This window comes from Gallinula chloropus (assembly GCF_964237585.1).
Source record: "Gallinula chloropus genome assembly, chromosome: 3".
Lineage (NCBI taxonomy): Eukaryota > Metazoa > Chordata > Aves > Gruiformes > Rallidae > Gallinula > Gallinula chloropus.
In genome coordinates this window covers 41,789,765-42,078,122 of record NC_140087.1, presented here as the reverse complement: position 1 = coordinate 42,078,122, position 288,358 = coordinate 41,789,765, and the positions used below count along the sequence as shown (strand labels likewise).

At 41.7% G+C, this 288,358-nt stretch overlaps 3 protein-coding genes across 3 annotated transcripts; 1 reads left to right on the top strand and 2 right to left on the bottom strand.

Moving 5' to 3' along the window:
* Positions 1-35,235: 35,235 nt before the first annotated feature.
* On the bottom strand, positions 35,236-75,466 carry MAP3K21 (mitogen-activated protein kinase kinase kinase 21; the record flags this gene model as incomplete). The annotated part of the gene is made up of 11 exons (XM_084261428.1): positions 35,236-35,699; positions 36,512-37,297; positions 38,989-39,083; positions 40,116-40,266; positions 40,816-40,932; positions 44,394-44,516; positions 46,313-46,553; positions 50,688-50,863; positions 51,596-51,744; positions 56,767-56,947; positions 74,731-75,466. 11 exons carry the CDS (start codon positions 75,464-75,466, stop codon positions 35,236-35,238), a joined length of 3,219 nt encoding a protein of 1,072 aa, XP_084117554.1.
* A 4,099-nt stretch (positions 75,467-79,565) lies between these two features.
* On the top strand, positions 79,566-230,960 carry PCNX2 (pecanex 2; the record flags this gene model as incomplete). The annotated part of the gene is made up of 34 exons (XM_084262153.1): positions 79,566-79,718; positions 85,731-85,936; positions 88,473-88,590; positions 90,687-90,723; positions 91,618-92,907; positions 101,428-101,575; positions 101,744-101,899; positions 103,048-103,131; positions 116,403-116,538; positions 119,470-119,612; positions 120,661-120,814; positions 120,912-120,944; positions 126,778-126,949; positions 132,127-132,237; positions 133,807-133,898; positions 144,853-144,962; positions 147,187-147,283; positions 153,535-153,627; positions 154,134-154,284; positions 158,674-158,815; positions 163,421-163,598; positions 174,630-174,738; positions 179,316-179,445; positions 193,362-193,420; positions 194,913-195,128; positions 205,598-205,851; positions 210,057-210,290; positions 212,653-212,756; positions 220,550-220,694; positions 221,893-222,123; positions 222,468-222,742; positions 223,750-223,934; positions 228,346-228,794; positions 230,787-230,960. The coding sequence occupies 34 exons, from the start codon at positions 79,566-79,568 to the stop codon at positions 230,958-230,960; spliced, it is 6,369 nt and encodes a 2,122-aa protein (XP_084118279.1).
* Positions 230,961-237,113: 6,153 nt separating this feature from the next.
* Positions 237,114-250,723, bottom strand: NTPCR (nucleoside-triphosphatase, cancer-related). Its single transcript, XM_084261776.1, has 5 exons — positions 250,636-250,723; positions 247,428-247,590; positions 246,235-246,331; positions 242,944-243,153; positions 237,114-238,168 (listed from the first exon to the last, which is right to left on the bottom strand). Exons 1-5 carry the CDS (start codon positions 250,667-250,669, stop codon positions 238,100-238,102), a joined length of 573 nt encoding a protein of 190 aa, XP_084117902.1. The 5' UTR covers positions 250,670-250,723; the 3' UTR covers positions 237,114-238,099.
* Between the last annotated feature and the right edge of the window lie 37,635 nt (positions 250,724-288,358).

Sequence of the window (288,358 nt, the reverse complement as noted above, 5' to 3'; positions counted from 1 at the left end):
TCTAAATCTTGCAATCAAGACAAGCTGCAGAGGGAATACTAAGATGTTGGAGCCATCTCAGATTTTGTGCACTTCCAATTCCTTCCTGCAAAGGTCTGCCCTCATTGTTGAGCTGTGAGAAAAGGAGTTTATTTTAAATAAATAAGTGACAGTGCTACTTACAACTAGCCTTTTTTTGTTTAAGCAAACATACTGCAATCACAAGTACCCCCAACTACATTGGGAGAAAATCCTCAGCCAAAGTTAGCTCAAGGCTTGTTACTTGTGCTTCCTGATTTCCTCTAACTTTTGCCTACTGTTTAGATTAATCACCAGTAGAGATTGGCATGCATCACTAGGCATTCTGTGGCTGCCTGGGAAGTTGCACGACCGCTGCTACGTTATTAGACAAGCTGATAGCAACAGCAGACACTAAATACTATATTCCAGATAATATGCAGCAATAACCTTCTGAAGCACAAAGGCCCTTATTAAAATTGGACTCCTCCTGTCCAATATCCTGCTGGGTTGGGGTTTTTTTTGCATAAGTAAGCAAGCCAGGGTTGGGTGTTGTAATCAGGGCAAGGGTGGGTGGCAGGGGGGAACTGGACCGACAGCAGGTGCATCTCATCCTACTCAGCATGGTAGTTGGGATGTTTAGATGAAGGGTTATGTCCAAAGAGAACCTGAGGGTCTGGCCACCCACATTCTGTTTTCATTTTCTCTGGGGACACCAGTGCAATAATTTGGGGCCTGTGTGAGTGGTGGTGGGTAATTTGGGGGGTATGGGTAGGTTGAAGACCCCAGCTGAGATCTTCAAAGATTAATTTGTGCTAAATCTGCTGATAACCACAGTATAGGTGGCTCTATCACTGCTTAGCAGCAGAAGATTAAGTAGCAGCTGGGTAGCTAGTTGATGAATAGCAAAAACCTAACGAGGCAATTAAACATCCAAGGCAATTAAGCAGCTTAGAGGAGCTGAGCCTAGCCTAACCCAGTTGATTTTCCTGATGGAAGTTCAATCTCCTGAGCGGGGGAATAATGTGAAGAGAACAGTAACCACCAGCAGTAGAGAGGCAGAGACATGTACAGTGGTCAGCATTTGGAGGTATGGATATAAGCAGCTGCAGAGGACACTTCTCCACAGTCTCAGCTCAGAACTGAGTCCTTGGCTTTCTCAAACCAAAGTGATTAGAGAGACATCACCTGAGCTTTTTCCACCAGCAGAGCTGGGCTGTGGAAAACAGGGTTATTGTCATCCAGAAAGGAAACAAGTTTACTTTGTGGACAACTCCAGCCCAAATCTTAACAGCTTTTAGTCCACAGCCTCCCAGAAGAGGCAGGAGTTAGTGCCTGTGCTGAACGTCCCGAGCAGAACAGCACTGCAGTTCTGCCTCCCATTCCCTGCTCTCTCAGAAGGAAAAGACTGTAGCTTAATGACAACTTCCCAGAGGCTGATAAGGTCCATTAGAGAGTTATTTTTCAGTATGGCTGCTCCCATGTAACTTGTCTAGGTCTGACAGAGTTGATCCTGGAGGTATTTGCTCCATAACGAAGGCTTATTCCCCAAAAAAGAGCAGACTTAAGTCTGTTCCCCCTCATTCAGATTTGTCTATCACAGTGATTATGCATATCATTAAACCCACTTAGCATTAGGATTTCACAGACGCCATGGGGGGCGGTTCAGCTAACCCAGATAACTGGAAACAAGCTCAATCTTCTGTAATTAAAACAATAGGAATAATAATAATAAAAAAGAAAACCACTTCCACCTTCAAGATTCAATTTTATTGAACTCACCTGTGGGGGATTAAAAAATTTTAAAGCCCTCCAGCTTGACTCCCCCCAAAAAAAGCACAAGCTTGCTTTAAGACACCATGCAGAGGTTTCTAGCTTTAACTTCACAGCCTATACCTGCAATTTTTCTAGCATCCACCCTGCAGTAAAACCATGAGGTCAGTAAGCTCCAGGTTACCTCATCTGTTTAGGTCTGTAGAAGCTTCATCTCCATTTCAAACAAGGCAAAGAAATGGAAAGAAAGTGAATTTGAACAATGTCTAAGCCTGCAGAACTCAGTGATGGGGTCTGAGCTGGCTTCTCCAAGCCTCAGCTTATGGTCTGTGCAGAATATACCCTCCTACAAGAAGGGTTTTTGGGGTCCCTTCCAGTTGCTGGAATGGTGGCCCTAGGGAGAAATATTAGCATTTCTGAAAGCTGCAATTGCTCAGAGGTTTTAAGGAATTGCTACTCTTAACAAAAAGTTAAGCAGGTGCAAAAGTGCTTGCAGGAGAATGGGCCCCAAGAGGCAGTGGATCCCTTCAGAGTGCCTAAACCAAGTTGTTAGATTTCTAAATACTACAGGAAACTCAAAGCCCTGTAGCAAAGCAGAGCAAGTGCTTAGGGCACTTAGGTGGCATCCCCAGGGCTGGAGTGGGGGAGGCTGGGTGAGAGACAGAGAGCTCTGGCCTGTCCCTTATCTGGCACAAGAGGCAAGAGACTGATTTGCCACCACATTCTCCAACAGGCTTACAGCCACACATGGCATTGCTCCCTTTCCAGGGCCAAAACCTGTGCTGGAGACCAGCAGATGCACAGGATCACAGGATGACTAAGTTGGAAAAGACCTTTAAGACCACTGAGTCCAACCGTAAGGTGATGTAAGGACTGGAGCCCAGTAACAGAGCAGTAGCAAATAAGCAAGTGAACTTATTTCTTCCTTTAGTTCCTTATAACCAGTAGAACTGATGATTTATTTTAGGGTGTACTGTAGTGCAGCCCAAGGCTCTGCCAAGGTTGAAAAAGCAAACCTGTGTTTTAGTTCCTGAGACCAATCAGCACAGCACAGATGGCTGGGAAAGAATTATTATGCCAGCCAAAAGGAGTTGGGCAGTGGTGAGCACACACGTTTTGTATTGTAGGTGATGGGGAAATTCTGTAAATGTAGTTTTGGAGAAACATCTGCAGGAAAATGATAATAAAAATTATTAATCAGGTCAACACAGGGGTGTTTTTGTTGGGTACTTCCTCCCCCAAGGCTTAGAGATGTTGCTGTTTAATTACCAGATATCTTCATGAGTTCTAATAATATTCATAACTGCTAATTCAGATTCATGGGGCTGTACTTCATGAAATATGTTAACAAAGCAGAAAATAACCTCACAGACAACACTGTTGTAATGTATACTCACAGCTGGAAGATCCCATTCCAGGTAAAATTCAGCAACAAAATTTAAGATAACACCAGCCACCCCACGAGCCACAAGAAAAATATTTCCTATCTGGTAATAAAACCATTCATGGCAGTATTCAAGGTAACCAAGATATGGATCATGCCAGAAGAATATTAGCATTGGAATAGACAATTTCTGTTGCAAAACATAAATTCCAGGAACGCAGACACACCTTAGCCATTACTATTTCTGATGAAAGAAGTTTTTGCGGCAAATGAAGACCCTTATGGAATATAGAGCAGCTCCTACTCAACACTGTTTCAGGATACAAATCTGAATACTGTTGCTTCAGTCTCTTCCCCCCCCTTATTTATTTTTAAAAATAGAGGACAAAAAGGTGTTTGTTACATTAGATCATGAATGTTCTAAAGTGAGGCTCATCAGGGAGGTATTGTTGTACCAGAAATGCAATACAGGTTACCGAGTGCAGCAATGGTTTCAAGTCAGGGGATGCACATTCTCTTTTCCAGACATGGTCCTTTGGAGATCCCATAGTTCAACCTCCCAGTAAAAGCAAGGGTAACTTCAAAGTCTGACCAGGTTGGTCAGGGCTTAGGTTAGTTAAGTTTTGAAAGTTCTCAGGACTGAGAGCCCTTCTGAGTGAGCTCTTGCTCCTGTGCTTAGGAAGTCTATCACAACAGATTTAGTTACCTCAAAAATTTTCCCTTCGGCCATTTGTAACAATCACTTATTGTCCTTTTGCTCTGCACCCTTGAGAAGGGCCTGGCTGCATCTCCTCTGCAATACCCAGTCAGGAGATGGAAGATGACTATTTGGCCCCTTCCTTGACCTTAACTCTCCAGGCTGACCTACTTTCCCTCAGCTGCTCCCTGTGCCCTGACCACTTTACCACACTCTGTTGGGATCCTTCCAGCTTGTTGATCTCTCCCTTGAGCTGACATGGGGAGGCTGGCACAAAACTACCCTTAGTAGCTGGTCAGCTCTACCAGGCCATGCGAGAAAATTTAAACAAGACAAATTTAGCCAGAGCCCCAAAAGTCTGACATCCTTGTAGGCAAAGGGCTCGTTAAACACACTTAGTCACCATGTGCCTCTGCCCTGGGTAGCATCCTCTCATATTCATGTAGTTTAGCAGATGCAATGAAAATCAGTCTGTTCTCCAAGCCTGAAGCTAAAAGAACATACAACTGGCTGGTCAGCTTTCAGAGCAACAGATCTGAACCCACACTGGTAAAAGTGGTCTTAAGGATGCATTGCTCAGTTTAACAGAGCTCACTTGATACAGTGGGTATACATGAGGCATCTGTTTCTACGACCACCTCAACTCCTTCATTTTTGTCCTTGAATAAAATTTATTCAAGCAGCTCTTTATCAATAGATGGCAAGCACTGTGTTTAGAAAGTCCTCTTCATTTCACTGTCAACAAGCCCCGCTAAAGAACAGATGTAGTTATACCATTTTTTTGAACAGCAAAATTGCTTAAAGCTAGTGAAATGGCAGCGGTTCATACGGGGCTGAAACAGATTTCCATCACTTGTGTAATTAGCCATACTCCAGAGTTTGTGCAAAACACAGATATTTAAGCAGCCGTTTCTATGACTACCATCGTTCTGCTCATTATCTCTGAAGGATTAGCCAAGGGATTCTCTTTAATAGGTGCTAAGAAGGGAAAGTCACGATGGCACACTACTACTTGGGATACGATGGGTATTGGAAGTACAGTGAATCATTTTTCAAGAACATTGACTTCAAGACCCTCTGTGTGTTGGCTAACCACGTTTGTGCTTTTGGCTCACGACCTGTCATTTGTGAAGCTGAAAAATCCTTTCCAGAAAGCAAAAAGGGAGCAGAGTCCAGAGCTGCAGCCTACAAAATGGTTCAGGACATTGTGTGCTTTCTGCTCTCCCATCCTTACTGCACTAGCCAGGACACAGAGAAAAGGTCAACAAACTCAAGACTTCGTATCTAAGACTGTGCTTACAAAGGGGTTTAATTTTAGGAAGTGGCTGGAGGGGACAGAGGAGATATCCTTTAAGAATTAGAGGACCATGAAATGATGAAGTTTTCTTCTACCGATTTTGCTTTTATATCTGCATCTGTGAGGAGAGTCGATTCCAAGGCTCCAAAAGAAGTCTCTGTAGAGCTGACTAAAAAAAAAATTCTCCCTGAGGAAACCCCTAGACTTCAAAGTATGGTTTCATGCCAAAACCAGACTGAAAAGCAAATATCTCTGAAACTTTTACAAAAAGAGGGAACAAATTTGTTCCAATGCAATTGAAAATATTACTTGAGTACTTAAATAATTTTGGTTTCAATACAAAATTTTAGAAATTGGAACATGATACAAACACCATAAATCTGTTGATTGCCCATGGAGAGAAGCCTTCTAGCACTTTTTTTTTTTTTTTTTTTTGTGGCCACAGCAGACAGACCTTGAAAGCACAGGTGAGCACAGAGCTGAAACTGAATTCTGAGTCAAACCACGGACAAGTCTTTGTTTCTCCACATAGATGAGCTCAAAGAGCCCAAAGGAAACCCCTCCAATTTGCACCAAGGAGAAAAATCAGATGATAAGCACCAAATGCAGAACAGTTCAGGACACAATTGCAGGCTTATGCAAGAAAGAGTGCCTGGCTTATGGATGCCACTTGCTGTATGCTCAAACTAACACTTACATGACTTCTACTACCAGCATTGTACTACTACTGCTAGAATGCCTGTAGGCTTTCGCATGGCTCCTGAAATCTGAGAGGGAAACTAATGGTACTTCAAAGAGCTGGTGAAAAACTTTGGGTTCCTTCTCTTCTGCAATACAAGTAGTAACTCGGAGGAGACTGACTCCTCATAAATACCAACCAAAGAAATTACCACACCACAAAACCCCGAGTATTAGTTCTTCAAGATTTTAACACCAGTCATATATCTTGAAAAGTTCAGAAGTCTAGCAGGAGCTTCATAATGGCTTGAAATATTTAGTTATACCTTACATAATTGGGCATTTAATACAGCTTTGTAGCAGCTGCTTTGATACAGTCACCGTGTTGCTGTGCTATAATGGCATTTAAAATCATCAAAATGCAGCCCCATTGTTCTTAGTGCATCAGAGTGAACACACTCAGCTCTCTGGAGAAAAATGCTTCACTGTGTTCTGTACATGTCAAGGCAGAAATGAATGTCTAAGGAATGTCTCTTTTAGGCTGTAACTGTGCAGAGAACACTAGAGTTTGCTTTTGTAAAGGAGCCCTCACCCCAAACATGGATAGAGAGGACCTGCCTGCAGAGCAAGGCACAGCCTCCCAGCGTAACAAAAGAACATGCACAACTCAAGACCCTATTTAAGATCTTCAGTAACCAAGACGAGTAAATTAGTTTAAAACCCAGCAATCTCTTATATTTCCCTGTACCTATATAGATATATATGAAATTAATGCCTACAGTAGTCAGCTCTGGAGGCCAAGAGATGGCCCTTGCTGCTACAAACACCAAAGTCAGCACCTGCACTATCCCTGGCAACCACAGGCAGGAAATCAGCAGTGCAGCAGCCACTGCTGTGAGAACCTGCAATCCATGGAACAGCAACTGCAACGAGCTTACCCTTCAGTCCTACACCCCTTCACTTCAATGGGGAGATAGTTGTCTTCTTATCAATTGCCCACCACCAGTTCCTGTTTTATTCCCTCCCCCTCCTTTTTTAAAAAACGTATGTTTAAGAAGCTTAAACCACTACGGGCTCCCCAGCAAGGGCAACAAAACATATGATAATCCCAAAGTTTAAGCAGCTTGTTCTCCCAAGTTGCTAGCAACATTCACCATGTTGCCTTAAGACTACAGGACTTCAGAGAACGTCGCTGCAGTGCCTGACACAATGCCTGAAGATACACATCTCTCCTCACATTCCTGCTCCCTCCTTTTCTTGGCAGCAGGCTGTGCAACAGCCCATATATGTGTTTTCCAGTTCCAGTGCTATCACACTCTGAAGCTACTGCAAAATGCTTCTTTTTAAGGAACAGTTTGCTTTACATCAGACTGACTAGTGAGGTAACGTTTTCCCCGACACCTAGAACCAGCAGCAGCCTTTACAGATGCACCTCCCCACACACCTATCCGACGGGGGTGTTTTTGCCCCAAGAACAGAGAACCTATTTCCAATACAGAGTCTCGAGACATTATTAGTGACTAATGAATCTTCATTTTCTACCACAATACTCTAGGCAATGCTAGCCCAGACGGTGACCAAGTGGGACCTTTTAACCACGCTTTGGCCTTCATTTTCCTATCTTTTGTAGAAGAGTCTTTGAGGAAGAGATACTGTGACAGGTTGGAGCCCCTTTATGTAATACATTACTGAAAGTTGATGGATTAGTTCCAATATTGATTTGCTTGGCACTAGTAAGAGCAATTATTATGTTTTTATATAATCTTACAGATGTCTCTTGGCATCTCTGGGATGAGAAGAAAATAGCCTTCATCCTCTTTAGCAGAGGTTTATAGGTAAGAACAGATGTCACGAGTTTTAAACAACGGTCACTGCTAAGGGTAAAATAATCAGATAGAAAGAGTCAGAGGATCAAGTTTTCTTCTGAGTAAAGCACCCCAGGATTATGAAAAACAAGAGTTCAGCAAATGACCCTTTCCATTTCAGACATCTACCACTTTCCCTTTTAGCTGCATTCATCAGAGAAAGAAGCACAAACTGCTAGTGGTTGAGCACCTCCCTGTTATTCTCAGTGGGATACCAAAGAGCAAGGCCAGGTGAACCACACAAACACAGCACAGACAGGAACAGGGTGTACGGTGTGCATGAATCTAGCTTAATATGATGATACGTAATTAGGAGGCTGAAAAAACACATTCATAGCACCATATACTGAGCTGGAAGGGACCCATAAGGACCATCCCACCAGCTATTCACACCATAAACAGGTGAGCAGCGCAGAGAGAGGGCAAGGACAGACCAGGAGAGGAGAGGCCACATGTGGTCACTCCACCAGCAGACACTGCCTTTGCACCATGAGCCCACACTGAGCTGAGCACACAGCAGCACCCACACAGCCCACACATGCACAGCCTGACTGCGTGAAGCCGCCCCAGCCATACACCTCAGCAGGGCTACCTGCACCTGGGTTTGGGCCCCTCCTCCAGTGTCAATGGGGAAAGACAGCACTGAGCAGAAACCACTTCTTTTTACTAGATATTAGTCCCCCCACTAGGGTTGGCAATGTGGAGGGGGAGGAGTACTTGGAAAGACTGATCTCAAGACTGTAAGTGCACTTATTTGGGTTGACAGCAACATGAAGTATTTGAGCAGCTGGATGGAGTTTCTCAAGAGAAAAGTAACTTTGAGCAGTCATGGAGGTGAGACAGGAAAAAACTGGATGTTCTCCTGTAACTAGGAAGCCTTACTCTGCCCCTCGTTCAGCTGGTGTTTTTCCAGATACATCATGAATGCTTCTCTACACCCTTCCCCCACAAATACTATCAGTGTTCTCTTCAAGAATTATTTTTTTTATGGAAACAGAGTTAAAAATACATTTTTTTACAGGTCCTCCTACCCTGGAGAAAAAGACTGATTGTCATCTCTTGATTTCTTTGCTTTTTAAAAATTTGCATTTCAAAGAACAAGCCAGAGAGAAAGAACAGAGTCCACAGTAGCATCAGCTTAACTAAAACAATTTTTGAATATTCATTTTCCCCTCTCTGCTCCACAGAAAGATTGGTACTGCTAGAGCAGTTGCGTGATGTGCATACCAAGGAGAGGAGCTCCGCTGAGCTCTAATTTCAAGTGGAAGAGCTTCTATGGAGTTTTTCTGCTTGTTAGCCTAATTATGTTTCAATATTTGCACTGCAGTAATGCCTAAGCAATCCCACTGAGATTCATTCTCCCACACGACATACAAACATGTTGACGTGACCCCAAAAAGGGCCTGACGGGTCCCACCTCGCAGAAAGCACCTGTGATTTAAGGCTTAGTCTACAACAGCAGCTTTGTCAAGACTTGCACAGTTGCCACTAGCACAAGGCCCTCAGGTAGGAAAGGTGAAATGAACAGAAGCAAGAGCTTTAAGACATGTTTTTCTACTGTGCTCATGCCCTGACTCCACAGTGATCCCTGCGGTGATTGGCTAAAGCCGGTGTGGGTCAGTGCAGAGAATGCGGCAGCAGCCGAAACCCACTGGAAGGGGTACAAGCATCATTTCAGCACCATCTCCCCCCATACTCACTAGTGAGTCAGCAATTGCTAATGTGTCTTTCACTCTTCCTCTCCTACCTTCCTCTCTCTTGAAATTTCACCTTAACATTTGAGTTCAGAGCATTTCTAAAGAGGCAAAACACTAAATTGTAAGTAGTAACTATATCACAGAAAACAACTTACTCATAAGAAAAAGTTTCAAAAGAAAACATTACTTGATACTTCAGAGACAAATACAGTATTTTTCATCCATTACACTGCTATAGCAGCCCCTTCAGAACTTTGGGCAATTAAAAAAGCTGTAGTATATGTTTATACATGACAACAAACAGCTTCACACAATCATGTAAATACACACAAACATACACGCTCCCTTAGGAACTTTTGAAGATTAAATTGAACTTTTGAGAGCCAAAGAAGCATCAGAAAAATGAAGTCACACAAAACCTTAGCAGATGAACACCAAGGACGCTGCCCAGCTGCCCTCATACCTTCCCCTGAAATACATGGGAGACTAAACCTCCCGCATCTCGGTAAATCCCACCAGCTTCAGTAAAGCACAGAGAACCCACAGACCTCTCAACATGCAAAGACCCAAGAACTTACAGGCTACTAGAGACAAGCTCTCCAAGACGTGGCCCAGCACAACCAGCATGCATATCTCTGCTCTCAAGCTGAAACACAGCACACCCTGAGCAACTTAACCATCAGCTGTGTCAGCCCTACCTTAGGCTAATTAATTACTACTTTGCAGCACCTTCCCCTCAGCTGGATGCTGCTGTTGCTGGATTACTTCACACCAAATAGAAAAAACATCTGTGCTACAGAGAAATATCCTTGAAAATATCCATATTTATGCTGAGTAGTAGTAGTGAGGGGAAAAAAACCCAAAACAACACTGTTCTGGCAGCTAGAAGCACAGGACAAAAGCAACATCTAATTTCAGGGACCACAAAGTTACCCTACAGCTTTTCTTACTGAATCCTGCAAGACATTTCAAGCTCCAGCTAGCCATGAAATCTGAGTCTTGGAAAACTCGCCTTTGCCAGCTGCGTGGCAGTGGGGACAGCCATTTTGCAAGCCACGGGCTACCTCTGGCACCCAGCGTGTGAGATGGCTCTCCATTGGCACAGAGCCTGCCCCTAGCCCTTGTGGCCATGCCAGGGCTCCACAGCAGATTTCGTGACCCAGGAGTATGGGTTGGTTTGCTAGGGGTTAAATGGGGGGAGGCTGAAGTGCAGGGATCCTTGCTTAGGGGCTGGCATCTGGACATGTAAGCACCCAAATCTACTCCCCCTTTTCTGTGCTCTCTGCCAGAGACAAGTCAAGGCAGCCCTGGCAACAGCTCAGGTCTCCACCTCCCCATCTAAAATAACCCTGCTGTCAGTCCCATTTTCAATTTCCTCATCCATTGGTCTATCTATGGTGGGCTCGGTGTGGTGGTTGGTGTTGGGAGTGAGGTTGCTGTTGTGAGAGGCTCCTGCAGACTTCATATTATGTAAATCCATAAGTCCAGAGGTTTGTTTTATCCAGGGGCTGAGAAGAGGGAAGGGGTCTGTGCCTCTTCCTCAAGCTTGACTGCAGCATTTCTAGTAACACCTCTCACTTTTGGGTAATTAAATCCTTAACACTGCTTTTCTTAAAGTGAAGACGTGTCCTTTAATGCTCTCAGAATCATAGAATCATAGAATGGCATGGGTTGGAAGGGACTCCAAGGAACATAGAGCTCCATCTACCCTGCCACAGGCTGGGACACCAACCTCCAGGCCTGGAGCTACACAAGGTTGCCCAGGGCCCATCCAACCTGGCCTTGAACACTTCCAGGGACGGGGCATCTACCACCTCTCTGGGCAGCCTGTTCCAGCACCTCACCACTCTCTCTGTAAAAAACTTCCCCCCAGTATCTAATCTAAACCTTCCCTCCTTTAGTTTTAATCCATTCCCCCTTGTCCTGCCATTGTCTACCCTTTTAAAAAGCTGATTAACCTCCTGTTTATAAGCTTCCTTCAGGTACTGGAAGGCTGTAATGAGGTCCCCCCACAGCCTTTTCTTCTCCAGGCTGAACAAGCCCAGCTCCCTCAGCCTCTCTTTGCAGGACAGGTGCTCCAGCCCTCTAATCATCCTTGTGACCCTCCTCTGAACCCTCTCCAACAGTTCCACATATTTCTTGTATTGGGGGCCCCAGACCTGGACACAGGACTCCAGATGGGGCCTCACGAGGGCAGAGTAGAGAGTCCTGTCCCTGCTGGCCATCCCTCTTCTGGTGGAGCCCAGGATACCATTGGCCTTGCGAGCTGCAAGAGCACACTGCTGGCTCACGTCAAGCTTCTCATCCACCAGAATCCCCAAGTCCTTCTCAGCAGGGCTACTCTCCAGGAGCTCTTCTCCCAGTCTGTATCTGTGTCTGGGATTCTTCCATCCCAAGTGCAACACCTTACACTTGGCAGTGTTGAACCTCATTAGGTTCCCCTGGCCCCATCTTTCCAGCCTGTCAAGATCCCTCTGGATGGCTTCCTTTCCTTCTGGGGTGTTGACCACACCACTCAGCTTGGTGTCATCTGCAAACTTGCTGAGGGTGCACTCAATTCCATTATCCATGTCATTGATAAAGATGTGCTTTGTCACAGTATTACCAGCTGTCTTAGAAAATGAAACCTGCCTGAAGTTGGGGTGTTATTTTGCAACGGGAAAACACCCACAGATAGTTTCTCACATCATCCTTTGTCATGGACCAAAAAGTCAGTGAAATACTTCACTGCTTCTCAGCATCCTTTACAGGGGCAGAGTTCTACGTGAGCAGGGAGAGTTCTGGTTCTGCCTCCTGACATCATTTTGGTTAGCTTTGGGTGGCAGAAGGCACACATTAACAAAATCAAACCATCTAGAACGTTAAGCACAAAGTTTGCATCAGCTGGTCGGCCTCTTGTGTTTGATAACAGTCGCCTTCCCCTGTAGCTGGCCTTTGGCAGAGGGGCCTTGGGAAAAGCCTTTCTCCATCTGCGTAGTATGAGATCTTCTGTCATGGGGACAGGACAGGGGTCTGCTGAGGACAGCTGGCCTAACCTGGCCTGGGCATTTTTGCCTTTAAAGCCTGAGAGTAAAAAGCAATGATTCTTTAAGCCATGAGGTAGCCAGCCAAAAAGCGCGATGTCCAAAGTTGTTCTACAGGTGAAGGAGAGTGTTTTAGAAGACAGAAATAAATATATTGCAGAATCACTAGAAAGAGAATCCAAATCTCATAATGGTTTAAATGAGCTGTTTCTCATCACACTGACAGCCTCAGAGATAAAGGAAGGCAGAAGAAGGTGCTAGAGGCCTCCATAATGTTCCTGTCAGCCATGGAGTTTAACTGAATTTTTTTATTTATTTGCACCTGAAGAAAATCCAATTCTATAATTCTCTCCTTTCCTCCAAGATGAATAAACTGCATTTTTCCCTAAAGAGATGACAATCAAATGTCTATCACAATGACAGTGCCAGGCTCAGTGGTCCTTAAACAAATTAATTCCATTAATAGCTAATTATCTTCTGTTGTGAAAATGGACCACCGCTATTGAGGTTCTGTGCATCTGCTGATAGATACAGGCTCTTGAATCAGCTGGGAATACTATTGCAAAGCAGCAGGTAGAGTGCCAGTTTCATCAGAACAGAATGTTGCTTTTGTTCTTTTGACAAGCAAGGAGTATTTCTCAGATTTCAGCACTTTGTCAGCATTTGGGTAGCAAGCATTCCTCCTCCATGTCATTTTTCTCTCCTGTCACATCTGTGGAGACAGCTGATCTTTCCACATCATCTCACATTAGCTACCAGCAGCCCTCCAAATGTCCCTACTGCTCACTGACTGGTCATAGCTGGTGGTTCACAGTATGCTTCTCTCCAGTTCTCCACCCTTCTGCATCAGATGCAGGAGAAGACAGCAGTACCACCACCATGCAGGGCCGTCACCTCTGTGGATTGTGCCATGGGCTGCCCCTGCCATACAGCCCAGTGCTGGAAGGCAGAGGCAGTTCATTTATCTCTCAATGGCCTTTTCTGTGGCCACCTAGCTACACCAAAAAACCCAAGAAGAGCCACGCTTTTGCTGTTACCCAGCTGCATTTGACTCTGCACCCTCTAGCCTCTGCAGCACTGATTTAGCCAATACAAACCTCTTCAGTTTGGAAAATGACTGGTGGACATTGACTATGGAGCTGCCTGAACTTCTTAATTTTCGTCCTTTCTCTGAGATGAATAAACTGCATTTTTCCCCAAAGAGTTGGAAATCAAATGTCAAAGCAAGGAAGCACCAATTTGGTACAATTGCAATACAAAACTAAAACAGACCTAGTGATGGTATCAGACTTAAGAAGTAAAAATAAGAGAAAGGGGTTATATGTTATGTACTGTACAGTTCCACTGCAAATTCTCTGTGCCAGGACACCGTGGAGACCAAAAGCATAGCTGGGGTCAGAAAAAGAGACTGGCAAGTTTCTGGTGGATACAAGTCAAAAAACAGTAGTCAAGAAGTAGTATCAGGTGCTAACGGGTTAATGCCCCTTCTAGAAGTTACCTTGCCCATCCTGCTGCTCTCAGACAGGAGCTCCGCATTTTCTGCTTACAAACCTTTCCCTGCAGTTTGCTCTCCTTGAGAAATGTTCCGTCTTTTATCAGGGAGAGAGGGAAATCAGACAACTCTGCAAATCCCCAGCAAGTGCTCCATCAAACCTTCAACTTTGCTGCAGCTAACGATCCCACTCCAGCTTTTCGTCCTTATCAGGGGCTGTATATCCCTTTGGAGAAAGGGGAAAGGATACGCTGCTGTTCCTCTGCACGTCTCCAACATCTACCGGCTCTGTGTGTCTCGCTGTGTTCACAGAGAAGCTCATCTCCTTTGTAAGAAAGACATCAATTATTATATCACCAAGGGCTTTATGGCGCAAGGGAGGCGAGAGGTAGCACCAGCTCATGGAGCAATGGCCAAGCTCAGCCCCAGGGCAGTTCCACCACATCCAACCCAGCAGCCCATGGGGACACAGCTGACGCCAGTCATTCAGTACCACCTCTTACAGCTGTTCCTAGGCAAACTGGGAAGAATGATATCCCCAGAGAATATTGGATTACAGATGAGTGGATTCTCACATTCTGTATCCATTCTTCTGTAAAGATGTTTTGTCAAAAGTCACTGATTTGCTGCATGCTTAGGTCACGTGTTAAACCATATGCTGCATACATGCGTATTTTCAGTGAAGTGGGAGGAGGTAGCATGGGGCAGCACATGGAAAGAGGAAAAAGGAAAAACAACCCCAAGCTGCTTGACTTGCAGCAGCTCTGAAAACTTATTAGAAACTTTCAACAGAGTTTTAGTAAAAATCCAAAGAGCTACATCAACATAACTGAGCAAGAGTTAAACAAATATTTTCCATTTAATCACTGTGGAAAGGTGCGCTTTAATATCTCAAATTAAGACTGTGCTGTGATGCCACACAAAACAATTACAAGGGGCTCAGGAGAACCAGACTGCAGGGCTTTAACATTTGCAAAAAAAGGAGTCCCATGAGGAATGCCCAGAAGAAATCTCTTCCTTAAAGTATACGATTTTCTTCTTCCCGCACACCTTCTGTAATCTAACCATTCAAACATTTCCAAGCCCTTCCAAAAAGGTATCGTTACAGATAAATTTTTAATTAGCTTTCTAAAAAGACTTCTCTATTACAACACAGAAAGTAATGTAACTTACAAAGGAGTCTCGTAGACAAGCTGTATTTCTCTCTATGGTCTTCATCTGATGCAGTTAATCACGTGCTGCTGAATTCATTCTCCCCATTGCACACTTCTGTAACTTATTAAACCGTTTTCCCCTGGTGCACGCACACCGCACTCATAACTATTTTGTACACCACTGCCTTTAACTAAGCTATACAAGAGCTGGTTTTGCAATCATCAGTGAAGCACTTCACAAATCCGGTAAGTCTTGGGTCTGGGAAGGGGAACAGCATCTGCACACTGTGAAAGTGAAGTGACCATGTGTAATTTCTCATGTTGCTTCCCACAACAGCCCCAAAGTGAGCTGAAGATCTTGGGCTGGTGGCATGGAGGGAGCTGCAGGAGGGGGACAAGGTGGACTTGCCTTGTCAGCAGCTGTGGCTGCCTTCCAGCAGAGCTGGATTCACAGAGGAGATGGAATGAATGACATCCCCGCAACAGGCGCAGTCACCAGCTGGCTTTGGGAGGCAATGCCAGAGGCACGGTGACTCCAACAGAAACAAGTTTCGGAGATACTCGCTTCCAACAGAAAGGAAACTGCTGGAAGTTCAGTAACAGAAAAGCCCTGTGAATGCTTTCCAGCTGTGCATTTGCGACTAAATTCAGACTTGATGGATTCCTTAATCGGGTATCCAGAGATTCACAGTGAGACCAGGTGGTTGTAGGGACAGGCTTTTCCCTGGGAAAGGTTGTCAGAGGTTGTTGGATCTTTCAGCAAAGAATGAAAACACTCAGTGAGAAGCACCTATGAAAAAGGAAACTGAAAACCAGAGTTACCACAAAGGAGGCAACTTCAAGCAAACACCTCATAAAGCCAGTTTCTGGGAATTAGGAAAGGAAAAAAAAAAAAAGCATAGAAGATATGGGAGCATAAATAGCTTCAGCATTTGGAAACTGCTGGAATAAAATTAATAATTTTGCATGTTTGGAAGCACATGCAGCAGGGACCACCCAGCAAACGCACTGATGCTGTATCACAGAAGGCAGCATAGGTAGCAGGGCAGGCTTCAATGGGGCCTCTTTGTCTGCAAGAGCTGAAAGATCCAGATTAACTATTTCACAAGAAGCAAATTACATCCAAATGATCTGAAAAAACAAACAAACAAAAAGAATTCAGAGGAAAAAAACAGAAAAGCTAAGAATGGATAGGAAGGATATGATTTCTAATATGGGAATTATTTGATCTTTGAATTGAAAAAAGCGTCTCCCCCCAAAATAAAAAAAATTACAGCTCAAAAAGAAAAGCTTGTTATATCTGGGAACAAAGGGCTAACAACAGAATTTTAATTTTTAAAGGGGTTCTCAGTTCTGGATTTAAGAATGCATACAATTAAGGAACCAAAAATGTACACAAAATTATTCCTCAGTTCTTTTTAACAGGATATGTAGACTGGGCATGGAAAATTAAGGCTTTAGCACATTCCACTGCCCACAAGTTCATGCTTTCTGGAATATCCTTTGTCATGAACCCTACAATTTTATTTTTTTAAAGTCTACTAACTGCATTTAATAACCAAATTTACCAGAAGTCATTGAGGTAAATATTTAGGATTTGGAATGTCCGATAAATACAATTTCCTACAACCAGCAGGATTATTCTTACTGGCATGACTGAAGCTCAATGTTTTAAAACGTCTTTTGATGGTTCTGGCACATCTCCCTAGATAAGGAGCATTCAGTATGCACTTCCCATACGCCGTATGGCAGCAAATGCTGTTACAGACTGCTCTGTTGCTTAAACTCTCTTCCCCGAAAATATCACAGATTCCCAAAGGAATATAGGAGAAAAGTACCTATTGACAGCATCCTGAGAGGATAACGGCTAGATCAGAATGAAAGGCTGCAGAAGGGATTCAACAGGGTCAAGGAACAGAACTGAAAATTGAGAAACAACCAGAAAGTCATCTAATATCACTAGAAGGCAGACTGGAAATAAAGTGCAACTAACACAGAGGCACATAGGCATAGTGAAGCCTGGAGAAACATTCATACCAGTCTTGTCAGCCTCTGGTCATTCCCCATGTGTTTGTACAGAGAAAAGGAGCTATAACGTCCTCCTGAGAAGAGACTTCTCTACTTTGAATGGCTTAAAATGAAGCTATTGTCCTCACATGCTTTTACACCAAAAGACAGAGCAAGTTTTCTACAAACACCTCAGAAGGCGACATAAGGCACAGTGTGTGTGCAGGAATGTGATGAACTTTGAGTGTGAGCGACATATGGCCCCAGAAATATCTACTGAAACAGGGTGTTACTGCACATAGGCATGGAGACATATTCGTGGAGGCTAGTTCTGGCCAAAACTGGCCAAGTGACAATACTGCAGACATAGAGAAGAATTACACCTCAAGAAAACAGGCCTTTTTCAACTGTTGCTGTACGGGTCATCAGCTCTGAGTAAACAGCAACATTAGCTGCTGATGGCAGGTGGGGTCCTATGAACACCTCCTCAATCTGCTCTTGAGACCCATACAAGAAATGACACAAGGCATGCAACTTCCACATATAAGAATTAACTAATCACAGAGACAACGTAGAATGCATTTACAGAGCCGGTAACAAAAGAGGAGAGAGTTGCAGAAAGTCATTAAAGCTTATTCTCTTGGGTGGCTGTTGAATTATGTACCAAGCCTATATTACCAATGCAAATTACCATGGCTCTCTGTAATTGCTGGCTTGCTATTTATGGGCAAGAGAAAAGTGCTGCCAGAGGCACTACAGCCTGACCGGCTTCTAAGGACACATGAAGGTCACAGCAGTATGCAAAACACAGAAGAAAAATCACACAGCCTACTGTACTGGCCAGTCCTCTGTTTTCTCTGGCAAGCTGTGTGAAACTTCAGCACTGGAAAAAATAAAAGACACACTAGCACCATGGTCTAAAAGTAGCTTGTGTGTCTTCTTCCTTTTAGAAATAAGGACATGGAAGAAACTCACATTTTCTTGAATCCCTCCACAAAATTAAACCCTCCAAAGAGTGAATAACACTGACAATCAAGAGGGGGGGGGGGAAATGCCTCTCTAAGAGGAGCCAGGACATACAGCGTACCTGCAAGGCACAATGAGCACTGATAAGCAGCCTGTACAGCTGAACGAGCTTTGCAGCCCAACAGTAACTTTGGCAAATTTTCTGTTGGCAGAATGGAAAGAAAGTGAAGGATTGGTATGGCTGCTTCTGGAGGAGTCGAAGGTTTGGAGGCAGACCTGATATGAACTAGTTCAGCCAGGAGATGAAGGCACTGAAAGCGGTCTAAGTGCTTTGATTCCTCAAACAGACCCTTGCTAAGTTCTTTTCCCTAGAAAGGGCATTTAAAGTCTTTTCCTTGAACCTTGCTCCTAAAGTCATATAAAAGAAGTAACACCACATCTCCTGTGTCATAGGGGCTTCAGCAAGATGACCTCTTTCTCCTTTGCTAAAGAAAAAATAGGAGAAAGTCTTCACCAAAATAAATTTATGTGAGAGGGTAATTCTGCCACTTTCCTCTTCTAATGTTCCTGTCCATACTTAAAAGCCCTTTACCACTGTTAAGCAGAGTCCTGGTTCTCTTAAAATCAAAGGGAAACTAACCAAAAAAGTGAGGTAATTAAGTCTCTCAGCATCTCCTCAAGCCATTCTTAATCTCTGGAGGGTACAGCTAAGGCAAAAAGAACTTGCCCAAGACTAGAGAGCTTCACACTTTGGGAGACCCGGCCAATCTGTACCATATGCTTCCCTGCTTAAACTTCAAAGCTTGGTCCCCATTCATTGCTGCAGGTAGTTAACATTTACTACTCCATCTGTTAGATAGTGACAGTGAAAATCAGTAACAATCTGTGTGCGCTGCCTCAGTCAGTTCTGGATGACCAGGAGCGTGCAGGAAGTCACGCTTTTCAGCACGTTAATTAGTGCATGTCCTGGGGAAGAAGGAGGGAAGGGATGAAAGAGTTTACAAAGCATGTGGCAGAGTCACTCCCTTACTCAAAGAAGTATGATACTGCTTTTATTCTGTGCAACACCCCTCTGCCTGCCACTTTTTCATCTGGTACCTGCCCATTTTTCATACGCTACCTGCCCATTTATTAATGAGCACCAAGCCCTGGCCCACCACAAATTTATCAGGTCTTCCAGCTAACTCAAGCCCCTGAAGGCATCATAGACCTTGTCCTAGTTGGAACAGCGTACATTGGTGACATCTAGTGGGCAGGAGAACCTTACACCAGACCAGCAGCTTCTTGGTAATTCAGCAAGTGAAAAGACTTTTTGAACTTCACTATAAAGAAGTTTTTGCCATCGATCTCTTGAACTTAATTTTTGCATCAGCACGAGTTCAAGTGTCACAAATTTGAACCCAAAGCTAACATCTTGCAGCATTAAGCACCCCCAGATATCCAACAATATTCCAGAGAGCCATCTGCTACTTGCTTTCTCTCCTCTTTCTCACCAGGACACATTGCTGACAAGTTCTTCCAATGACCTTTTAAAAGTACAGACAATCTACTATATCACACTTGTTTTTAAAATAACAGGCTCTTTGGAAAGAAAAAACAGTCTGAGACATTGTCAAAGAGCACTGCTGGGTTTTTTTGCCACAAAATTATACTATTTGTGCCTGTAGAAACAGATTGAAGTGGGCCGAGGTCCTCGAGATGAAAAGTAATCATCTGAATGGGTGCCATGACCCACAGAATGGGTTTTTGCAAGTGTTTTGACTTAACCAACATCAAAGAAAAGAAGCTGCAGAGTTTATTTGCTCTGCTACTCCATACTTCCTTTTTTTGGAAGTGATGAATTGAAATACCTGTAGAGGGCCCATCTGGGGTGCAAAGACCTGACTCTGGGGTGCAAAGACCCAGGGCTATTTCTCTGTCAGGAGTGCTGCCTCAGTTCTGGCTGCTGTCTTCTAGCCTCTCCCTGCTTGCTTCCCTTTTAGAGAGGAGGCTCTCCAAACCAAAGCGACAGACTGAAAAGGCATAGCCAGATGCTGGAAGGAGACCTGTCTCACTTTAGCTTGGACAAGAGAGATGGAAAGTGGGTAGAGTGAATGATTTATATCACCACTTCTCAGGATTCAAGTCTCCACTTCTTTTTACATCTACAGAGCGCTATGAAGACTGCCAGGCTTTTAACCTGAAGTGTTAGTCTCATATTCCCAGAGCTCAAGCACAGAACTGAAGCTTTTAAGTAAGCTACAGACCTTTATGCAGAGACCAAAGACACTTTAGGCACTTTTTGGAGCTTTATGGCTACACTTGTAGCACTTTCACGCTGCTGCTTTTCATTCTTTCTTATTTTATGAAATCTTTAATTCACCAAAATGAAGTTTAAAAGTAAAAAAAGCAGAATTTCCACACTAATTCATACCCAGAAGCGTTTATGCAACATACGCTTAGGGACTGGTATCTTATACTTTAGTGAACTTCTTCAAGAGGATTATTTGTGCAGAGGCACTTTGAAAAAGTTTTAAAAGGGAATTAAAGCAGGAAGGCAGCAAAAATAGGCCTCTCCTCCTAATTATAGCCTCATACTCCCTATTCAAGGCAAGAGTAGCAGCATTGTACATCTTCCAAGCTAACGGAATACACTTCGCTTCAGTCACAGTCCAGGGAAAGAAGCTGCACCCTTTCCCCAGCCAGATGTGTGGCTCCTAATTCCTTCCACTCCAGATTCAGGCCCCTGGGTCCCCTGCAGCAGCACTACCCCCACTAGCCACCCCTCTGTAGACATTCAGCAGGTGATCTTTCAACTTCTGGGCAGTAGTGTTAGGGCTTTGCCACCTCCTACGGGAGCTGCATCCAGCCAACCTTCACTTCTTGCCCAGCCCATTTGTCTGCAACATACTCTCCCCCTACATGATCCCCAGGAAGAGGCCCTGGCCCAATGCTGTGGAACCTCTCTCAGTCATCATACAACCTCCCCTCAACCCCCAAATGCACTGGCTCAGCCAGCTGTGATTGCAGGGAAGGAAGCACTATAGGATCTCAGATATAATTACCACACTGTTAGTCCTGTGATACCACACTGCAGGAGCAGAAAGACACCCCTGGGGGCTCTGAACAACTAATGAAAGAAATATTTTGAGTCAATTGTTTCTACTGTATTTGTAATGCAATCCTAGTCTTAGTTATCACATTTGCAAAGGTGGCTTAATTAACTGCATTGCTGCATACACATCAGCATGCCTATTAATTATGCTGGGTAAACGAATTCTGATTTTCTTTAACTGCTTCTGATTTTGCTACATCACTGTGATCAATTCTTAACAGATAACACTGTCAGGATTCTTACCTTACAGTTCAGTGCTCAAATAGTTATTTACCTGGAGCGTAAGGTTCCATGCTCTATAGCAAAGCTAATCTACAGGATGATCCTTATGTTTCTGAGTGCAAAGACAACCCTTTTCCTCAACTGTTGCTGCTGTTCCCAACTTCATCACTGCGAGCAGCAGAGGAATTTGGCATTGTGCACATCCCCAAAATTATTGGAGAAATAAGGAGTCTAACTGGGATTGCTAATGGAATCGATTAAAGTTCATTCCCCACTCACCCCACCCCCAACTAGCAGGGATAAGCAGGTGCCAAATATTTCTATTTGAAAACACTGTTGCTACACCCACAATCACAGTACGGGGCAGGGGGAAGAGAATCACAGAATTGTAGGGGTTGGAAGGGACCTCGAGAGATCATCGGGTCCAACCCCCCTGCCAAAGCAGCTCCCTAGCACATATCACTCAGGCATCCAGACGGGTCTTGAATATCTCCAGAGATGGAGACTCCACCACCTCCCTGGGCAGCCTGACCCAGGGCTCTGTCACCCTCACTGGGAAAAAGTTCTTCCACACGTTGGTGTGGAACTTCCTGTGCTCCAACTTGCAGCCATTGCCCCTTGTCCTGTCTCCACAGACCACTGAAAAGGGGCTGACTGATTCCCCCTGCATCCCCTGCTTCAGATAATTATAAACTTTAATTAGATCCCCCCTTAGTCTTCTCTTCTCAAGGCTGAATAGTCTCAACTTACTCAGCCTTTCCTCATAGGGGAGATGCTCCAGGCCCTTAATCATCTTCGTAGCCCTACGAAGCATCTACTTCTGGTTGCTGCCTCAGGTACCAAGAGATGACAGTGCTTTAAATAGCCATCATATAAAGCTGTTGAAAGGGAAGAACTCATTTTGGTACGTCAGTTCTCAGTTAAGGGAAGCAGATGCACACGGTACTTTGCAGGAGCAAAGCCGTAGGAACTGCACATGCTCAAGTTGTTCAGAAGACCTCTTGCTTTTGATTAGTCTCATTCAAAAGGGCAGAGCAGAGTAAGAATGCAATCAGGACTTTGGAAACTCTGATTTTGGCTCTTGTGCTCACAGAGGTGCCAGGGATACTGGGCAAGTTACACCTTCCAGCTTTCCACACCCAGAGAGTTTGGAGACACAGTGAAGTCACTCATCTGTACTTTGCATGCAGTCAATATTTTTTGTTAGAAAGTTACTTGCCACATCTTAGAGAGTGCAGACCTGCCTTACTCGCAATTCTCCACTGAAATACAGGCTCCTTCCTTTTGGCTTTGTCCACAGCTCTACAAGACAGGAACTACACTGGACAGTGGGGCTTCTGGTATTTTTTTTTTCTTTGCCCCCAGCAAAGCCCCAGCATTACTACATCCCAGCAACTGCAGTTGTCAGTTTGGACAGTCTCCAAGGTACACCAAGGAGAGCAGATTAAGTTTGATTTCCTCTTTAGTCTCCCAGCAATTTAATTTAGTGCCACTGGGCAAACTTCAGCTCTGGGAACTGGTTTTAAGTCCATCAGTTTATAAGATACCACTTTTCATTTACTATTTCTTGTCCATTCATCATATGATGATTCAAATTACATCCGATGATAGCTGTTTATAGTAGGTCTTATGAAAACTAGACTACTTGTCAGTCAAGACCTCTAGCATGCTGAAGAAGCAACATTAAATCCAGAAAATCTCAGGCCTTCATAATACCTTCCAAAGGGCATTTTTGACATTGTTTAAAATCCTAAGGGAAATGAGCAAGGCTAAGGACACAGAACAGCAACAGCTATTGCTGAAATACAATCAGTTGTAGCTGAGCTATCAACTCTCTAGTTCAGAGTAAGAATAGAAGAATCTGGCTTTGTGACCAGTAGGGAATTAGAAGTATGCTGGAGTCTGTGTTTCTACCCTTAAGAGGTCAAGAAATTGGTTTATAGCAACCAAAATACGTTGTGTTGAATTAGAAGAGTCCTCTTAGGAATTATTTGGTGTTGCATGGAGACTCAGAGCTTTTAACATATATCCACTTCAAGATTTTGTGATGAACCTTACTTCAAAATATAGGAAAACCAATTGTAATGTAAGGAATTCGAGGTGATACATGAAGCTCAACACAAGGTGCTCCTTTAGGACACCTCTATTTTAATCAAGAGATACAGAATTTCCCATGCAGAATCTCAGTTATGGGGAATCGTTGAGTTCCCAGAAATAAACCAAGGGTAACCAGGCTTTGACAACAAGTTTTGTCTTTGACAGTTTTGTTTCTTTTGTCAAAAAAAGTGTTATTGAAAAGTTCCAATCAGCTCTGCCTCTAAAATTAAAAGCAATCTACCACCCTAACAAAAGGGCCTGGTTGTGATGCCCTGTTTGCTTGAGAACATCCTACCCTTTGTGTACAAGCACAGCAGGCAGGTTACATCCACAGTAACACACCAGACTGCGTATGCAGAAGCAATGAAAACAAAAAGGTGCCTATTAACGAGTAGAAACTTTGTAAAAAACCCTCCTCCTCAGCTCTTCTAGGTGGTTAGCTTTCAAAGGCAGAGAAATGCAGCCTTTAAAGAACTGACTCCTGGCATAACAGGGTGCTGCTGTGCAGTTCTTTCATCAACTGCTTGCTCTGGAATGTGAAGCTGGAGGCATTGAACCACACATTCTTTCATCCTTATTGACTTCTCATAGCTCATATTCATACCCTTAAAGCATGCAGATACTGTGGTGGTGAGCACTGGTAGGAACAAACCATTTTTCCCCACTAGCTCCTGCACAACCTACTGCTACTGCACAGTCTGTAGATTAGGGAGATGAGACTTAGAGTATAGCTTTAGGCATTCAATTTCTGTAACTCATTTATGAGCCAAGGCTCTCCATACCATCCACTGAGCCTCCAGAGACCCATTCAGAGCTCATTCTTCTTCCAATTCACAGCAGGTACTTATTTCTGTGGAGTCCAATGCCTAAATCTAGATGATAGAGTAACTCTTCTCCTCTCTTATCCTTATGTTTCACATTAACTTATTAAATCCTGTCTCTAAGGTAAAGATGGAACAGTTCCAAGAGAATGCTACTGTGAAGAACAGCATGAGGAACTTATCCTGACATTTGGGTTAGTAAACTGTAATATTGTTCTTCTTTAGAGAGTATTTACATGTTCTCTGGCTCCTCATAAATTGAGAGCAACCAAGTGATGCGCCTTCACAAGAGTAGTATTAAGCAGCAGTTGGTGAAACACAAAGTTCTTTTTTTCAGATAAAACACATGGTACCCTGATGAATTTAGGGTGGGGGAGAACAATGGAACAGCATTTATTGTATAAAACAGGAAATCAGTGCTATGTTTTAATAGCTTTGACCAATCATTAGAATCTTTAAAACAAAAAACCCAAGCACTAAACTTTGTGTAATTATTTCCCTAATGTGGCAATTACTGGTTAAATCATTGCAGTCAGTTGTTAGTTGAATTATTCCCTACCAAAGTTAAACTTTAACTCGCATGGAACCCGTGTTTGAAAGAGAAGTATGTACAGCTGCAGTGTATTCTGTTCCCAGGCCAAGAGTTAGAGCTCCTCTTTGTGTGTAAAGTTAATGCCTTAACTCTGCTGTAGCTGCTGTTTACCACTGAAACATGGTGCCTTTGATTGCAGCTCTCCAAGTGCTTTACAGAAAAGGATGAAATTGTGGTGCTCATCTTACAGACCAGAGCTACAGCATAAACTACAAAGCAGTTAGGCGACTAGCCCAAGATCAGATGCCAAGCTTGTCCTTGAACCAGGGTCTGGTCTCCAGTTTGTACCACCTGTACCTCTAACATTGTTCTTGAAGTCACTGCACTGGGAAAATAAAGCAAAAAAGTAAAGCTCTGTTCAATGTTACTTTTTCGAGACAAAATGTGACAAAAAGGCAGCATTTCTTTTAATGAAATGTAAGTAAAAGATTTCAGAAGCTTAAGTCCAATCAACCTTTTAAAAAGATTGTAAAGCACCCAAAGTGCTTGAATTTTATAGCCCCAAATGCACACTCAATTGGCTGGATTGATCCAGTGCAATTACACAGGCACATTTTTCAAGTCTTCCTTGAAACAGCACTGTTAATTATTGTTGAAAGTGGCATGGGAGAGGTCACAGAACTGATAACACTTAGATACAGTGCTTTTAACTCTTTGACTTCAGGCACCTCTGAGAACAGGCCTACCTGGACAAGCTATTAGACAAAAACTCCATTTAGCACATTAATTTTAAATCTTCCTCACTAGACTAAGAAATAAGGGTTGAGCAGGGCAGTTGACAACAACACATAGGAAAATAAGGCCACACAGGCATGGACCTAAAAAAAAGAGGAGACATTTATTTATAAATATAGTAAAGCAAGGAGAGAGAAGAGTATATGAAATCAGTCTGAGATGGCTGCATAAAACCACAGTAAAGGTGAGGTAGAGCTGAATGTCTTAATACAGTGAATAAGACTGTGAGTCAATTAGCTAATTTATGGGATGTAACATGACCAGATAACTCTCAGAAAACAAAGCTTATTAAAAAGATGGGAAACAGATGGAAATGTTGTTTTACTTGTCAAAGATTCATATGCTTGCTCAATAGTCCAAAACACAGAAAAACTATGGGTGATGAAAAAAACAAAAATCTGTGAACTCATTTCAAGAGGGGACACTCCTCAATCTCCCTTCCCCAGACTGACAGAACTAGACTTCTGTACCTGAAGGATTTGTGTATAGGTTGAAAAATATAAGGGAAAAATAAGCTAGAAACTTTGGATGAAGGGCACAGATTCAAACTATTTCACTGTGAAAGAAATTGTATTACAGAAGACCACTGACTTGGGTAAATTGCAAATTCTTAATTGACAGCAAATACAAGGCAAAAGCCTGTAGGAAAAAAGTTTTTAAAAAATGGCAGAGTATACGGAGACAAAATGGGGTGAAATTGAAAGGAAAACTTCAAAATAAGTCATGTTATAAATACAATAGGAATAATTAAAAAACCCCAACCCCAAAGCAAAAACCCACATGAAAAGTGGTGATACAATTCCCAGCAGGCAGACAAAACCATCACCTCATTAGCCGATGCCAAGAAATCCTATCTGATTTGCATCAATCTTTTGCAGTCTTATCAGATGTTAAACAGTAACTAGCACAATTAAGACCAACAAGAAAAGGTAAGACTTCAACCTAAGTAGGTAAAAAGCAGTCTAGAGAAAGCTTAGGAAGAGGAAAAAAAGTCCCCATTACTAATTAGCTGGGCTTGATGAACTTTGATCTGAAGCAGACCTGATTGGAGCAGTAATTTCTAAGAAGCACAGGAAAGCGAAAGACTGTGGAAAGAACAGATGGTGGTAGTTTGATTTTTCTTTTTTTTGTATAGAGATGGTACATCACAAACCAGCCAGCTGACCTCTGATTTTCCTTCAAACGTTTGAAAAAACAATCAGGACCCTTTTGAAAGCACCACAAAGACGACAAGTAACAGGTACTGGGTGGTTGAAAAGACTTGGAAAATTAATGTAATTTCTTTTTAAGACAGGATCCTTCTGGCAACAGAAGCAGCAGCAGGTTTATTTTGACCATGAAAAGGCTTTTGACACTGTCGCAGATAATGTATGTAATGTCTCAGCTAGAGATCTTTGGAGACAACTTCGCCTCCCTTCCAGATTATGAATGCAATAGAGAGCCCAGACAGGAATCCGATTTCTAGGAAGTTATTCAGAAGGAAAGATTAAAGGAACTGTAAGGATTACCCTAGCTAAAAAAAAAAAGAAAAAAGAAAAAAAAAAAGGTGGAATAGGAAAAAACTAAATACTGTTGGCAGTAAGGACAGAAACAATCCATTCCTTTGTCACTGCAAATAACTACTTTGCTTACAGAGGAGCCACAGCCTTTGAGCACTGGCCAAGCTGCTGCTGTGGAAAAAACAAGTTTACAAAACGGTGGAAAAACTCATTTCAAAATTTTTGGCGATGGACAAGTGTAAAATTATCTTGCAGCGTATTCTATAGCATCAGCTTTTTACTCCTTAACAAACATCAACAATTTGAGCTCTGTATCTGCGAATGGACCATGCTAAGGGGATGATACTGGTTATTCTAGAAGGTCAACAAAATGAGGCCCCGAGAAACAGGATAGCCATCCCTCAAAACCATACTTTAGCTTTCCTCAGAACAGTTACCCACTGGCACACGTAAAACTAGAAAACAACACTTCATTGTACCAGCCACTGAATTGCTGTTACAAGAACTGGGGAAGGGCAGCTGACCACAAAAGTGATTATTTTTCCTCCTAATGCTTACACACTTCTGTAGGCACAGGAGACCTGCTGCACACTGAAGTGTTTTTACAAAAGAGGCTCACTGTTAGAGGAGGAAATGAGCAAGCATCTTGGCAGTGCCTCCTATCACAAACACAGAAGTGTTTGATGAAACCCAATAGATCTACAGGACCAAATCCATCCTAACAAGTCCCAAACCAAGTGTCCCTGGGATAGTTCCAGAAACAGGCTTCAGAGTAAGAGCTGAGGAAAGAGACCCAGAAAGCACAGGGTGACAACTTGTGAGAAAGAACTGAGTCATGAGTGATGCTTTGCCCACATCCACTCCAGCAGAGGACGAGAGAACTCATTTTCCTGCCTCTCTTTGTAGCAACTACACTGGTGCACACACCCTGTTCACCATCAGAGGAAATCTGCAGGACACCTTTTGACATTATCCACAATACAAAGTCAACCTATTGTAACTGCAAATAGAAAAGGGTGACAAATAGCTGATCTCTAAGCTATTACTGTAGGTTTCCTGTATACCTGTTGTCATCAATTACACCATGGTGAAACAGTACTTTTCAGTTTTGAACCTTTGATGGAACTCCATATGTTGTATGTGTATCATCAATCTCGTTGCTTCTCATGCTCAGTCCTAAAAATAGCAGTTCAGCGTACTTCATTTGATAACAAAGGCTTTTGTGGATTATAGCATCTTCTGAATTTTTCACTGTTAGCAACAAGATAACCTTAAGTTGTACTATATAGAAAAGGAGAAAGTTCCTACTTGTCTTTTCAACTGTAACCCAGCCTCATCCTATCTGACTTCCACAAGTATTCAGAAACATTTGTTATAAAAAGTAAATTCAAAAAAGCACTAAAAAAACTGGTCACAAGAGTTGATGTAAATATTTTTGAAAAGCCATCACTACAGATATTCATACTACATCAACATTTACACAGTGCTTTTTATTAGAGAACTACCTTGAGCAGTATCAGCTGGGGGACATAAGCACCAGACCCCTCTATTTGGCTCATGTAAAGCTAGAAAGGGGGAACATTGCCCATTCCTCTTCCTTCAAAACACTTGAAATGTTAAAAAGGTTTGAAGGTAAAGGAGGAAAAAGTGTGCTGGGAGTGTATTTACAGCTTCAAGTGAATCACTCTTTCCTTTTAGTATCTACAAGAACATAATATGGAAAACACAGCCTCCCGGACTTCAGAACACCTGGGTGTTGGTTTGTCTGGTTGTTTTTTTAAAAAAAAGTCTCAGACACATTTTCCTTCTAAATATACCCTGCAATGCTTAGTCTAACTATGGAAACTACCCCATGGCAGCTCTGTAGGCCTAAGAGAAGAATATATTTCACAGAGCTCCCTAAACCCGCTAAAGTGGCCACAGATGATGACCTCAGACACTTCTAATAAGCCTTACACTGTTAACCAATGTGATATCACCAGACAGTACCTGTTCTTTACATCATCTAGCCATTGATGATGATAGCAGGTAGTGCTCCTAATGGTCTGGTTCTAATGTGAACAAGTTTGCTTAACCAGAGAAAAGCAACCATGATAGAAAAAACAAAAACCAAACCAAAACCAGCCTGATAAAACACCTAAAAGATATGCTTTCACTGGGTCTAAATTAGTTAAGGTACACTAAAGATAAGACAAAGCTATTCCCTTGCCCACAAACATCCATTGTGGGCAGCCTTCCAGTACCTGAAGGGAACATACAAACAGGAGAGGAATCAACTTTTTAAAAGGGTAGACAATGGCAGGACAAGGGGGAATGGATTAAAACTAAAGGAAGGAAGGTTTAGATTAGATATTAGGGGGGAGTTTTTTACAGAGAGAATGGTGAGGTGCTGGAACAGGCTGCCCAGAGAGGTGGTGGATGCCCAGTCCCTGGAAGTGCTCATGGCCAGGTTGGATGGGGCCCTGGGCAACCTTGTGTAGCTCCAGGCCTGGAGGTTGGTGGCCCTGCCTGTGGCAGGGAGGTTGGAGCTCTATGTTCCTTGGGGTCCATTCCAACCCATGCCACTCTATGATTCCATGATCCATCTAATAAGTATTTCTTGTGGAGAAACCAGTGTGTCCTAGTCCCCAAAGCCAGTGATCAAGTTGCTACATCACAAACAAGAACGTATCAGGGCCTTGGTAGGAAAATTTCCACTACCAACAGCGGAGCCACCAATGTGAATACTTTTCTACAGTGAGAGAAGTGTTTTGATGAGTACTACTGGCTGGTAGAATTGACATTACCGTTTCTGCCTTAAGCATTTCAGCACCTGTACTGAAGGACCTGCGTACTCATTTCTCTAACAAGGGTCAAGGTGGCATCTGGCCGTGTGCAGGCCAATTCTGGAGCAGAAGTGGACTCCCTTTGGGTAAATAACCCGCTCCTTGGAACAGCTTGTAAGGCATTATCCAGTGCTTTCTTCTCAGGAGCCGTGCACTCAAACCACCAGACAGTATGTCTATGACTTACCTAGACTATTAGCAGATACATCTGACCTTTGATCTGTGTGTTGCCTAGCACACCTACCTCTCCATCAGGCATAGAAAAAAAGCCTTGCACCTCAGATCAATGATGTTTATCAGGCAGAGTAAGTAGCTTTTAGCACAAGGAACAAACATCACTTTCAGCCTGGAAGGTAGCAAAGGATTAAAAGGCTTTGTAAAATAATATTGCCCAATTCTGTTTGCCATAAAAGGGAGTTCATAAGCTTCTGAATTATTCAAGTGATTTGCAGAAGTGAGAAGGGATGAATAGTCCTATTTTTTGATTTCTCCTGAGCCCTAAATATACAGACACCCACCTGCTTTCATAACTGCTGGCAAGTCCTCAGGGGACTGGACTATTCATAGTGACTACTACTACTACTATGTCAAAGATCTTAGCTAGGTATATCTGAAACCTTGGCAGTGAGAAAGCACAACACAGTGCTTATGTAGATACTCTGGCATGTGAGGAACTTGAATTCAGCAGCTACAACACAGCTGCCTTGGGTACCTTTTGGTTTCCTTGTTGTGCCCTCTCCCTTTGGAGACCAGACTGTCTTCAACAGCCACAAGAGATTCAAGTTGTCAGACCCTGTAACTGCACACCTTGGTGTGATTGAAGACTGATGTTCTCAGATACAATGCAAATATTTTGAAAAAATCTATTTAGCAGTGTTGCAGAGCACAAGTCTCCATAATAATAACTCAAAGGACAAACACTGATGTTAATGTTTGACCAAAGTTTCACTAGTTTGGTCACCCAGGCTGAATAGAAGAAAACTGTACAGATTTTGGACAGATACAAGCTGTCACATCAGGCAGCACTGAATTCCACTATCCTTATGCTAGATCTCAACTACTGGAAGCAATTCAGTTCAATGATCAGGTGTGACCATTGCCAGCAGGTCAAAGGAGGTTATCCTCCCCCTCTACTCTGCCCTGGTCAGGCCCCACCTGGAGTATTGTGTCCAGTTCTGGGCTCCCTGGTATAAAAAGGACAGGGATCTCCTGGAAAGAGTCCAAAGAAGGGCTACGAAGATGATTAAGGGCCAGGAGCATCTCCCCTAGGAGGAGAGGCTGAATAAACTGGGGCTGTTCAGCCTTGAGAAGAGAAGACTAAGGGGGGATCTAATTAACGTCTATAAGTATCTTAAGCATGGAATGCAGGGGAAATTAGCCAGCCCCTTTTCAGCGGTCTGTGGAGACAGGACAAGGCAATGGCTGCAAGTTGGAGCACAGGAAGTTCCGCACCAACATGTGGAAGAACTTTTTCCCAGTGAGGGTGACAGAGCCCTGGGATAGGCTGCCCAGGGGGTGGTGGAGTCTCCTTCTCTGGAGATATTCAAGACCCATCTGGACGCCTATCTGAGTGATATGTGCTAGGGAGCTGCTTTGGCAGGGGGGTTGGACCCGATGATCTCTCGAGGTCTCTTCCAACCCCTATGATTCTGTGATTCTGTGATAACACATGCACTGTACTGATCTGACTGGGTATTTTAAAAAGGGTGGTGGGCTAGTGAGAATGGGATCTTTTCCATTAACACACACTTGTATGCAGATCTTAATACTGCCACTATAACAATGTGTGTGAAATAAACTGCTTCCATACTGATGCTCACAGGCCATGTAAACATTTGTTATCTAGCCAGCCTCATCAGAGCTCCAGGCAGACATGTCTTTATAAGACTGGGCTTACAGCTTTGGATTTCACTGTGCTGCTGGAGACTTTGCTGTATCTTGTTTGTTGCCACTGTGCAAACCGATCTTTCCTCTTCTCCTTACTGAAAAATGGGATAATGTGCCCATGGCATGATGAGGGAAGATAAGAGGGAAGTTCACAAAAGAAGGCATTAGAAAATATTATTGAGGTATTTTTAGACAAATTAAGCCAAACAAACAAAAACCCAAAGTAATTTGGTACTTTGGAAGTAGTTTGGCACCCTCAAAAACAACAAACCCTCCCCCAACAAAAACCCACAAGAGAAGTATGTTATCCCTTACCTGTATTGATGCTGAATCAGATGCAGTATTTATTTCCAGCCACTGCTCTACCTCCTCTAAGATATTCAACCAATATTTTAAAAGCATCAAAAGACATAGTATGGTCACATATAAGAAAGAACAAACTTACACCACATGTTTCTGCCCATATCAACTGTAAGAAATCACAGGAATGTTCATGTTACTGTGCTGGATAATTGATCTTAATGTAATAATTACATCCAGGAACAGGCTGGCCATAGTCTATAGTTCCTGGTTATTCATCAGAAAACTCCTTTGTATGTGTTAAAAAAGCATTAAAATATATACCTCAAGAAAATTCAGGTCACTTTGCAATACAGTAGCTACAAAACATTTATTTTTTAAATAAAAACATTTAAATCATCAGTTTTTGTAAAACAGCATGTCAAGTGTTTATCTTAATCTTTGTAGCATAAGCACCTTCAGTTTTGTGCTAAAACAATCAACATAATTTATCATTTGGTCAGGCTATTAAGCTACATTGAAATAAATATACTTTTTAACCAAGACAGATCACGTAATGACTAACATCTTTCTAGAAAGTTTCTCTGGTGACAAGTGAAATACAGACTGTGAAACCATGATTGCAATGTTGTTTTTTCTTTTTCTCTTTTTGATTTCAGACTGGCCTGTAATTTTCAACTATTAAAACAATGATAAAGCACTGTAGACTGCAGTGTAAAAAAACCCTGCATCCCATAAGAGAAATATCTAAGATGGCTTATCTAAACTGTCTCAAAGTAAGAAGTGGAATACAAACTCCTACATTAGTTGCAATTCACCAGACTGGTCATATGATATGTCCAACTCTTACAGGAAATTATCGACTGAACAGGAATAGAAATCTTTGTTTAATTACAAGAGAGATAAACCACTGATAAGTGAAAACAATATAGCTCACAAAAGGCTTTTTATGCTGATACTACTGGTTACAAAACATAGGGTGCAAAATTCAACATTTAAAAATCATAGAAACCTTACAAGTACAGAACATAAGTTTACAAGTCAAAATACTTCAGCACCTGAGATTTTCCTGTAGAAAGCCAAAAAGGGGTACTTTCTTCAGAAACTTGTAATACAATCAACTCCTTTTCTCTCAGTATTACATAAAAATAATTGATCAAGAAAGAGTTGAAACATACATAATTCTCCAAAATCTGCTATCATGCTATACTTAAAACTTGATCCACGTGCATTACCTAATTGAATTTATTTTCTCAAAATGTTTTGTATTAAAACTGGAATAGACTTCATCAATTAAAGTGTTCTGATGTAAAGAAAAAACAAGGAACAGGATACAACTTGAATCACGCTGACAAACAACTCTGAATACTGAAATAGAAACAGGTTTGAACAAAAGGTAATAACTTAAGCTGCTAAGCAGGCATTCAGTTTTACAGACAACTAGTGGTTATGTCTTTACTTTTTGTAAACTAATACTTTAAGGAAATCCTTTTCTATTTTCAGTTTGAGCGCCGCAAGCTGCATTTTCCCTGTTCTGCTATGTGATGAAGACTTAATGATTTTGTATGTATAATTCGCTGTCATCCTCAAGGTAGCCACTGTACTGTCTTGGAACAGAAACTTTCTTTTTAATCCCTTGGGTTTTGAAGCTTTAAGTATTTGTGTATTCTACTTAAAAACTGGACTCACAGAGCAAAGGGGAAGGAAACATTTAAAAGAAAGGTCTCAACAGAGCAGCATTCTGATTGGAACGTTAAAATAAATCTGCTATGTTATCTGACTTAATTTATGAAGACTGTTTCAATGTCAAATATATGCAAAGTTAAGACTTCAAGTACAGGAATATGAGGGATGTTCCTTTCATTCTAGAAATACTTTCATCAGGGAAATTGTACTGTACATTAGCTTTTATTTAATCCCTTAGTGACACTGCAAAAAAAATTAAACTCTCCATGTTATCAAGGTTAAATGTTCCTCCTGCCCCAACTAACTACTCTGAATTTTCTGGAACCTTTCTATCACTGAAAACCAGTCAAGTGTATCTGTTTCAGTCGTTTAATTCCTAAAACACATAGCTGGGCACCCGGTAGTAATTTTAAGAAGAAAAGCTGCAGAGATTATACCGAAAGATTTCATAATAAATTATTGCAGTTTTAAAATCTGAGTTTAGTAAAATGCACCGCTGACTCACTTCAAACCAAATCAAATCATCCCTAAAAAGCCATCATCTTTCCTCAATACAAGGTGCAGCAGAGTTTAAAAAGAAAGGGCAGCAAACCCTTCCACCACAAAGGAAAAAATCCCAGACCAAGAATATTGTTCTCAGTGCAAACACTGTAGTCTTCAAAAGGTTAAGAGTACAAATATTTATGTTCCAGTGTATCCTTACCTACAAGGAATGTTGCTTCACATTATAAAGTACATCAAATACCTTTAATCCAATTGCAATACTAAAGTTTGCCCTCTCAAATCGATATGGTGGCTGAAACCTAAGTATTTATACAAGCAGTGTAACTTTCTGGAGAAACTAATGCACACAGTTGAATGCTGTCACAAAACCCAGGGGCAAAGACTGCAAATTCAACTTCTGGTCCTTAACCAATTACAGTATCAAGTGCCAAAAATTAACTAGCTACATAATAAGGAGTGAACAGTCTCCTGCACCAGCACCTTAAATCCCCTGCCCACCTGCCTAATTGCCACAAAGGCAAACTGCAGACAACCGCTCCTTGGGTGAAACTCTTCTTGATGGAACACAACCTCTCTTTCTGCCATCATTCACGCTTGCAATGTGCAAAAGTCAAATTTCTAGCAAAACCCCTCAACCCTAAAGAAAACTTCTGTGACACTGCAGAGGGAGCAGGGCATGCTATTTTAGTCATTGAAAATATGCTTATAAAGTTCACCTAGAATAATATTTTGCAGCACTGTGCTTTTAGTTACTATCTGGGGTTCCAAGGAACATTTAAAAAAGGCACCTACTACACTTTCTCAATTAGCTGCCCATTTTAATAATTTTGGTACTATTTGTCACAGTACATCAGAAAGCAGCAGCACAAAGCATTAGATGGACAAGAATTTTATATTTGTTCCCCTTTAAAAAGCAAACTTTTTAAAAAAAAATCCAAGGCACTCATGACAGAAACTCTCTCTCCAGTTCATATATAGATGGCCGACAGGTTTTGCTCTTCATTCTACATAAAGGCACGGTACAGTCTCTGTTTTGTCCTTCCACATCAATATCAAGTAGTGAGGGCACGTGGCAGTTAGTTCTTTCCTCTGTATCTGGCAAGAGGTTAACACCCGGATCTACATTGCCTTCTAAATATCCAGAGCCTTTACAGTTTGGTTTATTGCCCTCTAAATATTCAGAGTCTTTCGAGTTTGGTTTAATAATACGTGGAATAATCTGCCACGAGTCAATTTTACTTCTGAGAGAAGAAGGTCGAGGCCTTGATATAATATTGACAGCGCTTTGTTTTTCAGTTGAAATAACCCTGTGATTGCTTCTCTGTTGAACAGACGGAGAGTGCAGAGTGCCAGTAGCTGATAGAACTGGGAACTTGGAGACATCATTGGTTGAAGCAAATCCATTAGCTAGGAGAAAAGAAAGGTCAAACAAAAAAAATGACTATTTAAACCACGTGACTTCTTGATTCCTTTGCCATTTGTAAAACTGGGTTGCCATAAACACTAGCAGGTTTTCTTCCCCACAAAAAAAATTAAGAGGCTCGCACATTTGTGGGTAAACTACTGAGAGGACCAGCAGTGCTCAAGAACACATTAACTACCCAATAACTGGATGAGTATTAATATTGGAATAAAGCCCCACAAATGTGTCCAGTTATTAGGAATAATTACACATGCACAGAGTATCAGTTTAAGCTACCACAGAACACAAGTACGTCCTTTCGAAAACTCATTGTTCATGCATTTACATGGAAACCAGACCTTTTTTCAGCTGAAATTGTTATAAACAGCTTAATTTAAAGATTTGTGGAACATATGACAACTTCAACATCAAGAACCAGGTTTGTTCTTCTTTAAGTTAATAAATATGCAGTACTGAAATGATGCTCAATCACTAACCTATGCAGACCATGAAACTATATTAAACAAGTGTATTCTCAGTCTCAGAAACTCCACAAGTACTTAATGGAAGCACCTGACAGTCAGTTTACTTCAGCTGCAGGGCTAACATTCTATGTTTGACAAAACCAGGTTCTCACCAATGTGCAAAGAGCAGGGAAACCTATTTTTGCAATACCTCTGAGAGCCTACCCATATACAGTTATGGTGGCTCAGCCAACATGTAAAGCTTAGCATCTCATTAGTGAATGTTTAGTTTCCCTACATATTTTGCTTCTCCACACAACCCCCCCCAACATGTCAAGTTTTTAATCACTCACCTGTGGTTTGAAAATTGTTCCCATCTGATAAGGTTCGCCGGTGTCCCAACACACTTGACTTTATCGAAGAATGATTTGGCACATTTTGAGATTCTTGTTGCAGGGAGAGATTAAAAGGCTGATTTTTTAATCGTGTAGAAACTGTGTTAGGAGCCAGCTGTATTCTCTGTTCTCTCTTACTTTCAGCAGTTTCAGATGAAAAGTCATCAGTGGAACTACACGGACCACGATCACCAAGCACAGTGCTTGCAAACGCATCTTCACTGTCAGGCTGAAGTAGGCATTTTGTGGAAATGGAGGGCATAGAGAGAAGATTCACAGTATTTGCAGCTGGATTTAGGGAGGGAACACTTGTTTCCTCTTTCTTGGACTGTAGCCGTGTAGGGCTGGCACTCCTGCGGAATTTTGAAGCACGATGAAATATTCCATCACGCTTCTTTTTCTCCTCTTTAGGCAAAAGTTCATCTGGACCCTGCAATTTGTTCAGCTCTCTGATATCTAACCCTAGGGCAACAGATGCAAGGAGGACAGCACACCCATACAGCACTGAATCAGTCTTCTTTTTCTGCAGCGTCCTGCTCAGACTGTTTGTAGGTGTCATTTGAGGAGTACTGTTTGTAGAACTAGCAGAGGTTCCTTCTTCAAAGCTCTCATGTTCTACTGTATTCTCTCCCTGATCATCTTTCCAAAGAGGTAGATTAATGTAGGCCTGATTCGGCAACTTAATTGGCTTTGGTCTTTTACTGTCCAAACCTTCAGGGAGATGTTTCTTATCAGTACAGGCAGCTATAAAACATGACAGCATACTCTGAGTCAGCAATCCAGCTACTTTGCTATTGCATACATACATCATTATTCCCTTTCACTTGCTCAAATACTATACTGTACCCCCCCTTTAGATGAAGTCAGAAGCTCAGAGACTCACGTCGTAAGATTCAGAAACACATCCTAAGCCAAAACATCTTCATGTTCTCTTGACAGTCTTTAAAACAGCAGAGGTACCATTTTGCTACAAATTCATCTTTTTAGTAACTCAAAAGCAAACTCTACTAGAAGTAACTTAAGAGATGAACCTTTAAGTGAGGCATAATGTATCTCTCAATCTTTATGCACGCAAACACAGTTGAAAAGCAGGTGTTGCCTTTGCATTTTCAGTGATATTTGAAGATTTGCAACACTTTGGTAGTGCTTTTGAAACAACACAAAAAATATTTCTGTGTATGGATTACATGAAGTAATTTACAAACTGCCAGATAAGATCTGGAACACATTCTTAGCAACATTTTCAATTAAGCTGTGATGCAAAATTTAGTGACTTACTAGAAATTTTTCCAATTAATTCGTTAGACCATGGTGGTCTGAAGTAAAAAGGAAATTTGACATCTCACATCTAATGACAAATAAAAATGGAAGGTATAATTTGACTTGCATGTCTGATTCTACTAAAACTACTGAATGCTACAGAATAAACACAAAAATACTCGAAATGCAAATATGTAAGCTCATATAACCTTCTCTGTATATAGGGGGTTAGTAGTAAGCCAATAAATCTATAATATTATTTGTGAAGCCTTGATTTATATTCATACCAGTACACATGAAGATGGAAATTCTTTTTTTATAAGGGAAAAAATAAATTTTAAAAAAGCAGTGTCCAAGCAGCTTAGCATTTCCTCTTCCAGCTGGCATAAATCTAGCTGCTGGTATGGACACCAAGTTACAGTGCTTTTTTTTTTTTCTTCCCTCCTGCCTCTGGTAACTTACTTTGCCCAGATAAGAGAATTTGCAGCACAGAACGTGTGTGCAAATTTGAAACTGATTATGAATTCTGTGTAGCCATAACACAATATAGTGATGGCCATAAAAAGCAGCATACAGCTATTATGTACCTGAACCTCAGACAATTTAGTATATTTTACCTTATGATTTACCTGCAAATCCCAAAGTGTTGCCTTTAAGAATTGAAATCTATACATTTTTTTTTCTGAAAATTTAGAGAATGTGTCTCAAAAAACTGGGAAGTAATATCTGGGAACATATCAGGGTTTACAGGTTTTTAAACCACCATTATTTTAAACAACTGTGAAGAACCGACTAACAATAAAATACGTTAACAATCATTTAAATGTCAAGACAATTACTGATTTAGATATTGGTTTTGGAAAAAGCTAAAGAGTGATGACTGCAGACATTATACAGATCAGCCTGCAGCTCAAAAACAGAGGGAAGAAAACCCTCTCTGGCATTCTGCTCACATGCCATGTATATTTCTTAGCTGCTAGTGCTGGAAATGTATAGATGTTAAAACTTGCATTTAATAGATTTTTTTTTTTCCACAGGAAGATTATTTGTAGCATGAATACTTTTCTAATAATCTGCACAATCCTTGAAGAATTCAAGCCATACAGTTTATAACACTAGAGCTACACTTAATGACATTCTATGTCAACTTTCAATTTTTCAAAAATAGCTCTTACCTTGGTCCACAAATAGTGAAGCTAAGGGAACACCCTTCTGGTTTTTCATTAAAAGGGTTGACCAAGGGTTGCTGCCATCTGAAAGGGGTCTTACTCTGAAATAACAAGTTATTTTGATATTATGAAGGATACCATGCTTATGTACACTTTGACAGAAAAGCACTAAAACATCTTTCTCTTCAAATGATAAATATATAGTACACAACTTGAAAAGAGTAAACCTTTCCAAAGGTAAAAAAGAAAATATATATAATAGCACAGTGTCATATGTTTATAAATTAACACATGCCTTACATCAGGTATACCTGGTAAGTTTCAATCTTAGAAAGAAAGCCAATGAAAAATAGGGTTTGATTATCTACTGAAGAACAAAAGTTGGTGAAAACCTGGGCATAGTTTCACTGTATCAAAGAACTGATGTTAATATTGGAAGGTTACTATACCAAATTACTTGAAAACAAACAAACAAAAACAATCATATAGCTAGTTTCAATAGATGTTCTGGAAGCAACTATTGCCACAGGTAAATGAGTGGATGTGTCTACCAAGAAAAAGAAAAAAGGCATTATAAATAACTGTATCTACACAAAGAGACAAGGGAAAGTATCTTTCGCTTCAGAGAAACTACCAGTCTCCAGTTTTGAGCAATCAAAAAAAAAAAATCTGAAAGTGATGGTGTCCAACGGATTTTGTCAGTGGCAATGACATTCCTGGTGTGAATTGTGCTTCATGTATGCGAAGTCAGCCAGTCTTAGTTAATTACACTGGAAGAGCCCACTGGGGGCCATGCTTGCAGTTCCTCAAGTCAATCTGAGGAGGGGCAAGAAAGACTGAGAGGACATGAATGTATGGTATACATTATTAGTTCAGCATCCCATTATGTTCCAAGTCTCAAAAAACAGAGATAAAGAATAGTAGATAAGAACCACTAAAACTTCAAGCTAAGTAGGCATTTTATCTTCAAGCCTACGTGGGAAACTCTTTGGTTTTAATGCAATTCTTAAATTAATGAATAAGTGGGACTGCTTTAGCTGTAACTAGAGACTTCAGAACTTCTCTTGCTTCCCACATCAGTGATTCAGTTACCAAGAATGTACTATCGAACAAACAAAATGCAGTAGACATACTTGTCCTTACAATCTGCACGATCCTTTGTTTGAACTGAGCTCGGTCCCCATGTACAACCTCTCTTTTTAAAACTTCTCTTCACATCATCAAACTCTTCTTGGTGATAAGTTGTGCTCCTTCCCCAAGTTCTGTTGCTTTCATCTGAAGTGACTACAGATTGAATTTAAAAACACAAACAAAACACCCCAAACATAAATAGTACTTCTAAAACCGAAGTATTTTAACAGAACATTTTTTTCTCCTGAAAAACCATTTTGACAGAATAACACAAAGAGAAGCAGACAACAACTTTTATTTTTTTCTTTTACACAAGCCACCACGCAAACTGCACTGATCCAAAAAGATGAGCAAGCAAGAAAAATGATTTGAACTGACAAGAGACCCAAATTAAAGATAAAGTAGTGAAATAATCATATTTTCCATGCTTCCTTTAACTGAAAACCTTTTTTTTAGGTAATTCAGACAAGTGAGTTAGACTGAGCACTTAAATTCCAATGAAGAAAATTGATGCTGTGGAACAATTGGTATCAGTTTGAACATAATATTCCAATTGTGACAACGATAAACATTTTCTTTTTCACTACACCAAAACAAATTATGCTTTTGAAGTCTCTAACCTTCATTAAATGCTTAGTCTGTCACTGTCTCAATTGTTAAATTAAACAGAACCAGCACCTTTGAAACATAACAAAATCTTGCCTTTTTTCATAAACCCACTGGGAAGTTCATATTCACTTGTGATATCTACATCTTGGTGGTACACATATAGACTGTTTCTTCGGCCATTAGTTGTGTGTGTATCTGTTTTGGGAATCACTGAGGAAAAATTAAGAGAGTGTAGTAGAGATCTTAGTCAAGCTGATTTCAGAAATGGAACTGCTCCCTTTACACTTTCATCTTTGGGTGAAGAAGCCCAGATCCATAGAGGCACTAAGCATCTCTTGATTGGTGGGTTTTTACTGTAGGGTTTAGAGGATCCTCTTTCTAGGGTCAGACCCAGGCCAGTAGATCTTTCTATGTAACTGACTAATTGCAAAAGTAACTTGCTATGAATGGACCACGCTGACAGCTATGATGAAGAGAGGAAAAACAACTTAGCCAGTTGTATCAGCACTATAAACAAGGCAGCATTTAGACACCTGTGGTGCTGCTGCTCTTCCTTCACTGCACAGCACTCTCCTCCTGCCTCATCATACACCTCATGAGCACAGCTTCCTCTGTAGCACAGCACTACTTGCCTTCTTTATACACCCATTTTCAACAACATTCCAGGACCTATGGAATGCATATCTCACCGGTTTTCTTCCTCCCTTTAAAACACCTTTGAAGAATCAGCTGAATTTGTTTTAATAACAAGATTTATAATTAACTAGATTTTTACTTACTTTTAGATATGGAAGCTAGACTCGCTCACAACAAAGTGAAGCAATCAAGTAACCAACTGTTAGATATGCCTGTTCAAATCACCAGTATTTGAGCAAGTCTTCTTGAAACAAAGACACTTTGAAGTTAAATCAAGATAAAACATTATTGTGGGAAAGAGAATTTATTTTGCACAGGTGCAGATGGGTGTGGAGGCTAAATTGTTTCGGCTAGATACTCCTGAGAGATCTGATAAGCTCAGGAGCCAAACTCAGAAACAGAAGCACACTACTTCTAAAGAAAAGCCTTTACATTGTCCTGTATGTTCTAGTTCTACAAATACACGCTCAAATTAAAAACCCAAAACACACTAACACCAAAACATCCCACAGTGGCAAGTAGTACATATGCAAGGAGTGGCACCGCTGTAGCTTACATAAAGCTATGCATTTAAAAAAAAAAAGCCACCCTGTCCTTACCCTGTCCCCTCAAAAAACCCCACAACACACCTCAAGTTTTCAGAACCATCTCAATACTGGACACTTGCTTCATTTCCAAGCATTTCCGCACAGAGCAAGTAGCATCAAAGATAACAAGATAGTCTCGTTTATATGTAACTATGACATTTTACTACAAGAAACCTTTCTTTCTGCAGTGAAAAAACAACTAACCAAAAAAACCCTTCTTTGTTTTCCCAGGTTGGAAAGCCATTATCAACACAGATACCATGTCAGCTAACTTCTGAAAAAGACCTTATGTAATTTTCCTTCCAACTCAAATTTTAAGAAAAGCAAGACAGGGTTTGTTCACTTCTCTCCTTTATCCATAACACAGGATCACCCAGGGAACTGTATCAGCTGCAGTTCAGACAAATAATAAAGTTACTGCCAGAAAAAGCACCACTTCTCCTTTAGACATTAATCATGAAAGTGTTTTATACGGTATTCCAAAGGACACGAGAGATCTGGTTTCTATCCAAACTTTGTTTAAAGTTTCAGGCTAGTTAAAAAAAATAAAAATCTTTAGCTACAGAACAGTATGCAGAAAAATGTATTTTTCTTTCCCCTTCCTCCTTATTTACATCTGATAAAGGTGTAGTGAAATGACTACCCTTCCAAGAGAAGACAGTCACCATCCATAAGCAATCAGCTCAAACAGGTTTCACTGATTTCGTCTAGAGGGGCTTAAGGCACACTGAATATTGATAATTAGACTTTGCCTAACAGATCAGACAGTAAAAACGTAAGCGATGAAGTGTTCCTGTAGAAAATGCTTCTATCTCTATAAACATTCACAAAAACAAATGTGGGCTTCACTGTAACAATATGACCAGTTTACTTCCATATTTATGGTACCTCCACTACGTGAACATACCTCCCCTCTGTCATCAGTATACATGGAATAATGTAGGCCTACAAGTATACCCACAATTTTATCATAGAATCACAGAATAACCTGAGTTGGAAGGGATCCATAAGGATCATCAAATCCAACTCCTGACTCCACACAGGACCAGCCAAGTCAGAGCACAGGGCTGAGTGCATCGTACAGACACTTCTTGAACTCAGTCCAGCTCAGTGCTGTGACCCCTTCCCTGGGGAGCCTGTTCCAGTGCCTGGCCATCCTCTCCTCTTCCTAACACCCAACCTAAACCTCTCCTGTCACATCTTCATGCCATTCCCTTTGGTTTTATCACTGGTTGCCAATGAGAGATGGTGCTTGCCCCCTTCGCTCTTCCTCATCTGGAAGCCATGAACACCAATATTTCCCCTCAGGCTCCTCTTCTCAAGGCTGAACAAACCAAGGGACATCAGCCTCTCCTCATGAGAATTCCCCTCCAGACCCTCTTCACTATCCTCATTACCCTCCTCTGAACGCTCTCCAATAGTTTTGTGTCCCTCTCGTACTGTGGTGCCCAAAACTGCACCCAGTATTCGAGGTGAGGCCGCACCAGTGCGGTGTAGAGCAGGACAATCCCCTCCCTGGACCGGCTGGTCATGTCGTGCTTGATGCACCCCAGGATACAGCTGGCCCTCCTGGCTGCCTGGGCATGCTGATGGCTCCTGTTTAACTCGCTGTCGACCAAGACCCCCAGATCCCTCTCCGCATGGCTTCCAGCATCTCATCCCCCAGTCTGTACATGCAGCCAGGGTTGCCCCTTCCCAGGTGCAGAATCTGGCACTTGCTCTTGTTAAACTTCATACTGTTGCTGATTGTCCAGCTCTCTGTTCTGCCCAGGTCTCTCTGCAAGGCTTCTCCACCCTCAACGGAGTCAACAGCTCCTTCCAGTTTGGTGCCATCTGCAAATTTACTTAAAAGACCCTCTATTTTTATTTCTTTCTCTTGGTTTCAAAAAAACCCGAAACAACCCAACCCCTAAAGCAAACTTTCCTCTTCAAGCAAATACAAATCAAGATGACAAAGTTTGCTTCTCTTTCGACATAAGCAAGCTGGGTTGCTGGCTGATTATTTGGTCTTTCTACCTTCCATAGCTCCATCATTTTTGGAATTATTTATTATGACAGTTCACAACTCATTTCCTTTATCAACTCCAATACCTAATAAACACTTGTTTTCCATCTTGCATGGGTTCTAAAGACATGCTTTGCCCTTTGCCATTATAAATTTTGATTCTTGTTTTATCCCAGTCAGTATACAAATGTGTTCACAAAGTTAAGGAAAGGTATGATTAAAAGCATTCATAATAATTTTGAATTACTGAAGATTAGTTAGCATTTTAGCAAGATCACTCTGCCAATCAAAGAACAAGTCACAAACGTTAGAACAAGTTAAGGGATCTGGAAATCAGACAGAGCTCTGCCTGGAATCTGACACTATCACCAGCATTTCAGTGAGCATATGGAACCAACAGTCTCTACTGACCAAATGGACAAACAGAAATGATGGACACTTACGCTGTATAGCTCGAAGACGAGGGATTATTGTGGGGCTACTCGATGGGCTGGAGCTGTTACTGTTTAAACTCCTTCTCTTATCCAGATTGGGAGATGCCTGCACTGTTATTTTGTGCTGGAAATCTGTCAGAGAGTAAAACAAATCAGCTTTAATGTTCTAAATAAAAACCTTCTCAGGAGATTATACTGCTGTAGTACTTGAAACTATTAAAGCTATATTATTAGTTAGACTTGGCAGCGTAAAATACGTCCTTATTAAAAACACTGACAAACTTACTCTTAATGTAACAATTTAGATATAGAGTCAAACAGGCAGATTTCAGCCCTCCACAGAAACTATATGATAGGTTTGCAGTAACATCAACAAAAGCAGGTGTGCACAAGTTGCACCAAATTGAAACATATATACATCACAACCTTATTAAATGGCTTGTTTGTCATAGAAGAAAAAAACTTCAGTATTAAATCTCAAATCAATCAATATTCATGGCAATAAGATTTGCCTTTTTTTAACATGTAATTCCAATACAACTTAAAAAGTAGCAACAACAAAGAAGTCACACCTATCAACACATCAAAAAAATAAGACACCAAACTACAGAGTTACAAATATTTATAGCAGTGAAGTAAAACAAACAAAAAAATAACAGCAACAAATATTGACAAGCAGGAAAAAAATTACAAAATAAGATTAGACAATATGCCACTCTAATCCCCATCATCAGTGCAATTGGATGGTATTCTAACCTTACAACAGAACTGTCTCAAGGACAAATTAATCTGGATGATTCTTGACAACAAGTGGTATTCTGAATAAAAGCGTTTACCACTTTTTCTAGTTAAATTTGACCAGAACTGGAAACAAAAGAACCAAATAGTTAGTTTACGCTTGTGATCCAGCAAAAACTGATCTCATATGCTTGTGCCTGGGAGGCTGTAGTATGTTCTTATTTTATTTACAGTTATTATTGAAGCAATGAAAAATAAGCTCATTTCACTAGTGCTGAAACAGTACTCTAAATACTACTGTTGTCTTCGTCTCTTTTCAACTACCAGACAGCTGTGACTTGGTCAGACCTGTGTTAGCATGGCATTCAGTTCTTACTGCATTAGCAACGGCCCGACAAGCTTGACCTGGAAGCCACTGGAAGGAAGCCTGTCAGCACCAAGGTGCTGGTGCCGCGCCGAAGGTTTCTCAGCCTTGAGTTTCCGTAGTGCCATCTCGTGGCAGCATTGCATAGGCACCACTAAACCTGCCCCCGACACTAACCCCCATGCCTGACTATCTAACAAACACACCTCCTTTGCAACAGGGGCATTTTCATCTGTTCATGAGTGGGATTAATCCATCTACCATCCAAATTATACCGTACTAGCACTCTTAAATGTCTAACTTCGGTTGCTATTAGAGTGGTTTTTGCAAGAAGTACAGCACCAAAGATTATAACTGCTGTGTTGTATGTTGTGACTACAATAAGCACATCTTTTGGAACTACCACAGCTATAACTCCAGCCATCGGTAAGTGCTGCTCTTTATATGTATTTGCAAGTTTAGGGGAAGCAGCACTAATAATCATGCCAGAAAGTACCAGGATGTGACAAAAAGGCTCTTTATCACCTGCGCAAAAAGAACAGTAGCAAAAGTCTGAACTCCGAACCAGCCTCAAACCATTTGGCTCCCATGGCAGTAACCTTTCCCTCCAGGTACAACAGACTTCTGGCTGAATCAAGTTAGCGATTCTCCCCAGCTGAAATGAGGCGCACTCCACAAGAATACTATCCGTGAAAACTGCCTTTTTTGGGACTTGGCAATGAATCAAAATAGTACCCACTACTGAAGACATTAACCACGTAACTGAGGTCTGCATATTTAATAGTAGCATATGTATTGAGAACTTGGAAAAAAAAATATTGCCAACCTGAAGGCAAACTAATTCTGTGTCCATCTTTAAGTTTCAACCGGCTCCTTTTAAATTTGCCCTTCCTCTTCTTTACATTTGGTTTCTCTTGATTTAACTGGAATATCATGATATTCAGCTCACGCTCCAGCACGTCAATCTCCCGCTCTGCTAACTGCTGCTCACGGCGTTTAAGGAGTTCTTCTTGAGATTTTTGCTGAAGAGCTGCTCTCGTCAACTCCTCCTCTCGTGATCGAAGCTCCTGAAGATAAGATTAACCCAAGTGAAACCAAGCAATCACGTGAAGGTTGTATTAAAGGATATATAAAATGCACAGTAGGTTGCAGTTCCTTAACTATATTCAGACACACTTAACACGCACATATGACCTTCTGCCAGTCCTCCATCCTGCATAAACCGAGATTATGTATCTGGACACAGTCGAGCATTACACAGATTTCCTTTTAACCACTTAACTGGAGACACTTTACTTAAGACAGGTAAGCACTAGCAATGGGGGGACACATCCAACTGAAGATTATCAGCTTACAGAGAATGTGCTCAAAGTACTTCAAAGACTCTCATAGCATGAGAGCTGCTCTCAGATAGCTCCTATGCAACAATGTAAAGTCAATGACCTGATGAACACACAAATGAATGCCTTAATCTTAAATTTTCTAGCCTTTCCTGTTTCTCAGCCATATATTAAGTAGCACTTTTCTATCTAGAAAAGCAATCAGTATTATACCAAATGAGGATTAGTGTAATAGGATAATCCAAGTCATAAGACAGTAGACAGCTGTTTCTTTAATTAAAATCTAGCAGGTATCTGTGTAACATCAGCTACCAACCACTGAATTACACCATAGACCTTCCAACCATCAACCCCATAGAATAGTTATTCTTTTCCCTTCACAGCTTTTTATTTTAGAGGACAAGCTTTAGTGAGTAAGCTAGTTCATTTTTCAGGGTAAATGAATCCCCAGGGCTAAACAGCTGTAAATGTACTGTCTTAAAATTATCTTAATCTTCAGCTTCCAAAAATCTGTTAGAACACATCTGAAACTCAAGTAGACCTTCCTTCACAGTATGGGGCATACTATACATATTATACGACACAGACCTACCCAGAAGTGTTGTAGTCAGTGCTGCTAATAAAAGAGACTACCAGAAAAGGAGAAGCTACAGCATGACTGATACTTTGTAATTCTCTCTACCTATTTTTTTTTCATTTTGACATATGATAAAAATTGAAATTCAACACAAAACAGAAAATCAGCATTTGAAACTAAGCTATGCTAAACATTACATATATATAAAAATCTTAACCCTATTTATAATTGTGGTATCATTTGGCTTTGTTTTTTTTTTCCAGAGCAGACTGACTCCTTCTTGCTCATCAGTACCCAGAAACATTGCATGCCACCACAATTCCTTATCTCATACAGTGAAAATAAAACCCCACAAGTTTTCCACTCTTTTTGATTTCCGATTTGTCTTGAATAAATTAGCTCCTGAACTATACTAACTTAACTGTTTTCAAATGAGAGAGAAAAAACCCTTGCCAAAAAGAATATGGATGTCAGGAGACAGGTTAGCACTGAAGTAAAATGTGGTTCAGTGAGGAGTATCTGTTTGTCAGAAAGACACTTGTTTTAAAGATGTTTATTACTGTATTAATACAGTAATGAAGATGTATTAGAAGACACTGTTTATTATCCGTTTCTTGTCCTCAAATCCAGGTTCCATAAAGCTGAGTAACGAGGCTAAAATTGAGGGCTTGTACTGAAAAGGTAGACAGTCTAGAAAAAGTGTTTCCTCATCAAGAGATTAAGTATTTACTCTTTTTTAAATAAACTAATTAAAACCAGACTTACTACAATTAGTTATGCAATGTTTTTGCACCACTCTACAATTAAACCACCCATTGTATGGAAGCTAGGAAAGAATTCTATATTTAAGTTGCTCAAGAAGGTTTGTCAAAAGAAGATTGTGATCTTCTCCTGCAGTGGGCGGTCACCACTGCTCATTTACAGCAAGCGCTTGAGGAAATGCCTCCAGTTCCTCTTCTACAGGGCATGAGACTCCATGCAGGGCTACTTTTTTAGTCTTTTTTAAAAAATAGTTTTATTATTATTATTATTATATATTTCACAAACATTACTTTCCCGCTCATATCTGCGGTAACATTGATAGTGTGGCAATTAAACAAGCCCAAGTATAGAACATCATGGCTTGTCAAAGTTACATGCTTTTGTTCCTAAACAGGTTTACCTAATTAGGGCACATGCCTTTGGAGGTGCATTTACTTTGGCAGATACGTAGTAAATTTCATTTTGTCTTTTCCACTCAGCAGTTAAGCTTAACTCACTTGCAGACTGGAAGTATGACTCTCTTCCCAAAGCTTTGCACCAACTTACGTAATCCTAAACTTGATTCAGTCAGATTTTTCTTCAATGGGAAACAACATACTGGAATAATGTGTCCACAAAATTAAAATAAAAAAAACAAAAACCTTAATGGAAATGCCTTTTACAATTGCTCCCATAGTAAAAAGGGGGAAAACTGTTGGATGAGCAGTTGCTGGAGGGAGAGAAAAGACAGTTACACCCTACAGCAGGTTGTGGCAAGTACACATGGTGGCTGGTGACCCTATGGCAAGTAGAAAGATAAGTCTCTCTGTAGAGAGACTACAACCCTTCTGGAAAGGAAGAGATCTGACAGCTACAGAGGCACACAGCCCTGCTCTAGCAACCTCTATGCCCACTGCAGGCAAGGCAGAGACCATACTTACCCAGTTCCATGAACTGAAATGGAAGAGGGTACAGCAGAGGGTGGAGGAGACAGCACATAGAAGTAGATAAGACTATTATTGATGACATTGCAATCTTAAGAGGTAATCAATAAGTTCTTATACCACATATGCTGATATCACACTAGCCAAGAGTCCAGAAACAGCCATTTGGTACTTGGTGAGAAGTAAGGGGCAAAGCCTACTGATAGTGACAGTGAAGTGACTAAGTCTTTTACAAAGATTTCTTTACAAGTCATTGCACCTCAGTTCTCTTATCACAGAATCATAGAATGCTTTGGGTTGGAAGGGTCCTCAAAGATCATCTAAGTTACAACCCCCAACTAGTTCCTCTCCATCTATTACCACTTCATGAAAAATGTCAACAAACGGCCATAATTATACTACAAAAAAAGACCTGCAAAGGAGGAACCTCTTTCTGCTAGAAGCACTTCTAGCAGGGACTCGAGAACACCTGGCCTACTCCAACTGTTATCTTCATCAAGTTGTGAAGGCAACAAATGGAAAACAAACCTCAGAGCGATTAAAAGCTAGTTGAAGAAATTAAGAGAACTAACAAGTGAGCACTCATTTAGCACCAATGTATCATATGACATGACAAAATGGAAACAAGATTAGTGACAGGAATCTGGATAATAAACAAGAGAAACTGGATTTGCTGATTTGTTAATACAGGTTTAATCTAATCCATCTTCTTAGTATCTGGCAAGAAGATTTCCAAAACTGTAATACTGAAAGGGAACAACATTATCAGTTTGTTCAGGAAGAAGAGACATAAAAGCACTACTCAATTTTTGGAAAAGAAGCCATGTGATAGTCATACAAGAGTATGAAAAGCTTTTCATTTCCACAACTGAGGAGCATGTTCAGCAGCAGCTGAAAATTTGCAGAGGTTATAAAGATTAGCTAAGGAGTAAATACAGTCTAGCTTGTTTGTTAAGTGATACATTCAAATATCCAAGGAAAAAAAGAATATATTTTAAAAAGAGCCTATGTCCCACATTCACAGATCTATAACCTGTTTATCTTTGGGGAAACAGGTGTGGATGTGTTTTGCATTCAACTGCCTGTACTTCTTGAATGAGCCATTCATACGAGAACCCTCACTTACTACAATAACTTACACTTCCTGTCAAACTTAACATTTTGCTTCAACTGAAATATCTATAGCTACAGTTTCAGCATAAAGAACAGTTTGCTTGTTTTGTTAAGGAAGAAAGGCGAAAAGGAACATTGTCTGAAGTTGGAGAAACCCAGTGTTCACACCTTTTTTCTAAAGTTTGCTGCAAGACATTTACAGGGTTATCTTAAAATACTGTCCAGAAACACACAAATGAAATTTAAGAACAGTACATCCACCAACAACAATAAGCAACTTTATTAAAAATGTTTTAGTGAGAGAGCAAATCCGCTCTTTGGAGTAGTTTATTCTCTCAAGTGTATCTCCTCCACTGCTCTCTCAGGTTTCCAGGATCATACTGGTAAGCTATGATTCAAAAGTTCAAACCTGCCGTATCACACAAACACACATGTGCACACACACCCCCCTCCTTCACTGCCACACAATTGGAAAAATCAACTTACTTTTTCCTTGGTCCTCAATTCATTGAATATCTGCTGAATTTCCAATTTCCAGTCATCTTGCATGGAATGGAAAGACTCTTGAGGCATTTCAGTCATAACTGCCCCTTCAATGGCAGTAAGCTGTTCAAGAATTAAGGCAAACGATGGTCGGATATGAGGGTCCTGCTCCCAGCATTCTAGAATTTATCAAAATCCCATCAGTTTTTAGTAATACAGAGAACTTTTTGAAGAACTACATAAATTTCAAGTTACTTGTTACTGCATTTCAAGTTCTAATGCATTTCCTTTATCTGCAAGGCTTCCCTAGTTCCTCTCCCATTTAAAGAAGGGACATCTACTGACCTGTACTCAGAAGACTGGGTTTGCATAAATAGACAATATTTTTCCCCATATCTATCTTTAGGATCTGAAATAGCAAAACTAGCAGTACTGCACAGAAGGAATACACATAAAGGAGAAGGAAATTCATTAAACACAAGGAAATAGCCATTAATGAGGATTTGTTTTCTCTCTAAAGTATTTACAAAACATTTTTTAACACTTGGGAAGAAACAGTAAGGAAAAACAGCATTTGTCATTCTTCCTCCTGGGATTTTAATCTTGATTTTGTACTGATCTGTACTATATTCTGTAGTCTGTGAAAATTAATGTAATTTGAATGTAAAAGATCTGTAAAATGAGAAAAAACGTGCTCCATTGCTAGAGAGGAACTTATGTGCCACATGGTAGTACCTCAGAAACACATTCTACTGGCTTTAACACCTGTCTGCTGTGAAAAGAAAGCCAAAATACTTCGTACATAGCACATTATCAAATGTTTATTTTGGAACCCCATGACTATTACAAGCAAGGATACATACTCCCAAAGCATAACTATTTAAATACATAGGAAGAAACAACATAGATACCTTTCATTAGCTTTGCAAATGGTTCAGGGCAGGTGGATGGAATGGGCAAAGTAAGCTTATTGACAGCAACTCCATAAGCCACAGCAAGGCCATCAATGCCACGGTAAGGAACTTCTCCTGTAAGCAGTTCCCACAGCAACACTCCATAACTACAAAAGGTAATTTTTTCAAGAGTTATTTTCTGGATATACATCCATTGTTTTCTCAAGAACAAACATGTATCTGTCAAACCATGAGGATTTCCCACGTCAAAGTTGAATGTCTTTAAGAGCTGGTTCTACTTTAGTCATCTTGCACCTTTCCACTAATAAGGATTAACCAAACTGGATGCGACTCAGACTGGTTTCGATTCCTATTCAAAATGCAGCCTGAAGTCACTTCTATAAAAATGCTAGTTTCATGTAAATTATACAATCAGAAGTCTGAACGATAGGAAAACAAGCAATCTTTTCCCCAACAAGAGACAATCAAACCAAACAAAAAGAAAACCTCAGTAGAACATTCAAGGCCATTCACTTTTCCAAACATTTCACAGAAAATTACCTAGATGCATGTGCTATTTTTTTTTTTTAATATTAGTAATAAAACCCACCATAAAAGCCTCAGCTTGCTTTGGAGGTTTGCATTTCTAATCCCTTCTGTGTTATGTAAAGGCCTGTGAACTTTTCACTCCCAAAAGAAGATGCAACAAGTTTGAGAAATGACTACATACACACAATCAACTTCTCCACACTAGGAAAAAAAAACCCAAAACAACCCACCAAAAGACAAAAAACAAGTAATACAACATTGTCTCCAGTGAAAGGTTATGGCACATTTATTTTTTTTTTCCTCAGCATCAGGTATAGAAATCAAGAATCATAGGAATTCCTCTTACAGCCACATTAACTGCAAGAATTTCTGCTATGCTCTCCACTCTGGAAGGGGAGCTGGGCATTGCTTGCACCTGCTTTGAGTCTGTATGCTCAACACTTGTCTTGTTCAAATGATCCCAGCTCCTACAAAGGGCTGGGACAGTACAGTCACTGTTGTTGCTCTAGAGGTCCTATTCCACCACCACTGAAACAGATAGCTTTCATGGTCATTTTTGTGGAAACAGAAATTACTCCTTTTAGAACACAAGCCTGAAGTCGACATTCTGACTGGGTTTGATTCCTCATACCCCCTACACTTCCTGCTAGGGAACCCCTATCTGTAGAACAAGGACACAAAAGGACAACTTATTGCTGCTTTTGAATCGTAAAAGGCAAAGGGAAAAAATGGAATACAAAATATTGCTCTTGCTGTTTCTCTCCAGGTATGTAAAGATGTACCTGCACGTTCTGCAGGACAGGATTGAACTCTTCTACCTGAGAAGAAATGCAAATAGCACTGGGGAGGTAAGGGCTATGTACCCCTTACTACTAGAAATACCAACTCAACTTACAGCAGATGTGACAGGGAGAAGATGACACACTAGTAAGGTTTTTTCTATCACTCTTCTTAATGAGAGAAACTCATTTGGTATTATACAAGACCTTACGACATCGCTTAAGTAAATAAAACAGCAAATTATGCAATATCAGCATGAATATCATCAGTGTTTTGTTTATCTACATTCTGTTTATCTAAGAAGCTTTGCTTATCATAAAATCTTAGAAAACTAATGAATTTACAGTATTAACAGTTAATTAAAAACCTGAGGAATATGGTCTATTCTTGAAAAAACAGAATTAAAGAAAAGCCTTGGGCTTCTTAAGAATTTCCTCACATTTTTTCTATTCTAATTTCTGCACTTGCTTATATACTCAAAGAAGGATGAAGTAGTGAATTCCAATTTTGTTTTAAATCAGCTGTACTTCTGACAGCAATGAGTACAACCGTTCCTGTGGTACATATGCATTTTATGTATGATCAAGAAATCCTTCTGAACTACGTTTCATCTGTATGCATAGAGAAGGCTAAAAAAAGGTCACGCCTTCTCAGCAAGCGTAAACTGTTCTTAACTCAAGGAGTTCCCTTTTTCAGGTATTCTATGCATATTTTAGCACAAACTTTGAAGTTAAGCAGAAACATAAATTTAACTAGAAAGAATCTTTTATAGAAAGCTCTCACACTATTAGCTTTAATTGTAGTTACAATTCAAGCCTTTAATCGAAAGTAGTTCTCAACAGTGCCAAGGTGGTGGTTGTAAAATTTTAAACACATCAACACCTTACTAGCATGAAAATGTGTCTTTTAATGAGAGCTGTCTTAATATCAAGTACCAAGATTCAGTGATGTGAAAATATGAGGACAAACCCTAAAGACATTCTAGCCCAGCCACACTGGAGTTCTTGGGAGGTTCTAATCTATGGCTATCTAGGACAACAACTGCTTATTAAGTCTCTCATCTACAGAGGTAACCACTTTGTGTGTTAAATTTCACCAGACCACATACAGTTGCCCTATATATAGTCAGAGCTGCTGAGAAATAGCTTACTTTAAAAGAGCAAAAGCCATGCCCTTTCTCATATTCAACAAAAGTCTAAAAAATACAGGCATAATATGTTTTAAGTATACATTTTTAAAACATGGAAACCAATACATCTTTCAAAAACATGAACTTTTAAGTATTTTCATCATTTAAAATTATTCTCCTGCCATCAAGTGTGGTTTAAGCCTTACTGTATCTCATACCAGCAACAATTTGCTGTTCTTACAAGTTTTAAAAGCTGATCAAAATGAAGGCAAAGTTCTCAAGCTCCTTTATTTTACAATCCATCTTCTGTAGCAGGTATTACTAATGTACATGAATTATCTCAGAATTATATGAATGTGCCAGGCAAAAGCAGCTGCTAATCCTGCTGTATGGTAAATGCTCCCTCACTTTGCCAAAAGCTGGAGGCACACATGCCTGTAAAGGCCACGGCTGAAACATGCCATCAGCACTTGGAAATCTGTGGGCATATATGTACCTTCAGGCTCCATACACAAAACCAAGGACACACCACTAAGAAGCACATCACGATCAATGGAAGGGTAGGGCTGAAAAAATTGAATTCTTAGGACTTTGGAAGCATATGCCAAAGAATAATAAATGCAGTCATCATAACTCTAGTTTGGGAAGCAAAGGAATATATATGCAGGGCCAGGAATGCATCAGTTCTGCTCTCTAGCACACCTGAGAGCGTGCAGCCTGGATGGCTCTGCATGAAAATACCCCCACAACATTTCCAAGCACTGCCTGACTGTGGAAGATCAGCTGGAAGCTTGAGTATACTTAAGCAGTCACAACTGTTGGCTTTTTTTGTATTTTGGTTCTTGTTTTTGTTTTTTTCCCCAATAGAGGTCTGCAGACTTCTTTTGGAGACTCCACACCTAGTACCTGTGTCTGAAGTTTAAAACTTCCCTGAAATATTCTATATTCTTGTCAGAGACATCCATACTTAAACTTGTAACCTGAATGCATTTTAAAACAAACAAAAGCCCTCCCATAACCTGGGTATTCTTTATTTTCTTTTAAAGAAAGAGTAGAGATAAGCAATAGAATAGATCAAGGTGCAGTAAGCAGAAAATCTTTAGAAGCCAAGAAGATCTAAACTATACTGTACAACACAGCCTTTCTATTTAAAAACCTCTCCTGTTAGACGTCCATCATCGAGCTAAATACTTACATTTTTACAAGAGAGGCGTGCAGGAGAGAAGGCGGAGAAGAGAAATACTGTAGGTTCCAAAAATGTAAACTAATGTTGCAGCAGAATATAAAATAATTGCACCAAAGCATACCCCCTCAGATACCTAAAATCACAGCAACAAGACTGGACAGGACCTGTAATTAAGCATGGGATACAGCTGATTAGGGAAACTCCTACACCAAATCTCCAACCCGCAAAAGAAAAAAAAAAAAAAAAAAGAAAAAATAAAAAATGAAGAAAGAATGGAAAAAAGAATGAAGCCAAAAGATGTTTCTCAACCGGGCATCAACTCAAAAAGCTGAAAATCAGTTCCAGACAAGACAAATTAGTGTCACAAAACAATCGTGCAGATATAGAATCATTCCAAGAATACCAAAAGTATGACTTCATGCTGTAGAATATCAGGCATCTAAGCAAAATAGGACCCTATTTAAGAATTATACAACATAGAACATGCATATGAAGGCACAAGAGAACAGAGTAAAGTCCTCCCCTCCTTCCCCAAAAAGCTGCCTTGGATCCTTCAGAGAGGAAACATTGCAAAAAGAAAGGAAATGTACACTTTTCAGGGTGAGGCACAGCAGCTTTAATGTCTATTGTGCAATCACTGCTTCTCCCCATTCACAAAACAGAACTAAATTAAAACTGGAGTTTAAATTACCTTTCTACAATAAGCATATCCCACACAACACCACTCAAAAATAGCATCAGCGTTGGAAGCCATATTATTTATATGATCCACAACAATGTCTTTAACAGAAAATTCACAAAGTTAACAGGGAGTTCCCCACCTTTAAAATTAGAGAGCAAGTTAGAACAACTTTGTGCTGAACATACTCTCCTCACTCCAGCCACTGGAAGCAAAATCCCAATAAATGTAAAAGATTAGACCTGAGGTTCACTTTTACACATGATGACATTCTAGATTCCTAAAACACAGTGCTGATTTAGGTTAATATTTAGCAAAGTTATGGGTTTGCAGCTTATTTTTATTTATCAGATACATAAGGTAAGTAGTAGCTGTTGCCATTTCTTTACATAGAATGAGACTTTCCAGACACCTGATATTAAGCAAACATGCCAATATAACATCAATCATGTTAATGTATCAAGATCATATGGTAGTTTATAATAAAACTCCAAATAAAATACTTGGGTATCTTAAACAAGAGATTTTTTAAAGGCTTCTCTTAATGAGATCTTGCTTTCTTTAAAAACAACAAAAAATTTTTTTTGCAGGTTTTGTTTGGGGTTTTTCTGGGGCTTTGGTGTTGGGGCCTTTCTGCGTTTTTCAGTTACGTTCTCTCTCCTACCCCCAATTTGTAAGTCATTAATAACTAAAGGTAGATCAAATGAACTAGATATGCTGGGAAATAAATGTTTCTTAGAACAGCTACACTTGCCATATACTGAGACAACAGCCTAAGAAACCATTTTTAATAATCCCAATAGAAATTCATTCAAAAAACCTCGACAGTTCTACCAAACATGGTCTTCAGCAGAGAAACTTCTTACCTCCAAATATCACTTCCTTTAGAAAACATGGAGGACTTGATAACTTCTGGAGCCATCCACGCGTAAGTCCCTGCGGCGCTCATTTTGGTTGTTCTGTGCCACTCTCTAGCCAGACCAAAGTCTGTAATCTTCAGAGTTTTATTACAAATGTCATCATTTTCCATCTTCTCTAGCAACAAAACTGCAAAAGATTGAGTTTATAAATTAATGCAATGGGAATCAAGGCAAAATATTCAGTCCTGTTATTAATTTCCACACATAACTTGTACAACCTTAAGTGTTGTGAAAACACTGTTGCAACTTTTATAAAACATTACAATGATTTTTTATAATTCTGAGCTATAAGAGCATGAAATACCTACAGTTCCTTATGCAACTATATAAGTAGATATTAAACTAGCAAAATATTAGCTAGATATTAAGAAACCCACTGCAGTGAGGTAGAGCAAAGCACGTCAGTTAGAGAAAGCCCCAAATCTTAACTTCCTGCAGATGATGACAGGCTGTGAAAGAGGTATTCACACCTAGGAATGAGATTCTAAAGTAATAAAAAATAGCAGTAGTAGTAACCCAAAACCAAATGCTAAGAGTTCTTATTTAAGACCTAGAAAACAAAACAGACACATTGCATCACTGTATAAAATCTGTCCCTAATACTGCATTCCAATCCTCGTTCTTATTCAAGCGTTAGTGTATAACAGAATGGAAAGAGGCACAGAGCCTACAACCATGGCACTCAAATCAGCACGTCCGCAGCTACAAGGAATGGTTAATAGACAAGGAGTCTTCCCCTAGGAAAAGAAACAGCTGAGAATAGAATCTGTAACACCTATGGAATGACGAAAACTGGCAGTAACAATTGTCCATAGTTCCAAAGTTAGTAGATAAGAATCAAACATGGGGCTGCCATTCACACAACACACATGTAGGTGAACTCTGGAATTCTTGGCACAGTGTGTGAATGCTATTATTTTACAAAGATCTAAAAAGCACCTAAACAAATACACAGAAGACAATTCCATAAAGAGCAAAAAAGTGGGTTTAAGTTCAAGAAATCAGCAGTTGGCACAAATCAGCAGTTGGGACACTATACCAGAAGAGTTAGCTTGGCTTGGGAGTCTGCAACTGGCAACAGGACACTGGACTCTGATCAAGCCCATGTTATGTTACATCCACTCCACCTTTACGATGTTAAAGAGTAAATTATCTTTTTTGTGGAAGCTGGAAGGGGACACAGCCAGGGGAACTGACCCAGACTGGCCATACAGTATGACACTATTCTCAGCATATAGCTGGGGCAGTAGGCTGGGAGGTAGGGCAGCTCAGGAACCAGCTGAGCATTGGTTCTGGGTTGTGAGCAAATGTGCTGTGCATAACTTTTTTTGTATATTCTTTTATTATTATTTTCCTCCTTTTCTGTCCTATAAAACTGTCTTTATCTCAACCCACAAAGGTTTTTTAACCTTTTTTTAATTATTATTTTTTGATTCTCTCTCCTATCCCACTGTTGGGGAGAACAGCTGTGCTGCTGCTGGCCACATTAAACCCCAACACTAGGTTCCTGTCTTTGTCCTTGTGAGCTCTAACAGAACAGGTACAACGGAATCATTAACACCAGACCATAATTTTAAGTCCCTATTCAGTTCCTCTGTCACTGTCTGTGGTAGTAACTGTTAAAGTGATCTGTATAACAAAGGTTAAATTACAAATAAGGAGAATCAAACACATGTCTTCCAACCGCATGTACTGCAAAACACAGCACACAGAATAAAAAAGCAGATTAAGAATTTCCTCTGTAAGGGAAGGTAAAATGGATGACCTTGCATTTGAAATAATTTTTTACTGGAAGAGATTAATTACACTCTTACAAGTATTTTAAAAATGACATCAAATCCAGATGAAAGAGAACCCACATTCCATTTTCAGTAAGCTGCTTAATACAGAGAAGAAATAATGAAGGGCAAAACGGTTACGGACAAGCCAAGAGCTCACCAGCCAGCACCTCCACAACAAGTTAAATTCATGCAAGAGTTTTTATACTTTTATACTTGAATCAAAGACCTATTGTTTGCTATTCCATTTCAAACATGTTCAGCAGAATTCCTGACATTCCTTGTCAGTCAATGTGACCGAAACCAAAAACAGTCGGTCTTGCAAAAGGTAATAACTGGCACGTGGTCAAGTTTCATCCTACAAAGGGACAACGTTTCTTAGCAGTTCCAACTTCCCTTTCCGGACGGTAGCCAGGAAAACAGCAATACACACATTACTTAGCAGCTGGGTAGTAAAAATACTCGGCATAGCTGAGTAGTGCTCTGTAAGTGCTTCCCTCGCAGTAGCCTAGCAACATTTACTGTAGCATCCTTCTGCCACTTCCACAGCCCTCCCCTGGCTGGCTGCTAACCAGAGAGAACTCACTTCTACAATCTCATACTTACTCTGCTTACTCACTCCCACTTGTTTCTGATTTCAAATCCCTTCAATTGTCTTTTTGGATTCCAATACACTTGGAATAATGCTATGGTGGGTAAGAGCCCGTTTAGCACTTTCTGGTTTCGTTTTTCTGACTTTTTATTTTTCACAAAGAGTAAAGTTCATACTTAAATTACTGCTTCCCTTCTGGCAAACATAGGCTCAAATAATTCAAAGTAAAAAGCCCATCCAAAAATAAATTCAAATCTACCAAAAAACCCGCATTAGATTAGGAACACATAAGCATAGGAAAATCCTATGTCCACATCATTTATTTTCACATAAGCAAAACCCATGACTATTTCTGAATGATCAAAAATCTAATCAAAGGAGACGAAGTTGGATGCAAGAGGACTAGTTTGTGCAAGTTAACATAAAACATCAACCTGGACTGTTACCCAAACCTTGAATGTACTACAGCCAAAAATAAGCACTTTTAAGGCTGCATGTTTTTCCTACCAGCTACACCATTTTCAATTAAATTTTGAGTCTAGCACACTTTCCTTTCTGACTCTGACTTTCTGCCATGGAGTCATGAGAAAAGGAAATTTCTCAGCACCATACTGGCAGAGGGTAGCATGCCATGCACTGGCCACTGCCTGAATAGAGGCGATAGCACACACCCAGAACCATTCACAGTCAGGGAACAAAAAGGTGTTATTGCATGTTACTTTCAAGAATTCCAGGAAATATAAATGAATAGATTTAACACATAAGCAAAAAAAAATAAATTCCTGTAGTCATAGAAAAATGAAAAGATATGAATGCTATGTGGTAAAGTGGTATTGAAATTGGTGGATGTGATAGTGCACATATCCTCAAAAGACACCACTGACACTAGAGCAAGTGCTAAAATTAGAATAACAGCACCTGCAACAAAATTAGTGCTATTTAACCATACAGATGAAAAAAACCTTACACACTTCAGCTGTCTAATGTAACTAAAAAGAACTTGGAAATCCAAGTATTACTCACCCTAGCCCACTGAAGGAACCAGCTCACAGATTTATGAAACAATTTAGGTTGGAACAGACCTCAAGTTGTCAACCACTCCACTCAGAGCATGACTAATTTCAAGAGTGTAAATCTACTATTAAACATTTTTGTGAATCCGTAATGTTATGACGCTATAAAATCTGTAGTCAAACCAACAGAAATATATTCATTCAAGTACAGACAATTTAACATAAATGCTATCTTAGAGTAGATGTTTGAAGAAAATTAATTAAGGACCATGATTAAGGATATCAAGGCACAGAAAAAACAGCAAAATCACGGCACAGTTACACTACAAACAGTTCACCTCATGCTAATCCTGTTTCGTCCTGATAGTTTCTTAGAAAGTGATAAGGTAGCAGATGGGAGCACCTTTTAAGTCATTTACTCATACAGACATAATAAAGATTAAGCACAGAATTCTGTATGATAGTTGCATGATGAAAAAATCTTGGGATACAAATGATCAGGATAAAGAAGAACCATGACCGGTGCATTTCAAGACCTGATAGCACAACCAGATGATATTGCCCACTCTGAGAAAAAACAGACCATCATACCAGAAAACATGCACTTGGAAGGGATCAATCAGAAACTCCACAGCTATAAAGCAGAGGTGAAAGAAGAAGAAAAGCCTGGCTATTCTGGCTAACAGAAGGAAAACCAAAATAGCAGCTATGGGCGCTCCTGCAAATCTAAAGAGCACTAAAAAAAAAAAGCTTTTTTTAATAGAAACAAGGAGGTATCAGAAGAATTGTAAGAAGTATAAGACCTCACATGAAACACTGGATAACTAGAACTGCATGTATTTGTTCAACAAGAGGAGTTTAAACTTAAGGAGATAAACAGAATAGTCAGGATCCTGTAAGGTCTTTTATTTAGATAAAATCAGAAGTGCTTATCCTTTTTGCTAGGCTAAACAAATGTTGAGAGAAGTTATAAAAAGAGAAGTTAGCCATATCTAGAAACAGGATGCATGCCTACAGGACTGGTGCTCATACTGATGAAATATTTTCCTAGATGCCTTGACTGATCTATCTCACAGGCATGCCTGTGATTAAACTCGGTTCTAGATCTGGACCTACTAGCGTAGGAGGAAAGAATCATATCAGATTTCAAGATATTGCCCCTTTTCTCTCATCCCCCTTTTGACCCTCAAAAAATTCACTGTTTACTCCTCAAAAAATTCACAAGATCCAACTGACACTCATGTCCAACCTAATGGCTCCTGAAATAGCAATGCCATTAATCTTCCTTGTTTTCTGCATTATCATAGTTAACAGCTGGAGTCTTTTTCTACTAATCTTACAGCACACTGCAAGTATTTTATGGTGTAACAGTATGCAGATAAGATGTTCTGCACACTTTTAAAAACCAAAATCTGTCACACAGTTGCCAAAAACTGCAAGGGAACGGGACTTGCTGAGCCAGCCCTTTAAGTCCCAAGGCCATGTTCCTCTAAAACAGAGCCAACACCACCTCTTAGCAGAGACACTACTGTTATCACACACATTGCTCTTAGTCAGGAAAGGCAGAGAATTTAGGCTTCAAAAGGAAGCAAAATTCCCAGTAAAATACTACCCAAGTGCTCCCAATCCTTTTCCCCTTGCCATTCCTTTTCCACTACTCCATCCCAAAACTCTCCCCCATGCCACTAACACTTGCTTTGAGCTACTGAAGGCAAAAGGTAAGAAAGTGATAAATGTGGAAGCTCAGGTTAGGGATGCAGTCCAGGTCTGCACAGATTAGGAAAAGAGCTGCCTTCTCTGCCCCTTTCTCTTTTATTCTGAGCTTGGGTTGAAATGTTCTGTCATGTTGTTTTGGCATTTTTTTTTGTTTGTGTTTGGTTGGTTTTGTTTCTTTGGGTTTTTTTTTTTTGGGGGTGGGGGGGCGGGGGGCGGAGGGGAAGACAGCAGGGAAGAGCTATGGACAGATAGGCTGTAATTGGTCAAGAAATAATAGAAAAGAGCACATTTAGACAAACCCATCTCCTGGGGTGCACGCTTGCTCTACCAAACACAGGCAGGTCCAGAACTACACCCCCCATGCTACCTTCAGGACTAAGCTGAAAGTATTCATTTAAATTGCAAGGATTTCATTTAAAGTGTAATTTTAAATAAAAGGCTCAAGTTCTTGCCTCAGCTTCTCCCCTTTCTACTTCTTAAAATTCACATAGCTTAAAAAAACCCAGTATTTACAGCAAGCCTGAGGGAAGCTTAGACAGACCTTTCAGTTGGCAACATACCCAGGAAATCTCCACCTAGCATTAAGCTCTTCAATGCCACTCCTGTAATGCAGTTATTTCCTACAGTCCCACTTTTCTTTTTGCTACTAAAAAAAAGATTATTTTTCTCCAACCTTATCTATCACTCAAAATCCCCATTTAACACAATATTTCATTTGAAATCCACGACTTAGTATGGTTAAAAGAAATTTTATTTCATAATGCATTCCAGCGCTTTCAAGTGACCATTTTCAGGTATTAGTCATTGAAACCAATTAAGTAAACAAGGTATTCTGAGAGAAGCCAAGTAGAGGGACCTTTTCAATAGTTTTGATGTGCGGAATTCAAACTAGCTTTTCATTCTCATATTTTTAATATATCATCCTGTAATACTCCGGTCCTTTCTATCCCTCCTAATCTTATTATACTCTCTTCACACCTTCTACTATATATCCTTTATATTCTCTATTTTGTTGCTACTAAAAATAAGGTATTAGGCAACCATAATTTCTCAAGTCGACTGCTTTCTGCTACCTTATCTATAGTTTGGTAAACAGCTGACTATCAGTTTTCACAACTATAAGCTATTTAAGTTACTATGACTACAGGTAAGACTGCCTATGTGCCCACTACCTTTACCATGACTGGCAGAATCATTCTTAGAGAATACCAGAAAGAAAAGAAAGATGTTATACTATAAACCTCTACTTGCAAATAGAGATTGTCCGGACAATGCTGCTAGTGTCATCCATGCCCTGCACCCAGTCAGTTCCCTCTCTTAACTGTTTGCAAGTGAATCTGGTTCCTGTTAATTCACTAAATCAACATGCAACAAAACCAGCAGGGCAACCTTGGATCTTTACCTGGGAACTACCAGGCAGAAAACAAAAATAGGTCTTACTGAATACTGCATATTCGGTTAATGAAACACAACACCTTGTCAACATTGAGAGACCCACTTCTGCTGTTTGAAGCTGTCGCTTGGTTCTAATATCAATTGGTCATTAAAATTTTAACACTGCCTATAGAATCCATGCCCAGTTTTTAAAGTGCAAATTAACAACCACAGTGAAAGCATTAAGCCATCAGAACACCTTCCAATATACACAAAAGATGACACATTTGCATATACAGTACTGCTCGTGAAATATATGCCCTTTCTCCTATGGGTTCTCAGGATAACAACTGTTATCTCTGCAGCCAGTATCTGTCAGGTTGTGATTATCTCACTAGATTAGGTTTAGAGCTCACCATCAGCAAGGGAATTTCATCCTTTAAGCAACAATTACATATGCAGGGAGCATTTATCTACTTTCTATTATAGGGATCCCATGTTCCTCTGTCATTTATGTCCCTTTACAGGGAGCATATAACCACTTTCATTTTCACACTAAATTGAAAGCAACAGTTTGTTCTTAAATGTATTTATCTAAAAATATCTAACTTGGAAAAAAAGAATCCTATGTAGGAGCCAACGTATATTTAAAAAAAGATCCTGAACAAAGTGTTCCCAATTGGGAAGCCAAAACAAGACTAAACTTGACAGCGAGTCCTTGACAGCACAAACTGACAAATACACACCAAGCCTGGAAGAAAACACATCCCATAGTGGGACATTGTGGCACAAGAAAACCAACAAAGCATAAGAATGACTGGGAGTACCCTGGCTTTCTGGAGGAAATGAAGGGAAAAGGGGAGAGAGAGAGAGAAAGAGGGATGAGAGATTTCAACAGCTTCAACACACCTTGCATCACCATTTCTTGCTTCCCCTTCACTTTAATAACCATTATTAAAACAACTTTGGGCAAATGGGAACTTGAGACAAAGAAGCAGTTTTAACAAGCTATTGGCACAGGCTGCAGGTGCTGCAAGTTGCTTTCTTGCCATTTGTGTTTTACCTGCTGTTCAGATAGTTCTGTAATGCAAACCAGAAATCTGCACTGTGCCACAGAAGGAAGTACCAGAGGTAACAAGCCTCTAAAATTAGACATTCAAATAATAATCATTTAAACAATAAATAATCAGCAAATTCTGAAGAATACAGGACTTGGATGTTGCACCAGCAAAAAGGCAATAGCAGGTTGTACACTAAACATTCTCAAGTTCTCTGTGTAATAAAATATTAAGCTTAGTTGTCCTATTTAAATCTACATTTAAGAAAAGGTATCTCATTACAGCAAGCCCTCCATAATTTTACAATTATATGGAAATCCATCAACACTGAAACTTAGCTTTAAAACAGAAAACACATCGTTACATGGCATCTACGAGGAATGCCCCTACTTACTGGAAATAGCAATTGCAAGCTCTTGCTTGCTATTAGTTCTTAAAAGACAGCTATGCAATAAAAAGTGATCAAAATGCAGATAGATTAGAAAGAAATTCTAAAAACAACTAATAACAACAGCCAGGTCGTGAATCAGTCATTCATAAGATATTCTAGTTTCGCACTGTACAGAACAAAGTGGCTATGGGGCCATTCCTTAAAAGGACAGCACCTTTGTTATAAAACGTATTTATTTTTAAAGGAACTTCTTATTCATAAAAAATACCCCAAATGCAAAGCAAAGTAAAGCTATTATATTTAAGTTGCAAAAGGAGTCTTACTCAACATATAATATATTGGGCATGGTTTCCTCCAACAGACACTCATAAAATCACCTCCCCAACCCCAAATTCAAGACCTGGCCATTCCTTTAAAAACAAAGTAAATAAATATGTGCCATATAACATACAGAATTCACCAGGGAAATGCAGCTGAGGTATGTAATCTCAAAAACAGCATCTAGGGGCAAGAGCTGACAGACGTTACCTTCCTTCAGAGCTAACAAGTTAACTAGCTATGAGAACACTTTCTCAAGATTTAATTTAAAAACCAGTAATTCTTCATTCAAATTTGTTTTGGATTTATAGTAGCTTTTTCAAAATGAAACAGAATGTAACTCAACGCAATTTGATTTTTCAAACTAATCAGGAGAATATGTGGCTTCTGAATACATGCAAGTATTTATGCAGTTGACACACTTTCCTGGTCATAACAACATGTTACACTCTGCAGTTAAATACCTCCTTTGTTGCTTTTTTTTTTTGTGATCTATATCAAGGTGTATTTGATATGCTGAAATTAGACTACTTAATGCACAAAAAACCCCTTCAAAATTAAATAAAATTTAGGAAATAATATACATAAACAATTAAAAACATATTCTACCTTTGAAAGTGATTAACAGAAATGAAGTATAAGGATATATAGGCCCAGGGCCATATGAGCTTGCTGCCACTGAAATACTTATCTTTATCTCCTCTCCAGTCATAACCCCTCATCCTCACAGCTTCCCTTCCTCCCTCCTCCACACTGAGCCTAGCAACTGGAGACTCTTAAGCCTGCAAATGAAACAGCTTAGAGTAATTTTCCACTAGAACTCTCAGTTGATTGAACCCAGACCTACTGAGGGTGCAGGCAGCGATGGGTAGATTCTGCTGACACAGGGTAGGGGGGAGAACCTGTGCCTGGAGATGGGTGGGGAAACCTCACAGCTGGCTGCTAACTGAAGCCACACGCTACCCGCTGTACTAAGTGAGAAGTCAGAGAACATTTCAGAATTATTAGCTCTAACCCTTTTACATCTAGTTTTAGTCAGATGTGTAAAGGTAAGAATCTAGCTCTGCTACTTTTTTCCATTATAAAATCTTTCTTGATGAAAATTACTATTGAAAAGAACCAGTTGAATAAACTGAAGACAAAAAAGTCTGTCTCTTGGTGATGCCTACTGCTATGAATCTAAGTGCTGGTTGTAGATGTTTAGTTAATGAGTTCCTTTAGAAATGTATCTGTTAACATGAAACTCCTTTAATTTCTATAAGGAATATTCATAGGTTACAATCCATAAAGAATTCTGACTTAGTTTGTCGGTTTCTTTTATACAAAATCTTTGAAATAGTCGTACTACTTTAAAACAAAAATTTGCCAAACAACCTGTTCCCAACCAAAGGGGGGGGGGGGAGATTTAATTTTTGAGCCCACTTTTTTGTTTAAACACAGAAATTTGGAGGGGGGGGGAATCAAACTTTTGAAACATAGAATATGAGGTAGAAGGATTCCTGCATTCTGTCCTTGCAGTTTCTTCAGTAGCTGAAGCCCCTCAGGACTGTGCATTTCCAAGAACTCTAATCTTCTTTAATAGCAAAGGCAAAACAATTATTTGAAATTAGAACTCCACAAACTTGGCAGCACTCTTTTAGGAGGAGAAAATTGAAGGGAAAACCTGCTCTTTTGACTCAATAATTAGTATAACATTCAGTAATGAGTTAAAAAGTATTCTTTATTCCTTTTTGCATAACACAGGAGGAAATAAACACAATTAGTTTCAGGAAGATCAGTGGCATCTAATCCTAAGGGAAAAGAAAATCACAAAGCTGCCTCAACATGAGGAATTAAAACATAACCATTTCCAAAGGTTAATTTGTACCAACGTGAACCACAGCACTGAAACAGTTACTCCTGCATTTTCAATGGGAGGGCCTGCTTATCAGCTCCAAGTTAATAGCACACCTGCCAAAACACAGATTCTAGTCACTATGAAGAGAACAAAGCATGATTACATAGCCAACACCAGCATGTCTAGGAGTGATTTAATTGGAGCTATGACACCCCCTCACTCCCAAGGATTAAACTTGTCAGGAAGCTCCAAGAATACTTCTGTGCTGACATTATAAAAATACATAAAACTTTTCCATCTTACCATATAAACCCCACGGCTTTAAGATTCAGTACGTGGATCAAAATTCAAACATCCACTTGTTTTCAGTTACTGATCTGAGCTGAACTCTCAGTAACATGGCCAAGCAAAGTAAAAATGGTGAAATTAGTTATAAATGATCAACCCAGGAATGTAAATTTATGACACCAGTTGTTATTTTGATACCGCTACTTAGCTAAGTAATTTAGTATTTAATATATTCTATTTGTATACATTTTTGTTGACATCAATTTCATAATTTTGTTTCTAATAAAAACAAACCAAAAAACATCCAAACAACCAAGCTCTAAAATTTTAAAAAAAGAAATTCCTGCACTTTTTAGAAGCATAATAACTGAAGGTCATCGGGATGAATTTCAATGATTTACATTTAATAGAAATAAAAATTCAAGGACAGAAATCACCCATGCCAAACACTCCTTGCAAATGTTCACTACTCAAGGCCATCATGTTTCAGAACTTGAAACACTGAATCATGTTTAGAACAAAGTTTACACTTAAGGATAAGAAAACTTGCAGTCTGCAAACAAAAAGCTATTCTCTTCTAAGGTCAAAGAAACCAGAAAACAGCATTCAACATCCAGATACAAATCAATGTTGTCTTACTTCTCTGTTGTTTTGAGGTTGCAGAATGTAACTTCTAAATTGAACTTTTAATACTTGGTAGTAGCATCCAAAGGTATACAGTACGCTTACATTCCCAAAGAGGTGGTGGTAGTGGAATATTCTGGAAATGAAAACTTTTCTACGTCTCAGGTTTTTTTAATGCTGGGCTAACACTATCAATGCCCAAACCCCAATCTCATTTTGCATTGTTACATTCTGTACACTGCCTCATTTTCACAAGTGTTGTCAGCAGTAAAACTCATTTCTCACTGTTCAGAGGAACAAACAAAATTGTGTAAGTATTTTAACTGTTGATGGCAGGTGTTTAGCTGCCTGTTTTCCACTTGCTTCTATGGAAATGGCTTGCTCATACAGTGCAATTTTCAGAGGCAGGTAGGTATGTGACCATATCCCCAGGGCACCAACTTAAATAAAAACAATCATGCCAAGTAACACTCAGAGTCTTATTTAATATATAAATAGTACAAACACTCTAATCCAAAAATCCTACACTTCAATTTATAATGCCAACCCAAAACAAAACTTTTTTTTTTTAGAATAGACAGTCAGCAAACGTGACACGTGGACTAGAACGTGACTCCCCACGTTGGCCATGAAGAGTCACCAGAAACCTTGGTGCAAACAAGCCTCTCACCGAAACCTGCTACGAAAGAGTCCAACACGGAGCAGGAAGGAAGAGGAAAAACCTCCAACAGCTGTAAAACCAAATCACTTGGTGTGTTACAATGAGAGAACAAAAACAGCGAGAGGAGAAAGACATGAAGAACAAGTAAGATTCAGAAAAAGATCCAAGTAGCATTATTCTTCAACTAACAACACTACCTGTTAAGAAGCAGAGAGTCTCAACACCAAATAAGGAACAACTCTACAGTTATCAAATGACCATAATTGGGGAAACAGTAAAACTGAAGTCAGTATTGAAAACTACTTTTTAATACATAAGGGTATTAAAAAATAATGGGTTTTTAATTGCTTATATCACACTTAGCTAGCATTTCAGCCTAGAAGCTTGTTTTCAGCATCAAGGGCTATATTTAAATATACTTGAGCCTTGTTAAATTTAAGGTAACTTATTGTAAATTAGTGAGCATTTTTTCCCCACCTGGTAATGTCTAACCTTGAGATACATAAAAACACCAGTAGCAAATTTAGAAGATATTAGATTGAGGTAAAGTAAATGGCTCTTGCAGTTAGGTCTTCATCTGAAAATAACCTAGGTGCTGGATGTTACTCCTCCACTGGAAGCTTAAAGATTGTACAAATAAGTATCGTGCTACAGCACAGCAGTTTAGAAAATTTCAATTGACAGGTATTGTATTAAAATAGTTAATTTTAAATGCTGAATATTAATTTTAAATGCTGAAGCACATCCTTCAACTGGAAATTAGCCTCTATGACGTTTTAGCACTAGTTATTTCTACTGCAGATCGAGACAATCACAGCAATCACTCAAAATCATTCTTTAATTCCAACATCCTTTTCTGAACACAAACTATACAACAGATTTATATCCAGCAAGTGAATATAAAGTGGGCAGAATGCAAAACAGCTCCTTTGATGAACTGGAAAAAGATACACTACAGCTCCAGGCTGCCAAGCATAAGCTGCTCCCACAGAATCCAACCAGCTTTCATGGTCTCTTAAAATAATAAAATCCCTATCTACATAGCCTGAGCACACCACAAGTAATGAAACAAATTACTGGGAGCAATGTTTTATGAAACAAAGTGGAACTAGATGATTTTTGAGGTTCCTTCTAACCCAAAGCATTCTATGATTCCATGAAAAACTCCTTAAGAGTTCTACAGCATGCCAAATTTTAATACATCATTGATAATTTAAATTCTGCAATCCTAACACAGTTTGCACGAGGGTGGTTTGATTCGGATTTTCAGTGTTTCTTTTTAAAAATATTAAGTGTTCAAGGTTATTAAAACTAGAGCTGCTTCCTGCTACACCACTGCCAAATGCTTCAGGATGCACGACCAGTTCTTGCGCTGTAATTCAGCGGCATTATCTTCACAGAAAAGCACAAGGCAGGGCTACTGCTACTCATCGAGATGCGATAGGAAGCTGGTGCACCTGGAACAGTTTCTAGCTTTATGCAAATTAAGTAATTAAGAACAGCACAAACCACTTAAGTGCCGTGACCTTCTATAGGAACACAGCATGGAAAACTACAGCCTAAGAATTTTAAACTGCTAAATAACTTCTGGCCCCACTGTTTCATCTGACTGACATTAGTCAAAGCGATACTGCATTCTCAGAGATAGGGTTTCCATGGGTTTCGTCAAAGTCAGCTACCTTACGGAAGGGGAGCTTTAGTTAGTTGTGCTAGAAGAAAGCCTTCTCCCCTCTCCAGACCTGAGAAAAGCCAGCCCGTGGGAGCTGAGCAGCTAGCCAGGCAGTGCAAGCAGTTTCAAACCAAGCACAGGCAACCTGCTACAGGAGGTGTCAGGAGTCACCCAGCACTGGAGGTGGGCGTGCTGGGACCTGCGGGGACACCGGGCACACAGAAAGGAGCAGAAGAGCAGAAGTTCCACAAATGAGCATGCCAGCATTAGGAGAGGGAGACACATGATATCTGCCAGTAGAAAATCAGATCTTTTAGTTTTCTCACAACAGAAGGGGTGAGCAGGAAGTGGCAAAGGGCTATTGAGAGTAACATCTCCAAGTCTCACTGCCATCAGAGGACATTTTGGAACTTTATTTCCAGATATAGAAAGTTACGTTGAAGCTCAAGTCTGCTGAAAAACCTCACCTCCTTTTCCCCTCCAAACTACCAAAGACAACTGTAATATGATTTCATTTTTTATTTTCTTGTTAACTGTACATTAGAAGATTCTGAATTTTCAAGCTTTTAGTAACATCTAAGCAACCCTTACAGCTCAACTTGCGATGTGAGCTAGCCTTCCCTCGTCAAAACAGAGCCAAGAGACAAATTATGCACCCCAGTGATTTTAGAATAAATAAAAACAGTTCAGGAAATGCCAGGTAGGCTTGACTCTAGTTTCTTTCTCCTCCCCCAAAAGCTAGCCTCCAGTTGCTATGTGGAGAAGTTACAAGGGGAAGCCGTTTTTACGAGTTCTTGAAAACCTAGCCATGTCATTGTAAAGCTTTTTAACAGCAGAATTTAAGCAATTCTGCTGCAAATAGCCTGCAAGGGCAAAGTAGAAATAATTTGCTCTTGCTATATTCTCAAACTCCAGGACAACTTCCCTCATCAAAAGCAACTGATTCATCAGTTCTGCCAAACATCACCACACTATCACACTTCCTTCTGAGGTTTTAAAATAAAATGATTTCTATTTTCTGACTCTCTCATGACTAGTTTGAAGAACACGACATTGAAGTGGATTGTCTGATTGCAGTTTCCCTGTTCTCTTCAGATTTCAAGGATTGCTCTCATTAGCAGTCATACCCATGGCCTTATTCAACAATCCTTGAAACTCAAGGTGTCCTTGATGATTTCTAAAAGTAATATAAACTCAGTGCATTTCAGAGACCTGAGAACTGCAAAGGATCCCAGGATGTCGGAGGAGCTGGAGAAAGCCATAGCAAACTGAACCCTACTCACATATCTATCTAGAACAAACGAGTACAGAGAACTTTATCAGTATTGTGTTAGCACACATAATCTGCACAAAATCAACTTGGTGTTTTAGTTTGTATTCATGGATGGGTCTGTGCTATAAGCAAGAAATTCTAAACTTTTTATAAAATTTCCTACAAGTACACAGAGCTGCTGCACTAGAGACAAAGCACCTTTAAGACAGTAGTACTGCAGAGTCCAAAATCAATCCCAGAAACATGAACCTCTGCTTCCTCTACAGTAAACTTCAGAAGGTAAAAACCTTGCATGCTCTATCTGAACATATTACCAGCTTTCTTCAGAATACTAAAAAAGAATCATGAAAAGCTGCACTAAGCCTTTAAACAACCACATGTCTCGTAACTGATGAGGTGTCCTTGCGCAGAAGAAAGCTATTTGATTCCAAAGACTCAGCAACGCAGCTGAGATACGCTTAAAAGACACATATTGCAGGAGAATTCCTGGGTTTTATTTTCAGTAAAACATAACTTATTCATAATCTGCTGGTACACTTAATCAAGGCTGAATTTGTATCTAGGAGGTACAATTAGGAATGTTCAATTATTTTCACAATTTTAAAGGTAAGTGATATGTTGACCAAAAAGCAGATAATTCATAACTCCTTGACTATCACTGATGGTTTGGAGCTTCAAATTTTCTTTCAATTTTTTTCCTTCAGATTTTAAATTGGTAAAGTCCACCTCTGAATCCTTAATTTAGATTATCTCCTTAATCTATAAAGTATATCTAAGCACATAAGAACTCTTTATGAGGAAGTTATTCTTGAAATAGACCATGTCCTTTTTCACAGAAACTTCTCACCACATCACCCCACAAGGTTTAACAAAGCACTGTTATTTGCAAATAAACATTACAGGCCACAGTTACTATGTTTCCTTTCAGAACACATATCTAAGATAAAAACTTTCTTTACATCTTTGTTTTGCCTACGTCTGAGTAACTTTTAAATATTAGGTTTTACATGTACTCCAGAATTAAAGAAACTCTGCTACCAACAAAACTTGAGAGTTACCCCCTTACTTCCTTGTTCAGCCCTCACAACCAAGTCTGTTAACTTTTTCTTCCCCATATAGAAAACATTTGCATATCTATTTATTTGCCTGATTTTGCTTTGGCAAAAAGAAAATCCTTTTTCCCGCCTCCCAAAAGGAGCCGAAGGAAACTTGTGCAAACAAACCCAGATAGTAGTCATTGCTGTGCCTGCTCTCATGGCTCCTTCTCTTTGTGGCACCTCCTCTCTAGTCACGTCAATTTGGCATCAGCAAAATCACACTAGATATGCTGTCCTATTGATCCCAACTCCATAAAATTGCTTGGAGAGAAACTACACGCTTGCCTTTGAGATGCTCGCTTTGCCCACTGCCTGCCAACCACAAGCCCAGACATATATCCTTTCTGGATCAAACATACTGGTGGAAGGGGCTCTCTTCCCCTGGCTGGAAAAATTGATTGCTGTCTATTTGCTAAGGAAATAGTTTGTGGAACAGTCCTTACAGTGTTAAGGGTGGTTGTTTTTCTCATTTGTTGTGCAAATTAAATTCACATTGCTGTACTTAATTACTATGGCATGTTGTATCACTAGCACACCATTGTATTCCAACATTATAATTTACTTGGATGACTGAGAGACATAATTCTATTTAGAATATTTAATACTGTCTTCAAGCTCCACTAAAATTAGGAAATACAGGTGAGTATTTGAGTAGCTGAAGATAAGCGCAGGAGCAACAGGAGTTAGTAATGAAAGCAGTGAATAGGCACCTATGCTGAGGTTATTACCAAAAGCTTATTTCTAAATTGTTCTGCCATTAGTCCACATACACAGAGACGATAATGAGAACCAGTTCATGGCAGCCACCAACTCGGCTCTAGATGCTATGTTAAACCACAGGGTTATGAATTCAATTCAGATATGGTCCCTGCCACTATCACATCAGGAGGCAGACAGACAACTTGCTAGAAATTAACGTGTTGGCTGTGAGTAAAGGCACGTTCCAAGAGTTCATCATCTTGTGCTATGAACAGAACCACAAACACAGCTGAACTAGGTCCTTTCTTTATCCAAGAAATAGTGAAAGTATTCTCAGGAACAGTCCCATGACTGAGCCTTGCCTTAACAACCCATGCATGATGACCTCCAAGACACGCTGCAAAGGCCTTTTAAACAAAGTGCTTCAAACCTGAAAGAAGCTTTTTTATCTTTTTTTTTTTCTTTTTTATTTCTACCAGACTACTTGAGGCCTTCCTAACAGCATATTGCTGCACATTTGGCACATGCAGAACAAAAAAAAAGAAAGAGAGTAGAAATGGCTTCAGACATTTATGGAAGCAGACAAAAATCACTGTCAGGTCACCAATTTAAAACACAGCTATAAAGGCAAAGCACCTTCTAGTAAGCCAGCCTTCCAGCATCACGACTCCGGAAATCTTAGATGCTCTTGTATCGACACTCGGATCAAGGATCCATTAAGCATGAATTGAGTAACTCCCTCACGCTTTCAGGTGCTTTTGTCCATGCCAACCACTGAAAGCACATCTGGCAACCGCACAGGAGTTCCTGTTGGTTTTATGCCGGTCTCTTCTAGCTCAGTGTTCACTAAGTGGGTGAATTTTAGCAATGCTAAACGTATGCACTAAAAACCAGAAACACCCACGATGGCTTGGCAGCGAAACAGAAGTGATACCCTTCCTTAACAAACCTTATCTTCTACGAGGCGCTTTGTTTACTGCAACTTTTCCAAGTCAGGACTACACAAAGCACCAGAGTAAAAGAAGCCTCACTCATCTGCGAGCGTGGCTGCGCACAGGATTTTATCCCACTTCACTTTTAAGCGTCTGAGAGGCCAGGACTTTGCCCTGGGTATGTTGCAGGTAAACCCTCTTCATTTTACCTTCCCCACGACGAGTCCATAACCAGCTCACAGCCACAGCAACAACTAACCTGCCGCCGGCCCAAGCTTCTGGGCAGAGGGTGCTCAAGCAAACCAAGTTACGACACCCATCCCTCGGTGAAACAGGGCTCCCGGACCGGGCCCGGCCGCCAGTCTCCTGAGCGAGCCGCCCGTCGCCAGGCCACCCCCGCGCCTCCGCCACGACAAGGGCCGGCCCCGCCACACCGGGCCCAAACGGCCCCCCCCGCCGGGGAGCCCGAGGAGGGCGCCGGCGCCGCGCTGGAGCCCGGACGCGGCAGTGGGACGGGGACCCCCTTCGCTGTCGTCCCCGCCGCCCCTGAGTCTCCCCCTCGCCCCCAACCCCCCCCGGTGGGGACTCACTGTTGCTTGACTTGAGGTCCCGGTGCAGGATGGGGACGATGGCCTGGTCGTGCAGGTAGAGCATACCGCGGGCGATCTGCACCGCCCAGTTCACTAGGATGTGCGGGGGGATGCGGCGGCCTCCGCGGGCGGCCCCGGCCCCGGGGGCGGCGGTGGCGGCGGCCAGGGCCCGGTTGAGGGAGCCGCCGCGGGCGAACTCCATGACGAGGCAAAGGTTGGGCTCCCGCAGGCAAACCCCATGCAGGGCGATGATGTTGGGGTGCCTCAGCATGGAGAAGAGCTTGGCCTCCTGCCGCACGCTCTCCGCCGTGGCCGTGATGTCCTCGTCGGGGTCCTGCCGCGCCGCCTTCACGGCCACCTCGCGGCCCCGCCAGGTGGCCCGGTAGACCTTCCCGAAGCCCCCCACGCCGATGATCTCCTGCAGCTCCAGGTGCTGGAAGTCGATCTCCGTCAGGCTCCCCGCGGGGTCCGCCCGCCCGCCACCGGCTCCCGCCGCCCCGCCGCGCGGCTGGCGGGTCACGTAGTTGGCGGGGAAGATGCCGAGACGGTGGCGGATCTTCCCCGCCCACCAGCCGTCATCGCCGGACACGGCCGCGTCCTGCGACAGCACCTCCACGACGTCTCCCCGCCGCAGGCTCAACTCGTCCTCGCCGCTCGCCTCGTAGTCGTACAGCGCCGTCCACAGCGGACACGCACCCCCGCCGGCGGCCGCCGCCCCGGCGCCCGGCAGAGCCATGGCAGCGACCTCAGCCCCCGCGGCCGCCAGCACCGCCGACGCGGGGGCGCCCGTCCAGCCGCATCCTCACCTGCTGCTGCTGCCGCCACCGCCGAGCGGGAGCCGCGGGAGGGGGAGGGACGGGGGGCGCCGAGCAGGGGGGAAGGGGCGGAGCCCGGGGGGGGCGGGGCAGGACCCGCCCGGTCCGGTCACCACCACCGCCGGGCTCCCGCAGGTAGAGCGCAAGCGCGCTGGGGGGAGGCGGGAAGGGGAGTGGCGGTGCCTCGCGACCTCCCTCCCGCCTCTGCGGTCTGCCCCCAGGGATTGGCCGCCGGCCGTCACGTGAGGCCAAGCGTTGGAGGCGGGGGGTTGGCGGGGCGTGTAGGCAGGTAGGTGCCCGCGCCCGCCCTCCCACGCCCGCAGACTGGCAGGCTCCACCGCCGCGGGGGCGGGGCGCGCAGCTCGGGCGCTCTCGGCGGCCCCGCCCGGCCTGGGAGAGGGGGTGGTGCAGCGGCATCGCCGGGGTTGTCCCGCCGCGGGAGAAAGGGTCCTGTTGGGCCCCCCCGCGGAACCCAGGAGAGTGTCCCGGAGGGTAACCCCTGGGCGCTGGGTGAGGCGGTGGCGGCGCCTCGCTGCTAGGCCACCCTCAGGTACCCGCCCCGGCCGGCCTGATCCTCGGGGGCGGCGGAGCGGGCCGAGGGTTCCGAGTGAGGTCGAGCGTCTCCGCCGGCAGCGTCCCCTCTCCTGCGTTGTGCGGCCTCGGGACCTCACCCGAATAAAACCCCACGCAGTATCTGAAGAAACCAGGCTTCTCTCGGTCCGCCCTTCCTCTTCCACCCGCCGCACCGCGCACCGGCCTTCTGGCGTGCCTGCTGCCACGTCCGCACACGGACCGAGAGGGTCCCTGCCCCGCGTGGCACGGTCACGCAGTTCCTCCGCGAGGAGGTTCCCTGGGAATAACAAGTGCTGTGCGCAGGCTATTTCTGGATAGGAAAAATCCTATCACTTTCTAGGCTACAGTAGTGATTTCACTGGAAGCTTAGGGGGATGTGTGTGGGCTGAGGACATACCCTCAAGTGCCGTGGGAAGCGTGGTTCAAAGTGGGGTGAGATGTCTTTTCATCTGCGGAGCTGATGGCTTTGTGCTGTGGCACCTGTGGTTCTGGACACGGCTGCTGCCAGCAGAAGCCCTGAGGTGGGTAGAAAAGGCTTGGGAAAGGCGTCAAACTGCACTGCCAGGTAGAATAACCTGGTGTGATGAATGCCTCGCAACTTCTCGCTCTAAACCTCAGGTCCCGGGTGCTGTGTGCCCCTACATAAACACAGAATTTGCAGCTGGGTATCGCAGAGCTAAGGTTCCAACATGAAGACAGTCGTTAAAAAAAAAAAAAAAAGGAAATTACACTACCCAAGCATCATAAATTCTTGTCTGTCCTACAGTCTAAACTGTGTCCATAGTTGTACACACAAGGAAAAAAAAAATAGGCAGAAAGTGACTTACTGAACTCTGTTAACCAAAAAGAAAGAATGCAGAACCAGTGGGTGTCTCGAGTCTTTCCCCATTTCCTTTAATATAAGAGAATGCCTTGCAGCTATTCAGAGATAATTGCATGCCTTTTCCTTATCTGCGTATTTGCTTTATTATAAAAGCCATAAAGTATGTTGTAATACAAGCATTCTGCCACACAAATTCCACCTTGAACTTCATCTGTTATCTAAAGGAATCTGCAGGAACTAATTAAGTGTGGAATGTTTTGGGTCAGACAAGGTATTGGTTGCAGTACAGTGAAAAGTTTAAATATTTATTTAAAGCTATTGTTCCAAAATTTGCTGTCCGAAGTACCACTGCCCCACTGGTAATTGCTACACCCGGGTAATTCCGTGTTCAGTGTTTCTGCAGCAGCTAGAGCTCGAGGATGTCGCTGTGTAACTGCGATTCCTAGGGGTTCAAATAATGGAAATCGTGGTGCAGAGAGGACTGTGAAGCGCCTGTAACTTTTCTGGTGGCAGCACCACCACCTAGTGGAGTTACTGCTGAGAAGAACGGCATACAGCGGGCAAAGCTTTCCACACTGGCTGTCCTTGGCTTGTCTCGAGGGAAAGGTGGTCACACTTTTCATCTTCGGTGCTCCTGCAACTGTAGATGAGGTGCTGTACATCTACATTGTATCCAGAATACATATACTGAGCTGGAAATTACAGGAACCCTTCATTCCTGCGTTATACAAACAAACATTTAGTGTCAATATTATCCAAAGATGAAGAAGAATTAGAAGATTCGGGCGATGGGCAGACAGGTCACCTTAGTAGGACCCAACTCCAATTAAGCCTTCATTCCCTGGGGCCTCCAAGCAATAATGTAGATGAGAAGGGAGGTTTGAAGAGCTTTTTCATTTCTACCTTTGCTTATCCACCTGTCTTTTTTTTTTCCTGTCAGCATTCTGATTTGCCAGTGTGCATGTGGAAAGCAAGTTCAGTCATTTCTGAAAATTTAACGTGTTTAACGATCGCACATTCATAGCTGGTTATTGCACATGGTTCAGTCGTGACGTTTGCATTAACAAACTTTGTCATCTCTGAAAAGAGTCTGCACAGGGTAAAAAAAAAGTAAAATCCACTCACCAAGGGTGAGGTTTAGGTAAGATGGGTACACGGGAGCAGCATGCGAGGCACTGCTGGGACTGTGCCTCCATACACATCAGGAGACTTAGCTGCTTCCTGGGACACACTAAGTACTCAAGCCCTGTGGCTACAGATCCACAGACATCAGAGGGTGCTAGCACGGCTGAAGGGAGCGCTGCCACTCTTCCCCTGCTCTCAGCTGCTCGCTTGCACTGCTGTGTCATCCCTCCCATCAGGCCAACACAAGCATTCAGTGAGGCCACATCACCTGCAACATCAGGAAGGCAAGCTGAGATGTGGTGCATTAGCTCACAAATATAGGTGTTTAACAGCATCTTTGGTCTCCTACCTTTGTCCAAAAATCCATACAAGGCACACCAGAACAGCCTGTTTAGGCTATGAAACTGAATCAGGAATGATGAAAGTAGGATAAATTCGGCCAAGAAATAAGCAAGTAGCTTGGCTGTCTCCATTTCATGCATGGATCCTTCACAGAGCCAACTGCAGTAAGTCTGGACACATGGGAAAGTCAGAGACATGTGATCTGAAGTTCACAGCTATTTCCTGATGGCAGAAGGAGAGAGGGAAGGACTGCTGTGCATGGTCAGAGCCCAGCCTAACATCCTTCCTTCAGGAATATCCTACAGGGACATACCTTGTGTCCTTACAGCCTGTCTTTTGCTGCCTGTGACCGCCCTGCTTAGCTGTCCACTTGGCTCCATCCTCCATTTGAGCTCTGCTACCCCCTGTTTTGCACACCTGTGCTTCCCCCACCACTCACACACCTCTTGACTCTGGCAATTTTGAGGCCAGCTGCCATGAAATTCTGGAAACACAAGGCAGACTGTGTTCCACCCTCAGCTCAATCTTGAGAGATGCCAAAAGAGTTTTTACAGGTTTTCCCCAACTAAGTGCAGCTCAAAAAGCCGCCCCGCCCCGCCCCGAAAAGGTGAAGGATGAAGTTGGGCAGAGCTCGGGGACTCGCCACGTATCGGGCAAATTTACGAAACGGCAATGAAAACAAGGCGGTGGGGGGTGTGACCGATGAGGGGAGCAGCCCAGCTCAGCTAGCTGACGCCAGTGCTGCCCCTTTACCGCGCATTTTTTGCACCTGTGAACCAACCCCACGGCCACCGCGGGCGGGACGCCGCGGTGACGGACGCCTCGGCGCCAGACCTGCCCCCCACCCCTGCTGCGGCTCGGCTCCTCTCCGCCCTGCGGCCTCCGCGCGCTACCGTCTGCTACCAGCAGCTGAGCGCGCCCCCCTGGCCCGGCAGTGGGTTTGCGGCACCCGCACCGGGGACGAGCGGGGCGCTGCTCCCGGGGGCGGGGGGCAACCCGGCCCGTGGCGGCGCCCTCCCGGCGGCGCTCGGGGTGGGGCGGACGGGATGCTCGGCGTCGCGGGGCACCATGGGAGAATCCGCGGGCGCCCGGCATGGCGGCGGCGGCGGCGGCGGCGGGTGGCTGAGGGGCGGCGGTGGCGGCGGCGAGGGGCGACCATGGTGTCGCCGGCGGCGCGGCTGGTGGGGCAGGGCGTGTGGGCGGCGCTGACCGGGGGCTGGTACCACGACCCGGAGCAGGGCGCCTTCACCAACAGCTGCCACCTCTATCTGTGGCTGTTCCTGCTGACGCTGCCCATGGCCCTGCACCTGGTGAGACCCGGCCCGGGGCGCGGAGGGGGGCGGCGAGGCCGAGCGGGGATAAAGGGCCTCCGCGGCCCCCAGCCTGGAGGCGGCCGCGCCGGCAAGGGCTTGAGCGCACCCGGGACCGAAGTGACCGCCGGGGTGGGGAGGGGGTGTAAAGAAAAAATAAATAAATGGGGTTTTCCTGGGGGTTTTGTGTGTAAAGGTTAGAGGGGGGAGGACGCCGGGCATGTTAGCCCGGAGCCGGGCTCAGCCTGCTGCAGCTGTGGGGTAGGGGGTCAGTGCTGGCCTCTGCAAATGCTGAGACACCGCGGGGACGTTTGTTAAAAAACAATCTCTTTTGGCGAGACTTTTCCTTCTCCGTCCCCCCGCCCCGCCAAGTATGCTTTAGCTTTACCTGCTGAGAAGGGTAAATCAATGGGAAAATCCGCATATCGCCTATTTAATGTGCCTTGCTGAATGTCATCGGTGAGTCACGTGGCTTTTCGTGCCACGCAGCTCCCTTTGTGCTGAAATTCAAAGGTTGCGGGTAACTTTGCTAGCTAGAATTTGTTTGCCAGACTTGAAAGTGATTTTCCTTGGGAGCTTGAAACTTTTGCTCTATTTCTGCGTGTTTTCCTACCACCCAAGAAAAACTTAACAGCATAGTTTGCCAGATCATTGCATCTATTTGTTGGTGTATTCTTCCATGATTGGAGCTTAATATTGCTTCCATTGGAAACAGTTTCCATCCCTTTGGTTCTCACAGTGACTCAACTAAATTCCTAAGTTCCATAGAATTTCTATTTTTTGTTGGATCAGACTTCTAAATAGGTTTCTGACCCTACACGGTCAGATACTGGCCTGATTTTCAGAAGCAAAGAGCATTCACGAATCCCTCTGCAATCCCAGTGAAAACAAATCTTGTATTTTTAAAAATTGGTTGTTCTATTGTATTTTGTGGCATGGATTGCAGTGTATTCCTGTAAGCACGGCTCATGGAGTTAATGAACCAAGATAATAATATGCTCACTTCTGATTGATAGGCTCTATTTCCTCTGCAAACCAGCAAGAGCCTTACATTGTAGGACTGACTGTCAAATTGGTATGTGAGTTTAGAAAGACAAAAAAGTAAAGGTCAACTTATCTTTCAGTTGATGTAAGTTGTAAGTATGTATCTGAAATAATAAGTACTTCCTGTGGGAAACTTCTCAACTAATAGTGTGGGACAAGGCACGCAGAGTTACACAAAAGAACAGCGGATGGATACAAAGATTGTAGGTCAGAACTATGATAAAAAAAAGACATTTATTATAAAGAGGAGAAAATCTAACTCATCTAGTGAACTCTCTCTTGGGCTTTGTCTTTGCCTCTCTAGATGGGCTTGCTGCTTCTGCAGACTGGCTGGCTTTCTGATGAATCATCTGGTTAAACTCAGGACTTGTGTTCTTGAATGAATGTATTGCTATGGGAATTCCTTATCTTTGATAAGAATAATGCATTTATTATGCTGGCTGCTTGAGAGTAATGATGTTCTTAAGTATATGTTTTCTTGCTCTTAAGTGGCTGGACTTTGTAAACTTTGTGCAAGAGAGATATACTTACCACTTAGAAACTTGAACCTGCTTTTTAACTAAAGATTTTCTTTGATGACTTTTATTTATAATGACATTATATTCGGTACTATTTGGGGTGATGTTTATGTTATACACTTGACACCAATAGTTTTAGATTCAGCTAAAACAGCCATTGACATTTCTTGAAACACCAAATGCAAAGCAAATCGGAGTACTACTTATTTTAAAACTTTCCTTTGCTTGAGATTAGTTAACGGTGCTTTTGTCCAAAGCAGAAAGGCTCTCTGAAATGGTTTGATTTGAATGGAATGGCAAAACTCACCCAGCTGTTTTTAGATATTTCACCCTGGCTCAGCAGAGATATGCTGACGCTAGCACCGGGCAGCTTATAGTGTTGCTTGTTGTGTGGATGGAGCATTTCATTCTCTAGCTTTGTCAGCATAGCTTGCTTTGGTACTAATAGTTTTGTTATTGGCTTCCCTGCCCCTGAAAATGCAGATCTGTGTTTCCATTTCTCCTTTTTCTTTCTCATTTATCCCTTGTAGTAGAAAATATACAATTAAATGTGTATTGGATGCTATTTGGAGCATCGTTGCTGTTAAAATCAACTTTCGAAATTTTGGTGAGATCTCTTCTAAATCTGCTGTTTCAACTCTCTCATACTAGATCAAGGATTAAAGTTGTCTTACTCCACCAAACAGTCCAGGGTTCCCAGGTGTTTTGTACATGAGAACAGTGGTAATTGAACAAAGCCACTGGGCTGAATTCAGCCCCAGTGATGCAGAGATGCAACTTTAGGAATGCTTGTATCAGCCACAAGGGAACACACATACACGTTTTGGTGAGCCCCCAGAATGGCTTGGTGACTGTTTCACCTGCCTTCTGTTGGGCTGGAACCCTGGAACTTAGAAGGTCATTACTTCTTATATATTAGATCTTCAAATTGTGCTGTGATAGAAGTACAACATGGCAGTATAAGGGTGTGGGCTTATAAATTACTCAGAGGTAAACTGTAATAAAACTTGCAGTGTGTCAGCTGCTTTCAGGCCTGTTGGCCATGCTTCATCCCGCTTTATCTCCCTGTAAAAGTAAGGATACACATGCCTCCACAAAAGAGAGGTAAGCTACTCCATACTTCCTGTATGTAGTGTGTGGTAAGGTGCACACTCACGAATGAATGTACACTGCCAGATTGTTATTTGCTGCCTGTTTCCCCATGTTTGACAGCATGCAATGGGCATCTTAGTTATTAACTCAGCTAAGTTAACATGAAAATATTTTTATCTTTGCTTGCAATATTGTGTCTCCCACTCATACCTCTTATGCCTGAGGATAGTGGGTGACTCTGTATTTATTTGGTAGTTCCCTCATCTGCATTCTGGAGCATCCTAAGCCAGTGAGGCCCAGGCACAGCACTGGTCTGCTTTGGAAGCTTCAAGTAGGATGGATCCTGGTCTAATCAACTTCCACTGTTCAGTCCAATTTACAAGGTGTGGCGTTTTGTTCAAAGGTTATGCAGCTTTATATCAGGAAGTATGTACCTCAGTCACCTCTGCCTTTGTGCTGCTCAAATAGCAATAGTAGATGTGTGAAGAATTTGGCCTTTCCTCTGGGAGCAGTCTCTGGGCGGGCAGAAGCCCCAAGCAAGACGCTCTCTCCCTTCATGGGCAGGTCACCAGTGTTGCATTTTTGGGGGTAAGTCAGGCCACACTTGGAACATGCCAGCCTGTGTGTCTGCCTGGGACCTCCACGCTGTGCTGGTGTGGGATATAACCACAGAAGGAACTGGAAAACAAAAAAGCACGTTATGGGAGAGTTTTTAATTGGGCAAGAGCAAAGAAATATAGAGTTGCAGCTTCCACAGAAACCCGTGGGATGTCATGAAGCTTGCTTTCTATTGAATTTGTATTTGTGGATTATTTTTTTCCCCTAGCTTTTCCTGTCATTGAGGGTAGCTTTCAGAAGGTCAGAGAGCTGTGTGGGTTCCTCTTGTTAATGCAGGAGGTGTGCTGCAGCGACCTTGTCTCAGTGAGGTGGATTCTCTGTGGGGTAGATTCTCTCGAAGTTGAAAGTAGCCAAAGAATTAAAAGTTACTCAGCTGAGGGGATGAAGAGAGATGATGAATACACAGACATATGGTGTGATTATAAAACCTAATTTCCAGAGGAAACCAGGCTAATAATTCCTCAGTGGTCTATATCTTAATTGCTAGCTTTCACCTGTCTGTACCTGGGAACACCAACTGCAGTCGTATGACACTTGTACCTTTATGCAAGAGACCCCGTTCAGAGAATTGAGGGCTTCCCGTTCTCAGCTGCTTCTTTCTCCCTATTCCTCAAGTGGGCAGGGAGCAAGCTTCTGGCTTGTACTGCTTGGCTTGCCCCAAGTTTCAGAATATTAAAGCTATGCCTGCCGTATTACACGTAGGCCGGCGTGGGATTGTGTGCAGGGGGAAGTGCTTTGTGTCTCGGGGCGCAGCTCTGGTAGGTCTGGTCAGAAGGCAGGGATGAGGACATGCCACGCTCAGCATTTGCTAAAGCTAGCCCTCTTTTCCACTTGGGAATCTAAGAGGTTCCTTTGACTTTCTCCAGTAGCGTGCTCCATGCACACGCATAGACTGTGCTACTGGAAGTCTATTTTTATTGTGTCCTTGTGACATGATTCACATATTTAATAAGCTTTATGAGCATCACCTTTAGATCACTTCTAGTGGTTCTTCTGAGCTGCTGTTCAATAATGAGCTGTCGGTCTGTGCTTTTTAGCGTATAGCTGAAGATTCCTTGGAAAGTGAACACGTTTCTCTTTTAAACAAATCATTACAGATAATTGGCTATCCTTCTTTGTGAAACCAAGCAATTTTGAACTTGTGTTTTGCAAATACGTTAGTCATAAAACAGAGATTCTTCAACCTTATCCACCAAAGTACATACCCCGAGAGCTTGGCCCTGCAAACTGATTCTTTCTCTGGCTTGGATTCACTGAATAACTGAAGGATATGCTTAGTTTTGATACATACATTGTACCACAAAGTGCTCTTAACAAACTAAGCCCCAACTTGTAGAAAGTTATGTCTGCCTTACGAGGGATCATTTGTAGTGTCTTCATTCTGAGTAGCTTCTTGGCTTTTATGCAATAGATTCTTTGTATATGAATCAGAATAGTCATTAAAAAGGATTTACCTGAAAACTTTCACGTGTGCACCTTGAAGGTATGAAGTCTCACCAAGCCAAAAGCAACAGCAGAATAGCAGCTTGCTTGTTCGTAGTACCACAGAGATGATTCAACATGTTAATTTCAACATCGAGGTAAATGTGGCAACTTGTTTTAGCGATGAAGTAAGAGTGCCTTGTTCCCTTCACCTGTGTGGTCAGTGTGGTTGGTTTATGAATCTGAAAAGCCTTCTAATCTTGTACATCCAAATGCTACTTGACCTGCAATGCTGATACTTAAAATGATAGATTCAGGCCCAAAGTAAAGATCGTTATTAAAAATTAACTTCAATTGGCTTTTAGCAAATCCTGAGCACTGAAAATATTTTTTCCCCTGCTACGAATTGTGCAGGGATGAAGTAATGCTCTGTTTAAAAAACAAAAACCTGAGAAGAAATTAAACTCACTGTGAAACTATAGCTGAGTGACAACAATACATAAAGGGCATTGATAGAAGCTCTGGCCCTTCAATTATAACAGCAAGTGTCCATTGCTATGATTTGTCCTTTACTGTAAGGAACTCTTTACATATAAAAATTTTTCTAGTCTGTGAAAGAAGTTTATAGACCATAGTTGAACTGTAATTAATTTTATTAATTTACTAAGTAATGTGGTGCTTATGACACATCAACAAATAAAGAGATCATAGACAACTGCAAATTAAGTTATGAACTTTGGAAAAATAATTCAAAGAGGCTGCCTCTCCAAATGCGTTTTAGTCATTTGTTTTGACTAGTCCTCATTAATTATTTAAAATTCTTCAGTTGTAAAGTGGCCTGGGAACATGTTGTAAAGGGTTAGAAGAAGGAAATCAAACTACAACGGTTTTCTGTTAAATCCTGATTGAGAAGCAGGGTAAGAGGGCAGAATTTTTCAAAAGGGGTTTCCTGTTTGTAGATAAGTAGTATTTCATTTTGTACCTGTGTTTTTATTTTGGAAAGTCTGCACCTGCATTATCCCAGAGATTTTACTGATTTTTTGTTAAGAAATAAACTCCACAGCTAATTAAGAGATTAAATTAAGAATAAGTCTTGTAAAATGGTTTGAAACTTGAAGACTTCCACAGACCTTTTTTTGTGAGCGGAACTCAAATACACTGTATGAAGATGCGTGACTTCTTGTGGCTGCAAAAACTCAGTAGCAGTACAAGCAATGGATGATAGGGAATAAAGAGGTTGAAGATTACTCTAGTGATGTTAATAGCATCTTCTCAAAATAAACTGTTATGATTATGTCTTTATTGTTTCTTTCTGTAGGCTTTTCCAGCAAATGCAGTTACAGTTTTTGTGTACTGCAGCTCGGTGACAGTGTTCTTCACAGTAATAAAGGTGGTCAGTTACCGTCTGCACCTCATGTTTGATAAGGGTGAAGTAATCCAACAAAAGATCCCAAGAAAAAATGGAAGGCAATGTAAAGATACAGAGGTCCCAACAGGAAACACAGTTCAGCCCTCAGATCATAGGTAAGGTCTTCTTTGCACGTTGCTGGCATGTTCTGTAGAATGGATTGGATGAGTGTGCACCATGGTCCTGCCTAGCAGAAATACCTGTAGGCTATAGGCAAGCTCCCTACAGCTGTGTGAGGAACAGCACTTCCAAGCACTGAGCAGATTTTTCCAGTGGCTGCAGCATGCTCATGATGAAGTGGCAGAGCCATGCTGATTCGGAGTGGGGCACCACGAAGGCAGTGGGAAGGGCTGGGAGGTGCTAAAAGATCCTGGAACAAACCTGGAAGGAGTTTTTTAGGGAAGCTTTAAATGCTTGCTCTTTCTTCTTCCTGCTGCGCTTACCTGCTGGGAAGAGGAGGGGAAGGGGCATGTGCTCCTTGACAGAGAAAATGCTTTAATATCACTGCTTTGAAAGCCTGAGCTTGTGTTGCTTCTGTGTGCTTACAGTAACTTCCCTTTCAGGTCAAACCTAGATGAGCCAGTTGCTTTTCCCCTTTATGTTTTATCATGACTGCCTACAATGCTTCTGTGGTCCTGTTCCTGAGGAAAGCTAGAACCACTTTTACTTCTCAGGGGCATTTGGTAGCTGTTTGCAGTCTCTACTGAGAAGCCAAGTAGTATGGCTTTGCTGCCAGTAAACAAAGTCAATAAGGCTGCTTCCAGGTTGAGATGGTACAAAAAAGTAAAAATAGTATTGGGCTAAAGACTAGGTCTGACTGTTTTTCAGATTTCTGTAGGTGTAGAATATTCCACAAACTTTTCAGAATAAGTGGAGATACCTCTTCATAGTTTTTTCAAATTTGTGTCATACAAACCAACAAAGCTGGCAAGTGGCTTGCAGTGTTCCCAGGCATTGGCAGATGTGAAAATTGCTGAAAATTGCTGTACATCCAATAGCAATGGCAGCATAGAAATGTCCAAGCAAAGATTAACCTCAGTAGGTTCATTATAACTACTGGTCAGACTTCAACAGAGGGATTTGAGCATTTTTTAGTGTATTTGCAGTTGCTACTGTTAGTTCTGTGCAAGCTACGTAGTATCACAATTGTTTGTATACCTTTATGCTATGGCATTTATGTGTCTTTACACGTACGTGACTGTGCTAAGCTCCTGGCAGTGACGTTGCTGGGAGTGTTGAGGTCTTCTTGCATTGAGACTCTCCTGAGAAATGCCTCTTGCATGTGTCACAAACTATACCAGGCTTTTATTTTAGATTGGGTGATGTCTTTCAGGCTCTACTCCTCTTTAGCTCTTCCCAGCTCACAAAGCCATTTCCTATTTACTTATGTCTGATAGAGTAATTTAAGAGGCTCATCGATTGTTCTAGGTGGGTTGAAACTTAAACAGAACCTCAGTGTTTTCCTGTTTGCAGGCTAATGAATGAATGCAGACTTTCATTATCCTGGCTTTGTGTTGTAGAGGTAGAATCACTTAAAACTTACATGTTGAATCATGTAACTGTTCCTCCTACGAGGTCTTAGGCATAACAGTCCATTATTTAGTACTTGATCAGAAAATAAAAAACTTAGTGTTTTGACTAGATGGATGACAGGTTAGTTGAACAAGTTTTTAAGTCAGCTAACTATAAAAGAAATTGCAGAAAGGTGACTGAGATCCCCAGGTAAATAATTTTAGAGCTTATATGCAGCTGTAGTGATTTAAAAATAAATTTTTGATGAGGGGAAAAATTCTCATAAACAAAAAAGCCCAAACCCAAGCCTTTTTAACATTTCATTATAGCATCTATTCTTTTTTCCAACCAATTTTTTGTTGTATTACACCCGAGAATGTGTGTTGGTTCTCATTAGTAAACCCTGTCAACCCCCCCCCCCCCCCCCCCCCGCTTATACCCATATAAAAGCTAGTTGAAAAAGTGTGTAGGAAGAGTTAGTGCATAGTTGAATGCATCCACAGTAGAAGTGACCAATAAGTTGCATGTAACATATGAAATGGGTAATGGATGTATGTTTGTCGTGGCTAAAACCAGAGGAGCAACTTTATGTCAATGATTATATTAATACACGTTATGTATTGCATTCCAAATAGTTGGAGGTTTGTAAGTAAGCTGTCAGTTAGATAAGCAATAGGTACACAAAGGTGCAGGAAATGGGCATAAAAGGCAAAAATCATGGAAGGGAAGGAATACTTTTTGACTGTTAGGGGTCTGATGAGAAGCCCTAAACAGCCTTTTGTGCCAGTAAATCAGCGTGTGTGTCAGGCAGGCTAAATGACATTATATACACATAGGGAGTTTGAAGAGATTTTGGTTCATTTCTCATAGCAGTGCTCTACTTCTTCAGACATCAGAGTTGTTTTGTATTGAGGATTTTTTATTTATTTTTAGCAAGCTGCTTTGGAGAGGAAGGAGGTGCAAAAAGGGGTTGCAGTAATTTTTTGCCCTGTGCTTTTTAGCCCTGGAGCTGAAAAAATGTGCTGTTGCTTCATTGTGCAATGGAACTATTCTTGTGATTCCTCAGCTTCCCCCCCAAAATTCACTGTGATCCTCTGGGGGAAGAAGCATTGCTTTATCTTTCATTGGCTTCCTTTACAGCAATAACACCAGGGATAACGGTGTCATCGGTGAGACCAACCAGAATGACTCTACCCAAACAATTCACGACAGTTCAAGGGTACAGGATCCACATTCGGAGAATTCGCCTGGAGTAGCGGTTAGTAGCGGCTTCACTTCATGCAGCACACAGCTTACCACAGGGAGTTTTGCGTTGCCAGGTACTGATGGCTTGAAGCATAAGTCTGCCCTGAGGAGGAAGGGTCATTCTGTGCATCTCCTAGGTACCACTGCTGTTAGCCTTGGTCCTAAGGTTTGGGGTTGCAAAGCTGAAGCTGTTACACGTAATTCTGCAGTTCATAGGAGGGGTCTGTCTGCTGTATAGATACCAAATGGCCTTTGTAAATCTTAACAAGAGCAACTAGTTTTAGTGGCTGCTTTGAGAGAAGGGAGAGGCTAATGCAATCAGAGCAGATTTTCACTTCCTCAGAAACTATTAAAATCTAGGAGATGTCTACGTATATGTGCATTCCATGACATTGGCTGTGCTTTCTAAATCGACAGTGTGTGGAGCAGTGCAGGGGATGTATGTAGGTGTTGTTATTAAAGAAAAAATTAGAAACACCCTTGAGAAGGTTGAAGAGTTAAGTATCCAAAAATTCAGAATGCTGTCTGTGTAATCTTAAGCTACTCCCCATGTATACTGTGATAAAATCTTTAATTATGTGATCCCATGCTATTTTTTCCTACAGGACTCCAGCTTCAGTCAGTGCAGAGGATGGTTAGTGATTTCTGAATAAGTAGCTATTTGATACTTCATTTTTGTCTTCATAAACCCTTCACCCCACCTTGTGTCCCTATTTACTGCAATCTGTTCAAATCCTGTTCTGAATCAGAACTATTTCCTCATTTCCTGGAGTGTTTTTTACCTTTTTGTAGCATCTGTATGATTCACAGACATTAATAGCTTTCTTATGAGGTAAAATATTTTTCATCATGTTTCTGTCCTAGTCCCCAGTATTCTGGTATTTGTCCATTCTACAAATCCATTTCTTCTTGGGATCTTGTCCAAGTTTTCCACTTCCAAATATGTAGATTGGGTCTTGTCAAACTTAGTCTCCTATTCTTGCTGCCAGGATACCAGCATGAAATTTTAGGAGATAATTATTATCTCCTCTTGGTTTTGGTGCCTGTCAGCCAGAAGAGAACCACATTCATTTTTCCAAGTAACTTTTATGCAGTTTGCACTTTAGAGTGAATTTAGACCATTGAAGTATTCCTCTCAAGTATTGTGTTTAGTTTTGAGTTCCCCAGCGAGTTACCAGAGATGCTGACCTGCTGATGATCCAGCAGAGGCCACCAAGGGGATTGAGGAATGAGGACAGGCAGGTGGGATGCTTTTGAGAGTCTCAAATCTTTTATAGGACTAGAAGAACATATTGCTGTTTCCAGCTTCCTATGGAAGGATCTTGAGAAGATTGAGCATGTTCTTCTCAGAGGGGCAGGTTGAGAGGCAGACGGCTACAATTAGATCCATTTGGATTTAAAGGGGTCTTGTGGTGGGTTTTTGGTTGGTTAGGTTTTCCAATTTATTCCCCACCCCACCCCCCCCCACCCCCAAACAAGGTGGTCAAATACTGGAAGAGGTTGTCCAAAGAGGTTGTGAAATCTCTATCTTTGGGGATATTCAAAGCTTTTCTGGAGATGGCCCTGAGCAACTTGCATTAGCTGTACCTGCCCTGAGTGTGTGTGTATGGGGGAGGGGATTTCCACTACATGACCTCAAAGCTTCCTTGCAATCAAAGTGATCCTATAGTAGTTTAATGGCTCTGTCCTCTAGTTTTCCATTGAGAAATTGCTACCAAATACTGGAGACCAAACTTTTCATTTTACTACTTTGGAAATGCTTAGCTGGAAAAGAGGAACAGATTAACACTTCCTATTCTTTAATTTAAAAAAACCCAACCCAACAAACCCCGGATTAGGTGTTGCAAAAATATATATATATACATTTTTTTTTTTAAATAGGGTTTTTTCTCCCTTCCTCAAACATCACACACAATTGCAGTGATGCAATTTGGAGCATGACTGTTCTATAACCATCTCCCTCACCCATCCTTGCATTTTGTGCAAGGTAGTTGTCCAAATTTCAGTGATGTTGAGCAACTTACCAGTGCTTTAATTAACCTTTGATTGGATAGCGATTGCATTGATATTTTTTCCCAGCTAATTTTGTGTGTTTCTTTTTATTTTTAGGAGCTGCCAACACGGGAGACTATTGAAGATCTCAGAGGTACCTTAAAGGTTTTTTTTAAATTCCTTTAAACCTTTGTTTTATCATTTCTTGCTCCAAAAAAGGCACAGAGGACATCATGGCATGTTCTGTTGTGCCTCACAGAAAGCTGATAGAAAGGCTTGATAGAACAAAATCTCAAGGGAATTTGAACAGACTGTCATCCAAGCAGTTTAGGATTGTTAAGAATGCAAGTACCTCCCCTCATTTTGAGATGGGGAGATGACAGAGCCTTCACTCCATATTCTTAGAAGCTCTTTGCCTCTGGAAAGCATTAAACCAGGAAACCAATGCTCAGACCTTATCCTAAAGCTCTTAAATGTCTTCTGACTGTAGACTCCTATTTGGAGTTTACAAATAGTTACAAAAATCCTGTTTGGATTGGTGACCAGTGTACACTTCAGCGCATCTTTCTTTGCCTACACCTTGATGTCTCACTGTATTTCAGTTTATCTCCTTTTTGTTAAGGTTGATAGCCATATCTTTTGGGACCATTTAGTGATTGCACATAGTTCTGTGACAAATTTCTGCCACACAGGCGTATTCTTTCTTTCATATCTCCCCAAGTGGGGATAATTCCCGAAAACATTTTAGGTTTCATATTACCTGTTTCTTGAGCTATTTTGACTATTTAAATTAAGTAGAAATCCTGCTACACCTGGCTTGATCTGGGAAGATTCCATCTTGCTTTTATACCAGTTCACATGTAGCTAACAAAAAATGATCCTTGCTTAGGAACCACTTTAAAGATCCTGATTAATCAGCTACATCATCTGAGCTTCCTTGGCTCTGGATCAGATTTTGCTTGATTAAGATCATACTTCAATTAATGCACAGTGTTTGTGCTTGTGAGACCTAAGTCCTATATGTCTTTGGGATTTTTTTATTTATTAGGTGTCATGGTATTAGAAGACCAGGCTGCACCACCAGTTTCATCTACCTCACCCTGTATCCAAACAGATATATTGCCTGTTTCTACAGCCTCTGCTTCAGGTGCCATCGCAACGGCAATAGCGACAAAACCAGCTGCTATGGAAACACTTTCTGGTTATGAAATAAATGAAAAAGGAGGTAATGGACAACCATATGGACAGTACGGATCCCAAGATGTTCTTGTTGATAGAGACATAGCTAAAAACTTCTCTAATATTTCTTCATCACAAGGTGATATTTTAAGGACTGGAGTTTCTTCAGAGCCATGGGACAGTGAAAATTCAGTTACTTCAGACCACTTGAGTAATCCTAAAAGCTACAAAAGAGAGAAATTGCTGGATGGATCACCACAGACAGGCTTCACCAGTAACTGCCCACAGTGCAGTGCCATTGCCACCAAAGATCCTGAGCATGTGGAAAGTTTTTGTAATGCCGGGAGTTCCCATGAGGACCTTGATTGTTCAGACAGTGAAACTGCTGTTGCAGTCGTGGACAACTCTCTTCCTGGAGACCAGCTATGTGAGCCCATTAAAATTGTCATCACAATGAGTACTACACCAAATACCACCCTCAGTGACCTAGCAGGCTCTGTCCACTTAAAGTCTCTGGGAATGGAGAGAACAAGCTCAGCCCTTGAGTCTGGTGTAGTTACAGCAGGTTGGCAGTGTCAGCGAACTAATGAACAGCTCAGAATCCCTCTTATCACTTTTGACTTGTCTGATGACAGCAAAGGTCAGATCTACCCAGAAGTTAGTGAAAGCGAAAGAAGTCCAGAAATTTTGAGGGCAGAGCTGTCGTCCAATCAGTGCTCTGGCTACGAATCGGGTGATGCAGTGAAGGAACACAGCAACCCAGCAAATACTCCCTTAGAAACTAACACTTGTTCAGATCCAAATCGGGAGAATGCTTCTGAAAATGTGCAGACTGTGGATTTGACTTCTAAGGAAGACCTGCAGAACTTAGACCCACAGTCCTGTAGAACTGCTCATGAAAAGAGGCACATGCGGGTGCTGAGTGTGGACAGCGGGACAGACGTGCTTTTAAGTAAGAATTTCATGGAGGTATCTGACAAAGAAAAGACCTTACCAACTTCTAAATCAGATCTGGAAGCTAAGGAAGGACAGGTGCCCAACGAATCTAACTTTCTGGAGTTTGTGTCCCTCCTGGAATCCATTAATACCTCAAAGATGAAGGCATCTAATCAATCTAGTGTCAAAACGGAGACAACAAAGGAAAATGGGCTTCTTGGAGGTATGATATATGTCTTAATTCTTTTGGAGTAGAGAAGTTGTGAGTAGCTACAGTATTTATAGCAGCTTAGCCTGAGATCTTCAACAGGCTAAATTCCCGGAAGAGAACTGATTTTGCTGATGGGGTCAGAGAAGGGCTGGACTTGGTGGGACGAAGTGATTTAGTGAAAGTGTGATAGTGCCAGCTGCAGTTCTTTGAAGGTTTTTATCAATCATTTTGTTTTGGAAAATAATATTAATTTTAGTAGGTTTCCAGTATGTATCTACTATAGCAAGCATGTGGCAGGCCTGGATTGTTGGAATATCAAAAATATCTTACAAAAATGTGTACAGGTATAGCATATACACCTGTCCTTGCCCATCTTACCAGGTGCATATTAAAGAGTTGTCATTGTAGGAATGTAAGTATCTAGAAAACCAGAATTGTGACTGGTGATGGTTCAACTTTTAGTTAATGCATATGTGCACATACACACGTACTCCTAAGATTCCTGCATTAAAAAAAAAATAAAATCTTGTGTTTGTTCTCAACAGGTAAGAAATTGTGATTTTTAGTTGCTTAAAACTAAAATACTTTGACTTTGAGGAAAGCTTGGTGGTTATTTTCAATTATAACCCCCAGTATTTTAGTGAAAAATTTTATCTTCCCATGCAAGTTCACATTTAATCAAAAGGACTTTTAAATAAAAAAGGTCTCATCCAGCTAGCTTTAAAACCTATATGCAATCCAGTCTATTGTTCTTATAGAGAAATAGTTTTAATCAGCATTCTCATTGCTGTCACTTAACTCTGTGACCTCTTTCTGTTAGGAAGGAATATTGTTTGAAGAGTATGTAGCATCTCTAGGTAAAACTAGCAGGACTGTTTGGTGAGGATGCGAGATGCAGTGCAGTGAAGGCAGGTGCAATCTCAGGGTACTTACCAAGTGAGCGGTGCAATCAGTTTGGAATATCTGGGCCAAAATGAAGGAAGACAACCCGTATCTTCCTCTTCTTCAAAATGTTTTGTTTACCTTAGATCCTATAATAAGCTGTTCCAAGACAGCCTATGAGGCCACAATCCCAATACCTATTTTTCATGGAAGGTGAGAAACTTCATGTCGCTGAGCAGAAGAGCTTGGCGGTCTTGTTTTACAATGGTATCCCTGTCTACAGGCAGGCTCTAGGCAGCCTCTGCTTCACCAGTTCATTCCTGCAAGAAATTTCCATTACACAAAAAAAGCATGTCTGACTTCAGTTTGTCAGCTTTTAAAATATGTGGAATTCATATTTTTGTATTTTTTTTTAAAAAGCAGGTAATTTTGTTCCCTTTGTCATCTATTTGTAGATACTGTTTACCTTTCACTCTGTCTTACCTAACTCTTTCCTCTTATCTGTCCCATCAGTTACATTAGACCTGTATCTCATTCCATCTTTCACTTGTGTCTTTTCTCCCTTCTGATTTTGTGCCTTCTCTTCCCCTGCTCATCCCCTCTATGTTTTACTGCTGTGCGTCCCTCTGGTGCGACTTCCTCATGGGTCTTTGTCTTCATACTGCTTTTCTCATCTTTCCCTCTGCTCTCCCTAGCAATCCACACTGCTGCTGTTCTGCCTTTTCTGCTCTCTTGAGCTCACCTAAAGCTGCTGTCTCCTCACAGTTTCCATTCATCTCTCCCACACATACTCTCTGTTCTCTAGTCAAATTTTGCTCCTTCTAGGCCTGCAGCCTCTCTTCTAGTCTGTCTTCCCCATCTCTCCTGCCTTTTCAGGCTGTGTGCTCTGCAGAGCAGTGTCTGTCCTGCTCAGTCAGGTTTATCAGCCTGTCCAGCTGGCTGCAGTCCACGTTCCCTGGTTTCCTAAGACATGTGTGGAGTAAGCCTTGTTTCCCATCAGAGCCTGCTCAGCTGAGCCCAGAGAGCCCTGACCAGGTCCCCAGGGCACCGGGTCACCTCCCTGTGCAGCAGGACACAAGGGTCACAGCAAGTGGCTTGCAATATTTGCGGCTCCTCAGCCATAAAAAGGAGTATTTGCACAAGAGTTTGGCTTCTGTGAGATGTGATTTAACTGGAAAAGAGAAAAGTTAAAAAATTTCAGAGGTAAGGTTTGGGTTTGGTGGTTTGTGGTTTGTTTGTTTTTTTTTTTTTTTTTTAAATGCAACTAATCTGCAAAGGGCTTCAGGTCTGTACCCTCAGATAATGAGTGGGGAAGATTGCTGTATTAAAATAAAGCAATGGGTGATCTGAATAAATCAGACGCAGATTCCCCAGTGACCAAAAAACCCTCAAACCCAAAACTGTAGTGATGTGTGGAGTTGTTTTGCTTTAGATGTGGCAAACAATTTTTTTTTTTTTATTGGAGTCCAAGACCCTGAGGAAACAGAAGGATTCTGCTTGAGTAACCCTCAAGCTGTTACTTAAAGGGGCCTGAACTGAATTTCTTACTTTTTGTATTTTCTTTAGCCTGTATGATGGAGAATGTCATGTGAGATGGTGAAGCTGAGCTACATACCTGTATAATTAAAGGTCGATGCTTGTTTCTGGCATGGGGGCTCCCTTGGGAAAGGAGCAAGGCTGGAAGAGGGGTGCCCTGCAAGAGCAGGGATGGCAGCTGTGGCTCCTGTTGCTGTGAGGTGTCTCCTGCACCTTGGACCAGTGCTGTGGGAAGAAAAGGAGATTCAATCTGAAAGCTGGGGAGAGGTAGTTCAAAGGCAGTTATTTTAAAGACCTTTGTTTTCTAGCCTAGTCAGAACGTGCTGTTTGTTAAAATAAATTACTGTCATTACTGGCTGTTTCCCCACAGTAAGTCTGGATTTTAGGAATGAGAAAGCCTTTAATTTGTTTACAGCCTTGCAATTACAAAATAGCATCTTAGAACAGATCTGAATAAACATTATTCCCACATTAAAGTGGTTGTTAAAAAAAATAATGGTGTGTGGAGAGAATACAGAGCAAGTCAAGCTATGCACCAGTTGTTTTGAGAGGGACGGTTGGTTGTGTTTGTTTTTTGTTCTCTTAACCTTGCAAACCGCCTAATTGGCAACAGCTAATAATAGATGCTTGGTCCAAATGAGCATGAATTGCACCGTGCAGAGGTCTTTATTAGGCAATGTGAGAAACTTGGCAAATTCCTGGAAAGCTGGATATTCAGAGCTGTGTGTAGGAAAGCCGCCATTTTGTATCTCTCAAAGGCGGCAGGGAAACGTGCTCATCAGAACAGTCTTGCAAGTGGGTGAATGTCCTGGATGGTTCTTTGTTATGGGTGCTCCTTCCATGTACTTGTGAATTGTGTGGAGACAGAGGATACGTGATTTTGAACACGTAAGCCTTTGCTCAGTAAAATGCAAACCAAGAAAATGAAAGCCTTGCTTTACACTACCAAGGATACCAGATTTAAGGTATTAGTGATAGCTTTTTTTTAATGTCCTATATTTTAAGAGCTCTTCTGTTGCCACCCCTCTCCTCTAGATCATGAGAAAGCACCACTCACAGTTGCTAAAAATTACTTTCAGGCCAGTGTCCTTTCAGCTTTAAATCAAACTTGCACTGCCCACGTAATGAATACACGTTGGTGGGCAACTGCAAATTTTTTCAGTCTGTGAAATGCATAAGGAAAGTTGGGTTTATGGGGCTGCCTTGGGTTCTTCTGATATTCCTGAAGCATCAGATTTATGCAAGGCAACTGCTCATGTGTGTCTCCTCTGCCACAGCTGGCTTGTAATCTAGGACAGGTAATGAATGTTATCACCCGGGGACCAAAAGCTGCCATGGGAGCAGTAGGGACTGGTGCAGGAGAACCTAAACCAGGACTGTGTGACCTGAATTTAGATGTTTTGCAGGCTCTTTTTAGAAAAGGTACTCATCATTCTGGGCAGTGCACAAACCACAACCTCGAGTGAGTTCTTTTGGATCCCAAGCAATTACCCTTCTCCTATAAAAAGCTAAAACATGCTCCTGTGGATATTTTTAGAAGCCTGTTTTTGGGTTCCTTTTTTTTTTTCTTCTCTGCATGTGAGAGAGAGGGCTATCGCCTGTCGTGTAATCATGGGGGAGAAGGATCTTGTACACTGAGTCACCATCCCAAATAACTGCTGTGGTGGGCGGTGTCAGGAGGGGAGTTTGTCAGCTGGTGGGTAGCACCTGGAGCCCAGCACTCTGCCGGATGCTAGCTCTCCTCTCCAAGCAGCTCTGTGCCATCCCTGACCTGTGTGAAATCCCTGACCCGTGTGCCATCCCTGACCCGTGTGCCGGAGAGGGGCCATGTTATATGCCCCTCTTTGGATGGGGAGGAAATGGGGTGTGGAACTCAGTTATTTAAATCTGCTGCTCAATGCATAAGGCTTGAGAGGCTGAGATTTTAAAATTTTGGTATTCAATTCAAAAGGTAATAGTATGCTTGATGACAAGGCTGACACCTGAAGGGACACTGTGAGGTTATTCCAGAGGTCTATACTCTGACATAACTGTTAGGTGTAGCAATTAGACTATTTATATGAGACCTCAAAAACCTTGATTTTATTCCCAGTACTGTTGCTGGCCTAGGAGATTGTTTAGAGCAAGTCACTTTTGTGTTTAAGTCTCCCTGTCCTGTAATGTGGCAGAAATTAACAGCTAATTAATTCAGTGTGCTGCTTCAGTGCCCGTGCTGAGCTTTTATAGCAGTTCCTGGACTTTATTGGGTTCCTTGGATGCTCCTGTTTGGAGAGTGACCAGATTTTCTTTAAAAGTGTTTGTGGCATAATAGACAAATTTGGGTTGAAATTGAAGTACGGAAATTAGATGCTTCTGTTTAATGTAGTCAGTGAAGAAAGAGCAGGGAATGTAAATGCTTAGAATATGTTCTTCAGCAAGATGAATGGGACAGTTCATGACTTGCAGAGCTTTTGTTTCATGCCAGCTACTAACAAGAGCACATAATCATTTGAAATTATTTGTTGCATGTTCAGCCACAGAGATAAGTATATTTTCAAGTAGAACTTTCTATTTTGGAGCATGCTAATTGTGGAAAGAAGTAGATTCTGCAACAGAGCAATTAATGAGCCAAAGAGACTCGGGCTTAATTAGCTTAATTCTGCTTGACCAGCTTTCAAAGCAGATGGCATTTGAAGTTATGACAACAGTGACATTTTAACTTGCAGGCATGTGTTGTGTAGATTGGGATAGAGGTATGCAAGTAAAAGATGAGGAAAAATGTCTGGGAGACTAGAGATAGGGCACAACATAGCAAAAATATTTTGGAGAAAAGTTTCAGAGCAATACAATTTCATTATAATTACCTAAAAATAAAGCAGCTTTTGAAATTGAGACACACTGACAGTTGGTTATTATGTGTACTATATGTACAAACATTGATCCATTTCTACTGTGAAACTATTTTCAGCCTCCTCCAAGTATGGACCAAAGGCTTATCTGTAAAGATCCTTTGGGATACCTAAAATTTGTTCCACAAAGGGAAAAAATTAAGTGGCAGAGGAAACTTTTGGTAGTGTAACAGTACTTAAATTAGGAGCTTATTTGTTAGAGTTGGTAGGCTTTATCCGTAAGCACTATTGCTGTGCTGTTACAACTCTTGAGTGCAGATAGAGCTTTAAATATGAAGTATCTTGTTCCTATATAGGACATACAAGAGATGTTTATCTTGTGAGGATGTCACCAGGATAACTCAGGGATGTAATTTGTGCTTAACCAAAATACGAAAATGACCGAAACTTGGTGGTTTGTGCAGGCCGCTTCTGAACCACCCTTCCCCAAGCCTGACTTATCTGCGAATCTTGGTAGTTACACCTTGCATATCTGAGTCATGTGGTGTATAATTTGCAGATAAATGATGAAGTTACTTGCAGAGCCTTGGTCTGAGCTTGGGTCTTCTGCGAGCCCAGCCATGTGTACACCAGAGATGTGCGGAGTGGTTGCTCTGGGTAAGCAGCTCTGGTGGGGGCCCACAGGGAAGATGCAGGTATGCTGCCGTGTTGTGCTTTTTACTCCTCTCGCTCTTGAAGCGGGTTTTCCCTGGTAACTTCAACCTTGCCAGCACAATTTCCATGCAAGGAGTGCTTGGTGACATAGAGCTGATTACATACCCTGGCAGAACACTCCTAGTCTAGACACCTCTATCTCCATTTAAATACTGAAAGTGTAAGTCACTCAGAAGAAAATGAGTAATAATTGTGAAAAACAGTTGCAAACCCATCATGGCCCGTCTTCCCAGTGCTGGAAATGCTCATCACTGTGGTGGTGTCTGATTGGCATGTAAAGCCTGTAAAAAGCAGTGCTGTTTGTGTTTTTATTATTATGACTCTACCACTGCAGAGAAAAGAAGTCTGCGAGGTTTGTGGTTTGGAATGGAAAAGCGTGAGGCATTTTCTAAAACCACTAGATAATCAAATTTAAAAATCTTTTTAATTGTTCCAGCCCTACAGCCAGTTTTGGGCAATATGGGACGAATTAGATTATTAAAACCACAATTTCTGATCTCTATCAATTATTCTTACAGCTTGAACAGCTCGAGTCTTTAGGAAAGTGATTTCAATTAGGTGTCTATAGGTCCGCCACATCCCTTGGGTACAGTTACATCATTAAGGAGATGCTTCAGTAATGCCACAATTAAATAAGACACAAGTTTCTGCTTAAAATGGAGTTTAAATCTTTAATTAGGAAAGGAAAGAAAAAAAGTGTTTTCTGCTCCCTTCCCTCCTTTCCTTTTTTTTCCCTAAATAGGTCCTCCAGATCTACTTTCTTCTGTTGTATCTGTTTGTGCATGAAGACAAAATTAAAAAGATTTCCTTAAACCAAAATTACACTCACTGTATGTATTGCATGAAAAGATAAGATCCTTGGTCATAGAGTGCTACAGGAAGAGAGCAGGAGGCTCAGAATACCATCAATGTTGTAGTGAGATGCTTTTTTTTTTCTTTCTTTCTTTTGTTTCTCTTTCCTTGTTGAAGGAGAACTGGTGTTCTGAGGCAGGTGTTACACAGTGTCTCTCTCTGTTGCCCCTTTGCTCCCTCTCACTCCTGGTACCCTTGCTGGTGAGTGTCTGGGGTGCGGGTGAGATTCTTTTAGGCGTGGTGCTGCTTGTTGAACTTCACTTTAAGGGCTGAAACCTCCTGTGATGAGATGGGGTGCTACAATTCAACTGGTTCTTATGCTTCTGGATTATCGACCTCTCCCTCCATATTCTTTTCTCCCCCTCACCCCTGTTCCTGAGAGGTAAAAGTGCAGTGTCTGCAGTGAAAAGTGGTTATGTATGTCTGAGTCTTTAGGGTACTAGAGGGGTGTGTTCTGTGAATTGCAACTGGTCTAGAGATGTCTTAACTCCTCAAGGTAGGTTGGTTTGTAGAAGTGATGTTATATTAGATCAGCTGATATGGTTGGAGGAGAGCAAGGTAGGTATCCAAAAAAGCTTGCGTATCCAAAAGCTTGTCTGCTTAATAAAAGATATTACGTCTCTCTACAAGCCTTGCATCTGTTTTATCCTTAGACCATCTTAGTTATGACACTGGTATTGCAGGGTAGGATGGTGATTGTACTGGCAGGGAATGCAGAATGGAATTTTTTGGGGGAGAATTTTGTGGGTTTTTTTTTTTTTTTGACGATTAAATTTCTAAGGTGTTCGAACAGTAGGTATTGCAAGAATTCTATACAGCTTGTGCAGTGCAGGAAGCTACAGGAGACTCTGCTGTATTTCCCACTGTAGCCTTTCATTTTATTTTTTCCTTTAAAACTGCACGTGACTGCACGTGGTGGCGAAATCGCTGCTTTGGTTGCACTTTAAGATCCAAATTTTTTTTTTGTTTATAGTCAAAGCACAGTTGTAAAATTTGACATGCATATTTGTACTATTTGACATGAATGTTAGTAACTAAGAGAGATTATCACTTGAAAGTTGATATCTATATATAATATGCATGTGTAGAGAGGCAATATAAATACTGTTAGTATTCAAAGTAGTACACTTGTCCAACTTCTATCATGTATATTTAAAAATCTAACAGCTCTGTATTTTCCAAGCAGAGTAAAATCTACTATGAAATTCCTTAGCCATTTTGTCCTCTGTTAGGTGTGTAGCCGATGATGAAGAGGGATTAGGCAGCTACCTGCTTTCCAGTCCAAGAGCTCTGTTTCCTCTGAAGGTGCTGCTTTCTCTTCTACAAAAGGGGAGTGGGCCAGTGCTCCAGCTTTTGCACAGTCAGTATACACAGTTTGGGAACAAATTATGGCCCCCAGGGCTGCTGCTGCCTATCACCATTCTAGGTTAGGGACAGATTGCTTCCCTCTGAAACAATAGGAGAAGCAGAGCAGAAATTCCCTCCGTTGTCCTTTGCTTCAGGCAGCCTGCTCTTGAAAGAGCCCATTCCTGCAGCCCCCTCACCCAGATTCCTGTGATTGCTTGTTTTAAGTCGGTTTTAATGTTTTGCATAAAACTAGTAATTTCTGCAGTGGTTTTTAGCTTTTCTCTTTTAGATGCTCTTGTTCTGTAGTTAGCAAAACTAACTGCTTGAAAGTGGTATGAGGAGAGAGGCTCCACTTCACTGCCCTGTTTTCCAGATAGCCAGTCGACGGAGAGAAAAGAAGAAATGGTGGGAACAGAAAAGCACTGTGAGCAACTTCCTAAACAGGAAAGATCAGATGTGCAAAGCCAAGATCGTGCTAGTACTAGTCCGGTGCTACCAGAGTCTGCCAAATTTGCAGCACTGTAAGGCCAGTTTACTTTACAATTTTGTACTTCAAAGTTATGATGTAAGCTGTTTTGTTTCACTGAGTAGAAATGACATAAACTTTTAATTAACTTCTCTTTCTTTTTGTTTTATTGAGAACAAGAAAAAAGTTCCTCATAGTAGTTTTGAAACATTTTTGTGTCAAGTTACCAGGGCAACAGGCAAAGGCAGATAATCTACCGGGTAACTTCTCAGCAAGACAGTTCTGTCTTGCAAGTAATAAGTGGACCTGAGGCGTCTGTGCAAGACGAGCTCTCCGTGGATGCGATGCATGTGTTCATAGATGAAAACGGTGAGTTTCTGTGGTTGGAATAACTGCAATGTGTGAGGAAATGTCTAAAGAAACTTCAGTTGCTCGGGAAGGATATTTATCTTGTCTGTTACCAATTACATGTTTTGATGTATGCATGAAAGAAAAAAGCTTAGTAATTTCAAGTCAAATCAGCCACAACTATAGAGTTTTCAAAATCCAACAGCGACCATTGCAGACCTGAGTCTTACACAATATGTGAAGTTTATCTTCCAAACATCACCCTCAAAAAGCTGACAAGGCCAGAAGACTGCTGCTTTTGAACATTCCTCCTCTGTCCTGTTTTGTGCTTCTGCTGGCTCAGGCTAAACGCTCTCTGATAGCAAGGGGGTTGCTCTCATTTGAAGTTGTGGCCTGCTACTCTTTCAAGAGAATTAAGGAGAGACTGAGTGTTGCCCCATGCCCGTGCTTGGTATGCCACTGTTCTGCAGCTACTCCTAGAGGCTGGAACTTGGTGGTGGCTTGAACTCCATGCAGTGTGAGGTACTGTCTGGTACCTTTCAACAACAGCCATCCCAAAAGCTTTGCCTCCCTTAAAGCTGCCTTCTAAACTAGCATGGAACAAGTGCTCATGATAACTGGGTTGATGACCCCAGAGGTACTTTGTTTTTCTGCCAGTTCCTCCTCACCTTGCTTGTAGCCCCACAGCTCCTCATCTGCTGTGGGGCTAAGAGCAGCAGCTGCCAATCAGGCAGATGGCATATCCTGGCTCAGTGAGCAGTTACACTTCACTTTTTGCTGTGCAGAAAAGGAGAGAGTAGCAGTGGCTACACTTCTAGCAGAATTTGTCTCTTTGTGCCTCTTGACCTCACCTTTGTGACTTGAAGGAAAAAATGTGATGATTTTACATTTTAAATTAACTTGCATTGATAGATGGGTTTTGCATTTACTTTACATACCTTTTAAATTCTTACTGTACTGTAAATTTTTAGTTTAAATCTATGTTTTGATTAACTCAGGTTTTCAGTTGTTCAAATGTTAATTTGCTTTCTGAACCCTAAAGTAGGCCTAGTGCACAAACTGAAAACTATGTATATAAATGTCTGTGCATTTTTTATGAACTTTGTAGGTAAAACAGACTCAAATGATTGTATCATTGAATTGATTTTTTTCCTCTGTATTTCCTAAAGGGGAAATTAGGTCTTGTTATTTAAAGGCTGGCTGTCAGAAGGAAGGAAATTTTCGACATCAGCTATCAAACTGCGACTGTATGTCAAATGCTCAGTAAGTAAGCCCTTATTTTTAGAAATGTTAATAGTTTTTATTGCTAGAAAATATGCAACTGACTGTAGCTGTGAAAAATGCAAGTGAAGAGGAGTATTGAAGAATAAATGTGCTAATCTAGTCTAGAGATGCCAAAGTGTGCATTTTTTGTTCCATGCTAAAACAGTGTCTGCTTTAAGAATATTGATGTGGTGGAAAAGAAAACCAGCTATCTAGCATGTGTTCATTAGTTTCTGTGAATAGCCAAAGGCAGTGTGACAATTACAAATGAGATTGTAAATGAAACTTGTAAAGTGAGACTGTTTGTTATCAGCTGCTCTCTGAATCTTGCCTTCCTCTTTTCCTGTGCTTGGTTGGGTCCCTTGCAGATTTTTAGTGCTGTGTCAGTATCAGCTGTGGTACTGCTTCTGGAGGATCCTAGCAGCAGAGCCTTTCAGTTTGAATGAAGTCTTGATTGATAGTGTGCTGCTCTGAAACAATATCTGAACAATTTTCTTTTTCAAAGGTCTTTTCAGGGTGATCCGCATAAATCCTGTATTAATTTCACTTTTCCATGCTCTCCTGTGTGGTCTGTTGGGTGCATACCTGCAAAAAGTATTTGAACTATCCCAAAGTATTTTTATTAAATAATTTTGTTTTTCATACTGTTCCACAGTGTTTTGAAAAGTTGATTGAGGTGGTGAGAAGGGTCATTACTAATATTTAACAGTTAGAGGGTGAAGATGTAAAAAAGAATAATAATTTGAGTTCATCTACAGTAGAAATGTCCTGTCTTTGCAAAATGCAAAAAGTCCAACCTGTTGGAGTTCAGCTTTGACCTAAAATCAAACTTTTTATTTTGAGGCCATTTAACTCTTGCAACTCTCTTTGTTTCACCATGCACAGGATACCCTCCTCCTCCCACATCGTGTAACTATGAACTTGAATCTGTCCTAAATTCAGAAAGTTTACTGATGTTTATCAGTTAATCAGGATTTTTTTAATCAAAAAAAGAACAATCTTCCTTCTCATAGAAGAAGCCCTTTCTGAAGTTGCCATTGCTAGATGCTTACATGACATTTCTGTACTCTGTTAGGTGCTGGTGGTTTTTAGGGACAGTTCAGACTGTGGAACTGAACAGGGCAGCAAAGGTGAGTGGGTTCCCAGGGCTTGTTTCTGTGTGGGAAGGCAGAACACAAGAGCTTGTCTAAGAACAGAGCAGCGTGAAGGAAAGTACACAGCAAAAGTACACATGAAAAACAAGGAAAGAGGACAAGAAAGCATGAAGCATGCCCAAACTGGTTTTTGCAAGGACGTTTTCTGAGATAATTATGCCAGAGATTATGGAGAGTTGTTTGTTCAGTGGGCAATTCCTACCATCTGATGCATAGATTGAATAGTAGTGTTGGAAGGAAGTGGGTTTTGGTGTTTCTTCAAGTGCTCATCATCAAGTAATTTTGTATTTAGACAATATGGAATACTTTCACCCTCTAAAGTAGAAGGGTAAATCTTCTTTAAAGACAGTTTAGGAATCAGGTATGTTTCCTCCTCCCTACCCCCCGCCTGCAGGCGTGCATACCACTTATGTCAGGTTAGTTTCTTGTCCATCATTACTAACTAACTAGCTTATCTTTAACAAACCATCTTTTTATTATGGAAGAAAAAGGTAAAATAAAGCACCAGATGTAATCAATCATCACTTCAGTTTGTTTCTTCTGTATGTCTGTCTGTAGAGAGCTCTTGACAGAAATTGTTCTCTTGAGGGTGGGCTGCCCTCTGATGGAGATGTTCATTGTGCAAGTAGCCCATGCTGGTGGGAGATGCTGCTGGTATGAAAAGATATTAGAAAAGAGAGATAGAATCATACGATATCCTGAGTTGGAAGGGACCCATAAAGATCATCAAGGCCAAACAGTGAAAGCATCTCTGAGATGTCCTTCGCTTCTTCCAGCCCATCGGAATGTTACCTAAGGAGAAGAAAATGACTGACAGTACTACTTTATGAGTACTCAGGATGGTACAGAAACAATAGTTTTAGGCTTGGTGTGTGAATCTGCTAATGAGCCATTAGATTTTATGAGGTCAAAGGATACAGGAGAAAATTAATGCCTGGGCATAAGAGCTGGCATCCTCCCTGAATAGGAGGGATAAGGTTTTGATCTTGGGAAGCCCAGATTTCAAAATCTAGAACAAGTTTATGCAGGATGGTAGGTCTGCAGTGGAACTCTAAGCTTTTCACCAGTCATGCTTGCTTCATAGCATTAAGCTGCTCCTAAAGGAGAAAATCTGTGTTGTGTCACAACTAGATGGATGTGCACAGACTGTGCACAGATGTGCTCCTCTGAGGAGAAGAATTGGCCCAGGCAAAGGTGATGGCAAGAGGCCTCTTGCTTTGGGGGGGGGGGTGTTGTTGAGGAAAGCAGCAGATTGGAGGGGTTTGCATGCTTGGAACTGTGGCACTCCTGAGTAAATACCCCAGCTCATGAAGGGGGAGGGAATTTTTACTGGGGAGGGTATGAACTCTGTCTGGTTTGTCAACAATAATGTAATTGCCTTATGAATTGGCCATAGGTAAATACCTTTTAACTAAGTTGTGCAAAACTGGAGAAGGTATTTAAATATTCCTCAAAAGAAGACATTAAAGAAAGCCTTCAGGCAGACTAATGTTTAACAAACTTAAATTCAAATTATAACTTGCTATTTCTGTCTACTATTGTCTGCTCCAGTAGTAAAGTCTTAACCAGTCTGGCATTTCGCTACAGATTATTAGGAAGTAAAATTAAAGTAGCTTTTCTCTGGCCTGTAAACATTTTATATATCTTTTTGGCATGGCTTCTGAAATCCATTTCTCACAAATAGTGCAAAGTCCTAATGATGCTGCTGTGTCAGAGAAGTGATGCTGTGTTTTTTTCTGTTCTTCACTACCGTGTGCTTCCTGCTCTTCCTTTGCTTGCAAAGGGCTGAGTGGACAGCAATGGAGTACAATGTGTCTGAGAAAGCAGATGTCCAAGTTGTAAGGGGTCTGTGCTTCCTCCCTGCAGAGACTCCTTAACGCTGGAAGCAATACTGTTTGAGAAAGTTGACTGGATTCAAATATCAGTGGTCATCACCTCTTGGCTCTGCAGCATTGTGAGATGATTTTTGGAGTATTCTCCAGTTCATCAATGTTAATATATATTCCACCACATGAATTTGTTTGGTTTTGGTTTATTGTTTGTATTTTCAACAATAGTAGTTGGCCTAATAAAAGTATTTACCTGTACCTGCAGTGTCTGTCCTGGAAACTTTCAGACCTTCTTCAATGTAGTATGAACAGTGTCTTATTAATAATTTCTAAAATTGTCTCTTAATGCTCAATAACCTTTGAATTAGGATTGTTTCAAACCGTCTCCATGTTTGTGTCTCACCAAATTCTCTCTCACCAGTCTAGCAGTCCAGCTTCTAAAATAATTAGAAACCTAAGCTAGACAAGTCAAATTTAAAGGAAACCTTTATGTTGTAATGATCCCCCAAAAAGAGAATTACTTTTCCATCTCAACCCTCACTTTGGCAGGTGATTTTTGTTACCCAGTTTCATAAGTTATTTAAACATTGGCAGGTAGCTAATCAATTCCCCAATTATTGTTCATATAATTACCCCGACCTCACTTTTGTCTGTTATCTTGCCAGCAACACCTCTTGCCAGCAGTCCCTGTGAAATGGGCTCCCTGCTGAGCTAATTGCCTCTAAATTGGATGCTTCTATTACCTTGCCAACTTCACCTCTAGCCGTAAATGGCTTTGTGACAGGCTCTGACAAGACAAAAAGTGTAAACTGTATTCTCAGCTCACGGATTAGGTTAGCAGCTAGTTACAGAAAGACCGTTTAAATCTGTTTTGGAGTGGGAAATGGAAAATGGCTTTCTCATCCTGAAAAATGTTCTTCTGCCCCATTACATTTAAGTTCTTTGCTAGCCGTGGTCTCTTTACAGGGAATCCTTAGCGTTTCTGGGCGGTGTGATTTGGGTGTGTGGCTGGCTTCTGAGAAGGATGAGAAAATTCTCATTGTCATAAAATGGGTGCCTGGTGTAAGCATGAACTGCCTTTTTGCACGCTTAGCTTGACTGTCTTAACATTTTACCTCTCTAGAGCAGTTAGGGTTTCAAGATAAAATTCTTCCTGTTAGGTTGGTGCTTCAAAGTAAACCCCGTGATCATTAACAAACGCACATCCTCTCAAAATTAAGTGAAGGAATGTGCATGCTAAAGCATTTTTAGTGGTATCTAGCTGTTTTCTGGGGTCAGGAGAAAGGAAGAGTTAGTAAGGCCATGTCACTCTGACACATCTGTTCTGTCAGTGACTGTAAGCAGATGTTTCTTAGGAATTCTGAATTTCTTGAGGTAACTTGTCAGTTTTGGTGAGCAGTCAAAAATATAAATGTGAGGTATCATGTTATTTGGACACCACATGTAACGTGGCTCATAAATATCAGTGAAAGCATAACCCCCTAAAATTACAGTAACTGTTACAAGAGGATTGATTATTTTTGCATAATTTGCATCCCCAGTAGTGAGGCTAAGAGGGCTATAGGTATATATCAATGCCAATATATAAATTTAACAGTTGTCATATTCTGTGCATACTTGCTGTACCAGGCTAATATTTTTAAACAGATTTTCTTTGCATACTGGGGTTCTAGTTTAGAAGGTCAAGTGACCTCTCTGCGTGTGTCTACATACATAGTGAAGAAAAACATGCCAGCATTTGGTACCTGTCAGTAAGGTAGCTTTCATCCAACGTGTGCCAAATGCTGCCCTGTCTTTCTAAGTGACTTGGAGAGGTTGATCTACAGGTACGTTATCCTTTTTGCTATGAAAAATGCTGTTCAACTAATGTAAACCATTATAATTTCTTTTCCCAAGTACCAAGTACTAAAATTATATACTGCCTGAATCTATAACATATGAAATTTTATTATTTGATCACTCTTTTCAATGATGAAAGAGGCAGTTGTTCTTTAATTCAGTGATGAAGCTTAGAAACATCTTCATGTCTGTTTTTCACTTATGCTGCAGAAGCAAGCTTGCAGGAAATTGATGGGACTAATATAACACACTTTGTACTATTCTAGTAGTTTCTATGTAGTTTTGCTCCTACCAAAAATGCATTCTGAATGTTTACTGTGTGCAAAATGGTGTTAGTACTGCAAAGGAATAGTACTTGGAGCAACCTGGAACAGAACATGCAGTACTGGTGTATAACACTGTTAGGTATGAACTTGATAAATAACTAGCTGTATTTACATGATAATCCTTGAAATGCTCTAGTGGTTATATACATCCAGATTATTTGTTCTTTCTGCTTTGCTGCTTCAAATAATTTTGCAAATATTCCCAATCAGGAATTAACTAGACGAGATTTTTATGGTACTACCAGAAGTGTTTCACAGACATAATAGTGTAATGAGACTGTGAAACTCAAATGTTTTCTCCCAGAAGTCTTACTGATTATCTATAACTGTGATTTTTATTTCACTGTAGTGTTTTGCCAGCTAATGTGAACAAATTAATTTCAACAAGTCTGGATTTGTTTCCAAAAAAAGTTTGCAGTTTTCCCATGCTGTTTTGCTCAGATGTATTGCAATCCATCTCTGACATGTTAATGGATATTCAGATCTGAGATGAGGTGAGATCATCAAACGTCCTTGAAAAGCGTGCTGGTCTAGGGTCATGCTAGATATTCAATAGTGTTTATGGGTGTTTGAACACTTTTCTCTGCATCCTTGCTTTGTTTTCATTTAAAGTGCAGAGCTAGTGTTGTTGTGTATGTAGACACACATGGGCTATGATAAACTGTGCTTAAAAATATACAGAAGGCGGTCCACACAATTCTGATGTGGATATGTCTATACCAGCCTGGGAATGCTGTGTTAGCTGAAAAAGAGATGTGTGTGTAACTAAAAGAAAAAAGGGTTTTGTGTTGTTTTAGTTCTGATTTTTTTGGTGTTTTTTTTTTTTTTTTTCTTAAGTAGAAAAGAAACTAAGGGCTACTTTTTGAGTCTAAGCCAATTGTGTCTGTAAAATCGAGCATTAGATCTTCTAAAGCCAACTGGTGTTGTGCCCACACAAGCTGCGGAGGCATTTGGCCATTTATATTTATTTCAAGAAATACTCTGAGTGAATGTAATTTGAAAGAATGCTGCTTGTATTCTGCAGCCCATTTCCCTCTCTTGTGTTAAAACTCCTGAGACGAAAACCATATTGAAAATCTCAATTCTGTGCAAGATGCTATAATAATACACATGAATTGATTTTAAAAGGATAGAATTGGTATTTTTTTCAGAACAATTTGTTTTTACTGCCAGTGATTCAACTTTGTGATGGAAAAGCATTTGATTCATTCAGATGCATATATAGGCTTAAGTGCTGGACCTCTTGTTGCAGTTTATCACTTTGTGTGTCTGGCAACAGTCAGCAGTAGCCATAAATTGCATCAGGAGGCTGCTGTGCTACATATGTGCAATAGAAGCTGGAGTTTAAAATAAATATCTAAGATAGGCCACAGAAACGGATGTATGGCATGCAGCTGAAATATTTGAGAACTGGAGCAGAAAGAATGATTGCCCAGCCCTGGCGGGGGTGGGGGAGGGAATAATTGTTCTGTCTCAGCTACAGATTCTCCTTCCTGCCGAAGTGGCACTTGGGCTTTCATTTGAAATCAGTTGTGTGCAAACACTTAGCTTGCTGTATGTCTTTTTTAAAAAAAAAAACCCTCTCATTTGAGCTTTCTCCTGCTTTCCTGGTAGTGTATCTTTTTATTTATGTGGATAATTATTAAAGTAGTATAACTTCCTGAACATGTATAGTTGTATTTATGTATATTTTATTATTAAACCTGGTTCATCCATACCAGTACAATGCATGCTTTCATATTGGACTTCATGTGTTCCCTCTGAGCAATTGGTCCTCTAAAATACTGACATTTTTAGATGAGGGTCTGACATTCAAACCAGGCTTCTCAGTAGCTTGTGTCTACAGTGCTTTTCTGTATGGTTAGAGAACCCCATTAAGAAAAAAAAAACAACCCCTGCTTTTTTTTTGTTTTGTGACTATATATTTTTTTTAGCAACTGCAGGGCCAAATAAGTAGTTGCAGTAACATAGTGACTAGCAAGCACTAAGAAAATAATGTAAGTTACCTGCCTTTATAGCTGCTGAGTGCTAGTGTTTCTGGCCCTGGGCAACAGAGAGAGCTTCCAATCAGTGAGTTAACTTATTTGATTTACGTTTGTATCTGTGAATGAGCTACTTAGATACTTTCATATAGGATAGTGCACTTATCTGAATGCCTTAGCATTGTCATATGCCTTCTGTATAAATCCACTAATATTTCAGTATGTTCACTGCTGGAAAATTCCCTGAGCCGTTGAGGTTTATTCCTCATAGGAATACAGTAGACTTATCAGTAGATTTATTAATTTATCTTTAGTGTTTCAAAATGTCTTTTTAGAATGACAGCATTATCACTAAGCCATCTTTGTATTTTGCAGCAAGATAGTAACAGAGATCACCCACTCCTGTGATCTGATTTGAAGATTTCTTAAAGCTGCCTGGCAGGTTGTGCAGTTGTGCAGTTGAGTCTGCTTTTGAAGCAGATGTGACAAATATTATATAGCTTCTTTTGGGATTCAGTGATTTCAGATGAGCTGGTCACCTGAGCGTAGTGCTGCTTCAACATATAAATGAGCATGGTGTGTGCATGTGCCTGCTGAGAACAGTAATGTTTGAATTGTAATGAAACCATTGTGTTTTTTTTTTTTCTGAAAAGTACTCTTTTACAACACTCAGTGGCATTTTCCTCCTTCCTTGCTAGGGACAGGAAGAAACTCTTGTGTTAGCTTGGCCACCTAAAATCCTTTCCTGTGTTTTTAGGGGGTTTTAATTCCCCCTTTCTCCCTGTGACCAGAGAGCAGGGAAGCATGTTTACAACAGGAGGCAGCTCAGAGATTCCAGGGAGCCACGCTGCCACGGGATGGCAGCAAAATCCTGCTCAGGAGCAGAAGCTTTCAGTGGTACTTCAGCTCTTAGGATTGGCTTCTCTTCCCTCCCCTCTCCGTTTCATAAGGAGAGTTACAACAGATGCTTTCAAAGACTCTGGAGGTAATGGAAGTGTGAGCTGTTAATGCGAGAATTCCAGTAAAGCCACATCATCTCAAAATGCATCTTCTAGTTTATCTGGTAGTCCATGCTGTTTGTTTTTAGAGTTGCTAGTATGTTGATCTTTGCTCTGTAGTGTAATATGCTTAAAGGTCAACAACCGACATGCTTGTTAATGAATTAAAAACCTTGGGAAGGGTGTACTGAGCGGATCCCATTCTTACAGCACCCAAGTAAGAAGGTGTGCATGACCTCCTGCCTTCGTGCTGCCTGTGGTGCTACTGTAACGTGCTCTGCATGGCTTTCCTGTCCATAAGCAGTATCTGACTTGATGAACCTGATATGTACCACTGCTCATTCCGTAGTCCCTTGCAGTATGTCAACAGTGACCTTGTACCCTTTTCTCTCTGTTAGTAAATGGGTTCATCCAGTGTTCCCGTTCTGTAAATGGGGGCATTCTACCTTATTATTGTCAGAGGTGGTATTATGGCTCTTTAAAACAAATGGAAAGTGTCCTCTCCAAGTCCCATCATGTAAATAGCAAAAGATAGCAGTGAGCAAGATTTAAAGAGAGACTTCATCTTTAGCTTGAGTTCTCCTCAGCACTAACCACTAAGGAAAGTTAAAGTATGCATTCTGAATTAATGGTATTCTTCGTGAAACTAACCATTTTTTACCAAAAAGTGAAGGCTGCCGCTCTTCATGTTTTTTTCCATGTTTGTTATGATCAGGATCGTCACATTATTATCCAGTCTTAATGCTGCTCTTGTTCTTGAACATTTCAGTTTTCTTACATGCTTTAAGTCATGTTTTAGTTTAAGTCTTACTATTTAGTAGTACATTTGGGAACTATAAATCATCATCTGCGTAAGTGGGCAGTGTGCAAAGTGGATTCAGTCCCAGTCCTGAGTCGTGCAATACTGTGGTCAGATTGGTACTGGCAGCTTTGTAGTGGAGACCTACCTAATGAGCAATGAGTAGAGATGTAGGAAGAGGCCTGTGTGATGAGGCATAAAAGTGGCTGGGACGTGAAACGTCAGGGAGGCCATTTTAGGTGAGAAGGGTATTAGGGTTTAGGTATTTGTTGCAAACTGTTAAGCTTTGTAGTGACCCAGACAGCTGCCTGAAACAGTCTAGTAGGCTCTTTCTGGTTTTAGGCACATAAGGACGGAGAGGAAGGTCCTTTTGTTAGTGTGGCTGTTGTGATGTTCCTTGTCCTTTCTCCTGCCTGCAGGTTAAAATGATGTTTAGCCAAGCCCTGCAAAACTACTTTATTAATTGGAAATTCTTAGTAACTGCGTGGCGTGCCTGTATAATAAGTTCACCTTGAGGTGTTCAGACTCAAGACTAGCTAATCCTAAACAAAGGGCATGACTTGGGCTGTTATTATATTTGGATGGTTTGGGTCAAATTTCCAGGACTATAAGGCAACAGTCACAGAATAATTACAAGAGGGAAAAGGAAGATTTTTCCAGTTCTCTGTGATTATACTAAAACACTTTCAGTGTTGTATGATTGCTCAACTAGCTTATGTTTACTCAGTGTTGTTACAAAACTGAATTATGAGCCAGAAAAAAAATTCCCTGACTTTATAACCAGTTATCGGTAGAGGGTGCTATGTATCTTTTGCATTTGATCTGCATAGTTTGTATGTTTATCAAAGGTATTTTTAGTTAATAATTTATTATTATTCAAAATGTGGTTCAATTATACCTTTGCTTACATTAGTGGTGCAGTTTACTGTAGTAGATCTTGATAACATTAAATTGATTCTGCAAATGAACAGATTTTCTATTTAGTGAGATTTCATGCTATACTGTGATCAGGTCTTATAATGGTCTTATGATTAGAGATTGTTTGCTCCTATTTATATGTGGTAATAAATTTACAGAATCTAGTTTATAGGCTTACAAAAACACAAACACCACCATCACAGTTCTTACTGGTAGTTGTTGTCAGTATAACAACAATGTCATCAGATAAAACATAAAGCTGCTTAAGTAGCTGTGTGAGCAATTCAGCATCAGGGAGGTAGAATATGAATATCAGAAGGAAGTTGTGTGGAAAATAGGGATAAGGAAGAAAACCAGCAAACACGAGCTGAGGGGAACAGTGGGTGAGGATAGAGTAAGAAGAGACACAGAGAGGAGGCTGAAGAATAAAAGGCATAGGAGGCAGATGAAGGCTGGATGACAGTTTCTGATATTGGAATTGTTGCTTTGTTAGCTCTGCCTTCCCAACTTCTCTGTCCCAATGGTGTTTTTAAGCCTACGAAGTTTTCAACTTCTTTTCCATGGTCAGCTGCTTGCAGGCTCTTCTGCCCGTTGCTGGTAGGTGGAGCTATGAGTTTTATTCTGTAAACAGAACTATGGGCTTACTTGGCTTTTCAGTTCAAGTCTGTTGGGAGATGATTTGATTTCTTATGACTTCTTCCAAGAATAAGCTTACGAGTAAAAAAAAACAACTTGTTTTCTGTGAACTGATAGTGCAGAGTACCAGGGGAATAGCTTGGCCTATCTTCTGTTCTGCTATTTCCATTCTTGGTAAATGTGGGATAAAAGACATGACCTGATCTAAATACATTCTCAGCTCCACTTGGCTTTTGTAGAAGGATAGCTATAGATGCAGAAAGTTACTGGAGCTTAATTCTTAATTTAGGAAGGCATAAGCTGCCACTGTTCTGCTCCCCTGTTGTTGCACTGAGCCATCTTTAGGCAGGAATTCCCAGGGTAGTGTTCCTATACACCCTGGACTACATTTCTCTCATTTCTACTGTGAACAGGGAGCCCAAGGGTTGCACCTGCAATGACAAGGAACAGGGCAGCTCATCCTGAGGAAACAAACAAAATCCATTCCCTTCCTTCAAGCTGGACATGGTTGCCCTTGAGTAGGGAACTTCAGAGTATGCAAAAGCCATAGCTATCCTCTGTAGTTCTTGTCTGTGGGAACCTTCCTTCAGAGAGGCATGCATCTAGTCTTCCTCCCCCTTCTGCCTGCCTAAATCTGCTGATTGAGATCTGGGATCTTGGATCTGTTCTTATCCCTTCTGTACTTTTTGTTACTGACTTGATGTCAAGGTGCTAAAGAAGACCCATGAGAGGTCCTGCCTTGTGGCTGGGACATCAAGTGGGTTGAAATGGACCACGTAAGTCCTTGTTTTCTAGTACTGCCCAAAGGGAACATGGCAACTGTCGTGACTCTGGAGCAGATCATGCTTCTGCCTTTAGCAGGAGGAATGGGGAGTGCAGGGGAAGCCATTAGGATCACAAACATGGGACAGTGTCACTTCTACTCAGCTGATAGTTCTGTTGGAGTGGCAGACAGTGAATATCAGATCTGGATCCAAGCCTGATAGCTCAGCTCTTTTGAAGGCCTTGATTGCTACCTGGCTCAGAGACCAGAGGCAGAACAGCTCCTGTGGTGACATCCCAGGCTGCTAGCATTCCTGTTGGTCCAAGCAGTGCTAGCAAGCCCTTGAGAGTGGAAGGGGAACGAGCATGGATGTTTCAGTCTGTTGGTGTGGCTCTTCAGTCCTGCTTCTAATCCAGATATTGAACCTTATCCCAGCACAGCACCAGATGCTGCAGCTCCATTTAAGAGTTATGGTCAGAACAACCACGAGGCTGTGACAAGGGTTACATGACAGGCTTTGGGAAGTAGTGCCCAAAGGCAAGGAAGGTTCAGTTCACTAAAATTAATAGGGTGGCTTGGGGGGGCAAGCTTAGGGTGTGCAAGATGAGGTTTATTCTTTGCCTTACCAGACTTCCTGGCTGACTGTAGGCAGATTGCTCTCATTTCCTTTATGGAAAGTAGGAACAATAGGTATTGACTACCTTGCATGAGCACCGAGGTGCTTTTACCTCATGCAGGTATGAAAGTAATGAAAGCCCAAGGCAGGCTTCCAGAGGCAGAGGGCTAATGAGCTCAGAGCAGGGTGTCTGTTATATAAAAACCCATTTGGAAGAGATCAAGCAAGAAGTACTCAAAACAGATCATTTCCCCAAGTAACAATTATTTCATTTCAATATAGTTCTTGCTGAGACCATGGCATAGTAGCACACCAACCGATATTGCTGCTGTAAGTGCAGATTTCCTCAAGTAAACTGTTTAAGTGCTGTATCTACAACACAAAGCAGTAAACATCGGGTGGGGGGGATAAGCATCTTGCTCAAGTCCCTCTCAAGGTGAGTTCACACTCAGTACAGGGGATATCTGAGGTAGCCTTAAGTAAACTAGTTGTTGTCATTGTGTTAGGGCAGAAGGAAGTTATTGTAGCCTGAATTCTCAGTAGGGTAAACTAGTACTCACCAAATTCAGTGCAGATAAGGCCAGACTAGCTTTGTACCTAAGTGGGTTTGTGTGAAAGCTAATACAGGATCTCTGCAGCAGCTACCCTGCAGTATTGTTCTGGGGATTTGCAGCTCTTGAGCTGAATTATTGTCAGTGGACAGAAAAAGGCACTTCTCAAGTATGATTCATTGTAGGTGTTCATCTCAGGTTGAACGCAGATGATCATAGAATCGTAGGGGTTGGAAGGGACCTCGAGAGATCATCGGGTCCAACCCCCCTGCCAAAGCAGCTCCCTAGCACATATCACTCAGATAAGCGTCCAGATGGGTCTTGAATATCTCCAGAGAAGGAGACTCCACCACCTCCCTGGGCAGCCTGTCCCAGGGCTCTGTCACCCTCACTGTGAAAAGGTTCTTCCACATGTTGGTGCGGAACTTCCTGTGCTCCAACTTGCAGCCATTGCCCCTTGTCCTGTCTCCACAGACCACTGAAAAGGGGCTGGCCATTTCCCCCTGCATCCCATACTTAAGATATTTATAAACATTAATAAGGTTTCCCCCTTAGTCATCTTTTCTCTAGGCTGAACAGTCCCAACTCACTCAGACTTTCCTCATACGGGAGATGCTCCAGGCCCTCAATCATCTTTGTAGCCCTCCTGTTTCTCTGGATCTAGTAGAGCACGTGAATAAAAATTTGGGTGTTAACTATTTGTGGGCCTGGGCTCAATTTCAGGTCTGGAAGTGGAAGGCACCATGTCCTGTGAGCCAAACAGTATTGTAATTGCAGGCTTCCTCCTGTACTGTTTCTGAACTAGTAGGAAAATACTGCTTCTTAAAATGGTCTCTTTCCCTTCTTCCCTCTGTGCACAGTGAAATACAGTTCAGTTCCTCCAGTACTACCACTTCAGAGAGCCAAGAACCATCTTCTGGGGATCAAGCAGCGAGCGCACTTCAGCAGCAGCTCCTACTGATGGTGGCACGGAGGACCCTTTCAGAAAGCCCACGGGTACATCCTAATATCTCAGTTTCTAGTATTTTGATAAACTACTTTATAAAAGAAAAACGCTGCAGGCTTGTTCCTGAGACAGTTTTGTTGATTTTTCTCTATTACTTTGCCGAGTATTGCTCATATGGGAGATGTATTTTATGTTGATGGATGTCATTCAGCTGCTTTCTACTGACACTGAGTTGTGTTCTAGTGGAGTGCTTAAAGTCTCTAAAAAGTTGATCTCCTGTCTTTGTTCTTATTTCATTTGAAAGAGAAAAGACACATGTTAAGATTTTAGACACAGCACTGGGTTTTAATATGAATTGTTTACTCCAGATTCATTGGTATCCTAAAACCTCAGGCCTGGGTTTCACTTTTCAGATTTGGGCCACCAGACTTCTGCATGTCTGTTGTGGAATGTCAGAGCCATCTCCTCAGTGCAGTTGGTAAAAGAAAAAGGCCCTCAGACTTTAGTTTATATGGTAATATGTGGATATACTTGAACTTTACAGTGTTTGGGGTCGGTGACCAATGGCCTAAGGCTGTAATCTGTTTTTACAGTTCCTTTCATAATAGCTTTAACCTTCTCTTTTCTTCCATGGCAAATTCTAGTTTGATATTTATGAATAACCTTAAAATGCCAGTTAATTATCTTTCATTTCAGTTTTTGCTCAGGAACTTGAAGCTAGAAGCAACTTGTATGAAGGAACTATTTTAAAATAAAAATGCCTGTAAATTGAGATGAATTATCATGTTGGAGGTTTTTTGCTCTGTTTTGGTTTTTCCCTTCTCTTCAAGAAAACTGCATCATTAAGGAGTAAGGTGTATTTACTCCAGCTCCCATAGTGACTTTTGGAATGTCAGACAGGAATTTCAGAACGTCCCAATTTCTGAATTACTTTTTTTATTATTATTAAACATGAAATTTTGAGCCTATGTAAGTCAGGAAAGTTTTTGTCATTGATTTCAATGAAGCAGAGTTTCAGCTGTCACTGACACCATATAAATTTATGAAGTGAATTTTTATGAGCCTTTTTTTTTTGATAGGAGGTACAATTTGACTGAGTCACTTGCTCGGGGCTGGTCAGAGAGTTTTCTAAATGCAAATGAAAAATCTGACTCTAGCCCACGTATTGCAAGCCTCATGTAATGGACTTCATCCAAATGTCACAGTTCCTCAGGAGCCAAAATGTTTGCTTATGCACTCAGTATTCAGCCATGCACATTAAGCTGTTCTGAGGACCAAACAATGAGATCCTCAAGTGTTTTTGATGGACTTTTTGCCACCATTTTAATGTGGCTGTTAGAGTGAAGAGTACAGATTGAGGAGTGTAAGTTAATGATTGCAGTTGATTGAGTTTCATATTACCTTCTGTTGGAAAATAAGACCCAAGAGAAACAAATCTGTGCCAGTATTAGCACCAGTAATATTTTAAAATATATTTTTTCTTTTAAAATGTCCCAACTCCATAATTAAGCAACTTTTTTAATGTGGAAATAGAAATATTAAAATTTGGAGCACCTAAACTACATTTAGGTTTTCAAATCAGTGTGGTGAAAGGACTGCAGTCACTCTTACAGCCTTTAAATTACCTGGAATTGTTAATAAATGAATGACTACTGAACAGCCCAGCACCCTCTTTTGCATGTCTGAAGCTTCAGTGAGCCTGTTTTACCTCATATTTGCCAGCAGACTGAAGATATCAATGAATTGGTACCCAGCTGATATGCAGCTATGCATTAAGTCATGTGTAAATTATGTGTGAAATTCCTTTTCCTGGAAAGTAAATATTAGAAATTACTCCAGTAATCTGAGAGAAAATTTAACAATTCCTTTGTGCAGGTGGGCAGGTTGTTTAAAAACAGTTTTGCTAATGATTACAATTCAAGGTGACCAATTTTTTCACACAAAATTTCCCTTCTCTGACTAGGGAAATTAATCTAACAAATATTCCTGTTGTAAACGTTGGCCAGAGTTCCATAATGGATATTTTTATTATCTAATGGGTGGTGGTGGGTTGGGCTAGAAGTAGGTTGAAAATATCTAGATATTACAGTGATTAGGAATCTCAAATTCTTCTTGAAAGAAACTTACTTCCTCCTCATCTTGTCCTCCTCCCTCCCCCCTGGTAATTTATTGGTGTACCTTGGAAAGAAATGACTACTTTGCAGAGGTTTCTTTGTTCTGTTGTCTAGCTTTGCAGGCTTGGCTGATGGTCTGTAGATAAGCCTCCCTCCCCACAAGTGTTGGTGAAGGAGTGCAGGTGTAGAGTTGGAGGAGATCTGAAATGCTGTAGTTCAAACAAGAAGCAATGTTCAAAAGGATGGATTTATAATTGTGATGGTAAGATTAGAGACTCTCAAACTAGTGCTGGTTATGCTGTTTGTGCTTGTTTGCAATTTGTTTTTTTTTCTTCCCCTTGGTGGTGTTGAGGATGCACTCCTGATGTGGTATTAGAAGTGTCTCAGGAAAGATGAACAAAGCTGTGTTCTGGAAGGAGAACTGTTAAGTCATGCCTCTAGGCCTTAAAGCCTACTTGATTTTTATTGTTAAAACTAAAGACTTTTCCTATTGTGTGGTTTGGTGTTGTGCTGAGATTAGCCTAAAACATGGAAAAAAGAAAAATCTTCAGTAAGAAAGTTTAGACTGCTGGTGGATCAGGACTGAAAAAAAAATAATTGTTTTTAAAATTAATATTCAGCATTTCTGTTTAAAGCATATTATCTCTGAGCTCCACAATTGATACTGCTTCTGTCCATCTGCAGTAATTAAGCTGCTGTGATATTTTTGTTTCAAATTTAAGATGAAGAAAATAAATATGCTCCCACCATCCATTTTAGAAAAAAAAAATTAAACTTCATGTAAATTTGGCCTTTTAAACACCTGTTTTGCTGGCTACCATATGTGAAAGAACGTTTTGTGTATTTCTGGTTTGTTTGTTTTTAAAGCAACCCAGCCAGGACCCTGAGGATTCCTCATGTTCTTCAGCACAACGGAAACTGAACAGGCAATTTTACAAATTTATTATATTCCCTGGCAAATGGATTAAAGTCTGGTATGATCGTCTTACCTTGTTGGCATTGTTGGACAGGTAAGTTTGTTGGGTTTTTTAAATGCTACTCTAGGTAGTGTTAGAGTAGGTACCTCCACATGTCTGTAGAGGGTCCAATGTTTCTGAGCGTTCTGATGAGAAAATCAAGGTGTTCTTTTTTTGGGTGGGGGTGGGCCAGGGGGTGGGGAATTGAATACAGAGAAATATTCAGGAGGCCTTTCAGCTGCTCCCTTGGTTTCAGTCCAGGTTTGTTTAGGGAAAACTTCTTGTCTTGGCATCTCTCCTTTTTCCAGTACCTCAGTTCATTTAGCATCAATTTTTTAAGTGGTGCTCTTTGCTATTACATCTCACATGGTCATCTGCTGGACTACCAGGAGCTTCAGATCAGTTAGCCTATGTACTTAAAGGCTGCTGGTTCTCCTGACTCTGCTTTTGGTTGAGTGCTATGCCCTATATGTTAATATGAGCTCCACAGCTGAAATTTTAGGTGAGTTTAGGAATCAGGATGTGTATAGTCAGGGAGTTAAAATCTAGAGCAGAAACTTATCTGGTGTCTTATCTCTTTCTATCAATTGCATGGAAAGCATCTGCTGATAAACTCTTGTTCTATCCTGAACACTAATGTTTTTATCTCAGCTTCCATGTTCTAATAGAACAGATAAAACAAATAAAACCTCGGATGACAAATTTGGTCTTTCATCTAATTCTTTTTGTCAGACATATTTTTTCATTAAATGATGTCTCTTGTCATTTAAAAAATGTTAAGGTTTTGGTAGTGGTGTCTGTTTTGTGTTTTTTTTTTTTTTTCTCAATAAATGTACACTTGCTTACACACAAATCAGGTCTGCTGTGGAATTCTGTTTGGTAAGGTTGGAGGACTTTTTTTCATATATTTTAGCTATCATAGTGGATGAGGTCTTTTGGCACAGGGGTGAAGTACCATTATACATAAATGTAGTTTAGGGAGCAAAACCTCAAATTCTGTAAATTCTTATCACTGGTGGTTCATGCCAGCTGCAGGTGGACTTGCCTTGCTCTGATGAATATGTAAATATTTGTAATTTTCTGAACACTTTTATTCCCATAGGACAGAAGATATCAAGGAGAATGTGTTTGCTGTCCTTCTAGTAGTTCTCGTTTCACTACTTGGATTCCTGACCCTGAACCAAGGCTTCTGTAAGGACATTTGGGTTCTGCTGTTCTGTCTCGTGATGGCCAGCTGCCAGTATTCCCTCCTAAAGGTAGGACACAAGTTTATATCCAGTCACTAAATTCTTTTCCAACTTCTATGAAGGCAAAATCCTGTAAGCAAACTTTTTTCTTCTGTTTTGTTTTTAGAGCGTTCAGCCTGATCCTGCTTCACCAATACATGTAAGTCTTGGCCAGGAGAACAAGTTTTTCTCCTTTATTATCACTTGTGTACTGTGGAACAGTTGGCTGATCAGTGAAGCACAAGTATAAATAGTTGGCTGTCCTAGGTAATTTATGAAAATGAGCATGTTTTTGTCTGTGATTTGAGACTTTGTACTATGTTTAATTTTAAGATATTTGAATTTCTCTCTGCTATTAGAAAAGTGTTTGGGTTTGTTTTTTTTTTCAGTTAAAATATGCTGTAAAAACAAATGCATACACTAGTTTTCTGGAATTCATTCCCATGGCATCAGACAAGTTTTTCTTTTCTTTAGAAACAGTGACTGGAAACAACAGAAGTTCCAGATTAGCACCTTGGTCACTGGTCAGTTGGGGCTTTATTTTTTTTTTTCTTTTTTAATCTGATATTGCAGATGTATTACTCAATAGTATTATTTGCTCATCAAATGGCACACGTGTTTTCTCTTTGCTGTAATACAGTCACAGTTTCTGACCTGAAAGAAATGTTCTGCAGAAATGGTCTAACCTGTGGGTGAATGCAGGCTGTAATGATATTTGCTGGTTGCTATTTGACTGTTGAGTATATCTGGAAAAGCTGAAATCTGTCAAGGACACCACCTCACGGGGAACCAGTTCCTTAGCCAAGTCCATCCTCATTATAGGAAGACATTATATTATGGTTTAGGAGCATCATGCTACAACTGCAACCTGATCCCACCACCTGTCGGGAGTGTCTCAGCATTTTTTGATTTGCAGATGTAAAGTTCCAGTAATCACAAGGTCCCTTGCTTGCATTTGCACCAGCTGATTAGTTCCTCACGTTTCTTTCTTAGCTCTTTGAATGTTTTTGAGGACTCCCTCTCTTCCCTCAGGGTTTAAAACAAGCATGTTGTAAACTGCAGGTCTGTGGGATTATTTGCCTTTGTCAGGGAGCAATTATTTTTGTCAGTTTAAAGTCTAGAAATACAGGTTGAACTTGAAATTGAGGTTATTTCACACGTGTATGCGCCACCTTTCACTGAGATGGATGTTAGTTGTTAGGGGTGAACTTATGGTATTGTTTGGTTAGAATGCATTCACAGGAAATTCCTGTCTGCATATTAAGTAGGGAAGGCTAACAAACGGCCATGTACATGTTTTCTATAATTAAAGAAAGATTCCGACCTCAGTAAGAAGTCGGGTTTTAGGGGGACTAAAATGATGTTATTTGTCAGTTAAACTAGCACATGTCTAGACATAGTAATGTGAAATGTAATCAAATAGTTTGCACCTATTCAGGCATTAGTAATGGGTACATTTGTTTAAAGTGGGTGGCAAACAGTACAATCAAAACTTCATTAGAAACCTATCTAGCCTGTATTTTTATAGTATTAAAGACAAAGTGGATAATGAAGTTTTAACCAGAACACTTTTTTTGTGCAGTTCAGGTTTGCATTTCAGACTCCTACCATACTGCTGCAGGTATTATTCACTGTGGTGTATTCTGTGTGTTGTGCAGCCATGTAGCAAAGTAACGACAGGTGCATTCCCATCTTCCATGCGCTTTCCTAGAACTTGGGTTTTCAGGAACGTTTTCTTGCTAACTCTTTGGTGAACCATATGAACTCCAATGGAAATAGAATCTTGAGTTTTTCCACAGAGGGTTTTAAAGGTGGGAGACATAGTTCAAGTTAAAATAGAAGACTAGCTATTTCTACTTTGTGTCTTTTTAACGCAATAGGTGTCTGTAAAGACTTGCTTGAACTAGTAATTGCCACAAAAAATAAGATGAGAAGAAGGCAAGAAAAGATACTCCACATACTGTTTCATTATTCATGGGAGTACGTTAAAATTAAAGAGAATAACATCTCTTGATGTTAATGTAAGGATGCAGAACAGCAGAGGGATTAAAGAATGATCAGTACCGTGTCCATGAATGAAAATGCAAATGAGACTTTTTCAGTGTGAAACAAACCATCGTGAGCCACAGATTTGCACACTGAATTAATTTCTGTTCTTGATTCCATGAGTAGCTGTTATTGCCTTATGTTATCCATGCCTGCCAAGGAGGTTCCAAATTTCTTCCCTATCTCTCACATGCAGACTCTGTTAGTATTTGATGTGACTTTGTCATCTCTAGCCTACACCATTATGAAAGACTCTGCTTTAAAATACCATCCGGTGAATTCGGAAAGCCCGGTGCTCAGAGATGTAGAAGGCTCTTGTTCTGAACTCCTTCCGAGTGCCAGCGTATTCCCTTCCTGTTGTTGAAGAAGAGTTTGCTATGAAGTCTGGTAATCTGGTACAATTCGATTGGAGACAAGGCTATTTCTTGACCCTTACCATGGTGCAACAGCTGGGGTCTCAGAGTTGAACACTGGGTGTTGTCTGTATGTTGTCAGTGTGGTAAGGTACAGTACACAGAGAAGGACCTATGTCACTCAGCATTTTGAATTTATGGTAAATTATACTAATTCTATTGAATTGTGATAATAGTTCTGTTTTGATCAGTTTTGGTGGAAACTTCCTGGGTTCTGTAGCTAATGCTGCCTACTGGTATTTACCATGGCTGCAGGTTTAGTAGTACGAGAGCCTCAATTTTCCTGTCAGACTGTGCTTCAGCCTTTCCATTTTTGGCCTTTTGAGAACTGGTGGCCTCCAGTTGCTGTTCACACAGGTGTATGTGTTTCTGGGATGGTGAAATTTGCGAACAGCCTTCTCACTAGAGTGGTGGAGAGAAGAAAATAAGGTCCATGCCAAGTGTGAGTTGTATCAGTCTGTAGTAAATGGCTATACAGGTGCATCAAGAGAGCTTGTCTGTAATGCCCTCATAAAACACCTGTGTAGCTCAGGATCTAGCTTGGGTTTGCAAAGGCGTTTGTGCTCTGAAGGATCACAGTCATGTTTTTCATAAGACTTACAGAATAGCTTACATAACTTCATTGTCTCAGTCCTATTACCTGCCAAAGCCAATAGCTAGCTCAGTTGCATAGTTACCATAGGCAGTTTCATAAGTCCCATGAGGCACTTAAAAAGTATTTTTAATTTGTCCCTGTAAGCTTTTCTGTGGAACTGAGCACATGCACTTTACTTTTTATAAAGCCTTCTGTCTTTTTCCTCTTGCATATGTGCATGCACAAACAGAAAAACCATGAGATCCTTCTGAAATATTCCCATCAAAGTGCTTTGCAGTCAAAAGTCCTGTTTTACTAAATGGATATGTTTGTGAAATCATTCTAGCTTTGTTGAAAATCTCTTACTTTTGTCAAAATATGAGATGCACCAGTGCCGTGTTTCTAGGATGTGACTGTGTTTCTGAAACATATTCATGAGAAACATCAGCCTGAAAAAGTCAGTGACACATTTTTGGCAGATTTAAGGGAACAAAAGAGTTTTCACTGAAACTTTTATCAGTGGAGGAAAAAAAAAAATTCAACAAATTAAATGTAAAATATAAAAGGAATCCTGCTTCATTATTTAAACTTTTCTGAAAGAGGATGAAGAACAGAGTAGTATCAGTAAGAAGAAATTGATTTCGTATGTCAAAATTTGGTGAGTTTCCTTGGTAGAACAAAATAAGCCCTTAATATCTCAAATACCTTGTTAAGTTGCAAGGACACATGCCGGATTTGGTGAAGTGCTGCCTAGCTGGGCCTGTCAGTGGCAGGCACAAGAGGGCTTCACGCATTTTTTGTTTCTGAAACCTTGAGAAGAGGAAATGTAATGTACATCTGCCAGCTGTGACTTTCAGTAGGTGATGCACCATGCTGGTGATTTTCCCTTCTAGAAGGTGTTTGCTCTTGGCCTCAAACCAATCATGTCCCAAATAACCCTGCTCCCATGAATGTAACTGACAGTGCAATACAGCATTAACGCTCTCAGCAGTTCCTTCCTTCTCAGTCGCCTGTCCTGTCCCCCCCTCCCCACCCCCACCCACCATGTGGGGACTGGAGCCTGGGTTGTGCTTGGAGAAGCTCATTCAGCTCAAGCACATCCCAAGCAGCGCGACAGCTGTGCAGTCAGTGTTCCTTCCCAGGGCATTGCTGCTCTCGCGTTCCTCCTGCTGATCTGATAGCATTCCCCACTGCTGCCTGAAATACAGAGAAGGCAGGCTTTCTTCATGTTTTGCTGGCAGTTCACACAGCCTTTGAAAGTTGCTTCCTCCATCCTGACTAGTATATTAGCATGGTAAGACTGATATATTTAGAAATAAGAGTTAAATACACACTATAAAGCTAATTGACTGTGTCATTAATCTCCTTGTGTGGAGCTAAACCTCTGGATTTCTAGTCATCACCTCCATCATACACAACTGCCTTCAAGAAATTGGCATGCAAAGATAAAACCTGGGTTCTGTAATTGAGGTGAGACAAGAATGTAACATCGTGATAAAATAGACTTTGGTCCGGAGTGCATATCAGGATACAGTTCATTAAGCAATTGTTTAGATACAGTATTTACTACGTTCTTTTCCTAAGGCATAGATTGTGTTTATGATATATAAGTGTCATGAAGTATAAAAGCAACCAGAAAGTAATATTTTAAGTGAGTTTATTTTTTTAGGTCAGATTTTTATTTCTCTAATTCTCCTTTGATTATTTTTTTTTAAATTTTTCTTTTCATGGGCACATGTCCCACTTAGGAAAGAAGAAAAAAAAAAAAAGAGGCGCTAGTAAAATTGAAACTCTAATTAAACACCAGGTAGGATTTCTCAGTCTGACTTGATTCATGTTCCATGAATGTGAAGTGCAATATAAGCCTGTTAGTTCCCTGCAGTCTGCCACCTTGCTAACTGATTGATCCCAAAACAGAGTACAGGCCCATTAATAGCTACGCTAGCATACGAGCTTGGCTGCCAGCCAAACAAATATGGCCACTGTCTCTAATCACTACCTAGACTCAGAAAAGAAATGATCTTTTATTATGCTGACTGAAATAACATTTTGCAAGTAACAAGAGTTTCACAGCGGCTTTATGCAAAGCAAACTTGAATCCTTGTCACTTTGCTCTTGGCTTTTCGCACTCAAGGTATCTTTTAGAATTGTCAGTGTTTAAAATGTCTAATTTACCCTTAAGCTTGGTACCAGGAGAACTATTAAGATTTTTTTATCTTAAGCATCTGTTATTCTCCCTGGCCCGCAGCCCCACAGCAGTGTTTTGTAGGATTAGCGCGAATCAGTCGTGTGAGAGGTGTGTATGAAAGATGTAAGGTAAAGATCCTTCTGCATAGTATTTCCTTTTGGATCATCATTTCCAAGTGCTGTGTGTGAGAGAGACCAGGAGCTGCTGCCAAGTGTCACCCCCTCCCGGAGGCAGGGAGTGGTGGTGGTGGTGGTGTTTGGATTCATTTTTCCACCAACACAAAAAATTGAATTGTGTTGGTGGAAAAATAATCAATCTCCATGCTTCACACCACTCTACCTTTTGTCTTTTTTAAACTTCCCAGGATGCAATTAAAAATTAACTTTTATATTTCATAAAAATAAAAAAGTCAAACTACCCGAAGCATATATTCATTAAAATAAGAGTACTATAGAGAAAAACTATTGTTCTATTGAAAGGAAAGGTTCAGACAGACTGAGGGCTTTTTCTCCATGACTCCCACAATTAGTGTGCTTTGAAAGGTCCAGTATAAGTGATTCCTGGAGATAGTCTTTACTGCTTTTTGTACCTTTGAAAGTCTCCTCTGGAGAAGATGAAGTACCTTGTAACATTTTTTTTTATTATTAATTAGTATGTATAAGTCATTAAAATATTTTTTTCTGACTCCTGACCCTCTCTCCAGATTAATGCAGTGCGTGCAGTAGGAGACTGAGTATAAAATTCAAACACTCTTTTCTTCCTTTTTTTTCAGGGGCACAATAAAATCATAACATACAGCAGACCTGTATATTTTTGTATATTGTGTGGCCTTATTTTGCTGCTGGATGCTGGATCTAAAGACACAAATCCTCCAGTTTACACAATGTATGGCTTGAAGCTCTTTTCGCCTAGATCTCTCCAGTCAGCCAGAGACCATGTAATAGGTGAGTCAATATTTTTCCTAGGACTGTGAAAATGAATTAAGCTTTAGCTGGGGAAGTCTGTGTTTTCCCATGTTGGCAATCAAATGCGTGTTATGGGGGCACAACTCTGAGTCAAATTGATAGAAACATTTGGAATGACTTAGGATGGGTGCAGGGGGCAGCTGGCAATGTTCCTTCTCATAGAAGGAGTTCTTAATGAAATGAGGCTCATAGAAAAGTCTCTATAGAAATCTAACAGTCACTGATGTTATTAGCAAAAGACATCATCTGTGAAATGCAGTTAATCTTTGTAAGGGCTTGTCTGTGCAGAGCAGTTACTGCAGAGTAAGGTGAGTTTTAAATTTAATGCCTGGAAGCTAATCCATGCCAAGTCCTCAGATGGACATTCTTCCGCTCATGGAGACATGTTTTTTCTTGGTTCAGTTTAATCTTCCTGGCCACATGATGAGTTTGTGTGGAGCAGCTGCTGTGCAGTAGCTGTTCCAACCTGTGTCCTGAGGTAACCAAGGACATTCAGGTCTTGCCCCAAAATGGGACATACGGTCCTTTGCCACTAATTCAGAGTGGCCACAGCTGGAAATAGCCCTGTTCTATCAGGACACTTGCAGTCTGTAACTGTGCTGCTGCTTTAACTGTGTCTCAGATAAGAATGCTGCATTGGACTCTGGTCAAGTAGCACAACACCATTAGGTCTGAAGTAGCAAAATGAAAGTTTACTGTAAAAAATGTGAAAAAAGAGCTGTGTCATGGCATACCTAAGATGACACATTGGTTTGTGAATTTACAACCAGGAACTTTGGTATAGAGCATGCAGCCTTTGGGGTCTTAGTTCACCTGTGGCTATTGGCACTTGCTTTTTGCTCTGCTCAAGTCAGGCTATTACTGCCTGAAGAGCACTCTATTTTTAGGAAAGTCTTACGGTCCTTTGTATGGGTTCATTGACTCCCAATCCTTCTCACCAGAAACAGGGGAATAATGAAGACCTGCATCTCACTTATTTTCATTAGGTTCTTTCATTACTTTCCTTTGGTCTCATTAAAGTTCCTTCTTACATCTTATTTTCACTGCCTGTCAAAGGTGAACAGTAAAAATGCTGATAAATAATTCAACAAGAATCTTAAATGACTCTTGGGATAGAGATAAATGAAAAACTATAGCAACCAGTATAAGAAAAAAAAGTGTGGTTATAAATGTGCTAATTTTGGCTGGCCTCAAAAGAGATGGTGGAGCAGGTTCTTGAAACAGCCCGTAGGGGGTGGGGGAGAGAGGAAGTTACAGGCTTATCTCCCCAGTTGGCATCTGTTTAACCAGAGAGGTGGAAGAAACCATTTCCCTTAAACTTGTCCCTCATTCTTCTTTTGCTGGCTCTGGGAGCTGGCACATCTGTGGGTGTATCTGTTCAAGTGACGCTTGGTGCCGCGCTTTGGCAGTTCCTTGCTTTGTCTCTATGGGAGTCCCATCTCCAGGCTACCATCAATCCTTGCACCTGCTTCCCAAAGCCATGGCAGTCGGCATCCTCCAGCCTCTTGTTGCGCTTTGAGTACAGATTCCCTCAGGCACTGAAGATATGGAATTGGTTTGGGAGGGAAGTTGGCCCCACCGAATACTGATTAAGTGTTGCTATTGTTGTTTTGTGGTTTTGCCCATTTGCTGGGTATTTTCAATACCTTTTTATTGGATTGTCATCATGTGGTGATGTTTTAATTTATACTCCTAATTTACTGTAGTATTTGGAGTTGATATTTTGGAAAATCAAGGAATTTTTGACATTCCTTTCTTCGGTGCTTGTGGTGTAAAAGTTTTTTTATAATTTCACATGTTTACTATGGTTAGAATCTAAAGTGGTGGAAATCATAAAAGAAGTTATCAAGGAACTAGTGTGATGCTGCATAGCATAGCATGATAAAAGTCTTGAAATGAAGTTATGAATCAGTGGAAATTTGTTACATATGTGATGTAATTACTGCAGAAATGTGGCTTTTAACAGGTTCTTTGGTTGGCAAGCAATCTATTTAGGATCTGATTCTGTTTTATTTTGAATTGATGGTGGATCTGATTTATGTTAGTTGGGAGGTCATGGCTTTAATTCATTTGAACTATGGATTTAATCTTGAAACGTCCCTTATTTCAGTTGCCCTTTTTGCTAGATTTACAATGTAGTGGGAGTAAGTGCACAAACAACCGGCCTCAGACACGGGGCGCTACAGGCGTGGCTAGTCACTAAAGTAGTTACTTAATGTACAATGGTTTTTATGATGAAAATCATAGTGTTAGACAGGTGAGTGAAATTACCTCAGAAGAGTAAGTATCAGGTCGTGGCAAAACTTTGTGGTAGCAAGACCTCTGCCTGTTACTTTCAGCAATGACTAAGCTTCCGTCAGGGACAGAAAGCCTCTGTAACTGTTACCCTCTGCTGTGCTCAGGAGGGGGAGAACAAAAAGTATACTTCTTACTTTTTCACAAGGAAAAAAAGAGTGTTATTTCAGTATTTATTATTACGCAGCAAATGGGCTAGTACTCAGATATATTGTTTTTAAATAATAATTTTCTAAACTTCTAAAATGTTTGCAGTGACATTACCACTAAGTTACCATTCTACATTTCTTCAAAAGACTCAAAGTTTCTAAAAGTCAGTCTGTTTTTTCCACCTACACTTATCTAGTAGCTGTTTGTTTAGAGGAGACCCTCAAACCACAGTGCCAAATGCCAGCAGCTCACATAAGCATCTCTTAGTGGTCCAGCAATTAAAGGTGGTGTTCTCTATGGAAATGTGTAATGATTAAACAACTTCTCACTGGAGAATTCATAATTCAATTCCAACTGATTAATCAGCTACTCTTGTTGTCTGCTTCCCACAAGGGAAACTACTGTTCCTAAATTCAATCCTTTTGTAAGTGGTAACTGTTTATTTTCCTCTCTGATGTTAGTCCTTTGTGCAGGATGAGATAAACAAAGATACTTGAGCTAAAGAAGTTCCTAGGATTATTCAAAGTATTAATAGAGAGAGAGGTGAGGTGAGGACATTGCTGTAGTCAACCAGCTTTTCCTTCCTTGTTTACATTCACCCCTATATATTTTGGTATATGAACAGTATAATGTCTCTGGTGATGTCCTTCCTTCCCCTGCTCTTAGTTTTTTTTCCTGAGGTTGCTACAGCCAAGGCAGGTGTTGGACTGTAAGTCAGTAGTCTAAGATGAGATCTGACAATTCTGAAAGTCCTTTGCCCAAGGAACAAGATCTCCTGCTGGTTTCAGCAGTGAGTGTTTGGGACGCTTGATCCTGTGGCAAGTCCTTGTGGCCTGCTGGGCAGTTTGCTGTCCCTGCTGGGCAGTTTGCGGTCACGCAGTTGTCTTCCTTCGAGTGGTCCTTGCTTGGCTTGGTATGCCTTGGATGAATATCTGAGAGAAGAGCAGAGTAGTAAAGGAAGAGAAGATTTTTAACAACATTTGCATGTAAAAGATTGAGAAGACAGAGTTTCCTCATGTTCTTATGTATGTGTAATTTGCGCCAGCGGCGGGAAGTCGTGATGAAGGGCGCATTGTGACTGCAAATATTCTTAAGTGAGCCTGGTCTGTGTTTAACACTTGAGTATGTTGTTTTTTCTCCTGTGTTTGACTTCCTGAGCAAGATTTACAATACTAGATAGCAGCAGGGAAGATAAAAGCTGTCAGATCAAACTTGGTGTTTTGTTTTATTTTAGCACAAGGTGCATTAATAATGGGAGCTGGGAGTCAAATGTGAAATTAGCATTCAAGAGGGAACACAAATCCTATTGTTACCTTCATGCCCTGTTCAGAAGGGCACATAGCAATAGGACAAGGGGTAATGGTTTTAAACTAGAAAAGGGGAGATTCAGGTTGGATATTAGGAAAACAGACCTCAATATGAGGGAGGTGGATCACTGGAACAGGTTGCCCAGAGAGGCAGCGGAGGCCCCATCCCTGGAGATATTCAAGTCCAGGCTTGATGGGGCTCTGAGCAACCTGATCTAGTGAAGATGTCCCTGCTTATTGCAGGGGGGTTGGACTAGATGTCCTTTAAAGGCTCCTTCCAACCTAATGCTTTCTATGATTCTGAAAATGTGACTGAGTTGGGAAGGGTCAAGAAGTTGTACTGGCCGTTTGTTTAATTTGCTTTTTATGAGAAAGAATAGGAGGAAACTGCAGTCTTCCTAGCACGTAAACTAACAAATACATACTTGTTTACAAGGAGTAGTGGCTGACACACACCTCTGTCATTCACCGTGCAGCACATCCTGCTACTAGTACAATGAAGCAGTAAGAATATGATTAAACATGTGCGTGTCTCCCTGAAAGCTGACAGTATCGGAGACTTGACTCAAGTATGTGTTTAGATGCATTGCCAGACAAGTGTGCTTGGCGTTTTCTAGGGTGGAGCTAAGAGTAAATGGGTGGGAAGGAGTGGCTAGAAACGAGCAGAACATAAAGCTAGCAACACAGTTACCTCAGTCATGACTCCTGCTTTTCCTTGACTCTAAGGCAGCCATTTAAATTAACATTTCTGTTTAGAAAGAAACTATGTAAAAGGTCAGACTACCTTTTACCCTGAGTTTCTTCACTATTTTTCATGTTGTTTCCCTTCTGCAAAGTCAAGGTCCATCCTGCCAGAAACTGAGTAACCATTTTGGGGAAGTTTCACTATAGGTTTGTCCCATTTTTATGTGCTGTTATTGACTCCTGGCAGGGACAGGATACCGTGATAGCCAAGATACTTAGGATCTTAGTATTAAAATACTTTTTGTTTGTTTGTATTGAATTGTTATACCTCTGCTTGAACCAGCTCAGATTCAAGGAGGAAGTTCCAAAGTCTGCGAACTAAAATTTCTGTACTTCAGATAGAACAGATATGACTTTGACGGTATTTGAGAAGCAGAAAGGAGGCTATATAATGCTATTTTTTCTGATGCTGCTTTTATCCAAAATAAAACTTAACCTCTGAGCCTTAGTGTCTTACATGTGAAATAACATAATTAATTTTGAATATATGAGAAGGAAAACCTAGTTGTTGCTGCTAAGGTTAAGGTATGCATACTTGCGTAATCTTAAGAGTTTATTGCAACAATTTCTTATTCTGGTATGATGAATGTTTCCCTGTTCTGCATATGTTGTGTTTTTAAATTTCTATTCTAACATACACATATATTTTTTTTCCTTTAGTGTTTTTATATTGCTTTCCTGCAATTTCTCTACTTGGCCTTTTCCCTCAAATCAACACCTTCTGTATATATCTTTTGGAGCAAATAGACATGTTGCTCTTTGGTGGTTCTGGTAAGTAGCCAGTTGCAGCCTGAGCTGAGCCCCTTTTTGGGCTTATAACTTGAAAGTCTGTTATTGCATGTTTTAAAGCTCAAACAGCCTTTGGTATTTGTACAACAGTGGGGTGAATATTAATAAGGATCCCCCCCCACTCCCCTGATTAGCTTTCTTTTTTCATTTGAAAAGGTGTGCACAGGTTTTGCTGTAGGCTGCAGAATGCATTTGACATGGAAGAGCTCTTTCCTGGCATGTCCAATGCAAATCTTGACTGTTTATAAATAAAGAAAAACTTTAGGAAAAAAGTTTCTGGTAAAACTATTCAAAAAATAAAAACTTTTGCATTTTTTATAGGAAGGCATGTTCACAAGGTATGGGATGTGTGATTTTTCTGGTGTTATTTCAGCCAGAGATGAAACAAGGCCTGTGACAGATGATTCATTCTTTACTATTATTTTTTTTTTGGTAGGTAGTGGCGGGTTTTGTTTTTCTTTATAGCTTAAGTAGCAGAGAAGATCAGGATGCATCTACGCTGTCATCTTTGGTGTGGATCAGGAACAAACTTTATCCTTGCTCCCACTTATCACACGTTGTTTTGCGTCATGGAGTGATGTTGGGGTTTGAAACTGGATTCTGTTTCTGTTGAGATGAACTTTAAAAGAGAAGTGCTCTGTAAAGGGTGCACCTATTGCACCACAAACGCTAATAAACATAGCCTGTAGGACCAGGCTAGAGATAGGCTGCCTGCAATAAGGAATCTCAAACATGTATATCATGGATATGACATCCTCAGCACTGCTCACTCTACAGACCCATGCTTACTGCATCGTTCTGCTTGTTACTCTAGACATAGCCTTTGGCAAGTGATTGAAAGTAGTACAGATGATGCGGGTGTTTTTTGCTTTTTGTCTCATAAATATCATAGCAGACCTGGAGGAAATAATGTGTTGGATAAAGTCCTTATCCTATCATTAATGATCATTCCAGTGTATGTTGAACCCTAATTAGAGCACAGTTTTGCAGCCCCTGTGTCTCCATTGTGGAGACTGCTGAACTCCTAATTTTGTCTGACAGCTTTTTCTACCCAGCTTCTGGAAGCTCTCAAAGGAGATTGCAGCAAGAGATCAGCTGTCATCCTTCTCTCTCCCTTTAAGTTCATCCATGTACCTTAAAATGGTGCAAACCGTGGTTGACTGAGCAAGTTAGGATGGTTTTGGATGCTACCAGAGCCTGTGTCTCAGGAGCAAAAGGAAGGAATAAAATCCCCCATGGAGTTTGACTTAGATAATTGGTAGCAACATGAAGACTCACACTGATATTTTGCAAAACAACGTTCGGTACTAAAAGCCGTCGTGTGGGACCTCAGGGCAATAGAAAACACAGAGGACAGTGTCATCTCTTAGCTGTGAACAGTTTTGTGTGCTTATTTGGAGTGTTGAAGGTATTCTTTCAACAACTAGCCTTGAGATATCTGACTTTAACCTCTATACCTCACGTGATGCAAGAACTGTTTCACTTTTTTTCTTTTGAATGTGTGTTCTCTTTTAGGAAGAAACTAACTAACAGGTGGTATCTGTGTTTCAGCTGCCGCTGGGTTTGTATCTGCGCTGTACAGCATTTCCCGAAGCTTCGTGGTTCTCATTGTCTTATATGCTTTCTGCTTCAGTGCAGTGAAGGTAAGCCAGAAAAACAGCACAGTAAACATTCAAAATTTCAAGGTCAAAATTCAGATAATCTAGGGAGACCAGCATTGTTTGTTGTTACGTTGTTGCTGTGTATCAAGATAAGCTTCACAAGCCATGCTTCAGGTTCTGCTTATTAGCTACACTGAGACAGACTGAAACTGTAGTAGGAATACTGGAGTAAATGTGTGTCTAATACTTGTAACTGCCTCTTATATGTATCAGTCTGAAATGATTTGTTAAATTTCCCCTACAAAGGCAAATCTCGCAGCCTTGTCTTAAAAAGCTGCAATTCCTTTTGACCTGTATAAGCCAGGCTGAATTTGACCAAAATTCTGAGTAAGGTCCAGATTTCTGAAGGAAAAAAAAAAAGATTTTGGTTTTGCTTAATAACAGTATGCCTAAACTTTAAATGTCCAGCTTGGGCATACCAGTGGACCATCTAGCCCAGTAATGCATCTGCACCCAAAGGAAAATGCAATTTACTGCGACCCAGATAACTGTTTGTCCCTCTTTTCCCTAATATTTCATCAGAATCCACAGTTTTCTGGACTAGGCATGTTGGGGAGTGTGTCTCTGCTAATTTAATTTGGTATCCATGGGTATGCCTATGAATTTGCTGGGTCTCTTCTTGAACATGCTGGTCCTGTCTGTCTGCAACTTTGTCCTAACAAATAACAGCTGTTCAGTGTGAACTGTGCAAAGTGGTGCTGTCCTTTGTTGGCTTTAAGCTGATCTGCTACTTTCACCAAGTCTTCCCTGTGCCTGGTATTGCAGGATTTGTGAAAGAACTGTTCTGCGTTCTCTGCATCTGCTGCCTTCGCAGTTTTGTAGGCATCAGTCATATTCCCCCCCAGACTTTTTTTCCCCTCTTTAAGCTGAAGAGCTCCAGACTTTTTAGTGTCTCCTTGTAAAGCAGCTGCTCTCTCAGGAGTTGCTGAGTTAGTCATCTTACTCCGTGCCTTCTCTTACTCCATTGTGACCTTTGGATATGGAGAGTGAGTTGTGAGTGGCCTTCAGGATGCATGAGTGCAACAGCTTTAGATGCTGGCAAAGTGACTGGCTGCCTTCTTGGTATCCTTCTCAATGATGCCTAATGTTAGGGTGTTGGGGTTTTTTTGTTTTGGAGTTGTTTTTTTGTCAGATGCTCCATTTTGAGCTACATTTAATCTAAAGCATTCATTTTCTGCAGTTAATCTATGTGTCTTCTGCGTTCTTTGTTTAAAAAATAGCAGTGAAACTTGAGCTGCCTTCATGTCTGCTATAAAATTCCCACTGACCACAGCAAGACCGGAATTTCATCTTCTACTTGTGATAAATTTGATCCTTTAAGGGACAGTCTTTTGACAGGGTTTCATTACGGGCTGGATGCTGTCAGTGCCCACGCAGGAGTGCGCCAGGATGCTCGGTGATTTACATGCTGCTCTTGACAACCTGTGGGCATGCGAGAGAGGATGCTTTATGGTGCTACACATGCATAGCACCCGCAGAGATCCCAGTGTGCGGTTCTACAGCAGCCAAGGCTATATTGTGTCAACACCCAGCCTGGCAATTTGCAGGGATGAGAGTGGCGATCAGATGTTTCTTTAAGGGAATTCTTTAAGGAACATAAGCGTTTCTATAATGGCCTGTAACAATTTTCTGCTTAAAATTTTGAACAGGATCCTTAAATCGATAAAGGTCAATTACAGTGCCTCAATGATCTCTCACAAATGATCAGAGCTGGCTGTACATGTGTGTTTAAGCACTCCCAGTAGCAAGGTGAAATGTGTATAGTCACCATTTTATCTTGCCCCGGGGAGGCTCAATAAATAAATAAAGCGTGGCAACTCTGCTGCTGAGCGGTGCTGCATTAAGACGCTTTAAATATCTTTGAACATGAGGTGTGCTCCCAGGGAATCTCCTGTTGCCAGTCACCCAGTATACCAGTTATACTGGTTTGAGCTGACCCAACTGTGTGATGCTTTGAAGGCTTAACCGCTTCACACTAAGCTTTCTAAAGTAGCTACTATTCCTGCTACTGTTTTCTGGCTGTAGGAATGATTTGGCACCTGAGATTTAGAAGGTGGCTGGCTGTAAGGATGAATGGAGTGAGGAAAATCTGTAATGGGGGGAGAAACAGTGGGGAAAAAAAGGGAAAGAGATACATGGGAAGAAGGGATTGAGTTCAACTAGTGTTCAACGGGTGAATATCTGAGGAAATCCCCTAAGGTTATTAGAGGATGATCCACAAGTTGAGGGTAGGGAAGTTGTGTGATGAATACTTTAAAAAATAGTTTTGTAAACAGTATTAAAGAAAAGCCTCTTAAAATATTCTAGAGACTCCTTTCTCATCATAGTACTTTAAATTAGTGTGCAGGTGGCTTTGTAGATAAGCAATCTCCTCATGGATTAGACATCAAACTGCTTAGAAATATGCTTTTAATGCTACCCTGAAGTTGTAGAGTGCTGTGAAAGATTTACAAGATATCTGTTGTAAATTACCAATATTAAGTGCAGACTTTCTGTTCACACAGAAATTACAACTAATTTGAATTTTTATGGCACTGTTCTTGTGAAGGCACTTTTGTGGAGGTTAATTTAAAGCATGTAAAGATGATTCCACTTGCTTCAGCTCATAATCTCATTCTACTGGGGTGCTTGAAATTTCATACTTTTCTTTTTTTCTTGAAGTTATGAAATAAGCACTTGTGTTTAACCCTCCTCGTTCTTCAGTCAGGTCCATATATTCCCCCCCCCCCTTTTGGACTGTTATCTCTATCATTGCAAGAGAGTAATTCTGTCAGACTTGCACACTGGTGGTGAGTTGTTTTCTTTAAGATAGAAATGGCATCTCTTCCATACTTGTGCTTTTAAGCTATTTTTTAATTTTTGGGTTTTGTTTGGCTCTTTTCACTGTGAGTCAGTTCAGCAAAACCAACGGAGCAAAATTTCAATACTTATGGTGGTCAAGGAATCATCGCAATCCAAAAGATTCAGGGCAGGGAGACAAGATAGACACCCTCTGGCACAGGATTTCTGGGTTACAAAGCTCACTTCTTGGCTGCAAAGCCTATTTCTTGGCTGAAATGTAGCATCCTCAAACATAAACTCTGCTTATGGGCAGGAGATCTTATAGCTCAGCAGGTGTAATGAGCAGACTTCTATTTCCTGAACTAAATTGCAGAGGAGAACAGATCTCTAAAGTGGCTGTGTGCTTTCTTCCTGGTGAACAAGTGCTCCCATCAAATGCCCATGCTGAAGAGCCGTTCTAGCAGCATCAGACTTGACCCTTTCCTCCTTTAAGCAGTTCTTGTGTTCGAATTATCCTGCAGGGTGAAATAGTCTAGCCTCATTTGTCTGTCTACTTTAATTGTTCTAATAGGAAAGATGATTCTCCTGAGGAAGTAGAATAAGTAAAATAATCACTTTACCACGTGATTTTCTTTTTTATTAAGATGGGTTTTTTACAGTGGATCTGTGTACTTAACAGACTTTGTCTTGTTCACTTTTAGAACAGAAACATATATATATAACGTACAGTAGTTTGATTTAGTTGCAGTCAAATTTTCAGATTATTTTCAAATGGCACATTGCCAGCAATGGATTCTTTGCTCTGGAGCTCAAGCTTTAGAAAAATTAAAAAGTAAGAAGTGAGTGCTTGTTTTGTGGTACGTCCACAAAGCAGTGCCAGCACTCCAGTTAACTTTCACCATACAAATACAAGCTCTGAGAATTGGGACAAATAGGCCTGTGCTGAAATCCCATGTCCTGTCCAGTGATTTTGCTGTTAAACTATGTTGTATGAAACCAACTGGGAGTCTCTGTGAAAAAACAGCTGTGATATAGGTATATCATTAGTTTCACTTAATAATTGTAATTGATTTTTTTTCAGATAAGCTGTACAAGGAAAATTATTGTACAGTATTCTGGATTAAGAGTTCATTCTGTGATCCAGGACAAAATTTGGCGTTCCCAATGAGTTCATTTGTACCTGCCACTCTTTCTGAATGACCTTGCAGCACCTTTGCCATCATATGACCAGACAACTGTCTCTCATAGCAGAAATGCATATATCTCCTAAAAGAGCATGGACAGATCTCTAGTCTTGTGCTAACAGTGAGTGGGCAAGTTGGATCATGTGTGTCGTGGTTTTACCCCAGCTGAGAGCCGAGATCCACGCAGCTGCCTGCTCCTTAAAGGAAAAGAGCAGGGGAAGAGGGAAGGGGGGGTGGGATGTGAGAGGCAAGGGAAGGGAAAAGGAAGAGGAAGGGGCAAATAACCCCAAAACCAAGAAACTAAGAGGCCCGTGGGTTGGGAAAAGGATAATTTACTAAGATAACAGAAAGATACAATGTAACAATGCTAACAGGACTTTAGAGCAAAAATATATGAAGCTGTTGATACACAATGCAGTTTCTCACCAAACCACAACTCAGGCCGTGCCACCCAGAGCCATCCCGGAACCCGACCGTCCCCCAAGAACCGGAGCCGCCCCTGGTCTTCCTCCCGTCAGCCCCCAATATCCTGGGCAGGACGTAACTGGCGTGGAATACTCTCTTTGGTCAGTTGGGTCACCTGTCCTGGCTTCGCCCCTCCTTTCTCATGAAGAGCTGAGAAAGTCCTTGACTGTCTGACAGCAACTAGAAACATCAGGGTGTTATCAGCAGTACTCCCATTTTAACTCTCAAACACAGCATTCCATCCGCTGCTACAAATGAAGTTAATTCCATCCTGACGAAAACCAGGACAATGTGGCAGGCTACTTACATGTGCCATCACAGGGCTTGATCAGAAGCTATGAAGTTTTTTGGGGGGTGGCTGCATATGGCTCACATGGCGGGCACAGGGTGCTACGTGACCAAACATGCACATCCCATACAACTAAACAAGGGACCGTCTGTTACAAGGCCAGGACGAACTTGTTGCAGGACGGAGAGACCTGTGGCTGTGTGACTTAGACACTTGAATGAAGGAAGGGGGATGCATTGTTTGGAGGTGACCATGAAGCGAATGGGTTCCACCTGCTGTGGCTAAGGGCTCGGCTCCTGTCCTTAGGGTGCTCTACAGCAGTTTTGCACTTGCTTGCTGTTTGTGTGGATGAACAGTAGTTCTGGTCTGCAGTTTGTTGGGACCTGCTCTGGTCCTGCTACTGCTGGACTGATGGGTTTCCTGCTTGTTTAAAACTGTAAAAAAAATAAATAAATAGAGGCAACCCAAAATTGCTCAGAGTAGGAAGTAAAGAGTATTGCATCTAAACCCCAGAACATAAAATAGTCAGAATTTCTGGTCTCCATCCATGCATTTAAGGTCTTGAGGGCAGGACACTGTCCCACCACTGTTAACACTCAAAGGAGCATCATGTGAATGGAGCGGGTTTTCAGGTCACTGTCTGACGTAGCTGGTGAACAGAAATCATTTTCTCTGGTGGTGATGCAGTCACCTGGATCAATTTTTGCTTTACAGTCATGTTATCCCAGTGATGCAGAGGTGGTTTGGCTACAGCTTTCAGGTGCTGTAAAACATCTCTTCATACATCTTATCCCATGACATATCCCTGTCTTGAGTGATAGGACACCAGCTGCTTATCCAGCCTTATGTACAATAATGCTGTGAACTTGATTTCAGACAAGAGAGAAGATGAATAACTTGGCTTCTGAACGGCAAAGACTTGAGTTTGTCCTGCTTTCTTTGATTTTCTTTATCCCCCAGGGCTCTGTTTAATGATACCATCATTCCTTATTCAAGTTCTTTCCAAGTCATTTATGAACTTTCATTTACTTTTGTTTAATAAAAAGCTCTAAATCCTGAGCATGGTTTTATCACCTCTTTTTGCTCATTCCTTGGATTGTTACATGTAACAGCACCAATTTTTCAGCTCGCTACATTTTAAAGCTGTTGGATAACTGAGTTCAGTTTAAAATTATCTGTGTTCACTTCAGCTTGGCTTTATTTCTGATCTTGGTTTCAGTCCTGTAATCTTGAACAGAAATTGGCAGCTCTAATAGCTACCTTAGCTTTGATATATGAAAGGGTTATCTCTTTTTCCTGGAGGAGGTGTTCTTATTTTCAGATGTGACATACATCAGATTGGAGACACAGGAACTTCTCTGCCATCTTTCTCACTCAATGAGAATTGTCTGATGTGCTGATTTTTGTCTCCTGCTCCGTCTGTTTTGTGGTTTGTGCCCAAATATTTAACAGCTCCTTTAAAAAATCATGTATGCCCACATATTTTTTCCATAAATATTCAGTTTGGACTTTAGCCATCTTGATACCAGTCTTTAGCTTTCCAGTGCATCAGTGTTTTGCTGTGGGGCAGAAGAGCCCTGAAAGTTTCTGGAATCACTGAGTCTTTCTCTTCTACATTCTGTTCCAGTCAGCTGGTTTGGATTTGAAACTTATCGAGAGACAGTTGATTATTTGTCATCCTACTTTCTTTGCTGGGTTTTTTTTTTTGGGTGTGCATTTTTTTTTCTTAAACTGCGACTGAACTGCAGTTTATCTTAATCAGCATAGAAAAAAAATTCAGATTTTGGACTTGGGTCAGAAATGTGAATATGTTCATATATGGCGTAGCTGCCTCCTCTGGCTCTGTATAAAGGAAATATTTTTATTTTACTTTTTAAATTAAAGTTATATAGCTTCCATTACCTTATACCTGCAGAAAGTATTTTCTGGTAACTTATTTACAGCTTTAATGGACAGTTTCTAAAAATCCAGTGTGGATTTCAAACCATTCTCAGCTTGCACTGATGCAGTTTGGTTTGTTGTTTAATAAGTTTTAAACTCATTAATCAGAATAACAGTGCTTCTTGATTCATGTTTTCAGTGATGCAGGTGTTGTCTGTGTACAAATAATTTTGAAATATTTTTCTTAGGGTCCTATAATGTGAAAGAATTGCAAGTGTGTGTGTCTCACTCTGCCCAAATAAATTTCTAAACAGCACTGAATGGGCCCACGTGTACAGACAGAATTTCTGAATGTGTAAGTGACCAAAAATAAAACTACAGGGTTATTAGACAGCTTTGTTTCTACCACATGCAATCCTTCCAGCCCAGTTGGAGGTTTTGAAGACAAGGCTCATTAATTTTATGTACTCTTCAATTTAGGGACCCCCTAAGGTTCAAGTGAGAGCTGTTAGGAGTGTTAAATTTGGAGGGAATTGTCAGATATATTGTGTGTTTCAGTGAGCGTTGTTTGTGGCTGTAGTCAGACTTGCACGTCAGTCATCACTTAAGTAGCTATGCTCTTAGCTTCCTGTGAGTGTAATATAAATTTATTGTCCAGATATAACAGAAGAAGTTAATTGTATCTGCAGAATCTGATGTGACCCAGGATTACTCTTACAGAAGCACATCACTGTATGGGAATGTGAAAATCCGCACCAATTTTTTAGGATAAACTATCTATGTATCTATGTGTATCTATGCCCCCTGCCTCAAGTTGTTGCTCGTCTTGCTCTTTGGCCAAGGAATCTTTGTCACAGACTGGGACCCTGTTGTGTAAGGTGGTGTGTGCTCACATGCTCTTGCATGAGTCCTATCCTTGTGGATTTTGGATTTCAACAATCAAAATGCGGGCACAGATAACAGCTGGGAGAGAGAATTCCAGAGAAACAGAGACAACATGGCTCAGAATGGGTAGTGATATCTATATTCTGGTAGTTATATCACTTGTCAGGTTTTTGGAGCTCTTCTGGGAAAGTAATGTTTGGTTTTCAATGAATGATGGGAAAACAAATCTGGTAGGCATCTCTTCCCAGAACTTGTCTCTAACCTGGATAACATGAAGTCCATCGATAATTCATGTTTTCTGGTCATTAGTGTTCACTGAAAACAGCCATCCGTGGTAATACACAGTCAAGCTTATAGTTAACCTTGTAAAAAGCAAGCTGTTGTTACCGTTTCATAGAATCATAGAATCATTTCTCATACCTTCGGGGACAGGTAGAAGATTCCCTTTTACAGTCTCATTCAGGAAGTTTTCGTGTGTTCAGAAACAGGATGATGGTATTTCTTCCAATTTACTATCAGGCCTGTGGAATGGCTGACCCTCAGCATCATATTGCTTGGCAGGAACGGTAGCATAGAACCATAATCAAGCTGGGGATTGGAAGTAGGGAGAAAAGCATCTCCTCTTATGTCCTCCCCAAAAAATAAATTTGTTGAATAATGATGAAATCACAAGAGAGTGGAAAATTAGACGATGTCTGTTCTTTGTGAAAAACAACTGGAGTTTGTCTCCATACTTAAAATCAGTTACTATGCAGACACCTTCAGTGGTGCTAATGCTGCAGTCTTGAGTTGAGAGGAATCTTCTGAAGAAAAAAAACCTAAGTGTCTACTTACTACAAATGTTCTGCTGTGTTCAGCGCATTTTTTATCTCTAGAGTTAGGACACATGGTTTATTTTACCATATCTTTGAAAGTTAAGAGTTTGCTACATGTATTTCTTTTTCTAAGGGAAGAAAGAAGCAGAAAGGATAAATAATGCAGGACAGAAAACTCCTGTCACCGCTTTTTAAAAATACATTTGCCTCCCCATCTTTACCAGTGGTAAAAGGCTTGTAAGTTCAAAGACACCTTTATCTTCCTTTTTAGTGGGTTGCTTTGGGATTCTGTGGTTGAAATGGAACACCACCACCCTGACCACTGGGTCTGTTGTAACTCATCACTTTCATCCTTAGTCCTGTTTTAACAAACACTTGTTTTAACAAACTCCCTGTCTAGTATGACAGATAACGTGAACTTCCAAGACTAAACTTGTTGCTGTTTTCCCACTGAGAAGAATCATTGTTCAATTATCAGTTGTATTTTTTTTCCATCTTTTTAATTTAAAGCTCTACCAGGCATCATTAATGGGGAAGGAAAATGACAAAATGGAGCTGGGTACATAACACTGGTGCTTGAGAAATGGCACAGTTGTTCATGCTTGTATTTTGTACAATATTGTGTAGCATTTTTCTGGAAAAACTTGCTCTCTGTGCACATAGCAAATAATGACACCTGTCTTCCTGGCTCCCTGGCAGCTGAACTTTGAGGGGACAATGGCACTTTGGAACTGGAGCACAGGCCAGCCAAACGCAGAAGTTCTGTTTAATATATGGAAAAAACAAAGAGTTTCTGAGTGAGGAATCAGCCATGTGCAGTTATACAGCAGAAATAGGTCAAAATGCTTTCTCAAACTGGATAATGTTATATTTCAACACCCAGACATACTGGTGGGCTCTTTAGGCTATTTTTCTTTTGAAATAAGTTGCAGGGTGAAGGGGTGGTCATGTACTAGAAGCTGCTGGGTGGTTCTGTATGCGGTTGAGTTACCCTGGAAATGCAGGGGCTGTTTGCATGGGGTGCAGTTCAGACATTTTCAGAACACTTTGACTCCAGTTAGTTTTCTTCCATGTTTTGAAGAATATTAGTTTCTTAACTGACACTAAGCATGGGAAAAAATAACCCAAAATGTATTTGGCCTCAAAATTTGGAACAAAGAAATCAAGAGTGGAATTGGATGGCAGAGTTTAACATGTCAAATGAACGGTGCTGGATTCTTTCATTAATGCCATGGAACTCTCTTCTGTTTGTAATGACTGCTTTAAGGAGGATTGTTCGATAGAACTAGACACTTTCTTTCATCTTTTTGATGTTCAGTAGTATGATGAGGGGAAGGTGACTCTTTGAATTAAAATTTCACTCCTGTTATACCAGTTCTTAGGATAATGGGAATATCATCATTAAATTAAAAAAAAACCCCTCATGTTACAGCAGGTGGTTTGTCCTTAACAGCAAATTAGTTTGTCTTAGCCACGTATTCATTGCCCTGAAAGAAACTAAATCTTTCTTTCTGTGAATCAGCTCTGCAAAGAAATCCTGAACATCAATGGGCAAAATAAGATCAATAAAACCACATGTAAAAATACTGGTCCTGTAAAAGTTGTGAAGTTTTTCAAGGACAAAATGGTACTGCAGAAGATTCCTTGTTGACACTAGCTGAGCAAGGTTTAAAGTTTCACAGGTGTACTACAAGCACCTTCTCTCAAAACCTACACAGAAAACATTCTGATGTCAGGATCCAGTAACGTCACCTGGATTTGATCGGGTAGAAGTTGTGTGGAGGAATTGACTTAGCCTAATAGATCAAATGGTTAGGGGTCAAATCCACTCAATTTCTGTGTCCTTTCACAGCCAGGACTCACAAGTATGTCTTAGGATCTCTGATTTGTAGCCAAGGACTGGTCGTGATAAGTGTCCTCAAACTTCCTATTCTTTCTCTTACTATTTCTAACCAATTTTAGCTGTTAAAGTCACCCAGAGACAGCTTCTCATCTTGGTTAGACTCAAGATGAGTCTTGATTAGACTCAGAGTGTGCTGGCAAGTGTGTAAATTGTGTACTCTTTTCCCACCCAGGCATGTCACATACTCTCCCCTTCTGCTGCGTTACCATCTAGGCAGGGCCTCGATGTAACAAACAAAGCAACAGAAAGATTTCACAGAGAGGTGCCAGAACTGTACCCCGCTGCCTGATTTAGGTGACATTGGCATTTGTTGTATGCAACCTGGCCACAGGTCAAGTAACTACATATCTATTTAGAGTTTAGCCAAATACAGTTCAGTTCATTTCACTCTCTTTTAATGAGAATTTGCCTCTAGTCTTTCATTAAAGAGGAGAGAAAACCTGCCTTTCATGTGGTTTCCTAGCTAATTGCTGATTATAGAGGACTTGCATAATATGATAGCAAAACATGCCTCTAATCTCAGTCTTTTTCACAGTAATAAAATTTGGTATGAAAGAGGATTTTTCAGTCCTTGGTAAATGGTGTATAAATTTAGATGCCGTGCATTTAACACTGCAGGTATGGCTCAGACTACTTAAAAAAAAAAAAAAAAAAAAAAAAAAGGAGAAAAATAAGAAAATTAAATTCTGCATTCCTAACTTACAAATATTCTGCTTTTTGTCCTCCTGTTCAGGAACCCTGGGATGCACAGCACATTCCAGCACTGTTCTCTGCTTTCTGTGGTCTGCTAGTTGCACTTTCTTATCACCTCAGCAGACAAAGCAGTGACCCATCTGTACTGATGTAAGTTGCCTGCAAATGTTATTTATTGATTACTCTGTACAGCACAGAACCACAGCGGTGCCTGGGTTTCATAGCCACAGGGATTGTCTCCTGAAAGAACTAGGGTGGGGTAGAAATTCCTTGTCGTGTCTGCCTGGCTCGTATCTGTCCTGTAAATAAATGAAGTGCTGCAGTCAGATTACCAGCAAGGCTGGTGCTCTTTAAACAGTGCTATCCAAATTCTCTGAGGCAGACTTCACCCTCTGGGAAATTGTGTGTTTGCCATGTTGGAGGATAGCAGTTTGGTTGAGGGGGACTCTGTGTTGCACTGTGGCAAGGAGAAAAGGACATTTGATGTGCTGGGCAGGTGGCTCAATTCCAGCTCTTGCTGAAAGTCATTGCTGGTAAGCTATGCCTCTCTGTTTGAGATTAACTCCTTCCTTTTCTGCTCTGGCATAGTTTGCTGAAGATAGTTGAGGAAAGGTAGTGTATATTAAGAGCTGCCATTGAAGACAAGGGGGGTCCAAGGGAGAAGTCTCCAACATTGTGATTCACAGGTTGTGGTGATGTGGGAGAGGCCCATAGATCCATAGCCTGGGGCAGCAGACATGAGTTTTCCTGTGTGGGAACTGTGCTGTATGGCTGTCCTGGGGGTTGTGATGATCAACAAGCAGCTGAACATCTATGAACATGGATGTAGGATTAAGCAAGCCAGGTGAGTTTTGTGTAGCCAGTATCACCTCCCCTTTCCCCCCACCTGGGATTCTGCCTAGCAGACAGCTCAGTCTTATCCTAGAGCAGTACAGAGGAGGTGTGAGGAAGCCCACAGGTTCTCTCCTTTGCTTCCTGAGGTGTGTTGTGCGTGTCTTGAGGGAGGCTCTTCAGTGTATGCAGATTGTAGTAAGTATATGGTAAGTTCAAGGTGATTGGAAGCACAGCTCTGTAATGCAGGAAAGAAGGAAGAAGTGGAGTGCGTTCTAGGCTGTTCAGGTTATAATTGAGGAGAGAAACACAGGAAAATGAGGAAAATCCTGAAGGAGTAAAGAACGTAGGGTGCTAGTAAAACAAATGACATCCCAGTAAATGTTGCTGAAGAGGTGAGAAAGTCTTTTACCATCTAGGAGATTCATGGAGATTCTGATACGTATACATTACCAGGTACTGGTGTGGCAAAGCAACAAGCATTGCTTATATCTATTGCCATTAACTTTATCCAGAGCCTCCCATGTCTGGCACTGGCGTCAGCTAGGCCTCGATCAGGCTTCGTGTGGGTGTGGTGTAGTTCATCATCTGTTTCAGTGTGGGACATGGGTATGGAAGGAAGTGAAGCTGTGTGCTGTGTTAGGGAGACTTCTTTAACCTTGGAGTAAAACACAGACAGGTACTTGTGAATCAGCATGGAAGTGTGAGCTCTTTCAGTTTTGAAGTAGTTTAAATGCATCCTTCACTCCCCAGGAAGGACACCTCAGGTCATTAACTTCCTTAATAAAATGGAAACTTGTCTTTACTTAAAACTTTTTGTTTTAAGGAAATAATCTTAAACCATTAAATTCATTTGAATTTTTTTAATCTACCGACTGATTTCATAGCATTCTTAATCAAGTCTTGAGCAGCTGGAATGTTTTTTAAATATATTTTAAGGTTAAGAATGTGTACAGCAACATCAAATGTTTGTCGTGCAATCATGATAAAAACGTATAATCGTTTAAAAAGGAGGTTTATGATTTTATTGAAAAAAACCCAAAGCAACAAAACAGCTCTGAACTTAATTAAAGGATGCTGAAGAGATTGGAAACAGTTTTTAAAGGATGGCCTGTGGCATAAACTTCAAGATGGAAGAGGAAGCAGCACATAAATATTGGACTAAAGATTAATATACAGTTTATAAAGAAATAGCTTATTTGGCCTTTCTAACATGGGTCTAAACAGCTCCCATATTGGTTTCAGCGTAGCTGAAGCATTAATAGAGGGCATGAAGGTAACAGTACCCTCTATGCTCATTCCTCTAAGTGACTTAATCACATTGATTGGACTACTGAGACTCCTTAAGGTTTTGACGAGGAAGTTCTACCCTGATCACGGGTAGAGATGGTTGTGCCAATCTTCAGCTATAGACATAAGGTGGCTACTGCGTAGAGGAGGGAGGAAGTCTGAGGCTGTTCCTCCTCCGCTGCCCCCTAGGAATATTCATATCTGTTGGACATCTTAAGAAGTATCCTAAGTAGGAATTATTTTTTTTTAACAGGTCCCTTATTCAGTGCAAATATGTCCCTCACTTTCTGCGTCAACACTTTGAAGATTCATCAGCAGATCCACTCCCAGAAAAGATGAGAGAATCAGTGGTAAGACCTTCCAATACTTTCTGTTCAAAGTTTTCTCCAATCCGTTTCCCCCACAGGTGTACCTTAAACATTCTGATATAGTAACTTAAATATTTAAATTACTAAAAGCACAGAAAATAGCAGGATATATATCCCAGTCATTTAATGCACAGATGGAAACTCAGAAGTTATTCTAGGACTTCTTTCCCATGAGGCTTGAAGGAAGAAGGAGGATATTGCCATTTCCTTTTCTGAAAGGATCTTTTGAAGGACTCTGCAACATTGATTCCTTGATATAGTTGAGAAGTGCATTCTCAATGATCAGGGAATGGGGCATCTCACCCTTGTAGCTGGAGAGCTTATGTAGGTTCTGTGCACAGTTACAGCTTGGCATCCTGGTGTGTACAAGGTAGACTGGATTGTTCAAAAAGCTGTGCAGTCCTGCCAAACTTCCTGTCTACTCTGGAGAGGGACAGGATTTGGTCCACAGAATTAAATGTGTTTAAAAGAATGAGTAAGGGCTATTTTAATAAGGTTAACAGTTGACTTGGTTTTCAGGAATGCCTTTTTCTGTGCCAGGAAGTACTCTTGACTTTATGCCCTCTGCCCCAGCTAAGCCAGGTAGAGCACAGACTGCACTTGGCACCCAGAGATGGAAGAAGCCTCTGAAACTTGTATAGTGTGAGAGGGGCAGGTACATGCCTGGTTCCAAGTGTTGCCATCTCATCCTGTCTTTGCTAGGCAGGCTGTTTATTTCCTTCTGTCTGACACTTAAGTTTGTGTCAGCTTATTTCCCACTTTAACATCCAAAGTGACCCATCTTCCTTTTTGCATTCTTTTATATTAAAAAGAAGAAAAAAAAAAAAGGAGAGGTTGACCTTAAAAAGCATTCATGTGGGAAAACCATCAATTTTCCAGAAATACCATGGGGTGAACTGTCCTGCTTCCCAGCTGTCAGATAGCCCTTCTCCCTGACCACATCCCTAACACCTGCATCTGAGAATTTGGAACCTAGGCAGTTATTAATTCCTGAACATTTGCAGAAGGCAGCAGCATTCAGAGTGTGCTTGGAAGACAGACTGCCTTCTCTGACCCTTCGATGTGACCCCAGAGTCCATAGTACCAGTTGCTAGTGCAGTAGCTGGCCTGGCCCCCAGATGTCCCTTCAAAGGGATGCATCTCTTCTGTATACCTTGCAAAATATGTCCATTTCTTGTCACTTGTGCTGAGCTGTGGTTTCTTGCAAACTGAGCTGTTTGCAACAGGGTCACGCTGCCATATGAATGTCCAGCTAGTAACAGAGTAAAACCCAAAGTATTTATGTTATTCTGTGGCATTTCTGGTGTTGGTGTGTGGTCTGTTGCCACAGTTCATTGTTAGTCCATTCTAGCACATGGGCACTGTTTGGCAGGTGTAACAGGAAGCTTCTCATGCCTCGTATTTATACCCCACTTGTATCTTTTGGTAATCGTGCCCTTAGTACAGAGCCTGGTGTCATCTGCTTTGCAGAGGGAGCCTTGCAGGGGACTGAGGCAGTTACTGTGGCTGTCCACTTAACTGGCTTCATTGCACAGTGCAGAGGAAAACCCTGAGCAAGGCTTCTGTGTATTGAAAATGAAGAGTGCACAAAATTGTATCTAAAATTCTGGATGTATTTTCAAGTGAGTCATGCTCAGACTGTCAACCTATTCTTGTGTCAGTATGTGTCCCATGGACAGGAATCTGAAGTCTTAGACTAACATGGCTACAGCACTTGGGCCCTTGACCTACTAGGATGGGACTGGCCAGACTTCACTATTTCTCTTCGCCATATCTCATTCCTATCATGTTTTGCTGGTGGGTTTTTTTGCACTTAATTAATTGGGATTCCTGGCACCTTTTGCTTTCCAGGATGTACCTGGCTTTGGGGATTGGCACTTTTCTGCTCTGTACATTTGATACTCCATGCTGCTGCTGCTTCTAGACAAAGGCTGCTTTCCTTCAGTGTTGCTGGAGCTTGTTTAGCTCTTTGCTGCCTTTATTTTTTTATTTCCCTCTGTCCAGGCTTCCCTCAGTCTATATAAAAACTGTAAGCAATTGCATTTGCTTACAATGCCAATTAGCAGTGCTAATTCTTCCACACTGGGAGATCTCTTGAAGAAAGAGAGGGCAATTTATGATTAATATGCACTCTTTGTCTTACCCCTGTGTTATCTGGTACTTCTGTCTCAATTAAACACTAACCAGTTTGCCAGGAGACTCCCACTGCTATCTCACAATGCAGTGCTAATAGAGCAAGTAGGGAAGAATTAAGGCAGGAGAAAATGCATGTGCCTCAAGTCTGAGGAGTACAATCAAGCCGCAGTCTCTGCTGACTTGCTTCAGTGACAGCAGCCATGCTTAGGATGTAGGACTTGTCAGACTCTTAAAAGCCAGTTTTAAATAGTTTCCAGAACTTCTGCAAGGGGATCTTCATGCTACCCAGAAATTGGGTGAAACAGTGTGTTAGTATTTGAAAGAGATTTCATGGTGGTAGTTTTTTCCTCTTGTGAGAAGAGCATTTCTGACTCCCTCTTAGGGGCAAGAGGTGGCAGGATGCAACGCAACAGCCGGCCTTGTCCTGGTCTATACGCAGACGTACGGTCTCCATACCCTGCCATTTAAATAAGAGCCATTCTAATCAGAAATCCTGAGGCGTACAGAACCCAATCAATTCCTTGAGGAGCTGAAAGCAAACAAGGTTAATATCGAAAATTAATGTGTTGTGTTCTGTAGTGGCTTTGCATTGATGTTAGGAATAATAAATACAGCATCTCTAATGTTTAGTTACATGACCTTTACTGTTTTCCTTCGCTTCAGTAGCTGAGTAAGAATTGCCAGCTTTGGAAGCCTGAATTATAAAGCAGCTGTGATGGATAATTGACCATTCAACTTTGAGAATGGAGCTTCCTACCATTATAACTAATTTCTATAGGCATCCGCATGGCTGATTACTAGATTAACCAGTGGCCTGAGGGTGCTAATGTGTTACATTCAAACCCAGCTTCCTTCCTGGCCTTTAATACAAACATTTAGATAGCTAGTAAAAGGATTTGTACAAAGCTCCAAAAGCGTAATTGAAAATAATAATTAAAAAAAATAAGTGCCACTGCAGTATGTTCTGCTTGTACAGTCTGAGGCATTAAATGTAGTGATGCTGGTTTGGGGCTTCGTTTTATACTCAAGGTAAAAGAGGGAAAAATCCAACACCTGATTTCATCCCAAACTGTAACAGTGATTCTCTCTCACTGCAGAGATCTTAACTGTGATCAGAGCTTAACTTTTCCACATTGGACCAATTGCAGTGAAGGACTCAAGCATCACATCATAGGACTATTCGACTTTAAGTGCCTGGCCTTGAGAATGGAACACAAAGTCCTGCTTTAGACAGTTGGGTCTAAATGCTGGATGGGGAACAGAGTTATGTCCAAGGTAGGCATGTGCTTTGCAGGAGCTGGCTGCCTTCAGCAGGAAGGGTGGAAGCTACAGATCTTTCCTGTCAGCAGCCTGTAGGTGGTTGGCCAAGGCTTTCTCCTAGAAGGTACCTTTGAACCTCCCTCAGTCAGAGAAGTAACTGCCTAGGGTCAGCCATTTCCTGCAGTCCCTGGTCACTGTCATGACAAGAAACAAAAGCAACTACTTTGTGAGAAGGTTGAAAGTGTCTGCCGTATCAAGAAGGAGCTCCTGTGAGGATCGCTGTGCAAGTCGGCAGCTGAGCAGTACATTTACATTTTGAAGCAGTTCTGTGCAAGGGCAGAAGGGCAAGCCTGGGCATATATGATACTTTAAATGCTTAAGTTGTTGCCAGAGTTGGAGTGCAGTTGTCAGATTCTGGTTTAAATACCTGAATAATAATTGCTTAAAAAACATAAGCCTTTTCCTGTATGGAACTGTTAATGTGTCTAAAGTACTGAAAGCATCCTAAACAGAAAGCTTGCAAACTCAGAGATGGAAAAGGTGGGGAATGCTAATCTGGTGCAACATAATCTGTTTAATGCACTCTCTTTGGAATGTAATCTGTTAAAAAGATTCTCTTTGATGACCCAGCACAAAATGGAAAGTTAGGATGCTGCCTCTCCCTGAAAATGCTCACTATTTTTACCACTGCTGATTTTGTAGCTGCATTTATAATATTTGATGTAGTTCTTGCCATGGCAGCTTCTTCAGTCACCTGATTGTGAGCAGTCATTTTCACAGAAATCCTCTCTGGTTGCACGGAAGAGCTTGAAAATATGATTGGAGTGTGTTTGTTGTTCTTATAAACTTGTTTAAGATTATTGAGTAGTTGGATTCAGCTGTGCAGAAAATGATACTTGATCAAGACTCTTCATAATATGTATTCACAAAAGAGCTGAAGTACTGCCATATAAGTCTGGCACTGCTTAACATTCTCAGATGCTGAATTTAACAGCTCAATACTGCTGCTTTACATAGATTTTTGTGTGAGACCTATTCTAAAAAACCTTGGAAAGGTTAAAAAAATCCTATTACATGTATTGGGAATAATTCCCTTATCCATCTGTATCACAGTTTTGACCATGATTTTTCAGTACTGCTCCATATAGTAAAACCTCTGGAGTTGGACATGAATGCACAGCTGCCTAGTGAGAGACATGAACCCAACAGAGAGGACCTGTAAGGACAGGCAGGTATCAAAGGTTTGTTTGGTGAAGAGAATCCCTTTCCTGTTGTGAGGTCCCTCATGTTGTGGTTCTCCTGTTGTGTACAGTGGCCAAGAAGTGAGGAAGATCAGCAGTGCTAGATCTTAAAAAGATCTTTGAGAAGAGTTAGGAAGGCCTTCCACTAGTAGTCCATTGGGAGTACAGGGCTGTCTGGAGAGGACATAGCTCTGGGAGGGGAATCAGTGCTATTGTTTTGGAGGTCCATGCTCCTGAGCAGCCTGAGAAAGGGGAGGACAGTGATGATCACTTGAGAATTCAACTAAACCAGATTGGAGTTTCCTGGGAGAAAGCAAAAGTACTTCTGGAGCCTGAAGGCTTTTTAGTCCTGCTGAATTTCAAAGGGCTGCTGCAGTAAGTGGAAGTGCTGATGCTTGTGACCTTTTACTAAGAGTTATCTTTCATAACAGGGAGTGATAGGCAGCCTAAATATAGTGGTTGCTACCAGCTTCCCCTATAATTCACAACCTTTCCTTTGTTAACTTGTTCTGCTTGCTTGCTTTCTTTTCTCCCTTATTCCTAGCTTTGCTACCCCATGATCATTTTAGTTTTCTTTTTCTCTGATGAGATACATGAAGACTTACCTAGACTGCAGCACCAGGAAATCAGATGAGCTTCTAATTCTGACCCAGTGTTGCATTTCACATGTTGTTTCTAGATGTCTTTGAACTGAAGCATAAGTAAATTTCTAAACCCAGAGCTGAAAATAGTTCCTCATTTGATAACTTAGCAGCAGTATTGAGTGCAGAACTTAAAATGCCTCTCTCATAAATCTAAGAGATTTTCATTTATCTGCAAAGATGTGTGGGTGACCTCTGAAGTACAATTCAGAAGATGGCACAGCTCACAAGATATCTTGTTTATTTGTTTACTGAGAATGACATTTTAATCACAAGAAAAACAGGCTGGAAAGACAGTGATATTTTCCAATCTTTAGAAACAAAATTACTCTTTACCCTAGTTATAGATCTTTATGTAAAGGCAGACGTGTCCTTTCAGTACCATTCAGTGACACTAGAAAAAGGCCTTGTCTGAAATCCATAAAATCTTGCCAAAGTTTGGCTTTCGATACAGAAAATCAGAGAATGGGACATGTCACTTCAGAACATGACAAATGTATTAACTTTGTGTCTCTGAAGCCGTCATGGAAAAGCGTGAGTCGTTTCAGAAATGTGAGAGAGAGAACCTGGAGAAACCTTAACGCTTGCAAATAGGAAATTGAACCAGAATTTTGATTCCCAAAAAGAAAGTACTCATAAAGTAAAAGACTTACATTCCTTAAACAGAATCAGACTTGATATGAAAATGTATTGCTTTCATTTCTCCAATCTTAGAGCTACTTGATTTAAAAATATAATTGAAAATTAGTCGTGATGAATTTAAATGTGATTACTTTGGCAAGCCTAGAGTGTGAAGAAATCATTTCCCAAAGCAGAGTGGAGGAAAATACTTTTGTATCAGGGAGTGCTGATTAGCCTTATCACAATGCAGACTGCAAGTAATTGAGAACAGTCGTTTACTGTGGTTAAAATAGTATTGGTTTACTAATTTTATATAAAATGGTTATTTTTGCAGAAAGAAATCTTGAAATCGGATCTCATTGTCTGCACAGCAGCTGCTGTTCTGTCGTTCGCTGTCAGTGCCAGCACTGTGTTTCTATCATTACGGGTGTGTATCTGTCATCTTTTTTTGATTCCTCTCCCCCTGCCCCCAGCAAGGTATTATCTCCTTCATGCAAAACCACAGGGTGGTTTAAGTGGAAAGAACAGAGATTTGGGGAAAATAACTGACTGAAAATTATTTACTGGTCACGCTAACATTTTTTTCCTTGCAATGCAGTTAGTTTACGGGTATTTGTATTAATTTCAGTGTTACTTATTTGACATCCCTTTCCTTACACCTCAGCATATCCACAGATCTTTTATGATGAAGAACCTGGGAGACAGATGAATAAGCTTGATCGCTTTTTTCTTCCTGCCCTATTAAGGATGAAAAAATTGGTTAATTGTGTGTGCAAACTAGATATTTTAAAGTCTGTATTCACTTGTGAAGTCAGAGTTTGAACACAGGAGTAAAAATTAATTGCACAAAAATACAGTTATAGGTAGTGTTAAAAACTGTTAATTGCTGTCTGCAAATTATAACTGTGTTTTGTATTTTTCTCTTTGGCCCAGCCATTTCTCAGCATTGTCCTGTTTGCTTTAGCCTGGACTGTGGGATTTGTAACACATTACATCCTTCCTCAGCTTCGCAAGCATCACCCCTGGCTGTGGATCTCCCACCCTATCCTTAAAAGCAAAGAGCACAAGCAGCGAGAAGTGAGAGGTTTGTAATAATATCTTTTCTAAACAATGGATGGAATGACTTGCAGCTTATCTTTGTTTAAAATAAATAATCTGGAAGGAACAGAGCAGGCAGAACAAATTAAGTTTTACATTTTCCTCATTTGAATAGCATGCATAGCCTGTCGTTCACACACATACGCACACCCCCAATCACCAGCAAATTTGTGAACCTGTAGAAGTTGTCTCCTGAGACTTCTGCACAGAAGGGCTGAGACTGGGCAGGTATCTCTGGAGGCTGTCTGGTGCAAAGCCTCTGCTCAGAGCAGTCTTGTAGTCATGGAATGGTTTGGGTTGGAAGGAATTTCAAAGTCTGTCTAGTCCAACGCCCTGCCATGGGCAGGGACACCTTCCACTGACCTGATTGCCAAAGCCCCATCCAGCCTGGCCTTGAACACTGCCAGGGAGAGGGCAGCCACAGCTGCTCTGGGCAGCCTGTGCCAGGGCCTCACCACCCTCACAGTCAAGAATTTCTTCCTAATGTCTAAAATCTACTCTCCTTCAGCTTAAAGCCATTACCCCTTGTCCTGTGTCTACATTCAGTAGTACTACATAAAGAGCTCCTCTTCATCTTTTCTTCAGGCTCCCTTCAGATACTGGAAGGCTGCTGTGTGCTCTCTCTGGAGCTGCCTTTTCTCCAGACTCAACAAGTCGAGCTTCAGCCCTCTGATGATCTTCATGGTCCTCCTCTGGACTGGCTCCATGTCTTTCTGTTGTTGGGGGCCTGAAGGGTCAACTAGAGCAGGTTGCTCAGGGCGCCATTCAGCTTTACATACCTTCAAGCATGGTGCCTCCACAACTTTTCTAGACGCTCTGTTCTAGTATTCAGTCATCCTTAGAGTAAAAAAATTCGTTTGGGTGTTTTTGTTTGTTCATGGTTTTTTCTTTTTTATGTTGAAGTGGAATTTCAGTTTGTGCCCATTTCCATTTGTCCTGTTACTGGTTCCATCACCTTTTCCCTCCCCATAAGGTATTTATACACCAAAAATGCCCCCTATCAGGCATTAATACAATTTCCCCTGACTCTTTTCTCAAGACTAAGCTATTCCAGCTCTCTTAGCCTCTCCTCCTTTGTCAAATGCTGTCCCTTAGTCATCTTGCTGGCCCAAAGTGGCATTTCATGAGCCATCATCTCATCTGCCTTTTGCTTTTACACCACAGTACTGTTGTTTGGTATGTTGTAGTTCATGTTTCATACATTGGCACTTTATATAATTTAATAACTTAAATGGTTGATGAAATTGAGACAGATTATTTTTTTTTTCCCCTGACATACAACTATGTGTCATTTGAACAGCATGAGTAGGGCAACTTTAGAGTTTGCTTTTAGAGGAACATTAACATTGAAAGGAGCTGTGACGTTTTCTTGCAGTTTTGCTCTTGGTGTAACATCTGCTGGCTTCAGCATGTAGTGCTGAAGTAAATATTTTAGGATGTTGAGGTCTGATTCCCTATTCTGGTACAGTTATTTCTGCAAGCACTCAGTATACTTTGAGAGGCACAGCTTCCCCCACTCCTCCCCAGCTCTCATCTTGCCTTTGTTACTGGCCAAAAGCTTGCTTGTCATTTCTTGATGGATCCTGTGCCTTAATCATTTTCAATATATGTTCCTGAGGTGTTTGAAGACAGCGTTGTCAGAACACAGTCTGCTCAGGGACTGTAGTCTGTTCTTCAACTCGACAACAACAAAAGAGTTCAGATCATTCTCTGCAAAACCATGCATTAAGGATTTAAATCTTTTCTTCTAAAATAAAATCTTGTAACTCAAAATGAATACTTTGCAAACAAGGCTTGGGCATGGAAAAAAATACCCAAGAGACTTGATTGAAGGTTGTCTTTTACCTTTTACTGCAAAACACCAAGGAAAATGTAGTAGAAGCATCCATCTTATTTAAAGATCATGCCCAACTGAAAATATTGTTTGGGGCTTCCTCTCCTTGATAGTCAGTAATTCTGAATACTCAAGTTTTATTGTTTGTTACATCACTTAATCATAAAAGGCTGCTGTAGGATTTCTTTCCCTTGTCCTGATTTAGTCAGTCTTCATTTATCAGAGGACATTGTTTTCCTAACTACAATGACTCAGCTTTTGAAAGGTTGAGGGTAGAGATCTGCCAGGCTGATCTTCACAGATGGGTTTCCACCTTTGAGACCAACTGCATTTCCCATGCTACGTATTGTGGGGAATGGGCTTTGTTACTTCTTTTGCAGCCCTCATTTTATATATGATCCGTTTCTGCACTTTGGGGCTTAAGTATTATTGCAGTGTATCTGGTGGTGTGTGTTAGAAAACAAGAGTAAAAAAAAATAAAATTAAAAAATATATTCTTCAGTCCCTTAGGCTGCTGCAGAGGCTTTTTATCATGTTCTGAGATGAGACAGGCTGAGGAAAAGGTTGTGCAATCCCTTTGATAGATATGTCTGACAGGCTGTTGTCTTTCTTATACCCTGTAAGAAAAATGTAGGAGCTGAACTTAAAGGTTCCCTGTTTGTATAGAAAGAGAAGCTTGGAAAAGGACAGTATCCTGTAGCTGTCAGGCATGGACAATGAAGGGACAGGTATACAAAACAAGATGTCGATGAGGAGCTTTTACTGCATAGAATTCCATTTTCAGCTTCCTACTTTTTGACAAGTGCAGTGCTATGATGAGATGAATGATTGTTTGCAATTAGATGAGCAGCTGGTAATGACAATTCCACAAGTTCATTCCTGGCTTTGTTTCATAGACTCTGGATGAGCTGTTCAAACTTTCAGATCTTCCAGAGAATAGCAATTATCGCCTCATATGCCCATATAGAGAGCTCATTTATTACTTGTTGTTTTTCCTGGCTGCAGGAGGAAAGGCTGAGGTCAAGATGCATGAACTTATGGTCTAATAGAAGTGTAGAAGGTAGCATGGGACTGAGTGAGAAAGAAGCCCTTGAAACACTAGAGACTATATTAGTTTTCATCTCCTTCCTTCCTACCGCTGCTTTTATACCCCAGAAATTCATGTAAGCCATTTTCAAATCATCCACATCCTTCCCTGGCTCCCCTCTGGATGTGAGCTCTCTTGTTCTGTCTGCGTTGTCTGTACACACCTCTGTGTCTGCAGCTCCCTTCTCTTTGCTCCGCTTGATAGGCGCATCTCTACGCAAGCTTGAGTTCTTACACAGAGCTCAGTTTCCAGCAGCTGGATGAGGTTCATGAGTGGAGCTCTGAGAGCAATTTGTAGTTGAGGAGAAGGAGAGAGGAATGGAGAATAACAGCTAGGTACCAAAATGGACGTTTCGCTGCACGTATGAACTTTTAGGAGGCGGCCTTTAGGTAATGAGAGGAAATATTTTTACACTGTAACAAGAAACAGAAGTTGGTCAAACTTGCTGAAGGCAGATTTTTGAGAGAGCATTGCCTTAACTTAAGATATTGGCAAAGCATGACTTAAAATGAACTTGGAATGATTGCTTTTAGCTTTCTCTTTGAGCCTATACAATAGACCGCTGTGCCTGTAGAACATATAAATCTGTTGATTCAGCATGTCATCTTTGCCTGTTGCTGAAAAGGTGTGGGGGGAGGCTGGGATGTGTATACTTAATTATTTTTGTTTCTGCAGGGAACAGTATTGGGGATTCAGTTGCTGGCATTGTTATTTCTGAGTCGATACCAAGTTCTGCCTCTTTGCATTTGCTCTTTTTCCAATAACCTTGTCTAGCTGAGCTCAGTTGAGAAGAAAGATGTTATTTTTCTCTGTGTGCGAGTTGTACTCATATTAAGCACAGTGATGTTGTTAGAAAAGTCTACTGCAAAAAGAGATATTCTTTACTGGAGAATGATGTGATCCTGGCAGATAGTTTTTGTAATGGCTGTTTAAGTGTTTTGAGAAACATCTGTGACAGTTTCTATTTCATATTAATTCTTCAGTCTTTAGATCTCAAAGGAGATTTCATTTATCATTGAGGTCAATGATACTTTGCAGTCTGGAGAACAGTCTTCTGCTGCTATAAGACGGGGAAGGAGAGGCACAGAGCTCAAATGAGGTCATCTGCTAGGTCAGTGACAGAGCTGAAGAGGGTCTCTCTGAAGTCATTACATCACTAAAAGTTCTATTTAATATAGTAACTAGTAATTGGATTATGCAGAAACAACCATCTAACATGTACCATCTCACAATTTCTGGGCATTTCTCCTCAGTGCAGTTATAAAAAGAAAAGTAGATCCTGTCTAAATTCAGAGAACAAAGTGATTTCTCTATTACAAATGTATTGTGAATTCCATTGTCTCATGAATTAGTTGTTTAATTATATTAATGTGAGAACTCATTCCTTCTATACTACTGCAGTGCAGGAAATGCTGGTAATTTGAAATTCTCTGTTATCTGACTTTCTATTTCAGATGCTGCTCATTTGATGTGGTTTGAACGGCTCTATGTGTGGCTTCAGTGCTTTGAGAAATATATTTTGTATCCAGCTATAATACTGAATGCCCTCACCATTGATGCTTTCTCAATTAGTAAATACAAGAAGCTTGGTACACAGTAAGTAGATTATAACTCAAAGCATGTGATTAGTAGAATTTTTCACTTTTAGACTGAAGATTGAGAAACGAGATTTGTTTAAGTCTGCTTGTCAGAGTCTGCTTTTGTGCATTACTAGGTTGGTGTACAATAATCATTGGCTTTGCTGAAAGAAAAAGCAAAACTACCTTAGCACACGCTATGACATGACTCCAGTGAGTTAAAAAAAAGAAATTAAAAGGTTAAAGAGCTATATATAGATATGTGTGGAATGTCTAAATGTCAGTTACAAGCAAGACACTATACCAGGCTGCAGGTGTTTGGGCATAAACACAGTGGGGTAACTAGAATTAATCAGATGAAAATGAGAAATCTAGGCTGGATATCAGGAAACATTTCCTAGCTGAGGTTTTTTTAAGACTGCAGCGTAGTCTCCCAAAGGAGTTATCAGAAGGTTTACCACACAAGTCTTTTAAGGCAAGACTGGATAAAATATTCAACAGTATAGAATGGTGGGTAGTCCTGCATTAAGAGCGGTTTGAGAAACGTAGGGATACAAGTTTTTTCAAGGTCTGATATCTCTGATACTAAGCAGAACTGGTGATGCTGATCCATGGTCTCACAGTACGATTCTTGCAGGCAGCCTTTTATGGTAAACATTTTGGTCAGTGACTTGCCGACTGCAGATATTGAGCAGGCTTAGTGACTGCAGCATCCCCAGTGAGCAGGGTTTCTGCAGTCGTTTCATCAGGATGACAGTGATGCAGATGATAAAAACAAAGAAACAGCCAGTGTTCAGGAAGGAAGGTTCCAGTAGCAGGAAAAACTGCTGGGGGAGGGGGGAGTTCCTCAGTACTAATAACAATCACATTTCTTAACTTTTAATATTAGATTAACTTTAAATATTATGTTTTAATTAATCTTCTCTCCTGAAAAGCAACACATCTTAGGGATTACAGAACTATAAGGAAAAGATGGTCCCTGCTTTTAGGGGCTGAAAGTAGGGTCTTAGTCCAATTTTCTGTGTATTCCTCCCTGACAACTGCTTTTCCAGAGATTCTCTTGCCAGTCACATGGGGATAGCCTTTATAGGTCCCCTTTGACCTTTTTTCCCCCCAGGCACTTGGAAGAAGGTAAGGCCAAGGTGCTTCAGGAGTTTAGGTGTGTTGTCCAGGGTGAAACAGAGTTCACACTCATCCCTTTGGTTCCGCAAGCCTGTGAAGACTAAAAAGTACTCCAAATGTCATTTGTCCCTAGTTAGCAGCCATGACTGAATGCATGCATGGAGCATATATGTAGGGTTAGGAAGGTGCTATTTTTAGATAGTTATGTCTCCAAGTTAGGTTACACTTCTTAAAGTATCACCTCCTTCAAGTGTTCAGTAGTAGTGAAATGCTGAGATTGAAGAAAGTAATTACATCTGTCTGTCTCTATTTGGCCTGTGAGAATCATCACAATCAATCCTTTCCTTCCCCATCCCCCTTGTGTCTGCTTGATCACCTTGAATTTATAACCTGTGTTTTCTCCTTCACTTGTAACTGAGATCTATCCACAACATTTCCAGTATCCCTTCCTTTCCCTATAGCTACTGCACAAATGCCACACACAAAACATTTGTCTTCAGTTCCTCTCTTTCTCCTCAACTCTGTAACCCTGTGAGAGATCCTGGATTCTCCTTGCTCCTTCCATATATGCTGTTATGTAGGGTTGTACTTTCTCTGCTTTATAAATACCCCTTTTCTGTTGTTGGAACATTCCTTAGTTATTTACTGCCCAAGGACGAGACCACAGCGTACCTCAGAGAAGGGAAGGTGGCACTCTGTATCTGAGGTGATACGTTTTGCATGATTTGACTGGGGAGTTTTTCTCAATTTGAATGGAGGGGATTTTTTGTTTGCTTGTTGTTTTGTTTGGGGTTTTTTTTGTTTTTTAGAAGGAGCTTCATCTTGCTCTGTGATTTAAAAGACTGAAGCAGTTTGCTTCTTGAGGAGGCAGAACAGCTCGTTCTCACAGTCAGGAGTTTGCTTGAGCTTTCCAGACCCTGACATGCTGGTTATTAATGGGACCCATGCTGACAAGCTGAAAAGCTTGCCTGTGTTACCTGCCACAGAGGCTTCAGAAATAAGCCCCACTTCTCTCTCCCTTGCTTTCTTTCTGCTGGGAGTTAAGGCCTCAGGAAAAGCGTCTTGTGTGGCACTATCTTTAAAGAGGAGGGATAATGAGCAAATTATTTTCTCTTGCTCCTGAGAGGGTTATTTTATAAAACGTCATTTTTTGTGAAATGTTCTGCACGTTAACGGATCCAGTGAGGAAAAAGCTTTCCTTCTGCTCTGTGATCTGCCATGAAAATTCCTCCATGTTGCAAGAATTATTTTCTTTCTGAAGAATACGAAATTCAACCAGTTCATACAGGACGCACTGGGATGGCTTCTAGTGGCTTCAGGATCTATTTAGCTTAATCGCTAGGCTTTCCATTCAGAAACCTAGGGCAAACTGAAAAGAACAGCTTTGACAAGGTGAGAAATTAGATCAGCTTGGCATTTCATTCCGACAGTGATGTCCTGGTGATCCTTTAGAATGACCTGCGCTCAAATAAAGTCGCATCTGCATTATGGAAGATACACAATAATGACTAAATGACACATAAAATAAAATCAACCTGGAAATGTACAGACTTATGAGCCTTGCTAGAATGATGAAAACTTGTTTAGAGCTTTGTGGCCTGTCAAGTGTCTGTCATGGCAGTAGGTGTTCTCCTGGTTCACAGCAGGATGGAGAAGAACTTTCCATGCATTTTACAAACACCTGGCCTGCTTTGGGGTTGCTTGTTATGCATTGAAGTTCTTATCTATTTTTACCAGCATCAAAAAAACAATGCAACTCCCAAAAAGTGACTTTGCCTGACTTATTAAAGAGAAGTTACATGGCTCTCAATTAATAGGGAGTTACTTGTACATGTCTATTAGGTTTGGGTTGTTTTTTTCTTTGTTTGGGTTTTTATTCAGCAATAGATCCAGAACGGTTCTTGGGTATCAACATTCAAAACTACAATCCAAATACACTCATTCATCTGCCAGAATACCCTGAGGGTGCCTAATGTTACTAAAGAGTCCTGAATTTGACTTGATGGTTGAGATATTATTCAGAATATGCAGAGCTTTCTGAATAAATCACTTCCCTCTTATCCTGTCTAGAACCCCAAAACCCAGATATTTTGGGCTGAGAGCTGATTATGCAACATCCCCTGTATGTGATCAGGATTGACTTCAGAAAATACTGCTTTCATTTCCTCCCTTTTAAAAACCTTGATGGAGAAGGTGATGTTGCCCATTTCATTTAACAAGACTCTAAATGGTAGGCACTTGCCAGGAAAGTGGAGGCTGTTGGAGGTCTGCCTTTGATTTCTCCTGCTTTGATGGTGAGGAATAAGGAATCATATGTTCCAGTTCCTGCTTCTGCCTCTGTTCTTTTGGTTCTTAATGGCTGTTGATAAAATACAGAGTCATGCAAGCATTCATGGTCTCTGGATCCCAGTACTGCTTCACATCTCAGGGCAGTAACTCTCTTTCCAGGTGATTTAAAAATTAATGTGTCTGAAATCTTTCTAGGATCGAACCCTAGAATAGGTTATACTATCAAGAGATCAAAATTACTGTCCAAGCATGATCATCTTTTTGATTGTGTAAAATAGCTTAAAAATGAAACTTTAAAATGTGAACAACCTCAAGTGTCTATGTTTGGGTACATATCCAGAGTGCGTGTATGAATGTTTATTAAATTGAAGGGGTGCCAACATGTTACCTCCACCTTTCCTTCTTGTGTAAATCCATTTTTTTACACAGAAAACTGTGTAGTTTTGTGGAGAGTTAAAAGGAACATCATCTTGGAGGTGCAGCAGCAAGCACTTTCATTTTTAGATACTGACGTCATGGTTTTCTTTGTGGTCACTTACTATTTAGAGTTGTCAGCTTAATTTCACTCTCTGGAATATAGTAAGGGAGAGTAAAATGCAGATGGCATGCTTCTTACAACAGAGACTCAACCTAATTTATTTTCATCTGATGAAGTAATTATATACAATGGGTGACTTGATCAAAAACAGCAGTAAGAATTTCAAGCATTTCAGGTCTGTGGGTGTTTCTATCCAGAATTTTGGTGGTGTATGTAATGCAGTTAGGAGAATAGTTATGAACTTTGTCATCAAATGAAATTTTTAGTAATAAAAATAGAGTGGGTTCAAGACTGGTTTTTTTCAAATTGCAGTAATGTATTGATGGAAGCACCAAGGTATTTCCTAATCTAAAATTTTAAGACCTATATGAAAGTTTCCTTTCTAGATTCCTGGGTTTTAATAGTCAATACTACTGATTTTAGTACAGAGTTCTCTCCTTATTACAGATGATGAATGTGTGATAATAAGGAAAAATATGAAGTTGCATATGGGTCAAATATATGTGATTATTAAAAGACCATAGGATTAATATTGGAAACCAATAAAATGTGTAGCCTTAGATGTACATAGTGATCTAAAATACATTTGGTACAGTTAATTTGTATTTAAAAGCTTCATCATTTAATGCTTTGACTTTTGACTTGATTAGCTTTTTCTTTCTGCCTTTCTTACAGCTGTGATATCATTCTGATAACAGTTGCTGGGATGAAACTCCTCCGCTCCTCATTCTGTAATCCTATCAACCAGTTTGTTACTCTGAGCTTTACTGTCATCTTTTTCCGGTTTGACTACAGAGACATTTCAGAGAACTTTTTGCTGGATTTCTTCATGATGTCCATCGTGTTCCATAAGGCGAGTTGATGGCTCATTTCTTTGGAAAATGTATTTCAGAGCTTTATTTATTTTATTTAGCAGCCTCATGGTGCTGCTCAGCGTGTGTTAGGATTTTCTAGCAGTCCTGAATGCATGAATAGACACAGATTATTGGTAATATAAAATAAAAAATAATCTCTAATCTGAAAACAAGGTTCCAGTTAAATGTCTTGTCTGGTTTTTGTGCAGTGTTTTGCCTCACTTTCTGTTCATGCTTTGCTAAAGGAAGTTCAGAATTGTTATTTTCAGGAGGAGAATCCTCTTGAGCCATTAGTGCAAAGCTGCCCTGCAGATCAATCGCCTGGTGTTTTTATCTAGGTTTCCTTTGAATGCCTCTAGTGTTTGACTCAACAACTTCCGTTGGGAAATTATTCCACTATCTAATCATCCTCAGGATAATAAATGTTTTCCTAATGTCAGCCTTAACATTTTTCTTTTCCTATTTTCAGAATGTTATCCTTGTGATGCTGCCCTTAACCTTAACCTCAGAGCTCCTTCCTCTCTCTTACACTGTTAACTCTTGGAGTGTGCTGTAGTTGAATTTACTTTAAAAAAAAAAGCCCTTTCTGTATCAGTCATATAAGATGCTGTCCTGAGTTATCTGTGCTGTTCCACTGAAAGAAGCAGGTCTGGTACCTTAATAAATCATGAGAGAGTTTTGAAGACTTGCCTAAAGCTTTTACCAATTCTCTTGTATTTTATTTTCACTTCAAAATTCTTGTTTCCTGATTGCCATTAGATATGCAGTTTGTCCAGGGGTAACTCTGGTGAGGTGTTTGTTTTTGTTGTTTTTTTTTGGTCAGACTTCTTTGCTTTTTTTTTTCCCCTTTTTCTAAAATATTCCTACTATTTATGTATTACCCAGCTAACCCCACTTAATTTCTGAGAGGGAAAGACATGGAAGCTCTAGGTTTTCTAAGGAAAGGCCCACTTCATTGGTGCTACGTTGGGAGCCTCCCAGTCATGTGGGCAAAGTATGAAGCAGAAGTTAAATGTTTTTCCTGGTATATTGCTTTGCTGGTGTAAGGGAGGAGGGGAAGGGAGGAATAACAAAACCTCAGTGAGGGACTGTGAGCTCTGTCATTTCTCTGTATACTTGGACCACACTCCAGCAGGAGCTTCATCTTCTTCAAACCTTCTACCCTCAGACCTGTTTTGCTTTCTCTCCGCAGGGATGAAGCAGCAAGGGTTGGGAAGGGATAGCAGAAGAAAAGGAGCAGAAAACATAGAAAGCCCTGCTTTAAAAAGAAACCACACCCCATGCTGTGTGGCCCTAAAAATAGGGTTAGAGTAGTTTTTTAGGATTCTTAGACTTGGAGTGAAAGTGATGCAGAGGTTGGAGGCGTTGTGGCAATCTTAAGTATTTGTTGTGTTTGTAGTGTGTTCCCTAGAGTAAGGGGTGCAATTCTACCTCCAGAGAAGGTTGTCAGTGATGTGTGTCAGTGGACATCCTATATCTGGATAATGGCTTGTTTAATCCTAAGCCTCATTCTCCAAACACCTATTTACAGGATCAACAATTGAACACCCCAGGATTGCAAGTCTCACTGTCCAATAGTTCTTTTGAAAATGCTGACTGTGTGGGCATATCACAGAATACTGGTGTGCATGGTTGCAAGTTTTTGGGAGAGAGATGTAGAGGCTTTTCAGTATTGGATTTTTGGGAGTTGCTTGGGTAGTTTCAAGCTACTGTTTACAATAGAAAGACTCGCAGTAGCCATATGAATGAGAGAGTGAAGGTAGCATACAAAATTAAGCAGAGATGTTTGCTGGAATAACTACTACTTGCTGGCTTGTACTGCAGGTGCTTTGGCAATGTATTTTAAGCTGCCATCTTCATATCTGATAATATCTGAAATTTTGCAGGTCATTAGTTCATCAAGTGTACTTGTTCTATTTAAAAAAACTTGAAATCAAACGGTTGAATTATTTATATTACAAAAGCACTATGCATGTGCTTTTCTAACATAACATGATCATTAAAGCCACTCAGAAAAAATTCATTCCAGATGATAGCAATTAAAGTCCTATTAATTTCAAATCATAAAGGGCATCCATTTTCTTTACCCTAATTAGAGTCTGAGCTTTTACTAGCTCATTATTGTGGAACTTTAGTAAAGGATGTGGTCATTTGAGGATAAAGATTGCATGTGTTTATTCCAAACTATAGGCCCGAAGCAAGCTGCATCCACCTCTGTTTCTAAAAGGTTTCTGGCTCTTCACAGATTCTGTGCATCTGTACTTCAGTCATTTTTATGTTTGCAACCATCTTTAAAAACAAAAACTGATGTGGTTCCTATTGCCATCCCCTTTGGCTATGCAGAACTTGCGACCCACTCATGACTGACTTCTGCTTACACATTTGAAGAGTCAACTTAGTACCATCTGAATTGGGGAACACTAGAAGTGTTAGCCTTATTCATAGGGATGGTAATTTTTAAGCATGGTTACCCCACAGAACAATATTTGCATGCTCTCTAAGCACTGTGGCAGTAAGCATTTATTTTCTTCTGCCAGGCAATGGGGAAGAGGCATCTAGATTCTACAGACTTCTGCAACTGCGTTAGTGACTCTCAAAGTGGATTATGTTGAATAAAACTTTGCTAACAATGTTGGGTAGAATGTTTCTGAATATTTTCCTGATTGTGCTTCCCTCATTTCTCCCATTGTGCTGTTGATTTAATGTAATGTAGTCAAATCAGAAGCTCCAAATGAGCGTATTGCGCTCTGAACAAGTTGAGGCATGGAAGTCCGAATCTCTGCTTGCAGATTTCTATCTGTGTGCAAATAGCCAAGCCACCCACAATGGGGTAACACAGAACAACAAGAGAGTCTAGTAAGTTCTATTCATGAGGATTTTTTTAAGCGACCTGGATTTTTTTTATCTTTTTAACATAGGACTTGTTATTGTGACACAGTTAATTCACTTGCTTTTTAAATGTTAAATTTTCACATTCTGCAACTTGTCAAAATGTATATGGTAAAGTTGAATAGGTGTATGCAGAGTGTGCTGTTTTGTCTTTCAAATTGTCATGGAAAGGGAGCAAGATAACCGTTTAGGAAAGATTTATTTTTAAGAATGATTGCAGCTTTCAATTCAAGTGGAGCATGATTTCTTCATCGTTCCTATGTGAAGGCCTTTTGTGTAGCCAGCTGAGTTTGTTGTCTTGGCTACAGCCTGGGATTCTTCTGTCCAAAACTCCTCTTGTCTATATTCTTTAAATCATAGCTGAGTGGCCTTTTAAAATTATATGATTGCTCATCCAGAAATTGTGGGTGTAATGCTTTACAGGAAGTCAAACCAGATAATCAAGGCAGTCTTGGTCTACATGACTGTAAACTTTTCAAATGAGCCAGTTGTTCTTGACTTTTTAGAATATGGTGTCAGTGCAAAAGCTAATAAGAATGTTCATATTTTTTCAAAATGGAAACCCACAAATAACTGAAAATATATTCTTTGTAGGCACAGCAAAGATATAGTATATAACAGGATTTAGGAGATTTCTTCCTAGGCTTCTAACAGTAGGAAAAGCTCTTAAGACTTGTTTCCTTTAATGGGAGATAAAAACATGAGAATATTATCCAGGGCATGGAAAGAATAAAATATTTGGGAATGATGAAAAGATGGACCTTTCCTCCACCCTTCTGACATCTACTGATATAATACATAACTGAGAAAAAACAAATGTATAGAACACACGGGTGAGCAGGAGGCCATATGGATGTTTTAAGTGCCTGTTGTAGCTAATCTGTGATAAAAGAAAAAGAAAAGAAACATCTTTCCAAGTTAAGAATGGACAGGTATTATTAAAGTATGAGGTAGAAACCAATGCAAAACATTTGAACAATGAAGATACCTGTTTGGAACTGAACAAAGATGCTTAGGGCAAGGCTTATCTTCAGCTCTTTTTCTGTCTTTAAGATGTGGCTTTCAATTTCATCCTGTGCCATGGGCATCTTCTAAATCTTGCTGCTGGGGAGGGGTCATAGTGTCTTCTTGAACTGCTTTTGGAACATCAGGTGGTGCTGACATTGAGCCGAAGGAGCAAAGACAGCAAAAAAACTTGATAGTTGAAGCATGGATGGTTCTGGCTGTAGCGAGCTCTTGGTTACTACAGTGAAAAAAAAATAATGTCTTGGGGTTTTTCTGCCACCCTGTTTGCGACTGGGAGCAACCAACAGCATGAAGATCCCTGTGGGCCAGAGACTTGTAAACCAGTTCTTTTACCAGCAACTCTTTCCACTGAGAAGCAGTACCTAGGTTTGGAATACGCATTTGTGCTAGATCTGTGTAGTTTCCTTTAAGGCTTAAAAGAAAGAGTCACCCCCAGCTTACACACTCATCTACTACAGAGATCCCGATGGGAATGATAAGGCTTGGTGTTGTTAATCCTCTGATGTATAGGACTGCAACTTATCTCTTACGGTGTCTTGTATGTTACTGGCAGGCAGTTTAATGCACTCTTAATTTGTGTGTGTGGATGAACTAATTAGCGATACTAAAATATGAAATCACCTTATATTTTCTTATAGTCAAGTCCTCTGAGGGTTCTGAATTTGTCTTCATGCATAAGGCAAAATAATCAAAGAACCAGAGCTTGTTAAATTTGCCTTCATTAACACTGAATTCATTTGCCTAAGTACTTTTACCCCTGCTGAGCTCACTTAAGAATACAATTTCCCTCTCTGATATTTTTTCTTCTTTCCCAGAATACATTTTCCAGCTAATAAGGAATCTGCATTTTTTTATTTTTAATAAGATTTTTTCTTTTGCTCCATACATCTTTCTGCCATAGTATCCAGTGTCACACATTTATAAAAGATGATCCCTATGTCAAAGCAGCTCCAGCTAGGACAAACAGTTTGTAACACCCTGACAGACCTGTACTCATCAGGCTTAACTTTCAGTGTCCACAACACAATCCCTTGGACAGGAAAGAAATTATGCATGTCATCTTATTTTTCCTTATTTTATGAAAAAGTGCTACCAAGTGCATTGACTTTCTTGGTGCTCTGTTGAAGTCAAGTAATTAACCTATTGGATCTTTTTATTGCCTTTGTGGCAGTAAAACTCTTGGTTAGTTGGCATGTCCCGTTGATTGATTTAGGTGCTACTTATAAGTCAAAAGTCTCTCTTTTTCCTGTCCCACTCTGATTCTTCATCCTTCTCAAAATCTGATGTTTCACTTCAAAGCTTCTGGCACTAAGTCGTTAATTCATATTTTAATCCATTTCTTGCCATTCATGCATACTGCAATCCAATGTCTTAATCAGCTGCATGCTCTTGGCTCACAGCTGTTTCCTCAACTTTTGATATCTGGCATATAAACCCTGTTAAGACACTTTCTGCTGAGTAAAGTACCCCAGGCTACATCTGATATTTGACAGGATAATCCCAGTGGTACTTTCCATACACTCTTTAACTCTCTTGAGCACTCTACAGTTCGTGTTTCCTTTTAATATTGGGGAAATGGTTTAATTGATTTTTTCATTCAGCCTTCCATCACTGACCTCTTTGTCAGACTTCATTCCTGACACTATTCCCAAATGGCATTTTGTCTCCTTTTTTGTGTCTTCACTTTAGAATGGGACAAATGCATGCACACCCACTCCTCAGGTTCAGTCTGGCTCTCTGTCCACTGAGGGCTATATTCATGTCCTTTCATGCTGATAGAGATGGGTTTGGTATCTGTATCTGGGGCTTCAGGACACAACTTGCTCTGTGCATTTTCTTTTTATGTCCACTTTTGTATAGGAGATTTCTGGGAAGACTCAGCCTTGGCAGGAGCTGGGCCTATGAAGGCTTCATTGAAGAGGCTGGATTCGTGCAGCTCCCATCTGATTTATTTCACTTGTCTGGCCCTCTGCAAATTAAGCTGATTAGCTCTGATCTTGTCCTTTTTGCCCACCTCAGGAGATAGGGGAAGTGGTTTCTTACAGTACCACAGGCTCCTTGTCAGCCGAAGCAGCAGCCTCTGCCATGAGCAGATCCAGGGCTGCTAGGTTTTATCATCATCTTATTGTCATAATCCTCATCATACTTACTTCTGCCTGATGGCTAACATTTAACTTCACATGTAAGGCTTTCGAGGCTTCTTACTCAAACTGTTTAAAACCTGCCTTGTTGTACACTGTCGGTGTTAAGTGCTGTGTGCTGTCTGCAAGGAACGCATTCCTCAGAGGTTTTATATCAGAGCCTTGGACTGATTGCATTTTGATCCTCTTCTATATGTTGCATTAGACAATGATCCTGAAATCCCACAACATAAAGGCTTCAAATGTCTCTAAGTGGATGCAAATAAAGACAGCCTGGGAAGTGTTTGTTGTAGATTCAGACATAGCGCTGTTCAAACACAACAGTAGAACATCACAATGACTTAAGATGTAAACATTAAAAAGCTTTAATATTTCCAGTAGATCTTGTTTTGTGGGATTTCATAGGTGAAATATGTTTTAAATGACACTAAATACAAAACAGAAGTCCATAATTTGCAAAGTAAAGCCACGCACTACAGTACAATTCTTCAGCCTAAGTTTACTTTCATATCCATAAATACATACATGCTCACAACCTGCCCTTCTTAATGTATCTTAATTTTTATAGGCACACACTGGGGAAAAAAAAATAACAGAAGGAATTAGAATTTACTTCCAAGTCTTGGAGCTGCCAACTGTCCAGAATTAGCTTAACATGAAAACTAAATACCCAAATACCCACCTAGCATCCAAGGTCTGAGTTAAAATCTGTCTCATGTTCTTAGTATCTAAACACGAACAAAAGAAATATCAGTTCAAATTGGAAAACGATTGCTTTCTGCATTTAACTTTTCTAATCTCTCAATTTTGTGTTGCATGTAGAACATATAGCCATATGTATGTGACAGTTATTTTTGTTTAAAACCAATTTGTACATACACTTTTTTAAAACACAGCAAAATTCAGGCTTAGCAAGAAAATGTTAATGTTTATGCATTATTTAGTCCCAGTATTGCCAAGGAGTCTGCCCACACAGAATCCTAACAGATGCTAAACAGATAGAAAGGCTGCCAAAAGCTGAAAGCACTGCTAGTCTCCATCTCACATTCAGTGTCATTTAAATTCAGGTGTTAATCTGTGCCCGCTTTATTGAAATCAGCCAAACCGGAGAGCACATCTTAGTGATGTTTCAGACCCCCCTAAGTCTTGTGAACTGTGTGAACTAATTTCTATTAGCTTCTAGTTTGTAATGTTACTTGGTTAAGTAAAAGCAGCTAAATTTAAAAGAAATGCCAAAAAAGACGACTTTCCCTTTTCCTTTTGTTTATAGATAGATAAAGTACCAGCTGATATGCCAGAGGCTTCAGAACTCATAGAGGACTTAAGGATGATTGAGATGATAAAATGTGTGTGTCCACATAAAATAAATTTTTAAAAAAGATGCATGTTCTGCACTTTCACTTGACAGTTCTGGGAATGTGCTGGTTTAAATTAACTGAATATACCAATAATTTAAACTTTTTCTCAAAGACTTAAAACCTGTTTTCTGTGCAAATCTATCACATGAATAACGATACCTAGGAGTATTAGAACTTTGTCCCCTAAGTAATATATCATTTTTCTGCTTAGTGAACTGTAGAAAACATTGAAGATCTTAGAAGGCTTAATAAATATATTCTTTTATAAATCATCCTAAGCTGGGATGGAGAAGTCTTAATGGAAAATTAATCTTTTATATGTGATTAAGGAAATTGTTATAAAGAGAGCATATTTTTTAAGATTTTTTTTTTTAAATACACTTCACTTTAGATGGGAAGGTTCCTCCTTTTGTATCTAGCACTGTTAAAAATGATACCTCACACCCTCAAGATCAAGTCATTGCCCTCATTCAGTCAAAACTCTACTGAGCATAAATTTCCTATGTCTCAGAATCACATAAGAGCTGAGGTGTCCCATCAGGTCCCATGGAAGTGTTTTTGTATAGTTTGTTTACATGTACCCTTAATTAATCCTTCACTGCTTAGAGTGTCTCTGTTTCTCCATGCTTTTTCACAGGTCTGGGGGGCCTGTGATTCCTGAAGTCTTACCAGTAAAGACCAGCAGCATTGAGTACCTTGACCACCTCCATGTCCTTTGTCATTGGGTCCCCTGCCCCATTTAGCAACGGGTCTTGTGTTTCCCCAGCCTGTCTTTTGCTGCCGGTACTGCCTGTAGAAGTCCTTCCTGCTGCCTTTCAGTTTCATCGCCAGATTCAACTCCAGATGGGCTTTGTCTTTCCTATCCCTTTCTAATCCTAATTGTTTCTGACAATTTAAAAAAGATGTTGAAAGTTTTCCTTTGAGGCTAGCGTTTATGGTTATTGAAGGCTGAAATGCACTTAGTTGTAGCTGAAGTAAGAGAATGACTGTTTCTGAGAATCAGCTTCCTCCTATTTATGAAGGCAGTTTTTAGCAGCTTTGGTTTCTTTCTGAGGAAAGCAATAGTTCTTTTTAAATCCTTGGAGTTACTATGTCAGATGTAGAAGAAAGTATGCAGTAAATTGGGTAAAAACCGATAAGGAGCAATATTCTTTCAGATGTTTCTAACAAAACAGAGAAATGTACAGACAAATCCCCCCCTTCCTAAATCTCTGTAGTGTAGTTGCTAGGTGACATCACCTTTAACAAATATAGTTAGATATATAAATACTTGCTTTCATGATCTTGCAAATGGAGATGAGCTCCATTGCCTGCCTTGTAGAAACATTAGCTGGGAGGCAAGAGTTGAAAGACATGACAGTAAGTTCAAACAGTGGTGAATGTACAAGTAGTAGGACTTGTTAGAAGCAATGGGGAACTTGGGCTCCATGGCCTGTTTTGCAAGAATGTGTAAATATTAAAGAATGATTAAAATGATGTAATGGAAAAAGAAGCCAGAAGGGTCTCCTCCTGGATTTGGTTTCCTAGCAAACACAAACCCTGACTTTTATTTGAGGGTTGAAAACCTTTTGATGAACCCTGAGCTTTGAGCACAGCTGGGGTGATTTATGGCTTTGTGATTTCGATCTGTAACAGGCAGAACTTTGCTGGGTTGTGCTGCAGCTCTGAATTTTTGAGGTTTCAGATGTGAGTCATTAGCTTTTTCAGCCCTTCACTTAAATCTTTTAGCAGATACAATTTTTCTCCCAGCTGCTCATTCAGACACTTCAGATAAATAAAAATGAAGAAAAACAAAGCAACGCCACAGCCTGCTAAACAGGGTTCAAATAAATAAAAATCAGACCTAGTTTCAGCTCAGTTTTACTTGCCTACATTGGCTAGTGCTGTAGTTTAAGTCACATCTAGTATTTTTGAGAGAAAACAAAGTTGACAAGATCTAAATTTCTCATACTTAAACTAAGTAGGGCTAACCGGGATGTGTCTTGAAGAGGTGATAGCAGTGTGTTCTTATCAGGGCACTGCTGGTTTTAAATAGTATGCCTGTGCAAAGTTAACATAATCTATATTTATAATATAATATATATATTGTGTATTGCTCCTACTTTGGGTTATGCTGAGGCACAGAAAGCATATGAAGCACTGCTCGCATCTCAGCTGCAAAGTTCTATCAGTTATAACTGGAGTTAGCATGACACAGCAGCTGCTTCTGTGATCCTTTGGCAGCAGCACAAAGACCTAAATGCATTGATGCATCACCTTCTTCCCAACTAATTTGCAGGTATTTACAACAATTCATGGAGAAACTCAAAAGAAATCTTCTAAGTGGTGTGGATGCAGATGGCCAAGTGTTGCTTTGGGGGGTGGCACCTTCAGGACAAATAAAATGAGTTGGCTGGTGAAGGTATGCCATGTCAACGTAGTAGTAAATGAAGAATGCCTAGCACTGTGCTCTGTCCCTCAGGCCAGCTGTCCTGGGAAAGCTTGTGTCCATATGCAGGGTGAAAGTATGGAACTGCCACCTGGAAATGGACCATAGAGGGTTTTCTTTTAACAGGATGCCTGGGGATTGCATGGAAGAGCGCTCGCTGGGCCAGACCAAAACCTTTCTAGGGACCTATAATGATTTAACAACATAGACAGTACCAGTGCCTGGGAACATTCCCTGGAAGCATTTCGTGTACCAGTGTTTATGTATTTCAGGATGTTGGCAATGACTTGTTTTTCATTAACTCAATTAAAAAAACCCAAAATCACTATAGGAAATTCAACATATATTTGCTACGTGGGCATGAAATACTGCATATACTTATGCTTCCCTGTCAACTTGTGTGTGTATTGAGCCCTAATGTCTGTTGATGGCCAAATTTTTCCTGACAGCTTGTCAGGAGCCTACTCTGCAGTATAAATCTGATGGCCCAATGTAGAGGAGACAGAAGATCTGGTTTGGCCTGATGCCAAGAGAGCTGACAGAGAAAAAAATTGTATTCTAGGGGCTAAGCACACATCATTCTTGAATCAGAAACTTCTAGTTGCAGCACCAGGCATATTTTATGGGAAGCAAAAGTAAATTCAGTGTGTTTTTTCAATAGAAATTCGTATTAATGCAACATTTCTGTGGCAGGATGGTTCATGGTTAGTGCCAAGCATCTGTTTGCATGGCGATGGCTTCTCCCATTGATTCAACAAATGAAAATGTTCCTGAGAAACTGGTCTGACTTGCGTGTGCAGAGCCACACGTGTCACACACTGAGCTTCCTCTGTTCGCTGTATCCGCTTTCTCCCGAAGTCTCTGTTCCTGTAACTGTTGGACTGGTGGGGTGAGACACCCAGCGACTATCGGAACCTGTTCTCCCACTTCCTAATTAAAGCAGACATACTTTTGCAGGAAGGTAATCTGGTATGGTGGTTAAAGAAGTGCAGGCTTGACTTTCACATGAAGAATATACTTTTGTGCTTTACTGAAGTGTGGCCTCAATGCCAATGCAAGCTAATAATACAATGTAATTTATCACCTGTTCATTCCAGGGCACAGTTCTAAAAAAGTGTCACTTTCAGAATTAGCACTGAAACTATCCGGTGCCTAAAACGTCACCCTGTTTCTCCTTTTCTTTTTCAGCTGTGGGACCTATTGCAGAAGTTGCAGTTCATCATGACATACATCGCTCCCTGGCAGATTGCCTGGGGATCATCGTTCCATGTTTTTGCTCAGCTCTTTGCAATACCTCATATCCTTTATAAATTTGTTGTCCTTTATTCTTAAAAATCCTCTTCATGTACATCGTTTATTTGCAGTGTTTGAGCAAGGTGCAAAATTCCTTGGTAGCTTATTTTAGAAGGTGAAAATGCTTAGAGCATTTCCTGAGAAATTCTTTCTTGGCTACAGGGGTTCTGGAACTGGGAAACTGAACTCTGACTCAAACCAGTCTGTTTATGCCTGCTCACTTCCCACCAAGCCCCGTTTTGCACATCACTTACTTCCACAGTCCTCAGCTCTGATGCATCCAGAAGAAAACTTCGTTAGCTCCAGCTTGGTGGACTTGAATGTACACGGGAGCTGGTTGTGTCAAGTGCAGGGCATATGGCTGGCTGAGCATTACAACATTTGTTAACTTCTTGGTTGCTTCTAGTTGATATCTCAGATACAAATTAATTTCTGTGAGTTACTTTCTGCTACAGCTGTCCTGCTCCCCCCTCCACCCTGCCCCATATCAGAAGAGGCTGGATTGCAACATTTTAATGTACATTTTTTAATCATGGTGTTGAGAAATGCTCTTTAGCATTTCCACTCTGATTTATTAGTAACAATACATGGTCCTCAACACCGAAGCAGTCCTTTGGAAAGAGTCTGTTCCAGTGCCTGTTCTAGGGTTGTGAACGTTGGTTTAGTGGATATGGGGAGTAAAACAGACAGTTCAACCATCCCCTAGATGTCTATAGGGTTAAAATTGTCTATTGGATTTTTGGAATAAAAATTTTTCAGCTTAAAGACTAATTCAATTAGAAACATGATTTAATACATGAAAAAGGTAAAAAATAAAACGCTTTACCTGGGCAAATTTAACTTTCTTGACATCTAAAGCATTTTCAGAAATGAACTTTTAGTTTCTTTCCTCCCTCTCAAACCAAAGATGCAGAAGAAAAGTTGACAAAGTTGTTTCAGACCTGCTGAAAAATCCATTTTACACTGTTTATTAGACATATGCACTTAAGTCTTTGTTCCTTTCATCCTACTGTGGGTTCCTCCCTCCCCTAACTCTTGAGTCATTTCTTCCCTCTACTTTTTGCTGTGATATATTGAATCATATGCCACATTGATTAACTATGCTTATGTTTCTGGGTAGGAAGTATAAATGAGAGCCTTGGACAGAGGGAACTGCAGACAGAGTAACTCTCTGAGGGAAAGCTTTATATTGTCTATTTACGAAAGGAAAGTGTTTTAAAAATAGTGACCTGTCTTAGAAGTTTGAGTGGTTTGTAGCAAATTATTAGAGAATTCCAGAACAGTAAGAATTGCAGGAGAAGCGTATACAAGCATTTAAGAACTGAGATTATATTTCAGTGAGTTTCCCTTTGGTCACTAATACTTTGTGCAGCGACAACTTTACTCTTGGTAGAAGTACCAATTACGCTTTGCAAAATGGAAAGCAGTTAACTAAGCAAGATTTAGTTTATTTACACAGCTATTACCGAAGCCATCTAGACAAGTGTTCTATTATTTATATTTATAATATCCTTTGTAATTGCAAATCTGTCTTTTAAGGCAATGTTGCAATTAAGATACTGGTAAAATGGCCAAGTTACTATTCCCACAACAGCAGTAACTCTGCCTTTTTGCATGGTATTTTTATTTTTGTTACCGTAGCCCTGCAAACACTACTGATGAATGCACGGAGCAGTTTACAGAGGCACTAAGCCTACCATTTCTTTGCAGAGTTTAATTATTTGTGATTCTTAATTGCTTAAATCACTTCTGCAGATGGGACATAAATTTTTGAATTTCAAAGTGCCCCTGTGAGCTTTTGCCATCGAGCTCAGCAATAGGAGAAGTCCCACGTGCTTTAGTACATCTGATTCTGGTACACAGAGCACGAAGGGCAACACGCATGGAGCTTTGCCTGATGGAGGTTGTGGAGCCTCTGCTGTTATAGATCTTTGGGAATTCAGCCGAACAACTCTCCGGAGTCATACAGGTTTAGCTGATCCTTCCTAGTGGCTGCTGTGACTCCTCAAAAATCCTTCCTAATCCTGAAAGATGAGGAATGGGAATAAGCTTCTGATTAAGGAGAGATCTGCAGCTTTGCTTCCCAGGAAAGTAAGATAAGACTTTAGTGTGTAGTTGGGAAGGATTTTATGTAATGAATCAATGGTGATATTTGGAAAGAAAGGATTTGTAGCTCAGATAATCCTGTTTATGAGAGTTTCTGCTTTGGCTGTTTCAGGTTTACAGCTCTAGCATCAGAGAAGGAAGCCTTGTCATGCTTGCTTCTACCATCTTCTAAATGATTATGTGCTTGAATGTCACAAAATCTATTTTGGCCCTTAGAAACTGTAATTAGATATAGGGAGTTTGGGAAACAGGATTTATATTGGCTTTACTACATTGTTTAAAGGGGATGGAAGACTGAAAACTTCAGTGTTTCAGTTACTTGTTTTGACCCTGATTGGAATTTAAACAGGCTTTTTATTTTTAATTACAAGAATTAATCCTCGAAGTAGAGCTTCTTTTTTTTTCCCATGTTGAAGGGTTTTTAGTTATTTCTTTTTCTCAAAACTTGATTTTGGACATATTGAAAAGACAATCCATTGTTCACAAAGAAAAAGTTCTGCTTCTATACTGTGTAACCTAACAAAGACTACACAGGGAAACTGGCTTGGGACGTAGGAAAAGAAAGCATGCGTGTAAGACTTTTTGACACTTCTTTTTTATTTTCTACTTAAACGTAATTAAAGCATTGATATAAAAACCCCTAAACAAACAAAACAATAAAAGGAAATCAGGTAACATCAAATTAAAAAACCCTGATGACAGATAATTGCCCACTTTACACATCACCTTGGTGTGTGAGTCAGTTGGGTGCTGTTACTTGCTCTGGTGGCAGCTTATGTATATGAAGCATTTTACTAAAATCACCTTTCGTGAGTCAAATGGAAAATGTCTTCCAACATACATACAGGAGAGCATTATGTCTCTTAGCAAAAATGAAACTGTTGCTGCTGATTATGTCTCAGACATAAACAGGTCACAGTGGAGCCCTAAACCACCTAAATTGGCGGCAATCTTTAAATCAATCATGACATTAGAACTCTCTTTAGAAAACTTGATTTGCTGTCCTTATCTGTTCTCCTTGTTCTCTTTTTGTCTCTTCAGCTCCTTCCCTCAGCTGACATGTGTAAATACTTACTTTTCTCTCACAGCCAGTCTTGGTTCTGACTACAGTGTAATGTGATGGTTTAACTTTTTTGATGCACTTGGTTCCCGCTCTTTCTTCTCTGTTGCTTTTTGAACTTCTAACTCTTGAAGGCAGCTTGTTTCCCAGTCTATAATGCACAAAGACACTGCTCCAAAGCACTCTCTTTTAATAAATTTGAGGGATTTGAGAGAGATCTTCTGACAAATACTTGGGTTTAGGTTTTGTGGATTGCTGTGAAAGTGTGGCAAGTCAGCTTTTTATAGAAATACTGTACAAGTGATGCTACATGTGTTAAAATGACTTCCTGTGAAGTCTCAAAGTCTGACACACACATGTACAGTATATTATTATAAGAGGGTAAGCTAGAAGATTGTGGTTATTGCATGATTTGACCTGAATTGCAGTCTGAGATGCACTTGAGTGTTGTACTTTGATAGTCACTCCTTAGTCCGTGGCTTCTTTATTTAGCACCTTCCTCCCAAGAGTGGTGTAGGGAAGGACACTGTTCCCATATGCCAACTTGGAAATGTTTTAAAGATTTCATGAGTGTGGCATGAATTAATGAAGAATTAAAGCCTAACTTTTAATTTGCATGGGGTTTAAATCACGTTCCTTTTCATCTTGCATGCTTGCAGTAACCTTGTCCATCTCTTAACTTGCTTTCCAGCAATCTGGGAAATTGAATTTACATTTAAAGTATGCTATGAATTCAGGCATTCATTATGATGTTTATGTGATATTTACTGTTCTCCTGTCCTCATCTTCTTGTTTCATATTTATTAAAAGAAGTAATTATGAATATTTTTTACCTTATAGTAGTAAAAAAAAAAATAATATCAAAGTGTGATTTTAAGCCAGAAGGTTGGATTAATATAGGCTTAATTGTTTTCCCCACACACTAGGTCTTTCCAAAATAAGCAGAAGCTCCCAGAATGCAGTAACTGGATGCACTGGGAGCAAGATTGCAGTGCAGAAAGCTGTCAGATTCAAAGAAAATTAGGTTTGGGGGAGTTTTGTCTTTTAAACTTTGTGTGTCAGATTTTGGGAAGACATTTTGATTATTGAATGTACACTGAGGTAGCTGGAAAAGGGCACTTACTGCTCTGCCTACGCTTGGGATCTGTCCTTGGGCAGAGATTAGACAGGGTCACCCTGCTGATGACGTACTCCGTTCAGACACGTCACTGCCATTACAGCTGTAGCACTGAAAGGCCACCGATGACATGCTGGTAACTGGCACTTTGGCACTGCCTACCTTCCTTTCCTTTCCTTACCACCTCTTTGGTAAAACAACAACAAAAAAGCAAAAATAAGCAGTTCAAAGAGCTGCCTCAGCAATTGTTTAAAAGTATGAAGGAATAATTTGTTCTGCCTTAACTTGCAATTTTCAGACTCTGCTATGCTTTTTTTCCAAACTCTGGCCACTTCAGTCTTTTCTACACCACTGAGTCCATTTCTTGGTAGTGTCATCTTTATCGCATCATACGCAAGACCGATCAAGTTCTGGGAGAAAAACTACAAGTAAGACTATTCAAAAATTTTCTCTGCTGTCTCTTTGTAGAGGTTTGGCTCTCACAAGTTTCATTTCTGGAGGTATTTTTCTTTCCGAGGGTAATCCTTAAATTGTTGTAGAGCATGAGAGGTTAATCTTTGAGCCTTGATTCTGGTGTTTTACTATTTCATGGTTATTTGGTTATGTCTGAAAATGTATTTAAATGATTATTGGTAAGTTACAGATGAGGTGTCATGTTGCATTTATTGTACAGACACACAAGTAATGAAGCTGTGAAAACAAACAAAAAAAAAAGGAGTAAAACTCCCAGTTGTCAGCCTTTTTTGTCTTGCCAGCTAGTGTTTGCAATTGAATCTGTGAAGCCTTTGGCACTAGAAGTCAGGCTGCATTAATATATTTCATACTAGCCTGATAAAATGTTACTGTTTGGGGTGTAGCAGGTAACTCTCGGTGAAGTGATGATGAGCATACATTGTCACTGCTTGAAAAATCTGATCATGGAGTTTGATTTAAGAATTGGTTGGGTTTTGTCAGAGTTTTAACTGCCATTCTTTGTTTGACAAAGTTGTAAGCATAGAATATTGAAAAGATTGAATAAAGAGCTTCTGCTCTTGGTAACCAGGATCTAACAGACTCCAAACAAGAGTGCTGGAGACAGGGAAGCACGTCCCTTTCCAGACAGAGGTAGTTTTTGCAAGAGATGAATGAGGGGACTGCAGCTTCAGGGGCTGGATTCAGTGACTGAAGGGAATCCTTGGAGTCCTGCTCTCTGGGCAGCGTGTGAGCTCTTCACCACCTACTAACACGTAACCAGGTTGAGAGTAACTTACTGCAGCTGCAGAGCAGCGCTTCGAGGCACAAAGTGAAAACTGTATTAGCCAAACTGGGACTTGACTGGGCCAGTGAGAAGTGCTATGCTCATGGTTACTGCTGCTCTTGTATTGCTGTCACTGATGCACCTGAGCACCTCCAGAAGAATTCAAAACTACAAATTAGTGATTGATTTTATTTTTTTTCTAGAAGAAAGGGTTTGGTTAGTTTTGGAGGGTTTTGTTTTTGTTTCGATTTGACTCATGTCACTGAGTGAGTATGTACTAATCTATGAAGAAATTAACAAAGCCAAGTCATATAAAGAGGCTTTGTATTTTCTTCTGAGATTTATGGAAATCTTTTGGGGAGGCAGCTGAGGGTTTTTTGTACACTGGTGCCAGATCTTAACAAAATTATTTCTCACATCTTTTTCTGGGTCAACAGGTTCATTATTTCATGACTGAAGCTGAGGGGAGTCATGGAAAGGCAGAAAGCTACCACTAATCCCACATAGAACATTATATTTTTGGACATAAACTTTGAACCATATTAGGTAGGAAGTGGAGAATTGAATATCTGCAGCATTTTGCTTAAACCAGAGACTTCTGAAGGCATGTGGCTTCTTTTCTAAGTATGGGTTAGGGAATCAAACTCAGCTGTAGGTAAATCACTTCCATATACCTCGGTTAGTGTAGTAGCTGTAGGTTACTGTAGGTGGAGATAGAGGGACCATTTTAATTTGCTTTCAGTTCATGAAGGGATTTTGGGAAGAGATGAACAAAAGATATTCAAAGGAAATGTCAAAAATGATACTTAAAGGGGTCCTGTTTTCATCAGCCCTGACCATCTGTGACTCTCACTAAGGGAAGTAAAGAAGTTGGTGCTAATCTCTTTTTAAACCAAAACTAATTATTTTACCCATAAACTGTAAAATTCTGTGCAAACAGACTAACCCTTTTAATACTTTAAGCCACCACCACTTGTACTTTCAAAATAAACGGTAAGTATATCTTTGTCTTCAATGTGAAAGCTGAAGTTAGGCTCTTTGGGGAAAAAATGTCCTTTGTTAGAAATTCCAGCATATCTTTTATGATTTTCTCTCTTAAAACTTAAACCCCACAACCTTTCCCCTCAAAAGCTTTTCAGAAGTAGAAAACAGCCTTGTAGAAGATTCAGAAGTGAAATACATGTTTGCCTTGTGTCATCACACAATATGCACATGTAATGACTCCTCCTAAATTTGTATTCACTTTGTCTGTAGCACTTCTCTTTTGCCTGGCTTCCATTTCAGCATTTTATTGTTCACATGGAGAACTGATCAGGCAGAGTGAGCACTGGACTGAAAAGCTCTGGAGTCGTTAAAGGGACTCAGTGAAAAGATAGAAAAAGGCAAGGGAAAGGAGTAATTTTGTATTAAGAATAGGGAAATTTTCTACAAAATACTCAACTGAATGAAGTGAGATGGGCCTTGCCTTACTGCTTTAAATCTTGACCTTTTGACATCTGAAAATTCAAAGGGATGGCATGAATGCTTTCTTTCAAAGCTGTGGAGCTAAATAGGATGGGGAACTTGAGCCGGAGTGGGCAGTTGTTCTGGCTCCCGCACTGGCCTGTCGTTGGGCTGCAGTGCCCTGTGGCCAGATGTGAGCTGGTTTCAGGTGCTGAATGACAAAACCAAACAAAAAGGTGGGGCAGCTGGTGTGCAGGTTGCTTTGCTGTGGGGCATTGGCAAAGTTCAGCTCCGGGTGGTCACAGCAAGTCACAGGTTCACCACAGTGCAGTCTGAGAGATGCTCCTGCAAAGCAGAAGCTCCAGCAGATTTGTTGCCATTTCCATAGTCGTTGCCTGTTGATAGGAATTTTTGTCTGGGGAAATATATTTTCAGTGTGCTTTGTGTAGCTTTCCTGGTTGTTGTTTTGTTGGCTTTGCACACTCATTTTCAAACACTTCCTTTCTGTATTGATGACGACGTTAAATGATCACTTTTGTATTAGCCACACAAACACTCATTTATGTTGATATGGAGTTACAGAGGCAGTCAATTCCATGATTATATTTTTTTATGCTTTAACCTTTTGATTGGACTATCTGAAAACAATTTTTAACAGGGAGTCTGGATATCAAAATCTCATGCTTTTGTCGTAAATGAGGTTTCTTTCTTTCAGTATCGTTTCTGTTCATCAGTACATGCAGACTTCACTGCTGTCAAAACAAGTTTCACTTCTTTGTTTCATTGGAGATGCAAAATAAGTTTTCCTTATTTGGGCCAACAGTGTGAAATTAGATGAGGAAAAACCATCTGGTTCATTTTCTGTAAAGTGAATCCAAAGTTGAAGCTTTTGACATCAGCAAGTAGACAGTACTGCGTTTATTAATAGAGCTGGGCTATTAGGCCAGTAGCCCGAGTGGTGAGCAACTGCTCCATCTGTTCCTCAGAGTGCTGGTTTGGTTATCTTTATCTGGTTTTCTGAGTGCAGACATACACATCTTGCATTTCCAGTGTTTCTCCTAGTCCCACTTTTTCTTCTGGCTAAAGAGGAGTTTGATTCCTGGGCATCTGCCACTCTAGATGATGTGAGTTGGAGCTGAAAGTCCTACAGAGTTAAGATGATGGCTTGTTTGTTTTTTCCAGGAGATGGAGGAATTCAAGTGGGTAAAAAAAAAAAAGTAAGGAAAAAAAAAAGAAAGAAAAAAGATTCATTTTGACAGTAAGCAAACTGTGAAATTCCTAGCAAGCTCTTACAAATTCTGGAATCGTGCTGTGCCTGTTTGTGCTCGTGTGGTGTGCGCACAGAGCATGGGTGTTCTTCCCAGCAATCAGCAGATGCTGTTTGTTTGTAGTGTGCACTCTGGTACTCACTGCGTGCAGAGTCTAGTGCACCAACCCATCGCTGAGGTCAGGGGTCTTTTGTGGGAAAGGGAAGGGTGACTTTAAGAATTAAAAATACGGCAATAAGGAAGAGGAGTAAGAGACAACTTCTCATGCAGCCACTTTTTCACAGCTTTTTCTGCTGCTCTTATTGAAAAGAGGTATGAAATATGAAAGCTGGCCTGCTGTTCATGCATTGTTTGCCTCATGGGTGTCCAACTATGAAAACTTTTTTCTCTTTTTTTTTTTTCTTTTCTTGTTTTTTTTGGGGGGTTGGTGGTTTGGGGGTTGGGTTTTTTTTGTTTGATGCAACACTGGCTTTGTCCTGCCATTAGCCTGGATCCTACTTCCCAGTTTGAAGAGTCCTGTTTTAGTCTGTATTTTCACAGCTGTTGGAATGATTAGGCTGTAAATGTCAGGGAGGGAAAAGGAAATAGCAATAAATCTTGTTTAATGTATAGGCACTTTAAAACATAAAGTGTTTGTTCAAATGCTGTTGTTCTATTCCTCTGCTTTGCTTTTTTTCTGAAATACTTTGTCATGCTGCAGCCTGATCCTGTCCCTCCTCTCCCTTCCTCTTATCTTGCTTTGCATCTTGGATAGGGCAGTGGACAGGACAGAGCGGGAAGTTTACTTTCATTCCCCAGTGGGTCCAGCCGCTGGATCACATTGAGCAGCCTGTTCTGTGCTGCAGCTGTGACTTGTCCCCACAAATGGCAAGCTGCCATTGGGAATCTGGAGGTTTCGCTGCCTAGAAGCCACTTGCCTCCCTCCTGCTCCTTGTTTCTATTCTTTCTTGGTCATCTGGTTCAGTGCCTGTTCTTGGGTAAGGCACAGCTTGTGTGTGTTTGAAGGGTCTCGAGTGAATTTCAGTGTGGTGTAACTGAATTCGTTAGGTGTCCAGAGAGGCTGTGGTTAAGTTGCCAGTTATCTCAGGATGGCATTACAGGATACCTCTAGAGTAGATGAGCAAGCCTTTCTTTCCACCATCTTTTTAGGAAGCATCACTGTGTTATTGTTCCAGTCATTGTGGTCTGGAAAATAGCTGCCTGCAAGGCCAATACGGCTGGGAACGGAGGGTGAGGAAAACCTGCCCTGCTTCAGATCTAGTGCAGCTGGCATTCTCTTATTTCCTACGGGCTCACTTAACCTGCCCATCGTGGACAGCCTGCAGGTGGAATGGGAAGAGTTTTCCTAGCTCAGACGTAATTTGGGTTGACCCCACACATGTGTGGGAAAAGGAGTTGTGAAATGTACCCATCTGCTCCCTCCCTTTTTCCCATAAAATCACAGGCCTTCCACTTCCAAATGCTTATTTTTAACACACCCTAGTGCATCTGGTTTCCCTGTGAGCCTGCTCATCTGTTACAGCTGCTAAAACCCCTGCTCTGAATACAAAATGTCATTCAACCATAACTGTCCATGGGCCTTGTTTGGGAGCTGCGTGTTCAGACCTTTCCAGGTCTCTTTTGCAGGGCTGGATATCTTTTTTTAGCTATGTTGTTTGATTTTTCACATGTTCTTAGACCTCCGTAGTGGTGATGTTTACAGAGGAACAACTGCAGCAGATGTTTATAGTTCAGTAATGCCTCGGACATTGATTTATAATGAATACTTTAAAGAAAGGTACATTAACCTCTGAAGTCAACAATTACAGTATAACCTAAGCATAGGAGAACCTTTCCCCCCGCCCCCCCCCCAGTCAACAGGAGTTAGTGTTTGCCTTATTTCCTCAAATATCACTTCAGAAATGTTATGTTTCTGACTAACTACTGTCGCTGCCCTTGCTTAGGGTTGACTCTCTTCTGAATACTTCCAGCCACCGGGCACAAAAGCCACACTGCAGCCAGTTCCTTGCAATCATTTTAGCTTCTTTGCACTCTTTCTCTGCTGATTTTTCTTGTTTCTTTCTGGCTCCTTCAATTTCTGTACATTTTTTTCAATGAACTGACCAGAAAGAAGCCCTATATTCCAGTTGCACAACTTTACTCTAGAGTTGTGCTGAGGTTCTGGTTCCTTTATTATCAGCTGTCACTCAATTTTACGAATGCTTTGATGGCCCTTTGATGACCATGGCTCCTTTAATAGAAGTCTTAACTGAGTTGGCATTAGGGCTACTCCAGGCTTTTATTGAGTGTTAAGTTAATTAAGAACTCGGCAAAAGAGTATAAAAAATTATCAGCATGTAAACAAAGCCCAAATGGGTAATTATTGCTGCCTGGGATTTGCAAGTCAAAAGAAATAGGACTGATAAATAAACAGGTTTTAGTCAGAATTTTTTGGCTGTTGTCTTCAAATCAGAAGGGCTGCCTGGTCCTGTTCACAAACATGTGGAATTTGATGAGATTCTTTCTGGGAACTTCAAGGGGATTTAGATCCTTGAGCATGCCGTCTGATTGAGCGTGCCACCTGGGCAGGTACTGAGGGATGCTTAGGCCTGGCTTGGGTGCCCTTGGGTACAGCATTCTTGCTGACTGTAGTGACACTCCCTGACTGACAGCGATGCAAAAGCTGAAACAATATCAAGTTGTTACTATGTTTCCTTCATTATTCTTCTCTTATAACTGGCATTTTTCCTAATAAAGGTGATTTAATTTTTTTTTTTTAATTGCTCCTCTGTTGAAACATTGAGGATAAACTGATCTTTGGGAAGTTGCACCCTGTTCCCTGCATGTGGCCATGGTTCTGGCCCTGGGCAAGAGAATTGAGAAAGCCAATACATTTGAAGAACAAGGAACAACTTTGTCCATACTTCGGGCTTAGCTCTTTGCAAGCCCTCTGAAGTTACATGTTATTCATTAGACTTATCTGTCGTCTTAAGACTATTCCCTGTCTCCTCCCTGTTGTAGTACCTATCTGCACTACATCTTCACACTGCGTATCACTGGTACTACTCCTGGACTTGTGCCTGCAACACGTTCCTGGTTTGGGAGTCTTTAATCCCTTTCAGCAGGTGTGTAGGGCTTTGAGGAGTGACAAAGCCACACATGGAGGTGTGGGATGTGTTGCTTCAGGTAAAGCCCCAGGCTAAAAGAAGCCCTGTTAGAAATTATATTCCCCTTGGTATCTTGAGCTGAGATCTCACACAGAGGAAGCGACCCTGCGTGTATGTGTGCCCCTTTGGGCAACTGCTGTAGCACTGGAGGTATGCACATCTTGTCTCCATCCCAGCCCTCGTCTCATCGCTTGATTCCATGCCATGCTGAACTGGGGAAATGTGAGGGCTGTCTGGGAAAGGATGGCTGAGGAAAACCAGGCACCTTTAATCACATAGAGCTGGTATTAAAATAATGCTGAGTTGCCAAGAGTTTCACACTCAAGGGAGTCTATACGAAATGCAAAGTTGTATTTTAACTGTTTGGCAGTATCTCTTTAACTGGTAACATCTCTTCTCAAATTTTGCCCCTGGCAGTCAATAAAACAAATTGAGGCTAATTGAATAGGAGCCATATGTGTGATAATTAATTGGGAGCGCATTCTGATTCAGTGCTCTGGAGTTCCCTGCCGAGTTAAAGATGCGCTCGCAACTCCAATTCACTGAATCATTCTAAGAGGACAGAATAAAGACAGAAGGGAGGCATCAGAGAGGGGATGCATGCTGAGGCCAGGCAGGATCACAAGCAGAGATCAAAACCACAAGCAAGATGAATGAAAAGGGAATGGGTTGGGCAAAGAGGGAAAAGGCATGCAGTGCAAAATCTGAGAAGATATTGCAGCAGATATTAATAAGCAGGAATTCAGACCTATAGAGGAAAAGAAATCTTGTGTGTGATAGAAGACTTTTAAAGATATTTGGAAAGGAAGGCAGCAGCAGGATATAAGAGAAAGATGAAAACAGAAATAGGAAGCGTGTAGTATTTAAAGGGCTTGGGTGGGTATACAGTGGCACTAAAATTTTATAAGCTGTTTGTCTAATGCTGAGTTTCCAGATTATGTAAATCTAATAAGATCAAGTAAATGCATGAACTTGCTTACTCAAGCAACTTTTAAGATGGGAATAGGGGGGAAAAGCTGAGATCACAGAGATGTTCAGCAAGTGTAACCATTCTAACTGAGGTGATACTCAAGTTGCGTACAGATGGCAGCAGGGAATAAATTGTGCCTGCTGATGTAGGAGGGTATGTACTGGACCCAAATTGCCTCAGGGCTTATAAGAGCAAAATGTAAGGTAACTTTCCTTCTTTATGAGGTAATGCAAAATGCAGACATATCACCATTGCCACTGAGAATGGCCTCTGAGACTTTGTGATAGTTGGGACTAGGTAATTACTGGTTGAATGCTAGAGAGATTTTTTTCTTAAATTTTTTTTTGTAATCCTTTGACTATGGTAAGACTTTTCTTTTTCTTCACTGTAGTATCACTGATGCTGCACTTGCAGGTTTACAGCTCTGCAATGGCTTGGTTAGCTTCCTTTTTTGCCTCCCTTCATCTTTTGGTGTGAAATATATATATATGGAAAACCCTATAGTGAACTAAACTACTATTTCTGATGTAGACTTTCTCTTTAAGACACCACTCACTAGTCTTTGTCTTATTCTTGTCTTTCCTAACACTTTTTTGCCATCTCTACCTCTGAATTTTCTTTATAAGCAGCCACCTTGAGTCTAGAAGTGGCAATTAAAATACCTTAATTATATGATATTTTAATCTCGCAGGCTTAAAAAGCATAAGGGCATTTTCTTATCAACAATAAAGAATATTAGGAATCAATTCAGAAACGTGTTGCTGTCCTTTCCTCTTTTCATGATGTTTAAACATATCAGGAGTAAAGGAGGAAAACTTCCCCAGGAGTTTCTCATCACTTCCTTTCTACTCTCCAGGTCTTTATGTGTTCTCAGGCTTTTGCCAGGTCACTCACGTTCCCATCAGCCAGCGTAGAGCCAGAGCTAGGCACAGCATAATACCCTTCCTATAATGTTTGTGTTGATTGGAAAACAAGATAAAAACCCACTCACCTGCAGTATTTCAGATGCATTTTTTTTGTGTGTGTAATTAACACATTTGCTTTTAGATTAAAAGTACCTCTGTGAATTGCAGGCAGTGAGGTACAACTGTGAGGCAGGGTCCTGTGCGAAGTCACATCCTTACAGGAATGTTGTGGTCCCAGCAGTAACACAAGAGTGAACACAATCATCTCTCTGTAGTTGGCATAATCCTTCCTCTTATAAAGCTTCTTGTATTGCATAGTATAAAATATGTAAAGATAGTGACTAAATGACTTCTTAAAAAAAAAAAAAAGCATGCTGAGACAAGAGGAAAGTAATTAAGTAGCAAGGTAGGTAGACAAATAAGACAGAAGGGAGGCTGTTGATGACATTTTGGTAAAGCATTAGTGAATATTTTAAAGGACACAGATGCTTAAATGACCTGGCTTATTTATAAGAGGTGAATTCCCTAGCTAAGCCTTTGAATGTCAGAGCACTTGGGTGGGCTGTTTAATCCATGCTTGGGCACTCAGCTTTTGATCTGAAATTCACACTTCTCGCTTGCATCTTGTTGCTGCAGGAGCACAGAAACATCATCTTCAGGAAAGGCTGTAGAATATGCCAAATAAACATGCTTAGTAGTATCACAGCAAATGACTGCAATTCTGATTTCACACGCACGCCCTAAATAAACCACAAAAGAACCCCAAAAGCAAACCCACATATTCTCAGAATGAATTATAAAAACCTTTTTAAGAAAGTAAAGAAACCCAAAGAACAGGAAACATTCTTGCCAGTCAGCTCTTCCTATGGTGAAAGGGATCCTTCAACAGCCCTGTATTTAACAACTGCAACTTTTGATGCTTTAACCTTCCCCCAGTTGCCGAGCCTGCAATCAAAGCCACTTTTTATTATTGTTAGCTGAAACACTGGAGCGGTCAGGCAAGGAGGGGAGGAAGAAAGCATGAAAAATAAAAATCAGGCCGAGTGATCAGGAAGAAGTTGCTTTCATTTTCAAGAGATTGTTCTTTATTAACGGGAGTTAAACCTGAGGTGTATCTGCCACGCAGCTGCCCAGAAAACCCAGGCATGGTTATGCACGAAGGGGCTGTCAGCCTTTGCTGTTGTAATCTCACTGAAATCAGTCTGCGCTGCAGAAGAAATTGATTTAAAACTACTTGGGCATCCTCACACTTCCAATTAGTACCATTGTGTTTGCCTCTGGTGTCCTTCAAATATTCATGGATGCCTGCTTATTCTGCCATCTCCTCATTCTACCTCCTACTTCACTGATGTAGCCTACTACTACTACTACTACTGTGTTTTTAATACTAAGCCTTCCGTTTATAGTGCCAGCAATGTAAGGCAGTCACAGGGAAGTGCTGAGGATGGTTTTTTCCAGACTCCCATGAATAGTCATAGAGCTGCAGCATGGTAAAGTATTTCTCTGTTAGGTTTGCCTGTTGGATGTCATGGAAAGACGGATTAAAATTCATTGGACGCAGACAAAGAAAAACTTTGAATCTACCCTAGAAAGACATCTTCCTGGAGGGAAACCGCTTTCCTTTGTTTCATTCTCTTTCAAAGTAGAGATCTCCTCGTTCACAGCAGGAATCCTGGAAATCTTGAATTTGTGTTTTGGGGCAAATCCCAGCAACAGCAAAGCAGATAGAACAGCTGCAATTTTAGTTTCATCTCCTAGAAATAAGCACAGCGATGATTTCCCCCCCCCCCCTTCTTTCTCACCATCCGCTGTGTGTCCCCAGCCTGCCTGCATCCCCCTCAGTCTTTTTTTTTTTTTTCTGCCTTTCTAAGGAAACCAGGAGAGTAAAGGGGGAGAGGAAACTCTTTCCAGGTTGAAAAATGAGGTAGTATTTTTGGGCAAGGAAAGTACAGGAAGGGGCTTCATCCTCCTGCAAAGGGAAGTGAGAGTTGTAATTGCGTGAACAGTGCTATGCAAATGAGTGGATTATCTCAGCACCCACGTAAATGCTGGATTGAAAGAATGTGAGGGAGATATTTCAGGAGCAAAGCAGGATGTTAGCTTTAAAATTACTGAAGACTTAGCAGGAGATGTTAAAACATGATGTCTTGCTCTCGATGGCCAGTGCTGAAGGAACTGCACTCGGTTTGCATACAATAATGCAATTCCAGAAGAAATCCAATTACTGAGCTAATTATCACCTTGGATGAGTGGTAACAACCAAATTTAAAGCAAGAGGTCACTGGAGGAAAGCCCAAATCACCCACTTGGAGAGTTCCTAGCTGACAGCAAAATGCCCAGGAGTAAAGACGCCTCTGGTTTGATTGTTCGGTGGGATGTACTGTAGTTTAATGCTGTGCAAATTCCCATCGCCTTTTGGGAAAGTATAACACAAGATTTGGTGACTAATAATTGTGGCAGATTTTAAAAGTCAAAAATGGATGACCTGACCGAATTTATTCAACTAAAGTGAATTTTAGGACAGAATTTGGTTTTACAATCTCTATATATTATCCTTGGTCTTTTTTAAAAAAAAAAAAAAAAAAAGCTTTGAAATATAAAAGTAAAAGATTGGAGGTTTTCTGGTGGTGTCTGAAAATGTTAATCCTTTCTTGACCCATGTCCCGAGGCCCATGTTTTGGCTGCTTAAACAATCATTGCTCAGAATGGAGGATAAAGCTGCAACAGAACCTGGTTTGGTTGTGTTTGTGAGCACTGTTCTGTGTTCTTCCCCATTTCCCAGTCAGGCTGCATTATCCACCCGGAAATATCCTAAAGCACTCCTGGTTTTCCCTGATTGTTTCAAGCATCCTTCTCTCAAAGAAGGGGAGAAAAAAGATTTTAAAAAGGAATGAAAGAGGGCCAGAGCTGCATGCTGGGCAAAAGGGTTAATGCTCATTATAGATGAGAAATTTCTGAAGTATTGCTTGATTTGTATGGGTCTCAATTTGCCTTGAGAACAGCAAATGCTTTATAGGTTGGTAAAAAAAAATTGGGATAAAGATTAGTATTGACTTGTACCTCATACTGCCACGCTGATTTTGGAGGGACTGAAAGTTATTAAGGAGTCTCACAATCTTAAAACATATGCATTTGGAAATCAGCAGCGTTTCTCTGCTGAGAATAGAAAATTGATTGAATTCCATAACCTAATCTTTATGCTTACTCTTGCATATGTTGCAATTGCAGGTGGATGTATATCAGGGCAGAAGAATTCTGATAACCTTTTGGAAGTAAAATCACTCTTTATATTCTGAACTGCTTAGAAAGGCCCCCTGCCCCCCGTTGCCATTTTCTGTCACATAGGAAATGAAAATTGCAGTTACAGTAAGCTGAGCCAACCAGAGGCAGGAAGATAAATAATACATCAAATAATATTTTAATCTATGTAGATAATGCCCTAATATTAATTACAAATAATTCTAATTAAGATTCATATTCTTTACGACTATATTTCTTGCAAAGTAAAGAACATGCCTTTTTAAAGCAAAAATCAGTTGCTGGTAGGGAGAAGTAAAGCAATTCTGTTCCTCCTCTGTCTCCTACATGGTAGCCTGTGTGTGTTTTTTCTGTTGGTCCGTTTTCCACAGCTTGTTTTGGGGAGGCTGTAGAAGGTGGATGAAAAGGCTTTCCAACATAAGTAACATCAGAGGGATCCTTCTCTTAGTTGGCTTCCTTATGAGCTTACAGCTTCAGCTTGGAAACTTCCAACCTTCTAAATAAGTTGTGTGTTGACACACAAAATCCTGGGCACCGACACTGCCATGAGGACATACAGGCTTGCAGAGACTCTCTGCTGTGCTTCAAAGACAACATTGCCCTCGGTTTACACCACCCTCTTTTCGTGTTAAGCTGTTTAAAACCCTCCTGTATTACTTATACCTTTTTTTACCAGAGTCTTGCTCGCAGCATGTCTAATTTCTCATAGTGAGTAGTTGAATTTGAACTTTTTAAGTTGACTGGCCAACCTTTAGCCCATTCACAATCTCAAGTATGCTTTGTGCTCCATGGTAATGGGCCAGTCCCCAGCCAGGCCCACTGGGCCTTGCTACCCTTCGTGTGGTTTGACAAAGTGCATGAGGATGACCATGCCTGCCAGGAGAGGTGATGTCTTGGCATTTTCCCCCTGTGTTTGCAGACTGGTGAGCAGATGAGGCTCTCACCACTTTCACGTATAACCTTATGCTGACTGTGGCTTGGGGCAAAGAGCTTTGTCCTTCCCTGTTTTCTGTTTTAACCCCCTTTTCCAAGGAATTGTGGTATATATGTGTCTGACTGATAGGCCTTCTGCTAAGGCTGATGATTGAGGAATAAAAAATTTTTGAGACAATATTCTTAACAAAGCATCCTGGAATCCTAAAGCAGCACTCCAGTGCAGTATTTCAGGGAAGTTTGTATTTGCTACAGCATTTCTGTTAGCCAGGCTTTTGCTTGTACCCGAAAGGCTCGGGAGATGATTTGGATTTATGGTGTTGAACATCCCCCATCACCACACCAACCACTCCTGTTAGACATGTGCCTGGCCACAGTGATTTACTTGTTCCTGATTTTCAGACTTTGTTAATGTCTTTTTGTTACAGATAGGAATAAAAGCTCAATCCAATCTACCTTTTAGTTGCTTTCTGTTCTGTGACCATTTTTTCCTGTAGTATTTATATTCCACTGATGCTATGAAAATATTGAGCGGGGAATACGTCATTCGTAAGAGAGGCAGAGTTGCTGTCTGTATGGAATAAGACCCTGTAGTTTATTATTTTTCAATGACTGGAGACTCTTTCCTTGCTGCCTAGCTAAATAGGAAACTAAGTGATTTTTTGTTATTGTTGTTGTCACTTTTCCGTACGTGTTATACACCCACAGAAATATTTTCACACGAAGAACACCCCTTAGAGTCCAGCTGTTTCCCTAAAGGCTTAGAAGGGAAGAAATACTTATTTAAAATTTTCTTTCTCTCCAGTGCTTTGGTGGCAGCTGGCTGACAAGTTTCTGGAGCCAGTTCATTTGTTTAAGTATGTAGTGTTGTGTATTATCACAGATGCCAAATTCTGAATGGACTGCTTCACAAGAAGGAAAATGAGGAAGGAGTTTGAGGAAAAGGAAGGAGGAACACAAACATGTTTATGTGCTGATAAGCTATAATATCAATACCAGTGCTGAACTGAAATAGGTGTATATGCCTGCTTGGAATAAACTGATGAATGGATTAGAGCGTGAACTGCATAATGTTATATAGGCAGAGAGTGACAATACATTAAAAGGAAATAAAAATGTGCTTTGGGGGGAATCTGCTCTTTAAAAAAAAAAGAATTTGCTGTGCAACATGTCTTTATTTCCAGCACCAAAAGATCGGACCATTCCAACACCAGACTGGCCATTCAGATCGAAAAGGATGCAGGTACGGCCTGGGGGTTTGGGTGTTTTACTTCATTTGCAAGATGTGCTTAATGGTCGAGGCTTTGCCTGGGAAGCTAAAGAGATGCAAAGACTTTATAAGTTGTGTGAACAAACCAGAATGTTTTAAGCATGACAGAGCACCAGTTTAAGTCATGTGACTTGATGAGTAAATTCACTCTTCAGTTACGTACAGCTGATCAGTTAGGTCACTGGGCTGCAAATTGCCTGGTTAGTCATAACATCCCTGTTTATGGGGAGTATGCAACAGACGACCTAGCTAGACTCGAAGGTCACCTGTGGTGAGGAAAAGGTTTTAGAAAAAAGCAGCAGATTAACAGTGCTCCTACTGCTGAGGAGTTTGGGCTGACAGGTATCTCCTTTTCCTTGAAGAGAAATCTGTTGGGAGAGAAGGGAAGGGAAAATTGGAAAGCTTGCAGGAGGGGCTAAAAGAAAAACATAGGAAAGATGGTGGCTTCTTCTCTGGAGACCAGTCTGTTAAACAAGCTCCAATCCATGGTGATGGAAAGTGCTTTCCCAGGCTGCACCAAAGCTGTTCCTGTGAGGGTGGGAAGTAAGACATTGGTGACTCAGTGGACGTGGAGAGCATGTGGTACCTCAGCTGATGCTCTTCAGTTCCTGGCAGGACAGAGCCTTTTCCAGGGGAAACAGATTTCAGTGTTTTAGGCCAAATCTTGGTCCCAGTGAGAAGCCGAGGTTTTGTACATGGGTTTCTTCCACTTCAGTGTTCCACAAATGATTTCCTTTTACCACAGAGGTGTCAGGGACTTGTACTGTGGAGGTATTTAATTGTAATTATTGTTACATATTTATCCCTTAGACACACACAGACACACACACCTTTTTATCCTTACCTGTTACATCAGTAGCATGAACAACTACACATCTTCAAGCAGAAACGGGTGTAATCCAAAATGGCCCAAGAAAGCGTGAGAGAGATATTAGCGGTTTGGGGCATATGTGTTGCTCTCCCATTATGTATCATTTCAAGGTAGGGAATTAAGGTGTTTCCCAAGGCTGTTCTGTCATCTGATAGCAATAACCTTTAGTGTTTATTATATATGCTAATAAGTTAATTATGTTTTAAAATCCATAGCTCAAGCAAAACATTATTTTGTGTGTGTGTGTTTAAAAGATTAATTTCACGACTCCTTTAGATTTTACCTGACTATACTCCAGAAGGTGTGGAGTTGAGTATGTCCATGTGTGCATATGCACCTGTGTGTACATAGGTGCGTGCACATACGTACCGGGGCTGGATGCATAATGGCCATGGTGATGAAAACCTGCGTAGCAACAGACCTGCTCCCACATATGCACATACATTAATATGCATGTGTACCTGTAATTATGTATAATATCCACATATGCTCTCGTGTGTACAGATACACCTACAAGATGATGGTTTGTGCAGCAGAATGGCTTAGCATGTTATAAACTCTATTTTTTACAAGTGTGTGCTGCTCTGGTTGCAGGAAATGACGACAATAACCTCAACTCCATTTTTTACGAGCATTTGACAAGATCTCTGCAGGAGTCGCTTTGTGGAGATTTGATTCTGGGCCGCTGGGGAAACTACAACACAGGAGACTGTTTTATTCTGGCATCGGATTATTTAAATGCCTTTGTGCACTTGATTGAAATTGGAAACGGCCTCGTCACTTTTCAGCTCAGAGGTCTGGAATTTCGAGGTAAGGATCCCCAGTAATTTAAATAACAACAAAACCAGCCACAAAACCTGTCTGGCTTTCCTAATCTGTCACAAGTCTATAGTAGGATATAAAATTCAAGAACTTTTCTCTCCCTGACTTTCTACAGATATTTGATTGTCTGTCTAAAGGCTCTGTGTTTCTCTGTACCATTATTTGTATGACAGTGTTTTGAAACCTAGATGTTAAGAAATTTGGACTCATGTTCTTGAGTATCATAAAACTTTTGTATAGCAGGACTACTGAGTTATTTGCTGGGTTCACAGATCTTTTGTGTTACTCTTAGCTATGTTTTCAGACTATTTCATTCCCTCCATAACCATGAAGACTGAAGTTGTTCTTAAAATTGTACAACCCCCAAAAACTGGTCTTTGAAGAAATGCCAAATATCGTAAGGCTCCACCCATGGAAATACACTGTGTTGGATTGTGCCAAGATGCCAGTGTCAAGATGGTCTCTGTCACAGTACAACAGAAGAGAAGCGAGTGGATCAGGCTTCATATATCTCTTATTTAGAGACGCAGACTTCAGTTGAGGAAGGGGCTTCACTTTCTTCGTGTTCAGCATATTCCCCTGTCAGGACACTCCTCCCATGGAATGGCAGTCACATCCCCTTCCTCAGTTGTATGGCTACCAGGAAGCCAGCGTCACACTGCTGTCCTTTTGTCTGTAACCGTAGTTGTCCCTAAAATAGGAAGAAAAATGAAAGTAAAACCACAAAACTTTTAAACCTTTTTTAAAATTTTGATGGTGCTACACGTTGCCTGCCTGTGTGTGATTCTTGGGTTTATAACCTTTCAAAGATACCACTTTGCAATTCCAGGTGATGAGGGGTTTGAAATCCCGGAATAAACAGCTTCCCAGGCTCAAGGGCTGAGCATCTAATGGGCAGCATGTTGAGGAATCTATATTGAAGGGGACTTTTCAACAAGGTTGAGTATGAGAAAATAGGAGACAAACTGGCTCTATGAGCGTGCTCAGGCGTGGGAGGATTAGACTAGGGAATTACATGTGTGGGCTCAAGTCTTGACTCTGTGACAGACTCCCTGTAGGATGCTGAACAGGTTGTGGTAAATGCTTGATGTTCACTTTCCTTCCTGTATGGTGGAGACAAAGATGATGCTCCTGTTTCTTAAGAAAAGTAACGTAGAATACAGTAAGTACCTGAAACAGCTTGGTAGCATAGTACCTGAAAAGATACCTATTCACTACAAAGGCAAATTATAAGAAAAAGCAACTGGAAAGGGAGAGAAGGGATTTGTTTATCAGCCTTACAATTTCTTGTTGCTCCTGATGATGAGGATCTGTGTGTGGCTCTGTGGCTTTCTTCAACTTCAAAGTCATCTGTGCAAGTCTTACCTTCTCCTTGTGTGCCCCCGAGGTAAGCAGTGGTGCTGCTGTGTCAGAGATAGGTACTGAGGTTAATCACAGAATCACAGGGGTTGGAAGGGACCTCAGGAGATCGAGTCCAACCCTTCTTTGGGTAGATTTGGAATTTGTTATTGCTTCTTATAAATCCAGGCCAGGCAAATACAGATTTATGTTGTTCTGCAAGAGCAGTTAAATATTGTGGCAGTTCAGATCTCTTAGTTACAGTACCAGTGGTTTCACAGGCTGGTAAATCTCTGAGGTAATTGCATTAAAAAAAAAAAAAAAGACCATTTTAGTCAGCCTGTCATTTTGATTCCTCTTAGGTTGCTTGCAGCTATAATTCTTTACGGAAACTCTGTGAAGTCAAAAAATAGTTTGTTCATTTCTGCAGATCTGAAAAGTGCCTTCCATAGGGATTTATATGTGTTAAAAAGGAGGCATATCTTGGACAATGTTGACATTTTGTTCAGATTTGTTCAGGTTTTGAGTAAGCAGGACCATGTACTTTTCCATTAACTTGCATTCTGGTTTCAGAAAATTCTTTGCTGATCGCCCTTTTGTGTTAAAACATTTCACTGTTGGATTTGAAACAAACAGAAGAAAGGAGTCTCACTTTCATGCTTAAATTAGATGAGATCTGGGAGCATTTTTTTCCTTTACACAGTTGCCACTTACTGCTGGGGTCCATCTTCTCCATCATCTCCATGCCCAGACAGTTCAAGAAAAGTAAAGCTTGGAAACAGTTGAAAAAATAGGAGAGGATCCTCAAACTGTGTGCTAGCTGGATGAAAAGCTCAGGGGCCTGGCAGATGGGCTTAATGAACTGGAAGTTGAGTGGTGAATGACTGGATAGTTTTGTTGCAATGTACTTCGGGAAGACTTTGTTTGACTCAGAGCCAGGATGGTTCCTTACCAGGCAAGTGCCATTTTGCATTTGGATCTGAGCACAAAGCTGAAAACTTGCAGTGTGTTCCCTAAAATCACAGTGTAGGTAACCAAGTGGGTCTGAAAATTGTCCGTTCCATGCAGATTGCCTAATGCTGTTTACTGTTAGTACAGTGGCTGGTTCGCTTTGTGAGTAGGTCCAGCACGTCTGCAGAGTGCAACAGGAGCTGCCTGCGTGAGTTTCATGGGTTGCCATCCAGAGCCAGCTGAGTTCCCATCAGGAATATCCCCTTTTCCAGCCTGTCATGCTCCTCACCTGCAAAGCAGCACCCTTACCTGAGTTTTTTCAAAAGACTTGGACTAAGAGAGAGGAGCAAACCGTGAACTGGGAAAAGACAGTGAAGTTAGTGAAGGAGTGGGGAGGTGGGAATGGGAATGTCACCTGCTGCTCTGGTGGTTACACAAGGGTGCCCAGACACTGAGATGCTACATCTTAGTAAAAGGAGCCAGAAGGACTGACCTGGAGGCAGAAGCTGCATGTAGGGACAGAGTAAGGGCTGTCCCAAGGAAGGTCTCTGAAAGCTGAGATTGAGCAGAAAGTCTTCCTTGGAAAGTTTTCTTTTCTCCTTCCTTTGAACCAGGTTGCTGTGCTGCCTGCAGGGGCAGGAAGTTAGAGCAGTCCCCCCCCACCCAAGCAGCACCAAGATCCATCTCCTGCACTAACAAGGCACCTTCTTTCCCATCTCAAATCTTGCCGATGGAGGGTGTGGGTTACAACTGCAGGGTTATTTCTCTGCACTAAGTGGGAAGAGTGTATGTAACTGTCCTGGAGGAACCTGGTGGTTTATGAAGTCAAGAGGCAGCTGTGAAGCACTAAGCTCATTTCCTTTGCTTTGAGCATCTTACTTGCCTATTTTTAGTTGTCTGGTCATGCACTGTTTTTTCACATACGACCCTGATTCCTTTCATTGCACAGAATGGTTTCCCACAAGGAGGGAGAAAATGGCTAGAGAAAGAACTTGAAATCTGTAATTTTTGAGCTTATTTCAAACAACTAATTTTAATTGAGGGCCCTGAAAATCTGCTGTTCCTTAAATAGGAAGTCTGCGTTTGCTTTGGAAATGAGTGAATCAAAACACTGTGTTCTGTTTGTGAGTAAACCAAGAGCAATATTTGCATTGTGGAGCTCTGGAGTTTCCTACTGGTGTTTCTCATTGTGGTAGCTGAAAAGCTGTGTAGACAGTACTGCCTCAGCAAGGCCCAAAGAGGAGGTCAGAGAGTCTGCTGAATATAAGTGTGCTGGGGGCAGGAGGTACCGCCCTTCCAAGTCTGCAATCAGCTTAATTGTGAGTTGGCATTATAAATGACTGGTCCAGGTGCCTTTCTAACTGTATGTAATAGAAGCACTTGGCTCAGTTTTTAGATGAAAAATCAAACCCCAAACAACCAAACCCCCGTAGCAGGGAAAGAAGATAGGGACCACGCAGACCGAAAGAGGAGAGTTAGCAAAGCTGGGATTCCTCTCACCCATCTTTAGTCCTGTTCAACTTAAGCACTTTGTAGGAATTAGTTCTTGACTCTCCCTTTCTATGCAGGCAGAAGGAATGTGCCATCATGTCATTTATCCTGTGCATAAAGCTGAGAAGACTTTCAGTACCTCTAGGCATTGAGAGGAGATGCCCAGCTTCTCCTTTCCTGAAGTGTAACAGGCTCAGGCTAGGTGAAAACCTTCAGGTAGCTGCATGTTGGTGGGGGAGGATCAAGCCCTTTGGTACCTTCACTCTACTGTCTGCGTTAGACCACAGCGGTATGCTAAAACCAGCCTGCCAGGAGAAATACATAATGTATCATGTAATTTGAAAGGAAGAGACAGGGGAAAACCCACAATCAGGGAACAAGTGGAAAGAATGTCAAAATACCCAGCTCCAGCGAGTTCCCTGTAGAACAAGGAAGGCTTAGAATATTTTCCTGTTTAGTCTGTGCCTCTGCAAAATGTATTTTGGAGAGTATCCAGCTAGGTGTTGCGTGTGCCGGAATTACTTATGGATGGTGATACTGAAATCGTGAGGAGCTGTTTTCTTACTCATGCCAGGTATTCTTCAGTCACCTAATTAACTTCTACATCTCTGCTGGGATGTTTTTGTTACCGTGTGTTGCACGTGCAGTGTTCACGCTTCGCTTGGAGCTTGGTTAGATGAATGGAGGGAAGGGGCACCGAGCAGACACACGTGTGATTGCACGTAGGGGAAGGCAGCTCTGACAGCAGGATGGGGTCGCCCATGGGGCTCTCTCTGCGTTAGCCAGCTTGTTTCCTGCGCAGAAGGGTGTATGAACACAGCCAGTTTAGGGTATAAGCCTTAGGCACTGTAATGATGTCTTTAGAAATAAGGACAGCTACTCATTTCTGCCGTGTATGTGTACGCTGTATGGTTTTATTACAGCAGCAAGTACATTACTGGTGTAAGGAATATTTATTGGCCTTTGATTTTTGTGTCTGAAGGCTCTGCAGCAGTAGCGAGAATCGTTATTTAAAGGGTGGTTGCACCTTTCACTTCTTGGCTTTTACAAATCATTTCTTGCTGTTGGGAAATGAAAGTGCCCACCTTCACGTCTTTCCTGAGACCACACTTCTGAGGTGTGTTCAGTCTGTGCACCAGACCATCAAAAGGTATTGATAAATTGCAAGGAGTTCAGAGGAAAGCAGCCATTTTTAACACGCCTCTTTGGAGAGAGGGATGAAAAACCAAAAGCCTGGTGCTTGTGGGAAGGAACAAAGGCTGAGTGACACAGTGCTTGTGAAAAAGGATGCAAAGGGGGTTCTTTAATCTTGATGATTTAATTGGGAAGAACAGCATGAAACGGGGAAGAGGACACTGTGTTGAGTACAGGAAATCTGTTATGTACAAGCTTTTTTAGGTGCACAATGGTGCTCCAACAGTGGAAGCAGCTATGAATTTCAAATAGGCTCAGAGTAGTTTCTGTAACACAGAACAGAATAAATATTTGATGTCTTTTTCCTTTCCTCCTTTCCACAATTTTGTATGTATATATGGGTGCACTGGAGAAGGAAGGAAAATGTTGTTAGATGCACTGCAGCCTTTTTATTGAGAAAATGTCTTTGCCAGAAACAGAAGGATGTGTCTTGCATTGCACTCCAGAAGAGGTGAAGTGAGAGGGTTTTGTGGTATTTGGTAGCTGCAAGTTTAACAACCAACCTCTGTAGAGAATGTTTTCTTTCACCTGGGCTTCTATAATGTGTCTCCGTGGACCAAGAAAGGGGAAGGTTTCCGAGGAGAGGCGATGCCTGTTATTAGAGCAAGTGATGTGGTTTGAAAATCAGACTCTTTTTCAGGCATACAAGCACCCGAAGCAGCTGAAAACCAAACCACAGTTTTATAACTAACAGCTTTGATATTTGAGAAATTTATACCAGTTTTAAGTTCTGAGATTTTTCTTTTAAACAACCTCAGACTATCAGAGCCTGTAAATTACTGTTCTTAATCCTAATTCTACATGGAAAAGAGCAGGAAGGAGCCAAAACTCATTTCCAGAATGCGTCCAGTTCTGGGATTCATGATTTTTATTTGGGAGCTCAGTTGACTCCTTTTTGAAGTGTTGGTTGTTTCTAGAGCTGTATATTTCCCTTGTAATGCATTTATTTGTACAATATTCATGTGGGTGATTTTGCCAAGGAAATGGTAAGCACCTGGGCATTTTTGTGGAGTTGTTAGTGAAGAGACCTCTGTGGGGCCTATAGAAGGTGTTATCCTGGGCTTCAGTCTGTCTTTATGGCTCCCATCTCCACATCCAGCTCCAGCTCCCAGACATAACACCTAGCTAAACTCCCTAGTCCAAAACTGGTTGTTGGGAGGGGTCACAGAATTTGAAACTTGAAGTGCCTGGTGCAGGAGAGTGTTGTATGACCTTCTTAATGTCTGTGGGACGAGGTCAGTGCATGAGCCCTTTCTATGTAAGTTTGCACTCTAGTTGGTTATTATATGCCACCTATCCTTAGTGCTCGAGCTGTCGTTACCTTCTGCCACAATAATTAGTCCCCATTCTGGATGTGCTTTTGAACTGAAGTGTTTTATGGAAATTAAAACTGCTTCTAGAAGTATGTGGTTGTTTTGTGGGATTTTCCTTCTGGGCCTTCAGAACTGAAAAATGCTTTTCACTCACTGAGCTTTCAGAATTGAATTCCAAAGCACACTTTGACTTCAGCCATAAATTCTGGAAGGGTAGATGGTCATTAATTTAGGTGTATTTTATGTATTCTCTTGAAGTGGGATTACATTTTTCAGTTTCAATTTTCTTATTTCCATTTAGGTCAGATCACTCTGGCAGAGCACAAGTCACTCCTCAAATCCTGATGCGTCAGGAAAATAGAAAGAGCTCCAAGTTCTCACCCTGGTTTTCTCCTGAGCTCACACAGATTGACCTTGCTTTGTTCAGCCAGTGCATGTTTTTGCATTGATGGGTTTTTGGCAACCCTCCAGCGTTAGGTATCTTACAGATGAATCAGTCTCATCTGCACTAGCAAGGGTCACTGAATGACTAAGCTTGAGTGAAGAGGGAGAGCTTATTTGCTTTCTACTGCAGAAGGAAATGTAAAAAAAAAAATGTTTTCCCTCAGATTTTAAAATGGCTAATTAACAGTGAAAACATTTTCCTGTATTTTAATATTTAATGGTACTACAGTTAATTATATTGCAGAACTGAAGTGCAATATGCTCCCTGCTCTCTGGCTTTATGAATAATTCGCTGAGTTGCTTGAACTTGATAATTTTTTGAGAAGCAATGTAAAAATTGTCATTTTGATCATCAGTGGGTAACATATACACAGAAGTTCAGGGTCACCCTTCTGGTGCACACAAAGGCAGAACTTCATTTGCTGTGGCTTGTCCCTTTTGGCTCAATGCATAAAGCTGAGCACATAGTCTTAGTCTTTGCAGTACCAGTGTGTAGAGTAATGAACAAAAAAGGATTGATGTAGGCACTGGTAAAATGAAATTTCTCAGTAACATGCAAATCGGTGGCCTTGAAGTCCAGCCAGTGCATTACAGATTAAAGCAAGGCTCATATAAAGGTGGGAGAAAATTGCTGGCAGTCTTTTTAGAACTGATTGCAAGAACTGGGGTGGTGGTGGTGAAACCAATATGTACAACAAACACAGGCCTGAGTTCTTTCTGTGCAGACCTGAGTCCTTTTACTAGATGTCATTGGAAATACTAATCAGCAGCATGACAATGGACCTAGGGATTTGGTATTTTGTCAGGCTGTGGTTCAGATTACACCTTTAAACTGAGCAGGGTTTACCCCAGAGCTCAAGACACCAGGTTCCCAAGGCTGGTGCCTGAGGCCATCAAACAGGTTTCGTTAAACAAGTGTATGTTTGCTAGATGTTGACAGGGCACAGCCCTGATTTCACTCCTTGGAGTCAACCTGCAAAATGACCACATGAGCTCCTTTGCTGGTTCTCAGAATTCTGATAGTAGCGTGATGGCAGTTAGAATGTCTCCTTCCCCAAGTTCAATGTTGATTGTGTCCACTGTAATGTAATTTTACTTTACTTGATTAAAATTGCCTAGCAAAGATGAGTTGGAGACATTTTTACCTGTCAAATTAGCTGATAATTAGCATATAATTGTCCTGGCATCATCTGCTTGTTTGTTATTCATGGCGTGACAGCTTCCCTCAAACATTGAGGGTCTCTTGATTTCACCTATTATTTGCCTGGCCCAGCCCTTGCCTTTAGTCCCTGTACTTTACAAAATGTATGGCTTAAGAAAATTAATAATTACAGAGTCTCCAGTAATAGTATTTTCATATTTGTTAATAGAGATAATACAGAAAGCACCTAGAAACAGCCAGCATTTGGTAGGAGTGAAATGAGATATTGCCATACCAAGAAAAAAAGAAATTCAGAATAGTTACATAGGCTGAGCAAAGCTGTCTTTAATTCCCTTCGTTGTAAGGGGATCAGTGGCAGTTGTTTATTACACTTGTGGTTTTCATCAGGCTTAAACATTTGGCAATACTTAATTTAGTGCCTGGGATGAAGATAACGTCTTCTCTTACATTCGGTTTAATACTGACAGACCTCTAACCTTTCCAAAATAAACACGGCAGCAATGGCAGCAGCACCAGCACAGAGTAGGTATTCTACTCTCTTCAAGCCATGCACAAAGGAATATGCCTTCCCCTGCTTCAGTTTGAGCACGATGTCTTTTGACTTGACTTCAGAAAAGCATCCACTGACCCAGAGCAGTTGCTGCTTTTTTGCTGTTGAGCAATAAGTGTTAATCCATGTAGAAATCTGTGAAATATGAAGCAGAAGCAGTCCAGTTCATGTCCAGTCCAACTGGAAATGTCAGCATGGTAGGGCATGTTTTGTACTTTGTGGCAGTCTTGAAAGGAAAGATGTTTATGTTTTGGTTGTTTGAAGACAATTAATAATTTGTCAGATTGTCTGTCCAGTAAATCCAAGGAGAAATGTGAATCAGTGAGTGAATACCACTGGGTACACAGCCTAAGTTTTCACTGACAGAAAATTGAATGGAGAATACTGGCATATATTGGATCTCCCTCCATCTCCATCTCTTAGGGCTACAATCCTGTTTTTTCCTCACACATTTCCTTCAGATCTTTTAATTAATCTTTTTTTCTTGTATGTTTTTGCTTGCTGGATATATTTTAGAAGTTCTGCAGGTAAAAAAGAGGAGGTGCTAACCAGTACTCTAACACATTTTGTTATATTCTGAAAGGCTTTTCTTGGTGTGGAGAGAGGAATATTCTGGGTGCTGCTCCTACTGAGACAAACTAAAGGTCCTCAGGTTGTTGAGCAGAAACAGTTGTTACGGGACCATGAGAGTGAGTTGAGAGCATAGTAACTGTTGTGACGTTCCACAGAAAAGCCTTTGGGCTGCTGCTTTGCTCCAGGGTCTCTTTTGGGGTGTTGGCAAACTGAGGAGTATTGGAGCTGACACTATTCTTACCCAGCCCAACATTCAGATGATGAACACAGCCGACTTGTTCTCCCATTTGGAGTGACATGAGAGCGGCTCTGTTGGTGCTGGCAGGGGGCTTCATAGCTGTTGAACTGCAGCACAGTGTCTGGCACATTCCTCTGCTGTCGAGACCCTCTGGAAGCTGGTGGAGCAGCTCTCTCATGGGGTGATAGTGGACCACTGGTGGAAGGCCATGTGAGACGGAGCCGTGACTTGCATCACAGGAGATGGCCTTGAAAGACCAAAGAATTTGTTTCTGTATAAATTCAGTGTAAAGTGAGTTCAGCAACAACACACAGAGAAAATTTTTTTTAAAAATGCATCCATACACCATAGTATGAAACTTATATGATCTGAGAATGTGGGGGAAGCACGTGGGTGTCCACCTTGGTTTTGATTTGTAGTGCCCTACATGGTGCAGAAACAACATTTTTTAGGTTCCAAATCCTGAATGGCTCAGCTTGACCTTCTAGTGTGCACAGCACAGGCCAGAAACACAGAGTCTGCAGAGTAGATACGTTATTGTTTCCTCATGACTTGAGTTAACATCTCTCTTTCAGGAAGATTTACTCTATTTTGATCTAAAGCCTGTGTAATAGGCTAATTAGAAAGCCGCTCTGTACTCATGATACACTGCCACTAGTCCTGTTCATTACAGACGTTTGATCTAGAGTAGCTTTTACTCCGGTGGGAGAGAGAACAACCCGGTGGATGTTATTTTTGGAACCTGCTTTCCAAGATAGTTAGCTAAACCCCAGATTTTACAAGTGCTCTGACACCCTGTAAAATCTTTGTTTGCATCCCCTCTGTTATTTGAAGAAGCAGACCGAGACTTGGATCAATTTGCTTAATGTGCCTGATGGAGCGAGTCTCTTTAGCGTTGCTTCCTGGAGAGTTTTTATTAAGGCAGAAGCTGTGGCCTGTAGCTCAGCTCAGCTCAGAACCAAATGCCCCCAACGTTAGAACAGGCCCTGTTGGCTTTTATGGGTGATAGTAAATAAACAGTGTACAGCTCTGTGTTTGCTACTGCGCGTGGACCAGTTGGCACACCTAATTTGTGGCTGTAGCTCTTTCTGTTTTCTCTTAAGTGTGTAGAGCCTTCAGTCATACTTTTTCAGCTTGGAAGAAGTCCTTTGTTTCCTCCTCCCCCAGTAACTGGCAGCATACTCTCTTTTTCTCACTGCCAAGGGACATATTGCCAGCAGAGAGAAGTGGAAGCTATAACAGAAGGAGATGAAGACAACGAAGGCTGCTGCTGTTGTAAGCCCGGGCACTTGCCTCACTTCTTATCATGTAATGCAGCCTTTAACCTGCGGTGGCTGACATGGGAAATAACACGAACCCAGTACATCCTGGAAGGATACAGCATCATTGATAACAACGCTGCCACGATGCTGCAGGTGTTTGATCTGCGGAGAATACTTATCAGATACTACATAAAGGTAAACTCTTAGGTAGAGGGGGCTATGTTCCTAGGGAGGTCTGTCAAACAGAATTAATGCAGACTGTGTAATAGAAATAGTGAAATAGGGTTTGAAGGTTTTTGGCTTTATATTTACTGGTTTGCTCTCCTGGCAGTCAGACTGACTTCTTAGATAGGGGTAATTAATTCACATCTCCCTTTGCTGCATTTGATCCTGACCGCTTAAACTTAACAGTTAGTACAGAAAATTGCTGTCATGCTTAAGCAGGCGTCAAAAAGGTGAGTTAACATTAGCCATAAAGTCAGAGGAAGCGTTCTTACAGAGCAAAACTTCACAACAGTTTGTTATTTCTTCTTGACTTGGCCTTTCCACTGTTTTTTTCTGGCAAAGATAATTAAAAAGAAAAAAAAAAAAAGAAAATCAACAAGCATAAAGTTCTTGGGAAATCTCTGAAGGGCCGTTTCTCAAATATACTTTTTTAGTAGAGCAATCGTTTACATCACTTCTATATTTGCACTGTTATGAAGATCACAATGAGCACACAGATGTTAATTTGTCAAAATAACTGAACCTTGTAGTCCAGCAAGACATCATCATCATCTGCCAAGGCCTTTCCAGTCCAGCAAATGAAGCAATCACTGAGCTTTGTTGTCTTCTGCTGAAGCGGCACAAACCAAATGCTGCCTCCTGTGCCGTTGGTACTGCCACGGAGCCACTCACTGAAGCTCCCGACCATCCCCGACATCTCCTTCCTGCTTACATCTCTGCAGTTGTAAAAACCCTGCCAGCCTTAGGGAGAGACCTTTTGCAACTAAATTAATTCACCTTTTTTGAAAATGAGCCAACAGAGTGAAACCAAGATCATTGTCTCACAAAGCTGCTTTGATTGTGCAGTCGGTTGCTTTGTAAAATGCAGACTTGGCTTTCATAAATAGTTCTACAGGCAGTAGGGCCTGGTAACCAACCTGCTTTGTCTAATTAACAAATTAGAAACAAAACTGCACATGAGCATGGTTTATTTATTTTTCATTTTAGAAGTGGGTTTTGTGACTATAAATTAAATTGTTTTTAAGCAATGTATCTAAACTTAAACATCAACCCTGCTTGAAACTGAAATGAGTATGTTGCTACAGTTGCTTTGCTTTTAAAAGGTAACCTGAATAACCTGAACATAACCTGATGCAAGCTGATACATGACCTGCATTTGATGGCGAATGTGACTGAAAAAATTCCCAGCCTAGGCTGCAATCAAATCAGCAGCTTGTTATTTCCAAGCAGTGAAGACTTGTGCTTTGTACACTGGAACTTTTTTAGTGCCTTCAAGTCAACTAATATGTAGAGGACTTGTGGGAAGCGTGAGCTTCATCACATGGGAAGTAAAACTTAGCTGAAAGGTTCTGGACATACCTGAGAAGCAGCTGATGTGGGTGAGATGGCTTCTTAGAGAAGCCTTTGTCCCTTATGATACAGGGGTGGTTAACTGATCCTGCTTCAAGTAAAAGAGGTGTGGATTAAGGGATCTCCATGCTGCCGAGGTACAGTGTGGCTCCATCTCCGCCCATGTCCACCACCTGTGGCTTCAAGAGTGTGGAAACTGGATTTTTTGGATTTTGTTTGGATTTTTTGGTTTTGGTTGGATTTAGTTGAGGCAGTACTGTAACACTGCATTTACAGATCTTCATTCCTGAAAGGTGTCAGTCCTTTAATCTACCTCCCTTCTTAGGGAAGGATGAACAGAAGATGACAATAACCCGTTGGCAGCTTCGATATTCGTCTGCACTGGGGCTCCCTTTGGCAGAGGCAGAGCCCACACAGGAGATCCTTTCTTTGGAATGACACTTCCCAAAAGCAAGCTATAAGGAGAATTTCTTTTCCTGTTCTTTAAGTAATTAGTGTCATCCATAAACAGGAGCTTTGATAAGATTTGGTAAAATCCTTAATAGAGCCTCAAAAGGTGAGATGATTATGTGATGTATCAGATCAGCCATCATCCTGGGTTCTTTTTTTAGTATTTACCTCCTGATAAACAATATCAGAAAGAGAGGTGAGAATTCATTCCTTCCCCAGCCCACTGTCACGGGGGAATCCTCAGCTGTGAAGACCCTGTGCAGTTCCACTGTGAACATTTGAGAGCCCAGCCTCTTTTTTTAATGGTGTAGGAAAGTAACTGTAAGGAGAAGTCAGGTTAATGAGGCGGTCAGGGGACACAAGTCACAGACTCAGAAAGCGCTGAAACGACGTTTGGCAGTGACTGCCCTTCCATTGCACTGAGTGTTTGGGGTGATTCTGGATTATCCTTTGTAGCTTACAGTATTGTAAATATTGACTATATTATTCCTGAACTGCTGTATAGCTGTGGAAGTGCACTAAACATATCTAGGAAGAGCTGCTAAGAGCGGAGTTTAATTAGGTGGCGGAAGTTTTTGCTGTTTCTGTCTGATATTTCCATGCCCCCCCCTCCCCCCTCGCCCCAGCTGAATCAGCTTCTTTGTAAACACAGGTGAGAATAATGAAAAAAGCAAACTGGATTTTGAAGCTCGACAAAGGAAGGCATGGGCTTTGTTTTGGTTCTCCTGTCCTTCAAGAATAATTACCATATTGGTCTTTTAAACAATGAGTTGCACTGAGCATCTTATTCCTAATGTATTTATTTCATTTGCTGTTTCCTTGACAGCCTGGAAAGGCCTGTATTACTTCTTATAAAAGGATTTTTATTCTCCACAAATAAAGTGGGTCAGCTCCTGTAGCCATTCTGCATATATTTTGAAATAATTTCCTGCCCAACTACTGTGATATTTTCCCCTTGTGCCTCTTCCATCTCTTCTCAATAAATTCTTATTTAAACGTCCTCTTACTCAAGAAGTCTGCATTTGCTGAGTGCCGGGTTTTCAGCTCTATTGTTTCTGCATGAATCTGTTTTAAAGAGTGTATTGTTCTCCACATGCCAGGAAATTAAGGGCCCGTCCTTAGTATGTATCTGTCTGATTTGTCTTTTTTCCTCTTGAGCTTAATTTTCCTCTTGCTTGTGTAGTTTTGTACAATTTGAAAGATAAACTGTGGAGGGCATCTGGGATTTTTGAAAGGGCTGGTGGTGCTTCTCTCCTTTTTAATCCATCATACTTTCATTTTATACATTTATTTGCTTAATAGTAATTCCATTGTGGGAGTAATGTAGAACTATGTCACCTTCAGCCATGTTCATTTGCCCCTCGTTTGCTTTGGAATCCAATTCTAAATTAATATCTTTTATTAAAACAAAAATTATAATCATAAAACATTATAATGGGACTTTCCAGCTGATGCCACTTTCCTTTGCAGCACTGGATCTTCTCCTTCAGTTTCATATTCTTTAAAAAATATACTTTAAATTAGGCTTGGATAGATTATTTTCTTTATTATTATTATTATTTAATGGCCCTAGTCACAGCAGTTAGAACTTAAACTTAGAAACCCAGGCATGGATATGAGATATGAGTCTTGCTGCTTTCAAATATTTTGGCATTTGGTAAAAGAGCTCCTGCTGAATGCTGCTGCTCCTCCTTCAGTGCTTTAAAAGCCAACTGTTATATCAGTTGTCAGCTTAACCCAACATGTAAGAAGTAACCCATTATTCTTTACTGGTCTCATCGACAAATAGCAAAAATAGCGATGCTACTATATGCAGCTGTGGAAACAGGGGTTTTCAGACTCGTGTTGTAGGCATCTGTCACATCTCCCCTTTATGGGTAAGTCATGGTGGAACTGTTTCTTAAAAGATTAGCAGTGCTTCATCCCCAGAAAGCAGAAACTCTGTAGAGGGAGAAGAGTCCCGTTTTGAGCATGTGAGTGTCTACTGCTGGGTTTTTTTTCAAAATACACCTGAGCTTCTTTCCATGTCACCTTCTTGGTGTGCTGGACTCTACAACCCCACCGATGTTCAGCAGTCAACAAGTTTGAATGCTGGAACTCTGTATTCTTATCATACTCTATTGTTTGTATTAATTTTCCTGTAAGGCAGAAACAGTATTAAAAATATGACTTCTTTTTCTGTTTGCTACCTAGATACCAATTATCCTCCTCTTTCTACTTGCACAGTTTTGTGAAGTGATGATGCCAAGCAGTAAAAAACAGGAAAAATACTGGCTAGTTAGTCTGGTCCTATTTGATTTATTTTCTCATGTGTAAAATATATCTGCTGTAATCAGACGTGGAGTGACTAATGTGTTTGCACACTTTGTCCACAGAGTATAATATACTTCACAGCAAGTTCTCCCAAAATCCTTGACTGGATAAAAGATGAATCCATCCAAAAGATACTGCAGCCTTACGCCAAGTGGCATTACATTGAACGTGACCTTGCAATGTTTAACATTAACATAGATGAAGATTATGTTCCATGCCTCCAAGGAATAACAAGAGCTAGTTTCTGCAGTGTTTATCTGGACTGGATCCAGTTCTGTGCTAGAAAAAGGGTGGAGGTAAGCTTACTTTTTTGGGGTTTTTTTAGTAGTAGTTCTAGTTCTTGGGATAAGAGTTAAATGATGCATGGTAACTCTTGCTTGCTGAGGATCAGCGCAATAAAGTTTATTTCAGTTAAGCTGTCAGAGTTAAAATAAGAGGAAAACATTTGGGTTTTAGGATGGAAAAAGCATATTTTGTAGACTACTGCAAAAGCTGGGTTTTAAGGAGGGCTGGTCTTTGAATACAGAGCTAATTCCTTATTGTGAACACTTCCAATGCTGATAATTTCATCATCTCTAAAAAGTGTGGGTATAACAAGTGTTTGCAGAAGTAATGCTGGAGTGAGCTCCATTCAGGGAATGCCATCGTTCTCTCAGTGTCTGGGTATGTTTGCCAGACTTTGGTGACGTTTGTGTATCCTTTGCCTATGTTTGGGTATGGCTTCCAAAGGTTGGGAAGTACATAGCAAACTCCCTGCTAGTACAGGTCACCTCTGAGAGCTCATAATTCAAATGCAAAGCATGTCACAGAACCGTGTGAGGTGACCTCACAGCTCTAGAAGGTCAAGGGCAGGTTTTCAGCTCTGCGTTCACAGGCTTTGAGCCACTAAGATTACTGATGGTCAGCAATCATTTGGCAGAAATGCACGACTCTCTTTCCATGGCATGCTCACAATAGCCCAGAGGGAGAATAGAGTTTCAGACAAGTATATTCCTTTGATTTAATTTTCTGATTATTGCTGATCATGGCACAAAATGCAACCTGTCTCTTTCCTGCCCGCCCCGCGCTGTTACGTGGTTTCCACTCAGGATCACTAAGCGCACGTCCTGTTTGCTCCCGCTGCCCTTAGCTGGTCTAACGTTGCTGAATCTTGATGTTTCTTCTCCACTCAGTTCCTTCTCATGTCTCTAACCTTGAATACCACTCCCTCAGTTCCTCTACATATTGGTACATTGACACTGTTTTCACTGAATTGTCCATGACCTCCTACTGGGAACATGCCACCACTTACCCTTTCCCACCTCCACGTCTCCGCTCCCAAGTTCTGACACGCAAAGAATTGCTCGGTGCAGGGAAAGGCACTGTTAGGTGATGCTTGTTCAGTTATGTGGCTGAGGCTTTCATATAGAGAGTAGTAGATGTAGGGATGCCCAATAGACTTGAAACATGCCAGTTAGACTGAAAAAAGAAAATAGTGCCCAGTGCCCCCATGCACACACTTATGTATTGTTTACATTAAAATCTGCTTTTATGTAAACCTTTATGTAAACATCTTTTACCTGTGTTTCTGCAATTCACTAACTGCATAGAGGTAAAGTTCATGTTAAGATGTGAGATGTAAACAAAGCTTTGCTGTACATGCAGCTCTGAAAATCAGTGGATTTTATAGGAGCTATGATCCCCATTAGAGTTGGCTTCAGTTCTAGAGTCAAAGCAAGCTGCAAGAAACCACCTGTTGCTGGGACAGAAATAAGCCTGTATCCTCCTAAAGATTCACATTCATGAGGGGTTACTTCAGGTTTTCCTCCTGCTTGATAGCAAGGTTTTCTTTGCAAAAATGTTGGTAAAGAAACTCTCCTGAGCTAGGTTTGCTAAAAGTTTGTTTCCCCCAAACTTTTCCAGATAGATTGTTCTTCTCAAGTCTGGGTGGGAGTTTCATAAGAGCCTTGTCCCATGAAAGCTGCTGCCAGTTGCAGTGTCTCTCAGCAACAGAGTAGAATTTTAGTCTGGAGAAGAGGAGGCTGAGGGGAGACCTTATCACTGCCTACAACTACCTGAAGGGAGGTTGCAGAGAGTTGGGCGATGGTCTCTTTGGCCAGGTGACAGGAGATAGGGCAAAGGGAAATGGCACAAAGCTGTGCCAGGGCAGGTTCAGATTTGATGTTAGGAAAAAATTCTTCGCTGAAAGAGTTGTTGAGATGTGGAACAGGCTGCCCAGGGAGGTGGTTGACTCACCATCCCTGGATGTGTTTAAAAGACAGGTAGATGAGGTACTTAGAGATATGGTTTAGCATGGGACAGTAACGGTTGGACTTGATGATCTTAAAGGTCTTTTCCAACCTTGTGATTCTGTGAATGTCTGATCTGGAAAAAACAAACCAACCAGCAAACAAAATAGCCCCCAAGCTCCTCTCCCTTGGGGTCTTGCTACCTGAAGTTGAAATGTCCTGTTTCTTCTTGGTTGGCAAAATAAGCTTGTACTTTGCAGGAAGACTCTGACAGCAGTGATCTTCCTTCTTCTGTTGAATTGCAAAGAGTAAGTTTGTGTGTAGCTCTAGCTAGAAGCCAATTTTACGAACGTTACAATTTATAGTACTGCAGTGCTTTCAAGGATGATACTTGGTTCTGGAATAATGTGCTGTTCTTAAAACCTTGCAGCACCTGGACAGCGATGAGGATTCTCCTCTAGTGACGCTTTCCTTTGCCTTGTGTATACTGGGTCGAAGAGCTTTGGGAACTGCAGCTCACAATATGGCCATCAGGTAATTTTTAGGGTTCCATTTTCCTCATTTTAAAGCAAAGACCTGTTTGTCTTCTTTCCTTTGATGTGGAACCTCAGCAGAAGATTAGATCAAGGGGAAGTCTCTTTCCTTCACAAAATGTTTTTTCCTTCTGCAGTTCCTGGGCATCTTCTACTTTGGTGGGTGGGTTGCTTAATGTGGAGTATCAGCCTTGACTTCATAGAGCAAAGCATTAGAAGTTTTGCATTAGCAGAATAGGTACCAATGGTTATTGCTTGTGTTGACTCATGCCTGGCCTGGCTACCATTACTCCAGCCTCCTCCTGAAGAGGAGGAAGCTGCCAAGTACTCTGACATTTGATTAGCTAAATAACAACAAATCTGTAAGGGGCCTCCATGCCTCAGGGCTGCAGTCTGTGATCCTTGGGCAACTTCACTGTGGTGACCGAGGATGAGAGAACCTCACATGTCTTGAGACTGCAGCTTTGTCTGTTCTCAGTCTCCCTTACTCATTCAGAGCACTTCTTCCTAGGATGTCTGGGTAATTAGGATATGCTTGCTTAAGTTTATTTCTGGATATGCTCTTCACCTTGCATTTTCCTTAGGGGGTCTTCCAGTTTCACTAGCAGATCTGTGTTGTTTGGGTTTTGCAAAGTACTGTTTATGCTGGTCTAAGTATTCAGCCTGAGCAATTAATGCTACAGATAAGGCATTTTGTTAATGAAAGAATATTTACTTTATTAAAGTCTTAACTTCCCACCTATTTTTAGGTTTTTATTAGATGTATTTGAACTCCCCATGTTCACAAGAGTTTAGTACAGCAGAGAAGATCAGTAAACACAGAGTGTGGAAGTGACCTTGCTGTATTGGCACAAAGCTGTGACTAAAGCTAGCTAGCCCTCGATCAAGGCGGTCCTTAGAGAGGATTTGTCTTACTAACAAGCAAACAAAGACAGCGTGTGCAATTTGGAACGTGTTTTCTGTTAGAAGGAAAAACAGGCCTTTAAATATTCATTCTGGCTTTGTTACCCGATGTTTGTAACGTCTGTTGTCATGTCTTCCTCTTTCAGTCAGTCACACAAAGCGTGTTTGTAGCCCACATGCCTTATTTCTGGGTGTGCTGCTGCTTTCTGCTTTCTAAAGGGGCTTTGTCATCTCTTTTCTGCTAGTCTTTGCACATCCCCTTCCTCCAGTAGGTTTCCCATGACGGAGGGGCTGGAACTAGATGATCTTTGAGGTCCCTTCCAGCCCAAAGCATTCTGTGATTCTATGATTCTGGGTTAAGTTTCCTCTGCCTTCATTTCTAAGCACTCAAGTAAGGGTGTTTGATGCTTAGTAAGTCATTGGTATTTCTGAAATTGCCCAAAATGATCCAAATCTCAGAATTTGGGAACATGGCAGAAAAGTTGATGTGCATTTGTGATTTTTTTTTTCCCCCTTTCTTTTTTCCTGAGAAAAGATTAAAGAAAATTTGATCTGGAGCTGCAATAGATATGTCACAGTGATATTAGAAATGCATCTAAAAATATCACAGACGCTTCCTAAAACTGTCATCACATTGCATGTACTTTCCACAGGATCTTAAAACCTTCATTACAGTGTTTTGGCACTGGTACAGATACCGTAACAATGTCACCTGTTTTTATTGGCTTGTGTGGTCAGTAGCTAATGGAAAGAGGTAATATTATCAGAGACTTTCCAAAGCTTAACATGGAAAGCATGAATGTTTAAGGTAATTATTTGCAAAGTCGTCTGTAAAGATTTGAAGAGTAATTGCAGGAGTCAGCTATCCCATGCTGGTTTAAAATCTGGAAAACTGCCAGGGTACCAAAGTAGTTTCTGTCTTTTTGGTGAGCTCCATGCTCAGAAATACTTATCTTGGGGAGAAAAGGTCTGCAGGAGGGGTAAAGAATGCAGTAGTCATATGCACTGCACAGCTCCATCCCAGTTTTTCTGAATTTATTCTGTATAACCCTGTACCTTAAGAGTCCCGATTTTCTTTTTATTAAGAAAGTGCTCCAGGGCAGTATTGAATCATTGCATTTTTAAATGTATTTTGTGACATAAAAGGGATTAAGTGGAAGCTTCTGTCAATATCTTTTTCAGTGCTGCTTCACAAAAGCTTTCCCTGTGAAAAAGTGTGTCACTTACCCACCTGGTTAAATTACCTTTAATACATTTCAACTGTCAGAAAAAGGGTTTTTTTTGGGGGGAAAAAAAAAGGAACTTTGAGTAGCACAATTCAAGTTATAAATTGCTGCAGCTATAAAACACTGCTTTAGCTTGGTGAAATATGTTTATTCTGGCCTTAAAGAATTTATATATTTATTTTCATGAACAAAACCAATGTAGCAGAAATTACTAACTGAGGCCAGAAGTGGCTACGCTACCCTCTGACATCAAGACCTCTAATCAACAGAAGTGCCCCCAGTACATTCTCTCCAGCACAGAGGGCAGTTCTTACCGTCCTTGCTGGGTTTCCTGCTTCACAGGGATCTTCACAACTTCTTTAAGCACAGAGCAGCAGCAAGTCAGCCAGACTCCGATAGGAATGCAGCAGTATGGCACACCGGGGGAAGGGGGTATTGTCCAACACCTGCAGCGCTGCCGGGGCCAGGAAATGGTCCTGAGGATTCACTTTAGGCTGTGGTGGCGGGTGTCCCTCCCCTCTCTCTGTGTTTGATGGAGACGCAGCAGCTCTTATAGAGAGTAGTGATTCAGAGTGAAATTGCTGGTTCTCACCCCCAGTTCTCAGGCTGCCGCAGGTCTGTGTTCAGTCAGATGGGAGAGAAGGACTTAAGGTCCTCAGAAGCCCGAGGCGTCGGATTTTAGGTGACGTTTCGCATCCCTTTCCCTTGGAAAGGCAGCATGATATTTTGGGGACCTTTTGGAGCCCATTGGCTGATGAAGAGGGTTCTAATTTGTGGTGGAGGCATGTCAGAACAGGAGTGATTCCACAGCCTGTCTGCCTGAGGGGGACATACTGCCTGCATGGCTGTGGGGAGCTGGCTCACCTTGGGAGAGATCTGGGCTCCTGACACACGCGCTGTCACACTCAAGTGCTCACCTACAAAAACTTTAGGTTTCTCTGGTAAGCACTGACCTTGAATTTCATCTCAGGACTTTCTATCAGTTCTGGCTGCAAATCATCTTATGTACAACATTGCTAGAGGTTTCGTGATGAGTTTGAGATGAAGGATCTCCTGGGGAGGGTCCAGAGGAGGGCTACGAAGATGATTAAAGGACTGCAGCATCTCCTCTACAAAGACAGGCTGAAAGAACTGGGGCTAAGAGGGTATCTTATTGTTTATAAATATCTTAAGTGTGGGACACAAGGGGAAATGGCCAGCCTCTTTTCAGTGGTCTGTGGAGACAGGACAAGGGTCAGTGGCTGCAAGTTGGAGCACAGGAAGTTCTGCACCAACATGCAGAAGAACTTTTACACAGTGAGGGTGACAGAGCCCTGGGACAGGCTGCCCAGGGAGATGGTGGAGTCTCCTTCTCTGGAGATATTCAACATTTGTCTGGACACCTATCTGTGCGACCTGTCCTACAGAACCTGGTTTGGCAGGGGGATTGGACCCGATGATCTCCTGAGGTCCCTTCCAACCCCTATGATTCTGGGATGGCCAGATAAGCGTTGTAGTCTTCTCCTCCTCATGCTTATTTCCCTGAAGTGTTTCAGATGTGTCCAACGTGAGCAAACTAGCCAAGGATCTCTGCTCTGTGGTCATGTTTTGTTCTTGGGGTAACTGTGCAGGTGGTAGGAAACTTTCTCTGGGCTAAGTCTACCCCTGGCTGTGTCCTGAGTGCCAGCCATCCAGCTGCAGCACAGAAAGAGTAATGTGAAGGTACCATCACCCTGAGCTGTGCACTGCGGATTTGAGATTCGAGTTTACATTGTGTATGTAAACTACCAATTTGTTCTCATTTACACATGATTTTGTCTAATCTATTAATCAGTAAATGTCACTGTGTAAACCAAGGTTTTAAATGCTCTTATATAATGTATGTAAATAATTATTCAGCATACCTGTTCATGCAAATGTCAGCAGAAACCCAGCATTAACGCTAGATTACACAATAAATGCATTCATTAAGAAGGCAGAACATTGCTATGCAAATCACCTGCTCTTTTAAACTGTCATTAGGAGGCAGCCTGCACAAAATGCAATTTGAAGAGTGACACGGCATTACCATTCATTTATTCAAAAGTGAGTGATATGTTTAGGTCTGTGGTTGTAAAAAAGACCAAAACCCCCTCGTAATCTTACTCAGTCACTACACCTAAATAAGTAAATGTTTAGGAGATGTTCCCAATTTGGAAAAAATGTAACATTCTCTTGGTAAAGCATCTCCCATCAGGTGCTTCCAACACTACTGAGCCTGGATGCCAAGGTCCCCTGAGCTCCTTCTGGGTGTTACCAGTCCGTGTAGACAGAGGCTCACTCCGGGGAAGGCCTCTGCCTGGCAGAGGAACCGCTGCTCCCCCTGAAGCCCAGGGAAGCAGCCAGCCCCACTTGCCCCGCCCCTCCCGGACACCATGTTGTACCACCCAGCATCTGAGGGGAAGGAGGCAGAGGGCACGGGACATGGAGCACAGTGCTGCATCGCTCGTGGGACTTGAGGCAGCCAGCGCAGCTGGATGTTGTCATACGTAGTTGCTGCTGAGCAGAGAAGTGGGGGAGAAAAGTTTGACTCAGCTTACGGCCACTGTTAGCTAAAGTACCCAATTTAGAAGGGCTGTCATTGAAAATATTGGGTGTGCAAAATACACACAGGCTGTTTTCACGAGCTCATTAGTCTTCACCTATCCCACTTTCAGGCTTGCATCAAATGCTTTCAGCTTCAGCTGTCGGAGCACCGTGAGGGCTGCAGGAGGAAGTATTTGCTTTGGCTCTGTTGCCCTCCCTCCGGTATTTGTGGTGCTACTTAATCCCCTCCTTTCTGCACAGCCCATGGTTCCCACACACCTACGAGTTCTAAAATAGCTGGCAGTTGTGACAGCAGCTTTTCAGGTTCTCAGCTCAGAGGGTTACAAATGTTGCCAGAAATAGTAGTTCTGTCTCCTCCTGATGAAGGTCGTTCCTTTGGCGTGTGAGTTCACCTTCACTCGGGCTTGACTACAGCAGCTTACTAAGGGAAGGATGCTAAAACTGGGCCAAGAATGCAGCAGCACCTTTGAGTTAGGCCTCAGATCAAAGCTGTTAGCTTTACAGCTTCCTTATAATCTCATTAGAGTCTGGAGGAGAGAGCACAACAATGGGAAGAATAACAACGGCTGTCTCTTATGTGGATTAAGGGCCCCGTGTTACAGGAGGAATGGCTTGAGATAGTGTCACATTATAGGCAGAGCGTACCCAAAAGCCTCATTACGATTGGCAGGAGAATAAAGGACGTCCCTGGGTTTGTGAATACAGCAATTGCCTCCAGGCCTCTCTGGTGGAAAATACGATCTATAAAATAATTGACTCTCAGCCCCTCACAAGTACTGCTGCTGCTGCTTGGCTCCTTGCAGCAGTCATATTTGTTCTTAAAATCGCTGGTTAGAGAACTTATTATGCAGAGGGATGAGAAATGGATGAATGTGCACTAGCTAAGCACAGTGAGAGCTGTGTGTGCTCCCCTCCGCTCCCTCTGCTGATGCCCAGCTGCAGTTTGCAAAGCTGTCCTAGCCCTGGCCTTGCTTTCAGCAGGTACTGCCGTTCCCAGCAGCCTGGTTAGCATGTGCTGATGCCTCTGAGGTACTTAGATGTGAATGCAAATTCTGTCTCTGCTCTGTCATTCAGATTTGGCTCCAAGAGCCTCTAATGATATAAAAACCAGTTCTCTCTCCTGCCTGTTCCTCCTGTCATCCCAGCCAGCTTTTTGGAGGAAATACAGGGGGTGTGATGTGAGGAGAAACTAAACTACAGATCAGCATCAGGTGCAGAGTTCAAGGTAGTTCTTTTCGATTTCATGCTGGGAAGAATGCTTAGAGACAGAAGTGGTTTTCCAGGCAAGGATTCAGTTGTGTATGCTGGATGTTGTCTCATGGGCTGGCAAGTGAAAGGACCCTTCCTGATTCATAGCCTGTTGAAAGGAGATGGTGGTCACATATTCCACCACACTGGTGGCACCCACCTTTTTTTCTTCCCCCTCCCTAACTGGTTTATTCTAGGGATTTCCTAGCCATTAAGCAGGGTTTGAGCATATTACCATTTTCTGAACCGTGGAGGTGATTGCTTGAATGTCAGTGGGGATCAGGACCCGCTCCTCAAAGACACATAATAACTCCCATTGAAATCAGCCTTTGAATGTTGTGAGGATCTGAGTGCAAGTGCCTGTCTCACACGGGCATGTTTTAATATGTAACTCGGTACTAATAAATGCAAATGGGTGAAGAATTCACAAGAGCTTCCCCTTACTCCTCACGTTCCCAGCAGCAACAGCCGCCCTGCCTTCCAGGCTGGCCTTGGTCCCACTGATTAGTTGATTTGTATTACATGGCACTTTCGTGGAGAAAATTGGGACCCAGCTGTTTTTCTGGTAACCACAAATCTCTCTTTCCATTTCCATTTCTAAAACGTGCTACCCACTAAGGGCAAAATTGGAATGTGTCTGAGCTGAAGACAGGCCAAGCAGTCTCCCAGTCTCCCTTTCCCCTCTTTTTCTTTTTTCTTTTCCTAAAATAATTAAGAAAGCTCAATTATATGGAAAGATGATGCGCTCTCAGGAGAAAGCCTGGTGGGTGGTAATGAAAACCACTAATGTCTTAATGCAGCTTCTCCTCAGAGCCTTTATGGTCTGAAAAAAATCAACTGTTGTAAGAGTGAGTAAAGTCCTGGCAGGCAGATGCACCCGTGTCCTGCGGGTTTGCGAGAGGGGCCTGTTTTTGTTATAGACAGTTCTGTTTTCCTCAAGTTTGGGCTCCCTTCTTTGGGGCAGCGTCAGGGCAGCAGTCCTGTCATGTCAGCAGCTGTGGTGTCATTGTGGGAAGCTTGCGATTTGGGGTGCAGATTGGAGCTGAAGGCTGGTGGTTCCCCTTCACGAAGCCCTTGTGCGACCTTTTCCTAACTACTGCTCGATTTTGTAGCTCTTACCTCTTGCTTAAGCCTTGTGTCCAGACCAGCCGTGACCCCAGGTCAGGCAGGACTGGCTACACCTAGTTTCTTGTATTAGAAAAAGATTCCCGGTGCGCATGTGCTTTGGGGCTCGTTGTTCCAGCTTGGAATGGCTGCTGTTGGATTCAGGCTCTCACCATTTGCTCCACACTGCCTGAAACTTACTGTGTTCTTCTGAGTACATCGGGTTTCACGCTCGTGCCTGGGTTGGAGGTTCATGGCAAGAGTCTCACATTTGCTGAGAATATCTTTTACAGCTTTTTTTTTTTGTTTAAATTTTAACTTTGCAAGGGGAGCCACTAAGAGTCACAGGGCTGATGACTAAGCTTCCAAATGTGAGGGGGCAGCTGCTTCTGCCTGAGCAGGGTTGCAGAGCACCCAATCTCTTTGGCACAGCCGCAGAGAAGCAGCAACCTAAGGCGCCCAGTGGCCCTGCCACCCATCCTTAGGACATCCGTTGTTCCAGGTGCCACTCTCATTTTTGGGGCCAGTTGTTTTCAGTGCAAGCAGAAGGAAAACCACCGCCCCTGAGGAATGCTTTCTCACTAGAAATATGCGACGTGACCCCTGCTTTATACCCACTGCAGGAGCTCCCCTGCACCAGGGGGCACCAGTCAGTGCACAGCTCAGCATGGGGGCTGGGGGCTGGCAGGGGTCCAGCTTGGCGAGATGGGAATGACTTCTAGGAGTGACTGCTGCCTTTCTCTTCCAGCTTGGACTCTTTTCTTTATGGGCTCCACGCACTGTTCAAAGGAGACTTTCGGATAGCAGCAAAAGATGAGTGGGTCTTTGCAGACATGGATCTGTTGCATAAGGTGGTTGCCCCAGCAATCCGAATGTCTCTGAAGCTACACCAGGTAGGGGCTCTGATTAATTTTTACTTTTAACTTTCATTACCACGTCTCTTTCCTTAGGGAAACATGGGGAACCTTAGAAACGGTTCAAAGAAAAGAGAAAGAAAGGGAAAGAGTACTTGTTGCCTTGTTCTGAGACACTTCCTTAACCCAACTGGAAAAGCCCGAAATGAAAAAAAAACAACTTGGCATCTGTTTATTTTGCATTCTCTTGATTTTCTTTCCTGTACCCACTGGCAGGCGACTGGGAGCCATTCACATTGCAGAGCCTGACCCTGCATTTTCATTTAAACACAACCGAGTGCCATGCCCTGTCTTACTGGCGTGGATACCACAAAGATGGCTTCTGGATTGAAAAGAAATACATTGATTAGATTAATTTCATTGCTAATTTGTGAGTCCTTTAGTGAATGTTGACACACATGTAATGCTTCCATATGTTCAAAGGCACAGCTTGAGAGGAGAGCAGTTTGAAGGGTTGGTGTCATGACTGATGATGTCAGGCTGTTTCTGGCCCCATTCTGTTTTCAGTTGTCTGGCACACCTCTGCTGAAGTTGCTCCAGTCTCTTCAGGTCAACCCCTGGATAGCTTGGAGTTGATGATGTTCTTGCTCTGGCACGTTGTGATGTAGTATCACGTGCTTTTGTCCCGCACGATGCCTGTAATTGCTCTGAGTGTAGCAGAAGCGGAATGTAACCGCTGGGAATTGGTATCGGAGAACCTGAGCAGTGATCTCAGTGACTGTTAATGCTGCCTGTGCTGCTGCGTGACAGCTACAGCAGTAGCACAATATTGTGCTGTCTGCTGATGGGTTCCCAGTCTGTGCTCTTGGTGGTGGTTTTTCATGAATAAAAATAAGGATTGCTGCAAGAACTGTGGCCTGCCTCAGGTGATTCCCATCTCTAGCTTACCCAAAAATATTCTGCCTCCTGCAGCCTCCCACTCTATAAAATGAGCTGGAATTGTCCTTGTCCAGGGGAGACATGAGTTCAAAACAGGTCACAATAAAACAGAAACCCAGCCTTTCTGTATTACTGTTAAATTAATTGTCCTGGGGAACCAAAGACACGCTGTATTGAAAGGCAAGTCACTTGTGCAGCCAGCTGTTTGCAAACCAGGATTCTATTCACTGTTTTGTTTTATTCATTGTGCTTTCACAAATACACCTGACCTTTCCAATACTTCTTCCTGCACTACCAGGACCAGTTCACCTGCCCAGATGAGTATGAGGACCCAGCAGTTTTGTATGAAGCCATCCAGTCTTTCGAAGAGAAGGTTGTCATTTGTCACGAAGGGGACCCAGCCTGGCGCAGCGCCGTACTCTCCAACAGAGAGGAGCTGCTCACCCTGAGACACGTGGTAGATGAAGGAGCAGATGAGTACAAAGTTATCATGCTCCACAAAAGCTACTTGAGCTTCAAGGTTATCAAGGTACACATACCATCCTTCTAATATCGCAGTAATTTAGGGCTGTGTTCACTGGAGCTATTTCTGAATGACTTGGCCAAAAGGAGAGGTCGATAGTAGCTATCAGAGTAGGGACTGAAGTCTGGAAGAGCTCTCCTCAGTTGGCCTCTGTTCTGCACCTCTATGCTTGTGTCTCTGAAATATATCCCAGGCTTTCCCAAGCAGTACCTGCAGGAGTTCATAAAGCCTGTTGGTGCAGACACGAGGAGTTTGCACACAGCTCCTGCTGTTCCACCTAGACTGTGTAGCTCTGCATCTTGAGTAGCAAATGTTTTCACATCACCCACGTGTTTTTAACCTACCTGTAGGTCAACAAGGAGTGTGTCAGAGGGCTTTGGGCTGGGCAGCAGCAGGAACTGATCTTCTTACGCAATCGTAACCCGGAGAGAGGAAGCATCCAGAACAATAAACAGGTCTTGAGGAACTTAATTAATTCTTCATGTGATCAGCCACTGGGATATCCAATGTACGTTTCCCCTTTAACCACCTCGTACCTTGGGACACACAGCCAGCTGAGGAACATTTGGGGGGGACCTGTCAGTTTGGACAACATTAAAAAGTGGTTCAGATCCAAATGGTTAAGGTAGGTGTTAAATTTTGCCTATGCAGATACTGACCTCGCAGTCTTGGTTTCATGTATTTTCTGTTAGAGCAGAGCACGTTTGTTCTGTAAAAGTTTAATTGCAGGTAACTGAGAATAGAACAAAACAGCCCCACAGATGTGGCTGAAAGGAAATTCATTAACTCATTCACAGCTTTTAGGCCAAGTTCTCTTTGTGTTCAACAAGATTCATTATCACATCAGTTAGTGCTACAGACATTTCCCTTATTCCAGGGAATGTTACTGTTTGCTCCCTGTAAATAAGAGTACTCTTTCTGTAACTCAGCGACACGTCAGAACGTGAGTAAATGAGCTGGCCAGTGCTCCAAAGCTTTGGCAGTAGAGGTGATCACCCCCAAGTCACTGTTCTTCAGCAGAACACATCTAAAAATGTACTTACCATCCACCAAAACTGCCTGCCTTCCCCCAGGCACGCGTGATCCATATCTGACACGTTCCAGCTCTCCTTTCCTACAGGCACTTTTCATAGAGCAGGAACTCGCTCTTGTCTCATTCCCTCCACCTGCCCTGTCATTGCTGGGGCTGAGAAGAGGCAGGGGACTGTGGAGAGACTGCGGGAGCCAGCTGGCATGCCAAGACCTATGCTAAAATATCAGTGGTTTAATGTGCTCATTTCCTACCATGGAGGTCATTCCCACTGGGCTCCCTCCAGCCCATTCCTCTTTTTTGCTACTTGCTTACCTCATGCAAAGTTGACCTTTAGAGACCACTGTAATGTGAGGGAGTCCTAAGGTCTTGCAGGGCTCCAAAGCCATTTAAGACAGACAAGGAAAGATTCAGTTTGTGTCGTACGTACCAATTTGTTTCAGGTAAGCTTAACACGTCACCACCTTTGTCACCTCATACAATGTCAAAGACCTGCAGTGGTACGAGAGAGCGCGATTACACAGTCTGAGGGCGCCTGACAATGGTGGCACAAATTTTTGGGCATAATAAACGTCTGACGCTGCGTGTGTTCCCACAAACAGGATGCGGAAGGACTGCCATGCAGCCCACCACGAGAGAGGCAACGGTGAGGAGGTGGAGAGCGGAGGGGGGGCCTCGTCTAACGGCAATTCCACAGGCAATTCCAGCCAGAGCAGTAGCTCGCAGCCCACCAGAGACGGAACTCCTCAGCTGCAAGCTTCGTCTCAAGAAGTCCACCAGCGTGCAGGTACCCGCACAGTTTACTTGGCTGTTTCTGCAGTCTTCCTCTGAGGGGCCGCGTAGGCAGATGCTTTTGGGGCGTGCTTGTATCCAGTGGGAAACTCTTAGAAATCTGAGAGTGCTTTGTCTTTCCCAATGACCCAGCAGCACGTGTAGGAGATGGCTTCCTGATACTGTTCCAGGTATTTACTGGGGGGCTGCGAGACAAAGGTGATTCACCAGAGGTTCCTCTGTGGAGCTCCGTTGTGTGTAACTTTTGGGCTAGGAGGTGCCACAAACCCCGCCAGTGTGAGAAATGCAGATGGGAGGGAGCCTACAGCTATGATGCCACTGGAAGCCCGTGGTTATTGGCGGCTGGGGAACAGCAGAAGTGAAAAGTTGTGGAACTCTTAATCACCTTGGAAGGGCCGTGATGATTTATTTGAGGAATTGGTTCGGCTGCTCATCAGCGCGTGTGGAGAACAAACAGACAGGAAATAACTTCTTGTGTCTGTACCGCAGTTACCAGGAGAAAATTAATTCTTGCCAATCATTCTGTCAGCTAACAGCTGAGCCCTTAAATATTAAATTATGGATTCATAATGTATCCATAAAACATGGATTCGTATTAAGTTACAGATTCAAAAGTACTTCAGACGTATTTACAAGGTAGAACTACTGCCCTTCACATTGGAGATATACGTTAAGTTTGGCAGCGGGTTGCTGTGAGATCAGGACTTGTAATGCAAAGCCAATTAACTCAGCCTTTCAACAAGTTGTGGTATTAGTCTATAAATTAAAGCAGAGAACTGGAGGGGTTATGACACTTGTTTTCTTCCCATTAGATCATTTTGACCTGTCATTAAAGATAATGGACGGGCCTGGAGAAAAATCTTGCCCTGAATATAAATCAAGTTGTAAGAATAAAATAACTGCTGGTTTTAATTGAGGCTAGAGTTAGAGGGATCCCCATGCACATACTCGCAACTTGACACTGCAGTAATCAGAATGGCATCCTTAATTGTAAAATAATGATCCCAAGCATGCTGTACAAGAAGGAGGGTTAATTGTGAGGTGTTCAACAGAATGTATTGGGTGCTCAGAAAAGCACAATCAAGAGGGAGAGTCACACTTAGTTAAGTAACGCATCCTGGCTTTGAGGTAAGATGAAGGCACGCACAAGAAGTGCGAGTAAGTGGAAAACAGCAAATGCAAATCAGGATTCAGTCCTGAGAGACTGTTGGCAAGAGGAGGAGATTGAAACAAGAAGTTTCTGGCTAGAGAAAAGTCATCAGGAGCAAGAGAAATCCTCACAGTGGTCTCCATCCATCACTGTATAGAAAGAGATGCCAATAATGTAGAAATGAGGAAAGAAATAGGTCTGGTTCGTATTTGGAAAAACTGCAGATGATCTGTTTCTGGGACCTGGTAGTTTCTTCCACCCAAATGGCCTCAAGGAACATGAAAGAATGGCTACCAAAGCTGTATGCTTAATTGAGCAAATCCAAATGACTCTCCTTCAAGAAAGCTTTTCAGAGAACTGGCTCAAAAGGGAGCTCTGCTTGATCTTCAGGAAGTATTGGGACACATGGCAGTACCAGAGAACAGGTTTACTAACAGCTGTGCCAGACCAAATAAGGTGACCTGGGGAACCCATATACCTCAGTCTGCCTTTGGTTCAGGACACCGGCCTCCCACACGCAGTCCTAGTGCCCCCATTTAAGAAGGGCAATTTAATTTGGAAGAGTTCAAGGTAGAGCCAAAAAAGTGATCAAAGATCTGGGAAACACATCCTGTAGTGCAGGATTAAGAGCTTTCAAATTATTTATATTGTAGAAGATGCTTTGATCACAGGCTGCAAGTACTTACCTGGGCAGCCAAAGGTGACCAGAGACAGTTGATTGGAGCAGTCTTGGGGATGACAAGGCTAAACAAATTCCACTGTGACATCAAGCACGTGTTTTCAGCAGGGAGAGCAAATGAAAGAGGAAACAAGTGACTAAGGAGATACTGGATGCACTCCTTAAAATAATTGTAGTCATTAGTAATACCGTACAGGAACTAACTCTGTATTGGCCCGTGCGATGTACCACACCAGACTAGATGATCACAGCAATCCCCTTCCAGACCCATCATGTATGAATCCAGTGCATTTAATCTTTTCATGTTTCATATGTAATTTTTCAGCCTGGTGCCACCGAGTCTGCAAAATGCAGTGAAAGCCCTATATATATGTATATATATAAAAGTGTGACCAAAATAGGGAGCACTGGGAATATGTGGGGTTTTCCCCAGAAGTGTCCTTATTTCATGGTGGAGTTTATGGAACAGGCTTTCTTTCCCGAGTGTTCTCAAGGACGGAGTTATTTATGTGTAGATGCGGGTGGTCTCCTGTCCCATGCACTAAGCTCTGCATTTGGGATGAATATAGAATACTTTTGGACAGGGGTCAGCTTGGCAGTTTAAATCACAAGCAGATGTTTGGCCACGTTAGCCCCTGCACAAGCTAACACACCGCAGCCCCCCTGTTCTTTATGCTGGTCCGTCCCTTTTATTTAAGAAGGGCAGCTTACTGGAATAACTGGCAGCTGTAGGAACCAAAGCACTGACACAAAACCCCTGAGGCTGAAGAACCCGAATCCCTCCAGGCCAGGCGTGCCCACGGCTGCCAGTGTGGCAGCCAGCCCTGAGCCCCACCCCAGCGCCCACCCTCCCCGATGATCGCGTCTCAGGTGCAGCGGACACCGGCAATGGGGCATGCAGGACCCACCTGCATCTGTCCCACTGCTCGCGAGCAGAGGCCCGGGGGCTCTTACTCGCCTCTGAGTGCTGCTTCGCACGCCAGCTCAGGAACATTCCTTTTTTATTGCTTGGAGTAGAAAAGCAGAACTCAAGATGCATTATAAGTGGGGTGCGAACGTGTCCACTGTGTGCCAAAGCAACCAGGTTTTAGTCCAGCTGAAGAGTTCACTCCAGTTAGGTTGTGGCCCAGCTCTGCCATCTGACTGGGTGCCAAGTTACCTGAAGTCTCTTCACTCCAGCATCTGAAAACTGGGGCTAATGATACCAGGCTCTGGAAAGCGGCTCCACCATGTTAAACAGCGTGTTTCCACTGTCTAATCTAAGTAGTCTGGATAAGAAATTCAGCATTACTGGCACCCTCATGAATTCAGCAAACAGTCCTGTTTCTAGGGGACAGACAGTGTGAGATTTATATTCCTTTATGCCTGAAAAATTTCAGTATCTGGAGGAGTTTCGGTGCTTCCATAGTTTGGGTATTGGGAAAATACAAAGCACAGAAAATTACCAAGAAGCAGGAAACGTCTGCCAGGGAAACTTGTTTCTGCACTGATGGCCCTCAGCAGATTTTCTGGCATCGACTCTCTACCCCACAGCTACAGCTGGGAAACCAAACTGCCAGCTTGTGTTAATGCCTGAAGTTTCCTGGAAAGCAAAAAAGCCATGCAGGGCATTCTCTGCGTGAGTCTGGGTTAGAGCCTGTCCACAGGAACACTGAACCCCTTCAGGGCCTGTGGCACGTGCTGGCCCCCTGGATGCCATTTGCAGAGGGCCTGGGGCAAGCCCGGTTCGGGTGGGTTTGCTGGCCAAGGAGTTGATTTGATTTTCATTCCGTGCCTGTTCAGATGTGCAAGGGTAAGAAATGCAGGAGTTGAGTGGCACAAGGTGTTGGTACAAACGTTACAGGGAGACGGAAGTTGTCTGGGCACATCAGACAGCTTACCTCAGCTACACTCTGTAGCCAACAGTGGCTGCAATGAGATGCTTCACAGAATGGGGCAAGAGCCTCATGTGGGTGTCCTTCAGACCCCCAGCAGACTGCCCTAAGAGGTGTATGCATCTCTTCAGTCAGCAAATACACTGTAAACAGCACTCTTGGAACTCAGATACAGTTTTCTGTTAGTCTTAAAAACTGTCCTGTGGCTGTAATGCTGCCGTCTTCCATGTGGCTGAATCGTTCTTTTTAATGTGCCATCGTTTTAACTCACAGGGCCTTGGCCTTACTTTTGCATTTAATTATATCAGGCCACTTGAGGTGGATGTTCAGCATCCCCTACTTCAAGTGTGGCTGTGTGAGAGGAGTGGAGTTACAGCAGCACTCTGCTCAGTCATCCACGGGGCAGGTTTAAATATATGTGTCAGAATAGGTGTCAGCCAGTGAGGAGAGTCTTTCCCTTGGAGTGGCTTCTCATTTCCCTCAGTGCAAAACCACTGGAGCTATTCTGACTAAAAGCCAGAACCCTTTTTGTAGTGGAAAACAAAGGAAGGTTTGGGGGTTTAGCAACTTGTTACTTCTGTCAGTCTTGGGATTCTTAGACTGATAATGCCAGTAGCAGTGTGCCAATGGTAATATGTACGTACCGGACACTGTCAGTATGGAGTTCATCAGCATGCCACTTAATTTTGTCTTTCTTTTAAAGGCAGGAGAAAACCCAGGAGTCAGTCCATCCAGGCACATGCTGCTTTAAACCAAAGGCCCCCTGCTTCAAGTCACTCTGGACCACTTGCAGAAAGCCGCCAGCCTTTCATCCAGACATCTACATCTGCCCACGAAATTGCCCAGAGGCTTTCCAGTAGCCAGCTGTCGTTCCACAACTCGGCAACATCCGTGTTTTCCCAGTCCCCGGCTGCTCCCGCTGCAGGCCAGCTGACTGTGCAGGACCGAGCTGCAGCAATGCTCCGGTCCAGCCTGGCCTCTTCCACCAGCTCAACTCTCAGCCTGCTCTTCGGCAAGAGAAGCTTTTCCAGTGCTCTGGTGATTTCTGGGCTCTCGGCTGCAGACGGAGGCAACACCAGTGACACCCAGTCATCCAGTAGTATGAACATTGCCATGGGCCCATCTGCTCGAGCAGCAAGCCAAGCAGCACGGGTAAGGCTGAGGCCAAAAACTGTGCTGAGCATGTGCTACTGCACTGCTCTTCTGGCAGGTTCTTCAGCTGTCCTCACCACTGTTTGGTTTCTTCCTTCTCAGAAAACAGTCTTTTCCAAAGCAACACCAGGGGGTTGGTGTTTGTCTCGGGTTTTGCTGTGTCACAGTGAGACTGGTTGGTGTTACTGTGTAGGAGACTGACGTGTCTGTACGGAACTGTTAAGCACACACCTGGAGTTGCACATGGGGGTAAAGACCCTTTCACTCAGACTGGGGACTCGGGTCTCCCCGGTCTGCAGCCCAGGTGACAAGTGCCACCCTACACAGACTAAGTAGCCCCTTCCTGTGCCTACGCAGGGCTGCATGACCTCTGCAAAGAGGAACAGTCCCCTGAACTGTCCACTTGTTCTGTCCCTCTCTGACAGACCAGAAATACAATCCAGGACCCAAAAACCTCACTGCTGAAAGAGCTAGTCACAGGAAACCTGTAGGAAGCATTTCCCAAAGGAAACCTGCAGGCCCTGTGATTTGGTGTTTTCTAACAGCAAAATAGTACACACAAAGAGCCTCCAGCCCTCTTCCCAGTAGGCTTCCAGTTATATTCCCATCTTCCCCAGAAAATTCAGTGCACACAGTAGTGTTATTGTTTCACTGTCTACTTCAGTGTATTTATTTATCTTTGGTTGCCATCAATTGCTTCCCTGGTTTTTGAAGCTTTCACCTCGAGCAGTAACGTGAGAAGACGGGCTAGAGATAAAGGGCAGCTGCAACTAGAAGTTGAGTGACAACACAATTAAGACAGACTTTTGCATTTGGTCTATCGAGCTGGAAACCAAATTGGCAACGGGGGAAGACTGTGCATATGGAAAGTTCAAAACACTTTTCTGCTACCATCATTCTGAACCACACGTAACTTCCCTAATTTGCCAAAGAATTCTCCAAACCTCAAGTGAAAAAAGCTCCCTAGCCTGTGTGCAGTTTCCTCTCAACCCCAGAATACCACGTACAGTACAGTTCCCTGGATCTTGCCACTAACCTCAACAGAGGTTGACTGAACACTTACTCATCTGGGTCCAATCCTGCTGTATTGCTCTAATGAGTGTTAATATTTCTACACGTGCAGCTGAACATCTGAGATGAGAAGGCGTCATTCTGACTCTCAGGAGCTTATAGCCTCATTTGCAAGAACTCAGCCAGTCTGCATGGCTGAGTACTAACGGCAGAGGGTTCACCTCACCTAACTTGAAGCCATCCAGATTTTGTGCACGAGGTCTCAGTAGGCAGTTGGTGTGGCCTGTGTAGTCAGTGGAGAGGACAACCCACTTCTGTAGTGTTAGGAAGGAACAATTGGATCTTTCTGGCAGCCCAGATGATACACTAAGAGCCTATATGGTTAAATGCAGATGGGGTGAGTCTGGGCCACAGTAACCGCTCAGAGTCCAGGTGCCCATCTGAGGGAGAGGGGCAGGAGGAGGTGTTTTATTAACATTAGCACAGTTCTGGAAAACTTCTACACTAATGGCCCCCTTACAGCAGGGTGACAGCACGCACATTTTCAGACTGCTAATTGCATCCCAGTTTTGGTGAAAAGTTTTCTTTGTAAGTTGGATTTAAAATGTTGGTGGAACCTGATTTAACTTCTTTAGGGGTCAGCCCTGCTTGGAGCAGCAGTTTGGACTGGATGACCTCCAGAAGCCCTTTTCAATCCAGATTATTCTGCGGCTCTCTATGCATGTACAGCTGCAGTACTAAACCTCTAGCTCCTGGTCTGCTTTTCCTTCCAAATGTATGCGTTACACAACGTGTGACAAGCACCTCTCCGCAGCCCCTTGTGAATAATGCATGCTCAGAATCCCATGCAGCTTCACAGAATGACATTCCCAAATCAATTTTTAACTTTTTTCACCTGTCACTTCAAAAAAAACAGCTCAAGTGTTACTTAAAAATCGCCTAAACTAGTTAGTTCACTCTTCCCTTCTTCCTTCTTTCCAGCAACTCGCCGAGACCTGCGAAGCAACCCCTGCTACGGAACCCAGACCGCGGCGCGAGGCAGATGCGGCCCATGCCATACTGATGAGCCGCAACGTGGAGTGCCGGCGGGCCAGCCAGGAGGACATGGCCCTGGAAGACACCGCTTCTCAGCAGAGCCTCTCTGACGAGCAGTGAGGGGTGCTCCTACCACCAGGGCCGTGCGCTGCTTAGAACTATGTAAAGAGGGTTAGGTCAGGGCTACACGTAGGTTTAGGTTCTTCCAAATGTAACAAGCAACCTCCAAATGTTTATTTTTCTAACTCCTACAAGAGAATGCTGCGGGGCAGATGTTCCTCAGCTAAAGGCCTTGGCAGGGGTAGGGTGGGAAGATGTCCTAAAAACCACACGGTGCCACTTCATCTCAGGTTCTTGTATGCTCTAGAACAATGAATACAACCTGCTTAACGGTCCTTCCCCTGGGACAGTTGGAATCACGAACGAAGACAGTGGGAAGTATGAATACAACTCAGTGAAAAGCACACAAGACATCTCCTTCCTGCCGTAATTCAACAGCCAATTGCATGCAAACTAATTGGCATTTGGTCTATGCCCTATAGCGAAAGGCAACTTTGAACACAAGCAATGAATAGGTACAAGGACAGTACACCATGTACTGTAACGTTACAGCTAAACCTGATTTGGGGGGGGGGGGGGGGAGGGGTGGTGTTTTTTTCTCCAACAGCAAAGCTCTTCCTTACTTTCCTTTAACATGTTATGCAGGTGGTAATTCCGACCAGCACCCCAGCACCCCAGACCGACACACTGCATGCAGCCATCCTGCAACGCTGCACCAACGAGCTATGCTACGCAGATTAACAGAAGTCAGGTGTGAGCTAAGAAAAGTATCGGGGGCATGGAAAGCCTCCAAAGCATACGGTGAACCTTGTTTGCAAAGAAAGCAGCTTGCATAAACGGCTGCTCGGAGGCATTCTCTCCTGCTCCTGTTTGGTTTACAGCAGTGTTCCTCAAATTCCATGCAACAGCCCCCTCAGGAGTTGCAAAAGGGCCCCTGGGAATCCTCCTGGAGGCCAGGAAAGCAGGCTGGCTGTAATCATCCTCTGGAAGGGTCTGTATTAAGAACAGCTAAATACCCTGAGTTGCTGGGGGCAGCTCACTGTCCGTAAACACGTGTGGCCAGTAATCACAGCGCATTCCCATTCCCCTCCCCCAGAGAAACTGAGCTGCTGCCGATGCAATAATAGTTGCGTAAAGACCGAGGATGCAAAAAGGGAGGCCACGCTGTCACAGAGTTTGAGAAACACTGATTTACAGGAATGCATGACTACTTCGGAAGCTAAAAAGGCTACAACAAATCTTTCCTACAGCATCTAAACACACACACACATGCGTTCTTCATTTTTTCTTTTTCTTTCTTTTAAATTAAAAAAACCCCGTAGCTATCAGTGTCTTGCTGTTCCTCTTTACTGTAACTACCATAGATTGTTTCTAATTCTCAACACGAGGATGTGCAGCCAGGCTGTCTTGTCCCAATTAACATGAAAGATTTAGCAAGAGATGCTGCAGCTAAGTCTCATTACTGCTAGGCGGTACACAGTTACATTCTGAGCTTCCAACTGTGCCACACTTAGGATTATAAGTAGCAGAACTAAATAACACCTAGTGAAAATAAAATGATCCAAGTCTGGTTTGTGTGGCAGCAGTTTTTGGGTTTGCTTTCTTATTTTGAATTGTTTTCACTTGCTTTCCGCCTTCGGAAATTGAGAAGTCTGTTGTTTTTCCTTTCACTCAAAAGGCTGATGAATTGATTGCTTATAAAGCTCGGCACAACCCAGGCAAAACCCCGCTCACGTTCCCAAGGGTGAAGGCAGGAGTGTCCTGTGCAACCCCTGAGGCACAAGGGCATCAGTGCAGTTTGGGTCCCACCACTGTCCCCTCCAGCACCCAGGCATGATGGGGAAGAGGAAGTTGAAGTCAGCTGCTCCCTTTGACCATTTCTGGCAGATGGTACCTCTCCTCCTACCACCCTGGTCATGAAGTGCTTCCTTACAGGTGAAGGATGGAGGTTATGCAGGTAGGTGGAGGGGTCTTACTAACAGCCACCAGCCTCGCTTCTGCCCTGAGGTCCTTTGCATGGCAGTCTACTAAGAGCAAAGAGACAAAGCATCACCGCCATGTCTTCCTAAGCCCTGCCTGGTGTGGAGGCAGGGCAAACAGCTGGCTGTGAAAAGCACTAAAGAAACTTTCCCCTATTCAGTTTGCCTCGCTTAGGCCTCCAATCTGCACATCTTTAACTTAAGTTTGAATTAATTTCCATGAAGAATCAGTAACTCCAGTAGTCCCAATCAACCTAAATTATACTGTGTATCCAACTCAAGCATACTAAACCAGACCTGGGACCAGCTGCACAAACCCCTCCAGCAGCAAGCCGCTCTACCTGCTTAGCGTGGAGCGAGGCCCACTGACACCACCTTCCCCCAAGCACCGCATCTTCTGTAGGGGACTCTCCCTGCTCCCCAGTCTCCAGTACTGCACCCTAAGATGATGCAGCTGCTTCAACAGTCCTCATTTCAACCCGAAACTCCCTGAGGCCAGCAGTGTGCCATGAAGCTCAGCTGCCTCAGCTGAGGCACAGCGCACAAGCAGGAGTCAAGGTAAGAGTCAAAAGTGAGCTCTTTTTCATAGCCAGGTCTTACAGGGGTTTAATTAACGTTAAAGCTGTTACTGTAGCAGAGGGGGTTGCAAACGCCCAAGGACTACCACGAACAACAGTTTCAAAGGCAAAAGACATTGAAGATAACAGCACAAATGCTCACACCTTGCACTTCCCCATTCCAGGACAGTCTGCTGTCGTTGGTAAGACCAGTGTGATATGCAGCACTATTAAACACGGGCCAGCCCTACAGACCAGTCAGACAAGATGGTTAAAAATAAAACCTGGAACTAGACATGAGACTGTACTGATTAAACACACCTTAAACCTCCCCCCACGTTTGCACAAGGCAGAGACAGACCCAATTGGTCTGTACATGATGGAAGGAGCATTTATGGCTGATGTGTAACAGTTACCCAACCTTTGCACACAACCCAGAATCCCCCCAGCAAGCGGCTCTGCACAGCACCCGAGTAGCAGCACTGCTGCTCTCGGCACCAGCGCCTACAGCTACACAAAGGCTTTGAGCCAAACTTTGCCTCCTGAGAGACCTGAGCAGCTTCATACTTGCCCTCACACACCAAGTGCTTCAGAGTTGCAAAGTGGAGGTACCTGTGACACCTCAGGAACCCAAGCCGTTGGGCACTCTGGGGCTCTGAATGAAAAGCAAAGGCAACTTTCACTGCTTTTACCTCAGCTGCGGCATGGATGACAGGCTTCAGAACGTGCAATGCTGCTGTTAAACCTCAGCCTTGAAGTTGCTGAGGCTGAACAGTTTCCCTACATTACCTGGCTGTGACGCAAGGAGGCTGGCCACCACCGCAGCAGTACCTTCATATGCAGTTCCATTCTGTGTCGGTTTGAAGAGTCAGGTGCTCTGCTTGTGTTTTCCCAGAGCTGCAGAGGCCACTTAGTCAGCAGGGGCTGAAGGCAGTCGCCTGCCCCCTGCTCACTCAGCCAGCCCAGAACCTTTTTGTTACTACAACATGAAAGCAGTGACCCTCTCATCTTGCTTGCGAGCCGAATGTGTCCTGAGGAAATCAAGCACTCAAACTGCAAGAGTACAGGTGGGTCATGCAGTACATTCAGTACAGGTGGTTCTTTCACAGAAGTGTCAGAAGGGATGATGAGATGGAGGTCCTATCTGCTTTCTCCCATCTTAACCCCTGACATCATCACTGTTGCTGAAGAGCAGCATCAGGAGGGGTTTTGCACACACTGGCTTAGCAGGGCCCTCACAACCAGAGAGTGGAGAGGATTGCATCCAGTGCAGCAGCCTACAGGGAGGAGGATAATGAGCATCTACTGGAACAGGCACACACACAGTGCGTCAGCCCTTGCATTACATGTCAGATACTTTCCCTCCTCCCATTTTGTTTTCCTAAACTTTCCCTCCACTGGCAGGCTCCTGTCATACAGTACCGGCCAGGCGCTGCGCTCCTGCGGGTCAAACAGCCTGAAGACTGGGCAAAGAGCTCTGCAGTAACTATTCACCACAGCCAACCACAGGCTGCTGAACTGCTCACACCCCCCAGGTACGCTGGCAAGCCCCGCCCTGGCCTTCAGCCCGGCTGGTTCCCATCCCAGCAACCAAGTAGGAAATGGCAACGGGGCCAGTGTACAGGGTTCCTTTCCATTCATCCAAAAATACAGCTGCCAGAGGTCCTGCTGTTCCCTCCATTTTGAAGCGTCATACAGCCTTCTATGTGAGAAATTTGAGTTCCTGTTGCAAAGTCTCACCTCATCCCCACAGACAGCTACTCTTGGCATTCGTGGCATTTCAGACAAATGTTAACAAAAAGAACTTAGCGATGCGAGTCTTTCTTACCCTGACAAGCTGGCCAGGTACTCTCAGAATCTATGAATGACATTCTGAAACTATGAAGCTCTCAGGAATCCCTATCACAGCTTTTTTTCAAAGCTGTTTATTAGAATAAAGCAAGAGAAGTCATCTGCATTTGGCTCCAACCCCCCAGCTGGCTGTTCTCGGGCTTGGGAATTTAAGTTAAAGATTAGCTGAATTCTGTGCAGCTCATTTGAGAAGATTAGAATTGCCAGTGAAATTCTCCAGCATGTAATAATCATCTTCTCATCAACGTGTGGTTTTTTGTAACTACCCACTTATTGCCACGTTTAGATTACTCCCTGGATTGGGAGCTGGTATATAATTACAATGTTTCACTAGTACTTGTACATCCTTAAATCTGCAACACAGAGACATTCCTTATAATTAGCATTGCAGTAGGTCCAGCGTTGCAGATTCACCTCTCTCCATCAGCCTTCTCTGAGTTTTACAAGTCAGAAATTGCCTTAATGCATGATAAATAATGCAGGGCCTGTTTATTCCATGCTGGGCACAATTTTACGTTGGAATTACAAGCCTCCTTGCCAAAAACGTCCTTGATTCTCGGGCTTCGAGATAGTAATTGGTACCTTATCTTCTCCCCTCTTTTGCACCAATTAAAACCTGCAGGTGCACTGTCCTTGTCATCTGGAAGCTCGCTGGTGCATCGGAGGTTACTGTCACCAAACGCCTGCTGTCAGTAAACGGGCCCATCGGGGGCACTGCCAACGCTCTGCTTGTTGGTTCAGGCCTTCCAAATATTTTACTAGAGCAAAACCAGACAATAGATTTTTACCTCTGAGGTAAACGCAGAGCATCACAAAAACTCAGCTCAGTTGGACACGACTTCCCCACTCACTCGAGGGGTATTCGGAGCAGGTGAGTTGTCTCTTCAGGACTGTCTGGGACTTATAGGCCAGACCTGACTGTTAGGGTCCTCTAGGATCTCCTGCTGAACACAGACCACAAAATGTCTGTTCCTCTCAAAAAGCACTCTAGCTCAGGGAAGACCTGCTTACAAAAAGAACAAGTTAAAGGCTCTCACGGATCCTGAGAGATAGCAGAAGGCAAGAGCCACTCATGATGGCAGCACAAGCACCCTTTGACATAAAATTGCTGGTACTTCACTCCCAGTTTCCCAGTGAAGGGGAAATCCCCTTCCACCTTGGAAGTGTTTCCAGTGACTAACTATCCTCACAACAAAAGCTCAGCCTTGCACCAGGAGACAATGGCTTAGAAGCACTACAGGTCCAAAGGTCTCCAAGCCTATTACAATTCCTGTAAAGTCCTTTAAGACTCAATTGCAGTCCCACCAAAACCCTGCTAGGCTTTGGGTAGTTATTTAATCACAGAAAGACTAATTCTTTTGCAGCATGTTTTACAGCCTGACAGACTTAACAATGAAACAACAGGACACACCACACTTAAGGGCAGAGAGGTTTCTGTTCAAAAGTTGATGGCACAGAGCCCTGAAAGTTTACTTCGGCCCCAAGTCCTTCACCTCTAACAAGGGGTCTTTGAGCAAGATGCCTGAAGTACCTAAGGCATTAGTGATACCTTTGGGGTACAGCCTTGTTTTGCAGAAAGCAGCCAGGAGCTGCCCGGGTTGGGCAGAAGGGTAGTGTAAGGGGGCAGTCAGGGAGCAGGGCCATGGTGCCTCCTACCCACCTGCAGAGGGGCAACGCTTGTATCGGACCCTCCTCCTGAACACAGGAAAGAGAAAGGACATTCCCTCCAAGTTCCCAGCTGTTTCCAGGGCACCAGTAAAAATGTCTGTCCCCATCCAGCCCCTGACAACTTCGACCATCAGTTTCACAGAAATGAACACCAGAAATGATGCATGGAAATGTCTTTAAACAGTTTGTTCATTATTTCAGTGGTTGCTGAACTGAACAGAGAAAAGTTAAGAAGCAGCTGAATTCCTAACAACTTTTTACAGCTGGAGGTGACTATAAATCGTACAACAAACGAGTGTGCACCTGGGAGGGAATTCTATTTTCACAACATCCAAAACTGATCACATGGCAGCACCTTCCCTGAGCACATTTGCACACCCCATAGGGAAACACATGGCCTAATACTCTCAAACACTTCTTTCACCACTGAACATTATGCATATACAGAAAAATACAGAACAAAACCCAAAACAAAGAATCACCAAACACAACAGGTTGCAAAACTCGGGATAGACAGACACAGAATTAAATTGATCCTGACTTAGTAAACTCTGCATGAAAAACTGTCCTGGTTTTGGCTGGGATATGTCGTCATCCTCAGCATAGAGGGGAGTTGGCTGGAGAGGAGGGATCGCTGCTTGGAGATGGCAGGGCAGCAGGTTCCAGGTAGTGAGCAATCTGCATTGTCTCTCACCCACTTTGTATTACATTCTTCTATTAGTGCTGCTGTTGTTCTCCTCTCCCTTTGCTGTCCCATTAAATTGGCCTCATCCCAACCCACAAGTCTTACCTTCCTCTTCTGATTCTCCTCCCTGTCCCGCTGCGGGGGAAGGAGTGAGCAAGCGGCCACACAGTGCTCAGTTGCCAGCTGGGGCCAAATCCCAACAAAAACACCAGTCAAGATTTGACTGAACTTCATGGACTTGAAGATTTCTAGATGTAGGTTTTTTTTTTAAGTGGGTGCAAGGCAGGATTGCCACCTGAAACTTGGAAATAAACCCAAAATACCAGCTTTACCTTGCTTACCCCGAAGGCTCCAGTAAAGCCTCCAGGGTCTAAAGCAGGAAGGACAGACTCAAAAACATCCGCAAAACGTTGTAATGTTTTGTAAAAATAAAAGCTTTGGTGTTTACAGCCAAGGTCTTCATTTTCTGCAGGATTCCACAGCTGCCAAGATGTCTTGCAAAATGCTGTTTCTGTTTTCCTTACTAACCTAGAGAAAGAGAAATTAAAACTGATGTAATTTGATGAATAACCTCTGTATCAGTGCTTACTTCAAGAACAAACAAAGCAGAAATTCAAATGCATTTCTTTCTCAGTGGAGGAATGTTGAGTGTCAAGCACCTGCCACCTTCTGCTACCGAGAACACAATAAGCTAAACCCACAAGCCTGCACATGTAATTGAATATCCAGAGATATTTTTGATTTAATTACCTGTGGTTTTCTGCAGTATCATTCAGGGCCTGAATAACTAACAAGAATCACTCGAATAACCAGCACGTACTTCTGTTAGTTCTAGAAATCCTTTCAATTACCAAATATAATTTCCCTACTAGAGAGTGGAATTCTTACACCTTCAGTACTTGGAAGGCTTCTATTTATTACCATGGCAGACCTAGTGAAAAACATCTGCAATAAAAAAAATTACAGCAGGCTTAGCAGTGCAACTCTGCATTCTGAGAAATCCAAGCAGTGCAGGGCAGAAACCCCTTGAAAAAGAATTAAGACTACTGGGGAAAGCTGGGGGGGTGTTTGCAGCACAGCAGGGTATGCCTTTCTTTGACCAGTCCATGGAAACCCTGGGCTTTAAGACCAGTATATATGAAAATCTATATCGCTCAGCGTCCTGTCTCTTGCTGGGCCCCTCTAGGTTACAGCACCTGCAAATCACTGCAAACCACCAAGCAAATGTTATCACTTGTTAGTCAGCGCAGCAAGGACAGAGACCAAAACTGGCAGGGGCTAGTCAGGAGTGTAAATTGTCCCTTCTTGGTATCTGGATCCCGATACAGAGCCCAGTGACCCACAGTGACAGTGCCACACATATCTCAACCAACACCCGGGGAGATGGCTGGGGTGGTGACAGAGTTAACAAGCAATTTCAGGGTAAGGGTTAAGGTGAAAGGGTTAACAAGCAATTGAGAAGTGTCAGCAAAAGCCTCGTTATAAAAAGTCCTAAGAAATTTTCCCCACTGTTCAGCTCCCTGCAGAGAGGGCAGGAGAACTCAGACAGAGACAGATGAGCCAACAGAAAGTAAGGGCGTTCATGTTTCTCACAAGGTTTGAGAAAGGCTGTTGGACAGGGCAGGAGAGACACCACACTGCAGGGCACAGAAGTGCCTACCAGCCAGGTTCCACTGCTTTCCCTGCAGCTGCACCTCAGATCGGAGCACAAGGGTCTGTATCCCTCCCCCTACCACAGTCAGTACTGAACAAGAGGAAGCATTCTTTTTTTAAAATAGGTGTCAAGCCTACCTGAAGAATTTGGCCCTAGGAGCCTCCTGCTATTCACAGGCATCCCACCCAAATGCTGGAAACCAACACTGTACAGCCTAGAGGAGTCTCACCTATGCCACCTGAATTCAAAGGAGCAGATCAACATGGCAGAGACAGTACAGATGAAAAAGTGACATTAAAAAAAAAAAATTAAAAAAGGAATGAAAGGGAAAATCTGCCTGAAAATGTTGCTGTTTTACTGAGTATCATTCCAAGCCTATTATAAGATAAACAGAAAAGCCCACACAGTAACAGAGAGCAAGACAACAAAAAATGGAATGGCTCTTCAGTAAGGCTATTGAGAGACCCCAAGGTAAACAAGGCACAGAGCACAGATGAGCCAAACTCTAAATCTCACAGCAAGTGTCCCGATATCCTGACTTTCAAAGGACCTTCTGAACATTTAATAGCTCTTCCCACTGTCTCACAGCCAACAAAAACAATACTACACTTTATCTCTCCCTTTTCCATACCTACATGCCAGAAGTCCAGTGAGAGCAGCAGAGAGAGAGCGCCAAGCATTGGGAAATTTTCACAACTGTTTTACAAAGGCTGTTGGATAGATATAAGTCTCCTCATAAGATCTGGAGACATTCCGTGCAGAGAGCTTTCCCAGAGAGAACAAATCTCCCAGTAACTGCACTGAATGGACAAACAGATGGGTAGATTTTTAGACTGGGAGTTGAAAATAACTGTGGATGCTCCTTATACTAAGCATTTGGGTAATTTGAAGGAAAGCACCACCTAGGCTCCAAGCAGGCAACAGTAGAGGACAAAAGCTTTCTTCCTATAACAGTTAAAAGTACTGTCCAGGAAGCCCCTTCCTGAACAGTCTGTTCAAACAGAACCTTTTCTTCTTCTGATCCATTTAACTATTTCTTTCTTAAAAGGCATACTCAGCCTATCTTCACTAATGGGTTTCATGGAAGCAAAATTAATAGATGGGAAAATAGGAGCAAGTGAGCGTGTGCCAGCTACTAAGGATAATCTGATCCTATTTATGACACTGTCTGCAAAGCTGCACAGACCCAGGCAGTGCAAAAATCGCCTCTCTAGCTTCACTGGGAAGTTTAGTTCTCAGTAAAACGGCATGGGGCAACAATGGAACAAAATGTGTTAAATCTCAGAGCTCCTATTGTTAAATGCTCTCAACATAACAAATTACACAGTTGGGACCAAATCCTCAACTGCTTTTAGGGCATCTGGGCCCATTTACACCACCTGAATATGCTTTCAATAGAAGGGACAGTAAAACTCCAGCAAGTGTTTCTGTACACTTAGTGTCAAACATCAGAACTGTCCTCATGACACCAAGAGAAGGATGAAAAAACTCTGCTGAGTTCCTTGAACACAGCCTACATATTAAGTGACAAAGCAGGCAGAACTTTTTTGGAAGGTAGCCACCTACTTCTGCATACTTCCAGGCACCATAAAAGTTAGAAAGAAATTACTGATCGTGAGCTATTTGGGCACTCCAAGTTCTCCCTGTGCCACAGCCCTTGAAGAACGTAGCTGGTGATCCAGTATTTACTTCAGCTCGTAACACCTCTGACTCCCCACGGGCAGGTTCTGGTTTTGCTCACGCACACGTTTTAACTAGCTGGGAAAGAGCATGGAGTGTGTCACTGGAGTGAGACAGATGCTCTCCTGCACAAGACTTTGGCATGGCAGGGCTCTGCCACCTGGGAGCTACTGCTGTCTGTCACGTGTTTCACACCCCTGCTTCTGGCTAAGGGGTTCACCACAGAGCTCTATTTAACCAAGAATCCTGCACATCCTAATCGCTGCAGCATAACCAGGACGGCTCAGTTCTTCAGTAAAGGGGTTTTCATGGGGTGTTTTTTTTAGCTAGAAAAACCACTGCTCCGTTGAAATTTATGGGAAGGCTTTTGCTGGCTGCAGTCAGTGCTTAGAAGAAAGATGTAGGGGCAGACTGACAGACACAACGACCCAGGGCCGAGTGGCGCGTGCCCTCAGAACACCCCCTGATAAAAAAAGAGACAGCAGAAGCCTCAGAAGCTTCCTTGAAAAGCTAAATGCTGTTTCCTAGCACTGTTTCCTCCCCGGGGAGGAAACAATGCACACTCCTGCCTTGCCGTGACCGCAGCCTAAGCCAGCGAATGGCTGCTCCCTTCAGGAAGGAGTTCCCCACTCCCTCTCGCCTGGTCCCACCAGGGTAAAGCAAGTCACTTCGAATTCACATTCACACGTGCCCCTGGTCAGCAGCCTGACAGCTAACACACAGCAGCTTGCAAACTGGAAACCTGAGGTTTCATCTCCAAAAGGAATGGAGTTAAATGCTTATGTGAGGAAAGGAATCTGCTCTAGCATTGCTTTAGCACTTAATTAAACAGGCATTGAATTTGAACAGCAGAAATTGAAGATGACAATGGGACCACCAAATCAAAGCAAGCTGGGGAACTTTCTGAGCACTCCAGTTTTATCAATCTCACTTTGAAAAAGAAGAAAGAAGATGGAGGCTTTGCTTTCCCTGCAGTAAATAAAATCATTCAGTATGAAGATAGGAAGATTAATCACAAAATCTCTCTGTTTGAGAGAGTTTTTCCTTCCTCATCCACCTGGATGAAAACAAAGTACCAATCTCACTCTGAGGTGCATCTGATAAAGAACAGGCTTGCAGCAGTGTACTGCTCTGCAGCATGCTGCCCATGTTACGGAGCCAGGATATCCAAGTCCCACTTACTGAATTTAGAGAGATGCACGGGCCAGTTCTGGGTATACAGCTTTACTCTCTACTACAGATAGTACGCACTGAGCAGAAAAATAGATGAAACATGTGGGGGCTGCGTTTAGACTGTTTTTGTGAAGCATTCTGGACACTTACAGGTGTTAGGGAAACCCGACACGTGGATTCTGGTGTTTTGGTGTGCTAGAATTTGAGAACATCCCTGTAACTGCTCATTAATACACTTTGAGACCCTAATATTCCAAAAATTATGTCTGTAAAAATGACATAAATTCCAAAATTGGTTCACTGACTCCAGAGAAAGTACACTCCATTTACAAGTGTCTGTCTCCTAGAAACATTTCTACAAACTACACTGCTGCCTTTTTTTCTTTTCTCTCCTTGAATACTCTTACTGGTAATATTTCTGCAAGTCAGTCTGGAAAAAAAAATACCTAAAAATCTGACTGCAATTTTAAAGCTTTAGCTCTTAGGAATAATGAATAGTTATACAGCAATAACACTACAGCAAGAAAACCTTTTAAAACAACCGTAGCGTTACTTCTACAGCCGCTCGCAAGCAAAGCCAGCTGTGTGAGACTGCTACAGTAAGTGCCAAGTGGGATTTTTTTTTTTTAATAAGGTGAACACCTGCCCATTAAGAATAAATGGAAACTAAAAAACTTATTCCATACGAACTACCCACAGCTATCAACTGGTAGTCACAGTTAGTTTTTAGACAGAGCCAAATACCAACCATCCACCTAGAACAGAAGGCTCTTTAACGATATTAAATATTACTCACGCTGAAGACTTTAACATCTTTCCTACTTCTTATTTCTTCAACAAGATCCAGTGGCTTTCCCTTAGGTATTGGAATCGTTCCAAGAACCAGGGTCCCCGAGCCAGCCAGCGTCTGACGAACAGCTTGAACAAAAGCCTGGCTGAAGAGTTCCATCTTACCAATCTCATCTATGACACAGATGTTTTTCTCAGCTTCACTGCCGTGGTTCACCTGTGTGTAAGCAACATGCAACTTAGAACAAGCAGCAGAAATGATTTCTATGCTAAAAGAAGACAGACCTCCAAAAGGAATCAATGCAGCTGTAATACTGGGCGGGGGCGGGGGGGAAGTAGAAGAGTCAACGCTGCTGCTGGTAACTTCACCAGGTAGGATTGAGGATTTTTTCCAAAGCAAAATGCTCTCCCTCACTATGTGTGACCTAGTGACTAGTACTGGTTTTTTAGCTCAGATTTTAAGTCTACCATTCCTACTATTTCAGCAGAGAATTTTGGAAAGATGAAAATGTATGTACAGAATAATTACCAACTACAATAGGAAACAGCAATAATACCAGTCTTCCTTCAAAGCAGAATTCTCACCATGGCCCCATATGAGCTATTTGGCAATCGAGAACTGCACTTTACCTACTGGCAGCTCTCAATCAATCTGAGGGACACCAATTTCTCAAACCTTCACTCTTCCCATCAAATTAAGCATTTAGAATAGAACACAAGCATAAAAAAAAAAAGATTTAAATTAAATCTACATTTGGAAATTTCTCCTCTTGTTGCTGGGTCAAAGGAGGGTCAAAACTAGCAGTTCTCTCACAACTAGCTTGTTACAAAGCTAGCTGGGTAACAACCAAGCTGTTTCCAAGCCTGTCTCACATCAGAACAGTCACCTTCCATTTCTTTGTCATGATATAGCTTATTCTATAGTACTAGCTATTCCCCTGGTTCGTAGGATAAGCTCCATACTAACATTTAACCCCATTTGGTGTTTGCTCTTTTCATTAAGTGACTATGCCAAACAGCACTATGCTGTAAATTGTTGTGAGCAGCAGGGAAGTCCAGGCCAGCCCACAGGTGACTGCCACTGAGGGAGAGGCAACTCAGAAAGGAGAGGAACCATTAACAGAAAGGCAAGTGCACTCCCCACCCCCTCTTGGTAAAAGTAACTGAGATCTGAACTCCATTATTTATGGAAGTGAGAAGGAAATCAAGTCAAAACCTCTATCCATGAATATATGCCAATATCAGCCATATTATACAGAACCTAAAAACCCCCAAAGGATAAAAAAATCAAAATGTTTTCCCTTGTGCAGGTAAAGTATTTGCTTCTGGGAAAGCAAAAGATCTGTGTGACATGCATCCTAAAATCTTTTCAAGCAAAATCCCTGCTGAATAGTTGTTTTATCTAAAATCCTTTCACAGATCAGTGAGCTAAAAAAACAGTACTAGTCACTAGGTCACACATGGAGAGGCAGAGCATTTTGCTTTGGAAAAAATCCTCAATCCTACCTGGTAAAGTTTCCAGAATCAGAAAGATTGTCCACTGTGGGACCTACTCCTGTTCTCACTGGAGCAAATGAGTCCAAGCCTTAAGAGCTGAAGGTGTCCTCAAGACTAATGGTCACATACCCACTCTATGCTACTCTCCAGTCAAACCAGACCATACCTGTAACTCTCCTGCCCTCATTTGTCTTTTCTAGTTTCAGTTCTATGATCTTCCTCACGCTCCTCCTCTCCCATCTTGTGCAGCCTATATGCATGACCAAAGTCCCACAAAACTGATTAACTGTGCTTCCAGTGAGAACAGAGTCATAGAATGCATAAGGTTGGAAGGGAGCTTTAAAGGCCATCTAGTCCAACACCCTACAGTAAGCAGGGACATCTTCACTAGATCAGGTTGCTCAGAACCCCATCAACCCTGACCTTGAATATCAACAGGGATGGGGCCTCCACTACATCTCTGGGCAACCTGTTCCAGTGATCTACAACCCCCGTATTGAAGAATTTTTTCCTAATATTCAACCTAAATCTCCCCTTTTCTAGTTTAAAACCATTACCCCCTGTCATAGTGCTACATGCCCTTGTGAACAGTAAGTGTGCGCTGCCCGACCCTGCTGGCCCCTTTTCTTCTTCTCTTCACTCTTGTACTTGCAGAAGGCTGTATAAGAACCTAAACAATTCAACACTACTAACACCCTTCTAGCAAGATCTCTCCTGGACTTCACATTAATGCAGCAGTAAAAGGATTCCAAGCACAGCACTGGCTTAACGAAATATATTTTATTAAACTATCCCTCTATTTACTAACACAGTAAATCAAGTTACAGTGAAATTAAACACATAAAATTTGTCTCATTTCCTTTCTCCCTTGCTCTCAACATTTTTGCTTCCCTAATTTTGGACTTTAATGTTGATGCAAACAAGGATCAAATGCTCAATCTCATTTTTGCTCTTTGCACCTCTGTCTTCTGTTCTTTCGATGTTCATTAAGAAGTCCGTTCTTCCTCAGCCCTTTGAGCTTTGGCAGTGTAGAAAAATCACAATAGGACTTTTTTAGTAGCACAGTTCAGCAGCTGCTACACACTGTGGTATGTTATTGCCAAAATCAGATGTGCTCTTGTTTAGTTTTGGAAGGGGGCAAGTTGGAATGAGAGGGGAGGAGAAGAAGGAAAAAGGCTGTAACAGAATGTTAGGAGAAGGACAGGAAAAAAGACTGTGTGAAATGTGTTGTCGCAGTCAGAGCACTCCTTGTGCAGCAGGCTAAATCCCAAATTATCAGGCTGCTGTTATCAGTTAAAACCTACCAGTCTGCAGGTACTTATGCAGTGGTAATCAAATATGAAATAACCACTGGATTCAAGAAACAATTACTACTGGCAGAAGATGAGAATTGGGGCAAGAGGAGGAAAAAAGGCTGTACAAAAGGAGCAACAAAACCCTTTTTCTTGGACCCACTCAATCCACTCAGTACTGCATGGTAAGCCACTTGCACGTTTGGTTTGCTTCCCAATATGCAAGAGAGTGGCACAGGAAGCAACCTCCTGTCGGCTACCGCTCAGCCAAGGAGACCCTGCTCACATGGTGACATCAGATCAGGAATGAGGGGGGACTGCAATCTCTCCAACACCACAATAACCTCAAGAGAACCATCAAGATTTGCCTCCTGATCCCAAAGTCAATCAGAATCAGCGATTCCCAAACCACACACCATTTATTAACACTAGTGCTCTAGAAGGGCCTTCCAATAACACTGATTCATCATAAAGCAACCATTTTTCAGCAGCTTTCATAGAATACTCACGTTTCTCAGCATAGGTAGAACCAGCTGCTCAAATGAAACAAGGTCTACAACATACTGTCCGACTCGATATTCACGTCTTGAAGCAGAAGAATCTGAACTGAATTTGAAAAAGAGATACACAGTTCCTTCTAAATAATGAGTTTAGAGACTTCACCATGGTCGTTTTATGTAGTCATGAAAAAGTTATCTTAGTAAGTCAAATCCCCTTAATTCTTCTAAGAAAATAAACTAAACTCTGTAACCCATGCATTAAGCCATATCACAGATAGCATACTTTCAAATAATAAATATACTATACACTACCTTTGCCACTACATAAGCTCAAATTTCAGCAGTGTAGGGAAGGACAATGGAATTTAAAAGCCAGCAGATATATATTTACACTGAAATCAAAATACATGTCTGCAGTTCAGATCTTTGATTTTGGTAATGTGACACTACAGACAGGGGTAGCCCAGATCTCAGTACAGGCTGCAAAACCCTTAAACAATCTTGGAAAAATGCTCAGTTTGCATGTGCTGCATCACACTATCCTAGGTGAATATCCTTATTAGCACTATGCAAATTATTTAGTCAGATCAACCGTGTCTGAATAAGGTGTTAATGTCACGCCTAGATCTAGACTGAGTTTTGCAGAAGCATGAAAACATAAGTCTAGTGAATCAGGAGAGACTGTGAGTCTCAGCAGGGCCTTTCAGAGGCCTCTTAGCAGGGCTCTCAAGCCCTCTTTATCTTCAAATTCACATACAGGTTCTGTGGGCCAGTCAGTGGCTCTTTGAAACAATGTTACACACAATTTTCCTTTTATTTTCCACTTTCATGTCTGTAAATTAGCTGGTGAAAAAAAAATATGTTCCTCCCTGCCCACAAAAAGCTACTTGCTGTATCCCAAAAAGACTTGGCCTTAAAATAAAATGCTCGCAGTGCTGCTTCTCTACCCTTCCTGGTGTCAAATAGGCAGTAAGAGAGAACACCCTTCCCCAGCACATTTTCATTACTGCACTGTGCAAGAGAGACACTGCCTACACACACCACACAGGTACCAGCCAGGACACAGGAACTGAATAAAGAACCTGGCTGTGAAAGCCCCGTGTGTGCTGGAAATTACCTTCTGGAGGAGCATTTAAGATGCCGACAGACTGGAGCAGGAGCATAAAACAGTAAGCCATTTACAGTTATTAAAACCTCAGTACCTGACTCTAGATAAAGGTCCTCGTTTTCCAGACAAAGTGACAACATCAAATCCTGTTCTCCTGCCACCTTCTCTAACTTCCTCTGTGTAAAATCCATCAATGGGCACACCTGAGGATTTCAGAGCTTGAGTGACTTTCTGGATCAAAGTAGTCTTTCCGACCCCTAAAAACAAAGAGGAAACAACAAGCACACCGGATTAACCTTCTTCTCCACTAAAAGTCCATTTTTAAACGCCACAGTAATGATTCAGTTCATCAGGAACGCTGATTATTATTTAAGTTTGCAAATATTTTTTTTAAATGGTTGGAAAGCATTGTTGAGGCCACAGCTGGAGTACTGTGTGCAGTTCTGGGCTCCCCACCATGAGAAGGACATTGAGGTCCTCGAGCAAGTGCAGAGAAGGGCAACCAGGCTGGTGAAGGGGCCAGAGGGCAAATGATATGAGGAACGGCTGAGGGAGCTGGGGATGTTTAGCTTGGAGAAGAGGAGGCTGAGGGGAGACCTTATCACCACCTTCAGCTACCTGAAGGAGGTTGTAGAGCGGTGGGTGATGGTCTCTTCAGCCAGGTGACAGAAGATAGAACAAGGGGAAATGGCATGAAGCTGTGCCAGGGCAGGTTTAGATTGGATATTAGAAAAAAAAAAATTACTGAAAGAGTTGTCAGGGCCTGGAACAGGCTGCCCAGGGAGGGGGTTGAGTGACCATCCCTGGATGTGTTCAAAAAAAGGGTTAATGAGGTACTTAGGGATATGGTTTAGCATAGGATGGGAATGGTTGGACTTGATGATCTTCAAAGGTCTTTTTCAACCTTGTGACTCTGTGATTCAGAAACACCTTTTGAAAGTTCATGCTGTACTGACATAAACACATTTTAGTAGCCTTTAAGAAGTATGTCTACAGCAAAGTCACAACAGAATGGTAAAAATGTCCCAGGCTACCACTAAACTTGTTAGCTTAGGTAGTAAGTGGGCTGGCCACAACCCACCTTGCCCCCAGGCAGGTAAATACACAAGAACTGTACCATTACACTACTTATACCCAAGCTAGCTGGAAAACTGACTAATGACTCTGCCCTTCTACCATTGCTATTAGCTACTTTTTAGGAACAGACTCGAGTTCATCCCCTTGTTAAATCTTAAGGTCAAAACTGTCAGCTGTTATCAGAGCCTAACTGGCACAAAGGACATACTACTTCTACTGATGTCCTAGAAATCAGCAGCAATCAGTGCCCCTGAGATATTAGGTCCTACATGGCAAAACATATTTCCAGCAACAGAAACACCCTTCTTCTAGTAACTGAAGCAAGAGAGGTTTTCATTGGATACAGGGAAAAGCATTTTTACTGTGAAGACAATTGATCCCTCGAACAGGTTGCCCAGACAGGCTGCACGGTTCTCATGTCCTCTGAGGTTTTCAAGACCTGACCAGGTAACGCCTTGAGCAACCAGGTCTGGCCTCACAGCTGACTCTCCTTTACACCTCCTGAAGTTCCTTCTCACATGAATTATCCTATGGTCCAATAATCCATTTTCTTACCCTAAGACAGATGCCTGAAACCCTCCCCACCTGATGTGTTCTAGCACAGTCTGATATATTTTCTACTATGTTAATGTTGGCCATGTTCCAGACATCCTATCAGTTCCCACAAAAGAGCTATTTCTTCTCCTTTACAGTTGTACAAGCACATCCCTTGACAATTTCCTTTTCAATTCAACTTTACTGCCTTTCACAAAATTTAGTGTTATCACTCCAATTTTAATCATTGTTGTCAAAAAAACCCCCGTAAGATAGAAAATTTCCTGCAGAACAAGCCTTTAAATTCCTAGGGATAAGAAATACAGATCCTAACAGAAACAGTTTCAACACCCACAAAACAAATTCCTCCTTTATATTTTAAGCAGATTTAGAAACTACTTTTTTAACAGAAAATATCCATGACAAAATATTCTGTGGCTTCAAGGGTACCTAGTCAAAACTAGCAAACTTTTCAAAATGGAGGCCAAAGGGACTCCTGGCATTTGAACAATAATAAAATGACAAATGTGGCACCATCAATATCTACCTTCTTTCCAGGGCCTTGTCGCTCTAAGTGAATTTATACTGACTTGGCTGAGTATATTTGCTATCTCTAATTCAGTTACCTTCATTCAATAAATGGCCGAACAAAGCTAAAATGATTCAAACTAAGTATAAGAAAGCTTAAATTTATACCTTTAAAATCAAACAGTAATCAGAACAGCACATTCAATTTCAGTTAACTGAACAGAGACAGGGCCTATGCAGGCCTAACCTCTATGTATCTTGAAGGGCTGCCCTTAGCAGACAGAGACAGAACAAAGTGGGTGGAAGGTTCTGCTATCTCAGTCTAGCAGTAGCATTTTAAATTATTTCCAGACAAGGCAGGTACCTGCAAAAGGTTCACAAAAGGGAGAATCAAGCCCACTGCTCTACTCCCAAACCACAAAAGAAAGCTTTGCAATCACAGTAACTGGTTTATTTTTCATTGATGTTATGGTTTGACCCTCATACTCTACACCACTCTGCCTACACTGCAATCAGATTCCCCTACAATGACAAACCACTCCACCACTTCAATCAAGGTGTGCCCATCTGGGATACCAATTACTACCCGTAACTGAACATTACTTAGGTTGGAAGTGCTAAATCACTAAAATTAAGTTACAGAGTTACAGAAAATATGAGTGCTCACAAGTTATTAATGGCTGCAGCTTAACTGAAGCCAGACAGGTTGTCCCTCAGGTTCCTCCCCCCGAACACTATACTGCAGGGCAGAAGCCAGGAACAAAGCTGTAGCATCTGGAAACATACGTAACATGTGACCAGACAAAACCAAAATGGACTTTCATTGACAACAAATTAATGAATGCCACAGCCCTGACCGGGGAGGGGAGCAGCCACAGGCCTCAACGCCCGCAGCCGGGGTTATCGTGCAGGCAACTCTGGGCCCGGCTGCAGCAAGGAGGCACTCCCGGGCTCCCTCACACCCTGGGCCGTGCTGAGGCCCGCCAGCAGGAGCCTTATCCAGGCCCTATGCTTTCCCTGTCCGTCCAGCTCCAGACAGGGCAGCTGACTAGACCAGACTAGGCTAGCCTAGGCCAGGCCAAGCCAGGTCAGGCCGAACCAGGCCCCAGCGGCTGCAGCTCGTCCCCTCGCCCCGCTCCCCAGGCTCCTCCTATCCCCGTTACCTGGGGGGCCCGTGAGGAAAACGTGCCTGGACATGGCGGGAGGCCGCAGGCCGCGCACCTACGCTCCGCGTCGCGCCAGCCCCCTCGCTCCGCCCCTGCCCAGCGGCCCCTCCCCGCCGCCGCCTTCTTCTCTTCCCGAGGCGGCGCAGGCTCTGGCGCGCTGTTTCGTGGGCAGGAGCAGTAAGGCGGCTGCGAGCTCTGCGGCCGCTTCTTCTCGTAGCGGCGTCCCGTGAGGTGTCCCCCACCTCCGAGATGGCTCTTCTCGTGGCCTTAACTCACAGCGGCCGCCGTGCCGTTCTAATCTGCCGCCTCCGAGAGGATGTCGGGCGGCAGCAGCGCCCAGGCGGAGGTTGCCGTGCCAGCCCTGGTACCTGCTGAGGGGAACCTGGCCTCTCTCCTGGAAACCCCCGGGCGAAGATGACTCCAGAGCCAGGCTCCAGACACCGCCTGCCCGGGCCGGGCTCTGGGCGGGAGTCGCTGGGGCGGGTGATGCCGAGGGACGGGCCCTTCCCGGGCTGTGGCGGCCAGGGGCTGGGCCACTGTCGTGGTGTTTCCCAGAAGATGGACGTTATTTAAGGTTAGGGGAGGCAAAAACCCCAACTGATTTCCTAAATGTAGGTCGTCATTTAATTTGTCCAGTCAGCTTGACCTATTTAGTTTCTGAATATGTTTAAGAAAGCTCTCCCCGGAGCTTTTTACCCGTTTTCAGTAAACAGTGTGCTCCAGGATACAGCAGGCCAGCCAATTAAAAGACAAATGGGTTGTCTGATACTTCCATGCAAACAGCAAATGTAACAACTGGGTTAATAAGCAACTAGGGGTTTGTTACATATCTGAGACAATTGGGTGACAAATGAAAATGTTTGGCAGGTTTAACAAAGACGCTGACAGACATCTGCATCTCAACATGCCTTATGCATGTGGCCTCCTTATTTGTTTAGTCTGGGGTGATGAAGAGCTGTAAGAGAGAAGGGAAAAGGATTTTTGGGGATTGGGCAGTGGTCCACAAACAAAAGTTGGGGTGAGGTGATGCCCAGCTACTGAGGTGTGTGGATCCCTGCCTGGCTGTAAGCACCAAGATGGTTATGCAGAAATATTGAGCTATGAGAGGGAGACATCTTGCCTGTTGCTTGCTTCAGCTAGAATGGTTCTCTTCAGATTCAGCACATATTTGGATGGCTTCCATTTTCAGTAATTTCCCAAGGATTTAAGGGTTATTCAGCCTTTTCACACAGCTATTGAGTATCCTTTTCAGCCAGATGAAATGTGTAGATCAGTAGGTATAGTGTACATCACAACAGACAGGTATTTCCATAAATTTAATTAAATTATATGTGATGTGTACATCACATATGGCCACTCTTCCTTGAATATTTTTAATATTCTTGGTATGAAGAGCAACTCTCTATTAAGAGACTCTACATCTTTAAATATACAATACTTTCAGGTCAACTAGAAGCAGGGTCTCTATAGAACAGTGAATCATCTGAAAGTGTGAGGGATGCAATCAGCAATTTCACTGCATAATAAGAGTACTGAATACACTGTGCTTCAGGCTTCTGAGAAAAGCAGAAGTCTCTTTCAGTCTCCAGTTATGGGTCAGTACTCTTCTGAGGTAGAAATTATCCCTGTTTTCAAAAGGAGAAATTGCAACAAAGAGCTGTTAAGAGGTGGGGTTAGTAAATTATGCATTGGTCCCTTGGGTGGCATGCAGAATCAGAGCTGATGCCTAGGATCCTAAGACAGTTGGAAGGGAAAGGAAGGTGTCTCATGCAGGCAATTAGAACTAGTATTGTTTGCACTTAATAGGAAATGTAGGGAAGATGCTTAGAAACACTCCCGAACTGGTGCAGTGTTTCAGGAGTAGAGGAATATTTCTCTTTAGCTGGTATTTAGAAACGCTTTTCAGCTGCTCTACAATTGCAGGTGAGGCACTGTTGCTTTATGTAACAGGCTACCATTAAGTCAGGTAGTAGCAAACATGTATCCTCTTCAACTGCAGCCTCAAGGGAGCTGAAATCCATATTGTCCCTTTGGCAGGAGGGTATACTTATAACCAAATTCACAGGCCGAGACATGGCACAGCCACAGATTCAAGCTGATCAGGCCAGACAGAGAATGGTTAAGATGTTCATGTAGAGGAAGGAAGATCTAGTTTCTGTCCTCAACAGCATTGTACAGTCACTGAATTTTACATATGGTCAATTCATTGACTACGTTATGTATGATCAATACGCTTCCATTTCGTGTAAAATTTGGGGAATAATCAGAAGCAAACTGAAAGTGTTAACTACAAGCAGAACAGGGATTGTTTGTGTCATAGTTTAGAACATCTGTACCTTGCTTTGGCCTAACTACTTCACTGGATCTGGCCAGCAGTCTTTTCAGAGGGGATCGTGGCTCTGAATTCTTGTTTGCCTATTCTCTACTTTCAACAATGGCCACATTTAGTTAATTTATCTTTCTCTAAAATGTAATGACTTCTATTCCTCATTTCACGTGAGTAGGGTGGGACATGTGTCATGCTTAAATAATTAATAAAACTTGACAAGCCTGGTATTCATCTTGCATGGGGGCAGGAGGGTAGGGAGGTAACAAAGGCATCTTCCTGTGTCATCTAAAATGAAAATTGCATTTTCATTGTTTAGACTCACGTACTTTGGGTTGGATTTTTTTTTTTTCCAGGGGCAATGAAATTGTGATGTTAACTTACAGCTTCCTGCTGGTGTAGTTTGGGCATCTTTAAAAAAGGAACCACAGAGAAGAACTGCATACTTAATAGACTGTTACCACGAGAACAACACTTTATAACTGGCTACTTCACCCTTGCCCTGAACTTCCTTTACAGAACTTACTGTGACTAATTTTACAGGTAGGTTTAATATGAAGCTATTTCAGTCTATGGGCTGGTTGCCCAGGCAGGCCACATAAAGAGACCCAGAAAATGTTGTTTTGTTTGACATAAGAGTTTTACTAGGTTTTAGAAATCAATTTTTGATTTTCAGAAGTGCATGTGGAGAATTTCAGAGCTACCACTACTGTTTGACAGAGCCCTTGATTTCTGGTACCACAGTCTTATGAACCATTTAATCCTGTTTTCAGATACAGGAGCCTGACAGTTATTTCACTCTGGCTGAGACCTTGGTCTTTGTTAGAAAAGCAGTTGCAGCATCAGGGCTTAAATTAGCTAGCATTCCATTCTGATTTCCATTGTAATTTGTACCATAAAATGTTCTCTCCTGGATGCTCTGCCTTGGTTGAAGTCATTTAAACCACGACATGCACCAAAACCAGGAAGTGGATATGCCAGTTGTGCTCTTGTAGAGTTTTGCTGTTAAGAAGACTTCATGTTTGATACATGAAGTGGAAGTTTTCTGAGTATTTCCTCAGAGATGTACTATTTAGGTTTGTTCCCTTTGATATATTTATCCTATAATCTAGTGGTGGTGTAGAACACGCAGGTTGTTCAAGAAGCACGAGCTGTGGCATGCAAGTTTTCTTCTTTGTAGCTGTATGCTTGTTGTAGTTTTGTGAGGCTGGAGTCTGGTGGAGGAGAGGGGGCTGCAGGGGTGGCTTCTGCAAGAAGCCGCTAGAAGCTCTCTGCAGGCCCCGGAGAGCAAACTTCAGAGAGCTGAAGCCCTGTGGAAAAGGACTCATGTTGGAGAAGTTTGTGGAGGACTGTCTGCAGTGGGTGGGACCCCACAGTGCAGCAGAGGAAGGGTGTGAGGAGTGCCCCCCCACATTCACTGGGCTGGGAAGGAAAACAATTTCTGAGGAACTGACTGAAACCCCCATTCCCCCATTCCCTGCCCCTCCCTGTGCCACAATGGGGAGGAAGAATAGAGAGAAATCATGACTAAAATGAAGTCTGCTCAGAAGGGAGGCGTGGAGGGAGGTGCTTTAAGATCTGGTTGCACTTCTCATTACCCAACTCTGGTGTCACTGGGTGTGCAGTGCAGTGTAATATATTAGAGAGAGTTTTCTTTCCTTTGTTCCGTGCTGAGTCTGTTTTGCCCATGACGCTGATTGCGGAATGATCTCTCCCTGTCCTTATCTCGACTCCTGAGCCTCTCAATGTATATTTTCTCCCTTGTCAAGCTGAAAAGGGGAGTGATAGAGTGGCTTTGGTGGCATCTGTCCTCCAGCCGGGGTCAAACCACCATAATGCTATAACCAGTAGTATTTGGAGTCACCCTATGTGCTGTCCTGATCATGGGAGTTTTACATTCTTGGCTGGAGATGGTTAGCTGAAATAAGCAGAAACAGTACATACCCTACCAATGTCTGTAACTCTAAAAGAAAATAGATAACATGGGTTTTTGTCCTTTTAGGATGAGGAGATAAAAAAATATATTTTCCTTTTCCAGTATAGGTAGCTTATTTAGTTGTCATTTATTCCTAAAAGTTTGGCAGCTGAAAATATTTTCCTGTCCAAGTTCTCTGGTTTTGCTAGGTGAGGATCAGTTAAATTCAATTTATGATGAATTGAACTGTATGGATGGGCAAGGCCATGTAAGAAGTATTTACAAAAGTTTTGTGCCAGGAAAAAAGACCCCTCGAGTACCAATGCAGGTTGTGATTCTGAGTGACATGTGGAGACCTTGGAAGGAGCTGTCAATCTTTGTTGCAAACTGCCAGCTAAGCCTGGGGAAGCCTGCATTTATTGCTGAATGTTCTCTAAAAAAAACCCCAACAAGTTGGATAGAGTCCTAGAACTTTATATTGAATGGGTTAAAATTAATTAACTGCAAGTTTCCAGACCAGTGGCTAAGAAAAGAGGTCATTTATGATAGTTGTTATTCCCCAGAGTAGAAGCTGGAAGGAATGAGAATGTAATCTACCATCTTTGACCTGCACCCTCAGTTGAGCAGTAGTTTACATTTCAGCGTTCTGCCTGGAGGAAGGCACAGCACAGTGCTGTGGTTTTAGTCTTTGGTTTATCTGGTGTTAGGTTTGGGTTTGTTTTTTTCCACTCACCAGAGAGAGAATGGCTAGGTTGAAACCCTGTTCTTGTTCTACACCAGAAACTGTCTTTTCCATTCATGCTATCTCCAGTTTGTACAGCATTTTGCTTACATCAGCATAGGAAAGTACACTTTGTTTTTCAAAGAGATTTAATTTTAGAGAGTTCCTTAATTTGTCCTTGTTCTCACTTGCAGAGAATGTTCCTGCTCACAGATAGTGGGCCTGGCTGTATCCCACTGGCCATCTAATGATTTTGAGTGATGGTATTTCTGACTTGAGTTTGTTTTGTTTGTGGAGTAATCATGGTGTCAGCAGGTGTCTGAGAATAAGCACTGAGCATCTACAGCCTGCCAGTCTTTAACCTTAAACTTCCCAGAGCTGTAAGCCATTAGCTACATGCAGGGCCTTCTCTGGATGAAAGCTCCCTCCATCAGTAGTTCATCTGTGGAGCTGTTGTGTGTGGTTCACACAGTAGAAATACTTTATGTTCCATCAGTGGCTGTGTTCTCCAGAACAAAAGAAAATCCTGCAAGTATTTCCTGAAAATAGAGACAGAAGAAATAAATTATATCACGTGCTGTCTATATGGAAGTTGGAGAATATTTGTGAAATTGAATTTAAACAGAGTTCAACCAACCTTCAAAGAATGTAGTCCTTTCTACCAGTGTACTATGTTGAACCTTCTGAGCAACTGCAGCCAGTTTGGCAGAGAGGAAAAAGTTAAAAAAATCTAATAAATTGTGATACTTTTTTTTTGGAAACACATCTGGGTATAAGAGGAAGACCCTTTCAGTGGTCTGAGGGAAATCCCAGAAAAGATCAGAATCCTTATTAAGCAGGAAACAAAACATTTAGAGCTCAACCCATAGCATAAATCCATAGGAAACCAGGTTTCATTATTTCCATTCTTGATGAAACAGCTTGCTTGTTTGCCTTTTTCAGTAATCTCCCACCTCCTACTTCTTCAAAAAGAAAACAGTGTCCTTGAAACTGCATGACATTTTGTATGGTATTCTTATAGTCTTAGTAGAAATAGCAAGAGGCATTCACTCTGGGGAAAGAAAAATCTAGTTTGGTTTCCTGTGAGGTGATAAAAATAAGTTTTCTATGTTAATCTGTTATTTTGACATAGCTACTCCTGCAAATTTCAAATTTCAGCTGAATTTTGCTGTGTGCTAGGTAGATGTCAATGGAATAACCTGTAATTGAGGAAGAACTTTGTTGCTCATGTTGCTACATTTTTCAGTTGCTGTTTTTTAAGGTGTAACAATTTTGTCAAGAAAATGTCATTCTTGTGATTGTTGGTTTACATAGGCAGGAACGTAAGTGAGTTTCTGTACTACTTTTGAGTGACAGCTGGCAGAGAGCTTGGTACAAGCTGCCATACTGGAACAAGTGCATCGAGCAGTAATTCCTGTAAGGCAGTTCAGTCAGAGAAACCATAGGATGAATACAGAAATCCCAGGGAAGTGAAGCAAATTGTCTCCCACTGAGGACTAATCTCCTTAAATACAGTAGGAAAAAAATATGCAAAGTTAACAGGCGTGACCAGTTAAAAGAACACAAAGCTAGTCCAACGAGCTGTAGATATATATGTGTTTTAGAAGAACGTGTTTTTCAGATTTATTTTCCTTAGAGATGCTTCTTTTTGACTATCAGCTTTTGTGCATAAAGGATCCTGAGGGATCTACCAACACATTTCAATAAAATATTCCAGCAGTTATATATTAATTTAAAAAAAAAAAAATCTTCCTGTTCAGATTTTTCTAGCTTTGTTTTCCAACCAGGGAATGTTGTTATGTCTTTGGTTAATTAAAGAAGCTGGATGCCGTTCTACTAATCTGATACTATGAACCTACGTTTCTCTTACTACATCTTCCCCCTCACCTTAGTTGTTAGTTTAAGGCAGAACCTGTACTCCTGCTCTTGTTGCAAGAACAAACACATTTTCCCAAGAAAATTCAGTCACTGGTGGTTACTTTTCTGTTCCTTCTTTTTCTACCAAGAAAATAACAAAGGAAATAAATTCTGCCTGCTAAATGAATTCCTCTTAGTGCCACCTGTGGTTTTGCCCAGCCACAGTGAGGAAAGTCACAGAGAGTAAACAAACAGTCTCTCCTGTGCTAAAATCTATACAGACTCTGGCATGGCTGTCAATCATGCTTTGCCTGATGTGAAAAACAAACCCCTATTTCAGCATTAGCAGTTAATGGTATTGAAATTTCTGAGTAGCCAATTCAGCTCAATATTACTGGGGAAAAAAAAGGTAATTTGAGCAATCAAATGGATGAAACTCATTTTTTAAATTATAAAACCATCTTCATGGTTACCATTTGCTTTAGTTACTATTTTTATCATGTGTTTTCTAGCTTTGCTGCATTTGTCATGTTACTGGTAATGTAGTTATGTTTAATTTCTCCTATAAACCCTTGTAGAAGGCTGTGTATAATTCTGTTTCTGTCATTACAAATTCTGATTCATCAGTTTAGATTGTTGTTCAGAAGTCTTGGTTGCTAGGAACAGTGGTTTGCCTCCTTGCCAGGAACTGAAGATTTGTTTTCTTCCCAGAAGCTTGTTATTTACTTGTTTGTAATACATGCTTTGTCTGCATGACTGATACTTGGATGCATTTGTAGTTTAGGTGTTTTTCAAGTAATAATCCTTCATGAGTGAAGCAAGTGGATCAACAGCAACTGGGTAAATGAGGCAACATATTTAACATTTAAAATTTAATAAAGGATGGATCCTTGTTTTATGACCTTGTGTCAAAGACTGGCCATCATCCTGCAAGAGCTTAGGTCTGTATTCGGTCTTGCCCCTGTTAGCTGTTGTAATAGGTCCATGGGCCATCAATATCATGGTCTGTTCCTAGGGGTGGTGGAAGGCTCCTTATCTCCAATTAAATTTTAAATACCTGCTTTTGTACTAGGAAACTTTTCCCTAGTCAGTAGTATTCCTATTCCATAGGGCAAAAAATCTAAATCTGTGTTAACCTGGAATTAAGTTTAATTGGTGGAAAGTACATCTTGGAAAGTAACATCTAAAAATCACCTGAGCAAGCTGGTGTCAAAAGGAGAACTGCCTGCTCTGACTTGTTAAGCTGACGTGAGATGTGAGATGATGTCACAAAAGTCCTTTTTTAATTAGGGAAACCATGGAAGAAAGAAGAAAGCATGAAGGCAGGAGAACAGTTAAGGCTCAGGATGATGCTTTCCTTTCCCTCAGTCATCAGTCTCTTGACCCATGCTCTTAAAGAAAGCCAACAATGGTTATGTTTACCTGGATTGTTCTGTAGACTAGTGTTGCGCTGAAATGATAGCGAGAACAGTTCTTTCTGTCCTCTTCTCCTGAGCTTCTAAGCTGAGGGCAGGGCCTTTATAGGTAGGCAGGTAGGTTGGTTGGAAGGCTGTTGCCCTGGGTTGCTTGGACCCAAGGCCAGAAAAGCTCTGTGTGTCTTTGCTTCACCCTTGTTGAGTGACAGTGGAACACTTTCCTCTCTTGGAAGCTGAGTTGATGGAGCTCAGACTGGATTTAGACTTTTTGCCTCCTCCTTATTCTACCATGAAGTCAGTTGTCCGGTGACAAAATGAGGAGTTCAGTGTCTGCCTCATGCACTGTCAGGGCCCTGGCCTCAGCCTGTATCCATTCCCACAAAGCCTCACTGCACCTTGACAAATACAAATTTGCCCCAGCCTTAATAACAGTGTTGCAGTCGATACCATTTTCATGTTATTTTTCTTCTGTTGCAGGAGTCCTGAGTTTGCTTCTGTTACCTCCATGAGCAGTCCTGTTTTTTTTCCACCGTTATGGGGAAAAAAACCACCTTATGTAAGTAGAGATTATGGGACTAAATCAGAGACAAGTTGAATTAAAGTTGGATCTAGTGAGAATTATCCTAATGCATTTAAAATATAAATGTTATTCTAGACATGCTTTTTGTTCATGTTCTTAGACTTGAAATACTTCTTGTTTTACAGTGGGTACAATTAAAAAGCCAGTAATCACCATATATTATATTTAACATAGGTATTTAAAATTTTGGAAACAGTCTATGAGGCTCAACTAGCTGGTTGCTAATGTTTTAGAGACCAGCTTGTTTTAGTATACATTGAGAGAATCTAAGTGAGAGCCAAAAGGTCCACTGGAGATTTAAAAGCAAAAGTTTGATGACTAATGCTGTGGTACATTTCAGAAGTTTCTTTCTTAATCCCAGTGTCCTGACCAGAACGTGGGTTTGATTATTTATGTTCTGTTTCTTTCAAATTCCCTACTATGTTTTGTATTTGACTGTTGCAGCACTTGGCACTGCCTGTCCTAATCCATTTTGGTTGTGATGTAGCGATTCACATAGCACAACATTTTCCTCCGGAGGTGTAAACATCATTTCACTGTGTAAACTGGCAGAAGGGAGGACAGTTATTCCCATGATATGCATACAGCCCATAAATGAATCCTTCTGGATGAAAGATGCTCTGTAAGTGTAAGATCATTATCAAGACTGTTATAAAAACCTGAATGTGGCTTGGAGAGTCATAAATATACTTCTGACACTCTTTCCTTGCTTGTAGTGCTAGTTCTGTGCTTTTCCTGCTCTTCTTTAATCCTAACGTTTTGGGGGGTTATTTGAAGAGAATAAGCAGAAAATCCTTGCTCCCACAACTAACCATTATTCAGAACAAGCTGGTCCCAGAGCCTTTCCAGTAGGTGCCATTAGCTGTTATAAAACCTCTATCAATTGAAGGTGCATGTGAAGAATATACCGCAATTATAAGTACGCGCCTTCTTCAGTTTGGCATGTAATTCCTCACGGATGGAATGGTGTTTAGACATTGTGCCTAGTGAACAGCGGTACCGATTGTCCTCCAAGAATACCAGTCACTGATGTCTCGAATTATCATGATCAACAGTAAGCCAAGCTCTGGCATAAAGCTAAGTCTTATGGGAATGGCTAGCACAGGCACTGGCACAGACACATGCATATATGTCTATATACCTATATATCTATATATATCTCCTGCATATTGGCCTTCCACTAACTTGTGATGTTGTCTATTGATTCCTATTGCCACCTTATGCATGTTTTCAATTTTTATTGCTGTTTTTTGTTGCTTCCTGCCTCATAACTAAAGCTGCTAAAAAGTCATTCCTTCCTGGCAAGTGGAATCAAAACAAAAGATGGGCTTCACCTCAGGCTCAAGCAGCCTGCCTCCAGGGCTGGAAATTCTGGGTGATTGCAATTAAATTCCCACCAATATGACTGCTTGCTGCTGTCCCTGTCCTCACGAGTCTGAGCCCCTGTGTCTTCCAAACAGCCCCATATGCTTGCTGACCTTGGGAGTGAAGGGGCTCTTTAGACCAGAAGCATGCTCTCTCCCCTTTTCTCTTGCATGGGCTCAGATCTTGTAGTTTCAGCAAGACTCACTGATCTCAAGAAATGAAATGGTTTTCAGGTCCGTTCCTGTTATGTCATTCATGATGTCTGCTTCCATATTTTTCTTCCAAAGTTCTGTTCAGATCTCTAGCTGGAGGCAAAGCCCAGGAGTTGGATAATTGTGGATATTTTGGGCATAGCAATGCCTGTTCTTTCTGCTTTTCTTTCAAGTGTTACTCGTTGTACAATCCTTTGTACAAGTTCTTTCCTTTGAAGTCCTATATGTGATTTACGCAGATTAATGTAGCTGGTGTGAGTCTGTTCTGGTGTAACAGGTAGAAAGTTGATACTGTGGTTTTACAGACAGTACCAGAATAGCACAGTCACATAGCATGGGACATGAGCTGGCTTTTAGTAATGTGCTTTTAACCATAGGGCTGATAGCAATGTCTCTGTGATCTGTTAGGAAAGAGATGTCACGTTTAACTTGGCTGTTGGCTTTATCTTGTGTAGTCTCACTTTCAAATAGTAAAATTGAGTGTCTTCAATGGTCTTGTAGAGGTGGTGTAATTATCCCAGTTCTCAGCTTTCTCTGTTATTATATAGTTTTTAAGTAGGCTGCTTCTGTTATTTATTTCATACCCCAAGAAGGCATTCATTGCATGTCCAAAAGCTTACTCAATTTTTTTCAAAAAGCTGTCAGTCTAATAAGAGAGGTAACATTGACCTACAAGCTTTGTCTTGTCCTTAGCTGTAGAATTCTTCACATATTCTGTGTTCCTTGACTGCTGACCAGGGAGTTTCAAACTGAGCCATAAAATTTCTATTAAGTGCAAGATGATGAAAGACATTTTAGTAGTCAGAATCTGGCAGCTGGTTTTAAGTTTCAGCCTTAAGTTTTGTTGAGAGGACAAGGTAGGGCAGTTTTTCTGGTAATAAAGAGAACATCTTTTTATCCAGTCTAGTCTCCAGTTACAGTAATTTTTGACCTTTGACAAATAGTAAAGTTGCAAAGAAAAAGAAAGATAAGAAGAGCAAAATATAAATAGCATTCTTGTTCTTGCAGACTATAAGCTGGTAATGGATGAACCTTCAGGGATCTAAAATTCAATCCAAACGAGCATTCAGCAATTCAGATTGTTATCAGATACATATATGAACCACTCAAATCTCAGGAGCTATCTTACACAGGTTTACCATCCTTTGCTGTTAAATTGAAATAGAGTGAGGACACTTTCTTCATTGCATCTCAGTATTTTTTGTATCAGAAGAGAAATGGGAAGTAAGCTATCTGAACTTTGGGTGGTTTATTTAACACACCGAGCGGCACTTCAGTTTAAAGAAACTGAGAAGATAGATTTCATGCTTATTCAAGTTATTTTGTGCCCACTAAATGCATTGTCTTGGACAAAAATCCAGAATTTAAATACTTGGCTGTGTTTATATGTGCATGTATATCTGCTTCTGTCAAAGATACATTATTTATACACACATCTATGTTATAAAAGAATGCTCAGAGACCCAGTAACAAGCGCTTCCAGCACACTAATATCTTCACTTGTGCATGAAGATCGGCCAAATTACAACCATTTTGCAGCTATTTGCAGAACATGAATTATTTCTTCTCACTTCAATGTGTCATTGTAATTAATTCACATTGGAGAATAACATTCCATTTTTAACTTAACTGGTTCATTTAAATTTGAGTCCTTGTTAGAATATAGCTTAAACAATGACCGCATCTTAGGAAAATACACAACAAGAAAATAACATCTGCTGCACTGTGTTGGCAAACACCAGGGCTAATGAATGGTTGTCAGTATCAAAACAGATGTCTGTTTACAGTTAAAAAAATATTCTTTACCAGTTGAAGTAAATTCCTAAATTAATTTAACTCTTGTTTGTAGCATGTGGCTCAAATTACTTTACTATGATGATGCATGATGGAAATGTTGGTAGACTGAAAGGTTTCTGTTCCCCTTTAAGAAGTTTTAGTTAAATGTGACATCTAAGTTGGCTTGTAGAATTCGTAAGGACAATTTGATTTGATGAAGGTTATCTTGTCAGTAGGAGAAAATTTTCACAATTTGCTGAAAATAATGATCTGCATAGGAGTGTTACAGCTCAGAATGCTGGAATCTCTTGAAGTAGAAAATGAATGTTTAAGGGAAAGAACACAAATAGTCATAGAATCAGCAAGGTTGGTTTAAAGGAAAGGACACAAATAGTCATCAGCAAGGTTGGAAAAGACCTTCCAGATCATCAAGTCCAACCATCAGCCCTACACCACCGTAACCTCTAAACTGTCTCCAGAAGCCCCACGCCTACCTGTTTCTTTGAACAGCCCCGGGGATGGCAGTTCCACCACCTCCCTGGGCAGCCTGTTCCAATGACATGGCTTTGCTTAGTTGTATCGTACAATGAAGTGAAATAAAATGGAAACAACTTTAGTGCTCTTCACTTCATATATCACATGCTTAGTAATCCTTAGCCTCTAATCTTGCATGTTCTTATATCCACCCCACTTCCCACTGATAACAGCATAGGTACCGATCCTCAAAACAATTAACAAACTGCACACAAGATCCACAGTCGACTCTTCCATTTGTTTCTCCTCACTGAAGAGGCATTAAATTCAGTTCCTTCTTCATCTTGGGATAAGCAGTTCCTTTAAACCTTTCTTGGTTATCCAGGTCGGTATTAGGAAAGTTACTTTCTAATGAAGAGTTTTATTTTTTCAGTTGAGACCTTCAGTGTGCAAAGTCTGTGGTCAGCAAGTCCAGGACTGAGCCAACAATGCAGATTCTAGATTACTTCCCTGAGTTTATAGGATTTTTAACCTTGTGACAGTGTCTCTAGCCTGTCAAGATTCATAGCTGCATGTCCACGTTCACATAGATGTGTGCACTAGTATATTTTGACTATATTTTTTCATACTGGTGGCAATTAAGACCTGAATAATCTCATCATGACATACACTGTATTTTCTCCATCACTTTTTCTCCAAAGCAGGCAGCATTTAAGAAGATTAATTGATTTTGAGAATGAGTCAGCAAATTGCAGGCTGTGTTTTTTCTTTCTCATACACAGCAAATTAGTGTCAGAGTGTGTCCGTAATTCATGGTGACATATAAAATGGACTGAATCCAGCACAGATCACAGAGTGGTGAACAAAACTCACTACTCAATTTAGAGTTATGGACATCAAGAAGAATTAAAAAGAATTCTGTAGGTATTGTTGAGGCTTTTGCTGGTTTTTGAGGATAATCCCTAAGTATTGTACATACTTAAATGATTAAAAAGGTTAAAAATTGTGCACAAGTTCAATGCCACTTAAAGTAAAGTCTTTCACCCCCTGCCCTGTAAAAGCTTACTGGATTGCTGTATTTTCCTTACTGCAAAGTGCAATCTTTAATTTTGTAGCTGAAGCTTCAGATATATTTTACCGTTTGTTATAGGTGTTGACTTTTTATGAGAAAGGATTCTCAGTGAGGTGCTGAACCCAAACACATGTAATAAAACCCGTGGGAAGAAGTTTTTCCAAATGGTTTTCAGTCTTCACAAAGTAGCTTTTCCTGAAGTACTTACCACTTTAGAACTATGGTGCTGGATTTCATTTATTTATTAAATCTTCTGATCTTAGTCTCTAGCAAGTGTGATACAATGATTACCTTCTAGGAGCCACTGAACTCGTTACATCTTACTCCTTTGCTGCTTCTTGTGTTCAACTGCTTCTCCACTACACTGTCCAGCCAACAGCAGGAGCAAGGCCAGGGAGAGGGTACAAGTGGAGAGAATGTCCTGTGCTTAGAAATTAAGAAAGCCACAAATTATCTTCTCTTTCACAGTTACAGTTTATGGTGCAGTGGATGTATGTGGAATCCCAGAGGAATTGTGGTGTTTGAGAAGTTGGTTTCTTTGACTTCTTTCTGTCTTTGCAGTGATGCACTCTGAAATGAAAAAAAGCCACACAAACCACTTTTGGTGCCAGATTTCCTTCTCAGCCTTGTTTCTGCTCTTAAATCTTCTGCTGGGATGGGTCTTCAGGGGTTCTGGTCTATAAAAACATTTAAATGCTTGTGTTTGTGTAATTTTTCTTCCTTTCACACAGAGTCAGATTAAAAATTGCTTCCATCTCTTATGCCTGGTAATAGCACTTTACAGGCTCGCTGAAGCCAAAAGCAAGAGGCAGAATGTGGCCTTCAGAGTGAAACTGAGCAGAAAGTTTGGCTCACTGTGTTCTGACAAGACAGCAGAACATCCTCTTCTGTTCCCTGCCTTTTATTCATGTAGATTTGGAAGAACCCCTTTCCTGTATATTTTGTCCTGTAAGATGGAGGACCAGATTTAGGCAGACAGAGGACCTACAAGATTGTATCCCAACTTCCATCTCTCCTCGCCATTGCCAGTCTGACACGATGGGCACTTAGGGTCATGCAGGAGGGGACATCTGAACTCTTGTGCTGCCTCCTGCTCTGCATTGAAGCTGCACCAGTGTATGAATATGTTGGACCAGAAGATGTACTGGAGTGCACAGGGAAACTGGAAGGTAACAGGTCACCAGGAACTAACAGTATTGGTCTGATTCTGAAGGGACCTGTGAACAGAATGTCTAGAACTGCCTAGAAAAGAGAGTCCTGTTCCTGACACTGGAGAAGAATTATTTAAGAAGCAGGTAAGGAAAACAATTATCTGGAGAAAACCAAACTTTAGAAAAATTATCTGCTGGAAACATTCAACTTGAGGGGAATGCAAACTTTTTGTTAAGGATAATCAGTCTTTTTCAATCTACTCCTCTGGTCTTCATGTGTCATGGAAGATTGTTTGAGAAAGAGAACTGGTGGCAAGATATACTTAAAATTATGGCAGACAGACAACAAATTCTATGCAACTGTTTGTATTTTCCTATCATACAAATACAGAGATTGTAGAAGACTGACTTTGACTTTCTTGTGGAACATTCTGCCAAAAGGGTTTGCTAAGTGTGCTGTAAAACAAACAAACAAAACCCAGCACCAACAAAAGCCACAACAGAAATAGTAACAATCCTTGTTTTTATAAGCTCATGTGATTTTGAAAAGTTTGTACTTAGAGAAAAGCTATTTCAGGACATAGTCCATAATAAAGATGGCAGTAATTTTTCTCCCCTTACCTCTTCCCTAGGTATCTTATGGTCCTAGTAAATACCAGAGAATGCATAGTTTAAGTGTGTAGAGAATGCACACTTAAACTCTTTATAATTAAAATCAGCTATGAATTTTGTGTGATTATTGAAGGCTGTAGCTACCAAACATCACTTTTGGCAGTGTCCTCAGTCAGCAGAAGAACTGTGAGGCAAGAGTTGTTTCTGTACAACAATAAATCAAAAGGAGCTATGAGGGGCGAATGGAGGAACAGGCTTTTGTCCTGTGTTTGGTATCTTAGTGGAACTGTGGTGTGTCTGTGTCAATAGAAACACTGATTTCCTGTATGCTGCTGGCCATCTTTTTGCAGGAAAGGTGCAAGTCTTGCTTGCAGTTTTTTGGGGCTGAAGTACTAATGCTTCATCTGGAGGAACAGTTTTTGTCTGTAGCACAAGGAAAGTACAAGGCCATTGCATGGAAGTTTCCGGATGATAAAAATTGGTGGAATGAAAGAAAATGAGCGAGACAGATCATTTAAGAAGAGCAGCTGATATTCCATTAAGAACTAGGTGCATTTGCACTGGACAAATTAAAGGCTGCATGTTTGGGAAGCAAAAAGATGTACATCCCACTCACACAGTGGAGGCTGTGTCTTGAGGAAGAAAGCTTCAGGAAGGACAGGGGAGGGTCAGGGATTGAGGGATACCTGGTTGAACATGCACGCCTGTTTTTGCTCTGAGGCTGAGTAACTAGCACAATCCTTGGCAGTGTGGCAGAGAGAATCCACTGCAGGGATGGAGAAACAAGTTCTACCATTATGCAGCATTAGCACACCTGTTACTGGGCTTCCTTGTCCTGTGCTGGTGTTAATACACTTAGGAGTGGAGAGATGAGAGAACAGTGGTGTATGAAACTCATTAAGTCTCCCAGAATAAAAAGTAAACTTTCCAATTCACCCCTTCAGGTGACTTGAGGTGACTTAATCACTCTTAATACACACAGGAAGATTTGAAGTAGGGCAGTTTTAATGAGCTCTAATGGGGGAATTGGACCAACTCATACAGAAAATAGAGTGCCAGATTTCCTAATGGGGTGGTAATTAGCTGCTGGGACATAGCAGTCATGATGGATTTTCCATCACTTCCAAGACCTTAAATCTGATTGTGCACTTCTCCATACAATTAGTTTTGACTGCAGCTTATTAAAGTGACTTGGGAATTGTTGGGTGAGGGTGTCTGCTCTGCCTAGATGAGTTTTTTCTGTTTTAAACTTACTTGTAGTTGATGTACAGTCCCAGTCTGCAGAAAGCTGCAAGGTTCAGTTTTACTGGATGTATAAACCGCCTGTAAAATTGCAGATCACTGGAACCTGTGTTGGCAGGAATGAGAACAGTCTCGCTCATTGTGGTTTTTCTCTCAGCCAGCACTAGTTTTCTCAGTGTGGTCTTTGCTCATCCTGATCACCTATTGTCTTCACTGGACCTCCAGTGAGACTTGGCAGATCACTATGTTCTTGTTACTAATTCGCAGCAGTGCTTGACCATATGAGAGCGAGTCCCTGCACTGTTACACCACTTACCCATAGTGGAGTCCTGTAAATTCCACTGCAGGCTGCCATGGTACCTTTGGTCTGGCAGAATGGGAAACAGAATGCAAACCTTTTAAGCTGTATGGACAACTGTGGAAGGATTGGATTCTGGTAATTCAAGAGAGGTCTTTCAACTCCATCTTCTGTAGCTGTAGCTTTGAATCCACTTCTATTCAGTGTGAAAGTGTCTTTCTTTCAAAGCTGGCTATAACAAACCGAAGGCAAGTGCTACAGTTACTTCAGCACATATAATTTTGTGTGTGATTCTGTGTAATTTGCAGTGTTGAGGGGAAGTAATGAAATAACCCTTCATCCTAAAAGAGATGAGTCTGTGTGGGACACGTTCTGCTCTGTGACGCCTTTGTTACTTGCATGGGATTGCGCTGGTGCAGGACTAGAAGTACAGGTCTGTGCAATTTTAGACAACAGAGAGTACACACAGGAGAAAAAGAGTGTAACACCCTAATGGCAAAAAGCTATATATAAGCAGCTCTGCCATCCTACTAAATGTCAGCAACTCCAACCACAAAACACTGTTTACAGTAAGATAGGTTTGATGGCCTTTGCTGCATTGTTTATTTTGAGACAATGGCTGTCATTTCCTTTAATGGAGGTTCTGAGAATGAAGAAAAGCATTAGCATTCATTTTGTGACTACATAACACATCTGATGTTCTGAGTTTTCACCTCACATACTTAGGGGATGTGCAGGTGCTCTTTTGGTGCTCTGCTCTGATGGGACCATCTGATCTTCCATTCTGGGTCTCGTCATTAACAGGGATTTGCCACCTTGACAGACTGGTGAGCTCAGTAGGGCAGCAGAGAGCTGTGAAGTGACATCCAATACTGAGTACTAAAAATCTTTGCCTGCAAGGAGTCTGGCTGACCTGATATTTAAGTTTTAGTATTTAATGTTAATATGAATATTTACTTTAAAATAGTGTACATCCATTTACATAAAGCAGTAGTGTAATTGAGGAACAACACACCTGGGAGAAGGAGGACCTTCATATGGTTTAAAACTTTGGGAGAATAGACCCTCACAAAGACTCCCAGGGAAGGGCACAGGGCAGAGGAAGGGGGAAATTACAGTATGGGGGGTGGGGTGGCTGGGAGTAATAGATGCATAACCTTGCATCCTCCTTTTCTTTTGGTCCTTCTGGCAGGTTTTCTCCAGGCTTCAAGTGGAGACCAGGAGACCCAGTGAGAGTGTTTATGTGGAAGCCCCTGCTATGTGTCCATAGGCAACCATAAGCTGAGGTCTGGCTCCAAAAAGGAGCCCCTTGGTTTTGTTTCTTGCGATTGAACTGCAGTTGGAACAGCTAAGACTTTCCCATGGTTTGAGCATGAGAAACATCACTTTCCCATGTGACTCCATTGGTGTCCATTAACATGTGAGATCTCCCAAGCTCCTTTCCCTCAGTCATTGCACTCTTGGTGGTCTTCTTTCCTTACCCAGTGGCCTGTTCTGTTTATCCACATCTCTGTCAGATTGTGTTTAAATTGTCCAAGGCATAGAAAAGATTATGTGGAGAACAGGCAGATACATGTGGAAAGCCTGGCTCAAAATGTAAACTAGATGGCTCTTGAAATTGGCAGTGGATAGTGCAAACTTCCTGTATGTCAGCAGTTAAAAAATAAAGCAAAGAACAAAGGGAGGGAAATAATCATAAAACTTTGCTTCAGAAGAGTTTGGTTTAGTGGGAGGCAGTCCTCTCTGCATACAGTGGTTCAGACCAGTATATATTTGTGGCCAATTTTTCTTCTTGCTGTTTGATGTGTTATCTCTCTGGGACAGCACCAGGCTCCTATACCAGCTCCTAACATTGACATAATGGAGCTCCTCCCTGAGGTGCTGCTCTCTAGAACAGGTTGTGTGGTATTGTGTGGTGTTTGTTGTCTTTGTTTTTCACCAACTTCATAATTTCTCTGCTCTGGACTTTTTCTGCAGCTTTTTCAAATCACCACAAGGATAAATGAAGGGCATTCTAATCATGGGTATGTGGTATGCCTTCTTGTGGGAGGTGATGGCTGCTTTTGGTATCTGAAGCTCAAACCAGTGGAAGGACAATAGGTGCATTTTGGATTCCAATTTACTATTTAAATAATGGCCTTTAGTGCTAGATGGGAAACAGTTTGAGAGTGTTATTTCAAATGTCCAAACTACCAAAATTTCTTCCACAGCCTGGCACCCTCATAGGCAATTTCTTTGTTCAGTCTCTCTGCTTAGGAATGGAAGCACTTCCCAGGGTTATTGCCATTATCCACAGGTGTGGAGGCTGTTCATATTGTACCTGTTGAGTATGAGTGGGCTGTCAGCTTCCTTAAACTATAACAAAAGTCACTTTTTTTTTTTAATGGTAAGGAAATAATTCAGTGAACTTTTTATTTTGATCATTCATCAAAACCAGTGACGTGTTTAGTATCTATAGGTAATTTCTGATGGGAACCCAGCAAATCAGAGTCTTGTTAAACAAACATTAATTATAACATCTTCACTGTCATAACTTTGAGGAAGAAAAATGTGAATACTTTTTCTCTAAGAGTTGGCTCAGGAAATAATATTTTCTCACTGTGCATCTGAGGAAAACAAGCTTAGATATTACCTGAACAGTTCTTTTTACAGATCATAGTTGTGCTGGAAATATGCTTACTTTATTATCTGTAGTTCTGGTCTATCAGCCTAACGTGCTGTCAACTGTTGCTCTGATGACCGTCAGCAGTTCTGTTGCAAATATAATGCTGGATTTGTGGGAGTTTATTTGCAGTTTAATACCAAAGGGTCAACTTGTTTCTTAACATCATACAGGAATAAAAGCTAGTATTTATTTTCTTCCATGTTATTTTTGATATAGGAATACTATTTCAGAATGCCTCCCATTCATGATACTTTTATGCCAGTTGTCTTCAGGGTATCTGGGTGGGAGTGCTGTTCTTTGGGCTGCCAGTTCCTTAAGGTTAGGAAGTTCCATTAATTCACAGACACATTACTAATCACCTTGAAATGGCAATAAATATCAGCTCATAAATTAATTATTTGCATCTGTCTACTAATATCAGAGTCAGTTTGGAAGAAGCCACCTGTGGGATATTTTTTATTCTTTTCTTGTATGTGACAAATATGGAGAGACAATCCAAGATGCTTCAAAGAACTGGTCAGGGAATTGCTTATTTTCTTCATTAAAAGATTTTGATAAATGAAAATGCTCAATTTTTATGAAAACCAAACAACCCTAAAAGGTTACAAGTCCCAAAACTAAGTAGGGATTTTCTTTAAGGGGAAAAACAGATCATTTAATTAAAAGTTCGGTATTTTTATCTTTTACCAATGTAGTTTCTTTATTTTTTTTTGTGGTGGCTTCAAGCAACTTCAGTTTCTGATTTTCTTTATATGAAAAACATGTATCCACATATCTTAAAGGATATTTATTGAGGTATGTTTTATAAGTTTATAGCACTGAAGCAGATTTTTAACACTAACTGAAGCATTTTTAAAAACATTTTTTTAAAGACTGAAGGCGCAATTTAACTAAGTCATGTAAATAAAATGCCCTGTCCTTTGTCAGACACTCAATGTGGATATTTTTAGATCATGAGGAAAATGTTTTGGAAATGTGTAAACGACAGTATTTCTAAGAAAGCTAAACCAGATACTGTCTGGTTTGCTGACTGAAGCACAATCAAAAGCATTACAGTAAATTGGGAGATTTAGTTATGCTGTGTGGCATCTCTGTGAGAGTTTTGTTCCTCACTGTGAAAAAAAAAAACAAAAGGGTTTTTAAAAAAAGAAAAGAATATCCTGTGTTTTATGGGAACTCCCCCCAAATTTTTTATGATAGGAAATATGCAAATATATCTAAAAGGCTTGGGGACATATGATGGAAAATAGAAGCTGGTAAGATGTTTTCTACCTTTGACTATAAAAGTTTAATTGCTTGGTCAAAGTGAAGAGATGGAGAATTCAGCAAACTCTAAAATGGGATTAATATACTCAGTATGTTAGCAAAGTATGGAGGCTACTTGGAAGGATGGCTGTCAAGCACACAGGAATACGTGAAAACAGTGGAAGTTGGTGCATGAAAAGCTTTCCTCTTGCTAAAGGGAGATGCCTTTCTAAGAAAGGTGAAGTAGGTTCAGTGTGGTGGGGAATGCAGTAAGACAGGTACACCCTAAACTTGTATTTCTCAAACTATGGGGCTCATGCTCATCTTGAACAGTTGAATTTTCTTTTTAAAAACAATTTTTTCACTACTAATAAATATTTCTGGAAAGCATGCATTTACTTGCTTTTGCTGACAGCAGCTGCTCATGCTCCAGAGCTGAGGAGTTGGTGTTTAGACTTGTAGCTGTATTTGCAGATGCTCTTCACTCCCTCGGTCTGGTGGGGTTTGTGTGGTCTTAGATGAATGTTGTTTGAAAGAGGAGAAGGATAATCACATGAAGATGAATAGGCTGAAACAGAGAGGCATGTCTGCAAAAAAAAAAAAAAAAGAGGTATGTTTGCTTTGCTGTAACTAAATCTAAGAGCACTGGTTCCTAGAGTCCTATCATGAGACATGGTTTCTTCCATCTTTGTCCTAATCTTCAGGGACACTCTGAAGGAAAAACTTAAAGATAAACAGGATGTAATACACTGACTCAATAATTGTTACCAGTTTGTTTAGCCTTTCATAATGGGGCTCAGTACAGGGTGTGATACACTGGAAAGAATGGGGCAGTGTTTTTCTGATGTGTTCTACTCTTGCCTAAGTGAGGTGGACACACCGGAAGCGTTTGACCCCTGAAGTCTTTCATTCTTTCAAGTCTGTTGATACTAATGAGGCTCCCAGGCAGAATGATCTCTTTTCTGTCATATCTACACTTTCTTTGTCCATTCTTGAGTCACTACCTCTTTGTTCTGTGCACCAAAAGCTCATTTACTTGTTTTCTTGCTGGCTGTAGCTGCTGGGGTTCACTTCCTTTCTGTGGATTTTCTTCAAAAGCCTCGAAATGTCACATAGCTATATGTCCTGCTGAGATGCTCTTGTCTTATTAATGTACCAATGAGTGTTTTTTTAATGAGGAAATATGAAAGTACCATGAGCCTTCCCCTGTGCCTCCCCAGACTGATCATGAGAAATTGATGAATTGTGTGAAGTCTGCAAAGACTTGGGAATTCATTTTAGGTCTGTTTGGACAAATATGCACAAATAAGAGTTTGTTCTCAGGAAATGGTTTGCAGTTGGCTTTTCCAAAGAGCATACTTTGACTAGGGCTCAGAGCTCTGAGGCTGAACACAACCTGACACAGTAGCCCCAGAATAATCTGACTAATTCCCCATACATGATAAAGGCAATTCATGACATGGACTTTGAAACAGAGGCTTGGATTGACTGTTGTCACTGACTTTCATCTCTGGAGTTAACAAGTTGGAGCTCATATATATTCTCTAGTAAGCACCACCTGATGCTCCTGAGTTGGGTGCCTACTCTCCACTGCTGATCTCCTGAGGAATTGATGCAGTCTAGCCTTAGCAATGGGGACCAGGGTCCTCATCTCAAGGCTGGGCTTGTTGTAACTCTGATGGTCTGTGATCGTTCCATGTTGATAGCCAGAGGCAGCAGTCATCCTGACAGTGCTTTTGAAAGTCTGGTGGGTGTTTGCTTGTGAATTTGGGAGCCATGCTTTCAACTCTGCTATGTCAAACTCTTGGTCTAAGTTGATATTTGCTTTGGCTCCACTTTTTCTTCCCCAGTGTTCACTGTAAAAGGGAGAGGAGAAGGCAGGACAGCAAATAACCAAGCACCAGCTGGGTAGGCAGCTGCCTATTGAGAGGAATGGATTTTTTTCTGTACTGGGTCTTAAACAGATCTGGAGAGACCTGTCTGCCTCTGCAGTTACACCATATGAGGCAGGCCCATGGCAGCTTGCTGAAGGAATGGTTTAATAGTTTCCCTAGCAGAGACCTTCTTCTCTTGGTTCTTACTAGCCACCATGGTCAGCCTGTGAATGACTATGAATGAAGGGATGTGGTTGGTACCAGTAGGAATCACAGCATCTCTAGAATACCCAGGACCACAGATTTCAACAGGCTCAGCTTTGGGTTAGCAACAGGGTAGTTGCTATGACAAGGGGTTTTGTTTGTTTTCTGAGGGTTTTTGAAAGTATATCAAGCTGGAGAGGTGATATAACTATTTATTAGTGTCTACATTGCTTTCTGAACCTCAGGGGTCCCAGAATGGTCACATTGGATTATACAGTAAGGTGGGGACACATGCTAGGCTGCATCTGGGAGCATGCTTTTGACTGCTGTGTGCCTTTCCTGAGCAGTGTCCCCTGTCAAGACATCTTGCCTCCTGCAATGCAGCATCCTGGTGTCCCTGCTGCTCTAGGAGCCCCCATGCCAGGTGGAGCCACCCAGCACAGCCAATGCCCTTGAAGCTGGCTGGCTGTACTGTGGGGTTCTCTGAGCAAGATGTGACTCTGTGCTGCAAGTGCATGAGAGGCTGCACTCTCAGCAAAGAGTAGGTCCCCTGCTTGGTACCTGAGATTTGCTGGGGTCTGCATTGTGTTGTTAACTTTGTAGCTGAGAGCCATCTGGCTGGCTGTGTGGAGCCAGGAGTTGGACTTGATGATCCTTATGGATCCTTTCCAATTCAGTATATTCTGTGATTCTGTGTTCTGCCAGTGTGACAGTGGAAGGTGTGGAGCTGTCTGTACAGGCAGTTCTATGTAATGAAATGCAAAGACCTTCCCAGGGTCAGAAGAAAGGTTCACTTAAGCACTGTCCTTTCACCAGTGAGAGCCAAATGGGGAAGCCTGGAGAGGACTGTGAGAACAAAGCAAGCCTGTAGCCATCCCTCCCCAGAACCAGGGATTTGTGGCTCAGGGACTCCCTAAGACAGTGGCAGTACCTTACTGTTCAAGAGTCCTTAATGGACTTTTCATTGAAAATTTGCTCTTTGTTGAACATCCTTAGGTTTTTACATGTATTTCTGTGCTAAGATGTTTTGCAGCTTAACAAAGTATCATATCAGCAAGCATCTGTCATTTTCCTTGAACTTCTTGCCACCTGCTAATTTCATTTAATGCCTATGAGTGGGAATTGTGCTTAAAGACCGGAGGATCCCTCACTCAGCATGCACTGTGCACCGAAATGTGTGCTGCATGAGCAAACAGGAATCATAAAGCAGAGATTCCCCTGGTCCGTGCTTTGTGGGGGCACATCACATTACCATTAAAACTCCCTGAAATCTAATGAGAAGCCTAGGGGAAGAGGTGTAGGAAAGGGGTGATAAGGAAGGTTCAGATGAGACTTTGTCTTGATGCATGCATTAAATATGGCAACCTAAAATCTGTTGATAGTTAGGTCAGAAGTTCAGAAGAAAATAAGACATTAGCAGGAAAGTGCAGCAGGGGCTTCTCTTAAAAAAATATGTATCAAAATGTTAAGTTGTCCTTGATAATAGGAACAGAATGGAGTGCAAGAGAGACTGGATACAGAAGTTATTGATGGCAACATCTTTAAATTACATACAGCAGCGGGGAACACCCAGTGTTAAAAGATAACACATGCATATCCGCATATTGACACGTGTTCTTTTTTTAAAGTCTGGCCTCCTGTCTTGGTGTTTTCATTGGCAGCAGGAAAATAAATTTTCCCTAATCTCTGATTTTCATGCCAGATAACATCTTCCTTTTTCCAGCTGCCAGTAATTACAAGGATGTCATGCAAGAGTCGTAGCTTACTGGTATGAACTGGTGCCTTGGCTTTGCAAGTCTCACAGCCCTGACTCCTGTTCCTGCATGAGCGAAGCTTGTGGAGCTGAGGTCTTTGTGAGGAGAGACACGAATTCTGCATGCTCAGATGAACTTTTCATGCTATGAAAGCATATCATTAATTCCTTCTGTATCATCCTTGTGTGTATGTGTGTGTGTCTAAACCTTATCGTGATCACACTCAGGAGCTTCTCGGATTAAGGTTTCATTACGCCTCGCATCTATCTCTTCTTCCAATACAGGCTCATAGGTTTTGAAATTAAAAATCACTGTTTTGATGGATTAACATATTAAAGATTGGGGAGTTCCAGTGACCACAGGAGCATGCAAAGGAAATGTAAAAACATCAATTTTGAGGTGTTCTGAAATGCCATCCATGCCAGCAGGAGTCTGAAACAGACAGTTGCAACTAAACAAAAAAAACCCCAAAAAACCACAAACCCAAATCTTTGCTAGAGCTGTAAAAATAAGATTGGAAGAGGCTATGAGAGCTCTTTGAATCCACTCCCCCTAACTGTTCTCACTAGATGATTGTCTAATCTCTTCTTAAAAACCTCCACTGAGAGAGACTCCACATCCTCCCCAGGCAGTCTTTGAGTGCTGAACTAACCTTCCCACTAGAAAGCTTTCCTAATGTCAAATTTGCATCTCCATTGCACAATTGAAGCCATTAATTCTGTCCTATTGCAACAGGAATCGGGAAGAGTCTGTTCCCTGCTTTGCAGTAGCATTTTTTTATACATGAAGTTTACATTTTCCCCTCTGCCTTCTCTTCTCCAGATTAAATCTCTCCCATCCCTTTGATCATATCCTGCTGCACACTTTCCCTAGATCTCTTCCTTGAAGTGGACTGCCAAAATAGGATGCAGTAATCCAGACCATGCCTTACAAGCACTTCCTGGAGCAGAAGCTTTATAAATTTCTTTTAATCTGTTTATATAGTTTAGGATGACATTTAGCTTCATCCATCTAAGGATGACCTTTGGCTTTTTTGTGACAAGAGTAGTACTGTAACAGGAGTGGCAAACCTGTGGTTGCTGAGCCATGTGCAGCTTGCAAGTAGATCACCTATAGCCTCCCTGTATTGGGCTGTATAGGGTGCTTGGAAGCATTCCCTGTGACTAGAGCCAGACAAATGGCTCAGACACTAGAATCTGTCTCTTCAGACTGAAGTGTGGAAGGCTCGCTTTCAATTTGGATCAAATCCTGCAGTTCTCCGTAAGAAACTGTGCTTGAAGAAACTGGGATGAATCCTGCCAATTGAAGGCTGCCAAGCAATCAGCCAAGCTACCATTGTAAGACACGGCAGTGGTTTCCCTCACCACCCCTGCTACAGAGAGTAAAATCTAGCCAAACACTCTTCATTTGCAGTACTTGCATTTAGCTACAAAGGCAGCACTGTCAAGCTAGAAATCGCCTAAGCTGAAGGTATCCGAAGGGGCAATTTCTGCTGAGCTAAGCCCATTGGGATGGAGCAACAGGACTGCGGAGCAAGGAATCTCTGGCCTCCACTTCTGTCATGCATAACACTGCAGACATAAAGCCCTGTCTAGAGGTGGGCTTAGGCATGAAGTACTCAGCTGCTACGTTAACAACCAGGACCAAAGTGTTGCACAGCTCCGTGAGAAGCCTGCGAGGGTTGCTTGTCTGCCCAAGTAGAGACATGCATGTGCAGCTGTACACAAGCTCTCCTCTATTAGTACAACCTTTGAATGAATAAACACTGATAAGAGACGCTTAAATATTGTGCCTGAACTATGTTTTGACAGCTGTCTCTTGTACTGTCTCCCTCCAGGTCTATCTTTTAATTATATCAGGTTAACACAATGTTTCATGTCACCCTTGGCTGATAGCAGGAAGGGACACATTCAGCCATGAGATGAACAGATTGAGCTTTTCTCTCTGCCATGGCAGTGTTTGCTACTCTCCACTTGAATCACTCACTACCCACAGTCAGTTGTCACGGTTAGAAAAAGAAATGGCCTGTCTCAGGACTGAGCAGTGGTTCAGGGAATCGGCATCTGCTTTCTGTGATGTTGTAGTCCAGCAGCTAAGGCACTTTGTAGCTGAAACTGCAGCATGTGGTATAATTCTAAATCCCAAGAGACAATTCTGTTCTCATCAGCTAAAGGGGCCTGAGAATTGGCTGCCAAATGAGAAAAAAAAGAGTCTTAGCACTTAAGCGATTACTTAAGCTTTGTTCACATCTTTCCATAGTCACTTAAGTCTTGCTGCAGATTGGGATTGCTCAAATATTCCCAGCAAATAAAACTGAGAGCCTTCAAGATTAATGTTCCCTCGATGTGCAGACTGCTAGATGGGGGGATGGAAGTAGTTAGTTTTTAATGGCACATTTATGGCAGTTAGGTCAGTCTGTTGGGGAACTGGCTCAGTATCACATGTCTTCAGTGGTGGGTTCTGCAGTGTTGCTGGGATCTTGCATGTGGATAGCGAGCCTTGGAAATACACTTTGCAAGTGGGCTGCCTGCTGGAGAACAAAGGGTGAAATCAGTTCAGGGGAAAAAAGTCCTCTAACAGCTTGGAATATAATATATTCTTAAAGCAACCCTGGAAAATTAATTTCCTTTGGAAAATTTGTAACTGGGAAGATCTCTAAATAAACTTTTTGCTGACTGTTGCACAACTATGTTAAGATGGAGCAAAATGCAGTATGGTACAATATGTTATAGCTTGCATGTATAAGCTCAGTATTGCAAGTTTTGCTAAACACCAAACTTCTAAATTTAAAGAAGACTGGTTAGGTTGTTCTCTACTTTCGAATGTTGGCAGTAACAGAAACAAATGTGCACAGTTAGTAGTTTCATTTGAGATGCCTCATTGAGTAAAAATAATGACATTTATGATAGTGCTAATTCACTGGAGCTGAAGATGTGTTATCCTTTTGAACCAAATTTTATTTTATTTTCCCTCCTCCCAGATCAAGGAAAGGGAGAGGAAGGGGAACAGCTCCTGTTGTGGGTTTTTTATGACATAAAAGGAGAAGCAATTCCACTTCCTTCCAGTTCCAGCACCTCCCCAAAGGCCACTGGCTACAGTGGAGGTATGTCTGTCCAGCTGTCAGCCTGTCACCTTTCATGGCCAGCTGGCTATTGGTGAACATACACAGGGCAGATCACACCTAAGGTCTGATGTCAAACAGGGCAGTTGCAAAGGACTGTCACTACTGTGTGTTAGGACAGAAGTCTGAGTTTCTGATTTCTCTTGCACAAAGCTTCACCATTTTGTTCTTTCTTCTTTTCTTGTTTGTATGCTAACACTCCTCCTTTGCCTTTGAGGTAGTTCAGACATCACTGGCATAGCAGACAGAACACAGGTAACTTTTCTCAGAAAAGCAATGACTCTTGTGTTCATGTCTTATTCTTCATGGCAGATTCTCTTTGTGTGTGTGTGTGTGTTTGGTTTTGTTCTTCATTTTGAGACATCCTTCATTTCAGTAGCAGGTAACTTACCCCATTCAGCATCCCTGCCATGACAGCCCTTCTGTTTCCATTCTGGACTGCAGTCTCTTACACACAGAGAGAGGAAACTTGAGAATCGACTGAGCATTTGCTAATCAAAGTGTTCCTTAAAGGGATTTTCCCTCCCCTCCCTGGAAGGGGATGTCTGCAGTTCAGGTGGGTGAGTTGGAGTCAATCACGGATGAGAGAGTGAACAGTCAGTTTGGGGTCATCTTTTTTTACCTCCCTTATCTCTTTTCCCAGCCTCATTGAAATTAAATCTTTCAAAATCTTTTCTGAGAGTAAAAGGAGGCAAAGAAAGCTTTCCAGTTTCATTTTTTTCCTAGTTGTAAGCCAAAAGCAGGTCTGACTTCAGCACCCATGAAACCATGAGGAGTCATTTCTCTGCTCCTGTGCTAGTTCCTGCTTATCTCAGTGTAATGCCTCCTACCATTCTACTTTTGGTAGAAAGGAGAAACTCCATGAAATGCTCTGCAAACTGACATAAACCCAAAGCACCTTTCTGGAGAGGGAAGAGGTTTGTGATAGCTTGAAAGATATGGAGAGCCTTCCACAATTAGCCTGTGCATGCTGTAAATCTGAGACTTCCCTGCAGCAAGAAATGAAAGGCAGGGGTATGCAGTGGGTTGCGTACTGCGGCTGCTCAGGAGACTTCACCTTCACCTCCCTGCAACCATGTAGCCTCAGCACAGGCTCTCCTTGGCTCCAGGGCCCTATTCCAGCTAGACTCAGTAGGGCAGTGTTTCCATCATGGCAGCAGCATTGCTTCGCTGTTGCTCAGTGTCCTAAGTGGTGGGACTGCTCTTAAAAACCCCTCCTGCCAGAGCTGCTTCACTGCTGCTGTGTGCCGCAGTGGGCAGTCACAGCCACACTGGGCTGCTGCTAACATTGCTGCAAGCAGCATCAGCTTTGACTGAAAAATGTGCTGGTTGTTAAGGGTTATGCCCTTTCCAAGGACTGCTCACTGGCTCCTCTGAACCTTGCAGATACCAAACTCCGCAGTGTTAATATGGAAGAGATTCTGCAAAGTCACCAGGAATATGGGGCAAAGCTCGTTCCCATCTCATCAGTACTTTTGTCTTGTCCTTTCTTCCAGTTTGCAGAGTCTTTTGCTCCTTTCCTCACTGGGTAGCAGATAGGAACATTTGGCTTTTTGCAATCAAAGCAGCTATGGGGGTCTCGATGGGATTATTTTTACATGTAAGCATTGCACAAGTCCTGATCCAAGAAAGGAGGCCAATATTTTCTTTAACACATGCTGGTATAAAATAGGAACAACTCTTCTAAAAGCTTAGAGGCTGAGATGGCCTTGAATTAGATCCAAGGACCTCAGATTAATTACAAAACTAAATCAGAATGAATGTTCTTTTATAGTTCTGCTGCACAATGGTCCCTGGACTTAGTGAACCTGGGTGTCAAATATATAGATAAAGATGAACTGTACTGAAGCAGAATAAAGGGCACATTTACCTAGCTGTGAATTAAGGGTCTATTCTTTGCTGAATTCTACTGTTACTTTACTGTATTTGAACAAATCTAAAAGCAAAATCAGGTCTCTGCTACTGAGGAGAGAAGGTTGCAAGGCAAATTCAGCTTGTTTTACTGAGTCTTGCTCCTTTGCCAGAAATTTCTCTTTTCTCTCCTAAAAATGTTTCTTGTGCTGCAGAAACTTAAAGCCCATGCCACAAAGGTCGACTGTCCTCCTTTTTTTAAAGGCTGTCAGGATAGAGCCTCTATTAACATTGTAAGTTTTAAAGTGAAGAGTAAAAACCTGAATAAATTGTAAAGAACTCCCATTGCCTTTCATAAAGAGATGAACAGCCCTTTCATGCTTTACACAACTGCAGCATGCTTTGGAAACAAGGTTACATCTATTTGAGTCATTATGGCCAAAACAGCTCAGGCAGCACTAACTGCAGGCAGACCTCCAACCAGAGAAAAGACTTGAGGCCTGCAGCCTTTTGGGAAAGCCAGCATTTGGGAACAAGAGGCGCCCAGGGCCTACACTTGCCAGGAGCCACTTGTTCACACAGAGGCCCGGCACTACTTGTAGGCTGGTTGGCACTGTCTTACCCGATGAAGAAGAAGCATCTCCTGCTGGCTTCCTACCAGCACACAGAGTCTCTAATTTAGGAAAGCAAAGTACAGTCTTGCTTGCCAGTCCTGAAAAGCGACCAACCAACCCTGACGTGGAAACAAGGACAGGCAAATCTGTATAGCTCTCACTAGTCAAGAATAAAAGCACGCTCGCTTCTGGATGGAAACAATTTCAGCGCATGGTGAGATGGGAGGGACTTGGTCTGTTCAGCCTGGAGGAAACTCAGGGAAAACTGATTGCAGCCTCGAGGTAGGAGGGCTGAGGAGATGGAGCCAGGCTCTTCCCAGAGACACACAGTGATAGGCACACAGTCGCTGCAATAAGACAAACACCAGCTCAGTACAAAGACAAAAATGTCACAGCCAGAGGGATGCAGCACGGGGACATGTTGCCCAGGGAAGGTGGAGAGTCTCCATCCTTGAAGGTATACAAAGTTTGACTGGACAAGGCCATAAGCAATCTGCTGTCACTTTGAAGGTGTCCCTGCAGGGAATGGGGTGTTAGACAAGATCCGGGCCCACCTCAATTCTTCTTTGATTCCAAGTCATTACATATGTTTTTTCTTAATTAAAGTGACTGTGGAAAGTGACTTTGGTCTGTTTGCCCCTATTTCCTTACCTTCATATTGAAGGTAGTATTTTACTTCCATGAAATTATGTCCTTCATTTCTATTGTCTTTTTTAGTTCCAAGGGTGCACTTGAAGCTATACAAGTCATAAAGAAAATGCCAGCCTTTAGGAAGGCAAAACCTGAAAAAAATTGGAGGTTCAAGAACTCGGAAGCTGATGTAGCACCTTAAAAAAAGAAGGGAGTTCTTGATGAGAAGGATTGAAATTATAAGGTCTATCTATCAATTTTCCCTCTTCTTCTAGGTCTTCAGAAACAACTTTTTTTCATCTAGATAAGCACAATTAAATGGAGCAAGAACAGTGCCATTCTGAGTATGAGAATTTGCTTCAAATGATGCAGAAATGGCCCAATGATGACTTATACAGAGCTTGTGGGCATTTGAGATGTGAGGCTGAATTTAAGCATTTATAACAGCTGTGCAGGTGGAAGGCAGTGTAGGACAGCAGGTTCTGGTTAGACATTGAGAGAGAGTTCCATTTCCTAAAATGGCAGTGATGTCAGAAAAAAATCTCCTATATAACTACAACCACCTCTTTCCCCTTAGACATTTTGCCCTTAGAAAAGGCAAAGCTTTTTCCAGTAGTACCACTAGAAACCCTTCCTGCAGGCAAACTTTTCTCTACTTATGGATATATGAGGATGATCAGATAATGAATGAGCTGATTGGCTGAACATCTGCAGGTGCTCTATAATGGCAACAATTAAGCTATTCTGAAGCTATTACCATATTAAATTAACTTACTGCAATGCTATTAATTAGAATTCATGTTCTAGAAATGAAACACCGCAGCAATTACATTGGTATTTAATGACCTGTAAAAGTAAAATAAAAAAATGGTAAATTTCCTCATGTAATTAATTTAAGGCTGGAAGATGATAGGTCAGACTGCTCCCTAGTGTACCTCCAGCCACTTCTGTACTTTTGCAACATGAATGATTATGATCCATGTTACCTTCTATCTTGAAAGAATAATTATTTGGCATCTGATATCTAAAGCTCTCCAGTAGTTGTGCCAAAAACTAGAAATTGGGCAAAGTTCAGCTGGTCTCATTCTGCTGCAGCCTGAAACTTGGTACCATTTTGGGAAAAGGCTCAGTAAGGTTTGTGGCCGACATTGTCAGTTGACCTCAGCAATGTCCATTTTACAGACAAGGTCTATCAATGATTACTATTTTGCATAATATTTTAAGGCTTTCTTTTTGCCTACATTACACACACACACACACCCTTGGCAGAAGTAAATATAAGTGCTTTTGTTTTATTATTCATTATTGAATTTTCCAAATTCTGTGTCATGGAGAGTTCTTGAAGGGATGTCCTTGAAAACTGAAACAGATGTGTCCTGCCTAGCTCTCTGAGGAGTTACACTGGGACCTGTCTGTCCTTGGGCACAGAAGCTTTTGCAGCTGTAGGAGCATCGTGAAGCAGTGGGGCTATTTCCCCTTCCATGCTCAGCATGGACAATGCTTGGAGATTTGCTGTTGCTCTTGAACAGAACTGTTAGGGTGGGCTCAATGTGCCTGGCAACTGGTCCAGTCAGGACCCATGAAACAGCCCTTGAACGTTATTTTGCACTGCCTTACAAACAGGAGCTCTGGATACCATCCAGTCATGAATCACAGCACTGTGAAAGGAAGTGAAGCGAATAAGCTGCAGCAACTGAAACACTTCTGGGTTGCAACCTGCAACAGCCACAGAAACTGGGCTAGACAACTCCTATCCATGAGCTGTCCTTCAGCAGAAGCCAAGCTTGTAGAGCAACCCACAGGTGTTGTGTTGGCCTGAGGGAGCTCTGAGCCACTGCTTCTCTCAGCCCTCCTTGCTGATGACCAAAACATAGCATTACAAAAGGGATAGTCGTGATGCACATTACCCTTCTCTAATCAGGACCCTAAACCCTGACTGCTTTTCCAGGCATTTTCTGTTGTATGCTTTTCATTGAAAAAGCAGAGCCATGGTCCAGGGCATACACAAAATAGTCTCTGCATGAAAAGCTGCGGTACTTACCCTGGGTTCTTCCATAACAATGCTATTTTCAGACTGATTTTCTTTCCCTGGTGAGAGAGGAGAAACTGTGGGATTTTAATGTTTCATTTTATTGATGGATCAGAATGTTTATTGTTGCTTTAACTATCAAAATGTACAGAGGCTGAAATTCATCCAGAGAAAAGATGGCAATTTCTTTTATTTCCTTACACTGCGTGGGGCAGTGCCAAGGCAATGTTTCCATCCTTATTACAATAAGTGCCTGTGGAACAGTGGGGTGCTGAAGTCTGCAAGTTTGAAGAAAAGAAGGATGGCAGTCAAAACTGGGAGCTACACTGAGGTATCTTTTCTTACCTGATGCAGGTTCTTGGCTTTCTAATCTTCTTTCTCGCTATGTATCAATTGTGAAACCTGTTCAGAATATCACCCAGAACTTCTTGTTTGTCGTCTCCTTTACATCTGCTTTTTAAGGATTGATGCAAGGACTCCAGCAACACAACAAAGTGCAGCAGGCACAAAACTGGAACACAGGAAGTTCCATCTCAACCTGAAATAAAACTTCACTCTGAATGTGCCCAAGCACTGGGACAGGCTGCTGGGAGAGGTTGTTGAGTCTCCTTCTCTGGAGATATTCAAAACCTGCCTGGACATGATCCTGTACAACATGCTCAAGGTGATCCTACTCCAGAGATCCCTTCCAACACCTACCCTCTGTGATTCTGTATTTATTTTTAATTGGAGTAAGTTATTGAGTGTGTGTCTGTGTGCTTATGTGAAACTGCAGATGTAACTGCCCCATATGAAATCCCAGGAAGGTATTTCTGTTGAAATATTGTTTAGCCTCAAGAGTTTTAAATCGGGTGTAATCCCTTTTGCCTCTTAACCAGACTCTAGTACCCCATAATTTTAAAAACAGTTTCATACATGAGTAGGGAAACATAATCTTGATAGACCGGTTGTCTTCAGGAACTTTTGAGGCAGGCTTTCAAACCTTCGAAGCAATCATAATGTAAAAAGAAGTCAGAAGGCCATGATTTATGTGTCTCTTCCTGAATATCTCTAAAAGGCAGGGTGGGGTGTTGCAAAAATGGATTAATGGATTGTACCTGGAGCTTTATGATCCTTCAGACTAAGCCATTACAATGCTCTGATATGACCTTTAGCTTAGGCTCCCTGTTGGAGCTTTTCCTGTGGACTGTGAGACGGAAATTCCTTGGTGAGGTTCTCACATGTGGCTCAATTTCCAAAAGAAATTGCTTTCTATGTTTGTATTATTTTAATGGCTATTTCATGAAAATGGCAATGTGCTTCAATAACTTTTCCTTTTTGGTATGGATGGTAGTGGCTCAGAATTTAAATTTTCTTATCTCACTTTGGAGGCTGTTTGTCCAAAGCCCAATATATTTTTGATTGTGTATTAATAATAGAATCTGACCTGAATTTGCTCCTTACAAATTTAGCACTACCTACCATGTCCCTAATTATCAAGGAAGCTTCTCAGGCTGAACTTTACTGAGGTGTCTCAGGTTTCACCATTTGTTGTGTGGATTTTCACAGGGTGCAGGAAAAAACCCCCAAAGTTCTATGTAATGCATTGGTCTCACTGCTAAACCTGAGGTGCACTCTCTCTGTGGGTGCACTTTGCCTTGGTGGGTTTGGAAATTCGGGAATCCAGAGGGTGATACATTCCCCAGAAGCTTGACATTATGCCCTAGGGCTCTGTCCACCTCAATAAAGCCATACTTCTTCCTCTTACATGCTACTTTTGATGATTAAACAGAACCATCAATCCATGGGAGAGAAATGTGGGAAACAAAAAGCTTGAAATAATTGTTCCCTACCACACAAGTGAGGATTCAAGTTTAAGGATCTGAGCCCACACAGCATTATGGGTATTAATTTTAGATAGTCACCTTTTTGAAGCTTATCCTAACCTAATTAAGTGTTTGTTTTCCCCTTAGGGCTGGCACTTCTACTAGATGAGATAACAGCTGCACCTCTGTGAGAAGCCTTGTGAAGGGCAAAATATTTGTTAGCAGTTACTATTTTCAGCCCTGCCAGAATAAACAGAGAGTTAGGCACCTGCAGACACTTCTTTCAAAAAGTCAGCAGAATTTGTACCTACGCTGGGGCCAGCAGAGGAAGGTGCAGGGAGAAGGGGCAGGCTCACCCACGAGGCTTCGGGCAGATGCTTCTGGAGGGAGGGATAGACTCCTCAGTTTGGAGACCTGTAAGACTGTTAGGTGATTTATAGTGCTCTTCTAGCAAGGGTGAGGAATACACAGAAGAACAAAGTGCTTTGAAATTACTAATGCATCTTGGGACAACCCAGTGTGAGACCCACATTGGCTATAAACAAGAGTGCTAGCAAAAACAAACTGGGGGAGTTCAGACAGAGGCAAAGGCAGGAGAAGAGGAATTTCTTTTTTACTCCTTTTTCTTTTTTGGTAATTAACCACAACTAGATTTCAGAACACATAATTTTAGACCCTTATTGTCTAAACAATATGTCTTCATCTCGAAAACAATTAGACTTTGGGCTTAATGTGCCTCTGAGGGTTACATAAACTAGATCCAGGATAACTCCTTACACAAGAAAAACATTCCTGGCTGTGTGGGAGAGCAGATGGCATTTAGGTAAACTGTATTTGCAGGAAACCCCCCTGTGCCATTAGATGGCAAACAGCTACTGTCACTGTTGTTCCTCTGCTTGGGTTTGTGAGAAGCTGTGGAAAAAATAAGTGCTAAATAAAGTACACCAAATGCTCTGGTGATGAAACAGAGAGGGTTGATCTGCAGACAGATATTGCAAGGGTCAGCACTGGCACTGTTGTGCTGCAGTATTGTGCTATGGAGTTTTGTAGCCCAGCTTATGCTAGGTGGCAGCTGGAAACATTTTCACTGCAGATGTGTCTTTGAGCAGTGCCTGTGGTTGGTGTGCTGCATCAAACCCATCCTGGGCTACAGGGAAGGAGTGAAGGGGGGGTTGTGTGCTGGCTCTGTTCCCCAGAGGACAAGGAAAGGCCAGGAGTGAATGCAGCTACAGGGGAGGTGGATGGGGAAGAAAGATCTGCAGATGCTTCCCATGACATGACCGAGGGCATCTTGTGCTGGGGAGAAAGTTGTGTGGATGAGGATACAGCCCTGGGACACCTTAGGCAATCCCATCTTGGAAGGCAATGAGTCTTTGGAAGACCTACACCAAAGTCTGACTGAATTTGACACCAGCTGTATCTGTGTTTGGTTAGATCAATGTTGTACTGAGTAAATGTATTTGGAAGACTGTCATGGTCCTGGGGGCATGCACAGGTCTTAATGGTTTTGATAAGTGGGACCATCATGTCCACGGCCCAGGGCACCCTTTCAGCCCTTGGGTCCATCAGTCCTTGCTCTAGTGATGTTGCAGCAGTCTTGGTCTCCAGATCTTTATTGCCCTTTTGAGCCAGGCTCATGTCCTGGCTTGTCCCTGTGGTGCCAGTCAAAGCCCAAAGAAGAAATCATTGCTTTGATTTCTGAATCAAATTTCTGCTGAGAAATGGGCAACTGGAATGGAAGGTAGAAGGATGTGTCTATAGGCCTTAGGGTATTTATTCCCATGTGTCGAGGGAACTGGAGGAGACTTAAGGAAGTTAGGCTGGAGCTGATCTCTCACTGCTACTTGGCTGGGTTGGGTCTGGTTTCTGGACTCTGCTTACCTGGATGACTACGTTCTCTGTGAAGGTTTGTGGTTTTCCAGATACAATTTATGAATAAGTATGAAACCCTTGTGATTCAGTAACCTTGTGGGGCATTTGCCCAAGGGACGTTTATCCCATCACTCAGTTCTTGGTCACTCATGGTCTAATCCCTTTCCTACAATAACCTTTTGCCTTGGTTTATTGCAGGTTACACAAGGGTTTGGACTATTTTTGGGACTACTTTTATATTATTACTATTGCTACCCATCTTATTTTTAACTGAAGTTGGGTATTTGAGAGTAGAGAATATCCAGATGAAAATGCATTATTTAATTTTGTTGCCATGCCAAAAGACTGTAAAAAGTCAGATTTTCTAGGTCAATAAATGAATATTTATTTGAAAATCTGTTGTGAAGAGGAAGAAGCTCAAAACTTGACACTGATGAATAACCTGTGTTGTTTCTGAACTCTGAGGTATCTTAAGGGGAAAATAAATGTCCTCTTTCTTATGTCTGAGGGACTCAGGAGACTAAAAGAGCCTGGTAGAACTGTATATTCTGAATATTTGTAAACCAGTGCTAAACAACAGAGAAAATGGAAGGAATTTTAAAGGCTTAGTGATCTGTTTTCCCCTTTTGTTAGTCTTGCAACATTTGGCAACTTGGTTTGGGGCATTATGGCAACCTGGGGATGGAGATGCCTGATCACTGAGCTCTTCCAGAGTGCTGTCAGTACTACTAACTGTGCCCAGTGCTGTTGGCACCCCAGAGCTGGATGGGGTACCATTCTTCATCAGCCAGGAGTTTCAGAAGAGATGCTACTTACAGGTTCCCAGTCTTTCCTTGTTTGCATCCAGCATTCATCCACACGGTGGTCTCAGACTCCAAAGTTCACTGTCATGACACTGGAAATAAAGATCAACTAACAGTTTGTGTAGATTGCTGAGAAGAATAACTATCATTTAAAAGGAACAAATTTAAATTTATAATCCTTCATAGCTGATCTGGGGTACCTTGACCATCAGGTCAGCCTGAAAGTATCTCCAGTAT

Bases quoted from the DNA above. Each gene is read 5' to 3' on its own strand.
- NTPCR (XM_084261776.1), bottom strand. From the start codon at position 250,669: ATGTCCAGGCACGTTTTCCTCACGGGCCCCCCAG. The intron at 247,591-250,635 runs GTAACGGGGATA...CTTTGTTTTTAG, and splicing joins TTTCCTCACGGGCCCCCCAG to GGGTCGGAAAGACTACTTTG. The intron at 246,332-247,427 runs GTACTGAGGTTT...TTTCAAATTCAG, and splicing joins GGACCTTTATCTAGAGTCAG to TTCAGATTCTTCTGCTTCAA.